Source organism: Cucurbita pepo, chromosome 13 (assembly GCF_057944985.1).
Source record: "Cucurbita pepo subsp. pepo isolate OVF chromosome 13, ASM5794498v1, whole genome shotgun sequence".
Lineage (NCBI taxonomy): Eukaryota > Viridiplantae > Streptophyta > Magnoliopsida > Cucurbitales > Cucurbitaceae > Cucurbita > Cucurbita pepo.
Genome location: NC_141810.1, coordinates 14015949 through 14269478, shown reverse-complemented (window position 1 = coordinate 14269478; position 253530 = coordinate 14015949). Strand labels below are relative to the sequence as shown.

General features: G+C 36.7%; 39 protein-coding genes, 1 long non-coding RNA gene and 1 pseudogene across 80 annotated transcripts; 16 read left to right on the top strand and 25 right to left on the bottom strand.

Moving 5' to 3' along the window:
- The first annotated feature begins 245 nt into the window (after nt 1–245).
- On the top strand, nt 246–6483 carry LOC111808001 (chorismate synthase, chloroplastic). The gene is made up of 13 exons (XM_023693753.2): nt 246–552; nt 910–1060; nt 1636–1712; nt 1803–1861; nt 2453–2536; nt 2627–2719; nt 3548–3628; nt 4499–4630; nt 4717–4819; nt 4918–5012; nt 5125–5190; nt 5392–5476; nt 6189–6483. The coding sequence occupies exons 1-13, from the start codon at nt 405–407 to the stop codon at nt 6332–6334; spliced, it is 1320 nt and encodes a 439-aa protein (XP_023549521.2). The 5' UTR covers nt 246–404; the 3' UTR covers nt 6335–6483.
- Nucleotides 6484–7842: 1359 nt separating this feature from the next.
- Nucleotides 7843–13310, bottom strand: LOC111808550 (patatin-like protein 6). 2 transcript variants are annotated; one of them, XM_087116771.1, is made up of 4 exons: nt 12974–13310; nt 11442–12633; nt 9995–10288; nt 7843–8511 (listed from the first exon to the last, which is right to left on the bottom strand). In XM_087116771.1, the coding sequence occupies exons 2-3, from the start codon at nt 12558–12560 to the stop codon at nt 10004–10006; spliced, it is 1404 nt and encodes a 467-aa protein (XP_086972897.1). In that variant the 5' UTR covers nt 12561–12633; nt 12974–13310; the 3' UTR covers nt 7843–8511; nt 9995–10003. The 2 variants fall into 2 exon arrangements, with proteins under 2 accessions (XP_086972897.1, XP_023550383.2); XM_023694615.2 differs by having other exon boundaries at nt 11442–13310.
- An 8228-nt stretch (nt 13311–21538) lies between these two features.
- On the top strand, nt 21539–24680 carry LOC111808549 (mannan endo-1,4-beta-mannosidase 6). 2 transcript variants are annotated; one of them, XM_023694613.2, is made up of 8 exons: nt 21539–21680; nt 21767–21858; nt 21958–22211; nt 22642–22921; nt 23116–23310; nt 23391–23513; nt 23805–24016; nt 24108–24680. In XM_023694613.2, exons 3-8 carry the CDS (start codon nt 22027–22029, stop codon nt 24550–24552), a joined length of 1440 nt encoding a protein of 479 aa, XP_023550381.1. In that variant the 5' UTR covers nt 21539–21680; nt 21767–21858; nt 21958–22026; the 3' UTR covers nt 24553–24680. The 2 variants fall into 2 exon arrangements, with proteins under 2 accessions (XP_023550381.1, XP_023550382.1); XM_023694614.2 differs by having other exon boundaries at nt 21952–22211.
- Nucleotides 24681–25310: 630 nt separating this feature from the next.
- On the top strand, nt 25311–28031 carry LOC111808158 (GCN5-related N-acetyltransferase 4, chloroplastic). The gene is made up of 3 exons (XM_023693978.2): nt 25311–25669; nt 26047–26449; nt 27528–28031. The coding sequence occupies exons 1-3, from the start codon at nt 25513–25515 to the stop codon at nt 27814–27816; spliced, it is 849 nt and encodes a 282-aa protein (XP_023549746.2). The 5' UTR covers nt 25311–25512; the 3' UTR covers nt 27817–28031.
- A 721-nt stretch (nt 28032–28752) lies between these two features.
- Nucleotides 28753–30815, top strand: LOC111808024 (ubiquitin-like protein 5). 2 transcript variants are annotated; one of them, XM_023693788.2, is made up of 2 exons: nt 28753–29058; nt 30615–30815. In XM_023693788.2, the coding sequence occupies exon 1, from the start codon at nt 28837–28839 to the stop codon at nt 29056–29058; it is 222 nt and encodes a 73-aa protein (XP_023549556.1). In that variant the 5' UTR covers nt 28753–28836; the 3' UTR covers nt 30615–30815. The 2 variants fall into 2 exon arrangements, with proteins under 2 accessions (XP_023549556.1, XP_023549555.1); XM_023693787.2 differs by having other exon boundaries at nt 28754–29058; nt 30606–30815.
- A 1728-nt stretch (nt 30816–32543) lies between these two features.
- LOC111809439 (auxin response factor 16) lies at nt 32544–35849 on the bottom strand. Of its 2 annotated transcripts, none has more exons than XM_023695904.2 (4): nt 35723–35849; nt 33958–35202; nt 32934–33823; nt 32544–32841 (listed from the first exon to the last, which is right to left on the bottom strand). In XM_023695904.2, the coding sequence occupies exons 2-4, from the start codon at nt 35044–35046 to the stop codon at nt 32769–32771; spliced, it is 2052 nt and encodes a 683-aa protein (XP_023551672.2). In that variant the 5' UTR covers nt 35047–35202; nt 35723–35849; the 3' UTR covers nt 32544–32768. The 2 variants fall into 2 exon arrangements, with proteins under 2 accessions (XP_023551672.2, XP_086985737.1); XM_087129611.1 differs by having other exon boundaries at nt 35644–35802.
- A 6824-nt stretch (nt 35850–42673) lies between these two features.
- Nucleotides 42674–44583, bottom strand: LOC111809308 (uncharacterized). The gene is made up of 2 exons (XM_023695749.2): nt 43867–44583; nt 42674–43417 (listed from the first exon to the last, which is right to left on the bottom strand). The coding sequence occupies exons 1-2, from the start codon at nt 44425–44427 to the stop codon at nt 42833–42835; spliced, it is 1146 nt and encodes a 381-aa protein (XP_023551517.2). The 5' UTR covers nt 44428–44583; the 3' UTR covers nt 42674–42832.
- A 2982-nt stretch (nt 44584–47565) lies between these two features.
- Nucleotides 47566–50737, top strand: LOC147789762 (uncharacterized). Its single transcript, XR_015411586.1, has 4 exons — nt 47566–47874; nt 47958–48032; nt 50105–50295; nt 50405–50737. It is a non-coding gene; the product is annotated as an uncharacterized LOC147789762 (long non-coding RNA).
- On the bottom strand, nt 48255–54298 carry LOC111808118 (protein ENHANCED DISEASE RESISTANCE 2). Its single transcript, XM_023693929.2, has 21 exons — nt 53833–54298; nt 52832–52906; nt 52696–52749; nt 52555–52620; nt 52422–52483; nt 52177–52307; nt 52055–52101; nt 51874–51974; nt 51659–51754; nt 51514–51578; nt 51350–51421; nt 50986–51132; nt 50577–50881; nt 50441–50504; nt 50150–50322; nt 49446–49547; nt 49308–49358; nt 49080–49223; nt 48903–48998; nt 48727–48828; nt 48255–48650 (listed from the first exon to the last, which is right to left on the bottom strand). The coding sequence occupies exons 1-21, from the start codon at nt 53983–53985 to the stop codon at nt 48558–48560; spliced, it is 2199 nt and encodes a 732-aa protein (XP_023549697.2). The 5' UTR covers nt 53986–54298; the 3' UTR covers nt 48255–48557.
- Nucleotides 54299–55966: 1668 nt separating this feature from the next.
- Nucleotides 55967–59340, bottom strand: LOC111809415 (E3 ubiquitin-protein ligase WAV3). Of its 2 annotated transcripts, none has more exons than XM_023695869.2 (2): nt 58778–59340; nt 55967–58105 (listed from the first exon to the last, which is right to left on the bottom strand). In XM_023695869.2, the coding sequence occupies exons 1-2, from the start codon at nt 59000–59002 to the stop codon at nt 56171–56173; spliced, it is 2160 nt and encodes a 719-aa protein (XP_023551637.2). In that variant the 5' UTR covers nt 59003–59340; the 3' UTR covers nt 55967–56170. The 2 variants fall into 2 exon arrangements, with proteins under 2 accessions (XP_023551637.2, XP_023551636.2); XM_023695868.2 differs by having other exon boundaries at nt 55967–58108; nt 58778–59339.
- Nucleotides 59341–63812: 4472 nt separating this feature from the next.
- Nucleotides 63813–67909, bottom strand: LOC111808217 (synaptotagmin-3). Of its 2 annotated transcripts, none has more exons than XM_023694063.2 (12): nt 67431–67909; nt 66991–67089; nt 66846–66896; nt 66638–66761; nt 65953–66071; nt 65759–65860; nt 65587–65661; nt 65399–65475; nt 64994–65243; nt 64548–64922; nt 64298–64429; nt 63813–64225 (listed from the first exon to the last, which is right to left on the bottom strand). In XM_023694063.2, exons 1-12 carry the CDS (start codon nt 67572–67574, stop codon nt 64100–64102), a joined length of 1674 nt encoding a protein of 557 aa, XP_023549831.2. In that variant the 5' UTR covers nt 67575–67909; the 3' UTR covers nt 63813–64099. The 2 variants fall into 2 exon arrangements, with proteins under 2 accessions (XP_023549831.2, XP_023549832.2); XM_023694064.2 differs by having other exon boundaries at nt 67019–67089; nt 67431–67908.
- Nucleotides 67910–70781: 2872 nt separating this feature from the next.
- On the top strand, nt 70782–75006 carry LOC111809125 (adenosine kinase 2). The gene is made up of 12 exons (XM_023695483.2): nt 70782–70994; nt 71409–71462; nt 71776–71822; nt 71931–71962; nt 72067–72168; nt 72259–72326; nt 72777–72853; nt 72957–73054; nt 73141–73211; nt 73347–73413; nt 73504–73687; nt 74570–75006. The coding sequence occupies exons 1-12, from the start codon at nt 70912–70914 to the stop codon at nt 74710–74712; spliced, it is 1026 nt and encodes a 341-aa protein (XP_023551251.1). The 5' UTR covers nt 70782–70911; the 3' UTR covers nt 74713–75006.
- Nucleotides 75007–76656: 1650 nt separating this feature from the next.
- Nucleotides 76657–83881, bottom strand: LOC111808441 (ABC transporter G family member 24). 2 transcript variants are annotated; one of them, XM_023694411.2, is made up of 14 exons: nt 83667–83881; nt 82829–82905; nt 82455–82736; nt 81634–81697; nt 81407–81553; nt 81281–81315; nt 81123–81196; nt 79952–80877; nt 79291–79587; nt 78706–79191; nt 78454–78602; nt 78023–78312; nt 77809–77942; nt 76657–77088 (listed from the first exon to the last, which is right to left on the bottom strand). In XM_023694411.2, the coding sequence occupies exons 1-14, from the start codon at nt 83879–83881 to the stop codon at nt 76932–76934; spliced, it is 3333 nt and encodes a 1110-aa protein (XP_023550179.2). In that variant the 3' UTR covers nt 76657–76931. The 2 variants fall into 2 exon arrangements, with proteins under 2 accessions (XP_023550179.2, XP_023550178.2); XM_023694410.2 differs by having other exon boundaries at nt 81123–81315.
- A 166-nt stretch (nt 83882–84047) lies between these two features.
- LOC111808442 (serine/threonine-protein kinase PCRK1) lies at nt 84048–88820 on the top strand. Of its 4 annotated transcripts, none has more exons than XM_023694415.2 (5): nt 84048–84310; nt 86255–86671; nt 87435–87695; nt 87896–88018; nt 88135–88820. In XM_023694415.2, exons 2-5 carry the CDS (start codon nt 86282–86284, stop codon nt 88651–88653), a joined length of 1293 nt encoding a protein of 430 aa, XP_023550183.1. In that variant the 5' UTR covers nt 84048–84310; nt 86255–86281; the 3' UTR covers nt 88654–88820. The 4 variants fall into 4 exon arrangements, with proteins under 4 accessions (XP_023550183.1, XP_086972976.1, XP_023550182.1 ...); XM_023694414.2 differs by lacking the exon at nt 84048–84310 and adding an exon at nt 85513–86032; XM_087116850.1 differs by lacking the exon at nt 87896–88018.
- Nucleotides 88821–89185: 365 nt separating this feature from the next.
- On the bottom strand, nt 89186–96013 carry LOC111808633 (amino acid transporter AVT1C). Of its 4 annotated transcripts, none has more exons than XM_087116848.1 (13): nt 95745–96013; nt 95039–95572; nt 93853–94184; nt 93564–93778; nt 93320–93343; nt 92247–92427; nt 91551–91770; nt 91026–91161; nt 90440–90459; nt 90011–90156; nt 89840–89883; nt 89691–89753; nt 89186–89556 (listed from the first exon to the last, which is right to left on the bottom strand). In XM_087116848.1, the coding sequence occupies exons 2-13, from the start codon at nt 95209–95211 to the stop codon at nt 89458–89460; spliced, it is 1653 nt and encodes a 550-aa protein (XP_086972974.1). In that variant the 5' UTR covers nt 95212–95572; nt 95745–96013; the 3' UTR covers nt 89186–89457. The 4 variants fall into 4 exon arrangements, with proteins under 4 accessions (XP_086972974.1, XP_023550515.1, XP_023550517.1 ...); XM_023694747.2 differs by having other exon boundaries at nt 95039–95294; XM_023694749.2 differs by having other exon boundaries at nt 95039–95269.
- A 3240-nt stretch (nt 96014–99253) lies between these two features.
- Nucleotides 99254–103289, bottom strand: LOC111809307 (putative protein S-acyltransferase 15). 2 transcript variants are annotated; one of them, XM_023695747.2, is made up of 7 exons: nt 102944–103288; nt 101294–101386; nt 101074–101175; nt 100922–100993; nt 100175–100273; nt 99983–100078; nt 99254–99690 (listed from the first exon to the last, which is right to left on the bottom strand). In XM_023695747.2, the coding sequence occupies exons 1-7, from the start codon at nt 103208–103210 to the stop codon at nt 99595–99597; spliced, it is 825 nt and encodes a 274-aa protein (XP_023551515.2). In that variant the 5' UTR covers nt 103211–103288; the 3' UTR covers nt 99254–99594. The 2 variants fall into 2 exon arrangements, with proteins under 2 accessions (XP_023551515.2, XP_086985720.1); XM_087129594.1 differs by lacking the exon at nt 100922–100993 and having other exon boundaries at nt 102944–103289.
- Nucleotides 103290–115168: 11879 nt separating this feature from the next.
- Nucleotides 115169–119336, top strand: LOC111808801 (ras-related protein RABF1). The gene is made up of 8 exons (XM_023694987.2): nt 115169–115353; nt 115618–115691; nt 115946–116029; nt 116326–116420; nt 116582–116687; nt 117233–117322; nt 117459–117545; nt 118985–119336. The coding sequence occupies exons 1-8, from the start codon at nt 115329–115331 to the stop codon at nt 119069–119071; spliced, it is 648 nt and encodes a 215-aa protein (XP_023550755.1). The 5' UTR covers nt 115169–115328; the 3' UTR covers nt 119072–119336.
- Nucleotides 119337–120078: 742 nt separating this feature from the next.
- On the top strand, nt 120079–125136 carry LOC111808800 (uncharacterized). 3 transcript variants are annotated; one of them, XM_023694985.2, is made up of 6 exons: nt 120079–120247; nt 120372–120413; nt 120891–121011; nt 121098–121513; nt 122324–122666; nt 123835–125136. In XM_023694985.2, the coding sequence occupies exons 2-6, from the start codon at nt 120379–120381 to the stop codon at nt 124927–124929; spliced, it is 2010 nt and encodes a 669-aa protein (XP_023550753.2). In that variant the 5' UTR covers nt 120079–120247; nt 120372–120378; the 3' UTR covers nt 124930–125136. The 3 variants fall into 3 exon arrangements, with proteins under 3 accessions (XP_023550753.2, XP_023550752.2, XP_086985620.1); XM_023694984.2 differs by having other exon boundaries at nt 120360–120413; XM_087129494.1 differs by having other exon boundaries at nt 120328–120413.
- A 506-nt stretch (nt 125137–125642) lies between these two features.
- LOC111809237 (putative RING-H2 finger protein ATL71) lies at nt 125643–130193 on the top strand. Of its 3 annotated transcripts, none has more exons than XM_087129543.1 (4): nt 125643–126364; nt 127542–127639; nt 129015–129382; nt 129984–130193. In XM_087129543.1, the coding sequence occupies exons 1-4, from the start codon at nt 126206–126208 to the stop codon at nt 130082–130084; spliced, it is 726 nt and encodes a 241-aa protein (XP_086985669.1). In that variant the 5' UTR covers nt 125643–126205; the 3' UTR covers nt 130085–130193. The 3 variants fall into 3 exon arrangements, with proteins under 3 accessions (XP_086985669.1, XP_086985670.1, XP_023551420.2); XM_087129544.1 differs by lacking the exon at nt 129984–130193 and adding an exon at nt 129729–129823 and having other exon boundaries at nt 125644–126364; XM_023695652.2 differs by lacking the exon at nt 129984–130193 and having other exon boundaries at nt 125651–126364; nt 129015–129514.
- A 423-nt stretch (nt 130194–130616) lies between these two features.
- LOC111808307 (cytochrome P450 77A3) lies at nt 130617–132419 on the bottom strand. The gene has a single exon (XM_023694211.2). It carries the CDS (start codon nt 132295–132297, stop codon nt 130762–130764), a length of 1536 nt encoding a protein of 511 aa, XP_023549979.1. The 5' UTR covers nt 132298–132419; the 3' UTR covers nt 130617–130761.
- A 1765-nt stretch (nt 132420–134184) lies between these two features.
- On the bottom strand, nt 134185–136846 carry LOC111808528 (putative RNA-binding protein C1827.05c). The gene is made up of 9 exons (XM_087116780.1): nt 136725–136846; nt 136450–136543; nt 136206–136320; nt 136058–136113; nt 135903–135950; nt 135710–135807; nt 135520–135589; nt 135334–135444; nt 134185–134634 (listed from the first exon to the last, which is right to left on the bottom strand). The coding sequence occupies exons 2-9, from the start codon at nt 136537–136539 to the stop codon at nt 134584–134586; spliced, it is 639 nt and encodes a 212-aa protein (XP_086972906.1). The 5' UTR covers nt 136540–136543; nt 136725–136846; the 3' UTR covers nt 134185–134583.
- Nucleotides 136847–136995: 149 nt separating this feature from the next.
- LOC147789761 (uncharacterized) lies at nt 136996–137696 on the bottom strand (annotated as a pseudogene).
- Nucleotides 137697–137752: 56 nt separating this feature from the next.
- LOC111808527 (glucomannan 4-beta-mannosyltransferase 9) lies at nt 137753–143466 on the bottom strand. 2 transcript variants are annotated; one of them, XM_023694574.2, is made up of 9 exons: nt 141891–143459; nt 141437–141535; nt 140625–140877; nt 140219–140329; nt 140014–140150; nt 139183–139296; nt 138899–139098; nt 138547–138741; nt 137753–138263 (listed from the first exon to the last, which is right to left on the bottom strand). In XM_023694574.2, the coding sequence occupies exons 1-9, from the start codon at nt 142164–142166 to the stop codon at nt 138101–138103; spliced, it is 1548 nt and encodes a 515-aa protein (XP_023550342.2). In that variant the 5' UTR covers nt 142167–143459; the 3' UTR covers nt 137753–138100. The 2 variants fall into 2 exon arrangements, with proteins under 2 accessions (XP_023550342.2, XP_086972905.1); XM_087116779.1 differs by having other exon boundaries at nt 138073–138291; nt 138693–138741; nt 141891–143466.
- A 1121-nt stretch (nt 143467–144587) lies between these two features.
- Nucleotides 144588–148764, bottom strand: LOC111808879 (P-loop containing nucleoside triphosphate hydrolases superfamily protein). Its single transcript, XM_023695104.2, has 6 exons — nt 148483–148764; nt 147338–148047; nt 147026–147125; nt 146275–146529; nt 145673–145845; nt 144588–145033 (listed from the first exon to the last, which is right to left on the bottom strand). Exons 1-6 carry the CDS (start codon nt 148639–148641, stop codon nt 144730–144732), a joined length of 1701 nt encoding a protein of 566 aa, XP_023550872.2. The 5' UTR covers nt 148642–148764; the 3' UTR covers nt 144588–144729.
- A 354-nt stretch (nt 148765–149118) lies between these two features.
- On the top strand, nt 149119–151840 carry LOC111808878 (small ribosomal subunit protein uS14m). 4 transcript variants are annotated; one of them, XR_015423332.1, is made up of 4 exons: nt 149119–149275; nt 149422–149743; nt 151481–151540; nt 151698–151840. XR_015423332.1 is itself a non-coding variant. In XM_023695102.2 (3 exons), exon 2 carries the CDS (start codon nt 149432–149434, stop codon nt 149735–149737), a length of 306 nt encoding a protein of 101 aa, XP_023550870.1. In that variant the 5' UTR covers nt 149119–149275; nt 149422–149431; the 3' UTR covers nt 149738–149743; nt 151481–151692. The 4 variants fall into 4 exon arrangements, 2 of the variants coding, with proteins under 2 accessions (XP_023550870.1, XP_086985753.1); XR_015423333.1 differs by having other exon boundaries at nt 151444–151540; XM_023695102.2 differs by lacking the exon at nt 151698–151840 and having other exon boundaries at nt 151481–151692.
- A 1698-nt stretch (nt 151841–153538) lies between these two features.
- Nucleotides 153539–156639, top strand: LOC111808823 (uncharacterized). Of its 2 annotated transcripts, XM_087129529.1 has the most exons (3): nt 153572–153681; nt 153766–153846; nt 154309–156639. In XM_087129529.1, exon 3 carries the CDS (start codon nt 154365–154367, stop codon nt 156159–156161), a length of 1797 nt encoding a protein of 598 aa, XP_086985655.1. In that variant the 5' UTR covers nt 153572–153681; nt 153766–153846; nt 154309–154364; the 3' UTR covers nt 156162–156639. The 2 variants fall into 2 exon arrangements, with proteins under 2 accessions (XP_023550790.2, XP_086985655.1); XM_023695022.2 differs by lacking the exon at nt 153766–153846 and having other exon boundaries at nt 153539–153681.
- Nucleotides 156640–158233: 1594 nt separating this feature from the next.
- On the top strand, nt 158234–169586 carry LOC111808820 (phosphatidylinositol-3-phosphatase myotubularin-1). 2 transcript variants are annotated; one of them, XM_023695015.2, is made up of 19 exons: nt 158234–158508; nt 158615–158683; nt 160102–160176; nt 161069–161140; nt 161819–161891; nt 162259–162308; nt 162781–163070; nt 163348–163421; nt 163497–163560; nt 164219–164287; nt 165748–165847; nt 165944–166057; nt 166474–166643; nt 166786–166870; nt 167142–167369; nt 167557–167616; nt 167738–167802; nt 168188–168467; nt 168684–169586. In XM_023695015.2, exons 1-19 carry the CDS (start codon nt 158395–158397, stop codon nt 169197–169199), a joined length of 2568 nt encoding a protein of 855 aa, XP_023550783.2. In that variant the 5' UTR covers nt 158234–158394; the 3' UTR covers nt 169200–169586. The 2 variants fall into 2 exon arrangements, with proteins under 2 accessions (XP_023550783.2, XP_023550784.2); XM_023695016.2 differs by lacking the exons at nt 158234–158508; nt 158615–158683; nt 160102–160176 and having other exon boundaries at nt 161070–161140; nt 161819–161884.
- A 571-nt stretch (nt 169587–170157) lies between these two features.
- On the bottom strand, nt 170158–175260 carry LOC111808822 (uncharacterized). 2 transcript variants are annotated; one of them, XM_023695021.2, is made up of 3 exons: nt 174835–175260; nt 171906–172198; nt 170158–170448 (listed from the first exon to the last, which is right to left on the bottom strand). In XM_023695021.2, the coding sequence occupies exons 2-3, from the start codon at nt 172185–172187 to the stop codon at nt 170332–170334; spliced, it is 399 nt and encodes a 132-aa protein (XP_023550789.2). In that variant the 5' UTR covers nt 172188–172198; nt 174835–175260; the 3' UTR covers nt 170158–170331. The 2 variants fall into 2 exon arrangements, with proteins under 2 accessions (XP_023550789.2, XP_086985656.1); XM_087129530.1 differs by lacking the exon at nt 174835–175260 and having other exon boundaries at nt 171906–172320.
- A 1746-nt stretch (nt 175261–177006) lies between these two features.
- LOC111808821 (putative phytol kinase 1, chloroplastic) lies at nt 177007–180299 on the bottom strand. 2 transcript variants are annotated; one of them, XM_023695017.2, is made up of 6 exons: nt 179851–180297; nt 178691–178758; nt 178452–178583; nt 178231–178346; nt 178039–178153; nt 177007–177251 (listed from the first exon to the last, which is right to left on the bottom strand). In XM_023695017.2, exons 1-6 carry the CDS (start codon nt 180163–180165, stop codon nt 177065–177067), a joined length of 933 nt encoding a protein of 310 aa, XP_023550785.2. In that variant the 5' UTR covers nt 180166–180297; the 3' UTR covers nt 177007–177064. The 2 variants fall into 2 exon arrangements, with proteins under 2 accessions (XP_023550785.2, XP_086985667.1); XM_087129541.1 differs by lacking the exon at nt 178691–178758 and having other exon boundaries at nt 178452–178588; nt 179851–180299.
- Nucleotides 180300–181202: 903 nt separating this feature from the next.
- On the bottom strand, nt 181203–186956 carry LOC111808463 (Transducin/WD40 repeat-like superfamily protein). The gene is made up of 9 exons (XM_023694448.2): nt 186657–186956; nt 186253–186336; nt 185413–185478; nt 185222–185311; nt 184778–184910; nt 184021–184139; nt 183339–183406; nt 182874–182922; nt 181203–182442 (listed from the first exon to the last, which is right to left on the bottom strand). Exons 2-9 carry the CDS (start codon nt 186307–186309, stop codon nt 181411–181413), a joined length of 1614 nt encoding a protein of 537 aa, XP_023550216.2. The 5' UTR covers nt 186310–186336; nt 186657–186956; the 3' UTR covers nt 181203–181410.
- A 983-nt stretch (nt 186957–187939) lies between these two features.
- Nucleotides 187940–197635, bottom strand: LOC111808462 (uncharacterized). 5 transcript variants are annotated; one of them, XR_002817080.2, is made up of 15 exons: nt 196979–197634; nt 195660–195746; nt 195267–195370; nt 195084–195134; nt 193470–193641; nt 193040–193360; nt 191514–191717; nt 190885–191379; nt 190543–190752; nt 189939–190127; nt 189653–189813; nt 189048–189200; nt 188865–188946; nt 188289–188780; nt 187940–188213 (listed from the first exon to the last, which is right to left on the bottom strand). XR_002817080.2 is itself a non-coding variant. In XM_023694447.2 (15 exons), exons 3-15 carry the CDS (start codon nt 195732–195734, stop codon nt 188391–188393), a joined length of 2607 nt encoding a protein of 868 aa, XP_023550215.2. In that variant the 5' UTR covers nt 195735–195746; nt 195874–195938; nt 196979–197118; the 3' UTR covers nt 187940–188390. The 5 variants fall into 5 exon arrangements, 4 of the variants coding, with proteins under 4 accessions (XP_023550215.2, XP_086973042.1, XP_023550213.2 ...); XM_023694447.2 differs by adding an exon at nt 195874–195938 and having other exon boundaries at nt 187940–188780; nt 196979–197118; XM_087116916.1 differs by adding an exon at nt 195874–195938 and having other exon boundaries at nt 187940–188780; nt 195673–195746; nt 196979–197118.
- Nucleotides 197636–198792: 1157 nt separating this feature from the next.
- LOC111808067 (uncharacterized) lies at nt 198793–202391 on the top strand. 2 transcript variants are annotated; one of them, XM_023693852.2, is made up of 5 exons: nt 198793–198951; nt 200105–200275; nt 200593–201424; nt 201643–201794; nt 201907–202391. In XM_023693852.2, exons 2-5 carry the CDS (start codon nt 200142–200144, stop codon nt 202013–202015), a joined length of 1227 nt encoding a protein of 408 aa, XP_023549620.2. In that variant the 5' UTR covers nt 198793–198951; nt 200105–200141; the 3' UTR covers nt 202016–202391. The 2 variants fall into 2 exon arrangements, with proteins under 2 accessions (XP_023549620.2, XP_023549621.2); XM_023693853.2 differs by lacking the exon at nt 198793–198951 and adding an exon at nt 198974–199031.
- On the bottom strand, nt 201756–205940 carry LOC111808095 (RAP release 2, galactose-binding-like domain protein, putative (DUF1997)). 3 transcript variants are annotated; one of them, XM_087116991.1, is made up of 7 exons: nt 205629–205940; nt 205332–205522; nt 205204–205249; nt 204512–204594; nt 204301–204417; nt 203358–203418; nt 201756–202192 (listed from the first exon to the last, which is right to left on the bottom strand). In XM_087116991.1, exons 1-7 carry the CDS (start codon nt 205846–205848, stop codon nt 202059–202061), a joined length of 852 nt encoding a protein of 283 aa, XP_086973117.1. In that variant the 5' UTR covers nt 205849–205940; the 3' UTR covers nt 201756–202058. The 3 variants fall into 3 exon arrangements, with proteins under 3 accessions (XP_086973117.1, XP_086973118.1, XP_023549668.2); XM_087116992.1 differs by having other exon boundaries at nt 205624–205763; XM_023693900.2 differs by lacking the exon at nt 201756–202192 and having other exon boundaries at nt 202995–203418; nt 205629–205939.
- A 3648-nt stretch (nt 205941–209588) lies between these two features.
- LOC111808489 (acyl-CoA-binding domain-containing protein 4) lies at nt 209589–215350 on the top strand. Its single transcript, XM_023694491.2, has 14 exons — nt 209589–209893; nt 210058–210154; nt 210283–210360; nt 210432–210554; nt 210669–210735; nt 210895–210956; nt 211087–211226; nt 211308–211434; nt 212645–212759; nt 212848–212936; nt 214064–214147; nt 214233–214553; nt 214642–214701; nt 214847–215350. The coding sequence occupies exons 2-14, from the start codon at nt 210065–210067 to the stop codon at nt 215018–215020; spliced, it is 1530 nt and encodes a 509-aa protein (XP_023550259.2). The 5' UTR covers nt 209589–209893; nt 210058–210064; the 3' UTR covers nt 215021–215350.
- Nucleotides 215351–215523: 173 nt separating this feature from the next.
- Nucleotides 215524–219231, bottom strand: LOC111808488 (NAC domain-containing protein 78). Of its 2 annotated transcripts, none has more exons than XM_023694488.2 (6): nt 218412–219231; nt 218041–218318; nt 217724–217921; nt 216488–216943; nt 216310–216403; nt 215524–216205 (listed from the first exon to the last, which is right to left on the bottom strand). In XM_023694488.2, exons 1-6 carry the CDS (start codon nt 218575–218577, stop codon nt 215784–215786), a joined length of 1614 nt encoding a protein of 537 aa, XP_023550256.2. In that variant the 5' UTR covers nt 218578–219231; the 3' UTR covers nt 215524–215783. The 2 variants fall into 2 exon arrangements, with proteins under 2 accessions (XP_023550256.2, XP_023550257.2); XM_023694489.2 differs by having other exon boundaries at nt 216488–216940; nt 218412–219228.
- A 368-nt stretch (nt 219232–219599) lies between these two features.
- LOC111809305 (zinc finger protein ZAT5) lies at nt 219600–220668 on the bottom strand. Its single transcript, XM_087117097.1, has 2 exons — nt 220361–220668; nt 219600–220281 (listed from the first exon to the last, which is right to left on the bottom strand). The coding sequence occupies exons 1-2, from the start codon at nt 220587–220589 to the stop codon at nt 219737–219739; spliced, it is 774 nt and encodes a 257-aa protein (XP_086973223.1). The 5' UTR covers nt 220590–220668; the 3' UTR covers nt 219600–219736.
- A 977-nt stretch (nt 220669–221645) lies between these two features.
- Nucleotides 221646–223885, bottom strand: LOC111808510 (uncharacterized). Of its 3 annotated transcripts, none has more exons than XM_087116751.1 (3): nt 223674–223885; nt 222522–223594; nt 221646–221917 (listed from the first exon to the last, which is right to left on the bottom strand). In XM_087116751.1, exons 1-2 carry the CDS (start codon nt 223722–223724, stop codon nt 222530–222532), a joined length of 1116 nt encoding a protein of 371 aa, XP_086972877.1. In that variant the 5' UTR covers nt 223725–223885; the 3' UTR covers nt 221646–221917; nt 222522–222529. The 3 variants fall into 3 exon arrangements, with proteins under 3 accessions (XP_086972877.1, XP_086972878.1, XP_023550309.2); XM_087116752.1 differs by having other exon boundaries at nt 221648–221874; XM_023694541.2 differs by lacking the exon at nt 221646–221917 and having other exon boundaries at nt 222349–223594.
- Nucleotides 223886–225625: 1740 nt separating this feature from the next.
- On the bottom strand, nt 225626–228696 carry LOC111808512 (SHUGOSHIN 2). Of its 5 annotated transcripts, none has more exons than XM_087116748.1 (12): nt 228498–228696; nt 227945–228105; nt 227830–227867; nt 227586–227694; nt 227434–227457; nt 227273–227341; nt 227158–227193; nt 226981–227080; nt 226847–226898; nt 226600–226749; nt 226329–226484; nt 225626–226218 (listed from the first exon to the last, which is right to left on the bottom strand). In XM_087116748.1, exons 1-12 carry the CDS (start codon nt 228541–228543, stop codon nt 225915–225917), a joined length of 1245 nt encoding a protein of 414 aa, XP_086972874.1. In that variant the 5' UTR covers nt 228544–228696; the 3' UTR covers nt 225626–225914. The 5 variants fall into 5 exon arrangements, with proteins under 5 accessions (XP_086972874.1, XP_023550313.2, XP_086972873.1 ...); XM_023694545.2 differs by having other exon boundaries at nt 225626–226215; nt 227945–228126; nt 228498–228695; XM_087116747.1 differs by having other exon boundaries at nt 227945–228126; nt 228498–228691.
- A 1696-nt stretch (nt 228697–230392) lies between these two features.
- On the top strand, nt 230393–234215 carry LOC111808511 (putative pectate lyase 12). Its single transcript, XM_023694542.2, has 4 exons — nt 230393–230830; nt 231014–231920; nt 232436–232641; nt 233904–234215. The coding sequence occupies exons 1-4, from the start codon at nt 230688–230690 to the stop codon at nt 234133–234135; spliced, it is 1488 nt and encodes a 495-aa protein (XP_023550310.2). The 5' UTR covers nt 230393–230687; the 3' UTR covers nt 234136–234215.
- Nucleotides 234216–235065: 850 nt separating this feature from the next.
- LOC111809303 (uncharacterized) lies at nt 235066–245775 on the bottom strand. Its single transcript, XM_087116823.1, has 19 exons — nt 245696–245775; nt 245410–245664; nt 243326–243582; nt 243053–243208; nt 242812–242970; nt 242630–242713; nt 241985–242052; nt 241562–241897; nt 241405–241456; nt 241131–241286; nt 240907–241050; nt 240727–240829; nt 240499–240651; nt 240329–240383; nt 240173–240225; nt 239877–239946; nt 238853–238889; nt 238692–238752; nt 235066–238613 (listed from the first exon to the last, which is right to left on the bottom strand). The coding sequence occupies exons 2-19, from the start codon at nt 245582–245584 to the stop codon at nt 235372–235374; spliced, it is 5361 nt and encodes a 1786-aa protein (XP_086972949.1). The 5' UTR covers nt 245585–245664; nt 245696–245775; the 3' UTR covers nt 235066–235371.
- A 1419-nt stretch (nt 245776–247194) lies between these two features.
- Nucleotides 247195–250469, bottom strand: LOC111809302 (protein NUCLEAR FUSION DEFECTIVE 4). Its single transcript, XM_023695743.2, has 2 exons — nt 249770–250469; nt 247195–248436 (listed from the first exon to the last, which is right to left on the bottom strand). The coding sequence occupies exons 1-2, from the start codon at nt 250405–250407 to the stop codon at nt 247314–247316; spliced, it is 1761 nt and encodes a 586-aa protein (XP_023551511.2). The 5' UTR covers nt 250408–250469; the 3' UTR covers nt 247195–247313.
- Nucleotides 250470–253530: the final 3061 nt, after the last annotated feature.

The window sequence follows — 253530 nt, the reverse complement described above, 5'->3', positions numbered from 1 at the left end:
AGTCGAGTATATAATTGGGACATCTCGAACATTCATTTATTCAGGTACTATTGACCGGGCCCATTTAATCCATTGGGCCTTGAAAGGCTTCGTGAATCTTTGGGCCCATTTAATCTATTGGGCCTTGAAAGGCTTAATGTTCAAAGCCCAAGCTTTGGAATCATAATGAAACCGACATGTCGTTTCAGCGGTTAAATTCGTCGAATGCCACGAAGGGCTCCAGCCAAATGGGAATCTGACCCTCTTCAAGCGCCCGCCACAAACAGAGCCAGTGAGAGATCGAGGGGGTAGGTAAGGCGGGTGGGTGGGTACTAATTTTCTATTACTTCAACGATTTTCCCACGAAATTGGTGCTTTACAAATCTCATTTCCGCCGTTTTGTGAACCATTTATCTGCTTCTCCCATGGCTTCCTCTCTTTCGTCTAATCCATTTCTGGGTTCTTCCCGAACCGAAGGCTTCTCTAGATTCAGCTCTCTCTCTACTGATATCTCTAAGCTTTCGTTTTCCGCCGCCAAAATCTCTGTTGGGCCCCGAAATGCGAAGAATCTGCGTATGTTTTGCTTTATCTTCTTCTGTATTGTACTTTTTTAGGTTTCTCGATTGAGTTTTGTTCCGTTGGGGATTCCGTTTGCTAATTGATTAGGAGATTGTTAAAGATCAATTTGGCTTACTTGATTTGTAGCTTGGCCCTGTGGAGATACTCTGAACGCTCTGTTTATCTGGTTATACTTATGTTAAAGCTTGAATTAAGCTCATTTGGGAGCTGGATTGAAGTTAGCTATGTTGAATGTGGTGCATATAATATGTAATTGGTGGTTGATAAGAATTGAATGAGGGGTTTGGGAAATGTAGTTTTCGAATTTCTGTAATCTTCTGGAGTTCTTACATTTTGTTGGGCTAATCACAGAGATAAAAGCTGCTGGTAGTACATTTGGAAATTACTTTCGTGTTACAACCTATGGAGAATCTCATGGAGGTGGAGTTGGTTGTGTGATTGATGGATGTCCTCCACGCCGCCCGATTTCGGAAGCTGATTTGCAAGTGGAGCTTGACAGAAGGTACTTCCATGGAACCTCATGTTCTTCCTCTCTTACTGTAACAACTCAAGCCCACCGCTAGTAGATATTGTCCGTTTTGGTCCGTTATGTATCATCGTCAGCCTCATAGTTTTAAAACACGTCTACTAGGGAGATGTTTTCGCAACCTTATAAGGAATGCTTCGTTCCCTTCTTCAACCAATGTGGGATCTCACACTTGCATTCCATCCGTGTAAATAAAAGGTTGAAATATTGGCAACGTCCTTGGAGTTTCTATGACGCTAATGTTACTTGTAGCTTCATTGATAATAGGGAGACTGATATTTCTTAGGAATGGTAATTAAAATACCAAAAGATGTTCATAAGGGAAAACCTAATGGATCTTTTTGGTCGACATGTCTACAAAAAGCCTACACTCGAGATATCCTTCGATATTGACACGAGTCTTTGTCATCTTTTTTGTTGATTATGCCTGGTAGAAAAGGCTCAATTGGTTTTATTTGTCCAAACTAATCGAGAAGTTATTGTTTGATGAATTCGTGTAACGAAGAATTTTAATTTCAGCATTAACTGATAGAATATATTTAAGTACTCAGGAGACCAGGTCAGAGTAGAATCACCACACCAAGAAAAGAGACCGATACATGTCGGATACTTTCAGGAGTTGTTAATGGTATGATACTAAACCAGTTTAGCTTGCTTACCTATAAGTCTTCCAAGCACTACTTCCTTGAATAACTTATTTATGATACTTCAATTGCAGGAGTTACTACTGGAACACCAATTCATGTATTTGTACCGAATACCGATCAGAGAGGACACGTGAGTTGCTTAGTTTACGTTATGCGGATTTTTAAATAAGCCATTTTTTTCTCTTTGTTATTTTGTTTGATTGAACACAATAGCAAATAGTCCTAATGATCATGTCCGAACTAAAGACCTGTGGCTTGATATTAAGTCTGTGATCCTGCATTCTTTTCACCCACTTTGTGAATGATTTAGTGCATTAGACCATTTGATCTTTTATGGTGAGAACAATGTGTGAGATCACGTCGGTTGGAGAGGGGAACGAAGCATTCCTTGTAAGGGTGCGGAAGCCTCTCCCTAGTAGACGCGTTTTAAAACTGTGAGGCTGATAGCGATATGTAACGGGCTTGGGGTGTTACACAGTGATTTTCATGTCTTTCTTTTATGTTCTTTTGGTTTAAGATTCTCTTGAAGCCCTAAACACTGTTTATCTCGCAATGCAAATGTAAAATGTAGTGAACACGATGGTTTTATGATGGATAAGGTGCATGGATTTCTAGCTCGAATTGTAATTAGTTCATAAGAGACCATGTACTAGCCATATGTTTGCTTTAATCCTGATTATGTTGGCATGGTAGGTCTAATAATTTTTTCATTTGATTTCAGGATTATAGTGAAATGTCAGTAGCCTATAGGCCATCTCATGCCGATGCCACTTATGATATGAAATATGGAATTCGTGTTGTTGAGGTAATTTCTTTTGTTTTGTACTTGAATATCATTCTGATACTGCTACGACTTTTGGTAATACGATATACGTCCTCTATATTTTTCTTTTAGGGTGGTGGCAGATCTTCAGCCAGGGAAACCATTGGGAGAGTTGCTGCTGGAGCTGTAGCAAAGAAAATTCTGAAGGAGCTAGCAGGAACTGAGGTGGGTTCATACTTGAACTTAGTTGTGAAATTATGTTCCTTTTCATTATTGTCGTGAGTTTTGTGCTGAATTGTGAGATCTCACAATGGTCGGAGAGGAGAACGAAACATTCTTTATGAGAGTTTAGAAACCTCTCCCTAGTAGACGTGTTTTAAAACCTTGAGGGGAAGCCCATAAGGAAAAGCCCAAAGAAGACAATATCTGCTAGCGGTGGACTTGGGCTGTTACTAACGGTACCAGAGCTAGTCACTGGGTTGTGTGCCAATGAGGACATTGGGCCTCCAAGGGGGAGAATTATGAGATTCCACATTGGTTGGAGAGGATAACGAAGCATTCCTTATAAGGGTGTGAAAACCTCTTCCTAGCAGATGTAAACATTAAGGGGAAGCCCAGAAGGGAAAACCCAAAAAGGACAATATCTGCTAGCAGTGGGATTGAGTTGTTACAAATGGTATCAGAGCCAGTCACTGGGTTGTGTGCCAGCGAGGACGTTGGGCCCCCAAGGGGGAGGATTATGAGATCCCACATTGGTTGGAGAGGAGAACGAAGCATTCCTTATAAGGGTGTGAAAACCTCTCCCTAGTAGACGCAAACCTTGAGGGGAAACCCAGAAGGGAAAACTCAAAGAGAACAATATCAGCAAGCAGTGGGCCTGGGCTTGGGCTGTTACATGAATCTTCTTTCCTATCCACATTTATAGCCAGTGTGAACTAATTATATTCACATCCAGTTACCATATATATCACATATTATGATTGGCCTTTCTATTTCTCAATCTTAGCCGTGGCTTATCTCCTGACTGCTTGATTTGTTCTTGTCATGTCTTAGGTACTTGCATATGTATCTCAAGTCTACAAGGTTGTGCTGCCCGAGGGTGTCGTTGATCACGAAACTTTGTCGATGGAGCAGGTAAACTAGAGATGAAGATAGTTAAAGCAATTGTACTCATAACGTATGTTAAGATATACAGTGCCCAAGTCCAAGCCCACCGCTAGCAGATATTGTCCTCTTTGAGCTTTCCCTTCCGGGCTTCCTCTTAAGGTTTTAAAACGCGTTTGTTAGGGAGATATTTTCACACCCTTATAAGGAATGTTTCGTTACCCTCTCCAACCGATGTGGGATCTCACAATCCACCCCCCTTGGGGGCCCAACGGCCTCGTTGGCACGCCACTTGGTGATTGACTCTGATACCATTTGTAATATAGCCCAAACCCATCGCTAGCAGATATTGTTCTCTTTGGACTTTCCCTTTCGGGCTTCCCCTCAAGGTTTTAAAACGCGTCCACTAGGGATAGGTTTCCACATCCTTATAAGGAATGTTTCGTTCCCTCTCTCCAACCGAGGTGAGATCTCACATTGCGTGTTTGAATTTTAATTTTTATGGATATGCACAAATACTAAATTAAGTTGAAGTTACCATTTGAGAGCGTAACACGTATCATAAGTCTTTCTCATTCACTCCGAGAACTCTCGACGCTCTCAAGATGTACTGAAGTGGGGTATGCTTCCCTTTAATGCCTCTCTTTCGACGCTCCCTTCGTTCTCTTTTTGTAATTACTATCCTTTTATCTTTCGTGTTGGATAATTACTCCTTCACCGACACATAATGATTTGCGTATATACACGTGGAGATACTCTCAACGATCGATGGTTATTCTAAACGATCGGGAAAATTTATGATGTTGATTCAATTTATCATAATATTGATGCTCCTTATATCATTAATGTTTGTTCTTTCATTATTATTAATCTGAGGATCATTGCTATGAATATTACCAGATTGAGAGCAACATAGTCAGGTGCCCGGACCCCGAGATTGCTGAGAAAATGATTGCTGCTATCGATGATGTTCGTTTGAAGGGGGAATCAATTGGTGGTGTTGTCACATGCATTGTGAAGAACTGTCCACCTGTACATCTCTCTCTCTAAACGAAGCCTCACATACGTATATTAAGTTAAAAATTTGTTGAAGTAACGAGGATTACAAATTTCATCAGGGGCTTGGTTCACCTGTGTTTGACAAACTTGAAGCTGAGCTTGCTAAAGCTGTTCTATCATTACCTGCATCGAAGGGCTTCGAGATCGGCAGTGGATTCGGAGGTCGAAATTTAGTCTGGTTCTTTGGAGCATGATATGGAAGGAATTCATGCTTTGCAGTTGCTGCAACACTCACATTTTTAAATCTAAAACCCGTGCAGGTACATTTTTAACTGGCAGCGAACATAACGATCCGTTCTATTTAGATGAAAATGGAAGAATTAGAACAGTTACGAACCGCTCGGGTGGAATACAGGTAGTCTCATCACGCTCATATGAAGTGATTAAGATTTGATCAATGGAACATGGTGCCTGTTCTTCTTTTTGTGGTTTTGTTGTGATTACTGAAGAACTGTATTGACGTTCAGGGAGGTATATCTAATGGAGAAATCATAACCATGAGGGTAGCTTTCAAGCCAACAGCTACCATTGGGGTAACATGCCTTTTCTCTCATGAACTTGCATGCACATTTGAGAATACCACCATAGCACTTGTACCAATTTTCGTTTCTTTGACCCGACCCGTCGATATTCGGATGGGACGCCTCGTTCTTCCCCTGTTGGTGAAAATCAACAGTGAATCCACATTGTTTCAGTCTACCTTTTTCACATCTTCCTGTATGTTCTTTATGCAGAAAAAGCAGAGTACTGTGACCAGAGATAAGAAAGAGGTCGAGCTGATTACTCGTGGTCGTCATGACCCTTGTGTCGTCCCAAGAGGTACTTCCAATGACTTTTAAATATCTTTGTAAGAGTCGAAACTCACCCCTAGCAGATATTATCCTCTTTAGGTTTTTTTTTTCTGGACTTCCCCTCTAGGTCTTTAAAACGCGTCTGCTAGGGAGAGGTTTCCACGCCCTTATAAAGAATGCTCCGTTTCCCTCTCCAACTGAGGTGAGATCTCACAATCCACCCCCTTTGGGGCTCAGCATCCTTGTAGGCACGTCGCCCGGTGTTTGGCTCGGATCCCATTTGTAACCGCCCAAACCCACCGCTAGCAGATATTGTCCTCTTTGGGCTTTCCCTCAAGGTTTTTAAAACGCGTCGGCTAGGGAGATGTTTCCACACCCTTAGAAAGAATGTTTCGTTCCCCTCTCCAATCGATGTAGGATCTCACAATCCACCTCCTTCAAAGCCCAGCGTCCTCGCTGGCATTCACTCCTCTCTCCAATTGATGTAGGATCTCACAATCTATCCGTCATCCTTTGCATTCGTGGCCATTCGTAACAAGAAACGAAAGAAATAAACTTAAGATATTGGCATATTGACTGCTGATGTATATGATATAGTAATCTCTTGTAGATAAGTGTTGAAGATGCAAGATTTTACCTCTTTTGTTCTTAAAATACAGTATTCTGATGAATATACTGATAGAAATGGAGAATTCAGGCTTATATTACAATTGCCTTTGTTTGGTTTGATGGTTATTTAGCTGTACCAATGGTTGAAGCTATGGTAGCTCTAGTTCTTGTGGACCAGCTGATGGCACAACATGGACAATGCAATCTGTTCCCAATCAACCCAGATTTGCAGTCACCGATCGAACCGAAGCGCGAGGCTTCGAACACGCCCGTTTAAACAAAAGGTATTGTAACATAACCGATCTTGGGGTAAAGTAAGTTCAATTTGCTGAGTTTTTTTTTATGCTTACACTTATTATTTATGAGACTAATCAAAATTTTGTAACGAGGGAATAAAGAAATTTGAATTGTGGCCTTGTTTCTTCACCCTCCTACTGCTCCAGTATGATCAGCTCTCTGAGTATTCTCAATTCATTAAAACGTGTCCACTAGAGAGGTTTTCACATTTTATAAAAAATATTTTGTTTCTCTCTCCAACCGATGTGAGATTTCACAATCGACCTCTTTAAGGAGTCTAACATTCTCACTGACACACCACCTAATGTCTAGCTCTAATACCATTTGTAACAGCCCAAGCCCACCACTAGCCGACATTATTCGTTTTTGCTCGTTATGTATCGTTGTCAGCCTCACGATTTTTAAAACGCATCTACCAGGGAGATGTTTCCACACCCTTATAAAGAATCCTACGTTCTTCTCTCCAACTGATGTAGGATTTCACACTTTTCTTCAATAGAGATGATAAATGATATCTTATGTACTAAATTATGCTCGTACTAACTTATCTTCATTGAATCGACGCATCAACCTGTCATAATTCTATTTTCCATCATAATTAAGACATCGGTTGCGTTTACAAGTAGTTTCGCTTTTTGGGCCCTCCTAAAAGAGCCTTCTATTATTGAACTTAAATTGATATATTAAGAGATTACAAGGACATTGAGGATAAGCATTTCATGTCAATGACAACAAGTCCTAAAAAGTAGATTCCTTTTAAGAAGTATGGCCATCCATTATCATACCTAAAGAATATTGTTTGAAGTCATAATTGGCGACTTAATACTTCTGTATTATCATAAACAAAGCAAGCCAAAAAATAGTGTTAAAAGGACTTTTTATTTAAAAAACAAACAAAAAGTGGGTTAGTGAACCATTTAGATGGGATTCTTTTGTAGGGATATTAAGAAAACTCATAGACAAAGGATATGAACTCCCACTAAAGCTTTTATCAATGTATGGAAATATAGCTTTAGTTACATAGTGGGTTGGTTTAATTGACTTGTCGAACTTAAAAGTCGAGCACTTTATAAGAACTTTAGCAGCGTGATGCATTTGTAGGTATAATTTCCTTTCACTAAATTGCAAAGGATATTATTGAACTTTTTCTCTTTGTTTAAAAAAATATTACCTTCGAACAGGTTCATTCTCGTAAATGTTTCAAAGATACTGTTCAAGTTTTATTTTTGTTTCGTGTCATCAGAAACTGTTTGAAGTCCCAATTTTTATTCAACGGATTTCAACTTCCTGAATAGGTTGAAAATGTTTACAAAAGGTCTAATAATATCGTAACTTTTAAAGCCATTTTGTCATATAAAAAAGATCACGAAAACTTTAACGAGTTGGCTTACCGGACGTGTACCACATATTTTAGAATCCAATCATTTTCTTTTAAATAAAGGAAATTAGTTCAATATGAAGATAAAATAATTTTGGATAACTCAAGACTATGGAAGTACTTGCAATATTTTATTCTTTAGGTGAGGAACGTGTTGGTTTTTACCCAAAATCCATGCAAAACCAACATAATGGTTTATTTAAATGAAACAAAACCTACCTAATAACCAAGTTTACACTAAATATATCGACAAACCCAACTAAAAAAAAGGACCTAAACCAGCTGAATTATTATCAGTTAAGCTAAAATAATGAGGCAGCTAGCTAGAAATGGGCATATTCGAATACTTTTGCACTATTGAATATGTATTTGATGAAAAAGAAACCTAACTACAAAAGCACAAATAAAGATCAATACTAAAATCATAGAGGTAGATATCTCCACCACCTGCACTCAAGTTTCTTGAGCCTCGGCCACATAAACCCTTATAAACTATGGGTTTTACTTTTACTTTTACTTTTACTTTTACTTTTACCACACTGAATTTTTCAATTTGAAAGCAATTAATTTGTTCATGCAATTTTCTATTTTGTTTGACCTGAAAATGAAGGAAAGAAATCCAAATTTGCTTACCTAGTTATTTCTTGTCCATGTACCCTTACAAGGCAAGACTGTCTGTCCTCTGTTGGGCAAGGGTATCCCACCACAAGATTACTATATATGTCTTTTGTCCTTCCTGGCCTCCTCCCTCCTCTCTTCTTACGCATCCTATTCTTTCCCTGTTGAAAATTACAAAGTTTGTGTTAGAAAACATAAGAGAGTTATAACTGCCGACGCAAATGAAGAGACCAACGATGTTTTTTGATGTCGGGATAACCTTTTCCCGACGTTTTTTCGTACTTTTGCCGATGCTTTTTAGCATCGGTGAAAGTCGAATTCTTGCAGTGTTACTTGATGCTGTTTCAGAATATTGTTAAGTTGTCCTCAAGTTTTTAGCACAATCTTAACTTGAGTATTATAATTCTAATTGTAGCTAACAATCGATGTGGGACCCCACCAAATCCACCCCTCTTCGGGGCCCAACGTCCTTGCTGGCACACCGCCTCGTGTCTACCCCATTCGGGAAACAATCTCCTCGCAGGCACATCGCCCGATATTTGGCTCTGATACCATTTGTAACATCCCAAGCCCACTGCTAACAGATATTGTCCTCAAGGGTTTTAAAACGCGTCTACTAGGGAGAGGTTTCCACACTATTATAAAGGGTGTTTCGTTCTTCTCCCCCAACCAACGTGGGATCTAATAGTAACTCTCAAGGATTTTAAAACGCGTCTACTAAGGAGAGGTTTCCACACTATTATGAAGGGTGTTTCATTCTCCTACCCCAACCAACGTGGGATCTAATAGTAACTCTCAACTATTTTTCAAGCGCAAGTATGAGATTATTATGCACTTAAAAGCATGGTTCATAAGCTCATAATTATAGACGAAAAAGACAACTCCAATGGTTTTCTTCAAAAGAATTCTGTAAAAAACAAAAGAACAATAAAAATAGAGAACCACTTTCGAAAAAACAATGCAATTCACTTTCATACATCTTTTTCGAAAATAATTGACAGGATTATTCTACAGTACTACCCCTTGTCTTTTTAGAAGTCAGCTAGAAAGTGACAAAATTCTTGTCGTTTGTACATTTACCAGTTTTCACAATCATACCTTTGACCCTTGTGAGCATATTAGGTGTTCCACTTATTAGAGTTTAGGCTTCTCTCTAATTCTGGGTTAATACTACACAATATTCCATATATCTTGGTCAACGGGATATGATTTCATATTTAATTTCAGAATTTCAACTTATTCGAGATTTATAGTGGCTATCTGGAATTTACCAAACTAACAGAAAAATACAAATTCAATTCAAGTTCCAATCATCCAGTTGGGTCCGTCTTCCAACGCCATCCATACTTTTCTATTGACCTAGACAACTCATTGTTGATTCCTTCTTACCCTCCAGTAAAACATTTACAAGGAATTGAAAGATAATCAAGTTTGCTTTTCATTGATATTTAGTTATCAGACCACTGTACCGCATTAACCAAAACTGGGAGTGGGTGGGTCTTACAATTTATTTTCTTTTTAGCTATGTATATAAGCCACAATAAGAAGGATGCAGGTAAGAAGTTGAAAACAAAGTGATGAATTAAAAAAAAAAAAAAAAAAAAAAAAAAAAAAAAGGAAAAGCAGAAGAAAGAGTGAGCTTACTTTTCTTCATTAAGAGCGTTCCTTAGCACCTTCCCTGGTGGTAGCTTGCTTGAAAGCCACAGTGGGAGCTATTCTGCAGCCCCGCCTCTGATGCTCAAGCACTAATTCTCCAGCAAACCAATCGAGCTTCTCGAAGTTGGTTTGCTCTGAAAATCGTTTTCCTCCAAAGAGCACGGATTCAACATTCTTTTGCTTGAGAACTTCATCTGCCAATTGAACCAGCATCTTCACGTCACCAGCATCAGAATCAGTACTTGAGTTAGGTCCATCCTGGCCTAAGCTCGATCCGAGTGCCTGAAATACCAATAATGATTTGTCCAATATCATGTATATTAGAACTTAAAGTTAAAGCTACAAAGACTAGGAAGTTCATAGCCCTCTTAATACTTTGAGTTAAAGCTACAAAGAACCATAAAGTGGGTCCTCTGGAAATGAAAATATAATTGTAACTTTTTACCGATAACTGTTCGTACTATTATGAAAAAGGAAAAAAGAGGAAGAGAGAATATTCCAACAACAGAAAAAGACTTCATATTACAACAGGACCAGAAAACTTCCCCAATTCCAGAGAAGAAGGCAGAATTGCCCCTCATATAGTATTACCTACACAGGCTTTATGGTGTTTATAGTGATAGCTTGGTTGAACAGTGGCAAGAAAAAAGGATCAATTTCTGATACATCATACATGGACCCCGCAATAGTAGCAAAACAAAAAGTAAAGTACCGTTTTGTATTAGGCACCACTGGCCACTTAACAAACTTGTGGTCAGCTTTTTATCAAACCCATACCTTTCCCCCGCAGCATTTACATCCCTACCCGCACGAACAGCTATATTTCCTCCTTTTGAGGAAACTTGCAAAAAGATTATTCGATGTAAGGTTAGCTACAAAGCCTGGTTAGGCAATGGACTTGTTTATCACATTACTATTATCGTGGAAGTAAACTTTTATCAAGAACAATTAGATGGGTGGAAATTTAGAATCTGTTCAAAGTGGGTGTTGATTATACAGAATGAAAGGCAAAACAGGAAACTGGGCCAGAGGGTCCTTATATGCCATAAGTAATCATCAATATGTGTAGCAAAACCACATAGGTTCCTATTGACTTTTCTGCTTGCAGAACGCCTAGTCGACCCAAGAAACACCTAAATTATGTCCCAACTAAACGAAAATCTTTGTAACTTTGTAATAACTAATAAACCCATCTCTACTTCACCCTAGAATGACAATATTTAATTCCTGATTGGTAAGAAAGTAATGAATTATGCGTATGCGATTGAAATATCCTCCGATGTAGACTTCATGGTTAAAATTGATGCATTTGTTGTCGTAATTATTGTTATAAGAGAATGTTTTCATTTAAAAATGCGAGGCATGACTAATAAAGAAACGAAAGTTCTTGGAAATAGGATTAGTGTGCAGTAGTGCACGTGGCAGATTGTCGTACCTGAATCCTCACGTAATTAGAGCTCCTGGACTGACCGAATGCCATGGCGACGGCCTGGTCCACCATGTCGGCCGAGGCCTCACCAGAGATTCGATTCATGGGCCGAATCCATTCCTTCTCCTTCCACCTTTTGACCTGACGGTAGTCGCGGCGAGCCTCCAACGGCTGGCCGGTTCCTAAGGACAGAACCAGAAGGTCCTCAACTCCTCGCACGAACGGAAACTCTTGTTTGTTGTGTAGTACATGAGTAATTGCGGCCGCCGTCGGGTTGCTCATCCCCAAACCGCCGTCCATGGCCAGACACTTGGTTTGGTTGTCGACCGACCTCAATGTTACCGGTTCAAATATAGCCGGTTCGGCCGATGTTGCTCTGCAAACCTCCCAGAGACGGAAGTTGAAGCTATCCTTCTCTAGGGCGTCGGCTCGCGAGAACAAAAATGGTGCCGTTGTTGACAGGTCGTAACAAGGTACCAGTACTGGTTTCAGAGTATCTTTAAGGGTTAAACTCCGTCCCTTATCAGTGAATGCCTCTTTCATCGCTTTTTCTAAAGCGGCGGTGGGTGAACTGGTGGAATTGGTACAGTTGATTTTGAGCAACCGCCCAAACAAACCTCCGGCCGAACTAGAAGTCGAGCGGCGGTAGAACCGCTGGCCTTGATCTGCCAAGAATCTCCAAGTATCCTCTGCCTTATATATCGGCCGAATATGGTCTTTTGTTGCGAAAAGCATCGCAGTGAAAATACCTCCTACGCCGGCTCCGGCAGCAACGTCGAAATAATCGGCGATTCTGGCGTCAGGATTTCCCGATTTCGACTTGAGCGCTTGTTCGAGGTAAGCCAGAGCCTTACCTGAGAGAATCCCTCCCATACCTCCGCCATCGATGCTCAGTATGCAGACCTTGCCCCTCTGGTTTCTTATAGACGAAGCGTCACGACTTGCTTCTTGTTGAGCGTACGCGTGAGTACTTCCGGTATCGGATATCAGTTTGCCTTCAACAGGGGGAGGTATCTGCTTGGGAATCCATAGCTTCTGATCCTCATAGCCAAAGAGAAAATTGCTCTCAAGAATCGAGAAGATTTCATAACTAAGCTTATCGGTATCTATACTTGGCTCCTGCATTTCCTAACGACTCGATTTCACAGCTAAAATCAGTCAACAGCCAAGGAAATCTGTGCTTCCAGAAGCAAACTAACTAACAACAAGAAAAACAGCGTTCAGTATTCGGTCTGCTTTTCAAAGATCATTCCATTCTCATTTCTCACAGTCCTCCAAACAACAAAACTCCGTCACGAAACCTCGCCAAACCTAGAAAAATCGTTTTCGCAGCTCAACCAGAACAACTCAAACAACACTCCAACGTCCAGAAAAACAAGATTTAACTTCCTCTTTAAATCTCCGATTGAGAAACACAATAAACTCCTCAAGACGAAATCAAAACAATACAACCGCAATATTCCGAAGGAATTAAAAGAACAATAAAAGAAAATAAAAAAAAAACAGTCACGTCGTCTTGACAATAACGCTCAACTAACCGATTGATCTTTCAAATCACTCCGCTAGCAAAAACAGGTGTTTCGATTATCGCTATCCAGAAATCGATTGTCCTTTTGACCTTCCTTCGCAACTCCAAAGTACAGTACTAGAGGAGAAAGCCGATAGCCCCTTTCTCTGACTATTTTCACTCCCAAAGGAGGTGAGCTATGAGTCTATAGCAAAAAAAGCAACATTACGAGCAAGAATCACAAGGAATGAAGTACAAAAATGGAATGAACAGAACAAGAAGAAGAAACTGAAACGAAACAGAGACAGAGGAGGAAGACGAAGATGAAAGAAGAAACCTGCTGCAGTTGCAGAGCACCGGCTCTTTTATTTTTCATTTATACAAGAAAACTAGTCTCAATGTGCAATACGGCGCCGTTTCATTCGTTGTGATTTTTCTTTTGCCATTATGCACGACCGATTGATCATCGACGGCAGCTGTCATGTCTGAGTCGTGATCGGACGGTCTAAATTAATCGTTTCTTGTTTGTCCGTGATGGACGGTAAAATTACCAAAAAGTCCGTTATTTTTAGTTCTTTGGCGCGGTTCTTTCTTGCCGTTACGTGTGGGTCCGGTTTTATCAACTACGAAAACACCGTCGGCGAAGAACAATAGAGTGGATGCGCACTACGCTAGCTTTCGTCTCGTATTAATCGAGGAAAAAAAACAAAAAAAAAAAAAAAAAATCAAAATTTCCTTATGACGAAACTACCCTCCATTATCTCATTTATTATTTATTTATTTATTTCGATTAAATTACCAATTTAATCCTTATATTTATTTATATTTATTAAAATGCTCACAAGATTCTTAAATTTTCGGTTTTACATTTAATAAGTTACTTTTTTTTTTTCTATAATAGATTTATCGTATATTTAACATTTTTTAAAAAAATTTTGAATTATGTAACTACTTAAACACTACATTTTTTATTTTAATAAATATCCAATAAATTTAAGATTAATGGATGATTATAGGTCAAATGTAATGATTAGTACTGTAAAAAAGAGTAAATAACGAGAATCAAGCCAAACGGAGGTGCCGTATTTAAGCGCTCCTAGTTTGGGAACCTCATGGTGAGCCTAGTGTGAAGGTTTCCACGCCCTAATAAATGGTGGTTTGTTCTTCTCCCCAACCAATGTGGGACATCACAATCCACCCCCCTTCGGGGCCCAGCGTCCGACTGACACTCTTTCCTTCCTCCAATTGATGTGGGACCGCCCCCAAATCCACCCTCCCTTTAGGGCCCAGCATCCTTACTAGCACACCACCTCGTGTCTACCCCCCTTCGGGGAACAGCGAGAAGACTGGCACATTGTCCGATGTCTGGCTTTGATAAGTCCATATCTACTGCTACCAGATATTGTCCTTTTTGGGCTTTTCCTTTCAGGTTTCTCCTAAAGGCTTTAAAACGCGTGTAGTAGGGGAAGATTTCTACACCCTTATAAATGGTGGTTTGTTCTCCTCTCCGACCAATGTAGGACGTCACACCTAGTTTGTTTCTCTGTTACTCTCACGAAGGAAATAGTAAAAGGTTGAGGTCAACCTTTATGATCGGACTCAAAACAGCTATTTACTGCACTATTCGCTCTCGTTGACTTCAAATTTACAGTGTATGCAACAAACACATAAGACACGTGAAGAACAAGTTAAATGAAATTAAGCAATGTGATTATCATATCCTTTTAGTGGCGTGATCGTTGAAAACCAAGTTTAATCATGCTTTAAATTGAAATGAAAATTGAAATGAAATTAATGTTTGGTCATATGTTAAATGGATTTGGTCTTGAAAATGTCACTTAGAAGTTACTTATTTGAATGATTGAATTTTGATTAATTATTTCAATTAGCACTAATCGTTGATTAGCCTAAGTCCATTACATCCATGTCCAACATCATCTTTTATTGACTTAAAAAATAATTATATAAATTAATATATAATAACTCAGTCTCATTATAATCATTTAATTTTTAATTTTTATAATATTAAACTCACAAATACTAATTCTACTATTTTTTTATATAAAAAAAATATATTTTATGAGTGTACAATGAAATATGAATATTAGTTGGGCCGGGCCTTACATTTTGGGCCCAATTAAAGAATTGGGTTAGGCGAGGTCATGATAAAGGCCCATGGTTAGATTCGGCCCAATAAATGGCCCGAAGGCCCATGTTTGGTTCTGAAGGAATATTCCCGATTCTGGAATTTTAGAATCTTTTGAAATTGGACCCCATGGAATCTTCTCCAACATATTTGGAAGCTTTTAGAGTCACCTTCTTCGCCTCTGCGTTTGGCTTCCATGAATTTACACTCCATCATCATCTCTTCCACTTTATTGTGCCCTACAACCCACGGTCGATGCCTGCAACTTCTTTCATGATCGCCATTGCCGTCGCCATGTTCAAGGATCTCTCTACAAAATTGCCGAATGGGCGAAAGATTAAAGAGGTAATGTGCTTCGATTTGATTATGCTTCTTTTTCCTCTATTTAATCCATCAATTTATCGTGTTTTCACGTTTCTCTTGGGTGAATCTGGAGTTTCGCTTGATTTTACATGGTGTTTCAGATGCAACCGTTGGTTTTTTTGCTACGAGCAAAAAAGCGGGAAAACGGAGAAGAAGAATGAAGAGAAGAGACGGGTATAGAGGCGATTTCAGTCAGAAATATGGCGCAGGAGTATCTGGGGGACTTTGGAACCCTAGCCACTGTTGCCTATGTTTTCTTGGGCTACACTTCTATGGTGGCCTATGTTTCCAAGTCGGGTGAGATCCTTCTCTAATCGTTCAATCTTCCATCTCCACTTACAGGCTTCCTTTTCTCTTTGGTTTTTTTCTCTGCTAGCCAAAGATCAAATCAACCAATGGCTTACTGCTTGCATGAAAGGTAACTTCAGGATGTGAACCAGTATTATTGCCTCTCACCTCGAATCAGTTCTAATTTTCGGGACAAAAATTCAATTGAGTGTTTAAAACATATCTTTTTACGTGGAGAACAGCTCTTATGTTTTAATGCTGTACATAATAGTTCCAAATGTAGTATAATCTTCTATTGATATTGGATCTTAGAATCCGTTTTATAGACAAAAATAGAAAACTGTTCTGAAATCATTCTCTCAAATTCGCCGTCTGTATTTTATACAAATGTAGGTAAAAATGATTAATCTCTAAGAACAAACAGAAGTCTCCTTTTATAGTCTGGAGGATGGAGTAATTATGAATATCAAATTCCTTTCCTTAATCGTTTTTTTGGTCAATTATTTCCCCCAAGCATACAATCTGTTCAATGGTCTCCCACCTTAAATTAGAATGCTCTTATTGTTAACCATTTCCCTTACTTTTATCCTTTTGTTTTGCAGTTTTTTTCCTCCTTTCCTGCGTTAGTTGCATGAATTTGCTGAACCCCTGGAAAAAAATTTCGTGCCAGGAAAAACGGGCTATATCCTAGAATTAGACTCTTGAAAGTTTATGTCAAGCAAATTGATTTGTTTTTTCCGAGGTTTTGATCTTCAGTACTGCAGTAGACTAATACATATCAAAGTTTCTTTACAAATTCTTAACAGAGGAAAACTATGGAAATACCATATTGCTTATTTATGTGCATGAGTCTCCATCTTCAACAGATCGAGCCTGAGCGGAACTTGCTGCGAGCTGCTTGGTTTGGAAACAATCTTGAGATACACATTATGACATGTATGCAGTATCCGTCTCATAAATTGCGAACCCAAGGACCGAAATTTGCAGGGAGTTGTCATGGGGAAGGCCATAGAATGCCTCAGGCCAAGGATCAGAAAAAAAGGAGAAAGAAGAGCTGAGAAAAGACAAGATAGTGGAGATGGGTGCCATTTTTCCTCCAAAGTGCTGCAAGTTAATGCAGTTGTTTCACTTATTCTTTATACTTTTCTGGAGTGGGCGAGTTTATCTAGAGCTGAAGGAGATTGAAGCTCACTGAAATATCTAGTTATAAACCTTAACGATGAGTTACTTTCACTAAACCTCTGGATCCTATGCCCTGACCCAGAAAGCAGGAGGAATAATATTTTGTGTTTGGAAGGAGTTTGATATAATGCAATTATGCAGGCGTGTCTAAGAATTCCAAACTCAAGTGAAGCATAGTCGTGGTTGCTTGTACTTGAATATTTTGGGATTATTGGGGAGAAAAGAAAAAGAAGAATCACAACAAACAAGAAAGGAAAAAAGAAGACTGGGAATGGGACCAGTCATGTCATAGATATTTGGACTCCTGTAGTTCGTTGTTGAGTGAAAGGCTAAATAAAGAATCAAATGTCGGAAGCTGGTTGTGGAATGATGAGCCAGTTGAAGGTAATCTTTGTTTCAACGCCTAAATTATGCATTTTCCACTTCTAGATTATAAGGTGCTTTGTCACTCTTTTACCTTTGATCTATCTCTTGTGAATCAATCTGCGCTTTGAAGTGTTCGGTAACTTTTAAGTTTTAATTTTTGACGAGAAATATAAAAAGTGGTCTTTGATAGTAAAAAATATGGTTGATGGGTATTTAATCTTTCAATGTCATATTTAATATGCCTCTAAGACTAATATCTTTTTTGGAAAAATTTCGCTTATAGTCCTTGAGGATTGTGTTAGTTTGCAATTGAGTTACTGAGTTTTCAAACTCAACAATTTTGCTCTTGAAGTTTGCATTTAGTTCCATTTTGATCCTTACATTAAGTTTTTCAATAATTACTAGCATAAAGCTTACCTAACATTTATTTTTTATTAGAAAAATATATTATTTATTTATTTTTAATTAAAAAATATTCTTTCTTCCTTTTCCCTTTCCCCATCTTCTCCTTCCTCTCACTGCTTGGGCTAGGGAATCTGAGGACACCAACTCCTAGGCATCATTGAGAGAGCGGCCTGCACTTCTTGGGGGGAGGTTTATTTGCTTGTGGTGTAATGGTGGAGCAACTTCTATCCTAGCAAGGTAAAGGCATTTCTTGAAAATCTGAATTGGTTTTATTTTTTCTCAAGCTTTTGTGGACAGTTTCCAAAGCACATTGTCTTCTGTTAGACCAGGGTGGGACCTTGTTCTTTTTTGTGTTTGTTATTGGATAGTAGTTAAAGAGTATGATGGAACTTGACCAAAATTAATTGAACCGAGAGTTACATAAATGTTCTAAATATGCAGTCTATAGTTGTTAGACAACGCTATTCTGTTACTTTGGTGAATTAGAACTGCTTGGGCTCTACCAAAACTGAGAGAGGGAGGATAATGAGAGATGGCCCAAGTAAATCAGTGTGTAAAAGGGGTCGTTATGAGTATCACATTCCTTACATAATGTGTGAAAGTTACATTCACCAATTTTTTGAGCAATTAATTACCCCCAAGACATCAAATTAGTTGAATGGCTCTCATCATAAATTAGAATGCTCTTCTTGTTAACTATTTCCCTTACTTTGTCCTTTTCTTTTCCCGTTGCTGGACAAAATTAGATCAAGCAACATATATGCTTAAATAAATTGAAAAACAAGAACATCTTGATTCCATGCTTTTGATCAACACCTGGAAGCAAATTTCATACCAGGAAAAACGGACTATATCATAGAAATAGAACTCTAAATGTTTGAGCTGATTATATTTACATTAGAATCCTTGCATCTCTAATGTTGGAAGTTTTGGTAACATGGTCCAATTCTGGGGGAGCAAATGATTTTGTTTTTAACTAGGTTTTGAACTTCAGTACCGCAATCACCATTGCAGTTGAAAGTTTTTCGTCACAAATTCTTAACAGAAGAAAACTATGAAAACACTATTACTTATCTGCAACAGTGTTCATCTTCAACAGAAAAAGTTTAAAAATGTCGTGCAGATTTCAGACTGAACTTGAGAGCAGATCTTGCTGTAAACTTTGAAGAAGACGAACAGTTTGATTTGCAGACAATCTTGTCAATGCAAATTATAACACGACTGCAGGCTCTGTGTGGAAAGTAGCATACCCGAGGAGCAACAACTGCGCCGAGTTATCAAGAGGGTGACCATAGAATGCCTCAGGCCAAGGATCAGATAAAAAGGACAGAGAAGAGAAGAGAAAAGACAAGATGGTGGTGATGGGTGCCATTTTTCCTCCAAATCCTGTAAGTAACGCACTTGTTCACTTTCTCTTTACACTTCATTAAAGAAGATGAGTTTATATAGAGCTGAAAAAGTTTGAAACTCACTGAACTACTTAGCCATAACGCCTCTTGTAGGGCTACTTTAATACAATGTCTGTGTCCTAAGGCCTGACCGAGAAAGCAAAAGGAAAAATATTGTGAGTAAAGGAACATGATTTAATGCAATGATGTAGGCGTGCCTTAGAATTCTAAACTCAGGTGAAACAGGTTCATGGTTAGTTGTAGTTGAAAATTTCGGACTATGTGAGGAAAAATAGGTAAAGAATAATTAGAATAAACAAGAAAGGAAAAGAAGATTGGTGTGGGGACTAGCCATGTCAGAAGAGTTTGGAATTTTTAGTTCATTGTTGAGTGGAAGGCTTAATAAAGAGTGAACCAATTGGTCATCTTTGCTTTTAAGTTTGAACTAATCATTTAGCTTTTGTAGTATATTAGATGATTTTTTCACTTTTGTTTCTTTATTTTGTCTCTTGGGAATGAATTTGTGCTTCTGAGTATGGTTTTTTTTTTTTCTTTTTCTTTCCTTAACTTATCACCAGAAATAGAAAAAACTTCACAAAGATGGGAAAAAGAAGGTGGATGATTATAATTTCCTTCAAGGTGAAAAGAAACAGGAAGATGAAGAAACTTCAAAGATATAATTCAAATAAAGGGAATATAACCCAATATATAGATAAATAGGCACTTTTTTTAGCTCCTAGTTTTAACGTTATTTTATTCTTTTTTCTACCAATATGAACATAGTTCATCAAGAAAACGGAAAGATGAGAATAAAAATAAGAACTGACCCAGAAAGCTAAATTGTTCATGCTGGTCTTGTTAGGATCGATACCAGTTGTTAGCTCTGATACCAATTGTTAGGATCGCTCAACAACGCACACACTCGATCAAGATGAATATTGGCTAAAGGTTTTATATTCAACAACAGAGAATGGAGAGAAGTACATTTTGAGATCACTGCCTATGGGATATATATATATGGTTTTAATTTACGAAATATAGCTTCCAAAGATTTAAACGAGATATAAATATATCTCTATCAAATCTTTATCAAATATCTAACATATATATCTCTATACCAGATCTAGGCATCAGGCTCCATATCCCAACAGGTCGGCCTCGGGTTGGGGGTTGGGAGTTGGTGCTCAACAACATGAACCCACTTTGTTATTCTTTCAAAAAAAAAGTAACTTAATAGAACTTGAAAAGAATTTGTTTTTGCTATCTTGGTAAAGTGGAAAATAAAGGAAAAGATCATGTTTTGTTGCTGGTTTAAGCTCATGGAAGATCACTTTGACATGTAGGTTAGAGGAATGATTTTGCTGGTAGGAATACAAGTTTCCTTGGAAACAAACAACAAGTTGGTTGATAACGCAACGAAAAGAGTACCCAACTTAGAAAGAAGAGTACCGAACTTAAAAAGACTGAGCTATGAACTATGTTCTTATGAAATGCAATACTTTCAATTTTGAGTGTAATAGATTTCGAACCGGTTCAACATCATTTTAAATTAATAAATTTGTCAGATATGACATTGAATTGTGCATCGAATGAGATTAATTTTTTTTCTTTAATTGATGATCAGTTAATTTCAACCAAAATTTAAAGTTTAAAGAGATAATCTAGGTACTTATTCTATTAAACATAAATTTTAAAGTTTGAAGACTAAACTATTCATTTTATGGTGATCCTAGTTTCACTTAGGATCGGTGGCCGAGAAGGTGGTGTACGCCAACATAAACGTGCCGACGATCACGGCGGGTAGCCCGATGCCTAACGTGTAGTTATCCATGGGCCCATGGACGCGGCCGCCGGCGGTGCTTGTGGATGGCCTTAACGATCCCAACTCCGCTGAGAAAGGTTTACAACGGTTTTGAGGTTTACGCGCCAAAACAAGGTGCCTGATAATATCATAGACGCAGCGTGGAAATTTGTATGCTTGGAAGCCGAGAAAATGAAAGAAAAATCTCCTTTTGTCGGAGAAAATGAGAAAAAGAAGTTCAAGCTTCAACTTTAAGCCGAAGAGAGAGGAAGAAGAACCTGAAATTCCAGTACAGTAAACAATAACGTAGATCATTCCTCCAAACGCTCAAGCAACGCCGAGAATCCCAACTCCACCTCCTGCATCCACATCCATGTTGCCGACACCATCGAATTGCAATCTGTAACCGATCACCGTCAACACAATCTCCACGTAGAGGAAAAGCAGAGTGGCTTGAACTCTGTAAAATGTCCACTTCGTAATCTCCACGCCGTCGATGAGCGGCGCTGTTGGCGGATCGTGGTAGTTCTTCCTCGAGAACGAACCGCGCTCCGCTGCATTCTTCGCCTTAAAGACAGAGAAATCGAAATCGTAACCCTAGGAGAGATTTCGAATGGATGAATGAATCTGGTGCGAAGTTGGGGAGCGAAGAGAGCTGCATTTAACGAGAGGAAATTGAAGAAAAAGAAGAGAAGCGGAGCAGTGATTTTCAGCAGCTACGACTCATCGCTCTGCTCCGTACCTTCGTCGTTCTGTCCCACTCAGAACAATGCCTTCACTGTTCATACCACTAACTACAGTAACGACAAATTCCTTTTCATGCTTCAAATAAACAATCAACGGCGGTAACCTTTTAACTCCTTTTCTCTGTGTATGTTCTTCCAGTTTCGTAGAGGGACGTAGCTTAGAAGTGATAGCATTTGCATCTTTACTCTTACGGCCATTGCCATCTCTGAAACTGAAAGATTCAAAGAAAGGTGGATATCATTATCTAATTTGCCTTGCCTTCAAAGATTTGGAGCTGTTTAACTCTTTCCTGAAATTCTTTGTTGCGTCTAATGTTGCTTTAGCTGCAGGATTTGTATATATAGCTCGAAAATGGTGGTCCAAACGTGTGCTGGATTTCTCAGTGAGAAGTCAAAACAATGGCTGCTCATTCCACATTGCTCAGTTTAATACTCATTGGTCTGGTAGCAGTTTTTATATTCTCTGTTGAGCATACAGTTTCATCCTTTGTTGAAGGTGATGGGGATGGAGATGATCAGCAATTTGATTTCTCAGTTGAGGATGTCCCTGAGAATCATTTCACGTACTCGGACATGAGCAACGGGTAAGTATTATTTATGTCTCTTCGCCTTTATTGTTGTATCATATTCTCGTTTAAAGAGCCTACAAGTAGTACATGTTTGAAAGTGAGTGATTAAAATCACTTTGGTTAGGTTCGAAATCACTCCAAAACAGGATTCTTATCTTTAAAATCAATTTAGTATTTGGTTTTACACTTTAAAACACAATTTTTGTACGATCAAATTTGATTTTCGAAGGATTAAAAACATATTTCAAAGTCTTTTTGGTGATTATTTTATCATTTCAATATCAATTCTCACTTTCAAACATGTCATTATTCGATTTGAACATATGTTTTTGTTCCATAGACCTAGACATGATTTTATATGGAATTTAGGGACCAAAATAGTATGAAAGTTCATGATCAAAATAAGGTTTAAATGCTTTTTTTTTTCTTGGGTTCATCAATATAGGTTTGATGGAGTGGTTCAAAAGAAGAATGATGCTTGGAGTATGGTGGAGACAAGACAGAACCAATTTGTAGTAGATGGCCAACCGTTCTATGTTAATGGTTTCAACACTTACTGGTTGATGGTATTTGCAGCGGATCAATCCACAAGAGGAAAGGTCACAGAAGTGTTTAAACAAGCTGCTTCTGTGGGATTTACAGTTTGCAGGACTTGGGCCTTCAATGATGGCCAGTGGAGAGCTCTTCAAAAATCTCCATCTGTGTATGATGAAGAAGTCTTCAAGGTACTTGGCTAAGAACAAGAGTTAATATCTGCAAACAATCCGATCATAGTTCTTACAGTTCATTTCGAAATAAAACATAGAAAATTGTGTTTCAACGTAATCACTCATGTTCATGCCTTCAACAAAATGATTAAGCTTTATCATCACGAGCTCTATTTCATCCGAATGTAACTACCTTTTTTCATGGAGTGCAGGCATTAGATTTTGTGATTAGTGAAGCAAAGAAGTATAAGATAAGGCTGATATTATCATTAGCAAACAATTGGGAAGCATACGGCGGCAAAGCACAATATGTGAAATGGGGAAGAGCTGCTGGCCTCAATTTGACATCTGATGATGATTTCTTCTCTGATCCAACTCTCAGAAGCTACTATAAGGCTCATGTTGCGGTGAGTTCCCAAGATATGTTACTGTCCTTCTATTGTTAGCATGAAAATGATATTTCTTGACTTCCATCTGAATGATATAGACGGTGCTTAATAGAGTGAACACATACACAAACGTAATGTACAAGGAAGATCCAACCATTTTTGCCTGGGAACTAATGAACGAACCTCGTTGCACATCGGATCCTTCTGGCGACAAACTACAGGTTTGCTTTCTTTAACAGGCACTTTGTGTTACGAATCACATCTCTCCACAATGGTATGATATTATCCACTTTGAGTATAAGCTCAGGCTTTGCTTTGGGCTTTCCCAGAAGGCCTCATACCAATGGAGATGTATTTCCTTACTTATAAACTTATGATCATTCCCTAAATTTGTCAATGTGGGACTCCCTCCCAACAATCCTCAACATTTTGCACCGTCAGAAGAATGAGACACGTACAAATAAGTAAGCGACCAATATTGTTATTTGATGTTAATGAATGGGGATTTGCAGGGATGGATTCAAGAAATGGCTGTGTTTGTGAAGAGCATGGATCCAAAGCATTTAGTGGAGGTTGGTCTGGAGGGATTTTATGGCCCATCCACACCCAATAGAGTTCAGTTGAATCCAAATACATATGCTCAACAAGTTGGAACTGATTTCATCAGAAACCATAAAGTTCTTGGTGTTGATTTTGCTTCAGTTCACATTTATGCAGATACATGGTAGGATGCCAAAACATTAGCAGCTGAAGTAGAATCTGTTCCTTTTTTATGATATAACTTGGATGATTCTAACACGAACTCGTTGTTAAAGGGTTTCTCCATCCGTCTCGGATACCCATCTCCAATTCACCAAATCATGGATGGACGCTCACATAGAGGATGCAGAGAAGTATCTCGGCATGCCAGTCATCTTCGCCGAGTTCGGGGTATCATCGAAGGATCCCGGATACAACTCGACTTTCAGGGACGCAGTTCTTAACTTGGTATACAAGACCTTGTTGGGTTCAACAAAGAAAGGAGGGAGTGGAGGAGGAAGCCTGGTGTGGCAGCTATTCCCTGATGGAACTGACTACATGGATGATGGTTATGCAATTGTGCTCTCCAAATCTCCTTCAACCTCAAACATAATATCTCTGCATTCCACAAGATTGTCCATCTTCAACTCCATTTGTTCCATGAGATGTCGTTGGGGTTGTAAGAAGAAAAATCTTATGGATCTTATCTTTCCCGACCACCATGATCATGATGAGATGTAACGTGAACGAACTCATGGTCGAGAATACGGGTATTCGATCCTTATGGATTATTCAGAAGGCTACATCTGAATTCCTTGTATCATAAATAAGAACTTTCTTGATGGTATGATCTTGCTTTTAGTTAACTACATCATGGTCTGCCTCTCTTTGCAGTCGTTTTTGTTATCATAATTTCGCTCTAATGCCACAAGTAAAAATACTCTGATACCTAATTGATGTAGTGAAAGTGGAAGTAAGATCGATTGTACTCATACATCTACAAACAGAAATTAACAAAGAGACAAAAATTTATGTGGTTCGAAGAGAAAAAAATTTCCTTACAAATGACTCCAGTTCTTCCCAATTGCCTCTAGGTAAATACAAAATGATAATAACTCTACGTCTCAAAATAATGCTAGACAAAAGCATTTATATAGTCGTAATAATACTAATTCTCGTACATAAATTAAGATAATAATGCTAGACAAGCATTTATATAGCCGTAATAATACTAATTCTCGTACATAAATCAAGATGATTCATAAGGCACAACACCCTAAAAATTTTGGGCTCGTTTTCGTGGACCCTCCAATGAAAGAACTTCAAAACTGGATTGGGTTCACCTAACACACCACACACTAAGTAGTCCCGAGACGACAAAGCCAATATAGTCAATTCTATGAGTATCCGTCGGCCCGGTCCATGTTACGCGCGCTATCCGGTTCGACCGGACCATTTTCATGTTCTTTTATCTCTGCTTCATTTTGGAGGTGAGTGAGCTTCCTTTACTTGAGACGTGCGTGAGAGAGGACCTCACATCATCAATTCACATAGCGACGAACAGTTCTCGGGCGATCACCACCGTTTCTTCAGACGTTGATCGCACGTGTGGCGGCTCCATCGCCTGTAAATCCTTTATACTGTTCATCCAACACTCTGAGGAACACAGAAAATCGGAGAAGGAATTGGATCGCTTTGGAAATGCGGGCCATATCCTTAGGACTCACAGTCTCTTCGACTTCTTCTTCTTCTTCTTCTTACACTTCCCTAACTCCCTCTACTTTCAGAAACTTCAATTCGAACAAATCTGCCTTCGCTCATGGCGTCTCTCTTCTTTCGCCCCCCAAATCATGCCCAGGTGTGTATCTCCTTTGATCTTCTGTTGTTCGTTAATTTACCTTTCTCTACTGATTCCAGATTTTGTAGCTACTGTTGGGAGTTTTCTGGATCTGTGTTTTATTAGTTTGGTCAAATTTTCCTCTCTTGCGAGTATTATTGTTGTTTAATCGTCGGTTTCATGGAATTATGAACTTTGGGGCTGAGAAAATGCATATTTGGTCGTTTTCTGTGTAGATTAATGGAAATAATAGAGCATAGCTTCCATAGAATGTTGTTGTCTTGCCTAAAATGTCAAGGGTGCTATAATGAAAATGTAGAACTGAACATTGTGCAATGAATTGATGATTTAGTTGGGCTATGGAGTTTGTGTTTGATTGTTCTGGCATTATCCTCCAGGTGCAAGAGTTTGTAAAGCCAGTCAAGTTTTTGATTTATTTCCAGCAGTAACTCCTGAGATAACAGTTAGAGAGGCAAGAATAGAGGACTGTTGGGAAGTTGCAGAGACTCATTGCAGCTCCTTCTTCCCAGAATACTCATTCCCATTGGATTTTGTGTTGAGGGTTGATAGGCTTGTGGCTATGTTATATAGATTGTCTGTGCCAAATGGTTGCAGGAGGGTTTGTTTGGTTGCTGTCATTGGTGGCTCACAAGATGATGCATTCCTTATTGGACCTGATGATTTCAAGATTGGAGGATTTGATGGAAAAGTTAGCCTCAACAAGGGCTATGTTGCTGGAATATTGACCCTCGATACCGTTGCCGATTTTCTACCGAGAAAAGGACCAATGCGACAAAGAAGGTGAGTAGTAATGTACATTACCTTGGTTCATCTTGAGTAATAGAACTATTGTTGTTTTGAAGCAATCCAGTTTTCAGCCTAATGATATACTTGAGTCTGCAATTCTAAGAATATTGTCCGTTTTGGCCCCGTTATGTTCGGTCGTTAGCCTCACCGTTTTTGAAAATGCGTCTACTAGGGAGAGTTTTCCACACACTTATAAGGAATGTTTTGTAACCCTCTCCAACCAATGTGGGATCTCACAATCCACCCCCTTAGGAGCCGAGCGTCCTCACTGGCACATCGTTCGGTATCTGGCTCTGATACTATTTGTAAAAGACCAAGTTCACCGCTAGCAGATATTGTCTGTTTTGGCCTATTACGTATCGTCGTCAGCTTCACGGTTTTTAAAACGCGTCCACTAGGGAGAGGTTTCCACACCCTTATAAGGAATGTTTCGTTCCCCTCTCCACAGCCAGTGTGGGATCTCACAATCCACCCCCCTTGGGAGCCCAGCGTCCTCGCTGACACACCGCACAGTGTCTGGCTCTAATACCATTTGTAACAAACCAAGTTCACTGGTAACCGATATTGTCCGTTTTGACTCGTTACATATCGTCGTCTGCCTCACGATTTTTAAAACGCGTCCACTAGGGAGAGGTTTCCACAACTTTATAAGGAATGTTTCGTTCCTCTCTCCAACCGATGTGGGATTTCACAGGTTGTCTGTTTAATTAATCGTATTTGTCGGGCTAAAGTATCGAATCCCAATGTTTCTTTTTATTTGATCGCCGGGCTAGGAGAGGAACAAGAACAATACCCTTCAACTTAAACTCATCTAGCTTCTCCAGGATCCATTGCTCTTGATTTAGAAGTTAAGATTGATCATATCCATTTAGCAACAAACCATTTATCAATATCATTGCAGCTCAATGATAACCTTCCTCTAAATAAACAGCTGATCTCAAGTTACTTCTGTCTGAAAATTTGAGCTTCATCCTAAATTCTCAACTGCACTCTGATTCGCCCGCAATCGAATGATGTAGTTTTGAGTTCTTGATCATTCTACGGTTTGCTCGTTTTGCATCTTCTATGACAGGACAGGGATTGCATACATATCAAATGTTGCAGTTCGTGAGCGGTTTCGACGCAAGGGAATAGCGAAAAAGCTAATACTCAAAGCAGAAGCCGAAGCCAGAAACTGGGGGTGCCGAGCAATTGCGTTGCATTGTGATACGAGCAATCCCGGGGCTACGAAGCTGTATAGAGGTCAGGGTTTCAAAACCATCAAGGTACCGGAAGGAGCGAACTGGCCTCGGCCAAAGACCTCTCCAGACATCAAGTACAGTTTCATGATGAAGCTTCTGAAGAACCCAGCCTCAATTTAGTACTCCACAGGACATTTCAAGCATTATTTGAAGATGAAAAGGTAGGAGCTTTTAGAACAGCTTGTATATGATGATAGAAGGAGAACAGATTTGGGTTACCTTCACATCCTCTATTGTATTATATAATGGTGCCCATTGTTCCCTTGTAACATGATGATGAATGTTTGTTTATATCATTAATATCATTATGTGGAATTTATCCATGGTCTTCCTGCATGTTGAATTCTTGTGAGTCGAACTCCGACGGGTACACTAAGTCGTGTGACTCAAAGAATACATATATTGAGGCTAAGATGGCCACGTTTGAAGTGAGTGTCCTTTAGAAAGCCCATGGTTTGTCGGGTAAGTCTTGGGCCAAGTCTAAACGAAGACGTCGGAAGTGTCAGTCTCACCCTCCCACAGAGGTTCGTGATGATCCGTTTCAAATTATATGAAGAAAATCACTTTTTTTTTTATTATTGAAGGTTCGAATCTTTACCTTCACACGAGTTTCAAACGTTATTCAAACGTTACTGAATCCATTTGTGACCAGCATTGTAATAGTGCAATGCATGGTTTTCTCTTTGTCAATTGAAAATATAGCTCATGAGCGTAATACTTCTCATTTAGGTCGTTGGTTCATAGCCACGTGCTCTAATCCTCTAAACTACATGCCTTATCCCGTTTCCACTCTGTTCCCGAGTTACCCGAAAAAAAAAGAACCTTTCTGCTCCCGAGCCATTTGCCATACTACACTAATTTTATATCAAAATTTTATCAAACACTAATTCACTAATAATTGCTAATAATTATTATAATGAGTATAATTTAAAACTCGAAATCGATACGACGTCGTATTCCTACTACGACTAGTCAACTAATGAATGTCACAGTCAACGCCATTGACCCCGAGTTTTGAAGGCGGTGGAAAATATATAATAAAACGCGAACGAGCGAAAAATTCCCCTCCATTAGGTATTTTGGTCTGTTGAACTCTGAGACGACCTAGGGTTTTGCTTTCTTGGGAGAAAGAAGAAGAAGATGATCGAGGTGGTGCTGAATGATCGGTTGGGGAAGAAGGTGAGAGTGAAGTGCAACGAAGACGACACCATCGGTGACTTGAAGAAGCTCGTGGCGGCCCAGACTGGGACTCGAGCTGAGAAGATTCGGATTCAGAAATGGTACAATATCTACAAGGATCATATTACTCTGAAGGATTACGAAATCCATGACGGCATGGGCCTCGAACTCTACTACAATTAGGTCATTTTCTCATCGCCCTTGGATCATTTGTTTATTTTTTTCATGGATGAAATTTTGAGGAAATATATTATCGCTGATCAATCTGATAAAGCAAGAAATACTTTTCAAAAATATATATATATATCTATATTATTAGCTCGTTCACCATGGGAACTGTTGCTAAATGTTAGTTGCAATACGTCTAATCTTATCGCACTAGTTCTTCCTTGACGATCTCTGGTCTTTTAGAGATGAAGATTATGGATCCACCCTTGCGTCTCATATAACCATGTTGGATCCAATATATGATTCATTTATCTGCTCTGATCAATTGGTCTAACAGATTTTGGGGAACTGATTTTTACCTGATAAAAATTATAATCTTGCATCTTGCCAGTGAAATTCATTTACCTTCTCACCGTATGGTGTAGCTATTAGTAAGTTCACTTCTTATCAACAACTTTGTAATTTCTCTAAACATCCACCGATCAGGCCAACCAGAAGTGTAATAATGAAGCATCCTGTCCTTTTCCTCTCGAGGTTTTACACTCTACCACGAGGTCTGCCATTTAAGAACATTGATGAATACAGTTTATAATCCAATTATGCCATCTTCGCCTAAAGCCATGTTTCTGTGTAAGCACATCAAGGAAATGCCAGAAAGTAGGAAGAATTTTCTGTCATATGAACCAGATGACAATCATCTGTGAGCCACAAGTGCGTGGGGGTAGTTCTTCCAAAGGCCTCAAAACACTTATTTATCGTTAGAATTTGCTATTTGTTACTTTCCCCCTCTCTCTGAATTGAGGATAAACTCACCCTTTTGAATGGCTAAACTGGGAGGTGCCGGGTTTGCAACGAATAGAGGAATCTGTTAAAATATCATAGGATTTTAGGAATATAGGAAAATGATTTAGGGATTTTAGGAATAAATTTAGGTATGTTAGGAAGGAGAAATTTTAGGAATAGATTGATTAACATCTCGTATAAATACCCTAGACCGTAATTAATTCATCATCCCGAAGCAATACAAAGGAGTAGTTTCTACTGTTTTGTAAATCTCTTCTCGATTGGTCTTAATAAAGTGTTCAAGTGTTTCAGCAGAGAGTTGTGTTCAACAGAATCCTCGTCAAAATTTCGTTTTTAAATCTGTTTTAGAAAGAATCATAATACCCCAAAATTCGTTTTTAAATCTGTTTTAGAAAGAATCATAATACCCCAAATCAGTGAGACGCTAGGACTGGCCCTCTGCAACTACTCTACGTAGTTCCTTGAAGAGATGAAGTTTTTATTTTGGACTTCTCGTTTAGATGGTCCTACTCGAAGTGGTCAGGCGTGTTTTCTTGTAGTTAAGAAGAGGCAAACTACAAATGTTCCTCAATCATCAATTTTTTACAAAGTTGCAGTCGACTAATGCATTGAATTCCTTATACTAGCGTTATAGTGATACTTCATCATATGTATCTTATCTTAATATACTACGCATGGTTGCTTTTCATTTCGAAAATGTTCGCTTTTCCATGTTGTCCATGAATAGGAATGAGCTGATGTAGTCTGTTTTTATTCAGTTAATGCAGGCATGGAAAGCCATACTGCTGGCTTTGCTACCGCTACCTCGGTAGCTCAATGTTGTCGTATGGCGCTGCCTGTGTAATTTGTAACATAAGAAGCATACATTGATGACTGTTTCGGAATAAAACTCGGTTTGGGACCTCATGTAATACACAATCAAACTGCCTATTTGGTGATATTATATGTGGTAACTTCAATTAACTTTAGGCTCTATGGCATCATTTAAGAGGTTCTCTAACTGTCCAAGCCTACTAGCAAGTCAAGCTCATTACTAGTAGATATTATCATCTTTGGGCTTTCTCTCAAGGTTTTCCAAGCTCATTACTAGCAGATATTATCATCTTTGGGCTTTCCCTCAAGGTTTTAAAACGTCTCTATTATGAGAGGTTTCTACACTCTTATAAGGAATGTTTTATTCCCCTTTTCAACCAAGGTGTGATCTCAAACTTTGTTTTGTAACCGCTCAAACCCACCCCTAATAAATATTGTCATCTTTGGGCTTGAACTATTACAGCCAAGTTTTGGGCGGTGTGTCATTCTCAAGGCCTCCAAATGGTAGATTCTGAGATTCTACATTAGTTGAAGAGGGGAAGGAAGTATTCCTTACACTACTTGAAGAACCCTGTGGTATTACACCGTTAAACAATGAATGGAGCAACCCTAGAGACATTCTTTAGAACTTCAACCCCCTTTTTAAATGACCCTGTTGGCTGTTGGTGCTTTGTTGGTTAGATGTTGTCAATTTTTTAGACTTTGAATGAGTGTGAAGTATTACAACCAGAAAGGAAGCTGCTGGGCCTATGAGATTTAAGGCTTGATTTTTTATTAGTTCTAAAGTTTTGGAGTCTTCAGAAATTCCATTTGTTCTCTTTATCTTCGTCTCACTGGCATTACAAGAAAGCTGATGAGACATGATATATTTGATAGGATCACATTGGTCAGTCCAATTATTAAAAACTATTTTTGAATTTTCATAAACTTGTCGATTATCACACTATTTGCGCTGCGCTATTTTCTATTTTACGATCTCAAATTACACGCACAATTTTGTTTTTAAAGACGTTCATTTTATTCATGTCAAAAGTTTTCGTTCTCACTCCATTTTATCATTATTATCAAATATCAAGAAAGTATGAGTTTGGCAAGAGATTACCATGCCTCAGAACCCATGCCGATGAACGAGGTTCAACTAACAACTTAGAATGCAGGTAGTAATTTTTATTATAGACCATCACCTCAACACTCTTTCAGGATTCAATTTTTATCCAACGTTCTAACAGATTTCTATTCTAAAAGTAGTTTTGAAACTTCCATAAAAGATCATAAATAATATTACAACTTAGGCAAGAAACGGTTAGGAATGCACGAACTCACACAAACTTAACTCGAACAATTGTCCATACCATACCAAATCGAGAGGTGAGAGATTCTCAGATCCCCATGTGGAACAAAAAAGGAAACAAAAAGAAAAAACAAACCTAAAACCAATGTCACACACAAAGTTGACTTTGAGAAACCCCATGGATTCTTTCTTGGATCTGGGTTTTCTCAAACCATATCCACCAGACCTTAAAAAACATTGTCTTTTTCTCTGTTTTGCTCTGTTTTTTTTTACAATCCCAAAGCCAATACCAATTCCCTTAAGAAACACAAGAAATCCATCATTTGTCCACACATACACACTCAGCCTTTCATGGTTGGTTGACTTCATGTCACCGACAACCTCGTTCTCTGAGTTTTATTTATTTATTTATATATTTATTTATGGATAATAATAAGCAGGGGACAGCATGGGTTCCTGTCATGTCCTGTTCTGTCTCAATGTTCTGTGATTGCTTCGTTCTGTCTCTCCTCTGACACTTCCTCAGGGACTCATCCAATTACTTTTACTGTCTGGTAAATTTTTCTACCATTTTCACCCTCAACAGTAAATATGGGTAACTAAAAAGGAGAATCCATTACTAGAAATTCTGGAGTTTTGAACAATTAAAAAAAAAAACAAGCCCAGTTATTGTCTGGTTGAAGGAGCAGCTGCATATCAATCAAGCTGTAAGTGATCAAAATTTGGGCTTCTCCAATGCCAAGAGAGAAAAAAAGAAACTAACAATAACATGAACTGTTTTAGCTCAACTGTACAATGAAACGAGATCCGTTTTTACCTACGTTTTACTGTTGTCGCTACTTCGAGAATCTGTAAGTATGGTTAGTTTTCTCGCCGTCTTCAGAAACGTGCTGTAAAAAACCACAAGTATACTACATGAACTAACAATTGGAAATCTAACAGCCTTTTTTAGATCACTGATTGGCAATGAACACGAGATTACCTGAAAGGCTCGTCTCCCGCTTGCTTCGTTGTACCGAGTGCATCCTCATAAAGAACACAATTCAGCATCTCTGAGCTTCCTACACCGAACATATTGGCAAGTTTTCCATACAATTCTTCGTATGACCTGAGAAGCGATAGATTAAGAGTACGACCGATGTCCTCGAATTCCATGAACACTTTGCATTGACCAGTGTTCAAGCTAAAACCGGTTTTTTCATGACCATTATACGAGGTAGATCCTCCCTCTGATGAATTCTCCAATGAACCATTCTGTTGTGACGATAAACCAGAACCGTCGGAAGGATTCGACGATTTCCCTTGGTTTTCATACGATGCATTCGTTGTATCGGCCGAGCAGCTGTTAGAAATCAGTTGATTAGGGAGAATGAGTTGACCGAACAATATGATATGATCCGGTTTTGTTTCTTTGCTGTCTTTCGAGCTTTCGGTATTATTTCCCATCGTTAGCCAATGAGAATTATCAGGGCTTTTCATGCCTCCGAACATATTTTCACCTGGGCTGCCAGGAAGAGGAGTGGCCTCATCAAGGTGCTTAAAACCAGCAGAACATGGTCCCAAATTTAGTTTGCTGAGCTGAAAGTCAGGTGAAGAGAGTCCAAATTGAGTATGCCTGGCTCCCTGTATGCCTGCAGGAATGTTATTACCTGTAACACTTTGTAACGAGCTGGTTGTTTCGAAGAAGTTCGTCGAAAACGATGGCATTGGAAGATGACCAAATACAGCAGTTTCTGCTGGGTGAAACCGCTGCTTCTTCCTCGGTGGCGAGAATGGAGAGACATGGATGGCTGGCATGTTTACTACCACTTCAACCAACCATGGGTTGATACTCTTCACATTTTGCAGTAAATCTGGCTCATCCCATGCCACCTAATGAGATATCACAAAAGTTAGAACAAGAACATCAGCCTCGGGAAACTCGCTCGACCGTTGAAGCAATCAACACATACAAAAAATGGGGGCAGGGGGACATGATTGAGGCTCACAACTTCACATAAACAAACCTGCAGCATTCGCCATGGAGAATCAGGCCACCGAACAGGATCAGCTACCTGAATAGAAGATATAGTTCCCATAAACCAGCTTATCCGAGACGAATCCTTGGTTTCGAAAGGCATCTTGAATCTCATAGCAGGATACCAATGAACCTGCATTGCAGATCGTAAACAAGACGCCTTAACGACGAACTCAGGAGTACCAGTGCACGGGTAGTACACAATCTCAAAGGGCTTGCCACTGGCAGCAAGCATTGCAGCTTCGATGACAGATTCTACTGTCACTCTCCCGCTCGAATTCCCATTTGAGATTCTTCTTACCAATCTACCTTCATTCTCCCTCATAAAATCAGAATACCCCACAAGTGGAGAGGCTGAATTAGTTGGATCCCAACCAGTTTCATAATCAATTCCATAACCATTTCCCCGCTTGGCTCGCCTAACTCCGATGAAAAGATCACCAGTTTCCGCCCTCAAGAAAACGATCGAGTCCCCAGCAACAAGTTTCTTCTGATTCACAAAATTACTCCATCCCGTCGTCAAAAGATGACGTCGGGGAGTCCCTCTGTATATATGCCTAAACTTCCAAATCTCACCATGAACATCCTTGGCAAGAATGGTCTGAACAGGCGGCTCTGCCGAGTAATCCAACCGAGGAAACATTGTCTCAGCACAGTAACGAGGCACGGAGAATCCTCCACCATTGTTTGCATCAGATTGTGTCAACGTCTTAGCAAACGAGGCTGGTTTCTCCCGAGTCCTAATATCATTGTGGCCTAGCTCATCATCATCATCCAAACTAAATTCATTGTTCCTCAATGGAATCAACCTTATATTAGCAAAAACCTCATCAGTTTCAGAATCAGCCATATGTCTTATGCCAGATACCCTGCAAGGTATGAGCGAAGGAATTTGCGCTACCCCGAAATCAACATTCTCCTGGGCATGCTCGGCATGGCCCTGAGGAAAGTACACTACCTTCGAGTCGATGGTAGGCAATTCAATCAGCCCACCGGCACAAGCATGCCATAGCTGAGAATCTAAATACTTCTCATGGTTCCTCATCGGTTCAATCACTGAATCCATTCCTCTTGTCATAACGAAACCGAAAAAGTCCTCCAACTCTCAAAAACAAGCCTCCCTTCCTTATTGATTCTCAATCAAAAACCTCACAGATAAATGAATTCAACAAAGCAGATGAACACAAATTGGGGAAAAAAAGCAACAAAGAGCCCCTGTGCTCAACCCTGATTACTGAAGAACAAACAAATAAAAAGAAGAACAATAAGAACAAAAAGAATCTAAACCATTCAAAATATCAGAAATCATCCACAAATATCCACCAGTTCATCGAGAAAGAGGAAAATGAAACAATCAGCATAAACCAAAACATATATCTATTCAATCGAAGTGGATGAAACTTCAGTAAACCCCCAAACTCAAATTCGATGAACATTCACAAAAAACTCATGAATCCAAACCCACACCACTCCGATTCTTCAACAATTAACCAAATCCTTCCCCAAAATCACGAAATAGGCAGAAAATCAACAACAAAAAGTGGAGACTAATTTAGTAATTCTAACGCAGTGGATACAAAATCCGACTAAATTCCAGAATTCAAATCACAAAACCGAACAATTACAACAGAAAAAAACCCGTTCAAATTTTCCACCGGAGAAATGAAAAACTCGCCTGAAAACGTGAAATTGTAACAGAAAGAAGAACAGAAGAAGAAAATCGAAAGAGAAATTTGTGAAAGAGACGTCCGTACAGAGAAAGGAAGCTGGAAATGAAGTGCCTCCACCTTCACCAACACCCGCCTCAAACTCTTTCTTCCTCGCCGACCTCACTTTAATTGCCAGTGACAAAACTGTGAGATGTATTTATATGGTCTTCCGCCTCCTTTTTCTTTTTTTCTTTTTTTCAGATTTTTTTCCTTAATATTACAAAAAAAAAAAAAAAAAAAAAAAAAAAAAAAAAAAAAACAGAATTTCTTTTATTAACCCAATTGTTTTTTTTGTCTACACAATATTCAAATTTTCAATTTTAAAATAATATTTTTTTAAAAAAAATATTTCTATTTTAAGCTACTAAACTATATATATTAGTAATACATTTACATAATTTTATTATTTTTTACATGATTTTATTATATTAAATCATAGTCAATTCCATCGACAAAAATATCGTGGGTTTTTTTAAATATTACTTTATTTTAATAAATTAATTTTATAAATATTATTGTAAATAATTTTTAAAAAAAAAAAAAACACACCATTTCTTTCTCCTTTCCGTACGCTTTATAGTTAGAAAAAGAATGAGGCGATATTTTTCGAAAAATATATAATTTATATTATATATTTCGTAAAATATATAATATTTATTTATTTATTTGTGAGATCTCTAACAACCACATCTCAAAAAAAACCATAAATTCAGCCATTCATTCAGGTGTCCTTTTCCTTCATCTGTTATTTCAAATTTTTTTTTAAATAAATAAAGTTAAATTAAATAACAATTTAATTTTAAAATTCTATTTACCGGATTCTAAAACATTTTTGTGGAATTTTTATTTTTATTTTTTATTTTTCCCTTCCCGCTACTGTCCCACTCTCCTCTTGACCCGCGTGTCATCACATATTTATTAATTTTAATTTTAATAAAATATATATATATATATATATATATTTTTTAATAAATTGAGTTATGTAATTGCTTCGACTATTTTATAACTTGGTAACATATTAATAAGGGATTGATGGCAATCCTGCCTTTTTTAGCTGGAGTTCAACACTTGTTTCGACGTTCGAATATTGCGCATGAGACTACGTAGTCAAATTTACTTCTAAAAAAATATTTAATTAAGATCGACAGCTTACGTGAGTCTTACGTTCAATCCTATTCTTACAAACCATATAAGTCGGTTTATGTGAAAACATATAGTCGTTCAATCCTATTCTTACAAACCATATAAGTCGGTTTATGTGAAAACATAACAAACCATATAAGTCGGTTTATGTGAAAACATAACAAACCATATAAGTCGGTTTATGTGAAAACATATAGTCGGTGTTGACTTATGAGTGATGGTTTTTTTAAATATAATATAAATATTAATGTTTCGAAATAAAATAAAAATAATTATAATAATTACATTAAAAAAACAAGGACATACGTGGATCTTACTTTCAATCCTAATCTTACAAACCATATAAGTCGGTTTATGTGAAAACATATAATGTACGTGGATCTTAAGTTCAATCCTACTCTTACAAACCATATAAGTCGGTTTATGTGAAAACATATGATATGCGTGACTCTTACGTTCAATCCTACTCTTACAAACCATATAAGTCGATTTATGTGAAAACATATCGTTGGTGTTGACGTATGAGTGATGATTTTTTTAAATATAATATAAAGATTAATGTTTCGAAATAAAATAAAAATAATTATAATAATTACGTTTAAAAAAAACAAGGAACAATGATACAGTCAAAATTGTTGGGATTATTTGAGATGAATTGCTGAAATCAAGATTGATGCGGTAAAAAAGTAACCATAGTTCAGGGTGTCTCAATTCCTCCAACCATGGTTAAGGCTTAACCGAATCCTGTTGTGGGTCAACAACAATTACTTTTCCAACCCAACCCTTCCTCGTTTTTGGTTATTCGTCTTGTCTATTTTGGGTCTCTGACAAATATTCGGTCAGATCTGCCCTTCCCTCCAAGGGCATTTTTGTCCTTTCATACCCTCGGATAAAACCCACCATTTTGACTTATGTGTTGTTGGGGTGTTCTAGCTACCTTTTGTCCTGTCCTTATATTCATCCCGACTGATCTTATCGGCAATGATATGTCTTAACTTAATGGTTGTCGGTATAGCTTACAATTGAATACAGAGTCTTTATTACTGTTATAATACACATGTTAAAAACGCAATAAAGTAAGCGGCGGGAAAGATGGGATACGATGGTTTTCGAGAAAGGGAAAAATAGGTTTTCGGTGAGGAAGTGGCAATTCGAGAAAAACTGCACGTGAATGGTCTAAATTGCTCTCCCCTCTTGGCCTTGAGTTGACCTCAACATAAACGCGGTAAAATAGAAAACTCGAGACGTGGTTAGGCTAACAAGTTGAATCGGATCATCAGATGCAAATCGTCTCTTCATTTATTCAAATTTTGTGTTTAAATTAAAGGATATTGATGTACTTAATATTTATCGGTTTTAGTTTTAATAAGCTCTAGTGGTAACAGTAACTATTTTTTTTAATTGAAAATTAAAATCTATCAAATATTATTTTAGTTACACCTAAGATAAATATGACTATAATATTTAAAGTATATTAATAAAAAATAAATTATTAAAAAAAAAAATTGAGAATAAATAACAAATAAATATATTAGAACCATCCAAACCAATAATTTAAAAAAAAAATTATAAAAAAAACAAGCTATTAAATTAAGTTATAAGTTTAAATTTTAAATTTAATTAATAATCATAATAATTTGAATTTAAATCATGCAAACATGACTATAATATTTAAAGTATATTAATAAAAAATAAATTATTAAAAAAAATTGAGAATAAATAACAAATAAATATATCATACCATCAAAACCCATAATTTAAAAAAAAATATAAAAAAAATAAGCTATTAAATTCGGTTATAAATTTAAATTTTAAATTTAATTAATAAATAAGCTATTAAATTCGGTTATAAGTTTAAATTTTAAATTTAATTAATAATGATAATAATTTGAATTTAAATCGTGCAAACATATTTTTAAAATTTTAAAAAATTAAACCAAAACTTAAAATTCACTACTGGTTAAATTCAACTCAGTACGATATTAGCTGAACAACCCGTATTGGCGGCGGAAGTGGACCAAATGGGAGAGAATGCTGCAGCGGTACTAGTCATAGGAACAACCCGTATCGGCGGAAGTGGACCAAATGGGAGGGAATGCTGCAGCGGTACTAGTCATAGGAACATCGTCAAGTTAGTTTAAATTTTCCGTCCACTACACTTTTTAGTCCAAACTTATTATTTTTTTGGTAAAATTTTTTAAATGGGATGGGATGACCAGCCCAGTATAGTACAATATCTGTTAATATCGTTTTATTAAAGGTTAGTATTAAAGTGTCCGTCTTTATTAATATAAATTATATACATTTTCATAAGTTAATATATATAAGTGGGATGGGATGATTGGCCTAGGACCGGCCCAGTACGATATCTTATACTTTTTTTGTTTGATTGAAAATTTGAATCCGACATCTAATTATTCCGCCCATAAACAAAAAAAATAAATAAATAAAAATTTAAAAATTTAAAAATTTAGTAATTAGTCTATAAAATAGAGAATCGCATCCATTTTGTAAGACTAGTAAAAATTGGAGATTTATTTTTAAGAATATATAATTAATTAATTATTAGTTTTTGGACTTACCTTTTATTTATTATTTCTATTAATATTTACCTTTCTTATTTATATAATTTTGTTAAAATTATTGATGGGAAAATAATTAATAAGGTTAATTATAAAAAATTAAAAAATCTAAAAATTTAAACTTATTTTAATTTAGTTTAATAAAATTAAATAATAATAATATTTAATAAATATAAAATTAAATGGTAAAATTGTTAAAAATACGTTATTTACCTATAGACATCTCATTTTCATGCTTTTATTTATAGGTATACTAAATGATTTTTCATGCTTTTATTTGTAGGTATACTAAATGATTAAAATAAACTCTTAAACATTAGAAGAATAGATGACTCACGTGTAAACGCGCTTTTTATACTATTATAACACTAAGTCACACGTGTAAGCGCACCTCTTTTAGCTCACGTGTAGACGCGCTTTGTGTGCTATAGTTCATCATTGTAGTTTAAATTTTAAGTCAACTCTAAATTTATTATTTTTTGTAAATTTAAAAATATTTTCATATATATTACGATTTATTTTTGTTCGTTTGATTGAAAATTTGAATATTCTCTTTTTATTGAAAATTTGAATCCACGTACTAATTATTTAGCACATAAACACTGTTCATCTATCAATCAAATTAGTAACGGATTAAAATAAAATTTTAAAAATTTAGTAACTAGTGTTATTAACGCCTTTTTAAATAATGTTGAAACTGTTCATCTTTATCGATATCGATTAAATAGTTAATTTAACATAAAAATGTACTATCAATTACTGAATCTGTCCCTATTCATTCTTTATAAAGAAGACTGTAAACTAAGAGCAAGACTCCTTATTCTAGATCGTTCACTGGAAGTCAAAAGATAGTGAGACCGGAACCACCGGAACCTTTATCAATCTTCTAAACCTGAACCTATTCTCTTAATCACGGTTCTCTTAATCACTTTTCTCTTAATCACTGTTCTCTCAATCACTGTGTTCTGTTCTGTTCTCTCAATCACTGTTCTCTCTGTTCTGTTCTCTCAATCACTGTTCTCTCTGTTCTGTTCTCTCAATCACGGTTCTCTCTGTTCTGTTCTCTCAATCACTGTGTTCTGTTCTGTTCTCTCAATCACTGTTCTCTCAATCACGGTTCTCTCTGTTCTGTTCTCTCAATCACGGTTCTCTCTGTTCTGTTCTCTCAATCACGGTGTTCTGTTCTGTTCTCTCAATCACTGTTCTCTCTGTTCTGTTCTCTCAATCACTGTTCTCTCTATTCTGTTCTGTTCTGCTCAATCACTGTGTTCTGTTCTGCTCAATCACTGTTCTCTCTGTTCTGTTCTCTCAATCACTGTGTTCAGTTCAGTTCTCTCAATCACTGTATTCTGTTCTGTTGTTCTCTCTGTTCTGTTCTCTCAATCACTGTTCTCTCTGTTCTCTCAATCACTGTGTTCTGTTCTGTTCTCTCAATCACTGTGTTCTGTTCTGTTCTCTCAATCACTGTATTCTGTTCTGTTGTTCTCTCTGTTCAGTTCTCTCAATCACTGTGTTCTGTTCAGTTCTCTCAATCACTGTGTTCTGTTCTGTTCTCTCAATCACGGTTCTCTCTGTTCTGTTCTCTCAATCACTGTTCTCTCTGTTCTCTCAATCACTGTGTTCTGTTCTGTTCTCTCAATCACTGTATTCTGTTCTGTATTCTGTTCTGTTGTTCTCTCTGTTCTCTGTTCAGTTCTCTCAATCACTGTGTTCTGTTCAGTTCTCTCAATCACTGTGTTCTGTTCTACGGTTCTCTCTGTTCTGTTCTCTCAATCACGGTTCTCTCTGTTCTCTCAATCACTGTATTCTGTTCTGTTGTTCTCTCTGTTCTGTTCTCTCAATCACTGTTCTCTCTGTTCTCTCAATCACTGTTCTCTCTGTTCTCTCAATCACTGTATTCTGTTCTGTTCTCTCAATCACTGTTCTCTCTGTTCTCTCAATCACTGTTCTCTCTGTTCTCTCAATCACTGTGTTCTGTTCTGTTCTCTCAAATCACCGTTCTCTCAATCACCGTTCTCTCAATCACTGTTCTCTCTGTTCTCTCAATCACTGTTCTCTCTGTTCTCTCAATCACTGTGTTCTGTTCTGTTCTCTCAATCACTGTTCTCTCTGTTCTGTTCTCTCAATCACGGTTCTCTCTGTTCTGTTCTCTCAATCACTGTGTTCTGTTCTGTTCTCTCAATCACGGTTCTCTCTGTTCTGTTCTCTCAATCACGGTTCTCTCTGTTCTGTTCTCTCAATCACGGTGTTCTGTTCTGTTCTCTCAATCACTGTTCTCTCTGTTCTGTTCTCTCAATCATTGTTCTCTCTATTCTGTTCTGTTCTGCTCAATCACTGTGTTCTGTTCTGCTCAATCACTGTTCTCTCTGTTCTGTTCTCTCAATCACTGTGTTCAGTTCAGTTCTCTCAATCACTGTATTCTGTTCTGTTGTTCTCTCTGTTCTGTTCTCTCAATCACTGTTCTCTCTGTTCTCTCAATCACTGTGTTCTGTTCTGTTCTCTCAATCACCGTGTTCTGTTCTGTTCTCTCAATCACTGTATTCTGTTCTGTTGTTCTCTCTGTTCAGTTCTCTCAATCACTGTGTTCTGTTCAGTTCTCTCAATCACTGTGTTCTGTTCTGTTCTCTCAATCACGGTTCTCTCTGTTCTGTTCTCTCAATCACTGTTCTCTCTGTTCTCTCAATCACTGTGTTCTGTTCTGTTCTCTCAATCACTGTATTCTGTTCTGTATTCTGTTCTATTGTTCTCTCTGTTCTCTGTTCAGTTCTCTCAATCACTGTGTTCTGTTCTACGGTTCTCTCTGTTCTGTTCTCTCAATCACGGTTCTCTCTGTTCTGTTCTCTCAATCACGGTTCTCTCTGTTCTCTCAATCACTGTATTCTGTTCTGTTGTTCTCTCTGTTCTGTTCTCTCAATCACTGTATTCTGTTCTGTTCTCTCAATCACTGTATTCTGTTCTGTTCTCTCAATCACTGTTCTCTCTGTTCTCTCAATCACTGTTCTCTCTGTTCTCTCAATCACTGTGTTCTGTTCTGTTCTCTCAATCACCGTTCTCTCAATCACTGTTCTCTCAATCACTGTTCTCTCAATCACTGTTCTCTCAATCACCGTTCTCTCAATCACCGTTCTCTCAATCACCGTTCTCTCAATCACCGTTCTCTCAATCACCGTTCTCTCAATCACCGTTCTCTCAATCACCGTTCTCTCAATCACCGTATTATTTGTATAAATACTATTATTTGTATAAGACCAATAAAAAACAAAATCCTATTCTATTCTATTGGTATAAGACTAATAAAAAAAAGAAAATCTATTGTTAAAATAAAAAAGGAAAATCTATTCTGTTGAAAAAAAAAAAAACAAACAAATTCTATTCTATTTGTTAAAAAAAAAAAAACAAATTCTATTCTATGTGGAATGAGCTTTTCCACTCATTTAATTCTCATTTGGATAACCTTCTTGTGCGAATTAGAGTGCAAACGGGAGACAAAACTCGGGCTCGCCGCCGGCCGGTACTCGGGGTAGAGGCGGCCGGATTTGTACCGAACACCGCAAGCATTACACAGAGTTTTAGGCCCCAATGGCCCCGCTCTCCATTGCGGCGTTTTCGTCACTTCACAGTGTAAGCATCTCCTGGAGCCGCCTCGTGGATTAAATGCATCATTTGATGACAATTTGATTTTCTTCTCGGCTGGCGGAGGAGAACAGGACTCGCCATAGTTCTCCGAGTTCTCCGAATCCGATGAACTAGTAGGCGACACGAGATGTGGTGGTGGGGGAATGAAAAATGACTGCCGTGGTCGCTTGCTGCTAGCGTCGTCTCGTCTGCAGGCGTCGTCGGCTTGCTCTTTTCTTTTGCTGCTGCTACTTTCGCTACTATTATCGAGAACGGAAACAGGACTTGAGACGCGAAATTTGTTCGACTCCGACGACGAGCTGCTGACGGTTTGGGTTCCGGCGCCGGCGAAGGAATCGTCTAAATTTGAGAACCATTCCGATGGCATAATATCTTCGTACTGAAACAGAGAAACCCAAGTCAATAGAGGAGCTCAACAAGGAAGCCCAGCCCAAGCCAACAAAGAAGCCCAACAAGCAGCCCAAGTCAATAAAGAAGTTCAACAAGGAAGCCCAGCCCAAGCCAACAAAGAAGCCCAACAAGCAGCCCAAGTCGACAAAGAAGTTCAACAAGGAAGCCCAGCCCGAAGCTCAACAAGCCCAGCCCGATCCAACAAATTTTTAATTTTGATCCAACAAATTTTTAATTTTTAATTTTTTTTATAAAAAAAATATAAGCTATTAAATTCGAAGTTTAAATGGATAATAATTTGAATTTAAATATATAAAAAATAAGCTATTAAATTGGAAATTTAAATTTTAAGTTTAATTAATAAGGATAATAATTTGAATTTAAATTTTTCAAAAGTTAAAAAAATGAAACTAATCTTAAACACAGAATTGAACTCACGAGCTCGTTAGGGAGGCCGATACTAGCTATAGAACAATCAGTATCCGCTACGGCCGCGGACCAAATGGGATCGTTAGTGAGGCCGATACTAGAACAACCAGTATCCGCCACTGCCGCCGTGGTGGACCAAATAGGAGGGAATGCGGCGGCTGTGGACCAAATGGAAGGGAATGCGGCGGCTGTGGACCAAATGGAAGGGAATGGGGCGGCGGTGGACCAAATGGAAGGGAATGGGGCGGCGGTGACGGTAGTGGTCATAAGAACATCGTCGAAGTCTTCAGTAGAAAAGTCTAGAAGGTCGTCGATATGATCAAAGCAATTTCCACAGTCAATTTCGTCGCCTAAACTTCCTTCCATAATCGGTCTCCAATTTTTCACTAAATAAATCAGAGTACGCAGACGAAAACTTATAGTAGAAGAAACTCTGAATCTGTGTTGGATCCTACAGATCTGAGATGCGATTTTTAAAGAAGCAGCGAGATTATGGAGTGAGGAATTTGAAGAAGCAGCGAACAAAAACGGAGAAATAAATGAAAAGAGAGAGAGAGAGAAATAAAACATTTAAATATCTTTTTGGAATTTGAATTTGAAATTCATATGAAAGAGAAGCAGAATCATAGAGTTACCAGAGGAAAATAGTTCCAGATGAAGAACAGCTAAGCCCTAAACGCCATTAAAGCTTAGAGAGAGAAACTGCGGGATTTGATTTTAGGTTGAAGACAGAGTGGGAATCAAATGGCTATTTATATATATTTTTTTTTAATTTCGTTTTTCGATTCTAATTTAATTTTTTTTAAAAATAATTTATATATTTTAAATCGGAACTATAATTAATTATATATTTCAAGTTCAACTATTTTTACTTGATTTCATTTCAAATTAGTTTGTGTCTAATTATTAATGGAAGAAATTTGAATTATTGAAAAAATATCTTAAAAGTCCTATTAAAAGTAAAAAAAAAAAAATTAGTCGGTTCAGAAATTTATTCGACACAAAATTGAAAATAAAGGCGTATTAAAAAAGTTTTATAATGGTAAATATGTTTTATCTGTTTGAAAATAAATAATAAAAGTATTTTAGATCCGTAATCAGTTAATATATATATATATATATATATATATATATATATATATATATATATATATTCTATTTTTGGTAGTTGGTATCCTATTTAAACGTTGTGAGCATTAATTAATGAAAAAAAACTTTCAATCTCTCTTTTGTTTTTCTTTCTTGGTATCACAGCTGAGATAAGACAGTGATGAGTTCTCTGCCCTTAGATGGACAGAAGAGATGAATTGTTATCACGATAGGTGTCAAGAAGTGCGGAGACGAGACAGTGATAGGTTCTCTGCCTTTGCGATCATGCAGAAGAGATGAGCTCTTTATCATAGATGTCAAGATGAGCTCTTTATCATAGATGTCAAGAAGTGCAGTATGTATGCAGCTGAGACATCCTCACAGACTAAGTCTCAGGTAGACTTGAACCTTGTAGTGCAGTATGTATGCAGCTGAGACATCCTCACAGACTAAGTCTCAGGTAGACTTGAACCTTGTTCCTACACATTCACTCTTTATTTTCATTCGTCTCTTTGACGAAAAAAAAAAAAAAAAAAATTGTTAACTGTTGTCATCAACGACGACAAATGAATTGGGATCACCGGTCTCTATAGCAATTTTCTCGTAGCCTCCTAATCTCTGTATCTCAAATTGGCTAGAGATATTTTCAATCATTCTCCTCAACGAACTAAGCATCTTCAAATTTCTCACCAAAGTTCAAAGGTATGCTCAAGATGTTGTTTCACAACATCTATACGGGATTCAGTGAATGATTAAAGAATTTTATACTTATGATCAGTGGTGATCTATCGGTAGGTGTACTTAAAATTTTTTTGTTAAAGTTTTATTTATCACCCTTTATAATTATAAGTAGTTGGATACAATCTTATTAATATATAATAGAACATGTATTTGCCTTCTCGACACCTATTAATACAGTAGGATTCTTAATATATTTTATATATTTTTATTTGGCTTGGGTCAACTCGAAAGTTTTGCTCACGAACCCGAAACCGAACCGATTCAGTCCGGTTTCAGAAAAATGAAACCAACCCTACTCGAAATGCTATTCCAACCCAACCCTCATAGTTCGTGTTAGTTTGGGTTGAGTTGGTCCGGGTTGTCGGGTTGAATGTACACCCCTCTCAGCCACACTGAGACTGAGACACGGCCTAGACTCTTACGGGAGGGGGGAATTTTCCGCAATGGGCGAAAACCTGACGGAGCAATGCTGCTGGAGATAAAAGGCCTACAGGTCGTGAATTTCTTTTCTTGGAGAAGAAGCAATGCCTACAGGTCGTGAATTTCTTTTCTTGGAGAAGAAGCAATGCCTACAGGTCGTGAATTTCTTTTCTTGGAGAAGAAGCAATGCCTACAGGTCGTGAATTTCTTTTCTTGGAGAAGAAGCAATGCCTACAGGTCGTGAATTTCTTTTCTTGGAGAAGAAGCAATGCCTACAGGTCGTGAATTTCTTTTCTTGGAGAAGAAGCAATGCCTACAGGTCGTGAATTTCTTTTCTTGGAGAAGAAGCAATGCCTACAGGTCGTGAATTTCTTTTCTTGGAGAAGAAGCAATGACAGTATCTGGGGAATAAGCATCGACTAACTTTGTGCCAGCAGCTTGTAGCAATGACAGTACCTGGGGAATAAGCATCGGCTAACTCTGTGCCTGGGGAATAAGCATCGGCTAACTCTGTGCCTGGGGAATAAGCATCGGCTAACTCTGTGCCTGGGGAATAAGCATCGGCTAACTCTGTGCCTGGGGAATAAGCATCGGCTAACTCTGTGCCTGGGGAATAAGCATCGGCTAACTCTGTGCCTGGGGAATAAGCATCGGCTAACTCTGTGCCTGGGGAATAAGCATCGGCTAACTCTGTGCCTGGGGAATAAGCATCGGCTAACTCTGTGCCTGGGGAATAAGCATCGGCTAACTCTGTGCCTGGGGAATAAGCATCGGCTAACTCTGTGCCTGGGGAATAAGCATCGGCTAACTCTGTGCCTGGGGAATAAGCATCGGCTAACTCTGTGCCTGGGGAATAAGCATCGGCTAACTCTGTGCCTGGGGAATAAGCATCGGCTAACTCTGTGCCTGGGGAATAAGCATCGGCTAACTCTGTGCCTGGGGAATAAGCATCGGCTAACTCTGTGCCTGGGGAATAAGCATCGGCTAACTCTGTGCCTGGGGAATAAGCATCGGCTAACTCTGTGCCTGGGGAATAAGCATCGGCTAACTCTATCTTGTAATACACAGGATACAAGCGTTACCCGGAATGAATGATAGTGCGAAATCCACTTCAAAATTGGATGTTGATTTAACACCTTGATTTAATGAATATCTGACTTTTAATTCCACTATTTCTGAACCATTTCTTTTCTAAAGTTTTGTATGTATAAATATTTATGGTAAATATTGTTTCAATTATTAAATTTTTTTATTTGGATATGCTAAATTTTATATTAAAAAAGTTATGTATATTATTGAACTTTGTAAACTTAAATTTAGTAAATTTGGCAAGTTATAATATTTGGTAGCAAATACATAATTGATATGATTTAGTTAAAATTAAATAATAATAATAATAAAATTGTAAAGTGAAGGCAAGCTGGCCCTGAGTTTTTCGTATTTATACTTTGCCCCCAAATTTTAAAGCATTTGCAATGTGTACCCAAAAGTAAACCTATGAATAAATAATAATTAATTATTATTTTTCTTCCACTTCTCTGGTTTTTACTTACCAAACATCGATTTAAAACTCTTCAGTTCAAATCCTCTGATTTAAATCAAGTTTCAAAAATTGTTCGCCGGCCGCCTCGCTCTCGCGCTGCCCAGCCGTATCACACCGCCGACGCTGCCGTTTATGTGCGGCCGCTGGATTTCTTCTTGCTCCGTTGGCTCTCGATTTCTTCTTGGCTCTGATGGCCTGTCGTCGTTCACAATTTTTGGTGTTAGGTTTGTGTGTTGAATTCAATCTCCGTCGAGGTTTGTTCTGGATTTCACGGCTAATCTGAATACGATTGTTGTTATGGACTCAGCATCTTCGCTATGGATTTCTCCACTGCCGCTGTAGCTTCGTGTTCCTCCCGTCGGTTTCGCCGCGGATTTTGCAGGTACGGCGTTTCTCTCCGCCTGTGTTTTGAATGATTATAATTTCTAAAAACTAAACGCAATTTTGGTTCCCTTCATCGTTCCACATGAACTACCTCAACTGAAATACCAATACTACCCCTATTGCTTTTTTTATTTTTTGAATTTAAGTAAAATATAATTGAATTTTTGGATTGCTTCGAGCACGTGGCCACGAACATGGATCCAAATGCGATAATTGAAACAAAAGTGAAATGACAAATTTGCCCTTTAAATGATAGAGAGAGAATTAACACAAAAAGTTGCATAAGAATTTCCTATGAATAAACAATTTTATTTTTTAAATTATAATAATTTGGCTGTTGACTAAAATAGCCTGATGGTACAAGAGCACCGTACAATTGAGCTGAGAGTTCAGATTGGATAAAAATAAATAAATCAGAGCTTCTATACATTGTTAATCAAGAAAAGAATTTGATGTAAATCTGTATTCAGAGGGTCCCATTCTTGTTGTTCTTAGAGGGTTGAGAATTTCAGGGCATTTATTTTCATGGCTTTATCAGTAGTGATTTAGTCACGTCCAAATGATTGAGTCGACACGTCCCGAGAAGGATCTCGGGGAGCTCCTCTTGCGTGTTGCCCTGCCATAATCAAAGAAAAATGTAATGAGGCAAATAAAGCCATTTCAAGACCTTGTTATAGACAGAGGTGTATTACCTGAATTACAAAAGCCATTTCTATGACCAAATTGTTCAAATAACCAAGAACAAGATTGACCACCCCCCTTGCGACTGTTGAGGATCCAACATCAATTTCAAGCTGATTTCACACACAAAAAAGGAGTTATAATATGATAAGAGGGTGAGATAGAGAGATCATTATAGTTAGTTCACCTCCAAATAGTTCTTCCCACTAAAGTAATGTACTTCAAGTGCATGACCAATCAAGCAAGCTTTCTTCCCAACACTTTGCTTGACTATCCATGATCCCTGACAATATAATATCCAATGGAGAATGTCAAACAACGGATTTCTTGATGATTCTTCATAGGTGTAGGCTATGTTACTGACCTGAGAAATGTAAGGTATGAGCTTAAATCTTGAATTCCTAAAGGCATCATCTCCTTCAACAAAGCTTTTGAGCAAGGGACTGCTCTCGAGAGGAGTCCTCATCATGTAATACATTGCCAAGGTGTACGTGGTTGTGCCAGGAACCTAAATCACGTTTCACGGCAGCAAAGGGTAAGCTTTGATCCTACTCGATTATGGTGGCCGGAAAGAAACCTTGAATCGACTTACTTGTATGTTAACAACGAAGAAGAATTCTGGTCCACCTCGTTCTGCATATTTCTGCATATATATGACCAACATCAGCCATTTTCCTACTCAATTAGGAAGGTTTTTGACAAACATGTGATTAGAAAAACCAAGCCAAACCTGAACAATACCACCCGGACGCCCACCAAGATTATCTTCTCGCCTGTCCGACCTTAGCCAGTCTGCACCAACCAGTTGCATCAACGTGCCATTTGCCTTGATCTGATACAGAGAAATGTGGTAAAGAACATTTGTCCAATTCCAACGTTTAATTTTATCAATTACTAAATTATATCCCATTTTTGCCGTTCGATGGGAACATAGTTGTGAGATCCCACAATGGAGAATTCTTTATAAAGGTGTGGAAACCTCTCCCTAGCAGAGGCGTTTTAAAAAACTTGAGGGAAAATCCGAAAGGAAAACCTCAAAAAGGACAATATCTGCTAGCGGTGGACTTGTGTAACGGAAGAAATGAGCTAAGTCCATTTTGTTCTAAAATTTAAAATTGCTCGGAGCCTGCATTATGAATAGAATCTACTCTTATCTGATCAATGAAAAAGACTGCTAACTAACTTTTGAAGCAGAGCTAAAGAAATCAGCTGAGAAATAACAGCTTACCAACTAACATATAGCTCTACAACGCTGTCAACCTTAAATTCAGAAAATATTACTGACTGTACACAGTCTGAGTACACCATGCTGTGCTTGATCCAAAATTTTCTTAACAAATATCTTTAAAACCCTAATATTTGAAGTTCCTCTGCCTGGTTTGATTATAGGCTTGGACTTCATCATGAAACACAGCCATATACATTAAAGCATACCTTCTGGTGGTCCTTCAAATAGTTTTTGCCTCGTATCAGAAACAAAGAGGGATCTGCCGATGCCACACTGCAGGGAGAAAAGTTGGGGTCTTTTGGAAGCGTGGATCCATAGGAGTATGGCATACTTTCTTCTCTAGGCAACTCAGGTAATTCTGCATAACCCTTCTTCTGAACTGAAACACACAAATTCTTTGATTCTTTAGAATGAAATCTAAATAAAGCTTGTAATTCCACATTTGAAATAATTCTAATCAGCTGCTGATCGTGCAACTTTTTCACGAAAACAAGTACCTGCAAGATCATGCAACTTCTTCACAAAAACAGCTGCTGATGATAGTTTGGTCTGGGACATATTCTGCAGATTTCAAAAAAGAATAAAGTTGGTACAACTATGTAAGGAACTGTAAATTTAGCAATAAGAAAGTACCATCTGTTGCATAGTCAAGTCAGACGTCCATTCATTCTCATAATGGTGAAGTTCTGCAGGTTCAGGAACATCGTAGAATTCATCAACAGCATCATTTAATCCAATCAAACTAGCACGAGGCATTTCCACTTCATTCTCCTTTGAAAATGCCTCTTTGATTTTCCCCATTTCTTCAGGAGATTGTATTTCTGTTTTTATCTCATCCATTTCACTCTGAGGCAACTCAAAATTTCTAAGGTCTCTACCAGATGATGAGAATTCAGATGAAGAATCAGCAATCTTAGCTCTGTATAGCTCTCTTAGTGCTGCATTATGCATTATAGTTTGAGAAAACCTCCAAATGGATATCTAAATTCTAAAACAAAAGCCGAAACATATCATGAGGATGCTCTAAGAAGTATATTAATACCTGCAAGCCTCTCTAGCATCCGGATAGTAATATCTCTTCCAGATGAAGGACGCAGATATAGTTTCCAGAACTTCCAATCAACTGAAAGCATGTGTTTTACTAGCGAGTGTTTACCTTCGTTTACTGGAGTTATAACGTACCCTCCACCTGAATGTGCATCCATATAAGATACTTGTTATTAGAACAAATTACAACCCACTCAATCCTCCAGAAGGTAGAAATTTCAGTACAGAAAAACTATTTATTTATAATTCCTGAAAGATGGGGAAGAACCAAGGTGATTGAGGAAAATGGGTTAAGAATGAGTGTTAGCTATGCTGTTCTTTACATTATCTACACAGTTAATTAGTATTGCATACATTACTTTTAAGGGAAGCACGGACGTAGCCTTTCTGTGGTGGAAACTTCATGTGAAACACAGAATGATATAGAACCACTGTGACAGACAGAAACAGGGGAGAGAAGTTAGGGGTAGATATTATAGATTTCAAATTCCCCAAGCATTCAATTTCTCCTGAAAATTATTACCATATGTGCCATCATCTTCTCGTCTCCAATATCGACGCAAAAGAAAATCTCTCTTTTCCATCCCCCTGAAAGGTTGTCACGTTCAGCATTACATATGTGTGTATTTTTTTGTTTACTAGAATACTACAAGATTAGAAGTTCTGACCAAGGTAGCCAATCACGATATAGTTGCATATGTATGATATCTGTATGACCATCAAGGTGTTCAACTAAACTTCCACGGTAGAAGCAGAAGTCCCATCTGCGAGACCGTGAGAAGTTAGTTCTCTAAACTAGGAATGCCCAAAGTGAACAATATCTATTAGCGGATCAAGAGACATAAGTGGATCATTTTAGCCTCTTATATTATAAGAATCTTACTCTGATCTTGATGGGCCAATAGACATAATAGTCCGAAAAATTTCTTCGGAAGTTCCACAAACCATACCAACTGCCATAATAGCGGGATGATCATCCCATTGCTGACAAAGAACAAAAGGATCAAATGAAAATTGAAAGCATGTAACAGAACACAGGTGAGGAGTTAAAAAGGAAAGCTTACCCTACGATGGGAATCATTATCTTTTGATTCTTTGAAAAGCCGTAAGCCTGCAAATAATCAAACTCAACATATATCCACTTTTGGCTAATTGAATGAATGCAAATGAGGAATTCAGGTCTCACCATTCTGACAACCAAAAATTTTCCATGGGGAAGGTGCAATAACATCAGATGTCATTGCTTCCATTTGTACAGAGGAATAGAGAGTCCAGTCTATTGAAGGCTTACAGTCCATTCTTTTTGACCCTCGAAATCTATCCAAAAATTCAATACATGCATGATATCATAACACACACACACACACACACACACCATCCATATAACACACACCATCCATATAACCACCAGAGAATGAAACTAATATATACCTTAAAGCTGGATACTGTCTCTTGGAGCGATCCTTAAAGTTCCTCGCTGGATCCGAACAGCCCTAGATGCACAGTGAAAAATAAGCCTCGACCATGGGGAAAACACTTTGTTTATGAGTACAATTTCTTATACCTTCAATGTAGCATCAAGCAGCGAGTGGATCCATTTTGCTGCATCTTCTGGGCTGCTGGCTCCCAACTATAAAGGTACATTTAAGGAAGTTACAATTTAATACATTCCAAAACATGTTGTATGGCCTAGAATTAACTTCACCTTGAGTTGATCATTTTGATCGACGGTATTATAAAGTGTGAAGATGAAGAACACCTGCAGATTTCATAGGAAATTATGAATACAAGTTTACTCAAGAAATGACCAATTAGAGATACTAGTCTCTACCACCACGTACTTTTCTATGAATACTCTCCCTCCCATTATCTGAAACTCGAATGTAGGAGTCAATCACGGCACTTCTGTTTGGTTCCTGGTGAAAAACATATGATCAATCAGAACCATTTTGTTTTAATCAATCTAGGTTCAGGGCAGAAACTACAAAATGCAAATAGTAATTTGTCAGATCCCAATCAGTTGGAGAGTAGAACGAAACATTCTTTTTAAGGGTATGGAAACCTCTCCGTAGCAGACACGTTTTAAAAACCTTGAGAGGAACTCCAAGTCCAACGAGAACAACATTTACTAGCGGTAGGCTTGGACGGTTATAAATGATATCACAGGTAGACACTGGACGATGTACCAGCGAGCAGGCTGAGCCCCAAAGGGGTAGACACAGGTGGTATTCCAGTAAGGACGCTGGCCTCGAAGGGGTGAATTGGGTGGTCCCACATCGATTGGAGAAAGGAATGAGTGTCAGCAAGGACGCTGAACCTCGAATGAGAGTGGATTGTGAGATCCCATGTAGGTTGGAGAAGAGAACAAATCATTCTTTATGAGAATATAGAAACCTCTTCTTAATATGCGCATTGTTTTAGAAGATCATGAGAAACCAAGGCCTGAACAAATCAAAACCCAATTCCTACAAGTTCCACAAAGTTCTCCTCGAAGGCAGTGCTCATTGCCAATTCATAACGACAATATCTTCAGTTAAAGCAATAATTCATATCGACGTACAACTATTCTTAATATCCATATCCATAATCCAGAGAGGTGCAATAATCTATACAGACAAGACAAAAGCTATAACATGAACAATGTGAACCCGAGCATCTCTCATCTGTTCCCAATTTCCATCCATACGGAAGAACAACAAAGTATCATATCAACCAGAGTCAAATATGCTCAATAAAAAAGAAACAGGATGATCAAGGAACAATTCTTCCAAAACAAATCAAAATCAACCAAACAAAACCAGAAATTACAGAACCGAAATTGAAATAAACGAGTATTAACTACCTCATTCTCAGAAACAGGGACAGATTTAAAGCTCTTGAGGCAATCATCTTGGAGAACGAAGTATCTCTTCTTCGAGTATTGCAACCCAAACCGATTAGACCGGATGAGATAGAGCCAACCTTCCATTTTGCCGTCGTTTTTTAGGGCTCCCATTGGAGAAGAAGGAACAAGTGCACCTACTCGCTGCAGAAACAGGGACGAATGATCGTTAGAGCATTGCGATTAGAACGGCGAATGGAAGTCGATTTTGATGCGAAAATATTCGCCCAAAACAGCCTGAAACGGAGATTTTCGTGTAGTATGATTGTGAAGGAAGATGAGGAGAAATTTGTTACTGAGAAACGGAAGATTCGAAGGACTCTCTGATTCCGACGAAGGAAATCAGAGAATCAACGGCACACAAATCCCAATTCCGAATTCTCACGGAGAAATTCCCTCTTCTTTCTCAATTTTCCCTCCGCTCCCTCTTCTCCTTTGTAATGCACGCTGAATTTTGGCGTACAGCAAAAACCATAACCATATCCACAATTACCATTTTACCCTTCTAAATTTATTTATTTATTTATTTATTATATATATTATTTTGGTCAACAATACCCCTAAGTACCAACCGGTGTGAGACCATAGGTTTTTGTGATATCCTATGTTTATTGGAGAGGGAAACGAAACATTCTTTATAAGGGTGTGGAAATCTACGGACCAAAACGAACAATATCTGCTAGCGATGGGATTGGATTATTACAGTTTTTGTTCATTTCCTATTTAGTTTCAATATCGTGAACGGAGAGATCGAAACTCCAATAGAGAAGGAAATACATGTTCCATTCACTTAACGTTTGAATTGATAGTTGATAGTTGTAATATCGTAAGAGATAATAGAACTTTGTTTATATTAACGACGATACTTCTAGTTCTAAAGAATTCAAGTTTAAGTGAAAAGGGTAAAAGCGTAAATTTGCATATAAGCATAGCCCTTTTGGAGGTGTTAATTAGAACATTTTCTTTTGTCGAGATTAATTTAACTAATCCAACTGATTAATAGTTAATTAGTTATGATTAATTCTTTGTGATCGAATGTGGTTGTGTTTGATGATGTTTTTTTTTTTTTTTTTTTTTTTTTTTGCTGCTGCAAAAAATGTATGGTTCCCAATATATGGGAATGTCAACCTTAAAAAAAGTTAGGGTTTTGCCAAAAAAAAAAAAAAACCCACAACCTCTGCTTCTCTGTCTTGTCCTGTTTACATGGTCAAAGTCAACCCAAATCTAATCCTTAACGGTCTCTTTCTATCACTAAAATCATGGAAAATAATATGGACTTCTCCCTCACACATACAATTTCATCAACCCTATTGTGCAAACGACTATATCTAGGCATGTAAGTGAAGAATTCATGTCGTTATTATTCTCAATTCAGAACAATCGGTTAGTTCTAGCAAGCGGCTGACTCGTTGGAAGTTCCTACTGATGGAAGATGAGCTCTAAGCGATCACGAGTGAAGACATGTCGATTGAGTAGGAAAAACGTCGAATTAGCTTCGATCAAGACTTCCTCAACCAACCCGACCCGATTCATTTATACCCATGTTATAATATAAACCAATGGTATCCCTTAATGATTGCATTCAGCTAATCGAATGTGAGAGAGAAGGTGATGATGTAAGATCCCACACCGGTTAGAGAGGATAACGAATCATCATGTCGATTGAGTAGGAAAAGCGTCGAATTGGCTTCGATCAAGATTTCCTCAACCAACCCGACCCGACTCATTTATACCCATGTTATAATATAAATCAATGGTATCCCCTAGTGGTTGCATTCCACTAATCTAACGCGAGAGAGAGAGAGAGGGTGATGATGTGAGATCCCACACCGATTGGAGAGGAGAACAAATCATTCCTTATGAAGTGTGAAAACCTCTCACTAGTAGATGCGTTTTAAAACCGTGAGGCTGATAGAGATACGTAATGGGTGGACAATATCTTAGTGGTGGGATTGGACTGATACAAATGATATCAGTGTCGGGCACTCGACAATGTACCAGTAAGGACGCCATCCGAGAGAGGAACGAATCGTCTCTCGTAAGGGTATGAAAACCTCTCACTAGTAGACAGTTAAAATCGTGAAGCTAACAACGATACGTAACGGGCTAAAGCATACAATATCTGTTGAACTATTAAAGAGTTCGAGACACAATCACACTTATACCCATTTCTTTTTATGTACACCAACCAACCCCACAGTAACCCCAAAGAAACAAAAACCAAAACAAAAATCTCCTTTCACCCTTCTCCCCATTGTTCATTTACAGCTTCATTAGGATTCAACCATGATCATCATTACTACCTTGGTTTTGGTTGTGATCCACAACACAACAGTGGCTGCACAAGGCTCTGAGCCGATGGGCTACCCCGAAACGTAGCCTGCGATCGAGTAAGCATCTCCACCATCGATGGAGTTTGATACGATTGAACCAGGCTCGAGCTATCAGTCGAGTCGCCTCTTGCTGTTGCTCGTTGCCAGGAATGTGAGCTCAGTCCCGAAAGAATGTATGCTCTTCCCGATGCCTCGTATACATATCTGCTACCCATCCTCTCTTGCATTTCTTTGAGCTCGGCGTCTAAGGCAACACATAATCGGTCGTGAGATTTCGCGGATACCGTTTGCGACAACACCGTCCTACACTTCTCTAGTATGGCAGCTGCATCAGCTAAGTCCCCCTGTTCTGCTGCTATCCTTGCCTGTGCCATTGCCTCGGCTGCTTCGAGTCGGTTGCATTGTCGATCCACTTCCACTGAAACGACCCCTTGTCCACCTCCCATTTCGAGCCTTTCGATCCTTACTTCATCGCTTTCCAATGTCATCGTTTGCTTGGTGATTGGATCCCGGTAAACGCATCGAACTTTTAGTAGTGGTGTTGAGTTGCAGGAAGGCTCTATAGGGACATTGGTCGAGACCAAAAAGTCCCTCTCTTCATCGGCATACAAGTCCCCGACATCGATAAACCCGGTGCGACCGTCAACCATCAGACGACTTGGATAACTTCCAGCTTTTAGTGATCTAAGATGGATATTTGGGTGTACACATTCGATTGCTACTTGTAGCTCCTGCACGACCACGCTTAAGAGCCCGCCGATGCATTGTGCAAATGCATCTTGGATCACAGCTTCAGTCTCGATGAAAGAAAACGTTCCTCCAGATATCTCGGAAATCGAGTGCATAGACGAAGCATCATGATCCCCACCAAATCCAAAAGAGTGAACCGGAATCTGGAATCCCGACTCGTCCTTCGAATGCATCGACAGAGGGAGAAGCAGCTGGTAATTCGGTTGTGCTTGGTTAACCCCCGAACCACTGACCGTGTACGTGTCCTGGCCATCGGACAACAATATTATACTCGAAACAGCGTTCTTTTCCCTTCGATCTTCCATTATCTTAGCACCCTTTCTTAGACCTTCAGCAATATTGGTTCCACCATTAGCAACTAAAGCATTGACAGCCTGCAGGGCCTGTTGTCGACCCGTATCAGTCATCCTACGAAGAGGAAAGAGGCGTCGAGCTGTTGACGAGAACGCAATTACCGACAGTCGATCACTGGAGCTAAGATTCTGTATTACAAATCCCATTGCTCGTTTAAGCAGTGCGAGTTTAGTACCTGCCATGCTACCACTGATGTCGAGAACTGTTACTAAGTCAACCGGTGCACGACGAGTTCGAGAAAACTGTGACAAACTAGCTTGATTTCCAGCGCAGTTTTGTCTCCTAACCGAAGCAGCAGCTTTAAGATGGACGAGTACGGTGAACTCGTCGTAGGATTTCGACTTTGGAGCAGCGGAAATCTCGGGATATGTTTTCATCTGTATGATTTTAGTAGAGTCACCATCTGCACTCTTCCTGTTGCAAGAACTTTCAGCACAAATCGTCTGGTTACCTAACGATTCATCGTCATCGAACACGCCTGGCTCGGGAGCCTGACATAGTGGAACAACGAGTCGTCGACTTAGATCCCTTCGAGGAGGTAATCGTCGAACGACAGTCATTAAGGCATTATTTTGATTCGAGTCAGCAGGACGAGCTGATGCTGTTCCAGGAGGAGAATCCAAACTGGGACCTTGAACAGGAATTTCTTTCCACTGTGCTCTGCAAACTGGGCAAATTCGATTGCCATGTTTAATACTTGACACGACGCAGTGAAAATGGAACGAATGCGAGCATTCAGCCGTAAATATAGCGAGTCCACCTCCTTGTTTCAACTCCGTTAAGCAAATCGAGCATGTCTGCTGAATAATGTCGAAACAACGATATCAGTCACACGAATTCATCAGCAATAGCAAAGTATCAAATCCAGAAAGAAACTATAGATCAAAACGAAAGCCGAAGAGGAAACGGTGGGCTAGCCTTGTTTTCAAACCGTTCCCTTGAAACATGTATTGAACTAACACGATATGGATTCATTATAAAGGTGTGGAAACTTCTCCCTAACAGATACGTTTTAAAACCGTAAAACTGCCAGCTAGCCTCATTTCCAAACCGTTTCCTTGAAACATGTATTGAAACAACACCTTACGTTGGACTCAGAGGATGAATTGTAAGATCCCACGTCGGTTAGAGAAAGAAACAAAGCATTCATTATAAAGTTATAGAAACCATTCCCTAACAGACACGTTAGAAAACCATGAAACTAACGGCAATACGTAATGAGCCAAAGCGAGCATGCTCTTGTATACAAGCAAGTTAAGCTACCCAAGTCCGATGCTCGACATCGGATCCTAGCCGTTCATCTATGAAATGAGCACAAACTCAAAGTAAGTAAGCCTTTAGTCCATAAGTATCCACAAAACAAACCTCTTTCTTCAACAAACAGAAAACATATGAACAACAAAACTCAAATGAATCAAAGTAAACAAATCTCCACAAAACTTAAAGAACAAAGGTTGAAGATCCACAACCTTTGAAGCTTTGATGCCACTTTTATGAGAAGAAGGTGTTGGTATTGGTGTTGAAGGGCGAGATGATGAGCCCCAATGAGCAGCAGGGGAAAGCAGGGCAGCATCAGAGAATCTCTCAGTGGTATCACAATTATCCAAAGGGGTAGCACTTTCATCTGTTCTTGGAACAAGAACACATAGATTCCACCCAAGAGCTACCTTCAACTTCCTCCATTTGCTACCCATTTCACAGCAACCCCAGATCTCGAACAAGCCCCCTCTAGTAAAAGTCGAGAGAACAACACGAAACACAAGACAAAAACAGCTCTATAACGGAAGAAGAACACTCCAAAAAGCCTTCAACTTAGCTTCGTTCATGTCCATGGCCGCCAAAAGAGAGCAGCAGCGGCGGCGGCGGCGGTGGCAGCTCGTTGAGCCTTGAGGATTTGACCTGTGCTGCTGTTGTCTCAGCGTTGAGGTTAAATAAAAAGGACTGTCTTTATTTTTCCATTGTTTTTATTTGGGATTCCATTGAATATGCTCCAAATTTCAATTCATTTCTTTAAATTCATCATGGTTTAGTTAACACTATTAAGAGTTGACAAATCTATGGGCAAAGCTATAATGGGTTGAGTTAAAAGCTTGGAACTATTCTCTAAGAACATCCCTTTTAGGCATTGAAATGAAATGACCTATCAACCAAATGTTCTGAGCCATAAAATATTGTTTTTTGGCCAAAAGATTATATTCTTTGTTTGTCTCGATCCAAATTTTCTACTCCAATATTCCCCCACACTGTTTTCCGACATTAAACAACAAAAAAATGTTAACTTTTCATCAATTTTTTTTAGCTTCAAAGTGGATGTAAATATGCTCCATAGATTCTGTGTTCTCCAAAGACAACACTCAACCCCAATTGGTTGTTTACGCTCAAATCTTAAAAGGAGTTACCAAATCATGAAATATTGTTTCTTTTGGTTCGTTATGTATCGTTGTCAGTCTCACTGTTTTAAAACGCGTCTATTAGGAAGAGACTTTCACACCCTTTATAAAGAATGTTTTGTTCTCCCCTCCAACCAATGTGAGATTTCACAATACACCCCTATTGGAGGCCCAGCATCTTTGCTAGCACACTGCCTAGTGTCTAGCTTTGATATCATTTGTAACAGTCCAAGCTCACCGCTAGTAGATATTGTCTCATTTGACCGTCACAATTTTAAAATGCATCTATTAAGGAGAGATTTTCATACCCTTATGAGAATTTTTTTGTTCTCCTCTCTAGTTAATGTGGGGCATCCTCGCTAGCACGCCGCTCAGTGTCTAGCTCTAATACTATTTGTAACAGTCTAAGTTCATTACTATTAGATATTATCTGTTTTGACCCGTTACGTATCGCTGTTTGCAGAGAGACCCTTCCCAACTAATGTGGATCTCGCAATAAGATGAGATACTATGCCCTTTGTTTAGGGCAAGATACCCTTTAAGCTCCTTTTTTCACCTTTTGCAAATGGGCTAAACTATGCTTGAAAAAAATCCCTTTTTCTTTGGCGTTAGCGGCCAATGGCTGCTGTCCAGTCTCTCTCTCCCTAAAGGCACATCTAATAGCTGTTTGACTCTTAGAGATATGAAAGGGTCCATTTATTAAAGATTTCAACTTTACATCTAAAAATTACGACCTTAATTAGACGTGTATAATCTTTTTGACCCGCTTAAAATTTTATGAATTGAGCTGGTGACTCGAATCAACTTCACAACTCTACTCAACCCTCTATTTTTATGTCGGGCTGGATTGTCGGGAAATATCAAACACTCACAAGTCACAACATAACTAACTTCAGATACACATAGTCAACCATTATTGACTTTTACATTGATCTTAGAATTACGATAGGGTAGGATTAAGTTGTAACTCTATTTTCGATTTAGTCTGATTGACCCGATAAAAAATATGTCTACTCGAAACCCGACCCAAAATTTCGATTTTAAAAAATTCAACCCGACCCAAATATTAAAAAAAAAAAAGAGTCCCAACCCAACCTTAATAGTTTGGATAGAGTAACATCGGTTGGTCATGTTACAAGATCATGGGACACTCCTAATATTTAGGAACCAAAATGTTTTTTGGATAAGAATATGAAAATAAATACAGAACACTAATTAAAATGTTTGTTAGTACAACGATGTTTTTTTATTTATTAAACGTGGATTATTGTTTTTTTTAATTAACTTTTTTTTGCAGATAATAATGATGATGGGATGGCACACGTGCACACCATCTCGTGACATGCAGTTGCCAGCAGGTTAGAGATTCCCATGTCAACCCCTAGTTTGACATTTTGTGACAACTTCACCCACATCTCATCACATTGACCTGGATTTACCCCCCCCCCCCCCTTTCACCGTGGTAATTTTTTTTTACCCAACATAGAATCGAAATTTATCGAGCGCGTGAGCTCGGTGTAGAGTTAAACAAACACATTAATTAAATTCAAATTTCAAATTTATCGAGCGCGTGAGCTTCTTACACTTAATATTTATCGAATTCAAATTTCAAATTTTGGTTCGTATCTTAAGTCTAGGACATTCAAAATAGAGAACTAGGTTGCATACGAAACCGACCCTTATATTTTATAAAATCATATTGAAAACGTTCCCGACCCGCCAATCTCTTCCTTCGTAGAACTGTATCTGATCTTACTCAGAGCGATCTTTCTATAGAGGTCAATGAAGTCAGTGAGCCGTATGATAGGCAACTATCTTCTACAGTCCGAACAGGGCTCAGTGGTTAGTTAATCCCACCGTCCCGATTATTAGATTACAAAAGGCATAACATAAATCAAGAAATTAATTTTTTTTTTTGGAATAATTTGATTCTTTTTATTTTTATAAATAATTATAAAAAAAATGTCAACCAAATAAAAAGTTTTGAATATATATTATTGGATAGTGGAATCATATCATCTTAAAATATTGTTTTTTTATTTTTAAATATTTAAATTTAATTATATATTTTTAATAAAATTTAAATTTAAAAATTTTGAAAAATATATTATTATTATTTTTTTAATTAAAAAATGTTTTTTTTTTTTTTTTTTTTTTTTTTTTTAATTTCCACTCAACTTTTTGGCATGCCAAAAGTTATTCCCTCTTCCCCACAAAATAACATCTACAATCATCCAACACACCAATTCATTTTCGTTGCCCTAATCCGTCCTCGGGAGTCACGTACATCCGACACGACCTATAACCTAAGCCGTTACGAATAGACTAGGGTATATGAAGGAGGAAGAATCGAGATGTATTGTCCTTCTGTATATGTTAATCTCTCGGGTAAAAAAAAGTTTAAACTTTTAAGTTAGAATCTAGACATTTTGTCGATTGTATAAACAATTCTAAATCCGTTTCGAGATGCGATGAATGGAGAATGAGCTAAATATTCGAAACCCACGAAACCCTAGGTGAGAGAGAGAGAGGAGAATCGGATTCCCTTTGCAACGTCTACAACTGGGAGAGGGACATTGGAGCGCAAAAGTCAATAGGAAAGAAAAAAAAAAAAAGAAAAAAAAACTATCCCTTTAAATATTCACCTTTGTACGGTGATATCTATCCTCATAAGTGTTTCAATCACGACTATAATTGACATATACTTCTTATTTTCAAATCGAAAGTTTAAATTTTTATAATAAAAAATCTTGAAAGACGAGAGAATAAATACTTGTTGTTTCGGTCGAATCCAATTCAAAAACTCGTATATTTGCCCTCTTGCAGAAGGGCGAGGATATAAAAAGTCGACATTTTTTTTTTTTTGTATGTGTACAATAAAGGTATTTATATGACTCGAGAATTCAACAACTCGTAGTATTTAACTTAAACCATAAAGGTTTGGTTGAGTTTGGTTAAATTTTTTAAAAACTGAAAATTTCGAGTTGGTTCGCAGATTGACTTTTTTTGTCGAGTCAACCCGACCCACTCGAAAAAAAAAAAGATGATTGATTCACGTATTTTGGAGGTTTTGATTTTTGGGTTTTATATATATAATTTAATTTGTTGATAAATAATAATAATAATATTGTCATAATTGAACTCATTATTTTCTTCATTTAAGTATTATCTCTTCTTTAATCATGATGAGATTGAAAATTTGAGGGTGGTAGGGTTTAAAGACCTAATCTCTTTTAATAATTTTAATGTGTTATATTATGCCTTTTTATTATAATATTATGCCTAAATTTATTGTTTAATTTAATTTGGTAATTTTAAAAATTTTACGAACATTTATAATTTTTTAAGTTTCCATCGAGATATTGCTTCATACATCTTTCGAACAACTTAGTCAAAGGATCGAAACAATATAATGATAAGACTTTGGATAACCTCTCACGTGCATGACACATTATTGTTAATACGATGTACCAAATATATATTTGAAACAAAGTAAAATTACATTAAAAATAATATTAATTATAGGATAATTAATCACGAAAATATATGTTTCTTTTCGATCGCAAAGATAACAGAACCAAAATAAACATACTTCTAACGACATTTGTTGTCAACAGTGGGCAATGATGGTCATCGAAATATGGATGGTAGTGGTGGTCGGTGGGGGCAGCGGTGGAATTCGGTGATTTTCAACAACAGCGATAGTCGGTGGTTACTGGAGGTGGTGGTTGTCGATGATCGAGAAGTGAAGGTAGTGTAAGGATATTATGGTAATTTCTTAATTCATTTGTATAAAAAATGAACGATAATTCTGCTAAATATATTTATTTATTCATGTATTTATGAAGTGTTATGTTTGGGCTGGCCCATACTCTACCAAGTTAATGAACAGATGAGCCCATTGGGCTTTTTCTTTGGGTTGGGTTGGCCCATACTTGAAAATACTTTTTCCTTTTATTTATTATTATTTTTTTAATCATTTACTTGATTCTCAATGTTACACACTCGACGCTCTGAATCTCGGACCATAAATTCCACATTTTAATTTTCGAGTAAATACTATTTGAGCTACGATACGATACGGTGAGAAGGTTTAAATGACTAATGCCTTGACTAGGTAAGCTACGATACGGTCGACGTAATTTATACAAAAACCGAAATAAACACGAGAAATAAGGCATTTTGTCAATGAACCTTTGACAATAATGATCAACAAGAACAACCAAGCAAGCTACATGGGTGTTCATACTTGTGGCAGTGATGGCTTATATGTGAACAATGAGAACAGTTGCTTGAATTCAGAAGGGCTTCATGTTTCCCTGTTTTGTCCACACAAAACTCCAATGGGAGACACATATCAACAAGTCAAGTGGGGAAGGAACTCATTTTGTTTCCATCAAGCTACTGTGTCCACTGTATCTCGACGTGTATCATTCCATGTCTCGAATTGATTAGATGATACTTCTGGTTGATGCGTCCGTTGTGCACGACATCGATCAGATTGATCTCTACGTGTCCCAATGATTCCTGTGGAAAGATCATGTGAAGCAATTGTTCAAAGCGTGAGGGGAACAAATTTGTGATGTGATGTGATGTTACCTTCGAGAGGAAACCGAAAAGGCCGCTCCTCCTACTCCTAAGCTCGATGTGGATCTTCTCTTTTAATGGAGGCTCCTCGAGCATGAATTGGAATTCATCGTTCCAAACCGGGTCACGACATTTCTTCACCATCTAGGAAAAACATTGTTCGAATATAAATGGAAGACGATGACGAAAACGAGTTCATCCTTTAGTTAGCTACAAGTTAGTATGGCTACAAGTGTGGAGTCTTATGAGTAGAGAGATTCACCTTTGTTTTCTTCTTTTCACCTCTAAAGTGTGTCACTGCATAAGGATTACTATGTCGTTTCCCCTCCACGCTTGTAGCTCCCTGGATTTTCACCCACAACAATCCCGCTCCTCCACCTACGAAATCGTCGTGTATATCTCTTTCATTTTGACTGACCATACTCCGACATCCATCTAACCGACTACTAGACTTGCTGCTTTCTACTCTGAACGGAGTAAACGTCAACTCGACCACAAGTTGTCCTCTCGGTTTCTTGTTCTGATGATTGTTTATGTCTGTGTTCTTTATTAAGTCGAGCGTTAGTTCCTTCATCTCGTAGGGTGCAAGTACTTTTAGGGGGACTAGCTGCATTCCTAACCTGTCATGTCCGCCAACCTGCAATGTAAATCAATTCTCAGCATTCATCTTTCAGGAACTCAATGGCATTGCAGAGGAAGGGAAGAAACCTTGTCCCAATCATAGACTCGCAAATGAAGAACTTGAGATTCTGGATCCTTTACAACAAGCTTGAACTTCTCATTCCAAACTGGGTTTAAGTTATTCATCTTAATGGTGGTTTTCTTTGATGGTAGTCGTTCTCCGCTTAGGCTGAGTTTGACATATGGATCCGAGGTCCCCAATAAGTCCATCTTCGAGAGCCTTAGTGCCTTGACCACGTTCACGTGTAGTATTCCCACTGGCTTTTTCGTTGCCCCCCTTCACGAAAAAAAAAAAGAGAATCATATAAGGACCAACTTGTAATCCAAAATATGAACAAACGGAGGCATCCTTGAAAGGTCATACAACACACATTGAATGAAATCAAATTCAATAAAGACTAATATCAGCTATTCGACCTCATCATAACTTACACTGATGCATCAAGTATCGGTATCTCGAAAACACGGGGCCAAAGATAGAGATTCAAAACTTGTTTTCGGATAGCCTCCTACACTTGCAAGAGCTAGCTGAGTCACAAATCCATATTTGTAAACTAAACATTCATTGACCAAGCCAAGTGGTTCATAAATGAATATATACCAGTGGGCCAGTGCAGCACCTGAACAAATTGATGGAGGCCAGGTATGGACATGATATCACCTCCGAGTATTTTCAATCCAAAATCTACATGCGGCTGGAGTTATGTGACCCAAAAAAACAAAACAAAACTATCAAAACTATTACAGAATATGGAAGAACTTGCCGTTAAATCAAGCTCTATGCTCTTGTACCTTCTCCAACAAAGACACAACAATGTTGGAAAAACAAGGAAAAGCAGGGACTAGAGGCTTCAAAACTATCCGAGGTGCAGCGAAAATTTGCAGGTCTATTAACTGAGAAGAAGATCGACCGTCAATTCCTTTCGGAGAGGAGGAAAAGGATAAACATTCCTCAGATACAATTTTTTTCTGTTGGATCCTCTGACCTGAATTCTTATTTGCAATGAAAAGAGTCTCAACACCAATACTACATCGGGGTTCCCGGCCCATCTGATTGCAGTTTCCATAACTAGTTCGTTCTCATCGGTCTCATGCACTTTGAAACCTACAACATTAGGCAGTTTCAACTTATCACGCAAAACATATACTCCGCGTTGAACTCGAGTGCCTTAATTAAGCAGCCAGAAGCTCGCAAATATTAAAATACATGAGTTTCTGTTAGCATCGCACAACAACGCACACGCTCGATCTAGATGAACACAAAGAACAAGAGAGAGAAGTGGGAGGAATATTGGCTAAAAGTTTATATAGATGACTTTAGGCTACAGTAAAAAAGAATAAAAGAATACTGAGAATACAGACTTCAGAGCACTCCTATATGGTTTTAGCTTACTATACATAGTTTTACCAGATATAACCACCTACTATATATGACTATCTCCCATATATATCTCTACCGGCTTTTTACTACGATGGCCAGAATATCAGCCTTGAAGGCATCCATTTCTCATCATAGAGGTCAAACTCAGTGATTTTATGCTATCAAACCATACAGTTGAGGGGAATTGATTCGGAAAACATAAGTTTGTCTATATATTCTACAAACTCCACAACAGATGGTAATGTTTCTCCTAAACATGATATAAAGATGCTTCTTCAAAGTAGACTAACCATAAAGCTTGGGAGGAAGAGTTCCAAGACTTAAACTCTCGAACTCGATAGATTGAATTCGAAACGTCCCAATATATTCGGCAAATATTGGTTTGGTCATGGCTCTTATGCTAGGACAAATAGCCTGTACATTAAAGAAATTGATGACAAAGCTCAAAAAACATGAGCAAAACTTAAAAGGAGATGTGGTTGTACAGTGTGAAATAACCTTATCAAGGTAAGGCCACATGGCTGCAAGGAACTTGTTAAACCAGTCTACCTGTGTAATTTATGCAATCTATCAGACAAATATGAGAAACTATGAAACAGGAGAGACAGAGACAACAAAATGAACACCACTAAAATTTTCCAACCCGATCAAAATCAGGGTGCTTAACCCACAGTGGAATTTCAGGAATAAGTTCTTCCAAAGCATCTGAATCCAATTCGTAGATTGGCCTTATCATCGGATCCTGCATTCGAGAAGAAAAAAAAAAAGGCCAGAAAGATTCATTTATGACCCAACAAAAATAGAGCGTTCTTGCAACCTCGGACCCAAAAAAGTATTAAACAAAGCTGAGCCTATGAGGATAACATTGCAAATTCAATATATGAGAATATTCTTTGATTACATACAACGAAACAAAGTTGAAACTAAAAATCTCAAAAAGTTTGTCAAAGAGACAAATTAACAAACACATTGAGTGCACTACCAAATTGCAACGAAAAACAGGGGAGGAATGTACAATGCATTTGCTAATTTCTGTAGAAGAATCAGAAATGAGTAATAAACAAGAATCAATTTGGATTATACCTTGACCTTATCCGGCTTCGAAAAGATGAACAAGAAGAACCCCATAACCAGTCCAAGAGGAATTCCAATTCCAAACCCAATAATCCCCAATAAAGTACTGAAAAATCCCATCTCTCCCACAAATCTGAATAAACCACCATACATAAAACTTCAAACAGAGAATCAAGAGAGTTGAAAAGGCTAAAAGAGTGAAGAGCCTTTGCTTGTTTTAGCCGAATAGCAGCAAAACAGGAGAAAGAAGACGAAAAAAGCCGAAATCCAAATAACAGATACAGAAGAAGCAGAGATTGAGCAAGAAATTCACAAACACGTAAGCAAACACCGGAGAATCCGATTCATAAGTGACGACAAAAGGGAAGAAATCAACGAATTTAACAAAGAAATAAAGATTGAATTGAAGAATAAAAATAGAAAGAACAAGAAAAAAAAGATCGCGACGCGGAAATGTCCCTCACGAAACCGCCAACGCAACGCAGAGAAACACGTTAGCTTCAAAATTTATACGAATGCTTCCCCTCGTCCTAACGTTCCCAGAATGTGAAATGACTATAATGCCCCCAGTCTTTATCACTGACACTTGACAACAGTGTCTTTTTTTCTCATTTCGGGTGGGGACTTAATGGTCCAGATGATCAAAACACATAACCCCGACAAATGGAGAAACACCCATATTAATTTATTTAAAAAATTCTAATAATTCCCTTGAATTTTAAAAATAATTTTTATTATTTCACTTTTAAAAGATAAGATGGGATTATAATAATCAAAATAATTGCATAATTTTTTCGCTCCAAAAAATAAAAAATAATAATAAATCTTGAAAAAAATTGTTTTAATTCAATTAAATTCATAAAAATAAAAACTTTTTTATTAAATTAGTTTACGGATTCATTTAAGTTAAATTAAACTTATTATAAATTTTTTCTTGAGGATTAAATTTCAATTTTATATAGATTAGGGACCAAAATGCAAATTAAATTTAGATATTAAAATTAAATATGAAACGTGCATATCCAATAATGTTTAGCATATAAATTATTTTATGTTTTTTTTTTAAATCAACATATTAATTAATTTAATTAATAGAAAAATAATAGAATATGTAATTTAATAATATGGGACAAGCCTAGTAAAGAAATGGTCCAATAACTATTGAATAAATGGATGTGGTCCATTTTAAATAAGGGACTATAGTAATATGTACCAAAAATACTATATACTAAAATTATTTGTCCATTAAAACTTTGGATAATAATTTTATTTTATTTTCATTTCAGTCACGAATATATATATATATATATATATATATATATATATATATATATATATAAATAAATGGAATAAATCACTTTACAATTCATTTCATTATCTTTTAGAATTTTAATATTCTAAGTTCGTGTCTATTTAATTTATCAAATTTAAAAAATTAATTTGCTTGTACAAATTTGAAATTTTTTAAATTTATTGAATACAAAATTGAAAGTTTTAGGATACACGAGATATTTGCTGTTCCTCAAGAGCCTAATCCGCTCCCAAAAATTTCCCGAAAACCTATTTAATGAATAGAGAGCGGATTACCTACTTTTAACAATCAAAGTGAATCCTTTCGTTTCGATTGGGTTTATGGGAATTCAATTATTGTTCTCAACCCATGACTAATACGAGCTCGGGTGTGGTTCGTAACTCTCGAAACTTCTTTCTAGTAGCTTCGTAGACCCATTCACGTGGCAATTGTCATTATCATCTATTATTTACGTTGTACAGACAATATGTGACATCTATTCCTAGTTGTGAGAGTTCAACCGTAAAAATTAATTGGACATAAAATTGAAAGCTCAATAACGTGTTTATTTGAGAACATTATTTTCAACGGTCAAACCGATTAGCAAAGCGAACAAAAATTAACATATTTTTTCCCGAATAATTCCATAAAAGTTAAGGCTTAATTAAGCTTTTTCCAAAGAAAAAAAAAAAAGTTAATATATTCCGGTAATAAGCATAAATTTAAAATAAATTAAAAAAAAAAAAAAAACACAGAGAACCCAAAAAAGAATAAAAAAAAAAAAGCAAGAATATTTTTCATTATTATTTTAAAATAATGAGATTTATTATAATAAATAAATAACTTAAACAACATTTTTTATTCATATTTCTAATCTTATATTAAAAATTAAAATACAAACATTTTTTTTTCTTTATCAACAATATTATTTTGTTAAAAAATATTAATCTCGTAATAATATCGATTTTTAACCGTATTCGTTTTTTTATTGATGGCTTTCGTCTCTTTTATTTTATTTTATTATATTTATAAGCTCGAGTTTAACTTCTTTTGCTATATATTTAAGCTGCTCGTATTTTAAGTTATTTAAATTTTTGAATCTCGTTTTCCAATAGCGTGTGAACAACAGAACGTACATAAAGGTAATTTCATAGCGGTATGAGCTATATAATACACGTGTCATGTTATATTCGAAAATTAAAAATTAGGGTAAAAAAAAGAGAGATTTTATTCTATTTTTAGCTAATTTTTTTAATCATAAAAATTTGATTTTGTCAATGAAAATGACATAAATGATTTAAATTAGATTTCTTCTTAAAGATTTTATAGAAATAAAAAATGTCATTGTCTTGAATAATTGAATATAACTTAATTATATTTAAATTATTGGTTGTCAATTGACTAATTAAATGTGATTAAAAATGTTTGAATTTTCTTGTTTTCATTTAATTTTTTGCAATATTTTAATATTCTTTAATATTCGTAAAATGATCAAGATTTAGTCATAATGGTTGCATATTCAGCTAAAAAATTCATAATTTACCTCGAGTATTGTTTCAGGATAATTAGGTCTAAGGTTTCTAAACGTCCATCGACTAAACTCAATACCCGATATTCAAGATGATTTTTTTATGTTTGTTAAAGAATCTCGAGATGCTAGTCCATGAAAAACGATACGAAATTTTTGAAAGATCTGGTTCGCTCCACGAGGGCGACTCATGGAAATACATAGGTTTCTTCAATTAATGATTAATGGGTTTTTAAAATATATTATATTTATTTTTAATTAATTATATAGAAATATTTATTTGCAAATATGTTAGAAAATAAAAAATGGAAAATTAAATGGAATTTTGGGCTTAGGGCTTCATAGGATTGGGCCGTACATAAGCCCAATTTCTTCCGCCCTTTTTTAGATAGTTTTTGTAATATTATAATTACTAAAATAATATTTTTAGTCTAAAAATATATATTATTTTTAAAATTTTTATTTTTTAAAATTAATTAATTAATTAGTTAATTAGTTTGTAATTTCTAAAATAGAGAATTTAAGAAGGTGACGGCGACGCGCGAAAGGGCTCTCTTCTACTTAGTGACCTTCAGAAGTTCGAACACATCGCCGTCTCTCTTCATATCTCGTAAGCTGTCCATTTTCATTCCTTTGTTTCTCTCATTCTTCACCTTCCAAATCTACCTCCAATGGCGTATGAGAAGATCCTTTTGGGAATGGGCAACCCCCTGCTCGACATCTCCGCCGTTGTCGACGATGATTTCTTGAAAAAGTAAGCTCACTTCCGTCTCTCGATTGTTTTCTTTTCCGAACTGTGATGCCGTTATTTTGCTCGTATGCACCATAAAATCAAGCGATTTAGATGTTTACAGTATAAATCTAAGCATTTCCGAGGTGGGTTAGGTTTTATATGCCAGATCTATCACTTTTTGTTTCTGTTTCTTTATGTACACTTTGGTTGCCAAGGAGGGCGAGATGAATGATTGCCAGATCTAGATGCCTCACCTTTTCCGGTCCCTTAATCGTGTTCTGTTTTGGGGGAAGTGAAAATCTCTAAATAGAGACTAATGCACGGTTGTGATTTACTGAGTAAAAAATGCAGTTGTTTGGTGTGTGATTTCGATGAACGTATAGATTGGTTTTGTTTGAAGAAGCTCTTTAACAACTTGATGTTTCTTATTGGCAGATATGATATCCAGTTGAACAATGCTATTCTTGCCGAGGAGAAACACTTGCCCATGTGAGTTTCTTTCTTCGTATTTCCATCCACAATCATTGTATTTTGCTTTTTCCTTGCAAGTTCATCAGGATCTGGGAGGAAGTAAGATTGAATGGTTTGACGTATTTTGCATTTTTTTACTTTAGCAAACAGGCAAATGAATTTGTAAGTAGGAGATCTGTATTGTGTAGTTCATGATGAATTTGTATTCAGTGGTGAGCTTATTTATTTTCTTTGTAGGGATGTTGATCGATTGCTTCCTATCTCATGCGTTCTGTACTTTGTTTCTCGTTTAAATCCTAATATTACAACGTTTACTCGTGAATTTGTATAGGTACGAGGAACTGGCTGCTAAAGACAATGTGGAATATATTGCTGGAGGTATTTTGATTTTCTTTTTCTAGTGCTTTTAAATAATTATGTCTTCTTACTTGATCATTTGTGTAACTTGATGATCTGTGTTTTTGACATTATTTTTCTTACATGAAGGCGCCACTCAAAATTCCATTAAAGTTGCTCAGGTTGGTAGCAGCTTCATCAGTGACTTTTTTACCCTGAATGCAGTTTTATGAAATCAAGTTTCATTTCTCCTATGAACCTATTGATATTTTCTCGATATTTTCAGTGGATGCTTCAAATTCCTGGTGCTACTAGTTATATTGGTTCCATTGGAAAGGACAAATTTGGAGAGGAAATGAAGAAAAACTCGAGGCTTGCTGGTGTCAATGTAAGTCTGGGCATGTTTCCCACAACCTCCTAATGGGTTCAAATTATCAACTACAAAAGTCTTGATTAATTTTAAATCAAATGTATTCAGGTTCAATATTACGAGGATGAAACTACTCCCACCGGTACATGTGCTGTCTGTGTCGGAGGTGGTGAGAGGTAGGCAATATCTGTTTATATGTGACTAGACTCTTGGAAAGAATGTAGTAAAAGTTTTTTTCTACTTTTTTGAAGTTCATTTAAATTTCATTGGTTGAAAACTAGGTGATAAACTCCTCTTTATGTTTCATTGTTAATATGGCTACTTAAAATCCTATCTTCCTTCACCTCCAACCAGATAACATTTATTTTATACTTGCATACATCAAAAACTATGAATGTATATGTATATATAAAGTTGGGAGGAGATGAGGTAAGTCCCTTGGTTCCACAATCAACATCCATATATATATATGTATATATAGAGTTGGGAGGAGACGAGGTTAGTCACTTGGTTTCACAATCAACATTCATTAGGTAGTGGAAAGGAGTGACCTCAATGTGTGTGTGTTGTGGAAAGAGTCCATATTTCATATCAAGTCAAGTGTAACTTAAATTGACAATTTGCAGGTCACTTGTTGCTAACTTGTCAGCTGCGAACTGTTACAAAACTGAGCACTTGAAGCGACCTGAAAACTGGGCACTTGGTACTCATTTCTCCTCTACTTTTGTACTTTTTTCATTTACTGTGTATTTTGTGGCCATATGCTATAAAATTTCTGACCTCAATGCAAATTTACTTTCGAACAGTGGAGCAGGCAAAATATTACTATATTGCTGGATTTTTCTTGACGGTGTCCCCTGAGTCCATTCAACTTGTTGCTGCTCATGCCGCTGCAAACAACAAGGTGACATTTCCACACTGATGTGATGCACATTTTATTCCTTTGAATTCTAGTTTCAGCACTTTAGAAAAATTTGCATGCTTCTGCAGGTCTTCTGCATGAATCTTTCTGCTCCCTTCATTTGTGAATTCTTCAGAGAGGTGCAGGAGAAAGCTCTGCCGTAAGTTTTGTGCACTTTTATTTTTCATCTTTTATGCAATGGATGCAGAACTTCTTTCATTATAATGGTTTTGGTTAAGAGCTCTTCCTTGGTCACGATTGTTGTTATGGACAATTGGGTTGATTTTTAATACAGGTACGTGGATTATGTTTTTGGGAATGAGACAGAAGCAAGAACCTTCTCAAAAGTTCATGGGTGGGAGGTAATTTTCATAACATTCTTTTGGGCTCTCAAATGCAAAAACTGAACTGAAGCTCTCCCACAGATTACTAAATTTGTCTTTTCTGATTAGACTGACAATGTCGAGGAGATTGCCATAAAGATTTCCCAGTGGCCAAAGGCATCGGGAACACGAAAGAGGATCACCGTCATCACTCAAGGTGCCGATCCTGTGGTGGTTGCTGAAGATGGGAAGACAAAACTATTCCCTGTTATTTTGTTGCCCAAGGAGAAGTTGGTTGACACCAATGGGGCAGGTATATGGTCTCTCTATCCAACTTTAATTGGCAAATGCATGGAAAGACTGAGTCAACATATACTCTTCTTAGGGAATTTGCGTGAACTATTTTATTGAAATACTTTTGCACCCCCCATTTATCATATCTTATGAAGGTTGTAAAACCATGGAGTAAAACCGTGGACAATGAACAATAGACTTTACTTATACTGCGAGGGCACAAGCTGGCTTATTTTTTGTGAGATCCCACGTCGATGGGGGAGGAGAACGGAGCATTCTTTATAAGGGTGTGGAAACCTCTCCCTGGCAGACGATTTTAAGCCTTAAAGGGAAAGTCCAAAGAGGACAATATCTGCTAGCAGTGGGCTTGAGTCGTTACAGTTGGTATTAGAGCTAGACACCGGGTGGCACATTGACAATGTGCCAGCGAGGAGGCTGAGCCTCAAAGGAGGGTGGACACGAGGCAGTGTGCCAGCAAGGACGCTGGGCCCCGAAGGGGGGTGGATTGTGAGATCTCACATCGATTGAGGAGGAAAACAAAGCATTCTTTATAAGGGTGTGGAAATCTCTCTCTAGCATACACATTTTAAAATCCTTGAGAGGAAGCCCAAAGAGGACAATATCTGCGAGTGGTGGGCTTGAGTCGTTCCATTTTCCCCTGTACTTAGTTGGTTTATAGTCGTTTAATGGTTCCTTGCTACAATCTCATATCGTGCATTAGATCTCAATGGATATTTAGATGTCGCAAACCAGATGAACTTTTCATTGACGCACCTTGCTAGATCATCTTTAGTTCAAAAAATGCAATAAGGACAATGAAACTTTCACTTTCATTACAACACAATAATATAACTCATCACTCATCTTCTCGTTCTCTTTGTGATTGTCGTTCTTGCAACAGGAGATGCATTTGTTGGGGGATTCTTATCTCAACTGGTTCAAGAGAAGCCCATTGAAGACTGTGTGAAAGCCGGTTGCTACGCATCAAATGTGATAATCCAAAGGTCAGGCTGCACATACCCAGAAAAACCCGATTACAATTAGACAGCTTTGGCGCAGAGCAGGATATCACATCCTTCCCTTCCGTGATAAAACTAGCAGCAATTTTCATCCATCCATCCATCCATCCATCCATCCATCCAATCTGGTACTGTCTTATGAAAACCCTTCCTATTTACTCCTAAATTCATCCGATTCTCTTTTGAATGTCGAATTTCGAGTTTTTCTTCTCATCCTCACGGATGAAAATTTTCATTTGAGCAACTCTGAACCCGAACCATTCTATTAAACACATGCGAATCTTTAGTACTGAAGTTATAATCTGAGTTATTAATTCTATCTCCAGGGATGCTCTGTTGTCATATTACACAAAATTGGAACTTGGATGCATTTTTAAACTGATAAGATGTAGAATTTTAGCTCTCTAATTCATGGTATGTTTGTTATTTATAAGAGTAGATAGACTAAAAGTACCTTCAAGTTTAAGCTTTGTTTTGTAGGCTACCTATGGGCTCTGAGATAAAAAGCGAGTTACATAGATATAATTTTGTAATATTTTTAATAATATAATTTCAATCAATGATTATTTATAAATATTGACATGGGAAAAAGCATATCTAAATAAAAAAAATAAGAAGTCTCCATTTTTAATAAGAAGCTAGCATGTTTGTATTATAATTTTATTAACCTATTTAGTTACAAAAAATTCGAGTGGAAGTTAGATTTTACTACTCTAAAGTTTTGTTTGCGTCTATTTGCATTGATAGAAGGATCCATCGTTCATCACAAATGTGTTAGATTACTGTCCTTCATCTTTACTTTGTGACTGTTATCCATTTCATCCATCAACGATAATGCTGATAAGAGAATAACCCGAATATGAATCTTCCATGTAAAAATATAGTGTTGCGGGTAAAAAGAGCATTCAAACACGACACGAGGTTTGTATTAGGGTGTTTCCATTCCAATGAGTTCTCCACTTGCAAGTATATGATTGTTTTTTTAAAAAAAGTTGGAACTTTCAAGTTTAATCCCATAATTCAATCACTAAAATACTTAGTGTCACCATAAATTTCAACTCTGACACTAAGACAGTGTATTTTAGCCATCAGTCTTATATATTGCTATCATGCGCACAATAAAGCATGGCGTTTTTGGCGTTTCTGTCCGTGAGCTGTCTTCGCGCGTTCTTTCTCTTTGCTCGGGGTTTCCTTTTGAAGGTCATCTTTCAGTTACAGGTGCCGTTGCTTGTTTATGACGTTCAATTTGCAACATATTTTCCTTTTCTACTCAAATTTCATGGTCCTCTGTGTATAACTCGCGGTAATTTCATCAAAGATGCACTACAAATCGTTCTGTACTTCTCAAATTTAGGGTTTCAATCCGCTTGCCATGTTGTCGGTGTCCATAATCGATTTACGAGCAGCGACTTTTGTTTTCTTTCTCAATTTATGGCGGCACTGACTGATTTCTGTCGGGATAGTGGCGACATTTCCACCAGGAATGATCTGAATACAAGTCCAGAGATATTGAAGCCATCTTCGGCTTCCTCAGACGATGTCTCACCCAACTCGAGAGGAAAGAGTTCAGATTCTGGTATTAACATGGAAGGGACGGCAGGTTGGAGGCTTTCAAATAGCCCTTGGAACTTGCAAGTAATTGCGCGATCTCCCGGATCACTTACGCGTTATATGCCAGATGACATTCCGATCGTTACTTCTCCGATGGTTTACATTGGCATGTTGAAGATCATGAGCTGCATAGCATGAATTTTCTTTCCATTTCAGGAGATCGTGCATTTGCTTTTGAGGAAGTTGTAAGAACTCAGGCTTCCGGTGGTTGTGTCGACCACCCAGGTATGGATTCATTTTGGTTAAGCAATCGCGTTTTTACGTTTTTAGGCAGTGGCTGGTTAGGATAGCATTTCTTTTTAAACTAGAAATAGTATTGTAGGGCCATACGAAAATAGAGGAATTAATTGAAGCTTGATGGAGGAATTGATGCAGTTAGATACAGAGAAAGCTGGGTTTGGCTTCACCTGCTTTTAGCTTTCACAATAAGAGTACAATGAATCAAGCTGAAGAGGCAACATTGCTAAGTAAGAGAGCAAGGATCTAATATCAAATATATGCAATTTCTGAACTGGATCTTCGTGTGATGGGGAAGTCCATAATGAAAGGTGCCTGAAAATGGAGTATTGTTGCTCTAGGTTGCTTACTACTTGAAGAAAATGGCAGAGGGGATTGAGTCTCGCGGTCAAGGTATCACTTTCTTCGAACGATCAACAAACAAACATATGAAAGTATCCGGAAAATCACACCTGTGACCATTAGGAGGAGTAGGCATTGGCCCCAGTCATGAATGTCAAATCCACTCCCATTTAGAACTCCACAGCGAGTTATCAGCCACACTCCATCGTACCTGTAGAACAGAGCCAGTTAGCTTAGAAAGTTTATTGCAATTTACTAACAAACTCAATAATTCTCCCTTGGGAGAGAGGTAAAGTTTTGCGGTAGGCTAGCTCTGTAACAACCCAAGCCTATCGCTAGCAGATATTGTCTTCTTTGGGCTTTCCCTTTTGGGCTTCCCCTTAAGGTTTTAAAACGCGTCTAGCAGGGAGAGGTTTTCACACCCTTATAAGGAATGTTTCGTTCTCCATTGTGAGATCTCACATTGGTTGGAAAGGGGAACAAAGCATTCCTGATAATGGTGTGGAAACCTCTCCCTAATAGATGCGTTATAAAATTGTGAGGCTGGCGGCAATACATAACAGCCAAAGCCTACCGCTAGTAGACATATATTGTCCCTTTGGGCTTTCCCTTTTGTGCTTCCTTTTAAGGTTTTAAAACATATCTACCAGGAGAGGTTTCCACAACCTTATAAAAAATGTTTCATTCTCCATTGTGAGATCTCACGTTGGTTGGAAAGGGGAACGAAGCATTCCTTATAATGGTGTGGAAACCTCTCCCTAGTAGATGCATTCTAAAACCGTGAGATAGACGGCGATATGTAATAGCCAAAGCGGACAATATCTACTAGCGGTGGGCTTGGGCTTGGGCTGTTACAAGTTTCATGGGGGGATTTGAATTATAAAACTCAAGAGTGGACATGATTATGAACGAGGGAAACTTCAAGACATACCTTTCCGCATTTGCAGTCACTAATGCTTCCAGAGCCCATTTGGGGTAACAAAGATTAGACAGAGTCTTCATTGCTGAACTAGTTTGAGGCCTTGTTATGAAGAGGGTTAAGACAACAGGAAAAATGGCTGACCACTGCATGGAACAGTAGATTTAGTCAGTGAGGCAAATCACCAAGCTTGCTAAGGACTTGTTTATGCACTGCTTTCACTCACCAGTTGGGCTGCACCAGGCTGAAGGAGGATAGCCAAAGAATAAGCCATGCCCGTGACACAGTACAGAAGGCAGAGTAAAACAACATAATGATCTGTAAAGGAAGATCTCGGGTTTGCGAAGGCATAGAACATAGATAGATACACCAGCGGCTTTATCACGGTATTAAAATGGTCAACCGTGTCCTTCGCGAGAAAATAAGCCAAACTGCTCATGCCCGAAGAACTCTCTCTCCAATACTCCAACTTATCCAAAGAAAATGTTCTCAAAGCCGCAATTTTTCCTAGAAGAGCTGAAATCAATGATACAATCATGGTCATGGTCATGATCAGTGGTTATGTATTTAGGCCCCGATAAAAGAGAACATATTGCATGAAAACAACGGGCAAAGGTCTCGTTAAGCACATATGTTCGCAAAGAATTGGTAACTTACAAACTGCAATAATGGTGAAAGGATAACCATAAACACCAAATGACTGGTCGCTCAAATCAGAAATCGGTCCAAGGCAGGCACCAGCAAGAAGTAAGGTCAAATAATCTATAACTTGTATTCTCGAGTCCCGTAATCGCTGCTTACCGATTCTGAAATTCATGGTTATGAAGAGACATATATCAGCTATTAATACTTTACACACCATGTCGTAAGATCATTGTTATTGAAGGTTTCTATTAATACGATGTGTACCTCCCAAGAAAGTATTTGTACTGCTTAAGTATGCCTGGAGTTCTTCTATGGGACAAATCTTTGGTCTTCAAAAGCATTCTTAACTTGTCATGATGTTCCTCAACTTTACTTCTCATGCCCTGCCATAATTCCCCAGCTAAAGAAGGTTGTGGCTCGACAAGAACACGGTTGCTCGTTCCATTAGTTCGCTCCACATCTGCCATGCTTGTAGTGTGTCTGGCTGAGATCTGCTGCAAATCTGCTGGTACTGGGTAACCATTATGAAGCAACCATCTAACAGGAAGCTCTTCATAGCTAATATCTGCATTTGGTGTCACTATACCCTCCAAAATATCAATGAAGTGATCTGGAGGGTTAACACGCTCCGGGACATGGATTCCAAGGCCAGCAAAGTATTCTTCAACTCTCCTTGCTGGTCCATGATAAACAGTAAAACCACCTTTTGCAAGAAGAACCAAATCGTCGAACATTTTGTATAAGGTGTAGCTGAAGCGGAGATTCGTAAATTAGTAAATAAGAGACATTATCAATCAGGGATGCAGGCAGGCTATAAAGACAGTGGAAGAACAGGCTTGGAAAAGTTACCTTGGTTGATGAACCACCATGGAGATGGTCACACCTTCAAGAGCTTCTCTCCTGAGTGCTCTAAGAAGCAGTTGGGAAGAAGAACTGTCCAAACCAGATGTTGGCTCATCTAACAGCAAAATCGAAGGCTCTATCACCATTTCTAACCCGACATTCACCCTCTTCCTTTGTCCTCCAGAGATTCCTCGCTTTTCCACTGTCCCGACCAAGGAGTTTCTCACAGTCTGGAGCCCCAAGAACTCGATAACTCTTTCAACAATTAGAACCTTATCTGCTTTGGATAACTCCACAGAAAGCCTATGACAATAGGCAGTCCATTATCAAAAAGCTTACAGACAGTAATGATAAACTACTTAGAGAAGAACAAAGGAAATTAGTGATGAAATCCAGAAAGTCATAATTCATCCTAAAGTCAATTCTATGAGATGCCTTCGCACCACCGCAGTTTCGACTCCTGCTAATAGTTTAGCACACTCTTTGTTGTTACAATGGGGTCCTGAAGCACAAAGAAAATTTTGCTCGTTGGTATCAATTAGGTGGTCTATGGACTTTTGTTACTCTCCACGGTGCTTTCGGGCTAATAGGTTTTATGTTACGTCAATTTGAACTTGAAATGGTCGAAAGAGTTATAAGATAAAGCAAAGAGGAAAGGTTGAAATACCTGCAGTTTGCACTGAACCATAGATTCTCTTCCACTGTCAAGTTCCCATGTACAATATCATCTTGAGGTACAAAACCCATAATTCTTTTATATGACAGAATTGATTCATTCCTTCCATTTATTAGAATGGAACCTGTAGTCTTACATCCAATTGCTTTTCCTGCCAAAGCAGAAAGAAACGTTGTTTTTCCGGCCCCAGATGGACCCATGACAGCAGTAATCCGGCCAGGCTTGATGTTTCCAGTGACACATCTCAAAAGGTGCTTGTTTTTTGTTTTCAAAGTAAAGTTTAGGTCTTTAAATGAAACTTCAATAGGAGGGCGCCTTTTATTCTCTGGATTAGTTGCCATTTTAATTACACTTGAGAAAGTAAGATTTTGATTCTCTTGCTGCTGAACCTTTTCTTTCTCGAGTTGCACGTAAGCATGCTGAAACATCTGGCTGTGAGTACTTGAATGCTTTCCCTTTGGCACATGTTTTTTAATACCCTTTTCATTTCTAGTTTCATTATGAAGGCCTTCATGATCATCATGGTCTTCTTCAATTTCAAGTATCATTCCCATGTGATCAGTCTGGCTATCTGCTCTTCCTTCAATGGGCACAGACGAAGCCGATGATGTGGTTGGGATATGTGAGTATGACGTTGATAAATCATCGTCCATATCAGATTTGGATGGATCCAAAATCTTAAATTGTTCTGTATCCGAGCTTTTCACACGTGAAAACTTTCGTGATAGTTGAACTTGCAAACCACTTGCATGCTTCATTGCAGCTTTTTTCGCAGCTTTCCACCTTTGTTGTGCTTTTGCTGTTGTCTTTGCGCTGTTTGCTGCTGCCTCCCTGGATTTAGCCAGTCTCCTTTCTCTAGCAGCAAGAACTTGGTCGGAGAAATTGTAAATTATGAGTAGCATAGTGCTCAAACCCACCTGCATAAGCAAAGAAAAGTTCCGATTCTTACTCAAGTCTTGAATGAGCAGTCATTTCTCGTAGAGCGTAGAACAAGAAAAGTCAGAAAGAAAAGAGTGATATTGGCAGAGGTAAATTGGGGAAGAAGAGGACTTGGAGGCCTAATCGGTGAGTGGGTTAGGAGTTGTGCCTTAATCTTTCGTAGTTCGGACTCTTATCCTTCTTGTTACCTTTACTCAGATTTTCACATTAGTAGATGACTTACTAAAAGTATTACTCCATAAGCATGGATATTCTGATTTGCAGTGTTAGCATCACATGAAGTAAGCTTGAAGCATCCTGCAATACGTCCGGTAGAATAGATCGATGAGAAAAAATAGAGGTTCGAACGTGCAAGGATATGGAATTCGGTATCGCACTTACTATTCTGAGAAGTTGAACCCTTTCTGCAGTAATGTCTGCAATGGCAGCAAAATGGATCGATGAGATTAGAAAGCTCAGTAAACAATGGTTTATATAACGTATCAGTGCTTAGAAACAAGTGAATACCCATTATCACAAGGAATTTTTTGGGTGGTTGATGGACAAAATGATCCATCTGAACAGAAAATCTCTCCACTACGACCAACATCAGCCCACATGTTTGCTCCTCCACAGGTATGGTTGGGCCGCCCAGGTGGTAGCTGGTAAAGATATCTGCAAGAACAAGAAAATGGATAACTTCATTATGCTGAAGAACATAGAGAAGTGGCAGACATGGTATGGTTTGTACTTACGGTTCACATACTCCAGTTGTTTCATTCAACTTGGCAAGGGGACAATAGGATCCTAAAGGGCATGCTGTCAGATACAAAACAGTGTTAGAAAGTGAGCACAAATCAGCTACTTATAAGGGTATAAAACAAGCTTGTAGAGGCTTAAATTTACGAGGGAAATGGAAATGAGCAACTTTCTTGTGAGATTTCACATCAGTTGGAGAGGGGAACAAAACATTTCTTATAAGAGTGTGAAAACATCTCCCTAATGGACGCGTTTTAAAACTTTGAGAGGAAGCCCAGAATGAAAAGTCCAAAGAGGACAATATCTACTGTCAGTGAGCTTAAGCTGTTACAAATTGTATCAGAGCCAGATACTGGGCGGTGTGCTAACAGGACGCTGGGCCCTCAAAGGGGGTGGATTGTGAGATCCCACGTCAGTTGGAGAGGGTAACAAAACATTCCTTATAAGGGTGTGAAGACTTCTTCCTAGTGGATGCGTTCTAAAACCTTGAGGGGAAGCCCATAAAGGAAAGCTCAAAGAAGACAATATCTGCTAGCGGTGGGCTTGGGCTGTGACAAATGGTATAAGAGCCAGACATCGGGTGGTGTGCCAACGAGGATGCTAGGCCCTCAAGGGGGGTGGATTTTGAGATCACACATCGGTTGGAGAGGAGAACGAAGCATTCCTTATAAGGGTGTGAAAATCTCTCCCTAGTGGATGCGTTTTAAAACCTTGAGGGGAAGCCCAGAAGGGAAAACCCAAAGAGGGCAACATTTGCTAGTAGTGGGCTTGGGCGGTTACATTTCTAGAACAAGCAGGTATAGGTCTAAATACTTACGAATCATGCATGTAAGACCCTGAGGACAGAAGAAACCATCGCAACAAGCTTGGCAATCATGCATTCTCGAAGGGATTTGCTGGGAATTAGTAAGGTCGACGAGCTGATCTGGACCGACACTGCATGCCCATCCTGGCTCACAACCAGAAGCCCAAGATGTCAAATTACAATTTTTATTAAGTTTCAGTTTGAGGAAGGAAGTAGTTGAAGCAGTTGGGGGAGCCTGAAGGATGATACTGTCAAAGTAAAACTTGACTTCTGCTGCTGTACACAGGCGCTGTCCTGTTAATGGAAGATTTTCTTGAGCTAATAATTAATATAGATAATGGAAGATTTTCTTTTTTTTGTTCTTTTCTCTTACGGATTACTCATACCATTCATCTTCTGTAGGCAAGAAGACAAGAAATCCAGATTAGATGAGAAGTTAAACGCTCTGTTCCAATCAACATCCCTGAATAACACAAAACCATCCACAAGTTTCACATGAATGACGACCTAAGGAAATGGAAAAAAGATCCTACCTCGAGATTTCTTAATGGAACTTCCTATTGCATTCGAGAATCTAGGAATGTGTAAAGTGAAAATCGGGATTCCACTTCCCTCAATGTAACGACCCAAGCCAACTGCTAGTAGATATTGTTCTTTTTGGGCCTACTCTCGAGGTTTTAAAATGCATATGTTAGTGAGGTTTTCACACCCTTATAAGGAATGCTTTGTTCCATTCTTCAACCGATGTGGAATCTCACAATCCACCCTCCTTGAGGGCCCAACGTCCTTATTGGCACACCGCTTGGTGTGTGGCTCTTATACCATTTGTAACCGTCCAAGCCCACCGCTAATAGATATTGTCCTTTTTAGGCTTTCCCTCAAGGCTTTTAAAACGCATATACTAGGGAGAGGTTTCTACACTTTTATAAAGAATGTCAGTGATGACGCTGAGCCCCAAAGGGAGTGGACACGAGGCGGTGTGCCAACAAAGATACTAGGCCCCAAAAGGGTGGTGGATTAGGGGGTCCCACATCGATGGGAGAAGGGAACGAAACGTTTTTTATAAGAGTGTGGAAACCTCTTCCTAGCATACGCGTTTTAAAAATCTTGAGGAAAAGCCCGAAAGAGGACAATATCTATTGGCAGTGGGCTTGAGCCGTTACACTAAAATTCCCAATAACCAAACAGAGCACAAAATTGAAAGTACAGGGGGATAAAACTCACGTGTCTCTGGAGCAAAAACGGAAGTGGCTACTGAGTTCGGTGTTGATGATTGAACTCAAATTAGAGAGCTGAGCGTTGGCCATGGACAAGATAAATGGCAGTGCTGCAGGGCTGGCAAGCTGATTCTGGCCAAGAACAAACTGTTCCCAGCTCAATCCGACAAGAAGTACAGCCATGAAAGTGAAAGAAATTGTGGTGTTCTTCATGTTCTTCATAGCTTCAAACTTCGAGATATCAACGAACTAAAGGAGAAAGGAGAAATGGGTTTTATAGATTGGAGTTAAAAAAGCTCAAGAACCATACGTTCCATAGCCGTCAGAGATCAAAGGAGGAAATCTTGGTGGGTTTTTCTTTGAGTGTTGAGGCAAACCATTTGGTTGGCCCCTCGACGACTTGTCTTTAAGGGTCATTTTAGACGCCCATTTGAGGGACTTGGTTGCCTTCTTCTTTGGCATGTTCTAAAGGAACTTTGAATTGTGTATACAACTATGGCTGCTACTACTTCATATCATTGCTACGCAGCTTCCTGATTTGAATCAGGTTAATTTAGCTGAGATTGATGGATATGAAAAGTAAAATGGGATGATTTTCTTCGAGATTGGAGTTCGAATCTTCCACAAGCATGGAGTTTCATCTTATACACGGTACGTAGACTTAATATCTTCATTTATTCTACTTTTAAAAGTTGTCAATTCGAATTGAAATATTTTGTTTTCAATGGGATGGGAACATTGAAATATTTTGTTTTCAATGGGATGGGAACGAAATTCAACTGATTTTGATATGTACTCTTAAGTTTAGAGATTCGAATCTTTTAATTCCATTTTAAAAGGATTAAAATATTTTTTGAAACATTTTTTTAATTTTTAAAATAAATTTTGATGATATGAAAATCGTATTTAAAAGTGTAAAGTTAAATGTTAAATTAATTTTAAATTATTAACGACATGATTTTGAACGTGACATGTTTACTACAACATTAATTTACTTTCACTCAATATTTTGTATCATTTTGCTCGTTAATTTAGATTAAATAATACCTATATTTTCTCTTAAATCATCGTTAATTTAGATTAAATAATACCTATATTTTCTTTTAAATCATCCTGCTATTGCTTTCCTTTACGATTGAGTAAATTGATTTTGGATGAAATTTATTATCATTATTAAACTAATTCCGTTTTTTAACAGTTTGAAACTATATAGATTAAAATAAAATAAAACTGAAAGTGAATGGACAAAATTAATATTTTAGAATTATTACTAAAAATTTTACGAACTCAACTTAGTAACTTGAAACATTTATAAATATTTATGAACACCAATTTAATATCATCTTATTTGAGGGATTATGAAGAGAAATAAGGATTTTATGCATATCGATTCAGTTTTGAAGTTTATTTTTAAATTTTTAATTTTGTGTTCAATAAATTATTGATATATTTATTTTTGTTATGTCTTATAAATCTATGACGGAAAGAAAATGAAAATTTGGCTCCTCTCAAACATAAAATTCAATTACATATCTAGGGAGTTTTAAAAAATTAAATATATCAAACCTAAATTGACAAATACAATTTAGTCATAAATAAAGGACTTAGGCTAAAATAATATTCATTTGGACAATTTAGAAAAGGACTTGGGCTAAAATAATATTCATTTGGACAATTTTTTTGGAAATATGAACAAAAAAAAAAAAAAAAAAAAAAAAAAAAAAGAAAGAACTTAGTCTAAAATAATATCCATTTGGACAATTTTGTGGAGACGTGAACTAAAAAAGAACTTAGGCTAAGATAATATTCATTTTTGTGAAAATGTCAACCAGAAAAGGAGTCGAGTAGACAACTTGCAAGAGTATTAAGTAATTAATAATATGGGCCATTGCCATAAATGACTCATTCTCATGCTTCTATGTATTCATTATTCCATTTGGTAGTCTTTTTTCTTTGTCACAAATTTTTTAAAAGAAAAAATGTCAACTCTTTCTTCTTCTTTTCATACCCAAATCCCCCATTTCCTCAAACATTCTAGTCCTGTTTCTATCCCTCTTAAGGGCTTTTTTGAAATGGGTATCAATTTTAGCTGCCTTGTATATTGACTTTCCCTACATCATGGGGAGCTCGTCGTGTTCTTCAATCGAGACTCAATACCCATTTATGAATCCTGCTACCCTCTTCTTTAACTCCTCACTGTTCATTTATCTGCTGGTTTGCAAGTTTGGACATACATGAAAGGCCATTCTCTCTCTTTCCCTCTCTCTCTCCCCCTAATCTTCATAGTTTTCTGTGAAAAAACAACGAGGATTTCTTGATTTTCTCAAAACTTCTCTAAGGTTTCCAAGAACTTTCAGATTTTCCTTGATCTTGGTAAGCGGGAGATGGAAAATCAATCTGGGTTTTTGAATTCAAAAGCTAGAAAGAAAGGAATTGTGAATGACTGTAAAGAATTCGACACTTTTTTGGGATTTTCTGGCTTTGTCCTCTTGAATCAAGAACAGTTAGAGATGGCTAATGCATTGTATAGCTAGAATCTTTACCTGATCACCTAGAGTTTTCTTCTTAACATTGTGTGGTTTTGTTTTTGTGCAGAGAGGGAATCAGGTTTTGGAGGAGATTATGAAGTGTTTTCATTTGTTCAGCAATGAGAGGAGAACTGTTGAGCCTAGAACAGCTACAAAATCTAATTCGATTGTCTCGTGTACCTCGAATTCTACGTCGATGAATCAAGATCTTAAGATGTTTGACTCTGATTTGAATTCTCAGAATGTTTCAGAGTTTAGTGTAGCATCTTCTGCTAAATCATTTGCAGCTTTGTCTCAAAGACAGAGTAATCTTAGGGACTTTACATTCTCAGATTTGAAAGCAGCCACGAAGAACTTCAGCCGATCGCTTATGATCGGAGAAGGCGGATTTGGTAGTGTATATAGGGGCGCTATCCGAAACTCAGAGGATCCACATAAAAGAATAGACATTGCTGTTAAGCAATTAAGTAGAAGAGGATTGCAGGCAAGTTCTCTCTCTCTCTTTCTCTTTGATATGAACTTATTTCCATCATCTTGGATTATCTGAGAATTCTTCATATGTGCATTTGATTTTGGAGATATCTTTGTGTTTCTTGGAGAAAGAAAGAGCCATGTTGAAGAAGAGAAATGGAAAGATAAAACATTCTTCAAGCCAAAAGAAATTATAGAAAAGCTCCTTTGTGAGATCCCACATCGGTCGGAGAGGAAAACGAAGCGTTTCTTTTAAGGGGGTGGAAACCTCTTCCTAGTATTCTTCCATTTGTCCAAAGCCAAAAGAAATTATAGAAAAGCTCCTCTGTGAGATCCCACATCGGTCAGAGAGGGAAACGAAGCGTTTCTTTTAAGGGTGTGGAAATCTCTTCCTAGTAGACGTGTTTTAAAACCGTGGGACTGATAAGTGATTTGGTTGTTGTTTCTCCTTTATATTTCCATTGATCTGTAGAACGTTGATACTTTGGTTCTTACAGTTTTTCGCCTACTCCTTATGGAATTCCTTTGAATATGAACTGCTTTGAGATAGAAAAGAACAAGTGTACCAACCAATTACATCCATCTTAGCTGCATTTCCAATTATTCCTATCAAATGAGTTGAAAATGCTTTTGTTGGATAAGTTCATTGGACAGTATGTATAAGAACTAATGGTTGTATTCTAAATTAGCTCCCCCTCCAAAAATCAAAAAATGATTACTATTGCACTTCAGAAGTTCCTTAGTTTTACGATTTCGGTTTCTGGCCTTTTCTATAGGGTCACAAGGAATGGGTAACAGAGGTGAACTTTTTGGGCGTTGTCGAGCATCCAAATCTTGTCAAGTTACTAGGCTACTGTGCAGAGGACGATGAAAGAGGGATCCAGCGATTACTCGTATACGAATATATGCCTAACAGGAGCGTGCAAGATCACTTGTCAAGCAAGTTAAACAGTTCTCTTCCATGGGCAATAAGAATGAAAATAGCTCAGGATACTGCTCGTGGCTTGGCATATCTACATGAAGGAATGGATTTCCAGGTACCTCTGATGAACTTAACTATCGCTCTAGCGTTGATTAATGATGAACCTTCTCGTTTACACGTCCGTGAAAATCTATATTGTATAGGGAGAAGAACGTATGGAATTCTATTTGGATGAGATGAGAGAAGAACTAGTTGGATTCACACATTCTAGGAAGTACATCTATGGTGGCCTAAATGATATCATTCTTTGTGCAGATAATATTTAGGGATTTCAAATCTTCAAACATACTTTTGGATGAACAGTGGAATGCTAAGTTGTCTGATTTTGGATTGGCTAGGCTAGGGCCTTCGGACGGATTAAGTCATGTCTCTACTGCGGTTCGTATGCAACTAATCTAAAATCTATTTGTTTGAATCAGTTTTGGGAAAGCCAAAAAAGATTAACACATATTTTTCTATCTATTCTGCATCAGTAATAGACAATCCTTGTGCAGATTGTAGGAACAATTGGATATGCAGCACCTGAATACCTTCAAACAGGACGACTAACAGCAAAAATTGATGTATGGAGCTATGGAGTTTTCCTGTATGAACTGATAACTGGTAGGCGTCCCCTAGATCGGAACCGCCCCAAAGGCCAGGAAAAGCTCTTGGAATGGGTGAGACCACACCTATCTGACTTAAAGAAGTTTGAACTGATACTTGACCCAAGACTTGGAGGTAACTATTCTATTAAAGCTGCCCAAAAACTAGCAGCTGTAGCTAACCGCTGTTTGGTTCGGAAGGCTGTGGTACGCCCTAAAATGAGCGAGGTCTTGGAGATGGTAAATCGGATTGTGGAAGCAAGCGATCTTGAGAGCCCTCTGCTTCAAGAAAAGAGCTCAACTTCTAACAGTGATTCTGAAGGATCAAAAGGAGAACCTTTGAGAAAACGGATTATGAATCCATTTATTGGAGGGAATGATTGTTTGATTTGCCTAGCTTGGAGACCCAAAGTTGTGAGAACTTGTTGAACAACGTTGAAAGGAATGATACAGAGGTTTTCTCTTTCTTTTTTGGAATGGAGATTTACTTGTGTAAAGAATCATGGCTTCTTAAACTGCTGGATCAAGTACAGTAGTTGTTGAGGAAGAATAAGTCAATTGGTTGGTGGTAATTTGGATGAAAATTTTCAGCTATTGTTGAGGGTGTTCAAAACTGTGCTGAGTGCAAGTTTAATATCCTGAAAACCATTTAATATCCTAAAGTTCATGAATCAAAAAGACATAAACCTGATAGTTTAGGGATTAAACTTGTGACTAAACCTAGTTTTTTTCTTTTTCACCTTCCCCAATCCTTTAGTAAGGCTATAAATCAGTTCTTAAAATCTTAATCCAGCGCAAGCGCTTACAAACTTGTTCCAAACAGGTTCTAACTGTAATCCAACATCTTGATGGATATTAAAGGTTTTATTGCAAATTGGGGAAAAGACAAAGAAAGCTGCAGCCGTAATGCGCGGCCATTGTACTCGAGAAATCAGGAAAACCAAGGGCTGTATTCACTATCTCTAGTAATATAATTTCATTACTGTAACAAAATGGATTTGGTTGATCTCTAAATTTCTAATGAACATGGAATAATTTTTTAAAATAAACAAAGATACTGACAACACAAGGGGAAAAACAGGCATCAATGAACAAGACACCAACGTTTCATGGGGGGAACATAATATCTAGAGTTCCTCTATAATTCAATATACAATCTAAAAAGGTAAACAAAATCTACCAGAATCTATGCTGCATAACCAGTGACTCTTGGTGTTTGGGAAGGCAAAAACTTCAGGCGCTTAATTTCTCAATGATTTTCTTGAGAGATGAATATGATCCAAATGCAGATGCAATAACTCCTACTGCTATAACTATGCAACAAAGTGTTATCTGTAAAGGGAAAAAAGAAAAGAAAAGAGAGGAGGATAAGAAGATCATGCCGTAAAATGATGTTATGCAATCGCCTATTCTAATTCGTTTAAGTTGGCGAATAAAAGAAAATGCAATGAAGAGGATGTTTTCACCTGTAAAAACGTTACTTTCCCCCTCAAAATGCTGAGGTAACAGGCACAAGGGAGTATTAAAGTCTGCAAGACACATTTGATAGTTCAGCCGTTAATTAATGAGTTATAGTACCAGCAGGGATCCACAGTGCAAGGACGAGCAAACTTACCACAAGCATTGTTAGCAAGGATCCAATCAATGACATCATAAGACCTGCGTTGGAAAAGTGAAGATCCAAAAATTGGCACTCATTTTTCAAGGCCAGAAGGAGCTTAAAGAAAACATGGCATTTTCTTCACCATAAATTGGTACAGAAATAGAAATGTGAAGATATACTTACCAAAAAAGGGGATAGAAAGACCGACCAGTAGGGTAGAAATTACAAGAGCAGTTCTAATTAGGATGGAATAAATGTGAGTCTTGGGATGGTTTGGTGGTATGAACTCCTCCAGACTCATTGCAACCGGAGATATCGTTAACGCATACGTGGGACTAGTTAAGGAGAAACATCATTCTTCCGAGTTATGGTAGAACAAAAACAGAAAAAATGAAATGAAAAAATGAAATGAGGAGCATATTATTAGTTTCTGATTGCTATGAGTAATTATGTATGTTACCCTCTGCATATTACGAAATATGAGGCCCAAAACCCTACTGCAGTGAGAAACAATCGGAAGCAAAGAATATGGAAGTGAAGTTCACTTAAAGAGCTAGGCTACAATCCCAATCAATACTTGTAACAAGTATATATCAGAGTCTGAAAGGATATTTTGTGAAGGGGTTTACTACCTGCCAAAGAACAAGTAAGAAACATGAGAAAATAGTTTTCAGGCAGTGACAGTAGAAATTGAGTCCAAGAGTAACAGCATAAACAACTCCAGAACACTAAAATTAGACCATGCAAGGGAAACAGGGGACTGAAACATTTTCGATTCCTTTAGTAACAGCATAAACAACTCCGAAATCGTAAACATTTTCCCATAAGATACCTTCACTGACTTTACGACCAAATCATATCAATCCAACATTTAATATATCTAATACTTTCAAATCATAAAACAACTTTCTTTAACAAACAAACAGTACAAGCACGTGGCGAGCTTGCCAATTCTAACAGATATGTTCTAAATATAAGAGTTTAAAAGTAGGAGTGCAATAGGGTCCTTATGCCACCATTCGGTATTAAGAAGAACTAAGACAACCGATTTTATTTGTTTAACTTCACAGCACAACAAATAAACAAGCAGTTCAGTGGGAGAATAAATAGAGGCGATGAAACATATATGGTTATTTTGATAAAGATGAGAAAATAAGCATCAAGAATGGATTTGTTGAGGAAAAATTGACCACCGTACCGTAGTCCACACAGCAATCTTTGAGGCAACCAAATCCTGGGGCAGGTTAAGAGTGTACTGGGATAATGTCGATTCTCCAAACATCAAGTATCCCATAATTGCGACTCCAGCATACATCAAAGTGCAAATACCAAAACTGCATTTTTAAGGAAAGTAAATGTTGTAAACATCTTAGGTGATTAATTTTCTTTATATAGTTGGCGAGATCTTATCGACCCTCCATTCAGAAGGGTGACAAACAGACATATCAAGCAGCACGAAGATTTCTTAAATGACAAAGTCGAGCCCCCTTTTTCTTTATGTTATAACTAAATGAATGAGTGTCGATAATTTTGATTGAAGCCGACTTTGTCAACGAAGAAAATGATAAAAATAAAAACAAACATAAGGCTTACAAAGTTAATACTTCACAGGCCCATAGGAATGATGCATATTTAAATCAAATCAATCGCGACACACAGAAGCACACAGTAGGAGATGGACAAGACAAATTGTGTGCGAAAAAGGATGGAGCTTTCAAATTACCATGTCAAAAGGACTGCTGGAAATTGGCTTTGTTTACCCATTGAGCTATAGATGTTGGGAAATACAGCATGTCCTGAGTAGCAGAAACCGTACAGACCCAGAGCAACTGGGAGGGTTGAGAGCTTCAGTGGAGTCACTGTGCCATGGAAACCGACATCATCTACCAACCCAACCCAAAACAAGCATATAACCACCACGATTGATGCAATGACTCCACCAGCTGTAAGGAAGAATGGGGAAAAAAAATCATTAATAGCGGTTTTTTGGAAGTCTCGGTTTGAATTATGGGCATTTCAATAAGAACAAGAAAAATCATGACAGCAAGATTTGTATGAGCTTGAGCATTCTAATAGGTGTAGAATACATGTTATTCACTTGATGGTTTAATAGACATGTGTTAGACACTAAGTTACTTGTTAGGCGCCATTCACACTTATTAAACATAATAAATAGACATAATATAAGATTAAATGACACAGCATCGTGTTGGTGTTGTGTCATATATACGTTTCATTGTGAATCTTCAAAGCAGAACATTTTGGCTAAGAACTTGGTGCTACTTGATGCGCGGAAATACCAATTCATGGAGAGTAGGTGTCAACTAAAAACAAAAGCAAAGAAGCCAATACAAGACTAACCAATAAAACTCATAAAAACATACATATACTTTGACATGATAAATTTAAGCTAGCTTACCAGAGATATAACTTAGAATACTGAGATCCCGAAGCCAAACGGTTGGAAGAACAGCCAGGGCAGTCGCTATAGCGAATAAAAGGTGTGCACTTAATTCGAATCCACCAAAACTTATGTGCGCACGGGGAAACAATGTAGACAAATTGTCGCTCTCCAGAATTACGTACTCGATACAAGAAGCCTGCAAGACTAGCATATCTAGTTGGGTCACTTCGTTAACATAAGACCTAATTTGTTGTTTCAAAATCATCACGAAAATGAAAGTACGTTGCATTAGCAGACACAAGCACCGTGCAAAATATTGACAAGAAGCTAAGAAAAAGCTTTAGCTTTTCAGTTTTCACCAGATGTTTATTGGCCCAGTGGGGAGTCCGTTACATTTATCAGAGCTTACACATGATATCAAAATTTTCGGGTTAAAATTGTGTTCTGGTTTAAATTCACTAATATTGCCAGAGATTCTACCTATTAAGAATGAAAAGAACGAGGGTAAATAGAAGATTCTTTACCCTCATCTGAAAATAGAAAAGCTCTTAAGAATGAGAATAAATAGATTTGTGGAGCAGAAATTGCCAAGGCTAAGAGGATGATGATGATTATGGTTCTTGCTTCTCAGCTAAGTTCCATTTTTCAAAAAACGAAAAGAAAAAAAGAAGAGTCGTTTTGCCTATTCAATTAACCAAAGGTCGAAAGTAGCTACACTACAAAATCCGACATGGGTGGTTAGGCTGATATCTTCTCTGGGTCATTTTCTCAAACACTTGATAAGCCTGTGCCGAAGACATCAAGCATCACATGCAAAAAAGAGTTTTGATAATTCCTTTTGTTTTGGTTGTCATATTTAAAAAGAAAATCATCATTCAAAAATCACATTCATTTCCTCTCTGGACACAGAAAGAGACCCAAAATCAAAATGTGGTTCCTAAGCCATCAAAGAGCGTGGCGGACAAGAGACTTGCCACTTGTTCTGTAACGTAGGATGTCAAATTTAGGTGGGGCCAGCCCCTACGTTAACCATTATCCAACAAAATTATGATAATAATTAAAACCCAACTCGAAGAAGTAGTACTCACGTATAATTCCACGTACAATATTATCTGCATCCACAAGAAATCAAAACAAAATGTTAAACGAAAGAAAAAAAAAATCAAATATTGATTCATTTACCCTGAAGTTTTTGTCCCTTTGTTTTCATTTGTTCTTTAATCTCAATTTAAAGATATCACTACACTCACAAAATTTCTTTAAATATAAGCACAATTTTGTAGGCGAAAATGGAATTTAAACTGAATGAAGGGAGAATAAGAAGGCAGCTACCGAGATGGCGACACGGCCGATGGCACCAAAAGCAGCTTGACCAATGTCAGGGTAAGTTTCAAGACCAGGTTTGCTATCCAAACAAGCACGTAGGAGGATTCCAGTGTAGAAAGAAAGCACAGCAAATATCAACAAAATGGAAAGCCCCAACCATCCTCCTTGTTGCATAGCATATGGGGTCGAAAGTATTCCCACCCCACACAGCACATTGATACCTACATTGCAAACTTGGATCATTCTCACAACAATTCTATCACACAAAATATTTCCCAATGGAAGAAGTAATTACCATTAACAACAGCTTGGCCGAAAGAACAATGGCGGGAAATGGGAAGGCCATGAGAGTCAACCACGGGCTTGTCTTTGTCATCCCTCCTGACGGATATGGAAGAGCGCCTAGAAGGAAGCTGAGGACCCAGAGGAGAATAAGGGGCATACTTTTGCTGCTCGTCAATTACTGTGGGTAGCAGTGGCTTTGATATGGATGAAGAGAATGCTTCAGGAGTGAATCTCCTTGTTAATGAGGAGGAAAGAAACGAGCTTCCAAATCTGGCCAATGATGGCGTTCCTAGCAGCCCAATACTTGGTGAATGTAAACTCCCCAGCATATCAATAGATTGCCTGCAACATCATTTTTATTTTTAAATTCTTCCACGTTCTTCCCGTTCTAGTCAAAATCATCGAATTAGATCATTTCCAACAAAAATTTCAAAAAATATCGAGCTTAACCCAGTTTTTTTAGCACATCTAACAGCTCGATTAAAATTTTCAAAGTTAGTGTTTCGGTTTTAAGCACTTACATACTGATTTATAGACTACTTTTTGATATTTTAGTAAAAATCATCACAGTGGATCATTCTAACAAAAATTATATATCTAATAAATAAAGAAAGAGAGGAATAATTTTTCATATCTGATTTTTTTTTTTTTTTTTTTTTTTTTTTTTTTTTTTTTTTTTTTTTTTTTTGAAGATAGAATGAAAAGGTGAAGAAAAGAGAAAAAGATGAAACTGTTTATGAAATTTATGAAAACAGATAATTATTTTAATTTTGAAATAATAAATATTGGATTTATATTTACAATTTATCCACTTTTTCAATAATTATTTTAGGTACGAAAAATCACTTTTGAAACTTGTGGAGGGTGTGATTCCTGAGTGGGGGACCTCTCCAGAATCATCAGGATAATATCCTCTACAAACCCTAAAAAGTTATTGATAATCAAAATTAATAATTCTTTTACCAGGAATGGTTCGCTTTAATTTCTTTCTCTCTTTTGATCTTGAGAAGAAAAGAAAAAAAAATATAGAAATTCAAAGCTGTTGATCTAGAGAAATTAATTTTTCGCAGAAAGTTTTTGAACGGATTATGTTTGTTCGATGATTTTTCAAGAAACAAAAATGAGAGAGAGAAGCAGAACAAATGGAACGATCGGAAATACACAGAAAAAAGAGGTGAGAGGAAGAGAAAGCGAACCTGTAACTTTGAGGCCAAGCGGCGGCATTGTAAGAACTCGGTTGATTAATGTTACGGTTATCCGCTGATGAACCGGAAGACTCCGATTCGTTTCCGTCGTCGATTTCCTTGTCAAAATCTTCGTCGTCAGAACTTTCGATGTAAAAACTACGGTCTGAAACGGAGTTCTTCATTTTCCAATCGAAGTTCCAATTCCTCCTCCTCCTCCTCCTCTTCTTTCCTTCCGTTCAACTGAGAATAAATTAATCCGAATCCACTTCACCAGATTCAAATCAGAGAGAAAACACGGAGAAAAAATGTTTCAGAGAAATAAATACAACGTTAATCGTTCTCCAGAAGCTTGAATCGCCAAACACGGAACGAAAAAAAAAAATAAACGAAAACACCTAAATCAAGGCGCCAAATGCGTCCATCAAACCACGACCACCATACTTAAAGTAAATTTCACAAGCAGAAGCCATGAAATCCGCCTACAAGTGAGTATATACGTGAAGAACGATTGACATCAATTCAAAGTCGGAAGACTCTGTTTGGCTGCCGAGAAAATATTGGATACAGTAAATAGAAAACAGATTGAAATCCCCTGAACATCAAATCCAAAGTTCACATAGCCAGAAAATTAACGAAAAACACATTCACATTAACATCCGATTTCCACACAGTTCATAACCCCTACACAAAGTTGAAGAACATAATCAAATCTCACCGTGAAGTTAAGCAAGAAAATGAATCAATCCGGAGAGAGAGAGAGAGAACTAGCAGCTCTGTAGTAGATCTCTGGTTCTTTGTTCCTTCCAACAATTTATACAAAACACAGCTGCGATTCTTTCATGTTCCTGTCATCAACATTCTTCACAATCTCAAAAACATTTTAAATCAGTTGATGATGAAACTTTTTTCTATTTCCTTTTTCTCTTTCCTTTTTTGTGACAATTTTTTCTTAATTTAATTTTAGCTAAACGCCTAATCCTCATCTTTCAAATCTTGTTCATAACTTTTTTTTTATTTTTTATTTTTTAAATTAAACACCAAACATATGTATTTATTTATTTCAACTCATTTTTAATTAATTTGAAAAATAAACTATAATAAAATAATATAATATAATATACCATCAAATATGTGCACAATCAATTTTAAATTACAGTTGGTAAAAAGATTTTTTTTACTTCTTGAAGTAAACACGTGTCAAAATCTTAGTTGAAACTAGTAAAAAATTACCGTCTTTTTCTTTTTCAATTACTATTTTTGTTGGTGAATAATAATAATAATATTTTAAATTTTAATTTGAATTGAGATTGAAATTAATATTGTTTTAATAATTAATATTTATTAAAGTTTGAAGTAAAAAAAAATATTATTTTTGAATTACTAAAGTATTTATATGTTTATAATATTAATAAATCGTGTATTTTTTTCCATATTTGAAATATTATTTAATAAATATTTTATGGATTTTGCTGTCGATATTTAATAGGTAGAAATATATTAATTCATGAACATTACTAAATAATTTTGACCTTAAACAGATCTTTACACGTCATTAATATCAATCTTTTAAGCCGACATACGCATAGTGTTACTAATCAAATATAATTGTTATATGGGATTGCCATAAGATGGCTCCGACGTTCCATTATAGCTAATTCTCGAAGCGTTTTTAAAAGCTGAAACTATTTTCATAGACCAATATGAGTTATTTCTGCTCTGAGATCCTAGATTGGTTTGGGAGGAGAATGAGATTTGTGATAAAATTGTGGAAACCTCGTCCTAGTAGACACGTTTTAAAATCGTGAGACTGATGACGATATATAATAGGATAATATCTACTAGCGGTGGTCTCGGGATGTTACTAGATAGGACGTTGGACTCCAAAGGGGTGGAGGGGTGGAGGGGTGGATTGTGAGATTTTACATCCGTTGGAGTGGTCAATGAAATATTTCTTATAAAGGTGGGGAAACCTTTCCTAAAACTGTGAGGTTAAGGGCGATATGTAACGGGTTAAAGTGGACAATATCTGCTAACGGTGGTCTTAGGCTGTTGCAAATGGTATCAAAGTCAGACACTGGACGGTGTGCTAACGAGAACACAGGGCCTCCAAGGAGGGTAACTTGTGAGATTCCACATTGGTTGGAGAAAGGAACGAAGCATTCCTTATAAGGTGTGGAAACCTCTCCTAAAATCGTGAGGCTAACAACGATGCGTAGTGGGGTAAAGCGGATGATATCTGTCAGCGATGGTTTCAAACGGTTACAAATAGTATCAAAGTCAGACACCTGGTGGTGTGTTAGCGAGAACACTGAGCTCCAAGAAGGGTAAATTGTGAGATTCCATATCAGTTGTTGAGAGGAACGAAGCATTCCTTATAAGGGTGTAAAAACCTCTCCTAAAATCGTGAGGCTAAGGGCGATGCGTAACGGGCTAAAGCCGACAATATCTGCTAACGGTGGTCTCATGCTGTTGCAAATGGTATCAAAGCCAGACAGCAGACGGTGTGTCAACGAGAACACAGACCCCCAAGGAGGGTAACTTGTGAGATTCCACATCGGTTGGAGAGAGGAACGAAACATTCTGCCTAACAGCGATGCGTAACGGGATAAAGCTAACAATATCTGCCAGCGATGGTAGCGATGGTTTCGAACTGTTACAAATAGTATCAAAGTCAGACACTAAGTGGTGTGCCAACGAGAACACTGCCCCCAACGAGTGTAAATTGTGAGATTCCACATCGGTTGAAGAGGAAAACGAAGCATTCCTTATAAGGGTGTGGAAACCTCTCCTAAAACCGTGAGACTTAAAGCAATACGCAACAGTCTAAACAGACAATATCTATTAGCGGTGGGCTCGAGACAACACATGTTCTTTCAGCATGCATTAAATTAGAGTTCCTACGACTAAGCCACAGAAAAGTAAGGTATACCTTATTAGTATCAGTAGCAATTTTACATCTCGAGAATTACTCTCATTCAAATATAATCTCGGTTCATTTACATACAACTCATTTATCCAAAACGCCACACTACGATCAACATCAACATTTTAACGATAATTTCACGAAATGGAGATCTCGACATTATCATCGACATCGACATTTTAAATCTTATTCGAAAGCTATCACTATAACTAACGACGTAGTTCGGGATTTTTTTAAAAAAAATTAAATTTGTTTATAATTTTAGAATAAAAACAAAAATAATACAACTTGTGAAAAATGTTGCAAACATTGCATATGGCATGGCCACGATGAACACTATTTTTTCTATCTTATTTGTCCTATACTCTAAAAACAATCATGCCCAATAATTTATTTAAACCAAAATATTAAAATAAAAATTTAACACCATATATTTGTTGATTCTACATTAATTCCATTTATTTATTTATTTTAACAAAAAAATGCCCACATGTTACGGAAATTCATTCACGTGCATACATTCTACGATCAATCAAATCAATAAGATATAAACTAAAAATCACGGAATGCTGAAGTTAAATTACAAGTTAGTCCCTGACCTTTTAAATCGGTTTATTTTAAGTTTTTAATAGTTTCAAAAAAATTAAAATTATTTGAATGATTTGATATAAATTTAAATTTCATGTGTAACGTGTTTAGTTGAAGGCTAAATTTGTAATTTTAAAAGTTCGGGAGCTAAATTTACACGGACGTTAAAGTTTCGAGACTAAATTTGTAATTTAATGATGTATAATTATTATCGAATAAAAAACAAGAGGAATAATTGATATCCACATTTGATTGTTCCTTAAATAATGGAACAATATAAATTATTTATTATGGATAAGTATGGAAGGGTTTTTGGCTTTGTTCTTCACCCTTTTGACAAACCTAGTAAGCTCCTATTCATCAAGGATTTGTCCATTCTTTTCTAATTTCAAAATTTTCATATATTATAAATAAATAATTATTATTATTTAACGAGATCCCGAGATCCCGAGATCCCCATCTACAAGAGAGGTACAGTAGTACGTGTTAGTTATTGATGAGTTACACATAATGGAGCAATTATTCTGAAACAAACCCGTGACTAAATAAATTTAGAGAAAAAAAAAATGACACAAAATGACATCGGTTGAAGAGATGAACGAAGCATTCTTATAAGGATGTGGAAACCTCTCCCTAACAGACCGTTTTAGGCTAATGGAGATTCATAACGACCCAAAGCAGATAGGATTAAAATAGATATTTGAAAAGGTCGATTAAAATAGAATAATAATCGAAATAAATTTAGTGGAAAAAAATGGCACTCAAACCATTTAAGATTCTATACAAAATTTGAGAGATAGGAGCAAGAACATGAAAAATGCCTATCCAAGATGAACTTAAAAAGGGCTCTGAAACATAAATTTTCCTTTTGAATTCTCAGGCTGATTACATTCAGCAGGATCAAGATAAAGCCAGTATCGTCTTCTTTAATGCCTTTCTGGGCTGATGAGCAGAGAAATTGCAGTGTGTTTATCTACAGATTAAGAACAGGACGTTCACTATTATCCTCGGAGTATTTTCGAAACAGAAGACGGGTCAGCTCGGCCGAACCGATTCACGAACTGTCGCGCAAAGTTGGGAAACTGAGTCCACTTTTTAGATGGCTGACTGAAGTTGGCCATGCCCATTTCAGAATGTTTGGACCTAAGATCTGACAATATTATCAACACGCTCGATGAGTTTACGAACCCAAACGAGTACCATATGGACAGATCACAGATGAGTCATCTTGTCACATCTTACATTATTTATAAGATATGACAAAAAAAAAAAAGACTTGGAAAAAGTTGGGTTATTATAAAGTTTCCTTTGTCTAAGATGTGACGAGATAACTTTATAATAACACAAACATTCAGAATGCAGAGAGCACATGGGAACATGTGAGTACAGACACACACACACACATATGCAGGCAAAAGGGATAAGAAGAAGAAGACACCAACCAAGGTCATATTTTTATAAGCACCGAGATTGAACGGGTGCTGGTAGCTTTGTCCAGACTTACGAGCCAACCATGCTGCACGTATTCCTTCGTAATACTGGTCGGAAGAAACACGATTTGCAGTCAGTAATCAGAGGGGGAAGGAATTCATGCTCATAAGTCCAAAATACAACTGTAGGAATCCATGTTATACCTCTATAGTTGTCATGTTTCGAATGATGAGGTAGACATGCCAGCCAAGAAGTGTTCCAAGAGTCGAGCTCAAGGAGATCATCATCACCGCGCAAATAACCTAAAACATAAAAGTTAAGTAAATCTTTTTCTCTGTATCGTTGTAACAGCCTAAGCCCACCGCTAGCAGATATTGCCCGCTTTTAGCCCGTTATGTATCACCATCAGTCTCACAATTTTAAAACCCGTCTGCTAGGGAGAGGTTTCCACACCCTTATAAGGAATGTTTCATTCCCCTCTCCCACCGATGTGGGATCTCACAATCCATCCCCCTTGGGGGCCCAACGTCCTCGCTGGCACACCACTCGATGTCTGGCTCTGATACCATTTGTAACAGCCCAAGTTCACCGCTAGCAGATATTGTCCACTTTTATCCCGTTACATACCGCCGTCAGCCTCACGATTTTAAAACGCGTATGCTAGGGAGAGGTTTCCACATTCTTATAAGAAATGCTCGTTCCCCTCTCCAACTGATGTAGGATCTCACAGTCGTATACGGATATATGCCAGTCAAAATTTCTCTACAGACCTCATGGTTATATCAGTAGCATCGAGTATGGTAAAGTTGAAGTTAGGTTGGTTAAAGCACGGGTCATTTAAGAAAAATAAAATAGTCAATTAGGCGAGGTCCAAAATCGATGACCCAGAAGACTCTAGACTAATCTCAGTTAATGAAAACAGATATAGGTTATATAAACAACTAACTTACGTAGAAAATTTTTAAAGGAAGCGCTCCCTCAACATTCCAGTTCTTCTGAAATGCACAGCTCACAATGATGAACTATACAACCAAAGCTCAAGTTATAAGCAAAAATTTAGATTCATTGTTAAATGAAATAAATTAAACTGGAAAGGGCGTACCGTGGAATACAAGCTTGCTAGTGTCCCGTATGAGACGAGGTCGAAAAAGGACTTGTAGTTCCAATAACCGACACAGTTATTTATCCACAAACAATGATGATCCTGCATCCATTTTAAGCTCACATGAAAAGGAAGAATAAACCACAAGCATTCAGCTTATCCATATCCGAAATTAAAGGTCCGAGTTCAATCGTTATGCTTCAGGTACAATGGAACCTACCATCCTCAAAACACACCTTCTGCAAACTCGACAATGATGAGCCCTCGGAGGCTTGAAGGTGCTACACTTTTCACAATGCTTAATCTGTAAAGCCTGTTATTAAATCATGACTTGGTATCAATGACTAGAACACAATACAGAGTATGCAATTGAATTAATTTCTTATTTGCTTCATCAAAAAATGCCTAGCATGAGAAAGATCATTTGGGGCAAAATTCCAGTTCATAAAGTTGCCAATGGATTCTAGTTCCAGACTTACTCAATGGAATAGTACCTTGAGTAACATAAAAGATAAAAGAGAGGGATTGTGTGAGATCCCACATCGGTTGGAAAGGGGAACAAAGCATTCTTTATAAGGGTGTGGAAACCTCTCCTTAGCAGACGCGTTTTAAAAACTTTGAGGGGAACCCCAAAAAAGAAAGCTTAAAAAGGACAATATCTGCTAGCGGTAGACTTATGCTGTTACAAATTGGGATAGCCATTATAATCAGCCTAGATTGAAGGGTATATTGACAACATGTTAGTGACAAACCAGTCGCGTACTTGAGTTTCAAAACTATATGAACATTTTTGGATAAGCCGATGTATTTCCTCGTTCACCATTGCATTCGAGGATGTAGGATCAAAAAGTTCACAAATAGGACAGGATAAGACTTTTCCATATGATTTCACTGCCATTGAATAATCGTTCAATCACTATAGGTTCATTGCTTCCATGAAAACTTTGGAATGAGATCACACTCTAATGCGCGCAGTTATTAATTAGCATTCAGCAATCAGCATACAAGCTACAGTTGAATGTTTAGCTGCATAGTTATTATAATTTATCTGACATGCTTTACAATCTCGAACGACGTTTCTCAAGATTGTGACTCGAGCATTATGATACAATAAAGTAGTGCAATATCTTCAGCTTGAATGATACGGCTAAGATGTAAAAATATTTATATGGAATATGAAATTACATATCTTTTCAGCAACAGACGTACTAAGGAGCTAAATTAACAGAGGCCTATGGAATCTTCTTTGAGATCAGTGTAAGACAAAATAAATTGTTAATCAAATAAAATTCATGACAAAAATTGTGAGATCCCACGTCGGTGGGAGAGGAAAACGAAGCATTTCTTATAAGGGTGTAGAAGTCTCTCTCTAGTACAATTAAGTCTTGTTCCTCCCGCTTGAAACTACACTAATATCACCTAAAGCTCAAAACCCACAAGCAATCCAAAATGTTCTGACAATCAAATTCAATTAGTTCATAAATGGACCCAAAAAATCTCCATCTCCCCAAAGAAACGCCTTAAAACTACACTAATATCCTCAAAATCCACAAGCAATCCGAACTGTTCTGACAATCAAATTCAATTAGTTCATAAATGGACCCTAAAAATCTCCATCTCCCCAAAGAAACGCCTTAAAACTACACTACTATCACCTAAGGCTGAAAATCCACAAGCAATCCGAACTGTTCCGACAATCAAATTCAATTAGTTCATAAATGAACCCTAAAAAATTCCATCTCCCCAAAGAAACACAAAGCATAATCTCTAAATAGAAACCTCAAATCCACGGCATAAAAATCAGAGAAAATAAAGGAATCCAGATCGTAGTTCCAAAATTGTACATATATGAATTGAATTAGAAACTTACAGAATTCCCAGAATCTTGATCCGAACCGGCACGCTCTTCAACATCGGGACAATAGGAAGAAGGAACGGGGCCCGGGTCGGTGAGAACACAAACAGCGAAAGAGAAAAGGCAGAGGGAAGCCATGGAAGTGAAAATCAAAGAGTTAAACAGACCAGGAGAGGTAAACAAACCAGTCCAATTCTCGATGAAAATGAACACCGTAATGTAATACACAAAAGCCATCAACAACAACACAGAAAATACGGGAATTGATATGAATCTCTTCATTTTCACCTGGGATTCGAGCAGAGTAAGAGGGAAAACAGAGCGAGCTTGGGAATTCCAGGATTTTAGCTGCCCGGGAAATTTGGTCAACCGGGCTATTTTAATGTCCATAAATGGGCCGGGTTTGGGCTTCAAAAAAACCTGGTCCATCAAAGAACCGGCCCAACTTCGCGTTCTATTCAGTTTCGTTTAAGTCACTCTGGCCCATGGGCTTTTATTTAGTAATTATATTTTGTTTTTTTAATTTTAAATTTCTTGTTTTCTACAATTTTCATAAATGTTTTAAAATTTATGTAAAATGAGAAACAAAAAAATACAATTATTTGTAATTAAAATTTTAATATAATATTTTAAATAATGTGAACGAAAATATTACTCTTCTAATTAAAATATATATTATCGACTAATAATCAATTCATGAGTTTAATATCGAACAAGTTTTCTCAACAACTAAATATTTTAGGACCAAACAGTTGTCGTGAGAATAGTCGAGGTGCATATAAACTAACTCGAACACTCTCGAATATATTAAAAAAAAATACATATCATAATTTTAAATATCGCCGAAATTACATTATATAAAAAAATAAATTTTGAAAAAGCAAAAGATAAAAAAAAAAAAAAAAAAAAAACCATAAATTGACCTGTCGAATTATGGTGTACCCATGTTTTTTTTTTTTTTTTTTGTCTTTTTCATATATTATTGTCCTCTACAAAGCTGTCTACTGTTGGATGATGGAAGTCCCACATCGACTAATTTAGGGAATGATCATGGGTTTATAAGTGAGGAATGCTAACTCCATTGGTTTGAGGCCTTTTGGGGAAGCCCAAAGCAAAGCCATGAGAGCTTATGCTCAAAGTGGACAATATCATACCATTGTGGAGAGTCGTGTTCGTCTAACATGGTATCAGAGCCATGCCCTAAACTTAGTCGTGCCAATAAATTGGTAAATCCTCAAATCCTCAAATATCGAACAAAGAACTCCTAAAGAAAAGGAGTCAAGCCCCTCCTCGAAGGCAGTAGCCTCGATTAAGGGGAGGCGCACTTTGTTCGAGGGGAGGTGTTGGATGATGGAAGTCCCACATCGACTAATTTAGGGAATGATCATGGGTTTATAAGTGAGGAATGCTAACTCCATTGGTTTGAGGCCTTTTGGGAAGCCCAAAGCAAAGCCATGAGAGCTTATGCTCAAAGTGGACAATATCATACCATTGTGGAGAGTCGTGTTCGTCTAACATCTACAAGCTGACTTGAGACTGACATGTTTCTTTCAAATGTTTTTTCACACTAAAATTCATTTCCAATAATAATAATAATAAAAAAAAAGTTAGAGGTTGATCTAAACATAAGCAAAAAATCAAGCACGGATTCAAAAAGCTACGAGCCAACGTTCGATCTAAAAACATTAACGAGCTAGAGGTCGATCCAAAGAGATATAAACAACGAAGGAGATCAACAAGCCAAGAGCTGATCTAATAATATCAACAAACTAAGCTAGGGAACGATCCAAAAACAACATGTCCAAGGTAGAACAACGAGCTATAGGTTTTTTTTTTTTTTTTGTTGGGATGGCGACTGAAATCTCGATGTTTGAAATGGTAAGAGATGTTTTATGCTCTCGGGCACGAGAATTGAGAGTATTTCTAAAAATTGAAAAATTAGGGTTACAAAAAAGGAAAAAAATAAATATAGAAATATACACATAAATGGTAGAAAATTATTAAAGATGGAAAATAAATATGTTATTTTGAAGTGGGCACAGATAGAATATTTATATGTAGGGTTTTTTGAGGACCCAATTTGTTGGGCACAGCCGATGTGGGACAGCAACACCAGTACGGAAGACTCAAAACAGCCTTGAACTCGTGTGTCGTTTGCCCTATCTCTTCCAATTGCCAATCCTCAATCAATTATCTGCAACATTCAAACCCTAAAATTGTACGAGAAGATTCATATCACTCATTCAATCTCTCTCTCTAGACCCACAAAAACAACAAAGAGAGAGAGAGAAACAAAAAACCCTTTTGTTTTTCTTTCGATTATGTTTTCGATGAATCCCGTCTTGCTCTTGTTCGATCTTCTGTCTCTGGTTTGTCAGCTGATAAGATCTTTGAGGTTGATCGACATTTGTAGACATTCGGTTGATTGAAATTCAGAGACTTGGAAGCTTGCTTACAAACTACGAGTAACTGGGATGAAATGAAACGATCAAAAAAAGAAAACTCAGTTGAGATTTAGAAAATTTCTCTCGAATTTGCCTTAAATTGTTGTTTTGACAACACTGAAAGGTTTCCTGTTCGACCCTTTGTCTCCAGGATAAGATCTTTGAGATTGACCAGCTTTTGTTTGTGCTCGATGGATTGAATCTCAAGGAGTCAAAATCTTGCCTACAACATGAATCAAGTGGCTTGAAAATTCACGAGTAACTGAAACAACTCATGTTCGACCCAAGTAACCGAGACGAAATGAAACAATGAAAAAAAAAGACAACCCAGTTGAGATTTAGAAATTTTCTCTCGAATTTGCCTAAATTGTTGTTTCGACAACACTGAAAGGTCTCCTATTCGACCCTTTGTCTCCAAGATAAGATCTTTGAGATTGACCAGCTTTTGTTTGTACTCGATGGATTGAATCTCAGGGAGTCAAAATCTTGCCTACAACCCGAATAAAGTAGCTTGAAAATTCACGAGTAACTGAAACAACTCTTGTTCGACCCAAGTAACCTAGACGAAATGAAACGATGAAAAAAAAGAAAACCCAGTTGAGATTTTAAAGTTTTCTCTCGAATTCATCTAAATTGTTGCTTCAATAACGCTAAAGAATCAAACTTTATCCTCTTTTAACAAATAATAAGTGACCCGTCCTCAACGAAACCTGAAAATTGGGTTAATTTGACTTTCCAACTCGAAAAACCCTAAAAAAATTTGGGTTTTGAGATCGAAATCTCAAGACCCATCAACACAAATCAAGAAAGAAAACCGCCATGGATGAAGATTAGAGCTTTGAATTGAAAAATGAAGAACATAACTAACCTTTATGAGTATGATATTGTTGAGATCCCAAGATATATACATATACATATATATATATATATACACATAGCCATTGAAGCTATTGCTAATGCAGCATCATCAAGATTCTCAATCAAACAAGCTTGAAAAAAACATGAACTCTCAAAAATCATTGTGAATCTTGATGATGCCGCACAAGCAAATTATGGCTGTGATTGAGTTCTTGATGAACAAGAACAAGAACAGGAGAGAGAATAAGAACAAGAGAGAGAAAATTGAAAGAAAGGAATGAGAATGAGTGGAAAGATGGAAGATTTAAGGTGGATATATATACACGAGGGCTCAAAGACAAGGAGCTTCCTAGATTACTTTCCACCTCCCCTTTGCCACTTAGCTCGGGACCACCTTACGTATTCTCGACTCCGACCATAGCTTAATCAGATCAACAACACACTCTACGTTTTCGTAATGGTATGATATTATCTGGGTCGTTGTAGGGTTTGCTTTTAATTTCACCCATGTTGAAAAAATTCGATTTTAAGCTCGAAATCAATTGAGTCAGTGCTCGTATAAGACCTTGAATCTTCACATTTCTATATTGGTTTGATATCTTCCACTCTCGGTACGAGTCTTAGTGGGTCTTATGCACTTTTCTCTTATTCAAGAGGCCGAGTCTCGTACCAATTGAATCAGTAGACTTTGGTTGACCTAATCTCACTATTTTCATCTTTAAAAAATTCGCACGTTTACAATCTCATCTCTCATTTTTTGTGCTATGTTCGAGAAGAAAACTTCCAAAAATTTTAATCCGAACATAATTTAGTCGATAATTCATCAATTAATATCTCAAAGGTTGATACTCGAGCTCTCGCCTCGAACAAACAAAAACCCAAAATTATTTAGACCACTTAAACACATTAGTGTCTAATTAATTAATTAATCAAGGTTAAGCCAAAATGGTCCATCGTTTAAGGATAACGGTGCATTAAAAATTTAGAGACGTTAATAAGTTAATAAAAGAAATAATTAAATAATTTTTCTTATAAAAAAATAATTGATTCTTTCAATGGCTAATACATTTTTATTGATTTAATTAAGAAAATAATAAATAAATGGTAGTATTGTAATTAAGTTGGAAAGTATGGGTATAGTATAACTCATAATTAAAGGGATTATACTAATTAATATATATATATACTAATTTAGTTTGGCTGTCCTTGTCGTTTGAAATTAAAAATACCATGTAATAATTATAATCATTTATTTTTATTCCTTTTATTTTTTTTTTCTTTTTCTCTCTCTTGTTTCATTAATTTTAATTAATTTAAATGTTCGGGTCCTAAATTTTAAAAACGTATAAAAAATTAATGACCCGAACGAACCGATCAACCTAATCCAACCTATGAATTCCACGAAATTAACTCGATTTTATTATTAATTTAAAAAATTATATTTTTACTTATGGTATATTATTTATTTTTAAAATATTTAGAAAGTCTCTAAAATATTTTAAAAACTAGAAAGTAATTTTTAAATAAAATTGTAAATTTTAACCCAACCCAAAAAATTTATATTAAAAATATCTCAATCCGACTCAACTCGACTCACAAACACTCTTGGTAAATTTTTTTAAATAAGACAATTTTTATTAAATAATGAACTAAATTAAATCATATAGACGGTAATATTTTGAATTGTGCCAGTTATTTATTTAAATTTATATATATTTTTAAAGTGAAATATTTATTTTGAAGAAAAGATTATATTAAATAAATATATAAAATTAGAAATGGGGTTAATTAATTAATTAATTAAAAAAAATTGAGTGGAAAATAGTAATAATGATAAGGGTGAAGAAAAAAATAAAGATTCAGAAAAAGTAATTAATGAAAATATTCCAAAACCGATGAGGCAATGTGATTGGTGCAACCCTTGTGGGCCCCACTAATAATGCTACATATTCTTCACTCACTGTCTCCACACATATGAATTGTACCCTCTGTCCCTCCCACCATAATTTCTTTTTTATTTATTAAATATTTCATTTATACATCTAATATATATATATATATATATATATATATATACACTCGTATATCCATCGAGGTCATGATACGAAGAAAAAAGACCTAATCACGTGTCATAGCACGGGAAAAGTATCGGCAACAACAGAAATGAAGGGGTTTATGTGGCTGTTGTATCCACCCCGACCCTTCTTATTCAATCGAGCAGGTGTAAAATTATTAGCGGCATCATTTTAACGTCTCTCGATGATTTTTCTATGGCTACACTATTCCAAATAACGGTTAACACACGATATTTGTAATACAAATAAAATGTCATGTCGTTTTTCTTTTTTAACAAGATCCACATTATTTCACAAATAATTAACTTTTTTTTTTAGGTAAATTATTTTATTTTTTCAATAATATTTTTTTTAGAGTGACGTGAAATATTTGGCCACTCACTAAAAATAATCATGACTGGCTTGTCTATTTAAATAATAGTTTGTATGAAATCGCTTTAAAATAAATAAATAATAATAATAATAATAACACGAGAGTGATATAATTTATAAGATGTGACAAATGATGTTTTTTCGAATAATAGGTGTTTTTATGAATTTTTTAATTATATTAAAAAATAATTTTAAATGGGTAATTTCAAAATTATGGAATATAATAAAATTTTAAATTAAAAACTAAAAAGGAAATGATAATTAATGGGAAAAAATATATGTATTTTTTTTTAATTAAATCCAAACCAGGAGTTATCTGTTGGTTGGTTGGAAATAATAATTTAATAAAAAAGAGGAAAAATAAAGGGCTGAATATTAAAAATTAATTAATTAATATGGCCAATATAATAAAGTAAGTGCCATTTTTTTAACTTTTAAAAACACATACAATTGTTCATAAATGTTCCGGTAATGGCCGACAACCTAGTACTCCTTTTTTTAAACTTTCTTTTATTAATTTTTTTTTTTTTTACTTTTAAAATTTTAAATTTCCCACTCTCTTTCTTTTTCTAATAAAAAATAGTATAGTAATTAAAAGAAATAGAATACGCTAACTTATCTGAGCTCTATGCTGACACCTCGGAAGTTTTAATTCTTCCGAGAGTTCCTCGGTGTTCGCTCGGGTTGATTCCCGTATTCCTTCGTGGCATGTTCAATTGGGTCTTTTGATAGTGATAACTCATCTGAACACATTAGTTCTTCGAGATTTTTGTACGTGGTCTTATGGAACTTTGTAGGTATTGGAGTCGTAGCTAGGCTTTCCTTAAGTTGTAGTCGTAACGTTTCATGTTCGGGATTCGGATTTGACACCTGATGATTCAAAGATTCTCTGTATTTTTTAAATAATTAAAAATTATAGAATTCATTTTTTAATAAGGGGAAAATCTTAAACTTAAATAATAAAAATAATGAGTGGTTATTGCATGTTTTGTGGATAACAATGTTAGTGGGAATCTCACTTTACGATCACTATGGAACTAATTGATTTAATTAACTTTAAAGTCATGAAATTAGTGCACTAATTATTCTAATTAATCTTCTCCTCTCCCCCACCCCTACCAATACCCACTCATACAAAGATGTTCGATTTGTTTATATTTTATTTATTTAATTTACTCGTATTTCTTACTTTAAAACCGAGCTATACAAGAACACTCAAATCAAAGCTAAAATGAAGAAGTTTGTAACGGCCCAAGTCCAAGCCCACCGCTAGCAGATATTGTCCTCTTAAGGAACCCAAACCCACTGCTAGCATATATTGTCTTCCTAAGGAGCCCACCACTAGCAGATATTGTCCTCTTAGGGAGCCCAAACTCACCGCTAGCAGATATTGTCCTATCCTCCTAAGGAGCCCACTACTAACAGATATTGTCCTGTCCTCATAAGAGCCCACCGCTAGCAGATGTTGTCCTCCTTGGGCTGTCCTCATAAAAGCCCACCGCTAGCAGATATTGTCCTCCTTAGGCTTTCTCTCATAAGAGCTTACCGATAGCAGATATTGTCCTCCTTGAGCTTCCCCTCATATTGTCTTGTCCTCCTAAGGAGCCCACCGCTAGCAAATATTGTCCTTCTTGGGCTTACCCTCAAGGCTTTAAAACGGTTACCACACCCATCGCTATCAGATATTGTCCTCCTTGGGCTTACCCTCAAGGCTTTAAAACGGTTACCACGCCCACCGCTAGCAGACATTGTCCTCCTTGAGCTTACCCTCAAGGCTTTAAAACGGTTACCACGCCCACCGCTAGCAGATATTGTCCTTCTTGGGCTTCCCCTCAAGGCTTTAAAAGAGTTACCACACACCCTTATAAAGGGTGTTTTTCCAACCAATATTGGACATCACACTCCACCCCCTTCGTGACACTCATTCCTTTCTCCAAGAGATATGAGACTCTCCTTTGGGGCCAACCAACGTCCTTACTGGCACATTGTCCGGTGTCTAACTCTGATACCATTTGTAATGGTCTAAGCCCAAGCCCACCGTTAGCAGATATTGTCCTCTATAGGCTTTCTCTTTCCACACCCTTATAAATAATGTTTTGTTCTCCTCCACAACCAATGTGGGACATCACAAAGTCATGAAATGGAAAATAACCGATACAAATTTAAAAGTTTAAATATTAATTTAAAATTTAACTTAAAAAAACATAAAAACTAATCACCCATAATTTAGTAACAATATATATATATATATTTTTAATTTTAACCAATAATTTATTATGGACAAACAATTCACTCCCAATTTTTCGGCCCAATAAAAAGGTCTTGAAGCTCTTTGAAGCCCAAGTTGTCGGCCCAATAATTTCAATATAATGGGCTATAATACACAAATCACCCTTTAATTAAGTATAATTTCAAATGAGTCCTCGAGAAACAGTATTATTACGATCGACCCCAAATATTTTCTTTTTTCCCCCCTTAAAAACCTCAATTTAAAAAATTACCTTTTATTTATAGAATATTTTTATATAAAAAAATCTCGATAAATAATAATAATTATAATAATACTTTAAATAGAGCTTTTGTATTTTATTTTTAATTTAAAGCAACTTTAATACAGATTTTAAAGATGAATTTCAAATTATTTAAATAATGATTAAATTGGAAAAACATAACAATATTAATAAATAAATAAATAAAAAGGACATAAAATCCATAATTGAATAATAATTATTAATAATTCATGAAATTTCATGGTAGCTTCATTTTTGTAATAATTGTTTGGGATCAATTAATTATAATTATAGAAATAAATTTTTTTATTTAAAAAAATGCCAATTAATCACCCAAAAAACTAAAATAACATTAAAAAATAAAATAAACTTAAAGGTGTTCACACGTGCGAGGAAAGACACGTGGGCCCACAAATTTCAGTGGTCAACATTTGCGGACATAAAAACTAACAAATAATGTCCTTTATTACTTTAAATGTAAATCTTCTGATTTTTAATTTGATGATACACGAAATTACCTTTTTGCCCCTTACTCGTGAATTTAAAGCGTGGTATGGTGAGGGTAATATTGGAAATGAGACAAACCAATATTTTAAAAAATAATAAAAATAAAAAAGATTAAGATGACAATATCTTGAATTTATAATAAATTAATTAATTTTATATTATATTATATTAAAAAAAAAACTAAATTACGGACAATATCTTGAATTTTTTATTATTTAAAAACTAATTAAAAAAAATTTAAGATTTTTTTTAGTTAAAAAATTAATTTTAAATTATAATTTTAATTGGAAAATTTTATTGGGATTAAATTGAAATTATTATTTAATATAATATTTAGGAATGGATTGATATTTTCCAATTTCTCTAATTTTATATTATTATTTCCCCAAAAGGAATAAAAAAATATAATTATTTTAATTATTTTCCCAAAATGCCCTTATTGGAATAATATAAATAAGCTCCCAATTCCGCAAATTAAGCCTCTCTCTTCACAACTTCAAAACATCTTCCCCAACGAAATTATTTTTTATTTTTTATATTTTATTTCTCTAAAAAATCCATAATTCTGCAGAAAATAGAAAATAGAAAGAAGGGCATTATAGGAAAATCATGGAAGAAAGAAGAAGGCTGTGCAGAAGGGAAGTACGCGACTCGTCGTCGGCTTGCAGTAGGAGATCAGCAACGACGTCGTTTAAGCAGAGATGCAGTTTACTGGTGAAAGAGCAGAGAGCTAGGTTTTACATTCTTCGCCGATGTGTCGTCATGCTCGTGTGTTGGAATTACTATGCTGACCCTTGATTTTTTTTTTTTTTTTTTTTTTGTGTGTATATATACATTTTTATTATTATTGTTGTTTTTATTTATTTATTTAATTTTTTAATTTTAAATTTTAGCTGGAGAATAATATATTTTTAATTATTCTTCAAATTTTAGCTCGAGAAAAGGCTGTTTTCAGCTATGGTGTAAAAATAATTAAATGAATTATTAAAAGTTAATTAATAATATGAACAATTATTAAAAATAATATGAACAATTAGTAATAATTAAATAATATATTACATTCTCTGTTTTCAGCTAGCTGTTTTCAGAGAGCTAGATTTCCGTCCGCGTTTGCAAGCTTCTCTTCCGAAATTGAAAAACACGATGACCCGAAAAATTTGATTAGCTCAACCCAACTTTGAGCTGGGTTCGGTCATTTTAACAAAGGGTTGTTTGGGATGAAATTTTTTATAATATGAACAATTGAGTTCGGTCTAAACACTGTCCCAGCTCAACCCACGAACGCCCTCTACTTTTAAAGAAGATACTATTTTGTATATTACCATTCAATTTCATCTAACGATGTGTCAAATACTAAATGAAAAGAGTACGTACGTAGTACTGTAATACTAGAAGTTTTCTCGTGAGTAAGTCAGGAAAATTCACACACTGATATTTATACGTTTGTAAGCTCGGTAGATATGTGTTCGGGAAAAACTAGGTCTTTATTATCCTTTTAATAATTCGGTGAAACTTTTGGAAATAGGTATCAGTCGTAATCGAGAAAAGATGTAGAACAGTGTCGGGAATAATGGGCAAAAAGAAAGATAGGGTTATCCAAACTGATGAATGAGTTGAATGATTAATAGCACCAAAACACTCCCACAGTTTGAAGATTGGGTTTTGAAAAGATTTGAGGGTTGCTATCAAACAAGATATGAACTATACATGTGTATATAAAATTGGTTGCTTATGATAGGGAAAGTGTGTTGCCAATTAACCTCGACCCGTTTTCTCCTTATCCTTCACCTGGAGTTGTCCCCCCGATCGTTCTTGTTCTTGTTCTTGTTCTTGGTGCTAAACCCTAATCTCGTATGTCGAACGTTGAATTAGAAATTATCGTTAAGAAAAACCAGTTTTTACATGAGCTCAAGCCCACTGTTAGGAGATATTGTCATTTTTTGGGGTTTTTCGTCTTGGGTTTTCTCTCGAGATTTTAAAACGTGTCTATTAGGGAGAAGTTCTCACACCCTTGTAAGGAATGCTTCGTTTCCTCTCTAAATGATTTGGGATCTCGTAATCCACCCCCTTGGAGGCCGAGCATCCTTGTTGGCACATCGCTCGGTGTCTATCTCTGGTACTATTTGTAATAGTCCAACCCCACTGTTAGCAGATATTGCCCTTTTTTGGGGTTTTCCATCTTGGGTTTCCTCTCGAGATTTTAAAACGTGTCTATTAGAGAGAAGTTTCCACACCCTTGTAAGGGATGCTTCGTTCTCTCTCTAAACGATGTGGGATCTCAAAATCCACCCCTTTGCGGCCGAGCGTCCTCGTTGGCACACCGCTCGGTGTTTATCTCTGGTATCATTTGTAATAGCCCAACCCCACCGTTAGTAGATATTGTTCTTTTTGGACTTTTCCGTCTTGGGTTTCCTCTCGAGAATTTAAAACGCGTCTATTAGGGAGAAGTTTCCACACCCTTGTAAGGAATGTTTTGTTCCCTCTCTAAACGATATGGGATCTCACAATCCCCCCCCTTGGAGGCCGAACGTCCTCGTTGGCACACCGCTCGATGTCTATCTCTGGTACCATTTGTAATAGCCTAACCCCACTGTTAGCAGATATTGTCCTCTTTGGGCTTTTCCTGCAAGATTTTAAAACGCGTATGCTATGGAGAAGTTTTCACACCCTTACAACGAGTGTTTCGTTCCTCTCTCCAACTGACGTGAGATCTCACAATCCACTCCCTTAGGGGCCAGCGTCCTCGCTGGCGCACAACTTAGAGTTTAGCTCTGATATCATTTGTAATAGTCCAAGTCCACCACTAGCAGATATTGTTCTCTTTGGATTTTCCCTTCCTCTCAAGATTTTAAAACGCGTCTGATAGAGCTGACTCTTGACTAGAAGACATACGAGTTGATGAAACATTACTACTTCCTCGAGAAAGAGAGTTACATTCACGGTATGTTGATTTTAAGACATCGAAGTCGTGATAAGTCGAGATTCAAACAAAAAACATTCATTATCGTCGAAAAACAATGGTCCACACCATATCCTTTATTAAGTCGAGATTCGTTCTCTTTTTAAAGTCAAAACTTTATCACGATAACGTAAGATAAGCTTATCTGAATGAAAGTAGGGTTATCGACAAACAAAAACAGATGGTTTAAAAACGAGTGCTTTTTTCGATGTTCTAACGATGAAAAAATTCGAACATAACTCAATAGATAAGATATTTATTTCACGTACGATGTTTGTTTAATGTCTCGTAATGATTGACGTGAAAAAAAAAATTAAAAAAAGAAAAGAAAGGGATTCACTTATGTAGAAGTCCGGCCCAATCAGCCCAGTTTCATTATTGGGCCGTAACTGGCCTGTCATCTTCTTTTCCTCGGCCTGCTTTCTCGAATCCGACATGTCGTTTTTCGCGAGACAGTGTCGTTCTTCTTCGCCATTGTTTCTTTTTTTTTTTTTGGGTATAACGTCGTTCTTCTTCTCGATTCAATTGAAGGTTACAGCCATTAACGAACCAGTCGCGAAGGAGCAAGCTTCTTCTTCTCCTTCGCAGAATTCTCCAATTTCTGCGTAGACTCCACGAAAGTTCAATCGACAGAGAATTACTTGGGAGTGGTTGTTTTACGTACCCTTGATCGCCATGGGCACCTCCTCCTCTGTCCCTGGTATTTTCAATTCTCGATTTCCGTTGCTTCAGTTTTGTTAGGGTTATCAGATTGTTTATTCGGCTATTTAATTCTGATCGAAGAGGGCGTATTGAGAATCTAGGAGGTCGATTGTTTGGTCTGTTCTATGTTGTTGCTAATTATGGAGTTGTCTTGGTTCATTGATTTACATTTAATGGCAGCATTAGGGTTTGGTTGGTTTTATCTTACGTATACGAGTTTAGGTCGAGTTTCATTGATATTTTGGTGGGATTTGTAATGCAGGCAGGGCTTCTGGAGGATCGGGGCGGCTTAATCCAAAGAACAGGGCAGCTGATTCCAAGAATTTGCGCGTCAAGGTATTTGATATAATGCAACCAAATTATTCACTTGTAGTTCTTGTCTTTTCAGTGTTAATGGAATACGGCCCCTTAAGTATGTTCTATGTCAGTCTGATAGCTGGGAATTTTGTTGATTTACAATTCTTTACTGTTGAAGACGAACATGAGGCCCCTTAAGTAAGTTGTATTGCGTCAAATATTGTTCTCGCTTAGAGAGATTAAAGTTTTTATGATCTTGTATTTTTTCATCTTCTCTTTCTGCCTTTATGCAGCTTGTACTGTTAGGTGATTCTGGTGTTGGTAAAAGCTGTATTGTTCTTCGCTTTGTCCGTGGTCAGTTTGATCCGACGTCTAAGGTCAGCATTATGTTACATTCTGTTAATTCTTAAAATAAATGTGTACTCAATACATGTAACATCCGAAGCCCACCGCTAGTAGATATTGTCCTCTTTAGCCTTTTCTTTCCAGGTTTCCTCTCAAGGTTTTAAAATGTGTTTGTTAGAGAGAGGTTTCCACACCCTTATAAGGAATGTTTCGTTCCCCTCTCCAACCGATATGGAATCTCACAATACAAATAAATTTACGTTTTTATCATTCCATTCCCAAAGGAATTACAATTGTTTGATTCTACATGTTTGTTGAGAAAACTCAGGTAACTGTTGGAGCATCGTTCTTGTCACAAACGATAGTTTTACAAGATTCCACGACAGTGAAATTTGAAATATGGGATACCGCTGGGCAAGAGAGGTAGGACGACTATCTTAACCTCTAGTTGATATCCTCAAACACATGTTTTTAACTTCTTAGAAAGTAATCATATTCTCATTGGTAGCCATTTTTAGCTTGCTTCATGTTCACAAGAGCTTTTTATTGCAAAAGGTTATCACTGTTGATTTGTCTTGATTTAGGTATGCTGCATTAGCTCCACTTTACTATCGAGGTGCTGCAGTTGCAGTTGTTGTATATGATATAACAAACTCAGATTCATTCGCCAAAGCAAAATATTGGGTTAAGGTATGTTTTAAAGTGGTTATGTAGTTTTCGTACTATATTTACTAGCGACGATCTTGGTTCATAGTCCTTATTCATTGCAGCTCCTCATTAGTTTAACATCCCACACACCGGTGATCCAATTTAAACGGAATTCTTTTTAATCTATGGGCAGATAATCAGATAATCACATTCTTCACTACCTATATGTTGTTCCCTTGTACCTTCTCGTTTTTCGGTTTACATTTATGGTGTGTGGACTTTTCGCTTTTCCTTTGATGATCGTCATTCTTTTGACTCGTACTTTTCGTTTCACTTTGTTTCTTTATGATTGTTGTGTTGTTTCCTGCCCCAAGGAAGGAAAAAAAAAAGAAAAAAGAAAAAAGGAGACAAGATGATCTTTTATTTATTCCTTTTTCGGGTTTCAAATCAATCAATGTTGATCACGTTAACAACGATTCGTCCTATTTTTAATATATCAACAAAGATTATTGTGTCCATTTTGATTTGGTTATCCTTTGAGCTTTGACTAATTCACAATCTTCACAATTCATATTGGGCACTCACAGGAGCTACAGAAGCATGGCCGCTCTGATATCATTTTGGCATTGGTCGGTAACAAAGCTGATCTTCAAGAGGAAAGGAAAGTATCTGTTCAGGTAAGTTCAATGTTATTCAATCAAATGCATCCTTCTTCTCCTGTCTTCTTTTTTTGGTCTATTTTGTTTCTTTTTCAGAACGGGGAAAGAAACTTTTAACTCACTAATGTGAGATACTTATGTTTCACTTTTGAAGGATGGGACTGAGTATGCAGAGAAGAATGGATTGTTCTTTATTGAGACATCTGCAAAGACTGCAGATAATATAAACGAGCTTTTTGAGGTACTCCTGATCTTATGCTTTTTGTATGAATTTCATAGCTGCTGTTCATAAACAAGGTAGATATTTGTGTATAGTGATTTTTATGATATTCCAGAGTAGTGTTTGAATATTGCTGTTGATGTTAGAAGTTCATTGTGATGTCCCACCTTGGTTGGGGAGGAGAACAAATCACCATTTATAAGGGTGTGGAAACCTTCCCCTAGCAGACGCGTTTTAAAGCCTTGAGAGGAGCCCGAAAGGAAAATATCTGCTAGCGGTGGGCCTCGGTCGTTACAAATGGTATCAGAGCCAGACACCGGACGATATGCCAGCCTTCTCGCTGTTCCCCGAAGGGGGGTAGACACGAGGCGGTGTGCCAGTAAGGACGCTGGGCCCCAAAGGGGGGTGGATTTGGGGGCGGTCCCACATCGATTGGAGGAAGGAAAGAGTGCCAGCGAGGACGTTGGGCCCCGAATGGGGGTGGATTGTGATGTCCCACGTTGGTTGAGGAGGAGAACAAATCACTATTTATAAGGGTGTGGAAACCTTCCCCTAGCAGACGCGTTTTAAAGCCTTGAGGGGAAGCCCGAAAAGGAAAGCCCAAAGAGGACAATATTTACCAGCGGTGGGCCTGAGTCGTTACATTCATAATCTGCTTAAGTCATTGTCATAGCCAGTAAAACTTTAAAACATTCATTAGAGTTGCGGAACTTTAGCAAATCAATTCTCTTTTAGTGATAATGTTGAACTCAAGAAGATGTGAAGTTGGGACGGTTTTTCACCCCAGCTTTTCGATGGTGGTTGTATCTATCAATTTGCTAGCTCTGTAAGAGTGATATCCCACGTCGGTTGGAGGGAAGAACGAAACATTTTTTATAAGGGTGTGGAAACCTCTCCCTAGCAGACGCGTTTTAAAAACCTCGAGGGAAAGTCCAAAGAGGACAATATCTACTAGTGGTGGGGCTTAGACTGTTACAATAAGGTGGTTTCAAATCAAGTTGCATGTTGTCGAAACGTTCACCTTAGGTCTCTATTGGTCGCTCTATATCTGAATGAGCAATGTTTGGATTGGATTGGATTGCTTTTTTTACCTCTAATTTGTCTGTGGTGCATGTTTTATTGAATGCCCATCACTCTAATTCGTGCTTCGAAACAGCCATTAAAAGGAGTTGAAAATGGTCGACTTATCTTCTGATATTAGTTAGTTTGCATATTTTATCCGAAATTGAAATCTTTGAGAAACACATTTCGTGGCTTGAAATATGCGAAGATGTTCGATAGTTGTCGGGTCGTGATCACTTTGCGAGACCTTGTCTCCTTTTCGCATAAAGTTTCTCTAAAAATGTTTAGTACTCATCCCAAGAGGGGCATTTTAAGTTCCATGGCTTTGTAGGTTCCACCAGATGTCTCGATTCGAATACCGTTTAGATCAACGATTTCTTCTCTATTTGATTTGGCAGGAGATTCTAAGCGATTGCTACGACCAACTTCCTCATGATCTTGCTACGACATTAATGCTTTTGTCAGCAGCTTCATCTCCCAGGTGATCTGTGTATAGTTTGGTGAGTCTTGCAGGCCTTCACTTTATTATTCGATTCGATTCATTCATATCTCCATTCCAAGTGTAACATTAACCAGATATGAAAATGGTGAAGGATTCATTCCCCTCTAAACCATAAGCTGCACTTGTAAACTATCTTTTATAGTGTTATAAGTCAGTTGGGCTGGAGGTCGAACCGACCCCATCATCGACTATTGATCGGAGAAATGAATAAAATGGGAAAAAAAAAAGCGATTTTTACTTGCGGTGAATTTCACCGGGAGAATGACTTATACCCTCAAACTCTTAGTCTAAATCACTATATAACGGAGAGTTTGAATTGATTCACTTACGAAAGTTTTGGATTTAGAGTTTTATAATTAAAAAAATTATTAATTTTTAATAGAAAATAGATGTTATGTCAACTTTTAGGTGGCAACGACACGACATTTTATTTTTTTATAAAAGAATAATAAAAGTCAATTTCTAATTGGAAAAAATGCCATTATTTTATGTCAAAAAAGCCAATCACCATTGATTTACAATACCCAATAAATGTTAATTTAATTGATTACTTAAACAGACCTCTAGCAGGATTTTTAAATAAAAAAATTATGAAATTAAAAAATAAAAAATAAAAAATAAAAATTTATTAACCAATTTACTAAATACAAAATAAAAAATTTAAAAGTTTAAAATTTATTTGAATAAAACAAAATAAATAATTAACTCCAAAAACCCACATCCAACATGATAATTGTAGTGAAAATACTTTACTATTTAACAAAATATCTCGAAAAAAACATATGAAATAATACTATTTAACAAAATATCTCGAAAAAAACATATGAAATAATATGATTATATTAAATAAAATGATAAGTATTTCTAGAAGAAATTATTTAAAAAAAAATGAAAAAAAATATATTTAAACTAATAATTAAATAATTTGCAGTTATTATTTATATTCTCTAGACTCGTAGGTGATGTGATATATATAATGGTTTATTGCAGAGGATATTGTCCCAATCGAATCGGACCCAAACATTCACGAAAGCAGTTGATTTTTGGTCCCATCTTTGTTCATATGGTCGCGGGAATGGAATTTCTCCACCATTCCCACCTCCTACCCTCATACTCAAACTAAAGTCTCCGTTAGGGTTCATGGAAGCTTCATTCTGAGGTCAGAAATAGCATGCGTTTTCTTTAATCTTCATCTCTCATTTGTGTTCTGCTCAAATTTCTCCTGTTTTTGCTGCTCAGTTATTAGTAATCTTCTTATTTTTCTCTTGAAGCTGTTTTATCAGTTAGACAATGGAGAATCCTGATCAGGATCAGCAAGATCCGAGGTACGACTCATCTGGCTTTCTTTAATTTCAATACCTCTTCTGCTTTTGCCTCTAGTTTTTAGTGGTTCCGTAAGTCTCCGATTATCGTTTGAGCTTGTGTTTGTGTAATCCTGTGATTGGCGGATTGTTCTTGAACGAAGTGTATTAGATTTAGGAGGTTTTAAGTTTCTTTTTTCTATATGGTTCTGGATTATGAATTACTAGTTTGCCGTCCTCCATCGAGACATTTTTGCTCCTTGAGGATGTAAACGGCTTTGTCTCAAAGCTGAGATTGCGAGAAATTTCGGAGAAATGGAACTTAAGTTTTCTGTTTTAATTTAGATCAGATGCAACTTTTTTTTAAATGAATGTTTAAAAGCATTGTACAATTGTATTGGTTATTGGGATAACGAACTGTACTCATACTTGGTTGGATGCTTTGTTATAATTAAATGGTGGAGTTGATTGCGTATGTTTTAATGGTCATTGGTGTATCAGGAGCGTTCCTGGTGTGGAGGACACAACTGCAATGACTATTGAGTTTCTTCGTGCTCGATTACTATCAGAACGATCTGTTTCAAAATGTGCAAGACAGAGAGCTGATGAACTAGCAAAAAGAGTTCAGTGTTTGTTTATTATTTTTGTTGGTTTTACATGGCTTCTATCTCGTGTGTTTGATCTGGAAATATAATTTTTTTACCATAGGTTGCAGAACTGGAGGAGCAGCTAAGGGTTGTGTCTTTTCAAAGAAGAATGGCTGAAAAGGCCACAGCAGATGTACTTGCCATCTTAGAAGACAATGGGGCTACTGATATTTCTGAGACACTTGATTCAAACTCTGACCATGAAACGGCAAAAGTTGAGGATGGCCCTGTAAGAGGGGATGCAAACTCCAGTTCAATAGGAAGGAGAAACGAACACGAAGAATATTCAGGTTCTGATACTTCTCTAATGCTAGGTGGAAGCCTGTCTTGGAAAGGACGCAATGATAGACCACATATTCGTGAGAAGTACAAAAAATTTTCTATAAGAAGTCAAAGCAATATTACTTCGATTGGTTCTTCTTCACCAAAACACCAACTTGGAAGATCGTGCCGCCAGATAAAACGTCGAGATACAAGGTATGCTCAAGCCGTTTATTTTTGTCCTCTATTTATGAAATTTTTGTTAAATTGGATCATCCGTAAGACTCTAGGTTATAGTTCCTGTAGATTAATTGGCATTTTGGAGTGACTATTAATTCCCAACCGCTGAAGTGAGATTTTGGATAGATCTGAATGTAATGGTCATAGCCATTCCCTTAATATGTTATTTTTTTTAGTCAATTGACAACAATCTTCATATGTTCTTATGCCGCCCCTTCTCCTATGGAAGGTGGTGTTCAATCCTACAAACCTTATGAATCTCTTAGTACTTCCCTAATATTTTGTGATAAGCGATAGATTAGAAGTTTTCTGGTCACCCTCTCATGTAAAAAGAAATCTACTTAGAGTCGTCTGTTGACTTGAATGGAAAAGAATAGAACTTTCGGGGACTCTTTCGAGGGAGAATGGTTTTATCTTAGGAATACTTCGAGAAGCTAGACCTTTCTTTGGTGCTATTTTGGAAACAATTTTGTAACCGTTACTCTTTTGTTCTCGTTGCTGATCGAAGTTTTTTTTTTCCTCCCTTAATATGCTATAATCCGCTCTTTGGCTGATGGATAAGATTGTTTGTTCCCTTCATTTATATTCTTTCTTCGGCAAGGCAAGTATTGTATCTTTACTGGAACCCGTTTGGCTTATCTCATCGGGGTGTTAGATTATAGTTGGCTGCTTAGATCCTTGAAGTGTAGTTCAATCATTTGATTAAGTGCCAAAGAGATGTTGTTGAGTTTTAAGCTCTTGTTGAACTTTGCACTTGAAATATTAATTATTACGTATGCATACCAGACCACTAGATGGGGAGCAAGAGCTCAAATCCAAGACATGCGTGGATAGTTGTCAAGAGATACCCTCTACTTGTTCAGAAGACTCTCGGAATTACTCTGTAAATGGGGACAAGATATCGAGAGACGGCTATGAACTTCATGAAAAGACACGCTCGGGTTCTTCAGAAGTTCATAATAGTGTAGGAAATAAAGATCAAGATCATGATTTAGATGGATATGAAAAAGTAAGCGATATGGAGAAGACATTGAAATGTCAAGCACAACTCATTGATCAATATGAAGCAATGGAAAAGGCTCAAAGAGAATGGGAAGAGAAGTTCAGAGAAAATAACAACAGCACTCCTGTATGTTCGTTCTTTCTTTCATTATATCCACAATTTAGTTGAAATTTTTATGAAAGTTCTATTTTGATGCTAGGATCATGCATTCCTTTTTTTCTTATCATCTACCTTACATGATGAGCACTCTTTATCATATTGGTCACTTTTTTCTTCAAGTCTCTCCTGTTTTAGCTAGATAACTTCTGTTGATGGTAGTAATGCCTTCCCTTTTCTTTTCTCTAGTAAGATGCTCCAGTATCATGAACATAAATTTTAAGTAAATCTGTGGGATTACGTAAAGATTGTTTTCTTTGTTTTTGTAACAAAAAGAAAAAAAGGGAAGCCATTGGCCTTTCTTTTATTGCATGACAATCACGTTATACAGTCAATCCCTGCCAGACATACGTCTTTGCAGCAGTCCTTGATTTTATGCACTCATTTACCAGCTTAAAGAGGGTTTTGCATTGTGAGATCTCATATTGGTTGGAGAGGGGAACGAAACATTTCTTATAAGGGTGTGAAAACCTCTCCCTAGCAGATGCATTTTAAAACTGTGAGGCTGACGGTGATACGTAACGGGCCATAACGGACAATATCTGCTAGCGGTGGCCTTTAACTGTTACAAATGGTATCAGAGCCAGTCATCAGACGGTGTACCAGCGAGGACGTTGGGCCCTCAAAGGGGGGTGGATTGTGAGATCACACATTAGTTGAAGAGGGGAACGAAACATTCCTTATAAATGTGTGAAAACCTCTCCCTAACAGACGCGTTCCAAAACCGTGAGGTTGATGATGATACGTAACAGGCCATATCAGACAATATCTGCTAGCGGTGGGCTTTGGCTGTTACAAATGGTATCAAAGCCAGTCATCGGACGGGGTGCCAGCGAGGACGCTGGTCCCGAAGGGGGGTGGATTATGAGATCCCACATTGGTTGAAGATGGGAACGAATCATTCCTTATAAAGGTGTGGAAACCTTTCCCTAGCAGACGCGTTTTAAAAACCATAAGACTGATGGTGATACGTAATGAGTTCAGACAATATCTGCTAGCGGTGGGCTTTGGCTGTTACATGCATGTCTTTCTCCTTGTACTAATTTGTCCTCTGGTTTTGACCCAATTACATTATTGTTTGCACAGTGGTAGTTTCTTTAAAAACTTATTCTTCTCTCTTGGTTCATTGCTTGTGTAGGATTCTTGTGACCCTGGAAACCATTCAGATATCACCGAGGAAAGGGACGAGATCAGGGCTCAAGCGCCAAATCTGTCGAATAGTTCTTTGCTTGCAAATGAACCAAAATCACAGGTTTCAGCCGATTGTGTCACTAGAGATTTGTCCCAAGCTCAAACCAGTGGGGGGCTTGGCCCATCTTTGTGTTCTGATGTGGAAGACTTGCAGGATCAGAATATGAACAGCGTTTCCACTTCAAGATCACTTGAAGAATTTACCTTCCCTATGGCTAATGTAAAGCAATGCCAAGACAGCCATGAAAACAGAGAACAAGAACCTTCATGTCCCTCCAACCTCAATCATGGGCTCCCAGAAAGGCTGTTGTCATCTCATACTGGTATCAATATCTACGACCAAGAAACTCCGTGCAGTCGTACCGATCTATATGCACTGGTGCCACATGAACCGCCTGCGTTAGATGGTGTACTAGAAGCACTTAAACAAGCCAAACTATCACTAACCAAGAAAATCAACAAATTACCCTTTGTAGAAGATGGTTCAGTTGATAAATCCATTGGAGCCTTATCTGTTCCAAAAGTTGAGGACAGGTTAGAAATCCCAATTGGCTGTGCTGGGCTCTTCAGACTTCCAACTGATTTTGCTGCTGAAGCTTCTTCTACACAACCGAACTTCTTGGCTTCAAGTTCCGAGTTAAGATCGACAGCTCGTTATACTGGTGAGAGTGTTTCATTATCTGCAACTCATCAAATTTTCCCTGCTCATGAAATGGAGGATAGATCAAGTTTTTTAACAGGTTTACGCAGCAGCCATTACCATACTGGTTCGGGTTCTACCCGAGATGGATATCTAACCGACCATGCGCCCGAGCATAGATGGAAAAATCCTGGCCAGAACCACCATCATTTCGATCAATACTTCGATGCAATTCAACCTTCTCCCTATGTGCACAGCTATCCATCACCACCTCCAGTATCGTCGAGCATCCATCCGAATGATAGTTTCTTAAGAACTCTTCCCAATCGGACCTTAGAAACGCCTCCGACCAACCAATATTCATTTTACGAAGATCAACTTAGGCCGAATATGTATAGATAGTTGCATGTAGTTTTATAAGTACAGATTTGTGATATATTCTTCAGGTACCTTGGAAGGCCATTTCTACCTTGCTGGAAGGAAATTGGCATTAGAAGGAGAAGGAGAAGGAGATTTGGCCGTTTGTAATATTAACGTTGTTTGTCCTGTAACTTAGGTTGTTCTGTCTGGACATCATGTTAAAATAAACCATAAGATTTTCATTGGCTACTTTTCAGGATTAGTCCACATTAGATAGTGTCACTACCGCACTCCTATGGCAATGGGACAGTGATTGTACGACACTTGTTCTGATCCGACGAATAAGTCAACCGTATGAAAACCGTAAGTAGCGGGCAATTTAGACGTATGATTGAGCTTCGGTCATGTTCGAGAAGAAATGCGTTGAAAATAATTTGTAAGAAAGTAATGTTATAGGCTAAAAGCAAATAGACGACAACCATAACTTTGATAGCATATAATCAAGTAAGAAAAATTAACAGAAGAAGTGATCGACGAAAACCCAAGTAGGTGCAAGTAGGTGGGGCGTTGCTAGTGATCGATGAAAACCCGAGTAGGTGGGGCTTCGGTTTTTGGTAAGGAATTAACAGAAAAAGTGACTAAATATAACTTTTTTTAGAAGTAAATTAGAAGCTTTAATAATTTTTAAAAGTATGCTTAGCAGAAAATGAAGGCTCAATTACTCCTCTTTGTTAATAATTCAATCGTGATTTCCATTAATGTCTGAACATATTTGATTCTTCTTCTTTAAATATTCATTAGAAGATTCCATTTTCCAACGCTTCGTATTTCAATTCCACTCTCCGGGTTTGAGTTCTTGTTTCGATCCTCAATCCGCACCCAAAATTCTTCAAATGGATTCTCTCCTTTTCTGTTTTTGCCGATTCCCGATATCTCCACCATGGTTTCAATCTATTTCACTGGGGTTTTTGTGCTCAATTCCACAATAAAACAGTCACTATCCGATATCGACAACCACCAGTCGATTCACTTTAGTAAGCTCCCACTTCCCTGCAAATTACTTCAAGATTTTAACCTCTTTTTTCCTTTCCTCATTTGGATTCGAGAGTTTTCTTGATATGATTCATCATGGGGATCGATTTCCGTTCTGTTTTGGCGTGAATGGGATTCGAATTCCTTCCGAGGTTGAAGCTGCTCAAGTTGCCTCGATTTTAGTTGGCAGTTGAACACACTGTTGAATTGCTGAAACTGATTTCATTTCGAAATTTGAGTTTCGATTGGTGCGGAAAGGAGTTTTTGAGTTGAGGATATTTGGAGAATGATGTCTTCTGGAATAAACTTGGTGATGACTGTTATTGGATTCACTGTGAGCACTTTGTTCATCGTGTTCGTCTGCACAAGGCTTGTTTGTGCTCGGATTCATCTCAATGCTTCAAGGCGCTCCTTCCCAATCGCTTCTAGATCCGATCTCAGTGGGGTGAGAATGTTTTTTTCTTGTTTAATTCGCTTCCAGATTTGATGTGGATATATCTATTTTGATTTTGTTCTAGCTAGTTGATTTTTGTTCTTGTTGGTCGCTAATTTCCCTTGGAACTCGTCTCCCTATTTGTTACTCTTTCTAGGCTTAATTTCTGTATGCTAATTCATATGCCATAGATTTATCACTGGAAGATTGCCTCTCTGCATTATAGTTAAAGTTCCATCACTTCAATACTTGCTTTTCTGCCATTTTCATGTAGTTTCAGGATTCATTTCATGCTGTGGTTTTACTTTGTTTCAATATCGCCCCCTTTTTTCGCTCTCTTTTCGGTCTGCCGGGGCCTATTTCATGTATTTGGATATGGTGTTGTTCGGTTATCCCTCTGACATAGTTCTGCTAATACGTTTTTTGCGAAACCACGAATCTCCACAATGGTATGATGTTGTCCACTTTGAGCATAAGCTCTCTTACTTTTGCTTTTGGTTTCCCCAAAAGGTCTTGTACCAATGAAGATATATTCCTGGTCATCCTCTTAATTAGCCTACATGGGACTACTCCTTTCAATAATCCTCAACAATTCTTCCCTCGAACAAAGTACACTATAGAGCCTCCTTTGAGGTCTCTCATATGGAGCTCTCAAACAACCTCTCCTTAATCAAGTCTCGACTCCTTCTTTAGAGCCGTCGAACAAAGTACACTCTTGAGTCACTTTTTTGTTCGACACTTGAGGATTTGATTGGCATGGCTCTGATATCTTGTTAGAAACCACGAACCTCCACAATGGTATGATATTGTCCACTTTGAGCCTTAACTTTGCTTTTGGTTTCTTCAAAAGGCCTCATACTAATGAAGATGTATTCCTTACTTATAAACTCATGATCATCCTCTTAATTAGCCAACGTGGACCTACTTCTCTCAATAATTCTCAACAATTTCTTGATAGTCTTTTTGCATTGTTGCTTTTAGTCAACTACTAATGGATTGGGAGGTATTACAAAAAGGGTCTCTGAAAAAACTCAATTCTTGTTTGTTCTCATAGGCAGTGGTTGTGCATTCATATTTCACAATTCACATTTCTACTCCTTTTTCTTTTTAATATACTACTTTTAGACTTTGTTCAGGCTTTAGGTTGATTCGTTTATGGATATTTCTTTATTTACACGTCGTGTTGCAGCTGGAACGGGGATTACACGGTCTAGAGCCTTTGTTTGTAGCCAACTTTCCAACTAAGAAGTACAGTGATGAATACTTCTCATCTATGAGAAATTCTCAGTATGTGCCCCCTTCAATTCAGTCTCTCATTTCATTGGTTTTCATGATTTTTCAAGAAAATCCCTATCATTTTAATGTAAAGCTTAATGACTTTATCAATGAAAGGAGAGAGACATGTGACTGCATGCTTTACCTATGGGAAAATGATGAGCTTGCAATGGGTTGGTCTTGTAGTTGATTGGTTTTTCCCCAAGTTACTAGAAATCGTGACTTTTTTATGAGACGTTTTGGTAAGTTGGCTTCAAACATAGTCCTAATCAGCCTGGGCCCTTGGCAATAGATGTCGATAGAGGCGTTATTCGTTAAATTCTCGTACGGCTTGGAACAAACGATAACGTGTTATGGACATGATTCAATCATGCTCCTTTAGTTTCACTCTACCTTGGAGCTTTCTGAAGATATTCTTATACAATATTGAGTTCTCTTAGCTTGAGTATACCTAAAGTGTTAAGAACTTAAAACCCCTTATGCAGATCTTCTTTGCTCCATAGCTCTCATGAAACAACCTTTGCTTGCAGTATTTTGAATTAACTCGAGCTCGAGCTCCCTATTCTGGTTGCATTATGTTTAAAGAAACGATACACGACCAAGGGAGAACTCGAACTCCCTATTCTTTCCATTACCAGACATCCCAAATGATCAAAAGATGTCTGCTCCCCTCTCGTTAACAAACAACTGAACTAAATGAGCCCAACTCATAAGTTCATTACAGAAGTCCTCTCCCACACTCACAAATCAAGCCTTACTTCGACTCCTTCAGCCCTTCTCCTTCCATACAATTCCACACTAGGAGGAATATTGAATCTATTGAGCTAGGTTTCAAAAGTATACCACACCATCTTGATCATCTATGGGATCCCTGATTGGTTGTAATGGCCTAAGCCCACCGCAGCAGATATTGTTCTCTTTGGGCTTTCCCACTAGGTTCTTAAAACGCGTCTGCTAGAGAAAGGTTTCCACACTCTTATAAACAATGTTTTGTTCTCCTCCCCAACCAATGTGGGATCTCACCTTAGTGGCAAGTATCATGAAATGTATGCATGGCCGTGGATGCTATTCAAGAATTCTTCTTATAAATGGGGAGAAGTTTTTGTAGAGCACCATTCCTGAATGTCTCTCTCTTGTAGACTCGTACTTAAATAACACAAATGGTTTCTGCTGTGCGTGATTTTGTTGTGATTCCTTAGCGGAAAAAAAGACGAGATGGTATTTTGATCTGAGTAAACAAGGTGGATTCCGAATCTAGTCCAAAAAGTGATGATATTTAAGATTGTGATTACAATTCCTTTTGGTTTTATGTGATGCTACATTCACGTTTGTTTAGCAAATCATGGAAAAACACAACACAGCCAATAGATTCTGTTTTGAATGGCAGATGCACAGTTTGCTTGGCAGACTATCATAGTGAAGACTTATTGCGCATTCTTCCCTACTGTGGACACTCCTTCCATGTGAACTGCATAGACATATGGCTGCATCAGAACCTAACATGCCCGGTTTGTCGTATATCGTTACGTGACGTCCCAGACAAGAAACGAACGATGCAACCCTTGTTTAGTTCAGCAATTCGCTCCCATTACAACCTCAACTCAGATGCCTATGATCATCCCTGCCACGAGTTCCCATTACAAGACCTCGAAAACAGTGAGTTGGATCAACCAATCCAACAAGAGAACCGCCGCTCACCTAGGACCAATGAGGCAGCAGACGCCCTTGAGAACACGTCCTCGTTCATCATCAAAGGTAACCAGAATAGTAAAAATGTAGAAAGCCCATCAAATGCTTGAACTTCCCTTAACTATGTGCTTAGAAAGATTGTCTGTCCCGTTGTTTACCACTGTGTATAAGTGCTGTTTGCAGTGAATTATTAGTTCATCTCTCTCTCTCTCTCTCTCTCTCTCTCTCTCTCTCTCTCTTATATTTGAACCAATGCATGCTGAGAAGAGGCTTTTAAGTGTTCAGCTAAATTGTAGGATCAGAATCTCTAATTCTGCAGGCTGCTGTTATTGTGTTTTGGAGTTTTCATGTAGTTTCCTGTGGGCTATTTAGGACAGAACTTGACCCAAATTCTGTCTCTCTCCACCTTCAGCTGTTGCATTAAATATGGCTCCAGCCTTTGGCACCATCTTGTGGATTACAGTTGACCCTCACATGCCTTTATTATAAGCATTTCCTTTTCTCTCTCTTGCTTTGTTTACTAGACAACGGATAATTTTAGATTCAAGTCTGTGATAGAACATTTATGTTTTGGGTTTTCTTTTAAAGTTTTTAAAACGTACTTGTTAAGAGAGGTTTTTATACCTTTATAAAAAATGTTTTGTTCGCCTCCCTCCCTAATCTACAGGGATCTCGAGATTCAATTCTCCGTGGCATGCATTTATAGCTATGGTACCTTCAAAGTTGTTTCTTTTTCAGGTCAGCTTCAAGTGGTTGACGGTTGGGTAAATTCAAATTCCTTGTCTGGGGTTGCAGTAAGAATATAAGGGAAATGGGTCATTTTCCAATTTTGGAAAAAGGAGAGAGCTTTTAGTTCTTCTGTCTCTCTTTTGGTCAACTCATTCACGAGTCTACGTTTAAAAAGTAAAAAAGAAAAAAGAACACCGTTCATATTTTGTTTAAAAAATACTCTTAAATTTTAATTTTGTTTAAAAAATACTTTTGAAATTTTAAAAGGATTTGAAGAATACCAATAACAGGTAAATATATTTCTGATTTTTTTTAAAAGAGTTAGAAACAAAATAGTAATATTATTTAAAAGAGTTATAAACAAAATAGTAATATTTCTATGCAAAATTAAAGTATTTTAATTCGACACAAAATTAAAGATTTATAATATTACAAAATTAAAATTATTTTAAAGACTAAATAGATAAAACTTAAAATTTAAATTTAATTCAATATAAATATAAGGATTAAGATATAACAATTAAAATAAGGGAAATAAAATAGAAAATAGAAAATAGAAAATAGAAAATAGAAAATAGAAAATAGAAAATAGAAGATATATATAATATGGTAATCTGCAAAAATAGGTTATGAAAAGGAAAATAATATTAACTCAATAATTTGCATTACAAAGAAACGTAGCCATTAGGACATCTTCTTCTTCTTCTTCTTCTTCTTCAACCTCTTGTTCTTGCAATGGCTCTGATAGGATTCTTCATCACAACAGTAAACTCATACTTCTTCGTAAAATCCAATTCACTCTTCGGTGGATACGAACTCCATTCGAATTCCTGAACCAATCTCGCCACCATCAGATGAACGTGAATCGTCGCCATTCCCAATCCAGGGCAAATTCTCCTCCCAACTCCGAACGGAATCATCTTCAGTCCTTTACTCCCCGTCATATCTGCATCTCCCTCCCCGGAAATGAATCTCTCTGGATCGAATTTCTCCGGATTCTTCCATACTTCCGGATCGTTGCTGATTCCGGCCAAATAAACCTCCACGCTCGCTTCCACCGGTATGTCGTATCCACCAAGCTTCGTCGTCTCGATCGCCGAATGTGTCAGCGAAAAGTACGTCGGCGGATGCCTTCTCAGCAGTTCCTTAACCACCGCTTGAAGATACGGCAATTTCTCAATGTCCGATTCCTCAATTTTTCTTTCGCCTACTAATTGCTTGATTTCTTCGTGTAGTTTGTTCTGGATGTTAGGGTTTGCGATTAGCTCTGCGATTCCCCATTCGATCGCGGTGGCGGTCGTATCCGTGCCGCCGTTGAGGAATTCGGAGCAGAGAGTGACTAATTCGGCGTCGGTTGGGGAAGATTCCCGGCCGTCGACCTTGAGATTGAAGAGCGTGTCGAGGTACGAAAATGAAGTAGCGGTAATGTCTGTACCTGGATTTTGAAGTGCTTTTCTCCTTCGATTGATGAACTGTACGACGAATTCGATCTGCTCTGTTCTCACTTCCATGGCGCGTTTCCTCTGTTTTGAGAAAAACGGCCTCAAAGTCGGGAGGAAATCGTCGATTCTCGGATCGACGGTGAGCAGCACAGTTTTAAGAACCTGATCCATTTTCTCGACGGATTCCTCGTCCAGTTCTAATCCAAAGCACATCGCCAAGAGAATACAGAACACAGCGAATCGAGCGTTCTTCAACACCCAAACGACTCCACCGTTTGCATCGGCGTCGGCTCTGATGCGTCGAACGAGTTTATCCATAGCGTTCTTCCTCACATCGCGAAACTCCTGCAAGCGGCTGGGAGAGAGCATATTCTCCACCATGTTCCGGCGGAGGGACCGCCAGAGGGAGCCGTACACAGCAGCATTGACGGAGAACTTATTGCTACTGAAGACGATTCGGGTAGGGTTTTCGGCTGGGCGACTGGCGAAAGTAGAGCCACGCTTGATTAGAGCTTCGTGAATGAGATCGGCGCCGGACAAAATGATCATGGTGCGGGATCCCATCTGGAGAGTGAAGATTGGGCCGTAAATCTGGCGGATGTCTTCAACGTATTCGAAGAAATGCTTGCCAGAACGAGCAACCTGGAAGAGGTTTCCGACGACCGGCCAGCCACGGGGTCCCGGCGGGAGGTTGAGTCGTGGCTTAGAGGAGCGTTTTTGGATGAGAAAGAAGATGAATGCAGAGACTACGAAGGCCATAATCGAGAAGAGAAGTCGCAGGTAGTGATCGGAGAAAGAGGAAGACGCCATTGTTAAACAGAGAGACGAGAAGAATAAGAATGTTCGGATGAAGACGGGAGGAACAATTTCAGACGGATATTTATAGGCGACCGAAGGACTAAGGAATTTTTTCTTTTTTAATATATATATATATATATATATATATATATATATATATATATATATATATATATTGTGTGTGTGTATATATATATTGGATAGCTCAAGTTTTTATGTTTTTTTAGTGTATGATGAGAAAATAATTTTTTAAAAGTATTTTAATTTATTATTTATATAATTTTTTTTTGTTTTTTTAGAAATATTTTGGGTTCTATTAGAGTCGCAAGCTTGTCGTAGTCGGCCTAATAAGAGAGAAACTTGCTGCTTACTTGCTATATCCCCACGTTCTTACAAGGAAGTTTTGTTTACCAGACAGCTTACTGTTTCGGGAAAGCGAGAGATCTTATTGTTCGAGAAAGGCTTTTTCCTCTTTGCCAAATAGGATCGTCTAGTTCCTATAGAACCTATCACTAAAATACCCCTACTCGAGATAGGTTTGAAAGAAATTTCTTAAATATTTAGTAATAATTGGGAGTTTAAAATATAAAATAATATAAATGGTAAGAAATATGTCTAATATTTGGGTTAAAAATTTAGGGAGGAATAAAAAAAATGTACTTTGACCAATTAAAAACATATAAAAAAAATATAAAAATGTTGTGAGAGGACAGTTGGGAAAGGCATTAAGTAATATTTGTATTAAGAGTGAGGCAAGATTTAAGTGATAAAAAAATAATTTATTGTTATGTATATATAAATAGTTAGAAATAATAATAGAGTATAATATAAATAATGGGGGGAAAATAGTTAAATAAAGGGAGGTGGGGGCATTTAATAATGTTGATAAAAGAGGAAATGCATGGAATGCATGCATGGGTGAAGAGTAACCTAATCTGCCCATAATTAAACTTCACCCTTCACCGTTTCTAACCTAATTAATTATAACCACAAAATTTCCAATTTAAACTTTTAAAAAATCCAATTAATAATTAGTTTAAACTCCTCAAACAAGAAAACAAATGATTTTGTTTTTTTTTCTAAAAATAGGACGTATGGTTCCAAATATAAGGGCAAATTTGGAATAATAACATTTTTAGTTGGATTGGTAGTATTTTTCAATTTAAACCTTATAAATAAATAATACTACTTTTTTTTTTTTTTTTTTTTTTTTTTTTTTTTTTGAGTGTAATATGAGAAAACTATTCAAACAAAATATGAAAATTTAGCATTTAAATCATCTATTTAGTCTTTAAAAATAATTTATAAAATATAAATTCCAAATTTTCAAGGATATATTACTAAAAAAGACTAAATGTACAACTTAATAATATTAAAAAAATAAAAATACAATCCAATTATATAAAAATAAATGGAAGAAGATTCAGATGAGAGATAAATGGAATAATTGAATTTAAAGTCAAAATGGGTGGAAAAATGAGCTCATTCATGAAAGGGGTGGGGGGACGTTGAATTCATTAATTACCAGATTTATTTATTTATTTATTATTATTTTTTTTTTATAGAAATTTATTAAACCCAAAATTAAAATTTTAAAAATTTTAATTATTAAATAATATTTAAAGTTGGAAGGACCTAATAGAGACAAATTTGGGATAATGAGGCTAAATTCAAAATAAATAAATAAATAAATAAATAAATAAATAAAATTGGTTTTTGGTCGAGGAGAGGTGGGAAGACAGAAAGGAGCATTCAAAATGGGAGGCAACCCTTACCCACTTTACTTTATTTGGTTCACATTTTTTAGTCCCATCTTTTAAATATCTCATTTTCCATTTTTTCAACTCAATCATGGCCCATTCAAGATCTCATTATCGGTTTTTAGATCGATAATTTACGTCTCGTTCAATGAGTTATGATCAAATTGACAATCATTTTAATGACCCTAAACAGACTTGAATGGACAAAGCTGAAACACGATAAAATATACATATAGATCATTCGGTTTCCCATCCTAGCGACGAGTCCGAATTGTAAGCCATAAAGCTTCAACATAACTTTTTTTTTTTTTTTTTTTTCATTTTTATAAAAGGAAATTCATACTACTAAAGTTCAAAATATGTTTGACACAAAATTCCAAAGATCAAATTTGGAGATTCAAGGATATTGGGAAGGTTACCCTCCAGCATAAGAAATTTGAAAGATGGAAGGGCTCATCACCTCCCCCGCTCTCCTCCTTCCTTCCTTCCTTCCTGTGGTGTGATGATATTGTAGCCTTCTACGAACCGAACGCTCGTTCTAATCTTCATCGAACTTGATCTTCTTGGGAGCTGGTTGGACACTGCCCACCTGCAAATTATCCAGAGTCAACACATTAGGAAACTAGACTGCAATTGTACATTCTAGAACTCAGCAGAACACCAACTAGATCGGGGTGAAGCCCCAGCAGATTGCATTCAAATCATGGCACTGAATCTCGAATAAAGAAAAGTTTCACTTCGACCTATCGTATCTCATGAGGGGGGGGGGGGGGGGGGGGCATAATAAGTTGCTTAAGTTCTTAGAAGCCATGTACAAGCACTCGAAGCTATATAGGTTTGCAGTTTGTTCAACTCGAGAACATACCCAATCGATGTCTACACCTGAGGTCTTTCATAATTACCCTTCTAATGTCTTCTATAGTTACTAACGAAATCATAAAAATATCTCCAAATCAAAAGTAACTAAAGAAATCATAAAAATGTCTCCAAATCAAAAGTATATGGTTTAGTTTTGTTTGGCTCATATTGGACAGCCTTGTTTTCTCGCCACAAAAATATGGTTTCGTCGACGATCATAGCAAAAAAAATCAGAAATGTTTTTGTCATGGGAATTGAGTTTGATCACAGGAGCAGAAATCAGCCAATCAAACTAAGGAATGGACTCACTATCTATATTAATGTTAAAATTCCAAGGATAAGTAAATCAGGGGTTGGTGAACAAACATCTATTATTTTTTTAAAACTAACAACTACAATTTAATAATCTTTGGAAAAAAAAGATTCTTACAATTTCTGGACACTCATAATCAATCCCAGCAGCTCTTATCCTCTTCTTTCTAGCCTGATCCCGCTTCAAGATCCTCGCTACCAACTTCTTGTGCTCGTCCAATGTCCTTTCCTGAAAAGTTATCATAGAACAAGTAAATAGAGATGCATGTTTATGGTCTAAAAGATCATTTTCCAAGCTTAATACCTTGTTATGCTGCTTACGCTCAAGTTCAGACCAATCTAAGGGCTTGTGGCGATAGCTAAAACCTTTCCATCTGCAAATATGACAACATTTAAACGACAAACGAAACAATGTTCTTCGAAAAATTCAACAACTACACCCCCACAAGGATTGATGCAAAAATCTAGCAGGAGAAATGTAATTGATTACTTACAGTTTGGGATGAACATGCTCAGGAGAAATTAGATGGACTTTCAGAAGGTGTTCATACAACAAATAGTTATGCATAGAATCAGCCACAATTTTTGCCACCTGTGCACACGAAATCCAAATTTGGGGTAAACTGAAAGTGACTAATAAGATGACTAACATCTAGAAATATTACATGTACAAATGCCCTAACATACCTCTGGAGATTCGAATTCAATGTATCCAAAATGCCTCGACTTCCCAGTCTGCGTACAAAAATTCAACCATGGATGAAGATACTGAGCAAGAATGTTCAATTACATGATGAATTAACTTAATACAATGCAACATTCTCCATAGGAACCAGCTATACCTTTCTATTTCGTGCAATTCTTATTCTTTTAACTTTCCCAAACTGTCCGAAAAACCCTACAGAAAACTATACCTTAAGAAGCAGCAGACAAGATAACGAGAAAATTATACTTAAAATTTCATTGAATGTAAAATGTAGGCGGCCAAACCTTCCATCTCCTTCTCGAAGAAACCATGGGGTATGCGACCAATGTAGAGAACAGTAGCAGTATTTTCCAGGGGCTTCTGTGCTGGTAATTTACGCCCAGGACCACCCTCCAATGGCTAAAAACAGAGGGAAGAGAGAGGAATAAGTACATAGAACACTAGAGAGGTTAAGAGAAAGGATGAACAAAAATCAAAATAAAAATCCGAGTCGAAGGGATTGATGAACAGTGTGAAGAGCATACATACCAAGAAATCGGCAGATTCCTTCTTGTCCGATAAGGAAGAAGTAACCTTACTGAGTTTCTTCTTCATAGCCTTCTTCGCCTTGGCCCCCATTGATCTAAAACAAACAAACAAACAAACAAACAAACAGCCAAAGAAAATTTCAGGAAATCCGAAGCGGAAAGTAACGATATGAGTCCGAATTTCAAAACTGAAATGGAAAAGAGGAATCGAGATTCAAGTGGAAAGTTAGGGTTTATGAAGAGTAAAACGAAGATTAGGGTTTCGAGAGAACTGACCTGAAAACACAGTAAGAGGAAGAAGAGGCGCGAAAAGAGAGAGAGAGAGAGAGCGGTGAAGTTGGAGGCGACGTATCACCAGGACGTAGGTCGAGGACTGGAGGACGGGTTAAACGCTGCCGTTTTAAGCTTTGACTTGGTCTTGACCCGGTTTATTACACCATTTCATTCAATAATTAAAAATAAAATTAAATAAAATAAATAAACTTTTAAATTGGATTCTATTTTTAAAATCGTTAATAATAAAATTTAGGTTAAATTAAAAAAAAAAAAAAAAAAAAAAAAAAAAAAATCTAAAAAATTGGGAGAGTGCCGGTTGTTGCTATATAAAGCAGTGGAAGCTTCACTGGAATCTGTTCGTCAAGGTGGGGAACTGATCGATGAAAGGCTTGCCGCCATTGGAGGTAAGTTGGATGCATGATTGCCCTACTATCTGGTTTGAACTTTGATGTTTTGAATTTCTACGCCATCTAGGTTAAGATTGGCCTCAGGAATTATACTAAGTTCTGTTTGAATCAAGTTCAGCGTTGTCTTGAATCTTAAATGTCTCCTAAATTCCTTAGTTTCAAACATTCCTGGCCCCGATTTGTACTTTCTCAACCAGAAATTCACCAACAGAAGAACCGATGCATCTCTCTAACAAACACTACATGATCGACATAACTAAGAATCGGTTAATCAGGAATTCCATTTTCCAAACATGAATTGGGAAATAAAGCAAGAAAATGTGGCTGTAAACTCACCGCTAGGCTAGAACGATTGTAAATCAGACACCGATTCTTAATCTGACTAGAATGATATGCGAAATTCCAGGCGAATTGAATTTGTGGTTCGATCGGTGAATCGAGCATAGGAACTTGGAGAGAAGACTGAGAGTGACATGGATTGGGGAAAGAGAATGATATGAAACGAGAAGGGCTTAAAGCTTTGGACATATTCTCATCAAACGCCATTGATTTCATTTGATCAAAGGTGGAAGAATTCTACAGATAGTTCTTATATAGGCCACAGTTTGAGAGAGAAGAAGATTGAAAATTCTTAGTTTTGGTTCCCTTTTCATTTTCTGGTATCAATTCAAACTGTATACAACAGACTTCTTGCAGTAACCTCTTATTGTTTGTTCTTCATCTTTCTATTTTCACAACCATACATGGTCAACACAACTTTCAATGAACACTCTCCTTCAAAAAGAACAATCTTTTGTTGTACCAAACTGAAACAAGTAAAGCTCTCTCCCCAAAAAATATGTATATAATAAGTTAAAGAAAGGGAAAAGCTTCCCTAGATGATTCTTCATTCCACTATTTTTCTTTTGCAGCACATAGGGAGGCAATGGGTGGTATAAATAATTGAGCAGGGTTGAGCATATGAATCTGCTAAGAGTTGGGAACCAGAGTTCCAATGTAACCGACCCCGGCGATGAAGAAAGCAAATGACTGAAGGAAGAGGTAGATGAAGTATCGGTTCTTCCCGAAGTTGAGATCATAGCAGCCGCAGAAGAAGAGATAGGCTCCAACACAAAGCTCAAGCAGATGGAGTCTGTTCATCCACAATCAGAAAGAAGAAGGTGATGTCTACAAATCCAGAAACTTGAACTAATTATGCTAGAGTATATATATCACTAATGTATCTCGACGTGCTTTAATTTTCGGTTTCCATAGGACTCATAAATAGTCAGTGTTGAAGACATAGAATCCATGTGAATGATATTTTAGCGATAACAGTGCAATGAGAAATCTAGTTTAATGTCATATTAGAAGTCCTTAATGAAGTGGATTAAATTCCAAAACGTATATATACTGTTGCTTATTGCAGATTTTACCTTTCTCCGAATCTAAACCGAGGTTTCCAGGGAGTTTTGGAACCTAGTTTAGTCTTTAGTGCATCTCCCAATTTCTCGGTGACAACCCATTCATTTACTCTCCCTGCTTCCAACAGACCGATGAATGTTGCCTTTGTTCGGTGCAACGACATGACATTCTCAAAAAGGATCCAGAAAATGATCAGGTGGAATGATCTGCAATTCAAGATTGTCAGTCAAAACTGTAAGTATCAGTGTAGAGTTTTTTATATTCATCAACTGGAGGCGAAAATGCTAGAACTTCTAGTTCTAACAAATTAGAAAGAATTTTCCTTGACTCTTGGTTTCTAGTTCTAACAGGTAAGAAGATGACCTTGGTGTTCCGACTGCATTTAGGAGGGTGATCATAGAAGGAATATAAACGGCACCCCATTTTGGTACCGATACTTCAGGAACTAAGACGGTAGCTGGCAAAACAACACAATAAAATACAAACGTGACAATATGGGCGACGATCTTCCGAACAAAGAAGAAGCTGTAGATCAGGTAAAGCTTTTTCCACAGGGAGACTTTCTGCAGGCACATAGAAAGCTAATGGTGAGGAGATGACAATCCAACAAATGAAAGCAACATATCCAAGGAATACTCAAACCATGCCTTGTTCCTCATGATTTCAACAACCATCTTTTTGAAGAGGTTCGCCGGGCCACAAGACCATCGGTGTTGCTGATATCGGTAAGCTTTGAAGGTACTAGGCAATTCATTCTTCACCTGAAACAACTCATTTACATTTACTATTGCTTAAGAACTGAAAAAACTAGCAAGATTAATCCCATTTCCCACTTTTATAATCTTATGGAGTAAGAGTACTTGACCCAATAAGGGTAGGTAGTCCTGGTTATAAGGCTCTTAGATACAAACTCCCTAGTGAAAACTTAACCATTTAAAATCTTGTTCTCTCCTAAAGAGCCCTTGATGTAAACAATGCCTCCGAAAAACTAGCGGACTTAAACCATGAGTATAATACAAAGATTTTGTAATGACCTAATCTCACTGCTAGTAGATATTGTCTGCTTCGGCCCGTTACGTATCGTCGTCAGCCTCACAGTTGTAAAACGCGTCTACTAAAGAGAGATTTCTATGTGCTTATAAGGAATGTTTTGTTCCCCTCTCCAACAAATATGGGATTTCACAATTCAAATGGTATCAGAGCAAGACACTAGGTGGTGTGTTGGGCCCTCAAGGGAGGTGGATTGTGAGATCCCACATTGGTTGGAGAGGAAAACAAAACATTCCTATAATAAGGGTGTAGAAACCTCTCCCTAGTAGACGCGTTTGAAAACCGTGAGGCTGACAATGCTATGTAATAGACCAAGACAATATCAGTTAGCGGTGAGTTTGAGTTATTATAGATTTAGACACTAGAAATCTGCCATCAATAAGTGTGATAAAAAAGAAAAGAAAGAAACATTAAGTAGAAAGAAGTACCTTGAGATCTCCAACATAGACAAACTTCCAGCCTTTTAGGCTAGCTCGAACAGCTAAATCCATATCTTCTACGGTGGTTCGATCCTTCCATCCTCCAGCCTCCTTCAGTGCAGCAATTCTCCAAACACCAGCTGTGCCTGCAAGAACTCCATGGTTAACTTGCAGAGGTTAAAGCCATCAACAATGTCTTACAATCCCAGCTTACCATTGAACCCAAAGAAGCCATAAGTTGCAGACCCCACCTCTTGCTCCACTGTGAAATGATAATCCAATGACATCTCTTGCATTCTCGTCATTAAACATTCATCTGAGTTCACTGCAACAGTTCCAACAACCAACTTCAAAATCATCGAATCTAAACCAATTTTGTTGAGGATTGTTGGGAGGGAGTCCCATATCGGCTAATTTAGAGGATGATCATGAGTTTATAAGTAAAGAATACATCTCCATTGATACGAGGCCTTTTGGGAAAAAACTCAAAGCAAAGCCATGAGAGCTTATGCTCAAAGCAGACAATATCATATGGAGATCCGTGATTCCTAACAAGTTTCACCAATCAAATCCACCTTCCTATCGTTTTTACATGAAATCAGAAACATAGAAAAGCTTACCAAACTTCCAGCGAGCTTGAACAAGAGCAATCTCAGGATTGTTCGTAAGAAATGGAATGGTACGCCAAAGGAAATCAGGCTCTGGTTGGAAATCAGCGTCGAAAATAGCGACGTAATCGCAGAGCTTAACGTAATTATGTTTCATTCCCTCTTTTAGAGCCCCTGCTTTGTACCCATTTCTGCTGTCTCGGATCTCGTACTTTATGTTTATCCCTTTGCTTGCCCATCTTTTGCACTCTAATTCCACCAGATCCTGATGATTTTTTTGTCCAAATTATCACAAACCCACATCAAAAATCCACAAAACAATGGTGGGTTTCAACCCAAATCTCAGTTCTTCACTGATTTTGATGGAAAATCTTCCAACTGGTGGAAGAACTCAGAAGAGAGAGCTTCTGTAAATGGTGGTTTCCCATCTGAATGATCTCTTCGTTTCAATTGGATCGAAAAGGAATTAACTTGTTTCAAGAGATTATGCTTTTGAGTTAATTATTAGGACTTTTATTCATTAGCAATTGGTTTTTTTTATTTTAAATTATTTATTTATGTTCTTTCACTTTCATAAATCTTATTTCTGTTTTTGGCTTTTGTTGACTCTACCTGACTTGGAATTTAGATATTAATAATAAAGCCAATTTTTAAAATAAAATGTAAAAGAAAAAAAAAAAAACTGACTTTCCAACAATGATTCTATATTAATTAAGAATTGACTTTGGATAAGGTTTATTTATTTATTTTTTTATGAAGAAATAAAATTGTCCTAACGAACTTTATAATAATAATTAGATTATGGTTTTAAAAAATGTCCAAACCTTGATAGAAGGATCAGTAGAATCATCAAGAACTTGAATGATGATCCTATCAGATGGCCATGAAAGTCCACATGCTGCTCCAATAGATAATCGATAAACCTGATCCAAAAAAACAATAAAAACTTCATCTTTCTCAAGGAGAGACGTTCCACAAAATGAAAAAAAAAAAAAGAAAAGGAAATGAACTAACAAAACAGAACAAATGGGTTAAAAGGAAAGACAATCGATACTAACTCAAGACGAGACCCAACACACAAAATAGAGAAAAAATGAAGTGAACTAACGAAACAGAGCAGATGGATTAAAAGGAAAGACAATTAATACCAACTCAAGACGAGACTCAACACACTAAACAGAGAAGAAATGAAGTGAACTAACGAAATAGAGCAGATGGGTTAAAAGAAAAGAGACGAGACCCAACATACAAAACGTGGTAAATTAGATTAGTATTCACCTCTCTTTCATTGTACATTGGAATTTGGACCAAAACCATGGGATAAACAAAATGGGCAAACTCAAGATCATCTTGAATGGGCTCCCACTTATAAGTGTTGTGAGGGTTTCTTGCAAAGAGCTTAAGAAAGAGAATGACAACACCCATATAAAGCCTCTCAAAGAAGAGCATTAGGGACATGGCCAGACAACCTCCCACACAAAGCTTCAACAAAGGGGCTGTGCTTTGCTCCCAAAATGGCCCTATTTCCCCTCCTAAACCCACTTCCTCTTCCATTGATGAATGAAGCCTTTCAACAAATTTAAACCTTTTTTTCTCTCTCCTTCTAGCTTTTGAGAGGGAGATTTTGTTTGAAATTATTGGGAATTTGGAAGTGTATTTATATCATGAAATTTGGTTCTAAAATTTCTTTGAAGGAAAGAGATTGCACACCCAAATTTAGTGCTATTTTTTAAAATATTGTTCTGGGGATTTATTTTAAATATTTTTTTCTTTATTTGAACCAAAATATTATTTAAAAAAAAAGAATTAAAGGTAGATTGGCCATCATTTTCAAATAAAAAATTTAGTGGGAAAAATATGGGGAATGAAATGGTTAATTGTAGTTGAGAGTTGGTCTTGTATAGACATTATAAGTAGCTAATCTTTCATTTTAGAGACATGAATAATGGAAATTATATTTATAATATTATTAAATAAAATATTTACCCGTCTTTTCAAAATCACAAAATTTTGTACAAAAAAGTTTTCATACTTATAGTGAAATCCTACCGTATTTTTTTTGTAAGAGTGTGGAAACCTCATCTTGTTTTAAAACTGTGAGATTGACAGTGATACGTAACAGACTAAAATGAACTATGTTTGCCAGTGGTGAGCATGAGCTATTACAAATGGTATTAGAACTAGACACTATTGGGTCAGCGAGTACACTGACCCTCTTTTAGAGGTGGATTGTGGGACCCATATAAAATAATATATTATTCGAAACTTTTTTTTTCATAATGTCAATATAATAATAATTCGCTCTAAATTTAAAATTATTAAAAAATTAAAAGATTATAATACGTAGAATATAGTCCCCACAGGTTAATCCTTGAACATTAAAAAGTTTAGAGTATACTTCATATTTAATATTTCAAGTAGTGAAAGGAAGACGACTACTAACAACAAAGAAAAAAAATGATTAAAATAGCTTTATATGTAGCGTGGCTCTTATTAGCTATGCAAACGATCAAATAAGGTGAGACGTGCACAGACTACTGTATACAACAAATTGCTTTGGAATAATTTCTATGCACGGTTGAAACAATAAAAGTTATGTATCGTAACGTGCTTAGCTCGAGTTTGGAAGATAAAAAATAATCAAAATAATAATAATAATTATTATTATTATTATTATTATTATTATTTTGGTTATATGGGAAATCTCAAAAGTAGTAGGTGAGGATATAAGACCGTTACCAGCTGCCTCATATGCCTTAGCTATTGGGAGGTTTAGATCCATGCTGGAAATTTATGCTATTATTGTTATAAAAAAATTATTGTTTTTTAGTGGACACAAGGTAATAATTATTATTTTGAAGGCGATGTAATTGTTGAATTAAAAAATACTAATAATTTTTTGTTTCTTCGTATTGTGAATTTTTAATCATCAATATCGATGGTATTAGAATATAGAGGTGTATACGGATTCGTATTATTGAAGCTTGATGTTCGATCCAATTCATTATCTCAAAACAAATAATACGAATTGCGAAGCTTGATTAAAAAAAATCTTCTTCTGTGCTAGTATTCATATCAAACACTTTTGGCCCGTGAAATTTCATGAAAGTAACAATTTAGCTTCTAAACTTTTGTTTGCAACGATAGTCCTATACTTTCAAAATTTAACAATCTAGTCCAAAAACTTTTATATATAACAATTCAGTCTTTATACTTGGCATGTCGGTCGAATATATTGATTAAGAACCAAATATATTTATAAATCAATCGATAAATCGTTAATTTCATGAAGGATCAAGAACGAAAGTACCGAAGAAAGTGTAAGATGAAGAGGTGGAGTGTCGAGCTCTCAAAGCTCATTGTGAAGTTAAAAGAGGAACTTCAGCTGACTTGAATCACAAGCTTTAATTTCTTTAAGCTTTTAGGCTGTCTACCTATGAATTTCCCACCAACCACAAATAATAACAATAATGATAATAATAACCATAAAAACAAGTTTCATGGAAATAAAATTCCTCGTCCCTTTGTAAATATATATATATAAATTAATTCATTCTATCATTTCTATGCCTATTAATGTTTCTCTAAATATTTTTAGATCAAAATACCACAGAAATTCAACACATCAACAATAAATTCATTTGTGCATTACTTCCCAACAAATATATTGAATTTTAAAGCAACCATGCACTTCTCAACAAATATATTGAATTGTAAAGCAACCATATTTGTTACAATAGCTTTATGCTCACCCACCGCTTACTGTTCCTGTTCAAGTATATTTGAAAGTGATCAAATCACTTTTGTCATAACTAAATTCACTTTGAAACCAAATTTGATGGTTCGAGTTTAAAACTGCAAAACTAAACATGAAACAGATTTGTAATGATTAAATAGATGTTTTAAAAAGATTTTAACCATTGATTTTAACTATTTCAAAATCACTTACAAATATAATCATCATTAAACGAAAGGGGAAGCACAATAGACAAGGTGTAGAATTCTTCGATGAAAAAGTAGAAAGTAACTAGTACATGATAAAAGAAAAAAAAGATTTCAATGGTCAAAATTTTGATTATACAGACATGATGATGGCATTAGAAGAGGCAATTGATGATCAAGATTGAGATGTGGCTTGTGTAAGGGATAAGTTTCTTACAGTTTCAGGGATAGCCTGCCCACATTCTTCAAGGAGTTCAACCAAGGAACCAGCAAATGATGCTTCTTCCTTGGTAATGAAGGTGTGCAACACACCATTGACCGTGTGACGAGCCATTCCTGTTAGAATCTGAACATATTTGTCTATTGGTGGAAAGGCATAGAGTATGAATATGCTATCATAATTTCCCAGATCTATGGTATTAATTTGCTCCATATCAATCTTGGCTACTACGGGCCTCGATCTGCTGTCTACCTCCGAACTAAACAAAGATGAAAGGGTAAAAATAGATGAGTTTTTCGTTGAGTATAAGTATAAATATGGATGAAAAATGATAAGAGGAAGAAACATGTGCCAATCCTTTTTTCCTAGTAGAGAATGGAGGCAATATTATAACTAAACATTTGAAAGACGCTCGACATTTTTCTGGGATCCGCAGTTCTAGTGCCAATATTTACCAATGAAATTCAAAAGCCCACTACCCGACTAGGAGAGGCATTCCACTTTCTACGTGCATATCTTAGAAAAGACCGATATGTTTTTTATTGATCGATGTGTGATATTCAAAATCCTCATTACTAATAGAATCGAAATTATCTCTGGATTGATTAGAAAATTCTTTTCTTTACTTTTACGAAACTAGATCTTGTAGAATCATATTGAATATTTGACAAGACATTCTGTACCTAGCTAAAAAACCGATCCTTATTTATCAACCATACATCGATTCAGAAATCCAAGTAGGAAATTAGAAAGGAATCAACTACTTGAAGGCTAATGCATGGAAAAAACAATAAATTAAAATATTTATATTAAAAAACAATATTTCTTTGTAGTATGAAATTTGCGATTTTTTTCTTTTAAAAAACCTTTAGAAAGCTAGTGGCATGCGCATGCTTACTTGTTCTTAATTTCTGGGACACCACATAATGCTCCAGCTACGATATCATGGCCTTTGGATTTAAGAGCAGCAGCTAATTCCTGAACATTACACTCCTTCCCAAGAATAAAGAGCATCTTCAACGGCTGTGGGCAGAGCTGACTGCCATTGGCTCTATCCAAAGCTTGGATGACCTTCAAAGATCATTAATGATGACTGTTAATAGAATTTCCAATCCTAGTGTAAGAGAGTAAAATGAAAAGTCGATGATAAAAGGAGAAGCTTCGTTTCTTAGTATTGCTGCAAACTATGACTTTAGGAGTAAGAATTACCAACTAAAAAGTGAAAAGTTCAAAAGTGATTGAACAGTATCAAAATGTGAAGGTCACATCCACAATGAAAAATTTCCTAGAAACTGGGACAAGACATCTATCCATTTTACATCATAACTTGGCAAATGACTGCTACCTCAAGGTATAAGAAGTTAGGCTCACAATAAAATACAACTCATCATAAGTTTTTTCCTTCTAAAAAACGGTTTTGGAAGACTGAACAGAGATTTCCCAGCAGTTAACAAATGCAGAGGCTGCACTGAAATATATGAAGTTGATGTACATACGCACCTTAGATAGTTTTTCCTCTTCAGAAGTACAGAAGTTTATCGACTGAATAATGCAGGCACTTCGACTGGCCACAGAAGAATTAAGAGACAGTCTTTGAATTGGGCCACTGAGGAGATCTTGTACAACTGGGACATAGGCACAGCTGAAGCTATCACTGAAAACAATAGTATGCAGATTGCTTGATATAGACTTCCTGATGGATTGTATCATTTCAAGATAACCACCTTTTGAAAAAGAATCCAGTCCATCGACGACCTGAAAAACGTCAAGGAAATTATAAATCTTAAAGCAGAATGTCCATAATACTGACAATAAGCATTTTGTGACTTACTCTATACTTCTAAAGTAAAAACAGGCCACTTGTTCATCTTCAGAGACCTTGAAGGATTATAATTGAGACAATGCATTGTAAACAAATATCAAAATATTCATCGATATTAAGAATTAATTGATATTTTCTAGTATATATATATATATATATATATTAAACAAGATTTGTAACTTCGTTTAGAAGTAAAAAGAACTTAATCATTATATATCATCTATTAATCTTAATATCATCAATTCAATATCCATCAATTATTTTAATCCTTAATTGCAGAAAAGACATCTACAAAGCCTCAGCAAATAACCAGATAAGAAGGTCTGAAACAGTAAAAATATTTTATAATCATTAAAATTCATCACAAAAAATAAAGATAACAAAATTCAAAACGATACTTCAAATAATAAACATAGACTGTCAAATTACCAGCAAAGAAACACCAGCTATATCAATTGCCTGCATGGCAACGAGCTCTAAGAGTCTCTCAGGTGTGGACACGAGAAATTCAGGTTCACAGCTCTTCAAACTATGGAAAGAGAGATAACTTTCCAATTAGATATAAAACAGAAAAATCAGATGGAGTCCAAATTGTTTTCAGTGCTAAATACATATACATGGTATGAACAGCGGCAGGTACAAGATGAAAATAAACAAAGAACTTCTACTCTAAAATATTTCACAGCTCAGTCTCAAACAAAAAAACTGTTGCAATATACCATGACACACGAGCAAGCTTACCCTTGAATTTGGTGGTCTAGGGATGCCCCAGAATGTATGCTCACTGTATGTACTCCAAGAGCCTTCAACGGCTTGCACATGGAGCGAACCTGAGTAGCTTTCTCTTGGGTAGGAACAAGAAATAAAAGATATGGGCTACTAAATGATAAACCTTCTTTCTCTTTTCTAGCAATACTGTCAGCAGCCGAAGAAACCACCCATGCAATTTTCTCATCTGTAGAAGACAACCCACTGGTGTCCAGAATATCCGTCCCAGAAGAATAACATTTCCAGAACTCAATTCCCCAGGCATCAGCCGACAAAGGCTTGTTGATCCCTTTGAAAGAATCATGATATAGAGCCTTCTCTATTGCATTTAAGCAAAGTATAAGAAACTTTGAGGGAGAGATAGAACTGTCAAAGCCTTCTTCTTGAAAGTTTTGTACACCGCCTTCCACGTTCGCATTAACTTTTGTTCTTTCAGGACAAGTCTTGCTTCTTTTAGCTATGTGGCCACTAGTGGCATCTCCAGACCCTTCTTTTGAACTCCTAACTTTCTCACGGCAAGCGTCTCCACGGGTTCCATTAGGTGCTGAAGAACTCTTATCCTTTGGAAATTCCCTCTTGGAGCCTTTTGAAGGCCTGACCTTACTTTCCTTCTTATCCAAGTCCTTGTTCCCATTCCTATCATTGTAGGGATCATCAAGAGTAGGAAGGCTAAAGCACATTCCCTGTAATGTAGCGAATTCAGACTCCGTATATTACACAGTCAGAGTAATTAATAGAGACGACTTGCAAAAAAAAAAAAAAAACAGGTAACATTTCGGCGAATCAGGATAATCAATGTCCCAAGAGTCAGCATGATGAGCAGCGAACTTAATTTACGAGTTACCAAGTGTGATCTAAAACAAATCAATCACGGAAAATCATCTTCGCAGACAAGCATTTTCATATTGTGCTGCTGCGAATCGAACAACACTAATTTATAATTTATATCATCCCTAAAGCAAGATAAACTTCGCCTACCAATGATAAATCCAAACTGAATAGCCCTTTTTCTACTAATGTCATTCCTCAAGCATAGAACGCTACTCCAAAGCATACAGTAACTTCGTAAATCCAAAAATATGATGAAAACACACAATAATTAACACTTCCGAAGTTACCTGGCAGTTTCTGCGTTTGCCGGACTTACGCCGCTTCTTGGCGGCGATTATGGCGGCAACGCGCGCAGAAACAGACGAGGAGTCTCCGTTCTTACTACGGAGCTTCTTCCGAGAGGATTTGTTCCTTTTTCTCGCCAACGCATCGTCGCCCTTCGCCATTGATACTCAGAGAGCCGAAGATTTGTCTGGAGCTGCCGCTGCTGCGGCGACTTGCAAGAGTAGGCGCAAACAAGGGATGTTCCGTTTTTGTGTAAAGTGACTATTTTCTATTCAAAGGGGCAAGGCCACATTGGTAATTAGAGATAAATTTATTTAGCCTAATTAATAAATAAATAAATTATTTAAAATATCTTTAAATTTTAAAAAATGAAATTACCTTATCGTCCTTTGTTTCAAAAATATCATTAAATTTTTAAAAGTATTTAAAAATACTAAACTTCCAAAAAATATTTAAAAATATTGACGTTAATAGCACATGAACTTTTAAAAATAATAATAATACTCTTTTAATTTTTTTAAAAAAAATTAAAAAGTCTTTTAAGGGTATTATGGGAAAAGATAAAATAGAAATAATTTTTTTAATTAATTTAACCTAAAAATATATATAGATGATGGGCCAGCGTTTAACCTGGATCCGTCCAATATGAATTGCCACGGCCCGCCGCCCTTATTTTCCTTCCATTTCCATCGTTGCGCGTTTCTCGTGTTCTTCAGACGATTTCGCTCTCTTCCATCGCCCTCACCTTCCTGGTCTGCTCAAAGTAGCCATTGTTGACGCTTCTAAAGCTTGAAGGTTACTCAATATTCCATTTTTTCCTCTCCTTTTTCTGGTTTTCATTACGAGTTTTCAGTCTCGGCTTTGAATGGCTTTCATAGTTGGAACGAGTGTCTTTCTAGGATTTTGAATTTGTATTGAAATGATGAAATTCGCGAAATTAGGTCGATCGAAATGACGGAAGACAAGCGGAATATTCTTGACCATTATCGTAGACAGCTTGCTGCGAAGTTTGAGTTGAAACGGAAGCTTTACAAAGCCGTTTGCAACGATCCGAGTCTTCCCAACGATGTGCGTGAAGAGCATCGTTATAAGCTGTCGAAGCTGCCAAGAAATAGTTCGTTCACTCGACTGAGGAATCGCTGCATTTTCACCGGTCGGCCTAGGGGTGTCTACCAGCTTTTTCGTGTTTCTCGTATCGTTTTCCGGGATCTGGCGTCCAAAGGTCTTGTAATGGGCGTCAAGAAATCTTCCTGGTAGATATTGGTACGAATTTTTCTACAATATACATGTTTAGTATATGACAATGAAGGCAGGGATAGGATATATATGTTGTACACATGTTTTAAGCTCCATTTATTTAGTCTTGAATGCTTGTTTATGATGAGTTGATTAGTTTAATGTAGACTAAGTAAACCATTTTCTTGGAACATGGTTTGAGATGGGTTAGCCATGAATATTTGTTCTCCTTTATCAACATACTTTACCAATGAAAGTTTGATTATACTCTATCGCTAGTGAAATTGATTGTGATGGACATTGGATCATTATTGGCTGTGCAAAACAGTAGGATTTGTTGAGTTGTTGAGGAGGGTTGGAATGGAGTCATTGAGTAATTAAGAGGAAGATCGTGGGTTTATATGTAAGGAATATATCTCCATTGATATGAGGCCTTTTGAAAAAACCAAAAGTAAAATCATGAGAGATTATGCTCAAAGTGGACAATATCATACCATTGTGGAGAGTCGTAGTTCCTAATATGGTATTAAAGTCATGTCATTAACTTAGTCATGTCAATAAAATCCTCAAGTGTCGAAAGTGTAGTCAAAAGTGACTCAAGTATCGAACGAAGGGTGTATTTTGTCTGAGAACTCCAGAGAAGGAGTCGAGCCTCGATTTAGGGGAGGCTCTATGGTGTACTTTGTTCGAGGGAGGATTGTTGAGGATTGTTGGGAGGGAGTCCCACGTAGACTAGTTAAAGGGGAAGATCATGGATTTATAAGTAAGCAATACATCTCCATTGGTATGAGGTCTTTTAGGAAAACCAAAAGCACAAGCAAAGTCATGAGAGCTTATAAGTGGACAATATCATACCATTGTGGAGAGTCGGGTTCCTAACAGGATTGGGGTCTATAGCTCATACCTTCTTCCTTGAAGGTACAGTATTTTGCTATAAAAGATTAAGTTTCAGTTGCTGGGCTAGATTTATGCTTACTGACTCAAAGTTTTAACTAGTCAGGCTCAGTAATAAGGAGAGAGATTTTCGCTAGGCCAAATCTACAGATCTGGGTTCCTCTGTAGTTAGTCCATTCCCTCTGTAGTACTAGAAGCAAGTGTCGTACAATATTCTTAAAGCCTTTTATATTTTTAAGATATATATGAACAAGCTATTAAAAAATGTGTAACTTGGTTCTGATATTCTTTATGATTTCCCCAATTCTATCAAGAAGGAATTTGTATCTCACTTTTCTTTGCTGTCATTTGGGGTATTTGGCTTGAACCTATTAACAGGATCTTTAAACAGGTTGATAAGTTGTGAGGCAAGGTTTAGGAGTTGGCTAGATTTAATGTCTCCCATTGGGTGTTTGTCATTCGGCCTATGATCTTGGTTTGATTTTGCTGAATTGAAGCTCATTTCTGTAGTTTGTTTTTGAATTCCCTCTTTTTGTCAGACTTTTTTCTTTTGTGTATGAGCACCTTTGTAATTTTTTCATTCTTTTCTCAATAAAACTTCGGTTTCTTACATGTACGACTCTAGATTTCTACTTAACCTAAAATTGCTACTGTATATACATAACGTACTCATTTGTGTAGAATAGTCATTTGAAACTTCATCATACAACACTGTCATGGACTTACGTGTTTGAAAACATCTTTAAAACAACATAACGAAATAATTATCATTTATCGTGGATGTAGATCGTGTAGTCACTGAAGTATCGTGGCTATATTACTTGTCCTTTCAGGTGATTTCGTTCATGCTGACTGGTTCATCATGTGCAGGTTGATGGTAGAGACTTTTGTCGTTGGGGGATCAATGAATGTTGTGAGGTTGTGTTAATTCTAAGTTCCTTGGACATGATTCATGCCTGTTTACGCGTATGACCAAAGAAGAGTTAAGGCTTTACTTTTGTTATTCAATAAGCGTTTTCTGTTAAATGTTACTAATGTTGTTATGCTATGCTGGTAGAAAAAGGTTTTCTTTTTCCCTGCCATTCAGTTGGTCGCACTGTCCCTGGTTATCAGCTGCTTCCAAGCTCTAAGCCATGGTGATCTATCTGTCTATAAAGGTTAATCTAAACTCTATAGAGCTTAGAGACAATAGGTTCATTCAATATCTATCGAATATGGATGTTTATATGACCCAAGAACCCGACTAACTTGGACGATCCAATCTGAACCAGATATTTTTTTTGTTTGGGTTGGGTTGAATTTTTAGAAAACCGAAAATTTGGGTTGATTCACCCAACCAATTGAAAAATAGGGTTACAATTCAATTCAACTCTACCTTTAAGATTATTACCTTTAAGATTATTACGAAGATTAAGGATATTTAACATTTATAATTGATGTTAGTAATGAGTTGTAGCTGGTGAAAGTTTGATATTTAAGCTTAATGAGATTTTAGTCATTAATGTAATGTATATTGTGATTAAGTATGATTTTTTAAATAATTAAAAAAACAATCTGTCAGTCCAATCCAACTCAAAAATAGTAAGTTGAGTTGGGTTGTGAACTTTATTCGGGTTGCTTAGGTCACGAAACTAACCAACTGGAAATTTTGAGTTGATCCAAAAGAATTTTCCAACCAAACTCAACCAATGTCACTCTTACTTTCGAGTTTATTTGACAACCAAATATTATAGGGTCCGGAATAGTTGTGGGAGTAGTTTTGATGCGAGTAAATTGGTTTAGACACTTATTTGTATTTCATACACAATGTTTATTAGGTGAATTGCGAATGGATATGACGTATGGAGTTGCAATCAGTGGTAGAATATAGAATCAAACCATCGATTTTGAAATTGTTAATTGGTGTCTTATTCACTTAACTATGCTTCATTATCATTTTTCTTAATAAACGGTCAAGGAATATTTCTAAAAAAATCTAAATTATAATAAATAGGCGTTTTCAATTTCTCATAGAGTTAATTATTGTCAATTAAGACGATGAATTATTTTTCTATTTTAATCAAATATTTTATATATATATTTATTTATTTATTTTGGTAATTAAGGACCAAAACTTTTCCATGAAATGAAATTAAAGAAAATGTAAATTCCTTGTTTAGCAACGAGGGTCCAAAATGGGGAAATGAGTCATCACACCACGGCTAAAGTCATCCTAATTATGTTAAATAGAAATCTAAAATCCTTTCTTTTTATTATATTTAATAATTTTTTTTAGAATCATTTGCTTGCAAAGTTATCATTAAAATGGTAAGAAATTATTAATAATTAAAAAAATAGAAAACAAAATAAATCAATAAGATGAGGTAAAATTATAATGAATATAATGATAATTTATGAGGTAAATTTATTAATAAGATGGGTTAATGATGAGTGTAATTTATTTATTTATTTCATTTCATTGTTAATAAAACAAAATAAATCAAATTAATTTTAGTAAAAAAAAACTAATTAATTTGAATTTAATGTACTCTGTATTTTAAAATAAAGATTAAAATATGATATACTTTTGAATTTAATTCTATAATTAACTTAACTCAACAAAAAAAAAAAAAAAAAAAAAAAAAAATTGAGGTGGGTTCGAGTAATTTATTCATATTTTAATAAAAATAAAATATTAGTTTTTAAATATCTATTTATTTATTTTTAAACATTTAGTTAAAAAGTTATTTTTAAAGGTTGTTATCGAATAAGTAATAAAAATATTATTATAAAATTATAAAAATATATAATATATGTATATAGTAAGTAAAAATATATAATTTAAAATTAAATAATAAAATTAATCTAATTTTTTTTAACACATTTAGTTTAGATTAAAAATATATTTCAAAAAGTAATTAATTAAAAAAAATCATTATTTTTTTAATATTTTCCGTTCTTCCATGTGGTCCAAGTCCTCACTGCTTCGTCGCTACTTCCTTCTCGTCTTCTTCCTCTCTCTCTCTCTAAGCTCTCATCTTTGGTCATCGATGGAAGACTTCTGGTTGGGCCTTTTCGTCTGCATGTGACCGGTTAGTCTTCTGCTTTTTCACGTTTGTTTTTTTTCTCCTTCAATTCAGTGTCTATATAAGGATATTCATCTTCGATTCATAAAGTTTCCGAATCTGCTTCCAACTTCGGGAGTTGAGTACTGATTCATGTTTAACCTGACAAATCTCCCTTTCAGAAGAATCAAGGTTGGTGGATTTACGAGTTTTTGTTGTGTTGCTGTTAGTATGTCTAGTGAGGTGCTGAAATTTGAGTGTTTGGATCCTGTTTTTTGATTTGGAGATTGTGAATCCGTACATTTTCTTCCACTTGTGGAATTGTGTGTTGCTGTTTTGTGGATTTGGAAATCTGGTAAAGATCCAATCGGTGTGGATGTTATGGCTTCTTCTTTTTTCCTTTTCTTGCTTTTGTTTTTTCGTTTTTTAATGAAGCTGAAAGGGAAAGGAAAACTATGAAAATTTTGAGTTGATCGATTGGTATTGTTTGTTATTTGTAGTTTTAGCGTGTCGTTAATATCTATGAATCAGAGATCGGAGAAAATTTTTACTCCCATAGGTTGATGGATGTTTCCTTCGTTCTACTACTGAAGTTTTTGTACTCTCAACTTATACGAAGTTAATTAGAGCTTATGATTTTCTTTTTTGGTACAGAATAAGGGATGTGGTTGTGAGCATCTTAAATATCTTAGATATCAAATTGGGGAAAGATGGTCTCAGAATCTTGGTTTCGCAGTCTATGGAAGCCGCCAAGGAAGCATGATTCCACGCAGAAGGTTGTTATTGGAGTATTAGCTTTTGAAATTGCTAGCTTGATGTCCAAGTTGGTTCATCTATGGCAGGCTTTGAGCGATAAGCAAGTCGGGAGGTTGAGGGAAGAGATAGCCAATTCGTTGGGAATAAAGAAGCTTGTGTCGGATGACGATGAGTATATCGTACGTCTAATATGTGCTGAGATGACAGAGAGTTTAGCTCATGTGGCTAAATCTGTTGCCAGGCTTGGAAAGAAATGCAGTGATCCTAGTTTAAAAAGTTTCGAGCATGTTTTTGATAATTTAGTTCAATTTGGTGTTGATCCCTATGGCTGGATATACTCATGGAAGAAGATGGAAAAGAAAGTGAAGAAGATGGAGACATTTATTTCAGTGAATGCAAATTTGTATCAGGAGATGGAGATGCTTGCAGATCTTGAGCAAACTTTGAGGAGGATGAAGATTAACGACGACTTGGATGATACAAACCTAGATGAGTTTCGAAAGAAGGTTGAATGGAAGCAGCAGGAGGTGAAAAATTTGCGAGAGATGTCGCTTTGGAAAAGGACCTATGATTACACGATTCTTCTTCTAGCCAGATCCCTATTCACAATATTCAGTAGGATCAAATATGTATTTGGAATCGAGCAGAGTCTGGATAATGATTCACGAGATATGAGTTCTGACTCGATAGCACGTAGTCAATCAGTGTCTGCATTAATGCAATCGATGGTCCATCCCTCTGAGAATGGTCTTACTAAATTTGCATCGGGGCCCCTCAAGAGGTTTACAACTAAATCAGGGCCGATTTCAAAAACAGCTAAACGCAATAATTTTCATTCTGGTCCCCTTGGTGGCTCTATTACGAAATCAGGTCCTATTTCAGGCCCCGTTTCTGGAGCGAATAGAAACTTCAACTCTCATTCGGGTCCTCTCACAAGTTCAACAATAAGATCAGGTCCAATTTTTGGAATAGACAATACAACCAGTCAGAAGAATTGGCTTGTCGGTGGCTACTCTTCCCTGTTTAATGGGAAGAAATCTCATCAGAAGTCAAACAGACTGACTCAAGTTGGACCTTTCAAGGGATGCATCATATCTGGCCCTAGTTCTACGGTTGTCAATTGCCACATTAGTTCAAATGAGCATCATTCACAGCTTATCAATGGACCCAAAGACACTGGAAAGATTGTTGATCCTTGCAAGCAGTTGCTCCGTACCCATTGCCGATTGTTGGAAGCCCCACCCGAGACTCTAGGTGCTGCTGCTTTGGCACTGCACTATGCAAATGTCATTATTGTAATTGAGAAGCTTGCTGCATCTCCTCATTTGATTGGCCTAGATGCTAGAGATGATCTATACGATATGCTGCCAGCTAAAGTTCGAGCTAGCTTGAGGGCAGCTCTAAAACCATATGCCAAGAGCTTGGCTTCATCTGCGTATGACACAGTTCTTGCAGGAGAGTGGAATGAAGCAATGACTGGGATATTAGAATGGCTTGCTCCTCTGGCTCATAACATGGTTAGATGGCAATCTGAACGTAGTCTCGAACAACAGAATTTTGTTTCCAGGACCAATATGCTTCTTGTACAAACTCTTTTCTTCGCAAGTCTAGAAAAAACCGAAGCAATCATTACCGAACTTCTTGTTGGTCTGAATTACCTATGGAGGTTCGGTAGGGAACTCAATGCAAAAGCTCTAAGCGCGTGTGCCAGCAGCAGAATACATGATGAATATTTGGATATCGTTGGGTAACATTCTTTTCTATTCCATTGGTATTGCCCACTGAATTGCAGAACAATCGTCCAACAGCAGGAAGCGTCCTCAGCTCTACAAGATCGATATCCCCAATTGGAGGCAGCACGAGAGAGAGAGAGCCATCGCTACTCTGTTGCATTATCAATACTCCAATACCCGAAGTCATCATCGACAAACTAGGTTTGAGCTTTTTAACATTCTTTCACTTGATAGAGTTATTCAGCTTGCCAAATGGGGGACACTCCCATCCTCGTAAAAGCATGGTTTGCTAGTATTAAGTTATTACTACTTGAAAGTTGTATATGTATCAGTAATACGTTCTCCAGATATGTAAAGCATCTACGATATATAGGCTTGCCATTCGATGCAGAAACTCGCTCGAGACCGAGCTTGTTGCATCTAAGTAGAAGTCATCACAAATTGCTGCTGTCCTTTCCACTTCCTTTTCAATATATGGATGTAAATTTTGTGCTTTGATCAATGGTTACAGCTTTTCTTGCCATTTATCAGGAACTTTGATTCTTGCTGTGGCCATTCCTCATGAATTGCATTGTCGTGTTTGACTGATACTGACTTACAGGTATATTTCAACTTATTGGTGCTCTCATTAATTTCATCCTTATCTACGTCTAGTCTTCTAGTCTTCTAGTTTACCCAAGTTAGAAATTATTTAGTGACATTTGGTGAGGCCGTCACTGACAAATTTTTTTTTTTTTTTTTTTTTTTAATCGGATTCAACGATTTTTGTGAGTTAGTGTAAGAATCAAAGCTCACTATTAGTAGATATTGTTCGCTTTAGTCTGTTATGTACCGTTGTCAATCTCACGGTTTTAAAACGCATTTGCTGGGGAGAGGTTTTTCCACACCCTTTTGTGGAATACTGGTAGTTTACCTTAGTGACAGACATTTTTTTTTATCGTTGGATGTAGAATGAGAAGTGCATCTATTGATTATTAGGGAGACTTGTGTATTATTGAATCCACATTCAACGATTATTGTGAGTTAGTGTAATAGCCCAAACCTACCGCTAGCAAATATTGTCTGTTTTGATTCATTACGTATCGTTGTCAGCCTCACGATTTTAAAACGCATATGCTAGGGAGAGGTTTTTACACCCTTTACAAGGAATGCTTTGTCCTCTTCTCCAATCGATGTAGGATCTCACAGTTAGCCACGTTGTAACGGTCTTAGTCATGGTCGGTATTGTCTTTTTCTCTTTGGTGGAATTGTCTTTTTCTCTTTGGTTAATCCACCAAACAGGACATGATAAGTCTCGACTTGACCTGCCTTCCACTTGTGGTCTCAATGGTGAAATGAATCAAGCACCCTTTAAGATAGAACAATGAAGGAAGGAAAGATATGATCTTGGAATTTCATCATTGCAGCACCACAATTATCCCATCAAATATTATGATCTCTTTGAAGGAGTTGTTCTTTTGGTTGGGAGATTGTGAGTGAGTTTGCTTATTTATCAAGTAAGCATTAAACTCGGCTTGGATCAAGGATGGGTTTTGGGTTTTTGGTCACATTCGAGAGCCAAATCTAATTAAGAAGCTATTGATCTTGAAATTTCGGTTTGTTTGGGTTAGTGATCCGAAAACTTGATAGAGTTCACCCAACCCAATCTTCTATTTTCGGGTTATATTAATAACTAAAATCTTCTAAAATTCAAATATCAACATTCACAAGTCAAACATTTTACTAATATCAGTTACAAACGTCAAATAATCTTTATAATAATCTTAAAAGTAGGATTGAGTTGGGTTATAATCTTATTTTCGAGTTGGCCGGTTCAGGAATTAACTCGCGAATATTAATTCAACCGAAACCGAAAAAAGTAAATTACCAAACCCAAATCATTAATAGACTAAGTATGGTTGGATTATCGGATCATGTACGACCGAAAATGTAATAAAAAATAAATTATTCTTAAATTTACTTATAAGAAAAGGTATGGAATGATAATTAAGGAATGACTAAGGTATGAATATTTTGGAAACCCAAAGGAACCATATGAAACGAAATTAAGCATATGGGAAGTCCGTTGCAATAAATAATAAGCGTGCTTAAAATCTAATTAGAACAAAAAACGCAACAGCTTTAGCCTCACGCATCCAGCCAAAATTCATCGATTTGGAGCTTTCTTTTTCCATTTGATCTCTACCTGATTTTCGTTTCCCTCATCGTATCGCACAATTCGGATTTTGATTCTTCAGTCGGCTCGCCGCACATGGCAGCGCCAAAGCCTCGTACCACTCGGTCCAGGTCTCACAGGGATGTCCCGGATTTGGAGAAGATGGACGGTGCTTACAGTTGGGACGCCCTCGAATGGACGAAGATTGAGGTTTTTTTTATTTTTTATTTTTATTTTCTCGCTTTTTCTTTATCTTCTTTCTGGGGTTTACGCTGCACTCCGCTTGTAAACGCACTGGTTTTCGCTTTTGTTGCAGGCCGTTCCGCGGTCGGTTTCGCGTGTTAACTTTGATTGCTTGCTTCAAGCCGAACAAGTGATTGCAGAGGTTCGTAGAGGTTCAATTTTGGTTTTGGAATTTGAATTCTATAATAGGTGGAGATTGAGGGGTTCAATTTCTGTTGGAATTTGAATTGTTACTTCTTTGTGCGAGAAAGTTTTACGCATTATAGTGAACTGAATTTGTCTTTTTATCTTTGAAATGTTACTATAACTATGCGTAGTTTCAATGTGTAGACGAGTGAACAGCATTGGAAATGATGAATTGTAAATTGGGGAGTGAAATATACCGTTCTTGATTTATTAGATAGTCGCTTAACATGATTTCTATAATTGAGTACTTTTAGACGTACCAATAGGATTAAGAACATCGGTTGCGATCAGTTTGACGTCTGTCGCTGTGGTTTATCATTTAGTGTTGCTCCTAAAAATCTGGCCAGAAACAAAATGGTGGTTCATAATTTCTTGGAAAAAGAAAGATCGACAAAGTAATGAATGGCACTTGAAGGAGGAAAAAAAAAAAGCTCGACAAGGGAATTGATTATTTGAGATCTTATTTTGAAGGAATACTTGCGGAGCTCCTCTTTTAAATTAATACCGTCTTAAGCGTTTGTGAAATGGTTAATTAACCATCAACGCCTATTACGAGTTTGTTAAATTATTGAAAACTTCATTTTGAAGCTGTCCAGAGGCCATACTTAATCAAACGATACCCTGGGAAATTCATTATCTTATGGAGAGTCAATGGTTGTTCGTTAGCATCGGGCGTTCATATACCTACCTAGCAAACTCTATTATTTGACTTCCAAATTTGAATGCATTTGCATTCCCATGGTCTTTCTTTGCTACCTTCCTTAGATGTTATTAATAGATTAAAATTTCTGTGGAATTGATGACTAATGAAGAATATTGCTAGAACAAATTATTGTTATAATTTGATTGGAAGCAAAGACTTCCATTTAAAAGGAATAAAATGATTCAAAAGTGGGTGGATCAGCTATCCATATACACAAGGTCAAGGGAGCATACCCAAAGTTAGTCCAACAGGCACATTGAAATAGAAATTAAACAAACTACTTAAGTTTTAAAGGGCAGCCCCGAGAGGAATCCAAGTGAGGAATTATCTCTACCATACGTACGTGACTGCTATGGGTTACATATCAAATTTACATGGCCACTTGAGGAATGCGTGCATCAGATTAGTTTTGTGACGTAGTGGATGACTGATAGTCTAAAATCTTGTTTTTATTCAAATCCCCACCCACTCTGCTTGCTTTGACTGTTAAGGGAACACCTAAACAAAACTGATAACTTGGAGAGATATCGTTGTTAAATCACCATTGAACCCAGAACCAATAATTTAAGCTTGGTGGGTCCCGGTAAATTGAAATATATCAGTATTTCAACACGAGGCATCTTTGATATTGTTTTTCTGTATTTGTGGGCTCATTTGAGTTTTTTGTCCAGGGATATGGTGTTGTTCTTGTAAATACTGATGAGGCGGGTACCTTGTTTGTAACCAATTTTCGTCTTCTATTTCTAGTAAGTATTTCAATGAATCAATACTTTTTCTTTTTTTTTTTTTTCTTTTTTTTTATCTCAAGGGGCACTGTAAGCATTTAGCTCTTGTTCAATTAGTTTTATTACTTTTTCTTCTCAAGGATATGGTTTTATTTTATGTTTCATGAGATTAGCATTGTCATTTAGTGGCATCCTAAACTATACTGCATCATATGGTGGAAACATCTCTAACTTCAATGCCCTGTTTCTGCTCAGGAAATTCACTAAAATTTCATGACGTACATACACATTTCCAATTTTATATAGTCTTCGTTTTGCTTCTATGCTATTTTTCTGTTTGGTTGCCTGTTGTGTAGGACTTACATCTTTTAAATGAATGAGTCTGCCTCTTGTTACATAAATGTTCCAATTATAAGCATGTACCATCAGCCTATTCTATTTGGTCAGTTGTGCCATAATAGGAAGGAATAGGAGAAATCGGGGTAATGTAAACAGATCGGCATAGGCTGATTGGATGGCCTTTTTTCTGACCTCCTTTGGCCTCTGCTCATGTGATGTCTCATATGGCCTTTTGCAAGTGATTGTTTTTTCTAATACAAAGTTTGTTGCCCATAAAAAATAGAAATCATGAAAGGATATTTTTGTGATCGCAACTGCCTACAAGTTCCTGATAATTGTACTACTGGGTTTATATTTTTGTTCATTTTCTCCTGATTAGGCCAACATGTCATTAGTTTTCCGCAAAATTTCATGTATGCTTTGCCTTTTAAGTTTTTGTGGTGCTATCTCTTCATCCTTTCATTTATTTTGAAGCAGTGTGATTTAGCAAACACGTCATCATGTCATTATTACTATAAGATCACTTGTGCTCGATCGTTTGAATGAGTAACAACTTTTATTGCTATTATTATAGAGTGAAGGAACCATGGATGTTATTGCCCTTGGCACCATACCACTGGCGGCAATTGATAAATTCAACAAAATAGTAAGTTCCTAATTCATAAATCTAAAATCAAGGCATGTTGTTAAGTGTGTTGTCCTTAGAAGGCACCATAGCATTTCATTTGCCAGCCCCTCGTGTGGAGCAAGCACACAATCATTGCAAGTACTGTAGCTTATTATTCGCAATTCTCTTTGACCCAGGCTAGTGGGTGGGAAAATGTTTTGAATCTAAGTCCAGTAATGATTGTGGGGGATTCCATTTACTATTCTACATTATTTATCTACTTTTGGATTATACTGAACTTTAGTATGATAACCATTTTTCTGAAAGATAAGCCCCCAAAAGAAAGGACTAATTCCTCTTATTAGTTTAAGCTGTATTTTGTTATTTGGTTGTCAGTTAGCTTTTAGATAGCTTATCACCTTACATTGTTGCATTTTTTAATTGCTCTTCCTGAAGTCCTTGAAACTCTTAACATGTTTTATGGTTTGCAACATTTTATCCAGTAGTTGTCCTGTTTTCCAAAACTTTTATGACCTGTAACTTAGGACGCCATTTTTATTTTCAGTTAGTTTTACATGTGTTTAAGGTTCGTTGTGTATAATCTCTTGACTTGATTGCATTCAAGCTGCAATCAGTTGTTGCATTTTTTTTAGTTTCCACTTGTGAAGCTTTTGAACGGGGAGTAATAGTATTCTTGTTTTTTTTTATTGGTTTTAGGTTGTGAAGACAAATTCTGTCTCTCGCCAATCTGAAAAGTCTTCATCATCTAGGCGACTTCTTCAGGTCATTGGTACGCTTTGTTATATAATCACCATTGTAGATTCATATTCTTCATGTGAATGATCAATATCATCAGGAAAGTAACAAATTTTAAGTTCTAGATTAATAGAGGAAATATTTTTGTTCTCATGAAAATCAATTTGATGGGTGTTGGGGAGGTGTGTAGATCTGTGCATGCATTGATATGCTACCTCATTGCTTATTTTGTTGATTAGTTGACCTTTTCTGATATTGATTTATTCCTAATTTATCAGGTTAATTTAGGATGGACAGTTATGATAGATGAAATGGCGCTTCATATGTTGCTTTTCTTTATTTGTTTTACATGCTAGCTGAATGCAGTAATTAAGGTCTTATTCCTCCTTTGTGTATTGCAGGAAAAGACATGAGAATTATTGTCTTTGGCTTTCGTCCAAGAACAAAACAGGTTTGTACTTTCAGTCCTTTCTTGTGAAATTGTACTTTCAGTCCTTTCAGACCTCTTAAGGTTGATCGTGAGCATGTCAAGATCACAGCGCCGCAGAGTTGAAAAAGTAGGACCGTGACACTAGTTAGACTCATTGTATCTTGCCCTGCCACTAGAAAGTCAGGAGCAGGACCATGTGGAACAAATATACTTCTTCCGTGAGGCAGGCTATTTTGATAGCTAGTAATAGGAGAAACAAAATAGTAATTTTGGGATTTGGGAGGATGGTCGGGGAGAGTAGCTTCATAGTTTTTTGGGCTGGTAAATCCAAAGAGACTTAATGATGGGAGGAATGATAGCACTTGTGTCATGCTACAATTACAAAAGGGTTAATTGCTTTACATATTTTTACCCAATATGGAAGAAAGTTTCAATATATTGCATATCGTATTTTACATAATCTGAGATCTTGTATGGGCTTTGCAATTTACAGAGGCGTAAAGTATATGATGCATTACTGAAGTGTATGAAACCTGCAAGAATATGGGATCTATATGCATTCAAGTCCGGTCCATCCAAGTATAGTAATACAGACCCAAAAGTTCGCTTGCTAAATGAGTATTTTCGGCTTCTTGGAAAGGGTTCCCTACGTGCATCGATGGGTATGATTGAAGATGGATCATTTACATTGTCCAATGAATTGTGGAGAATAACTGACATCAATTCCAGTTATACTCTGTGCCAGACTTATCCATTTGCATTAGTTGTTCCAAAACACATTAGGTATTATTTTTTATCCAAGATTTTGCTGCACTCATTTTTTGTTTCTTTGGGATATTTAGAGACAAGATTGTTCTTTCTTTTAAAACCCTTATAATTAGGAAATGCCTTCATTTCTATATATATATATATATATATATATATATATATATATATATATTTTTTTTTTTTTTTTTTTTTTTTTTTTTTTTTTTTTGGGGAGTACATTTAGTTCCACAAGCTCATTATTGATTATTGTTTTTAGTCATGGAAGCAACTAATTATGTGGTTCTACTGCTAGTGATGCAGAAATTTTGCAGGCTTCTACCTTTCGTGCTAGATGTCGATTGCCTGTTGTTTCGTGGTGCAATCCTGGTATAACGTGAAGCTAAGATTCTTAATCACTATTCTTGGCCAGACTATGTTTCTAACGTTGATGAAAACTCTTAGGTACTGGAGCTGTTCTTGCGCGTTCCTCCCAACCCTTAGTTGGTCTTATGATGAATATGAGAAGGTAATATCATATGGTCTAATGTTGTCAAGGTGTAATCAGTTGGGAATGGGAGGTGAGAGGAAGCTTAAAATCTCTAATGGTAGGGTTGAGAGGGTGGGGAAGAGATGTGAGGTTTAGTTTTTGGTGTATGCACTATCCTGATTTTTGTCACTATAATGCTGCCTGTATTTCAGCTTTAAGTTCCTTTATTGTATTTCCCTTGGTAGCCTTTAGAATGGATTGTTCATCCTGCTCCTTTATATCTTTTAGTTACGAATAGTCTTTTCTCCTACTGCAAATTGAATATGAGAAGGTAATATGCAGCATCCAACCATTTCCTATTAAATATATTAAAATGTTACTGACTTTATTTTTGGGACTTCTTTTGGTGGGGTGGGTTATTTTATTTTTCTTTTCTATATTCCCTTGTATATTCTTTCATTTTGTTAAATGTAAGTTCGATTTGTTTTAGAAAGAAACGAGGGATAATACATCGTTGGGAAAAGAATTCCCATTAATGTTCAATTATTATACTGGACATTTGCGTTTGTCTGTACGTTCTAGGAAAGTTGACTTCCTTAGATCTAGAGAATTATGAATAATGTTGGTGCATATGTTTAGGTATGGATATGATAGGACATTTAGCCATTAAGTTGATACAATTTTGTGCATGTTGCAGTAATACTGATGAAAAGCTTGTTGCTGCACTTTGCTCGTATCTTGTTAGCGTTCAAGGGCCATCACGTAGGTGAGGGTATTAATATTCTTTTTCCATTGATGGCTAGTATTTTTAATTCTAAAGTTTATCCTTTCAATTTGGGGTTTGATTGTTTGTGCTGCTGCTTCGTTCCCTATGATGCTGTTTTATATTTCCCATGGAAAAAGCTTTCTGCAGCATTACCTTTTTCCCCAGTGTTCATCTAGACATACGCTGCCCCATAGGGACATAGAATTATATGTAAGAGAAAAGCAGAAAACCTAAAAGAAGTAGTCTATAATTTTGTTCCTGGAACCTAATGTGTCATTACGGTGCACTAAACTCCAACATCCTCTCACTTATAAAATTTATCTTAAGAGATATTATCCTATTTTTCAACGGTCAAATGCCCCAAAAAATAGGCAGTGACCTTACGGACAAAAAAAATCACCTTTTACCCAAAAAGTGGACTTAGAACACCTTCTATGTTTCCACCACAACCTAGATTTGCAGCAAGGTTGAATATGAGATTTGTTATAATTGTCCTAGATTAGAGATGAAAGAAAATTGTGCAAGAATAACTGATTCTAGTTCTCTGTCTGCTTCGAGTTAGAATACACCTAAGCATGGAACCTGGCCTTTGGATGATGAAACCATCAATCAAATTTCTATCTTTACCCTTTCTCTTGTTAATCATATTTGTATGCTTGTTAGCCACCTGGATTAGAAAAAGGTGAAAACTAATTACCTTTTTTCGCACTTCTAGTAGAAATTTTTCCTCCCCCTAGGTTTACTTTTGAAAATAATAGAACAATTAACATGAATGTTTGGGGAGTGTGGTTTGGAGGAAATAAAGGAGTATAATTTGTCTTATGTAGTCTTTTTGGGACTTAGTCAAGACTCTTTGTCAAGTTGGTGCATGAAAGACTTTTTTAATTAGGATTTGTAGCAAATGTATGCCATGCCTTCTGGTAGAACCTTATCTCCTTTTTGTACATTTCTCCTTTTGGTTAATAAATTTTCCAAAAAAAAGGAAAAAAAAAACCAAGATATTTGTACATTTCTCCTGTCAGTGGAAATTTTAGAAAAAATCATTGAAACTTATTTGTTTGAATTAATTAATGAGGTTTTAAACATAGCTTATTTGTGTGGTAAATCAACACGCTGACAAGGTGACTGAAATTTTGTAGATTGAATCCAAATAGAAAACAGTTAATTTATCTTTATTTTCTTCCATTTTTTTTGTGTATGTGATAAGAAACAAATTAAAGGAAAAATATATGAAAATGAATGGGTATAGACGATGCTCTCCTTGCTCTAAGCAACAAAAGAGTGTTGTCAAGTTCTCTCTCCTTGACTTATTGCTACCATTCATCAAGTTGAGAGCAGTATGAATTTCCACAGTTCATTCTAACATCGATGGAACCTTTTTTTTTTTTTTTTTCTTTTCCTCCCATATTGTTACTTCTGAGATAAACCTCTTTTCTTTTTTTTCTTTTTTTTGTAATTAGGAAGCTTTATATAGCTGATGCAAGGCCTAGAAAAAATGCTTTAGCAAATGGAGCTATGGGTGGTGGCTCGGAGTCTTCGTCAAATTATTTTCAATCTGAGGTTAGTTTGAGCCTCTGAGGTCCAATTTGTTCTTTCTTTACAATTTTATTATGGGATGCTCGACTTACCTTGTATTGTTTTTGTTGTCCTTAATAGATAGTCTTTTTTGGGATTGACAACATACATGCAATGAGGGAAAGTCTTACCCGGCTCAGAGAGTACTTGGATACTCATGGTGAAAAATCATCTGATGGAATGTCATCATTCTTGGTTAGTATTTTTCGGCTCATATATCGAGTCTCCCTATTTCTTTCTCCCTACTACTTGGATACTCATGGTGCAACACCTTCTGATGGAATGTCAGCATCTTGATTAGCTGTTCGTTATTTTCTCCTCCCTCACTCCTTCCCTTGAGATTCATTTGTTTCCCTTCCTACAACTTTCAACTTTTTTTCCTCCGATCAACCTGAAACATTAGAAGCATGAGCATGCCTCTATCAATTCCAGTTCATGATAATTTGTAAATAACTTCACATTCATATTTTTCCCTCAACTTGAAATCGTAAATGTGTAAACATGAAGGTGACTAATAATGGAGGAATTCTTAAGATTGGATCTGAAGTTGTCTCCTTCCCCTACTTTGAATTTTGCTCTTAAAGAAACTCACTCTCCATATACATATGCAGAGACACGGCGGATGGACTTGGGGTGGGGGTAATCTTAGTAGTATGTCTGCATCTGTATCAACACTGGGAGATAGTGGCTGGTTAATCCATGTTCAAAGTGTCTTGGCTGGTTCCGCATGGATTGCTGCACGTGTTGCGTTGGAAAAAGCAACTGTACTAGTTCATTGCAGGTATGCAATAGTTGATCTTGTATCTTTTAGTTTGTAACTAACAAATTATACACATATATTATTGTTATTTTGGCTTGGAACTTCTGCTCTTTGAAATGTTCTAAAGATTACCTTGCCATCTTCTTGGTCATTGTTTGCATAGTGATGGCTGGGACAGAACAACACAACTAGTTTCACTTGCTAGCTTACTACTTGATCCTTATTACCGGACGATCGCTGGATTTCAGGTATTCTGTTGGACATCATAGACCTTTTTGGGTCTTTTTTTCTTTACTCTATAATTTACCTAAAATGTAGGACGTGTCTATCTTTCTATAAATAAAAAATCTGTTTCCCTTCTTTTACTTTAATTAATTTGGTTTATTTTGAAAAGGTTTCATATATCATGAATGGATCTCTTTATTCCCTGGAATTTTCAATGGTTGCATAGAGTCTTCTTTCATTTATTCATAGTTGGATATATTTAGTCATCAGTCCGATTTCAATGTGCACACTTAGGCACTGGTTGAAAAGGATTGGCTGGCATTTGGTCATCCTTTCTCAGATCGATCTGGCATGCCGACCATATCAGGAAGTGGTAACATGCCATATGAACTCTCTAGGCAGTCTTCAACTGGAAGTTTTTCTACTTCACCTATGCGTCAGCCATCGGGATCATTCACATCTCCAGCTTCCAGTCCTCCTCCCTCACAAACATCAAACAACTGTTCTCCCATATTTTTACAGGTTTGTGGTTCGTTGAATATAATCTGTGTGAAATACTGTGTATTTTTTTTGGGATTCCTTCACGTGATTAAAAATGTAGATAGAGTGGCATGACTTCTGCTAGGTGCAAAGATCGTTGTCCTTATTTTTATCCACTATGCACAAAACTGTGTTACCTGTTAATAGAATGCTACTCAATTATTTGCAGTGGGTTGATTGTGTTTCTCAACTTTTGCGCATGTATCCCTTTGCTTTCGAGTTCTCTTCAGTAAGTAACCTTCTTGATGCTTTTGGAGTTGAAACAGTTTTTAGTTCTCTTTCTTTTTGAGGAAATTATTCTTCACTCTTAATTGGCGTAACATGCCGACCTGTTTGGCGTTTTTTATTAGGCATTCCTGGTGGATCTGTTGGATTGTATGCTTTCCTGTCGCTTTGGGAACTTCTTATGCAATTGGTAATTTCTTTCGATTAGATCAATCCTTTGGTGTGATGAGTTCCACTAGAATTTCCCTGTTTAATTATTATTGTTAGCCTGATATCTTTTGTGTAATTTGTGAACTAAATGGTACGAACAACAATTTCAAAACTAAAATCTTTATGAAAAAGTTCATGAAAAATGAGAAACTTGAAGAATATTATTGGATGCATTTGTTTTAATGTTTTAGCTAGGTGTAGGAAACAAGAATGCCATCAAACAGACCCATTTATTCATTCCTTGCATTTCATACCTGAGAGTTTTCTGGATCTGATGAATGTTTACGTTCCCCTCTAAAACCTCAAATTGTTAGACACTAATAATATGGAGGAGCTTGTTGAATAATCTTTTTCTGATGTCTCAGTGAGAAGGAGCGGCAGCAATGTGCAGTCTCTGAAGTTTGCGGCTGTATATGGGCGTATTTAGCTGATTTACGAGCTTCGGAAGGAAGTTCGCACGTGCATTACAACCTTTTCTATGATCCTACCAAACATGAAGGTCCACTCTTACCTCCTGCAGCAGCTCTAGCTCCAACTCTCTGGCCACAATTCCATCTTCGTTGGGCTTGCCCTAAAGAATCCCAAGCTGGAGAACTTGAAGTCAGATGCAGGAAAATGGCTATAAAATTCTCTGAAATGCAGAAGGTATAATTCTTGTCTCATACTTGGGTCATTCTTCTTCTTCTTTCTTAATTTTTAAAGAGAGGCGTAACAATGGATGATATGATATCTTACAAGAAATGTTTGTTTCTCGAACGTTTGGTGAAGCTGATGTTTTTCGAACGTTTTTTTTTATGTACAATGTTTTGTTGTACTCATGTCAACCTGATTGATTCTTGCATACTGTAACATGCCTAATAGGAGAAAGAAATAGCCGAGAGAAAAACGCAAGAGATGACGGCTGCCATGGAATCGATAAAATCAGAGTTACAGAACGAGAAGCAGTTAAGTATATCTGCTAGGAATATTGCAAAAAGTGCAAACAAAGAATGTGAAGCCATAAAGAGAGCAATTCAGTCTCTAGGTTGCAAGGTTCAAGTCTCTAGTAATGGTTATTGTACTGTTGACATCGAGGGCGACCTGATGAAATCCAATCAGAAAAATCGTCCTGCTTCGAGAAGGGCTTCGCATCGTTCACTGCCTTCTAGTGAAGACAATGACCTCTCCCTTTCTATCACGGTTACAGAAGATGATGTTCCAAAGGACTCCCCCAGTCACGTCTGCGAAGCTCTTTGCCCATTGCGCACTCACGACAAAGCTTGCCGGTGGCCCGATGCTGGTTGTGCTCATTTGGGTAGCCAATTTATCGGACTAAAGGCAAATTTCGACGCATTCGATCAACTATCCATATATGATGGTTATTTCAAGCCAGAGTGATCTACTTTTCCATTTGGTTTCTGAGTCAAACTAACGGTATGAACTGATTTTCTCCTTGCTCTTACAAAGGATATACCATACCATTAAGTTATATGCAGAACCAGTCGTATACGACCGATCCCGATTATTAGGGAAGGGTCTCAGGATGGTGTACATAAATGCTGAGTTAGCTGGTAAATCAAGAACTACCACACTTGGTCAGGGCTTACTACATGGAAAAGTTGGTTTAGTTAGTCATAAGTTTTCTTAATAGCTTGTTAGAAACTGATTGATTTCCTGCATAAATTTGGTCTCTGTACAGGTTTGCCACAAGATGTATCATTCTTTTACCAGCAACTACTTTTGTGATTAACAACAGTAAAATAAACTATTGCTGGCTTTCATTCACCATTTGTGCTCCCTGATATACCTCTTTCATGAACATGTATGTGGTGTACTAATAACCGACCGCTAATGATTCATCATACTTGTAAGAGTCCATTAGCAGATATTGTTCTTTTTGGACTTTTCCTTTCGAGTTTTTTTCTCAAGGTTTTTAAGATACTTCTGCTAAGGAGATGTTTCTACACCACCCTTATAAAGAATGGTTCGTTCTGGTTCTCCTCTCCAAACTAATGTGGGATTTCACAATCCACCCCTTTTGGGATCTAACATCCTCGTTGGCACTTGTTCACTTCTCCAATCGATGTGGAACTATTCACCCCCTTTGGAGCTCAGCCTTCTCGCTAGCACAACGCCCGTTGTCTAGCTCTAAATTTTTAACATCATATTATAGATTACTACCACCTTCCACTTTCGCACAGCTGCCTCCAGATCAGTTCAGTTACTGTACATGCATCAACGTTTAATACTGTTTGCATCATCAGTATATTTGCTTAGTAGCGCAAGCAGGAAGCCTCTTATTAACACTAAACATTGTAGCTGTCGCATCAATAGAGAAGAATCTCAATGAGACAGCTTCAACTTCAAAATAAGATCATATTCAAGGATTGACAAAGGGTCAGGTCAGGAAATGACTGATTTAACTCGAAATTACAATGGTATGAGAATGGTATGAGCTCGAGATCGATTCTAACACTAAAAAGTAACTTCATCAACATTTTATTAAGGGCTGTTCAAGGCAAACACACAACTAGGTATCCCTGGAATCCTCGTTCTCATCGTCATCATCTGAACGTCTTTTAGGCCTTCTCTCCTTCCATCTTGCCCATGCCCAACTCAAAATTAGAAACCCTCCCAGGGCATATACCTAAAGCAAATAAATGATCATGTTACAAAAAACCCAAAATTAGATGCCCTCCCAGGGCATATACCTAACGCAAATAAATGATCATGTTATAAAAAAGGAGTCATGAAAGCTCAAATTCCAAACAAGTAAATGAAAATATTAGCCAAGGCAGGAGAATAAAAACAAGTAAATGAATTAAAGATTCAATTGTAAGTTCAAACTCTAAACTTTCGTTCTATTTGGTGTATATAAGCTTTGAACTCTCAATTTTGTGTCCAATAGAACTTAACTTTAAAATGTATCTAGTATGTCTTTAAACTTTTCGCTTGTGTCCAATAAACCTTTGAATTCTCGATTTTGTGTCTAGTAATCCTTCATCTATTCAACATTTAAAAAAACTCACGAATATATTAGACATAAAATTTATTAGACATAAAATTAAAAGATTAGAGTCCTAGTAGACACAAAAATGAATTTATGTATAAATTTTTTAATGCATCAAAGACTTGTTGGATACATAATTAAAAGTTGAGGAACATACTAGACATTTTAAAAGTTGGACCCAATAGATAAACTTCAAAGTTCGAAGACTAGACTTGTAATTCAACCAAGAATCAAATATTAAAGTAAGATGCCGACGATAATGAACTCTCTACTAGTTGAACAATCCATAGTGGCCCCAGTCCTCTTCCATACTACCTTATCTCTGGATCAATATGAACTTTTCAACCCCTCGTGCACAGCAAAGATAACATAGGAATATAAAGTGAAATTAATAGCACATAGATACAAATGGTTGCAGGCTTCGAATATAAATCAGGCTTGCTCACCCCTCCCTTTGTGTTTAAGCCTTCTTCTCAATTGCTTCTATCTCTTTGCTCCCCTAGATTCAACCATTTTCAAACACTGGCTTTGGAGTTCTCAATTATTATAGCAGCTAGTCATGTTGCTAAAATGCAGATACAATAGGGGGGGAAAACAATTTACCAAGTTGCATTTAGATATCCAGATTCATTTCTGTTCTATCTATCCCCGTTGAAAATTGGAAATTCTTTGTACCTAAATGCTATCCAGAAGATTTCTATCTATCCCCGATGACTGATGAGGTTTAGTTCTCCATTTGCATTAGTACATGAGAGAAATCCTTGCACGTTTCCAAAGATAATGGAGAACTATCCATTGATTAGCCACCAAACAGACCAATTAGCTATCATCTAAAGCTCTAAACTAATCAATAGTAGGTTAAGAAGGGGAAACCAAGGTAGCCAAAAGCTGAAACTATAAGCACAGAAAAGGCAAAACAAAGAACAAGAAAAATCAAACGTTCTCTAACCACCCTCCAAATCACCATTAATGAGATGCTTCAACAGTCAACAATTACTCCCAATTCAGTCAAATCCACAAACACTAAGAGTGCAATATCCCAGCAGCAACTTCAATTTCATCCAGTTTCCATAAAAACGAAAGAGAAGACAAACCTGCCAGATGACCGCCGGATTGGAAGTCTTGCCGGAGACATCGGCTTCAACCTCCACCGAAGGAACGGCCAAGTTTGCTTTAGGAAACCTCACAAACTCCGGCTTCTGAGCATCGTCGTCGTCCTTCGGACCTTCATCCATCACCGTAGCCGGCGGTTTCTTGCCGCCGTTGATCGGAAGCGGCAATCGGAGGTCGAACTTGGGAAGAAAAGAGAACCAAGTGAAGGGGAATTTAGGGGATTCATCCTCTTTCATCCCAATAACTTTTGGGGTCTCTGACATTTTCTTTGAATCTGAAAAGCAAAAAAAGTGCGATCAGCTACAAGGACTGCTTCCAGTCATTTTCTTGTTGAAGCGGCGGATAAAACAACCATTTCTTCCTTCCAAAACAGTGTCATTTTCATCCCAAACCCCTAACTTACAAAATTAATAACTTTATTTCTTTATTTCTTTATTTTAATCCACTTAAAATTTTAAACTTTTTTTTTTTTTTATATTTTTTATATTTATTAGTTTATAAGATTTAATTATTTAATTTTACCTCTCTTACAAATGCCCTTCATACACTATTTTTCTCGTATTTATATCCTAAATGCTTTTATGTTAAAAAATAAAAATAAAAAAAAATAAAAATAAAATGTTTAATCCATCCATGTAAAAAATCAACATAAACTTAATAATTTTTCAACAAATAGTCATTTTGTTTTCCTCGTACATTCGAGTTCATAGATCAATTTTGTATATCTTATTGCCGGATCAAATAAGTACTATTAGAACTTCAGAAAAGTTTCTTTGTTCTTTTAGTCTCTTACTATATCCACTCAAGATTGCATTAAGACCAAGAGGACGACAAAATAAAAAAATGAAAAAGATTTTGTGGTCATGTGTACAAGTCCTTAAAACCCAAACCCGAACGTGTAAAATCCAATTGTGGGCATGTGATGCATTAATCTAAGAAGGATGAAGGGACTTGTAGCAGATTATCTGACCATATAAGTTCACCTGTAACAACATTTCATAGGTGCTCCAAAAATATATGATGTAATGAATAGATTTTTACTGTTTGTATATATAGATGTTAGTTAAACCATTTATCTACATAGGTTACTTATGTTCTAAAGCAACCATTCGAGTATATCTACATAGGTTACTTATGTTCTAAAGCAACCATTCGAGTATATCTACATAGGTTTGTATAGGTTATTGTTGGTTACTACCATTTATCTACATACATAGGTTACTTATGTTCTAAAGTAACCATATGGGTATATCTACGTAGGTTTGTATAGGTTGTTGTTAGTTACAACCATTTATCTGCATACATAGGTTACTTATGTTCTAAAGCAACCATTCGAGTATATCTACACAAGTTTGTATAGGTTATTGTTAGTTACAACCATTTATCTACATACATAGGTTACTTGTGTTCTAAAGCAACCATTCGGGTATATCTACATAGGTTACTTATGTTCTTGAACAAGTACCATTCGAATGGTATAAATACCCTCCCTTCCAGGCTTCCCCATTAAGATTATCATCTTTGATATCAGACCTTTTTCATGACAGAGGACCTAATGGTGGGAAGGAAGGTTGTCAAGGCCTCACAAAATCGACACGGATCAATCCAGTTTGGAGTCCACAACTCCACCAACAATTTGTTCTCCAAAATTAAACACATTCTGGAAACAATAGCTGAACAATTAGAAAGAATTGAAATGAGATTGGTGGGGAAATAAATGGAAGAAATGATAATAATCCTCATCCAAAAAGAAGAAGGGCAACATGAATAAACAGCAAGAATGCTCCAAGAACAGAGACTAACCTTCAGAGAACGCCAAATAAAACTCCCCAATAATTGGCTGCAAGAACATATGCAAGATTACCCTTCCAAGATTTTGATTCTTGTCAGGAAGAGACCTTTCTTCAACAACAACCAGTCTTTGAACAACAAGGAGTGTTCCACAACCCACACCACAGTTTTGAATCACAAGATTATAAGATGGTGATCGATTTGTACGATATACATACATATACATGTATATATGTATATCCTAGAAAAGGTGAAGCTCCATCATTTGGGGTATTTCATGGAAGCAGTAACATTGGCCACCAAATTTACAAATTGATAGGCGCCGACTGCCATGGGAAAAGCAGGACAAACCCATCATGTTTTAATTGTCCAATTGAGGCCTTGACTTCTAGGAGTTCTATCCATATCCTTAATCTTTTCTGTCTACTTTTTACTTGATGACAATGTTGAGGGTGGTTGGGAGAGGAGTCCGATGTCGACTAATAAAGGGATTGATCATGAGATTACAAGTAAGGAATACAAGTTCATTGATACGAAGACTTTTGGGGAAACCAGAGACAACCATTAGAATTTATGCTCAAAGTGGACAATATCATACCGATATGGAAGTTCGTGATTTCTCACCAACAGGAGTAGTTGCCTGAGTAGTGGCAAGGCAAGTACCAATTATGAAAACAACATTCATGTGTCCAATAATTCCCCGCTAATTCATACAAATGATGCGCATTAGGCAATGTGGTGGAAGGCAAATACTTGCTTAACTACTCTTAAATCGTCAAGATCCTTTGTGTTCGAATCGGCAGTCCATAGGCCTCACAAATAAATGAAACAAGAAATTGAGAAGAACACAAAAAACACAATTTCAACAATTTTGAGACTCTTCCTCAACGGTTCCTCCACCATTAAACCAAACTGACATTTGACATCTTAAAACACTCAAATCAAACGAAATTTCGCGCAAAATGAATCAGAATATCAAATCTCTCACAACAACCACATACTAAATCCATACAGAAATAAACAGGAGGCAGTGTAGAAATTAAAAACAACTTCAACCAAAAAGATCGAACATATAATAAGAAACTAAAATCAAACAAATATTCAGTCAAAAAGTGATACCGAGAGATGTATCCGGAGGAGATAGATGAAGACGAATGGAAAGCTCCTAAGGAGCTCAGAGAAGAGAGAAAGCGGCGGCCAATAACCAGATCGCGAAGCCGATGAAGCGACATAGTGATCCTCCTGCAAACAACAGATTCATATGCAGAAATCGCGTATTTGACTTTGAAATATGAACAAAATTGCGAAGCCGCAAAGCCGGAGGTCGGAGCAGAATCACCGGACGGCCGCTTGTGAGTAGAAGTTCCGATTGAATTTGAATCAGCTTAAAGACATAATTGGAGTCTTAAGCTCAAGCTTCCCGCCATGAGGAAAGTTTTTTATGATCTAAATTTCATTACGGAATATGTTAAGGAAATTTAAAACAAAAACAGAATTAGGAAATAAATTTATTAAAAAAAAATCAATTTCTACCCTAATTTTTTTAATTAAAAAAATATGAAAATCCAAGAAAATGTATTTTATATCTGATAAAATTAAAAATTAAAATTTAGGATATAAATCATTACGTTAAAAATAAATATTTATTTACTTTTTTTTTTTTTTTTTTTTTTTGGTAATTTGTAAGAAATATATATTTTTTTCAATTCTTAGGATATTAACCTCTCCAGCGACAAACTACCAAATTTAAAATTTTACCATTAATTAAATATTTTAAAAATTCAAGAACAATTATTGTATTAAATTTAATTTGGATCTAAATGGGTCAATTAATAATAATTTTGATATATAAAAAATGTCAATATATTTTTCGAAACTTATTAAAAATAATGTATAAAGACTAATCTAAAAATAACACTTTTAGTTCAAGAGTGGAAAATATTATAAATAGCTTATAAAGTCATTTAATTAACGATACTAATGAAAATATGTCACGCTATCTTAGTCGGATTATATTAATTTTTCTTTCTTGTAGAGACATTCAAAAAACCGATACACCCGCACAACTCATAAATGAAATTTTTTAAATTAGTGATAATTACATATTAATAAAAAATATCACATGCTTATAAAGTCATTTAATTAACAATACTAATGAAAATATGTCACGACAATAATTAATTTACTAACTTAGTCGGATTATATTAATTTTTCTTTCTTGTAGGGACATTCAAAAAACTGATACACCTAAAAATTAATTTGGCCTAAATATAAAAATTAATTTGGCCTAAATATAACTAATTTAAAGAAAATGTTTTAAAAATATTCTTGAACTCGTTTCAAAACTTAAAAAAAAAAAAAAAAAAAAAAAAAAAAAAAAAAAAAAATTCAAAAATACCCTTAACATTAGTCTTATATTAAAAAATATTAAAAAATACCCATAAAATTCTTTATAAATAAAAGTTCAAAATACTTTTCATATATATTATAAAAATCGTTTATCAATATTTCATAGATTATCTCCAAATTTTTTAAAAATGGTATTAATGAAAAAGTTATATTTAAACTTTTCGAAAATATTTAAAATTGTTTTTGAAGTTCTTAAAAAAAATTTAAAATTAATAATGGAAATTTTAAAGTTTTTTAAACAGAATATTATAAATTTTTTGAAATTTTTATTTTTTTTCTGGAGTGAAACTTTAAAACTGTAGGGATATTTTTATTAATTTACACAAAATTGTGATAATTACATTTTAAATTTCTATTTCAATTTTATAGTTAAAAAAAAAAAAAAAAAAAAAAAAAAAAAAAACTTTTACTGACGTAAAAGGTGACAGTGAATTTAATTAAAGTAGAAAAGACAATGGAGGCACCGGACAATACGATACCTCAGGATTAAAAACAAGACAAGTGAGTCAGTCAATGTTAAACCTAAAATAGATGATAACTGTATATACTAAAATAATCTAAGATTTACTAGTTGTTACCAAATCTATGATTTGAAGGGTTTTTTACCAAATCTATGATTTTATGGTTTGTTATCAAATCATAGATTTGGAATGTAATCTTCATTATACGCCTCTATAAATACATGAGGTCGTGACCCATATAGGTCATCCTGCCATTGAGTCAAATATCTCCTGGGGGACTGACAGCTGCTGCTGTACCTGAACTCAACTCACAATCCTTTTAAATAATTAAATGTCAAAATCCCAATATTAATTTTGTAAAAATTCAAGGCATATAATATATTTTAATATAAATTCTATGAAAATATGATAATCATTGGAATTAAGGGTAAATAATTTTGGTTTTATTTTCCTGAATAATTAAAATTCATAATAAGATTTTAAGTATTGAAAGTGAGAAAGGCTACTACCATGCTGACCAGTGGTACTGATATGTTATCGTCTACTACATTTGCAATTGGCAGAGACTCCACCACTGTTGCCACCACAGAAACTAAACCAACTTTTTGCACTGTTTTTCCCCAATCCAACTCCAAGTATCCAAGAGCTGAGAAATAGTACAGCATTCTACACACATAGCAACCACGTTTACAAACTCAAACTACGTGTTTGTTTCGAGAGTGGATTTGGAATAGTTATACTACGTACATGTTTCCAGAGAGTGGATTTGAAATAGTTATACTACGTACATGTTTCCAGAGAGTGGATTTGAAATAGTTAAGCTACATACATGTTCGAGAGTGATTTCAAAATAGTTAAACTACATACAAAGAGAATGGATTTGAAATAGTTAATCTAGATACATGTTCGAGAGAGTGGATTTGAAAATAGTTAAACTACATACATGTTCGAGGGAGTGGATTTGAAAATAGTTAAACTACATACATGTTCGAGAGAGTGGATTTGAAATAGTTAAGCTACAAACATGTTCCAAGACAGTGGATTTGAAATAGTTAAGCTACAAACATGTTCCAAGACAGTGGATTTGAAATAGTTAAACCACATACATGTTCATGTTCGAGAGAGTGGATTTGAAATAGTTAAGCTACAAACATGTTCTCAAGAGTGGATTTAAAATAGTTAAATTACATACACGTTCGAGAGAGTGGATTTGAAATAGTTAAACTACAAACATGTTCAAGAGTTGTTCGAGAGAGTGGATTTGAAATAGTTAAACTACAAACATGTTCAAGAGTGGATTTGAAATAGTTAACAGTGATTTCGAAATAGTTAAAATCAGTTCAGAATGTCTAATCAAATCTCTAAATATGTAAAATCGAAAGTGAATTTATTTTGAAAGAACCCCAAACAGGATTTTAGTTTGGGTGGATATAGAAAAGCAAAAAGAACTCACCCAATGGAGACAGAAAATCCAAAGATGAACATTGATATGCTACCAACCCAACTCTTCTTCTGATTATAAGGAAGCCTTTTGGATCCAAACCTTCTTCCCATTATATCAGCAATACCTGCAGTTAAGTCGACACGAGTTAGCAGTTATAACAGTACTAGAACTGGGAAGGTATCTAAAGATGATGAAAATTACCATCTCCTCCACACATCATTCCCAATGAGATAATACCAGCTGGAGATTCACGCCAGAAGACAACAGCTGAAAAAATCAGTATAAGAACATAATATAGAGGGCCTCTCAGCAATTCCCTGTAGATTTGAGATCATATATCAAAACTGATTAAAGGGGTTCTAGTTGAGGTATATAATTTAAGGAATTCATGAATTCTGAAAGGGTGGGAGATAGAACTTTACGCCGGTTTTCCTTCCCGAGTAAGCGATTTTAAAAGTCCTTCATCTTTGGCTAATGAGAGGCCATTGATAACAAGCCTCAAGCAATTCACAGTCGGAACTATTGAAGCGAAGTATCGAGCTTCCATTGACGTGCTATTCTAGAATCAAAACGATATACAAAAGTGGTTGAGAAACACCCAGATTTAACTAATTGGATGCAAAATCAATGAGGCTGAGTAACATCTGAGACTTAGGATTACCTGAACATAGGCCAAGACATCATGAAAAGCAATCCGGACAATATGTGGACAAGTTTTCTGCTCAATTTCTGTTTCATTGATGTTATTCATCAGAAGGAACAAGGAATACAATAATTTCTATGAGATTTCCCTCCTCTGTCATGTAAACTAATATTCCCCCACTGCCACAGAACTAATGAGCGGCTAATTTGTATGATAAAAGAATTGATATCTTGTTCAAGAAGTTTAAACAAAAGAAAGTTAGCTGTGCAGAGAGAGTGGTAAATTTCTATTTGAACACTACACTGTTCTAATCGACTTCTCTGATCGACAAGTACTAGAGCACAGCTACCCCAATAAACAGTGTTAGATGAACACAACTCTCCACGATGGTATGATATTGTCCACTTTGAGCCGAAGCTCTCATGGCTTTGCTTTGGGCTTCCCCAAAAGGTCTCACACCAATGAAGAGAGTATTCCTTGATTATAAACCCATGATCATTCTCTAAATTAGCCGATGTGGAACTTTCATCCAACAAACAGGATGCTAATGGAAACTAAACAGACCAGGACAGATCCAAGAACGTCGAAGTGTAAGCCTAGAAAACCTAAACCAAGAGGAAGATACGTAAAGGCAATCAGTTACCTTGGCAGTAATGCTTCCAAAACATTTCAAAAAGGCCAATGGGAATTCTGATACTATGTTTGTAAAATTACCTGATTCAGGTTCTGTTCATAGTTCCTACTAGCTAAATGCAATGAATTACTTACTACTTATATGACGTTTCCGTATCTACTCTAATTCATCTAAGCAAGCGAGAAGCGCAAGGTTTTCGATTAGCTTGCAATGTAGAGAATCTTGCCAGAATTTACAATTTAAACTCTGCATCTAGAAATTTCCGGATTTAGTAAACAGCTCCCAAGAAAATTTGGTTCCACTTTCAGTTCGAGAAAGGAAATCTGGAAAAGCATTTTTTCATTACAATCCATCGCTCTTCCATTTGTGGAAATCGAAACAAACCTTTCTAAGGCACAAACTAAAATGTACACATATCGTTTTCCCTAATTAATCATATACGCACGTAGTATCCAGATCACCACTCGCGCACATATTACTAACTCGATACTATCACAAAAATGAGTTCCAAGTGCGATCAAGGAAGGAAATGAATCCGACGAACCTGTTGAATCAGATTCCGCTGGGTGAGTTGGTCGAATCCGAGAACAAGCGAGTAGGCGCCGGCGAGAACAGCCGCCGTAGCTCCGGCATCATGCAGAATATCACCGGAAACGGCGCGTGGAGGCAAAACGCGGCTAGAGGACAAAGATGGAATCCGAAATGCTGGTGGCGTACAGCGGAAAGTTCGGAAAGGTAGAATTAGAATCCGAGGTTGCCTCTGTACACCGGACGAAGAAGCGACGGTGGTGGTCGTAATCCGGTCATGGCGGCAGCGGCGGAGAAGACAATCAGAGCGGCTAAGAGCCAAGAGGGCCATGGTGGAAATTCCACGGCCAAACAGCAAGGCAGCCACTGAAATGGAACGGCAAATGAAAATTTATTCTATTATAAATTATATAATTAAAAAGAATAACACTCGTTGAAAACAATGACTACACGCCGGACCAAAGGAGACCGGTTTAAGAAAGAAATATACGGTTCACAATATTCTATATAATGAGAGATAATTAAAAAAATTGACTCATTTTATTTATTTATTTATTTCTTTAACTTATATTTTCAAACTTAATTGACAATTAAATTACATTTAAATCTTTTTTGGGTCCAATTTTTACATTTCTCATATTTTTATTTAAATTTTTTTAAAATATCTACATATAGCTCATATAATCTAATATATATAACATTATTCAGTTCATCGACATATAATAGCTATACTCGAATATTTCCAAACCATTTATTTTTTCTTTACAATCTTATCACCAAGCATTCAAAGCCACTAAAAATCTTCGTTGGTGTCAAACCTCCTCGAAGGCACTTTGTTCGAGGGGAGGTGTTGGATGATAAAAGTCCCACATCGGTTAATTTAGGGAATGATCATGAGTTTTTAATCCAGAAATGACGCACTTTGTTCGAGGGGAGGTGTTCATGAGTTTTTAATCTAGAAATACTCTCTCCATCTCCATTGGAACAAGGCCTTTTGGAAAGCCAAAAGCAAGCATGAGAGCTTATGCTCAAAGTAGACAATATCATACCATTGTGGAGAGTCGTGTTCGTCTAACATCGTTTATATATTGTTCGAAGAAGTTACGATTAAAATTTAGTGTAAAAATAAATAAATACATAATGATAAATTTAAAAGCAAAAAATAAAAATTTCACCTAAATAATTGGTATTAACTTGATAAAAGGGCAATAAAGCAGGAAATTAACCTATTGAAGACCTGAACCTATATGAAGTTTTTTACTTCAGCTATTTAATATTAATCTTCTAGAAAAAAAAATTAAAATATTAGTAAAAAAAAAAAAAAAAAATCAATTATAGAAGGCAAATATTATCTGATTCTGATCCAAATTGGAAATAAAGATATCCAGCAACACTAAATTAATGTGCATGCTTGTGTAATTGAAGCAAGCAAACACTACAATGGAAATCAAACCTTCTTGCCCACTTTTTTTTTTTTTCTTAATGAAACAAACAAAATTTATGAACAACAATGCTCAATAATAATAATCTATAGATTAGATAGACTACAAAACTATGATGAATGTAAAAGTTATGATCAGGTTGCAGTTTTCTTACGAGCGAATCTCTGTAAGGACTTGGGAAGTTCGACCTCATCACCCGACCTCGGTCTCTTTCGAGACAACTCTTCTTCTTCCTTGATCTGTTCTTGAAGGAAAGGCTTTTTGGACTTGTCGATAATTTCGCGTTTCTTCTTTTCTCTCTTGGTTGGCTTATTCCTTCCCTTTGTTTTCTTCTTCATGGTGATGCTCTTTGCAGCATCAATTGCAGACTCCTCTTCAGCTTCTCTTTCCTTCTTTGTCTTCTTTTCTTTCTTCTTTATGGCCATAACCGTACCAATTTTCGAGGGGTTGAGAGCAATTGTCTCGGGAGGAAGCTTGTCGAGAAGAGATCGAACCTCCTTTTCTCTACGCTGTTTCGATGTCTCGAAGGGGTTTGCTACCCAAGTATCGAAGTTGGGTTCACCGGATCCTGGAATGAGGATGCTAGACCAACCCATTGAGTGACCTATGCCTAAAACATCTTCATAAGGTCTAAACAGTATCTTTCCTATTTGGTAGCCTTTCACCATTGAGTGGGACATATACCTTGTGTAGTTCTGAGATCCAGCTAAATCACCCAGAATCTGTACATACGACCCTGTGCCACAAGCAAGTAGCCCTTTCTGGCTGAAGTCTAATGTCTTGGCATGCCCAGGTAGAGTCTGAAGCACCTCAAACTTCCTCAAGTCCCAGAGCTTAATTTTCCGCTCGCAACCCGATGTAGCCATGAGATGGCCATTCGGGTGGAACGCGAGTGCTGACACAGGGCCTTGATGACAAAGCATCTTTACAAGAGGAGAAGAGCTTGTAGGCTTCCACATCACAACTGAACCACCTGAATGTCCAGTTGCTATAACCCCATTGAATGGGTTTACCTGCATCACATCGGTACGGCCTAACCCGGTACGGAAGACACCGGCCATGCTACCTGTTGTTACATCTTGATAGTGAAGCTGTCCAAACTTGTTTATGGATGCCAAAAGGAAGTGATTTTTCAGAAATTGAAGCCTCAAGACTGATCCATGCTCCTAAAACATTTTTTTTTAGAATTCTTTGGTCAGTTCAATTTACACATGATAATATGTGCTTTAGAGAACGAACAAAGACACCTCTCCCCTACAGGGTATTTACGGTTGTAGAATTGAAACACTTTTAATATCAACATAATACACTAAATGAATTAAAAGAAGATTCAACTAATTATCAAAGGTCAGACATAATGGTCCCTATACATATTGGTCTACAACATTGAGCATGCTATGATAACTCAATGAAGACATGAATCAGACTCATTTGAATTTAAGAGTTCTCCGTCAATGTATTGAAGTTCAAACAGCATCAAACATATAAACTACACTTTAAGGGAAAACTGCGAACAGTATTCCATGAATTCAAACTAACTGCCAGAATGAGAAATATAGACGTAAAGAAGATCACTCAAATAGTAGTATATACTAACCTTAAGGCAATGAAGCTCTGTGCCATCCCGATTATAAATGTACGGATACCTGTTAAATTTCAAAATACTCAAATTATTTTATCAATACTTTTTTGAAACAAAACATCACAATGGTGTAGAGCGTGAAATTGCATAATCTGGATGTAAGTATGATGAATTGACTTAAAGGGCTAATATCTGGATATAAGCATGAAGATTTGATTCAAAGCCCTAATATCAGGAAGAGTTTTCCTTTTCCTTTGGGAGAGTTAGGGGGTAGGAGGAGGGGGTAATCATCAGATAGATTCTACAATAAATCCAGAATCGTAAATTTCTTGTAGTAAATGAAATGCCTCCATTTAAGCATCCAATTGTGCAAAAATAAGGAGCTAATTATTGTCTTAAAAAAAATACAGAAACCATCTAATAAATAGACATGTACGAACCAGCAATCAACAATCAAGAAAGAGAAAAAAGAACGCGTACTTTTTTTGCGCAGCAGCAAAGAACAGCTCATTGTGCAAGAAGACCACATCACGAACAGTTTCCTTAACCTGAAAACAGTTGACTGTGAGCAATGACTATAAACTCATGTTCTAGAATAACTCTAATTAGTAATAATATGAAATGACTATAAAATTTTAGTTTAGTGACCATCATATATCAAATCCTCATGCTCATTATACATGGTTCTCTATCATTGCATTAAGTAGTCTTGTCATCTACCATATTCAATATTTGTATCCACTTCTCAAGAACTATAATTGGAGCAACAGATGCAGCACAATTATTTTGCAAAAGGAATGTAAGGCATAGAATGAAGTTCAGTTCAAATAATCACAAATCATGCAATCATTCTTTACGTCACTTCCTGCATTAAGACTTCCATGTACCCCAACATCAAGTTCACAAACATTTACGTCACAAATGTCAACAGAAGCATGCAGAACAATCAATTCAAGTCAAAATTAAAAAATTGTCTACATTAGCACCTGGTAAATATGAGTGTCAACCATGAATAATAATATTATTTAATCCAGAACAATTTTACATCCAACTTATGGTAAAATTTGTCAATTCACTTCTTATTCTAGCATTGATTAAAATCTCTTTTTTATATAAATTCTTATCAAATCAACTTAATCTAATAAGGGTGATCACCATATACCTGAAACTCTTTAATTAAATTGAGGTCCTTCATATCTACAAGGGCCAGGTGACCCTTACGTCCGGCAATGGCCATGTATCTACCGTTTAAAGTATAGTCGAGAGAATATGGTCCAAGAGCTGCACATATGAATTCAATATAAAAATTAATGCTGAAATTTAAGGCAAATTATGAATGGAACTTCCCTAGAATGAGAATTATATATATATATATATATATATATATATATATATATATATATATTGAAGAAACTAATTGCATAGAAGAGAGAGAGAGGAAAGCCAAGCACAAACTTAAGGGGTACAAAAATGACAAGATGTGCATTTTGGGGCCATTTCGATCACATAAAATGACAAAGTGCGAAAGGAAATATTGAAGTTATGTTACAACATGAAAGATCAGCCGTCTTCTAGAGAACACTTGGAAAAGAATAACAAAAAATAAGACCTGATGGCAAATAGAAGTCTCCATTACATAAATCTCAAAGAAGAGTACATCTCAATGTAGTTAAAAATCTGGCAACCAGAAAATTGAAATAATTTCTACATATCATGAAAACCACATTGCTTGCAACATAACCTAAGCCAAAATTTACAACGTCACAGAGTACAAACATGTTGGCTAGGCAATAGAAGTCAAGGGCCAACAATGAGAAGAAGAAACACAAGCAAATAAAAGGGAACAAATATTATAATAATGGTTTCAAGGAAAATGGTACCAGGTATGACAAAGAATGCACAATGGCTATAAGAGTAACCTGGTAAAATAATATCATGTTGATTTCTTCTACTTAAGATATCTACTTCTTGAGAAATTGTTTCTTGTCTAATTCTCCATGTCTTCTCCAATCCTTCAGCCTCCAAGTAGCCTCCTTCACTTGGCATAAGCCACTAAAAATAAAATAAAAAATTAATAAATCAAAGGAAAAAAGTTCAAGTGCAATGGAAAAAATTCAAATAAAAGGAGGGAAATGTGAAGTCTAGTTGAACTTCGATCATTAAATAAAATCTTTGAGCTCATTTCATAGAAACAAATTCTCTTGTCTAATGCTATCAAGTGCATCCTGAAGAGCTTGTGGTTTGACAAGGGAGGGAACAGATGTGGTCATTTAGCTTTAAGGGTCACCTCTTCATGGGATACCTCTTGTATTTATGCTGATTGGAGACACATAATTTAAGAGATTTAAAGAATGAGAATTTACCTTCTCGACCTTGGCAGCAGCTTTAGCAGATTTCCCATATAAATCTTCTATGACAGAAAGTTGACCCTTCAACTTTTTATCTTTCAGAACCTAGAAAGAGACATTCAGCATCAAACATTATAACGAAGATTTAAAAGGGGGATAAGAAAATACAAATAGAAAAATGTAGTGCATAAAGCCCATATCCATACCTCTAGATTAGCACCTTCTCCTCGTAGATACTTTTTAATCTTCACGTCTTCCTCATTTAATACCTCCTGCATAGAAGTATGTGACTGACATGAGAAAACATCACCTAGAAGTTCAAAGTTGAGATGGAGAAAATAACAAGAAAGTGGGATATAAAACAAAAATTCATTTGAAATGCGTTGACAACCGAGACACAAGGTTGATATAAGTTTAAACACACCCAAGCTAGTAGTACTTCACATCAATCACATTCCAAATCATAGTAATCCATTCATGGACAAAATTATGTGTCGCCATACTTTTTGAAAGGACCTTGAAAAACTCATAGGACGGATTTTCTCCACATATTTGGAATTCAATCATTAGAAATGGCAATTTGTATACTAGATGATATAAAGTTAAACACTCTAGGGTGGCCCAATGGTCAAAAGGCCAATTTGTATACTACATGCCTTCAAGATCATGAGTTTGATTCCTATTGATGTCTCTTCAATTATATTCTAAGAAAAACTGTTACTTTTATGGAATAAAATCATAAGTCATGGTGTCCCCCACAGCTAAGAAATTAAATATTCTACAAGTTTCTAAATGTCAAATGCTGTGGAGTTGTATAATTGTCCAAAGGAGTTAGTAAGGCCCGAGGCAGCCTACATACAAACGATATAGTAAAAACAGATGCGAACAAATCAAGAAAATCATGACTTAATTGTAATCATTTATCAAACAAAAATTTGCCGGTCAGCTCATGAAGTTCTCTATGCATAAGGCTCCATAAGAAGCGCATTACTAAATAAATACGACCTATGGGAAGGACGTGTATACACAAAGTATATATATAGCACCTGTTCGGTCGGAGGAAGGATCCTTTCAGCAACCGGATTTCCTAGTTCTTCCTCCATTTAGCTAGTTAACAACGTCTTCGAAAACTGCACGTATTCAGATAAATGAACAACATGAGAAAAACCATGGATTATATATATACGACGCTTCAAAAGAGGCACAACCAAGTTCCACCAACACTCGGATTTTTTTCAGGATACGAAAAATCAACAATGTATACGAAGCTTTCCCCACGTCGTTACTTTTACCGAGGCAAATAACAGAGGACGCAATAAACGAGAAAAATCAAGTAAAACAACTGATATGCCACGACGGAAAGCAGACCTCCACGAACTGTCATTCTCCATGCGAGCGGGAAAGAAACAACAAACTATAAACTTTCATGATTATCAGAAAGCGTCAATACCTAGTTAGAGCACCAAGGCGGAGTTTAAAAGTACTAAATCGATTGCGCCGTTCTCGATCCTGCGCGCTTGAAGTAACGAATAGAGTATGTTTCAGGTAGAATGCGGGCTGCAGAAGAAGACGAGGTTGCAGCAGAAGTGATATAATAAGAGGAGAAAGAGAAGCGACGGTGGAGCGTGCCGGCGGGAATCCGCAGTGCGGCTGCTGCAGCGGTGGAAGGGTAAGAAGAATGCAAAAGCGAGGGAAAAAAAGACGGAGTCTGCACTGGTTCGATTAGGTTTATTTCTTTTTCTTTTCGTTTTTATAACATAACATATAATAAAAAATATATATATTAAAGAAGGTGGGGCTAAAGATGTAATTTTACTCCACCTTTCAAAATAAATAAATCATATAGTTTTTGTTACTGGTTAGTTTTTTTTTTTTTTTTTTTTCTAAAGAAAAATGTTTAGACTATTAATTTATAAATAATTTAAAAGAAAACAATGGTTAAATAGTTGTTTTCATATCATTTATTCAAAATACGCAAATAATAATTTTTTTTTTTTTTTTATCATTTCTATCTTTTTCAAATTTAGGAATTATAAATTATTCCCTATCGAAATATTGTGTTTGGTCGGAAAAAAAAGTTCAATTATATTTTTGAAATTTATCATTAAATTTCAAAATTAAACAATCAAATCTCGACCTTTAGAAATGTTTCATTTTAATCAAATATTACAAATAATTCACACCAATTTTTAAAATTAAAATAATAATAAATACATTACAAACAAACAAAAAAAAATCTCTCAACCTGTCCTATAATTTCAGTAACACGGACTTTCAATAAATCTTAAATTTAGTTCGATAAAAATTAAGTTCCATTAAACAATAATAACGAATTTCATATACTAAAAAAATGTCACGACATAAAAAAAAATCTACAATAAATTAATTAAAAAGGGCCGGACAAAACCAAACTAAAAACGAACAAAAAATTCATAGATTTAAATCTTACCTTTGTAATTGTGGTTTAACATTCAAATTAAAAAATAAAACAACTCGATTCAAACCCTATTGTCAATATTTTAATCTTAACAAAAATAAAAAATAAATAAAGAGTCTAGACTACAACTTACAAGACGAGACCTCCAAAGCTACAATAGGAGGAGATATGGGCAAATTTATTGATACTATGTACAAAATTTGTTAGGAATGACGACAGTAAACAATATCATACTATTGTGGAGAGTTGTGATTCCTAACAAAGTTCACAAAATTTGCAGACCGAGAGAAAATACATGAAAATGAAACCATCTACTCTTATCAGATGCGACCAAAATTGCCTTAATAATTGCTATATTTCAGTTGTACAATACCAAAAGGAATTTCCCTATATCCTTGTTGCTATACGAGGTATGTTGAATATAGAAGAAAGAATCATAAAGAATATTGAAGCACCTCTCCCAAAACCAAAAGAAAAAAAAAAAACCTGATGTTCTTCTCTGCTAATATGCGCCTCTCCAAGAACCGAGCTGCAATTTCACCTTTTTGTGCCTTCCCTCAATTCTGTTGCCTGGAACAAACATATTGCTCTGTAGAGTGTGAGTATTATAATTCAGAAAGAACTCAAATTCCTTTTACTACGTACCAAATGTTGTCATAGGAGGAGGAGGAGGAGGAGGAGGAGGAGAGTCTTTCTTTTCCATCTCTTCTGTTCTACCACTTTCTGAATGGCTCAGAGTTCTAAATCTCATCCTCCAAGTGATTTTTGCTTGTATCCAAATTTTATCCGCTCAATTAGTTTTACTTTTGTGGTTCTCTTCTTCTCCATCTTCAGTCTGTACTTTTCTTCTCTCTCTCTTTCGTAAATTCCTTTCCAATGAACTTCACCTGTTAATGGCCATAACCCCATTTTGTCTTTGCTGCCTTCGTCGTCAGTAGCTTCTGCTAGATCTTCATCCATGCTCTTCAACAACGTGAAGTTGAAGTATCTTGCCCACATGAATCTCATGCGTTGTTCAACTGGATGCTGTTCTTCGTGGAAACCAGATTGAGGGTTGATGTAAACCATTCTCCGCCCACTGTGGTAAGCCCAGACATTGACTAGGATTTCCAATATCCGACAGTAACAGTGTTTCTTCTGTTCATCATATAAACTAGCAGGAGTTGAGAGAGAAAGAGAGAGAATTGTAGGGAAGGAAATGGATTTGATTCAAATCCTTACCTCAAGATATGACGAACCCAACAAACATCCATTTGGCTGACTCTGGTTTCTATTCAGAGCATCAAGGTAATGGGCGAACATCCTGTAGATTGCCTCCTTTACATTAAAACAACGACCAAATAATGGAGGAAAATAACTGTATATGGGTGGGTTATGAACTCCAGGAAACTTGCTACTAATCACCTGGAAAACATGATGAACTCGAGGAAGGAAGGGGTTGGCATCACCCAACTATGGAGGGAAGACCAGCGACCACCATCTTCTGGCATAGGGGGAAGAGCTCCCACATTTGATGACAACCCGAACATCTTGCGAAAGGTGTTCTCGAAGGTGGCTCTGCAATCATTTGGAGTAGACTGAGCTATAGCTATTTCTCAACTATAATAAGGGTCAAGCCCACTCAATCTCAAATGTTCATAAAATATAAATAAACAAATAAAACCGAACATTAGTGCATTCTCAGCATATTTTATATACATTTACTATATAATTTCAGGTCATTTATGAAGGTATGCACATCCACAACGGACATTGACACAGGCATCAGTTCTTCGTATACGATTTTAACATCTTTCCCAAATGACACCCAGAAAATCAAGATGTCTCATATGTGTAGGAACAAGGGATTATGAATCATTGTTTGCAGTTTCCTGGCTCAAAAAAATCAAATGCACTAGAGAAGTAAATATGTACAAGTAAAATACAATCAAATGATGTCATCCCAGCACAGAGCATTCATCCAAACTTGATTTAGATTACATGTTTTTCATATGAGATATGTAAATTACCTGCAGTGACCACCGTTCAAGATATCGCACAGTGACCAGAAAGTAGGAGAAGTGCTTCCACGATTCACTTGCAAGTGTGCCCAGAAGTATATAACATCTCCTTTAGGATTGTCCCTTATATTGCCTTCCAAAACATTTTCAGCTTGTGTGCGTAAGGAAACCTGTTTAAAGATAAAAGCTTGACTGATAATTGTAGTTCTGTACGACACCCTATCCACCCAAGGAACGGGAGGGGGACACTTCAGCAAACTTTATACTTTGTAATAGTCAACCAGTATATCAATACCTTTCTTCCAGAAGCCCGCCACGATTGAAACCCAATCCAAGGTCTCTTATGAATGTTATCGATCTTATCTGCAATGGCAAACATTCCTCCAATCTCGCAGAGAATGTCCAGATAGTAAGAGTCATTCAGGAGAGGAAGCCGTCCAACAGCATTGACATCATCAGATCTTAACCTCAGTGCTCTTGTGGACTGCATAAAGTTTAAGATAAATTCTTTACAAACTCAAACACAACAAGATCAAAACTTGCTTAGGGTGCCCTTAAGAAGTGAACGAAACTCAATTATTGGAATAGAACAGTGAAAAAGAAGATCCAAGAGAAAGGGAAAAGAAGGAACTCATTCCACACAGTTTCAGAAACTTTCAAGGAAAATTTCAAGAGCTAAGCCCTAAACCCTAAGCATCAAATGAGTACAACTTCAAACTAAATGAAATAGCTTCAAGCATGAATTTCCAACAGAATTCGGGCTTAGAAATAAAACAGTTAGGAGCAGGTCTAAAAAAAATAGATGAGTGAAACTGATTCTTACGCAATTGACTAAGAAAACAGAAACAAGTAGAAGTAAATGGAAAGTGTCGATAAAACAAAGAATAAATGGAGCGCACAAGACTTAGTCCACGGTACAAAGAACCATGGTGCATGAATGGCCAAGCTCCAGGACCACTGTATATCTCATAAATGGTTACAGTCTGTCCTATCCTTTCAAGCTTGCCTTCATCCCATTCATTTGCTTCAAACTTGAGTTGTTCTGATTTCCGGGTATTTCGATATATTTGATTCCATGTACCAAGATCTCGCTCCATTCTTTCTTGAAACTACAGAAAGGGAAGACGATTCTACATTTAGCTGTCTATTCAAGAAGGATAGGTGAGAAAGGAAGTTCAGAAACAGGATAAGGAAATGGTTAGAGAGTGTGATCCAATTTCAAGAAGGGTTCCACAGTATACCTCTTCCATTTCAACAGTTCCATACTCTGCAGCATTTTCTATTTCCTCCAAAATACCCCAGTCTTGCGAAGTTGGAACATCTTGCGCCATAGTCCCATTTTCAGTCTCAGAAAAACTGGTAAATTGTGCTTCAAGAGAAAAAATAACACTGGATTTACTTAATGCTGCAATCCTCCCTTCATTATCTGCATTTTTGTCAATTATCTGCACCATTTCCTTCCTGAACAAATTCCATTCCCATGACCCTAGTTGAAGCTGGGAAACAGAACCTGGAAGCTTAACATCTGATGGGAAATTCAGAACATTCTCCAGGAGCCGTGCATAACCAGTAACACATTCTGATGCAAGTATATTCTTAGCAAGCAATTTTCCAGCAGAAGCTATTGCACGTGCAAATCTGGAGAGCTTCCCATCTGATATCATTCGTGAGAATGAGCTCAATAAGGCATCCGGATTATGTTTTGGGAAGATAACCCCATGGACACCACCAACGATCTGAGAACCAGAACCAGAGAAAATGCATGAGATAAGAAACAGCACAAGGAGAAAGATGGGGGGGGGGGGGGGGGGGGGGGGGATGTCAGGAGTTGTGCAGTTACATCATGGCAGCATATCTCAAACAAGCTTACATAATTTCTCAAGGCAGGTAAATCAGGCACCATGATTGGGATTTCAAAGGACATGGCTCGGATAAGTAGAGGAGGAAAACTCTGAATTTCTTGTGAAGATCCATAAAGCACAATGTCAGCCATCATCAGTACATTGTTGACATCTCCATTTAAGCCATAATGTGTTATAGATCCATCAGGAAGTCCTAGACGTGAAGCAATTTCCTGCAGGCAGGTTTAAAGACAGATCCCTTGTCAGACACCGCCTTTTTCTCTTGTCGTAAGACAGATCCCAAGAGTGAAGTAAAAAGAAATTAGGAAGGATAATTTATTTTCTTCTTCTTCCTTTATTTATTCATTAGTAGTAGTATTATTATTATTACTATTATTACTTTGAGAAAAATCAGGTGTAAAACAACAGCGTACATGATAATGAGGAAAGTTACCAAAAAGGAGTATACGGAGATCAGGAATAATGAGGCCAATAACAAGCATTGGCATAACAGTGTAAGATGAAGAAGGAAAAGAATCCTACATCAAACAATAAACAATCCCTGCAAATTCAATATAATTTTACACCCAAGAAAATAAGAGAAACCAGGTAAGTGTGTGAAGCGTTTAAAAAGAAAGAAAGCAAATGACTGACTTCCTAAAGAAGCAAAGAAAGATCATCTACGTGGCCAAATTGAACTTCATGCTGGAATAACTGGTAACATATCATTGGAAAATTATTAGACAACAAGAAAGAGGATAATATGAAAACTTTAGAATATAAGCTTGCTTCACATGGTTTAGTTGGTGCATGACCATTTTGAAGGAAACCAAAAGCTAGACTTCGGAATAATATGTAAATCCATTACACACTTCATCAAGTCAGTATTCACCCAAATTCTGTTCAACCAGGATCCAGAACAATAAGAAAATTGGGAAAATCTATCGATTGTCAACTTTAGAATATAATTGTGAGATCCCACATCGGTTAGGGAAGAGAACGAAACACCCTTTATAAGGGTGTGGAAACCTCTCCCTAGCATATGCGTTTTAAAAACCTTGAGGGGAAGCCCGAAAGGGAAAGCCCAAAGAGGACAGTATCTGCTAGCGGTGGGCTTGGGCTATTACAATAACCATGTCTATTCCCTTTTTTTTTCTTCATAATTTTACATGCCTCTATTTTGTTCCTTTTCTCCCCACCACAAGATGTTAAAGACCATAAAAAGGAAATGAAGAAACAACCCACAAGCATAACCTTTATAAACAATCTTCATGTGCTTTCAGTATAGGATGTAAGTGGCGATGAATCATCCAATGGTCAGAGAAGAATCAAGTTAGAAATTTCAGATAAACTATACATCATAAAAGTTGGAACTAGACAGTATTCCCTTCAATCTCCACATCAGTATACAACTTGGATATCCTTTCACACACTTGAAGCAAAGGCACAATGCGCCCATATGATACATGAACTAAGTAAAAGTGTTTCAAGCCCCTAAGTGATGACAAATAAATCAATAAAATTGTAAGTTCAAAGTGCAAAAGAGATTAAATACCTTTAAAGCATCATGGGACCCATCGGTTGAATTACAACATAGGAAAACAAATTTAAATGATCCTCCTACTTCCTTCCTCTTTGCATATATTTTGAGTAGAGGTCCAATGCTATGCATAGCCACAGCATAGTCCCACGACAGCTCATTTGGGAAGAACAAACTTCCAACGACGAGAACCAGTATATCATTTTCATCAAATCCATTTTTCTCTCTTAACTGACTTTTGGAGTGAGCATTTTTGTAGTTTTCTGCAGCATAAACATCTGCTGGGGATCCAGGAATCACATGGAAGTTTCCATTGTCCAAAATGCTATACAACATCTGATATGGTAAGAAAGTGGCAAAGGCATAAGAGTGTTGAATGTGAAACACAAGACTTACTATAAATAACCACAGCGTCCAATAAAAAATAGAGATGAAGACGAATTACTGGGAGGGCAAAGTCAAGGAACACGACAACATTAGCCCTTCTGAAAGAACTATTCCAATGTGAAATAAGACGTTTCCAGCCCCTTTCTTCATACATTGGCAAGCGGTTGGCTAGGGTATCTTCTCGAACAATCCATATGAGTGGTAATGAACAAAAAGGTTCCTGCATAAGGCTGCAGAAATATAAACCTCACTAATCATAGTATCTCAATTCTCAAACTAAAACGATATGTTACATGATTATCATATGCTTTTAAGCACGTGAAACAATAGAACCCGAGACATTGTTATCTGCACAAGCAAACCAATGAACTTACCTTTTAATCGCAGTTTCTTTTACAAGTTTCAAGCTCACATGTAAGCTAAACGTCTTGTTTCTTTGAAACTATTACCAATTCCTCCCACTAAAATCAGAACCATTGGAATCTCCATACATAATGTTCCTTAAAAAACAGGCACTGTTTATTGTGGGTTGGGCTCTTATTAGAATCAGGAACACTGATCATGGCTAATTTATTTTTTAACAATTTTGTTAGTTTATTTTTTATCATTTCTTAAATGTAGAAATATATTGACAGACAGTAAGTTAACTTTTTTTTTTTTTTTTTTGCAGGTCAGCTTTCATAACTTCTCTATAAGATAGCTCTTCCAATCAAACTAACTCACAGTACTCGGTAGTTAAGTTTATAAGTTGCCTTTTGTTTTCATAACAATATCCCAACGAAAACATATTTGAAATTACATTTTGACAGTTGAATTTCCCTCTTAGAGAAACTTGTGGTTTACAACATCTTCAATTGTTATTTCACTTGTGAAAAAATAATTTACTTATAGTACACTCAATCTTTATAAGCCACCGATTTCACTTATTTAAATTTTTTTTTTTGTTGGACAATTTCACTTATTTAAATTTTTTCTTTTTGAGTCCAACAATGTTGGAGTGGATTAAACAATCTAACCTCTATGAGAAATATAATATTTTAACTAGTTGAGTCATGCACAGGTTTGCCACCTATTTCGCATTTCTATAAACGTGCCTCTACAACAATCTATACGGCTCCACTTAATATATATTAATTGCCCAAACCTTGAAGCTAAAAGATTTCACTTTTAAAATGAAATATGTTGCCTTGATATCTAGACCAATAGCCCAGCTCTGGGAGCTTAAAGGTTACACTTTAAAATGAAACAATGTATTATAAAACCCTCTCAATTCACATTTAGCATGTTAAATCTCCAATAAGCTATGTACCAATGAACATGAGTCTAACAGAATCCCATGCTTAAACATCAACGAATTTCCGGTTGATCAAAAGCAATTAGGACGTGTTCTTAATATCTATTATCTAAAAACTAACACAAAATCTAAAAAGGAAGAGATGGACACAATTCCAACTATAATAGTTTATAATAAAAAAAAATAAAAAAATAAAAGTTGCACTAGTTGTGTGCCCATATTCTGTAGTCATGCCTATTGCAACTAAGTTCATGAAGCACATCACAAATACCGTTAGACCAAGAACCAGTTACCACATTGCAAGTATAGACAAAGATTACATGATTAACGACTCCACAAGGTAGTTTATGCCATGGAGAAAAAGAAAAGAAAAAAAACCTTGCAATTGCTCTCTCTGCTTCCAAGGAGTCAGCAATAATACCATCATATCTGGAAAGAAAAATTAAAACAGAATCATTCGAAAGTAGTCCCAGAGAATTAAAGACAAAGGAAAAAAATAACCACAGAACAGAAAATAAAATGGTGACAAAACTGTTTAACGAACAAAAAGGAAGCATGTACATTGACCAGTCAACATGACCATAATGCTCTGGACTTATTATTGAAAGCTGGACACCTATCTGTCTCCACATTGAATGTTTACTTCCACTCTCTACGGAAAAAATCTGTCAGATACACCTTCGTGAGGATCCAAAAGAAATAATTGTAACTAGAAGTTCAAACATCTTTAAATTTGTAAGAGAACCCAATCATAAACAAGTACATAAATCTACAAAAAAAAATTCATACGCCACATGAACTGGAAATGGAAACATAGCACCGCTACAATGGACAAAAGAAGGCAACTCTTCATCTTCTACTATCGTACATGTGAGATAAAAATCCCAAAAAAATATATTTTTTAAATATAAATCACCCAAAAAAAAAAAAAAAAAAAAAAACTCAACGACTCACCTCAAGTACATACCCAAGTTTTTGTACGTTCTTCATCACAGTAACCAACATTAATGATTGTGGATCGTTCTCCATGCTTCCTAAGATCTGGTATAGGTGAAAAATATTAGGAAAAATAAAATTGGTATTTGACTTAATCCCTCTATGAATTCAGATCCAGATACTGTTCTTATGCAATCCAGAGTAAAATGGGAAGCCATATATATAAACCGACCTTTTATGTTATCTTATCTGAGCTCATCACTTGGCTATCACCATTACATGGATATGCTTTTCAATCTGAACTTGGTGACAGGCAAGTTGATAATTAATCATAGTCATAGGAACCCAATTATTGAACAGAAAGAACACAAGAAAGAGACCATGTGCTAGTCTCTACCACACGGACTAAAATTCTAAATACATCACAGATTGATAGAAATGATCATGTTGATATAATTAAACATGAACGAGTATAAAATTCAAGACTAAATTTCATTGAAGAATCAGTACCAGTCGGTGATTTTTTTTTTTTTTTAATAAAAATAAAAAAAGTATTGGGCAATAGAGATATTATAAGGCGAAATGTTGCTCGAAGCTTTTCGTCTCCTCCTCAGCTTGTCTTCTTAAACCCTCTTATGCTTACCAAATTTGGGATCCTTTTTTCAAAAAAAACTCAAGTTCCAAACGTTGGCCTCCATTCATGTAAACTGTCTGGCGAACCTCATTTCTTATTTTTAGAAAATAACTCGAAGCTTTTGGATACAAACATCATTTGATAATCCAAAGCACTGTGAAAACTGTAGTGTTATTACAACTATAGGCATTCCTGAACTGTAACTAGCCTCCATGAACAATAAGATTTATCCTTTCAATGTTTTCATAAAATTCGTTTGTCACAAAGTACAAAGATCTGTAGAATTTGAGGATATCCTCCAAGTGGATAGTAATTATGAACCTAAGTTAAAGAAGGGTAACTATATCAGTACCTTTGGGTGGTGATACAGAATCCAAATAAATGGTCCTTAGCTAATCTACTTCACATAATTGCTGTGGATTCATACAAATAAACATGACATCGGAGTTCGCTTATCGTTTCGGGATAGGGAAGGGGGGCGGGGATGGAAGGTTCCAGCTGATAGGAATCTACAGCACTAACTCCCAAACTGGCTTTAATAAATCTTCCATTCATGGGACTTTGAGTGTTTATGCACATTGTCAATAAGAAACGCAATCAAATAAGTGGCATAAGCTAAGTACTGGCAATCAGTAACTTGAACGCAAGTAGTTTCCAATATGAATAAATGAAAAAACAAAACAAAAACTCTGGAAGAACTCACTAGAGCAAGTCTCGGTGCACGAACGCCATGGCGATCCTCCTTCCGCACCTCGTCGAGGCCATCACCTTCCACCAGCCTCCTGGAAATCCTCCCTGGCACAAACTTCAGCGAGCTCCCAAACTTAATACGCTCCATAAGCCACCGCTCCTTTTCACTTCCAGAGCGAGACGTCAAGCTAATCGAGTTCTGCAACAACATAGTCCCGGTAACAAATCCGAATACCGCGAAAACGACAACAGAGTAGAAAAGCGTTTGCCCTCTAGCCGGAAGCCACCAGAACAATCCCTTGCGATTGATCCGACACTGATGAGATCGGGAACGACAGGCTGCATGATCCAATGAGTCCTTGGCTCGCAAACGGAAGTGACCGGAATTCCGCTTGATAGGAAAACGATCACGAATCGAGTGAGTAACGGGGACGGCATTTCCACTCCCATTATCATCAATCTCTGAAGATGAACTTCGTTTCATTCAGATGATTCTATGCTCTGATTTACCTCGCAGAACGTAATGGAAAACGGTTTAGCATGGATTGACGAGAAGAAATGACGAATGGCAGATGAGATTTTGTGAAACTCAGATGTGAATTGCCCTCACTGCCATTTCATGGCTTCATTTCCAAGAAGAAATCACACGAAACAACATATTCCAAGTCGGCTAATTTTCCACAAAATAATAATAAAAAATAAATTACTTTCTTTAAAATCATATTTTCCTAAGCCCTTAAAATATTCTTTTATTTTTTAAATTATTTTACTGCGACTGATCATAATTTACCTGTACATATCGTCATTAGTCTCACATGTAACGACCTAGATCCACCGCTAGTAGATATTGTCCTCTTTGGGCTTACCCTTTCGGACTTCTCCTCAAGGCTTTAAGACGCGTCTGCTAGGAGAAGGTTTCCACATCGTTTTGGTGGTTTGTTCTCCTCCCAACCAATGTGGGACATCACAATACACCTCCCTTCGGGGCCCAGCGTCCTCGCTGGCACTCTTTTCTTCCTTTAATCGATGTGGGATCGACCCCAAATCCACTCCCATTTGGGGCCTAGCGTCCTTACTGGCACACCGCCTCGTGTCTACCCCTTTTGGGGAACAGTGAGAAGACTGGCACATCGTCTGTTGTCTGGCTCTGATACCATTTGTAACGACCCAGGCCCACCGCTAGCAGATATTGTCATTTTTGGGCTTTCTCTTTCGAGCATCCCCTCAAGGTTTTAAAACTCGTTTGCTAGGAGAAGGTCTCCACACCATTTTGGTGGTTTGTTCTCCTCCCAACCAATGTGGGACATCACATTACAGTTTTAAAACGCGTATACGGAGAAGTTGGAGAGGGTTCCACATTTCTTGTAAGGGTGTGGAAACCTCTCCGTAATAGATATGCTTTAAAACCGTGAAGTTGACAACGATATGTAATGAGTCAATCCAGACAAAATCTGCTAGTTGTAGGCTTGAACTATTGCAAATGGTAAAAAAAAAAACGTGTTACGGGAAAGTCCAAATAAGACAGTATAGTGCGTAACTCCGAGAGACGCTTTTAAAACTGTGAGGTTGACAACGATATATAACGGGCCAAAGTAGACTATATCTACTGACGGTGGACTTGGGCTATTACATAATCCTCCTCCTTTACCAGCTTCACAGCGAGCAAATCAACATTTTCATCCTACAATAATAAAAATCAACAAAAATCTTAAAAAAAAAAAAAAAAAACATTTGGATTGGGCCACACAATAAGCCCATTAAGGTTGGACGGCCCAATCCATCCAAGAGCAACAACAATGGGACATATATTTCAACGTAATTACATTCATCTCTTAAACCTGCCATTCCCGCCCCCTCTGGCCATTCGCGTTGGAAGTTTGTGAGCGTCGCAGTGGCTCACCATAACTCGTCCGTAGGGTTTTAGAGCTCTTCATTTCTCTTTCTCCTTCGATCGTTTTCATTTTCGCGCTCTCTCTCGGATTGCAGGTAAAGTTCTTTCAGTTTTTGCATCATTGTCTTGCTTTTACACTGCGATTCTATCACTGTTTGGCGATCATTTCTCCTGTGTAAGTGTATCATTTGCTCTCATGAGTGTCATAGTTTCATGCAGTGTTAGATTTCGTCCTTTGGGTTTGTTATCTGGATTGCACTTATCGGCATCTTTCTCCAATTCTGCTATAGCCTCTGGTTCTTGGAGAATTGTTGAGTTCATGTGCCGTTGACGTGTATTTGGGTTTGCTCGTCGTGGTTAAGGATGTGGTGTTTTGATTGTTCCCTGGCTTTGATCTTAATTTTAGTTTTTGTTCGAGATTTTCATTTTTGAACTGTTCGTCTCGATAATATTGCAATTGCGAGTGATTTTAGCAGAACGGACAATGTGTATTTGTAGAAATGGTACAACAGTGTTTTGACCAATGGAACATTTGGTTCTTGAACTCTTCTTGAGTCCAGGATCGTTATCTTGGTTAGGTTTGTTTGTTTCCCTGCGCATATATGCAGACGCGTTGTACTTAGTCTTCAACTTAAAGTCAATTCGTTAAGAGTTCTGTTAATTTATCATTGTTAGTCTTTCCTGGCTCCAGTTTTATTGTTTAAGCTTTTCATTCGACGGTAGTGGTGTTAACCACCCGGGGTTGGCGGGGTGGTATTCGAACGGCTGAAGAAGTAAAGGGGATTAATTGGTCAGCTACCTAGACCCACAAGTTTTCTTGCCTACCAAATATAGAGAGTTAGGCAGTTATCGTGAGATTACCTGGAACTTTGCTGCAAGCAGCAGTTTATTCATTTTCATTTATGATCTTCGACTTCAAATAATTGGTAGCTCAAAAAGTGGATGATCGAACGTGCTATATCAGAATTTGTGATCAGGACTAAAGTTGGCTTCTTGTATACATATGTGATATCGAACTTGTTACAATTCAGAGTTGAGAGACATTAAGCAATCACTCCACATGATGCAGGTTGTTCATAGTAATTTCTAAGTTGGTCTAAAAGGGAAGTGAGCCTGTTTCTGTATCATCTGTTAACTGATCTTGTTGTTCCATTTGTGAAATTCCAGTGACTCTTATCACATCCAATTCATTCTGGAACAAACTTTATATGAACAGGGTCATCTGATTACTGCTCTGTTATCTTGTAGGTTTGTGCTATAGGAAGTGTTGAATTTTTTGGATTTCATGCATGCTATAAAGGGTGGGTGGATAGGGCGTCCTCTTGCCCTAGCCAAAAACAATGAGTCTGAAGGGAGGAAGACTAGAATTCGGCGTTCAAAGGAGGAAAGGAAGGCAATGGTTGAAGTCTTCATTAAAAAGTAACCATACAATGGTTTAAATTTTAAGTCATATTTTTGCTTCTACTGATCTTCTATAGAACGCATGGATCGTTTAGTTCATCAAATTATTAATTGTCCCTGCATGATGATTTTTCACCTACAATGGTTTATTTGGGTTGTTTGTGTTTAAACATGGATCAATGATGTTTGACACTCGTTCTTGGTTTTGCTTATGACACTGTTTTCTAGTCGAGCTTTTGGATAGTAACTTATTTTTGCTAATGACTAAATCTAGATAGTGTAATTTATTTAATTAGTAAAAATATGAAATAGGATCATAACATGTTGCTTTGCAGGTATCAGGAATCAAATAATGGGAGCTTCCCCTCGCTCAACCTTACTCACAAGGAAGTTGGTGGATCTTTCTATACAGTGCGAGAGATTGTACGTGATATAATCCAAGAAAATAGAGTCCTTGGTCCAGGAAAGTGGTTATTAGAAGAGCACAGCACTGATCATTCACTTGAAGAGAATCCACTCCACTCGATTGCTATTGAACCTCAATCTCCTTTAACAATATCATCAGAGGAAGTTGATTTTCCAGTCAACTACAACCAATATATAAATGAACCAATCTTCGTGTCAGATGAGCAATGCACTTCAACAAATATTCAGGGATCACAGAATGTGACAGTAATTAATGGCAGCCCGGCAGATATGAGTGACAAGGAGTCTGATGAACTCAAGAAAGTAGAGGAAGTGGTGAGAGAGGAATCAGGAATGCCATTTAATCATGTAACTCCTTTTACAACAGATGTCGTGGTCGAGACATTCCCGTTAGATTCGATTTCTTTTGCTGTCGATAGTTCAGATGTAAGATCTGAGGCATTGATTTCAACCAGCGCCTCAGAAAAGCAACCGAGTCATACCATGGAGTTAGGATCAGATGTTGGCTTGGTTAACAATAAAGGTAATAATTCCACGGCTTCTGGTTATGTAGTCAAGAAAGCAGATGAAAATTGTGCTGCTCCATTATCAGAAACAAAGTCTGATTTGGTGGAGGTAGCACAAATTGTTGAAACCTCTAATGGATCAACTAAGAAAGAAGCTAGCATATATGAAGTTGAAGGTCCTGATACTCCAATACCTGTGATCTCTGAACAAGGCCAGAAATCTAGTGAAACCAAGGTGAGTGTTCTACCTTTTTTAAATTTCTGGGGCATTGGTATAACTTCTTAGAGTTGACTTTCAGATTATGACTGATTGTGGGGACAAAAGCAATTTTACTCGAGTCGTTCGTGGCCAGTTGAAACTTTTGATTATGACTGATCGTGGATGACGTTTGGATGTTCATTTGCTTGTTTCCATGTTTTTGAAAGCCTAATTTGAATCTGAACCTTTTACAGGCTCCTAATGCTTCTCCAAGGGTTACCAAGAATCTCAACAAGGCATTCAGCAATAGCTTTGACCAGACCTCAAAAACCAAAGAGGAGACAGGGATCGAAAATGAAGTAGAGGCTGAACAGAATGGTGGCTCAACATTAAATAGAATCAATCTGTAAGAATATCCAGTACCCCCTAATTTTCTTTACAATCCAAATTAGTCAAACATTTAACATGGTTATCGAATAATTCAACCACATATTCATCTTCCACGCGTTTTTTTTCAGTGAATCATGGGAAGGGATGTCCAAAAATTCTTCGAAACCCGAAAACAACCCGCTTTTGGAAATCTTCAAAGCATTCATCGGTGCATTCGTGAAGTTTTGGTCTGAGTAAGTTCTATGATTGTTAGGTAGACGAGTAGAGAGGAGTTATTTTCCTACCACAGAACCTGTCCGTCTCTGTACCAAGTCGCAGTCAGTTTCCCCGTTCGCTCGAGTCGATTCCATCCTCGATGTTTATGAGTTAGGAAACTGGATATATACAGGATGTGGGTTGGCACACTTCTGTAGTCTGCAGTAAGAAAGAAGGTTTAGGAGTAGTAGGCATATATATCCCACCCCTCAGTTGCAAGGTAAGTAAAAGCTTGTGTGTTTTCTTTTACTGTAACCATGAGCTATGATGCCCCATCCCCAATGATTGTCTTCCAGATATGAAGCTTTCCTCTTCCTTTTTCACAACCATATGATAAAGAAAAAGGAATTTATATCTACATATTCTTTCGACTCAAATCAAACCGAGTATATTTGTTACTCTTTTAAAGGTTAATAGTTTCATTTTGAGCTAAAAAAATTTAATTTTTTATTGTTGTGTATAATTTATTTTTTTTAAAAAAACAAGGATTATGAGAGAAAATAAGCACAAATTTGTAAGAAAGAAAAAAGAAAAAAGTTAGAAATTTGGAAAAAGAAAAAAAAAACAACATTATTATATAGACAAATTTAGACTCTCAATGAATGGAATTAATTAAAAGATGAAAATTAATTGTTTTTTAATAAATGGGTTGGTCTCTCCGGAAATTTTATCCTCAATTATTATATTTTATCCATTCTTCTATTTGGGGTATAAAATATTTATATATTGGATAATGTTTTTTTATGTCAGATTTATGAATAATGTTACTTTTATTTAATATTTATTTTTCCTTTTCTTTTGTTGGATATTTATAATAATTTTGAAAGGATCCAGAAATATGGGTTTGTCCCATGTAGTTTATATATAGAACAAGAAACTTTTAAGCTATGGAATTTAAATTAGATTACTTTTTCATTTATATCTTAATAAAGCTTATTAAGAATCTAATCATTCATTCATATATATCAAATAAAATGGCATACAAATAATTAACATTATCATCAGAGCAATAAATCCAAATTATTCTTAATGACTTCAAAATATAGCTCCAATGACATACATGACTATATTTTCACTAAATACCATGAGGAAATAATTTACATGTACTCATTCAACTTGCTAAAACCAAAATTTTACTAAAGCCATATCCTGAAGAATGTGTCTTGGCTTGGCAAACAAGAGCATAAACAGCCTAAAATGGTGTTCCTAGACTCCTAGTACACAAACTCTTGCGGATTCAAGAGTCCTATGCGAATGTTGAAGGAAATAGGACTTCGAGTCGAAAATCGGGGCATAAATTTTGAATATGAGTCTCAGATCTCACCTGTTCCAAGGGGTTGCCTTGATGTATCGCCTGAGGCCCATGCTTGATAGTCCTTCACAAGCTGCACGACACAATCATGCCACTCAAGGATTTGTCCATATAACACAATAGTAAAGATAGATAGCATAGACGACAATATATCAATATAAAGGTGCTGACAAGATCAGTTAGAAGTGTGATGAAATGAAATAATTTGTACGAGTTCATGATACGATGCAACGGGTTTAGGATTACGCCACATCCATAGCCAATCATCAAGCAAAATTCATCCCTAGAGTTGAGAGAAAATGTAACAGCCCAAACCCACCATTAGCAGATATGGTCCTCTCTAGGCTTCCCCTTTCAAGCTCCCCTCAAGATTTTTAAAACACATCTGCTAAGGAGAGGTTTCTTCACCCTTATAAAGAATGCTAAGTTCCCCTCTCAAACTGAGGTAGGATCTCACAAAAAAAACTCTAAGAACCCTCTCAAACTGAGGTAGGATCTCACAAAAAAAAAAAAAAACTCTAAGAACCAAAGTTTTATATTCAAAATGATGCAAAAGCTCTATATTACAACTCTAAAGTGGATATTTACAGCCTTATAAGAAAAAAAAGAAAATCAGATAACTAGTTAATAAAAAATTCTATTAATATGAAAATTAACAACTAAGCGACTATTAACTACATTATACAAATATCTAATAATTCACCTACATCATTCACCCCATGCTAGGCATTTAAATTATAAAGAACAAAATTCAGATTTGAAGGCCATATATTGTAAATTTCCACTTAAAGTTTTTCTACTTCCTGCAGATTACAAATAATGCACACATAAATATCATTAAAGTTAATAAGAGGATTTGCACATGCAGAGAGCTGGAGAAATAAGAACAGGTACTAAAATCAAGCAAACACAAGCAACATGTTCATTATTCCGTACAAAAGGTTTTCCATAAAACCTGGGCTGTGAAGCGGGGAAGCATAAGCTTCAGTATTTGTTCCAGGACTTGGGTCCCAGCTGATTCAATTGCTTGTACAGGAATTGCACGAAAGGCGAAAGGAATCTCGATGTTAACCTGGATTTCCCAGACAAGGCAATTATTTTTTTTGTACAGGTAAATGAAAGCATATTCTTCCAGTGATAGAGCTGTTGAATAAAATTGCCACTACCTCAATGACAGTGTCCGATGTGAGTTTCTGCAAGGGTGAGCTGCCTCGATTGACATCATAAGATATCTGGTTCACCATATTAGCTGCATTCCGACACCAAATCAATGTCAAAGCAGCCCTGAAAAAAGCATGAACCAAAAACTCAACATGATGAAAGGGCTGCTCTTCCAGCAAAACAACTTAGAAATCACGGAGAGCAGCAATACTATAAGGATGCAATCTAAAGCCAAAAAATGAAAATGCCATTACATAACTCTTGCTTTACCATACTTGATGCTAATTACTCGGATAGGCCCAGAAAGTCCTTCGACTTATCGTTCGGGCAAGTGGCAATATCAGACTAGTTAAAATTCCTCAGGAAAAGGGGGGAAGTTCTTTATTATGCAGAAGAAATGGAGTTATGCTGACAATAGATGATATTCAATGAACAGTCTAATAACTCCAAATCCTTTATTCTTGCACTTGATTTCTAGGAAAAAGTAAACCAAGAAATGAGAACTAATTCTTCTTATAAGCTATACAACATATCTGATTATGTTTCGAAGTGATGATATGCAATTCACCATTAAAAGTGTGAAAACAAACATGAAAATGATTTTGAACGAAATGCATGTTTTGGAGTGGTTTTAACATTCACAAACATGCCTTAAATCCATTTCTACACATTAGTCGAGCATAATTTAGATTCTCACCATCAAATTTATCATTCTGTGCAACCACGATTGGCGAGCCCTCAAGCTGAATGTCATTTAGATGTGTCAAAATCAGAACATTTCCAGAAAACTTAAGAAACGAAACAGAAACGCAAATTTATCCAGACCTTACACGACAGAAGCTTGATGCAACATCCATTAGGCTGCACTTCAACTCGAACAATCAAAACAGGGCACACCTCAAAAGCAAAGAACTTAAATCTATAAACATAGCACCTAAAGGTGCAATCATCAATCCGCTCAATCCTCTCCGCATCCAACACCGAGTACTGACTAGCCGGCAAACTCATATACTCATCTACACCATCCAAACAAAAAAATCCCTCAAAAATCAAAAAAACCAAAAAACACATTACAAAGAATCAAAAGTTCATCTCAAAATCCAAAAATGCTTCTAACATTACTTAGAGGCCGCGCCAGCTGCCGAACAGTGACGGACTCGCTCCTCCGGGCAACGAAGCGCGCTTTCGGATTGGAATTCGCGGAGATTCGAAGCGAAGGCCTGGGAGAATCATCCGCAGAGGAGGCAAGTATAACGAATGGTCTACGAGTGATGGAAAGAGAAGTTCTAGGGCTTCTAGAGTGGAGTGAAATGGAAGTCGGCGAGCAAGAACTCAACGCCATTGAAGCGTTCGAGAAATTTGCAGAGAGGAAGTGGAATGGATATCGATGTTTGAGGCTTTCCGTGAGAGATGGATAAGAGGATGGTAAATGGCGCAGCTGTTATAAATATAGCCATTAATTAATTAATTATTTATTTATTTATGTATTGTTCTTTTAATTATCTAAAATTAAAATTATAAATATATAATTTTTTAAATTGTTAAACAAAACTAACATAATTTTTAAAAAAAAATTATTATTTGATTATTCTTTTAATTATTTAATTTCTAACAAATTTTGAATTTAATTTTTTTTAAATAAATAAATATATATATTAGCGAAAATATTTATAATCCAAACCATTGATTTGGGTTTACAAGAAATGTCTCAACTAGATTGACTCGACCCGTAAACACTTCCCGACAATACTAACCTCTCGTTAGAGGGTTAGTTGAAACTCGAGTAGCTAAGTTCAAAGAAAACGATAGAAGGGAGAGTGCTGACAATACAACCCCATTTGAAGCGTTAATGACACGACCCTGATTCGGTTTGTAACGGTTTAAGATCCATCCTTCGTTACGAAATGAGACCTCGGGATATCGACATATCGACGATAATTTAACCCTAATAATAAGATGGTGTATAAGGTGACCATACGTTTAGAGAACTTTACTACAACGTAATATCTAACCATGCCATGCAGCCTCACCATTAACAGCCTCCAATGGAAGCCGTCAATAGTGCCACTGCCTTTATTCTCGTACTTCTTTAATCAGACGCCTAAAGCAATGAACTACTATAATATGTGACCCAACGAAACACTTATTTCTATCGAAAATTTGTTTTCACGGCGAAATCTCTTTCCATCCTCCGCGTCCGGAGCCATAGCCTGACCCGTATCCTGAACCAAACCCGAAGCCACTCCCAGTGGAACCTCCGCCTCCGCCCCCGCCTTCTCCTCCTCCTCCGCCTCCTCCTCTACCCCCGCCACCTCCGCCTCCGCTTCCTCTTCCAAACCCTGAGCCGCTCCCCGATCCGAATCCGGAACCAGACCCAGTCCCAGTTCCACCACCACCTCCACCTCCACCACCACTTCCTCCACCGCCGCCTCTACCGAACACTCCATCGCCTTCTCCCTCACCGTATCCTTCGCCTCCACCCGACCCAAAACCAGAGCCATAACCCGAACCCGGAAATAGTCCTCCTCCTCCGCCGCCACTTCCACCACCACCTCCCCCGCCTCCTCCTTCACCGAAAGCTCCTCTTAGCGATCGGGCGGCAAAGGCGAAGTCCACAAGAAACAAAGCCAACAAGGCAACCCCTACCGCTCTGCTGCACGCCATTTTGAACCTTCTCAAATCTTAAATGTAAATCATTTTTGAAATGGCTATTCCTTCCCTTTATATAGGAATTTGAAAAGCTGAGCTTCTGACACGTGTATCCGTCGGAAGATAGCTGATGGTCACTTAGTTTTGGTGGTGGGGCCGCCGGCGGACGGTGGTGCTGTTGGTGGCCAAAGTTTATTGGACAAAAATCTTCCCAAACACTATTAACTAATTAATATTTGACTTATAAATAATTACCATTTTGCCCCTTCCACTACTCATCGAGCTCGGCGATTTTAAACTTTCAGTTAGGAGTGTTCACATAATCTGATAACCTACCCATTCGAATTACTCAATCCAAACCATAAAATATTGATTTGGGTTATATTGAATTTTTTAATATCTGAAAATTCGGTTCAGTTTGTGAGTTGACATTTTTTTATCGAGTCAACTTGACCAACCCGAAAATAGTGTTACAACAAAACCATATTTAAAAAATAATTTAAAATATTTAATATTTGTAATCAATATTAGTGAGACACCGTCACTTGTAAATATTTGATATTAATATAATATATGTCGTGGATAAGTATGACCTTTTTTAAAAAATAGTTTTTTTTTAATTCATGATAAATGACATCATATATACTATTAGCTGTAAACTTCTTTTTAATAAATATATTTTAAAATATAAGGATGACGATGACATGTAACAGATAAAAACAAATAATATTTACTGGCGGTGAGAAATATACTTAAATTATTCTTTTTATAATATTTATTATATATATATATATATATATATTAATTATTTTTTAAAATTTATATAAATGGGTATTAATGTGAGGATATAATTGTTTAATTTGTATTCCCTCTAAAAATGAAGCACTAAGATGGTTCTAGAAATTGATGTGGTATGCAAAGTCAAAAAGGTATTACTCAAGTGGAAAATTGTAACCCATTTTTTTTTTATTGTGCCAATGTGACGTTTTAAGGAATCGAGCAATCATTAAGAGGAAAAATGAAAGAACGGGTATACAAAAAACGAGACCTCTCAATGAACTAGAAGAACGACTCAAATTCAATAAAATTAGGTTAGTTTGTTAACGGATGTCCACTTAAAGGCATTAAACCGAGCCCTTCTTAAACTTCTGCCCAAGCAAACTCTTACTCACTGTGTATGTTTTCGGTGTTACCCTTTGAGATTTGTATGTCTTTTGTTCTGACTTTTCACGTAGGGTTTTGTAAATCGACAAGTATGTTTCACTTTTTCAATACATTCTTTGTGATCTCTCTAATGAAACATGAACACTTCGGTCTGAATAATATGTTCGTCTCTAACACTTTAACCACCATCAACGTGGGACGTTTTACTAGCTGAATCCGTTTGTTGGGTCAAACATTTAAAAAAAAAAAAATCCGTGTGAAGCAATATATATATATATATATATTATCGGAAAAACCGTAAAAGTTACGATGAGGACTCTTGAAATAGCTTCTGTAATGGCCTAGATCCGTCGCTAGCAGATATTGTCCTCTTTGGGCTTTCTCTACTTTAAAACGCGTTTGCTAGGAGAGGTTTCCACACCCTTATAAATGGTGGTTTGTTCTCATCCCCAAATCCACCATCTCTGGGGCCCAGTGTCCTTACTGACACACCGCCTCGTGTCTACCCCCAAATCCACCCCCTTTGGGGCCAGCGTCCTTACTGGCACACCGCCTCGTGTCTACCCCCTTTCGGGGAACAGCGAGAAGGCTGACACATCGTCCGGTGTCTGGCTCTGATACCAACTGTAACGACCTAACTTATCATATAAGTAGCAGTCAGACTGTTACGAAAAATAATGAAATATTTGGAAAAGGATGAAAATCATGTAAAATTTTATTAGAAATCAGGTGCGGGGTACCCTTTAAAATTAAAAAAAAAAACAATGCTGCCTAAAGTCATTTAAAACAAAGAGAAAATTTAAAATCAAAAGGAAGTCTGATGCTACAGCCTAGTTCCCACAAACTAGGCATCCACAACATAGTTTAAATTAATAACAAAAGTGCGGAACGTCTCACCCACAAACGTTCATTATGAACATGATTCAATCCAAACGTCAAGCATACGTCTCATTTTCATACAAGAATATAGATATATATATATATATATATATTTTTTTTTTTTATAGATTTTTTATTCAATATTCAATTTTAATTATATATTTTAAGCTAAGTTATTAGTTTATTGAATTAAAAATAAATATAAGGATGTATAGGTTATTTTTTAAAAGTTCAGTTGCTAAAATAGAAATCTTCAAAGTTAATGAGTGAAAAATAGAATTAACCTAAAAATTCGTGGCCAAAATGATAATTTTAAAAGTTTAGGACCACAAATAAAAATTAAATTTGTGGAATTTTTATACTTTCGTCCGCTAAAAATTCTGGGACGTCCGTGGCGATCTTAACTCTTTCACGAACAAGCAAAGACGACGACTTTGACCTTTTACGGTGGTCCGCTCCGCATACTCATCCCTCTCTCTCTCTCCCTCTCCCTCTCTCTCGCGCGCGGACTCAGAGCGGGATTTGTCCGAATTCTGAACCAGATCGGACGATGTTGTTCTTGTTTTTTGCTTGATCTGCATTATCGCCATCTCCGCATTGTGTCGTTAATCGTTCTTATTTTTTTGTGAATCTCGCCGGCTATAATTCTCTTACGACTTTTCTGTTAGTAGTAATTCATCACCAATCATCCTCAGGTACTTTGATTTCTTCTTATTATCCGATTGTATCTCTCTGATTCGAATGTTTCCTGTTTACTTCTCGTATCCTGTTTTGTGGTGCAATTTTGTCAAGTTCCGTTAGTGTAGTCGTTGTAATTGTGTTTTCAATTACGAATTTTGTGTCCTCGAATGATTTGCAGATAGGCAATGGATGTCGACAGTTGGCGCTGGGGATTGGCCTATGATCAGTGGGTAGCTTTGCCGGTGACTGGTTCTCGACCGCCAGCTCGTTATAAGGTAAATTATTTGATTTGATGTTGGATTGCGTAGGGAATTCTTTGCTTTGTGTGCTAGACGTGGTGTAGATTCTCGAGGCAATCTTGATTGTGCTAGCTAATTTCGGTGATTTCATCTATTTACGATAGCATGCTGCAGCAGTTGTTGATCAGAAACTGTACATTGTCGGTGGAAGCCGTAACGGCCGATATCTCTCTGATGTTCAGGTATCAAACGTGGTAGCCTACTTAGGTTTATGTTCATGTTCATTGGACTGATTGTCATTTTCTATAAACAGGTCTTGAACCTTAGCAATTTTTCATGGTCCGCTCTTAAACTTCAAATGAATCCTGGTGTAGAGAATTCTGAAGGCAATGGTGGCCTAGTTGAGGCTCTTCCACCCATTGCAGGGCATAGTATGGTAAGCATTCGAAGGCGTTCTTATTGGTACAGTTATTACATGCCCCATACCATACCTATGTTGATTCATGTCAATTGTCACCTGAAGGACTGCTTGGTTAATTTTAATTGGCAGGTCAAATGGGATAAGAAACTCATTATGCTTGGTGGAAATTTAAAAGGATCGTCTGATAGAATTTTGGGTTTGTGCTCTGTGAACTACATTACTGTCTACGTGACTATACTGTCCCTTTATAATATTTCATAACGCTCTGCTGCAATGAATAACGTTGTGTTTCTATGCTGCAACATGTTTATTAATTGGATTCTGGAACCATATTCTCTCTTTATGGTCCTTGCAGTTCATTGCATTGATCTAGAAACAGGCACATGGAGTGTTATGGAGACCTCTGGAAAAGTTCCGGTATTTGACCAAGTTTTTTTTAATTTTGATTCAATGCTTACGCTGTATTGATATTTAGAAAAGTTTTGCTTATACTGCGCCCCTCAAAACGATCTTGATCATATTGCTTATGGAGTATTTAATATTTCAGATTGCTTGTGCTGGACATTCAGCGACTCTTTTTGGTTCTAAAATCATAATGTTCGGCGGAGAAGACAGTAGCAGGAGGCTTATAAATGATATCCACGTTCTTGATTTAGAGACATTAACCTGGGATTTGGTGGAGACAAAGTAAGTATTCAAATTCTGCTTGTTTAGTCACGTACTTGACTACATTGGGAGGCTGCTTCATCATTCCTTGGGTTTTGATAGGCAGACACCGCCAGCTCCAAGATTTGATCACACAGCCGCAATGCATGCAGACCACTACCTTCTAGTTTTTGGCGGTTGCTCTCATTCAGCCTTTTTTAGTGATCTTCATGTGCTGGATTTTCATACCGTGAGTATTTCCTCTTCTCCTCCCTTTTGGCATGCATATGTTTTCCTCATTTAACTGATTGTATGTATCACTCGACTCATTGTTCTCTTGGCTTGTCTGTCAATTCAAACTTACCAACTGTCAATTTATTTACCATTAAAAAAAAAAAATAAGGAATATTTGATGACAATATCGATACTAGGATTTTTATACCAACACTTGCAGATAAAGTACTATACTTGTAAAGTGCAATGCCCTATATAGAAATCATGTTAATCTACACTGGTCTTGTTATGTTTGTAGTCTGGAACTGCTGTGATTGGTGCGTTACTTTTTGCAGTATTGATGCTTGAACTCAAGTTGTGTGATTCTTGGATATTGTTGATCTCCTCAGAAGGATTGAGCCTCCTCATTTGTAGTAGTTGCGATATTATCTGTTTAATGAGTGATTATGATTGTTCTGGAATAGAAGAACATGAGGTCTCTTGAGCCGCAGATTTTAACTCTGTGCCACAGAAATTAGGGTTCATTTCCAAATTTATGTCTCTACCGCCCATGGACACTGATGAGTCAACTATAATAAGGGAAACTCTACTTTTAGCTTTGCGTTGAAGTCCATGGTTGGAAGGCTAGAGAATCAACTACTTTAATGGCTGGGCCAATGAGCTTGCTTGATTATTGTAAAACTGAAAGCTGGTGCTCCGGTCCAGCACAAGGTTTTAGGCTTCCGCATTTTTGGTCAAGCTATCCAATTCTCCTTTTTGTTGGAGGCATGGAACTCTTTTTTTTTTAAACCATTTGTAATCATCCATGGCCAGACTCTAGTGTCACTATCCTCTTATTTATAAGTAACATTGAATCTCTTCTGGCTATCCATCACTGCCTTCAATACTTGATCTTTTCATATGTTAGAAACTAATATCATCCCTCCTCTGCTAGAATTTTTGCGTAGTGTCACCCTCCTCCCTTTTATTTGCTATAAAATTTTCCTTTGATAGGTTTATGGACTTTTCTTTGCCTGGGTAGACTGTAAAGCTTCATAATGGTGGTTATTTTTAATGGATCAGAGGTTGTAATAACACTTATTCTATTCCCCTTTAACCATTCGAAGTAAATTTTCATTTTTATAATAAGAGACCTGAGAAATTAGTTTTCCCATGGAAGGAAAATGAGTGGGAATGCTGATGGGCAATAAATAATGAGAAGCATTATAATGTTATGTATGCTGCAGATGGAGTGGTCTCAGCCACAAATACAGGGTGATTTGGCTACTCCTAGGGCAGGTCATGCTGGTATAACCATTGACGAGAACTGGTATATAGTCGGTGGTGGTGATAATAAAAATGGTATTTAGAGTTTCTTAAATTGTTATATAAACTTCAATATATTAAATTACTAAAAGATTATTATGAATTTGTGGACATTCCTTTTCAGGTTGCCCAGAGACAATTGTGCTAAATATGTCTAAGCTTTCTTGGCTAGCTTTGACCAGCGTAAAGCAAAGAGAACCCCTTGCTAGTGAGGTGATTGCAGAGTACATTCTTGCCTACACTTTTCCCTATTAATTTCCAATTTCAATATCATATGTGAAACTTTATCCTTTGGTTGCAAACACTAGACACTAATTTTGATGATAACTTCTGAAATCACATTGATTGGTCCTGGTGTGTGATGTGCAACTGTTTTTTGGTCCTTTTTCTTCTCCTTCGTTGCTGTTTCCTTGGTGACTGTTGTATGCCTTTAATTTCCTGCTAAACATGAAATATATGTGACTTCTTTTTGTTCCCAAGAAAGAAGACACATGCCACTATTGTCCCCATAGAAAAAAGTACTCATCTGGAAGTTGGAATGATGTCCAACTAAGTACGCACCAGAGAGAAACTAGGACTCAAGAAGCATTTTGAAAACTTTTGTTTTTGTTACCGATGGACAGTTTGTTATCTTTATGAAAGGAGCTTTGATTGGACAATTATGCCACTTCTCTGAAGACAAGTTGTAATCTTAGAACTAAAATTCATTTAGTATGCTGAAGTATTGATATAACTAAATTTACTGGAACCTATCAACATAAGTTTTGAGGCTGAGTTGTGGTTTATGTTGATATCAAGTAGGAGGTAACGTTATTTCCTCTCCAATTAATATTGATTTCTACTTGTTAAACTTTCTACAAATTTTCAAGCTCACAAGTAAGGGGAGCATTGAAGTATTAATATAATTAAATTTATCATAACCTATCAACTTAAGGTTTTGAGTTGATTGGTAATTTAATATAGTGTCTGAATGAAATTTTATGAAGTTCAAGTGTATGTCCTAGCAAATATGACAGGAAGAAGTCATTACTATCTCCAATCAGATAATACTTCGATTCTTAAAACAATGTCGTCACATATATATATTACATGTGCACTCAAGAAGTGTTTCCGTTCTGTTATGTTCTTAGCATGAGATGCTTTTATTTTACTTTTATCTCAAGAGGTCCAAAAGAAATGTCATCATAGTCTAATGATTACATGTATACGGAAAGTGTTTTCTTTCTTATATGTTCTTCGTGTGAAATGAATTTCCCTTGATGCAGCTATGTAACATATCTTGATTAAGTAATGTATGTGTTCTTCTTGGTATTTTACTTACCGCTGCATTCCGTAAATAGGGAATCAGTATTAGTTTGGCTACAATTGATGAAGATAAATATCTGGTTGCTTTTGGCGGTTACAACGGAAAGTATAACAATGAGGTATGTTCTAGGTAACTAATAAATCTCCTTCTGTACGAGAGTTTGTTCTTGTTACTTATTTTTGTGCCATTATGTGTCCTTGTAGGTTTTTATCATGAGACCCAAACCAAGAGACTCATCACGTCCTAAGATATTCCAATCACCAGCAGCAGCGGCGGCGGCGGCATCTGTTACTGCTGCATATGCCTTAGCCAAGACTGAAAAGTTGGACTTCGCAATAATAGAAGATGGTGTCTCCAAGCGAAGAGAAGAAAAGCATTCTCAACCAAATGGTACTATTGAACTTGAGGCCCTTAGAGAAGAGAAAGCCAATTTGGAACTAACACTTGCTGAAGTTCATGGAGAAAGTTCTAAACTTAAACAAGAGATTGATGAAGTAAACAGCACTCATGCAGAGCTGTCTAAGGTAAGACGTTGAGGTAAAAAATGTATGTTTAAAGAATTAGTTTTCACATTTGGTTCTGAACTCTATGATTTTTTACTTCTTATCTCAGGAATTTCAGTCAGTGCAAGGTCAATTAATAGCTGAACGATCAAGATGCTTTAAATTGGAGGTTGTATTTCATAATAAGACTACTCCTGTCTCCCGACACACCGGGACGATAGATCAAAAATTGGTTTTTTGATGATCATATTGATTAAAAGACCTTAATTGAGCCATAATTTTCTGAGTTTTTTTCTTTCCTGATTGATCAACAGGCACAAATAGCTGAGTTACAAAAGATGCTAGAATCGATGCAATCCATTGAGAATGAGGTCCAACTACTGAGGGAACAAAAATCTGCCCTGGAGAAACATATGGAGGATGCTTCATCGGTTGAGAAACAAGCTCCTGGAGGAGTGTGGCGGTGGATCGCCGGGGGTAACAACTAGTCCTTGGAATCCTGTTCGATCGTTCCACACCAGCAAGACGATCACCTTCGTCATGACACCGTGAAATTGAGCTCAATTATGCTGCAACAAAAATTTCGATACCATTTTCTTAGGTTGGCACGTAACAGAGGCAACCATTGGTATCCAACAAATTCGACTCGTATATCGTTCTTTTTGGAAACTAGACAGGTAGTTAGACTTGTATTCTTTTTCAACATTTGTTCTTATACTCAATTCTTTGGAGTGTCTTTGATTTTGCTCTGTACTTCATTGACATGTTGGAGTATCCTTCATTTGGCTAATGGTAATGATTTCTTGTAGTTCGAATTAGCAACATCTGTTCTTCATTTGGAGTATTTTTCAATTCCTCTTTTAAGGTTAACGTGAGATTTAGCATAAATTAATACAAAAAAAACCACATATCTCTAAGAAACATCAACTTCGGAGATGATGAAAGCTTCAATTCCCTTTTTCTCATGTACCTATAAATAAAAAGAAAGACAAATATAATCCATGTGAATATATATGCAGTATGAATGATCCCTTCTCCAAAACAGCTCTGTAGACAAAAGAATATGAAGTAAAAAAGGCAAACCCCGGAGAACGGGGCAGGTTCGGGCGATAAGTTCCATTCCACCTCGGTTTAAATAGCGTTTCGGTGGTGGTAACAAACTATGCAAGATTTCTGTTCTGAGCTGCTTGATAGGGAGATTTGCAGCAAGTAATACCTTAATCAATACCAAAGCTAATGTTTGATTCTGTATCAATGGGTATAGATGTAACTCCCAACTTTAAAGCTCACTGAAAGGATTAAGACCCAGAAAAGCAGAAAGAAGAACAAGAAGGCTCGTGATCCCATGTTCCCGTTCTTCTGAGATTGTGCACCAAATATTGGCAACTGGGTGACGATATCATCGCTTTCACCTTGATGTCTATGTCGGGCAAAAGAAAGGATGAGCTCGACATCTGCATTCTTACCATATAAGGAACTCGACAGATTGCCACTTGGTGTCGAGTTTCTTACACGGATCATTTGAGCAGTCACATGAGCTGAACTGGAAGTGTGTGCCGATGAGTTTAGCGGAATGGCCATATCCTTTGATGGGTACTCTGAAGCAAATGCTGGAGGAGCAGGGATGTTGCCCAACATGTAACTGGCACGTTTGAGGAATGGTGATCTTGAATCTGGAACAACAAGACAACCTTTATGAGTCATTGTGAAAAAGTATCTACCATCTTGATTCTACATATTAATGTTTAAATTTTTGTGTTGAGAATTCTATTTGAACCTGTTTCAATAGCCTCAGGGTTTGGCTTTGAAGTGGATGCATCATTTACGGAAGCAACGGACGCTTGTTTGGTAGCCATGAACTCTTTTTCGACCTGCTTGAAGGTTTTATTGAAGTTAGATTCAAGGTTAGAAATCCCAAGTTCTCAACGGTACTACGACATGGACGGGAAAATTACCTCTTCAGGAATTGCTTGACCAGAAATAGGTTCTTCACTGCCCAAAATATCCGATGGTTCGAAATCCAGATGTAAGTTATCATCTGCATCAAAGAATGTAAGATACTCTTCAAGCAGGTCGAAACCAGTTGGATCGGACTCAGCTGGATTTGAAAGATCATTCGCCTCTAGGAATAGTTCCTCATTGAGGGCAAGATCATCAGGAACGCTTGGGTAAGGCTCATCGAGTAAGTAATCAATATCCTCGTCCTTTTCAGAATTCGCTCCCATTTGGTATTGCTCTGGTTGAAAGAATTTGTGGCTCTGCTGTAGCTCAACTGTTTCAATTGCACATGTTTCTGGTTTGTTATCATTTTCAACAAGCACATTGGGTAACATAACATGATTGCTAGCATCTTGAGGACAGTTTGACGGAAGTTGAGTACATTCACATGGCAGTTCTCCATCAAAATACTGCTGCCAAAAAGAAGAAAAAAAAAAACATCTTAATTACCTTGAAAGTTCTATGTACAAGAGCATGACAGAATAAATTAGTTAAATAAAAAACACTTTCCAACAGATCATAACTGCAACTTTTAGCACCTAAAGTTGACAATATGAACATAGCTCAACGGAAATTGGCTATAAGTGATCTTTTGAGGTTGGAGTTTCAAATCCCATATCCCAAATTTCTCATATATATATAAACAATGAGGCCATCCCCTGGGGTGGAAAATTCCTCCTATAACTGCTAGAAAGAAAAGTTTTACTGAGACCATTGCTCTCAAAGCGCTCTTCAACTCGCCATTAATAGATTTAAAGTACACTTTGAGAAGGAAATTTAGTTCATAAACATGCTTCCACCCTTGTTGTCTTGCATTTTGTCATCCAGAGCTTCAGTTTGCCTAGGTGGTTTTCGTTTACCAGCGCGTAGGTGGTTATTCTTGACCCTTACCCTTTCATTTACACATGCTTAATATTCCATAAGCAAATAATGGATCATCCTACTTTCTACTTGTACAGTTCACAAGAAAAACCTAAGGAAGATCTTGAGCACACTTCAAACTAACTAAGCAGCAATTAGCAGTGTGTGAGAGAAGACTGGTTTAGATAATCCTGTGTGACTTTACTAGTGACCGGAATATGGTATATCTTTTTCATTGAGGCAACACAAGAATTCAAAAATTGAAAGTCCATCCAAAATGATGCTAAATTGAGTAGCAGATAGAAGGTCATAATATCTGAACAAGAACAAACCTGAGCAATGTCATCCACTTCAAAGTGCAAAGCTTCACTATCATCAACTAACCCTTTATTGGCCACAATTTCCTCGCCAGGCAGAGTTAACTCTTCATCCTCCTCCCACTCCTCTTCGACAAATGGAGCTCCATATTGTTCTCCATTTTTAGGGCCTGGACCGCTCTTTTGAAATACCCTACAAAGCACAAAAGCATCCTGCCCATTCAACACAATAGCCAACCAATTCAGTCACAACTCAGAGGAAGATCGAGCGAGCAAACACAAGAAAACGCCAACAAGGAAAACGAATTTTTGTTCTTGAACAATATCCTCACCTGCACGACCCCAGCTTTCTCCAAGCCCTCATCCGTAAGTCTGTATTCGTGCATCACCCAATTGCTACGAGCCCCGCGAGGTGCCCGCCCGCTGTGGTAAACAAGAGTCTTCTTCATCCCAACTACTCGGGAGTTACGTCGTACCGGCCGGTCCTTCCCAGTCGTCTTCCAGTACCCCTTCTCGGTAGCTCTGTTTGTCCTCGAACTATTACCATACTTCTTATCCAAAGGGCTAAAAAAGTACCACTCCAAGTCTCTGCTCTTCAGCTTCGACTTCCCTGAAAATAAAATCCCCAGCAAATAACGACTCTATAACATGAATTCACACCAAAACATACACAAATCAAAAAGAGAAATCGAAGGTATCTTACCAGGAAGGTCCCAAGGCTCCGACTTATATATTTCAGTGACGGAGATAGGATCAAAACGGATGGGTTTGCCAGAAACCTTGCGCCTAAGGTAATAGCCCACGATTTCCTCGTCGGTAGGGTGAAATCGAAACCCCGGAGCAAGAGAGGTAGTAGAATCACGGCCCATAAGCAAAACAACCAGACAATCAAAGATCGATTAGGGTTTAACCGAATTCCGAACAAAAAAATTGAAGCGCAAAATGGAACTAGGATTGAACACGAGTTTTCCAAATTTATCTTCAGGAATTAATCCTCTGATTTTCAATCAATCAGAATCATACGGATGAAAAAATCGGTAGACGGAGGAGCAAAAACAAAATCAATCAATTGCCAAAATGAAAGTCTATTTTTTCTTCTTCGCTCTTAATAAAGAAGGTTCGCCTAAAATCACCCGTCTGTCACACTTTCCAAGTGAACGCGTCAGTTATAGCTGGTGGTAGGACCGCTTTGGACTGAATGCAAGCAATCATATATCTACACGTGGACTACTTTCAGTGGTCTGTGACGAATTTGGTAAGTTTACCATGACGTAATTGCACCCGTCAGATTAATCTCTTATCACCCGATGAAATGCAATCGTAGGGTTAACGTCAAAACCTTCCCTAAATTGCCTTTATTACAATTTTTAAATTAAGATGTGATTCGATTACACTTATATATAATTAATTATGTTATTTTCATATACAAAACTATTGAAAATTATTTACAAAGTGATTTTAAAAAATATTCGCCCCAATATGCCCTTGGAGATTCTACTTCCCCCACTGTTGCGAATAGAAACGTCAGGGATACAAATGTAATTTTAAAAAAATAATAATAATATATATATAAAAGTAAAGTATCATTTTTTATCGATAAACTTTGCCTTTTATTTTATTTTTAAAATTTAATTCGTGTAAAATTGTTTTTATTAAAATTAGCAAAATAATAATAATAACTTTAAAATTTAATACATTTTCAAAATTTATAAAAGAAATACTAATAAATTTTTTTAAATAATGAACTACATTGTTAAATGAATATGAATTTATTAATATATTTTAGTTTATAAATAAATAAAACAAGTGTTATTGACTAAATAAAAACAATATTATTTATTTATAATTAAAAAATATTGTAAGTTAGAAATCAATATTTTTATATGTCCACGTCATGTCCACATTTTTATTATATCGTAAAAAAATATGAAAGATATAACTCATCGATTTAAATATAATATGAATAATATAAATTTTTAATTGTTTAAAAAATGTAAAAGTTTATTTAATAATTTAAATACATTTCCTTCATTTAATTTTTCTACCAAAAATTAATGGGATAATAGTTTCTAATTTAATCGATGGTTTAAGGGAGCTTACCAGATCCATGGCGGCCATTGAAACGACGCCGGATTGATCTCTTTTATTCTCTTCGGTGGTTGGAAGATTGAGATCCAACTCCAAACACAACAAATTACTTCTATGCCTCTTAGGACGACGATGAGCAATTTCGCCGGAATCTCTGCCGCAGCCACGGCGGTGGCGGCGCATGTGGCCGCTGAGGGCCTGGACGGAAGTGAACTCGGAGTCACAGACGGAGCACTCGTGCGTCTTGTGATAATAACCGGTTCGGTTCATACGAAGCGGATCGAAAGGGCTTGAAATGGTGTTGTTGAATCGCTGTTGTTGATGTTTGTAGGCCGGCGATGTGCCGGAGATCGGTTTCTGGTCGCCGGCGGCCATGGCGGGGTTCTTGTGGCTAGACCGACGGCCGCCTAGGGCTCGAAATGATGGGAAGGTTCGGCTGCAGGTTTTGCACTCGTATGCGTAACACTCTGTTGCCTTGCCCGCGCCTACAATTTAAATACATATTCATTATTATTTTTTTAATTTTAAATTCTTTATATATATATATATATCTCTTAAAATTACCATTTTGACCTTGTGGGTCTTCGATGAATTTTACCATCGAAGAGGATGGTTGAGAAGCTGGTAGGCCTTGAGAAAGAAGGATGAGGCACTTCGCCACATCCTCCTGCTCATCCTCGCCGCCGCTTCCGCCGCCGCCGCCGCCGCCTCCGCCAATGGATGAGGAGGAAGAAGATAAATTACACCGACCAAGAAGCTCAGAATTTGGTTCACTAAAACCATTTGGATTCATCTGCAATTTTTTTTTTCTTCTGCTATCAGATTATGATCTTCTTAAGACTATATATAATATATATATATTGGATTTTAGTGTGTTTTAGAATTAAGGGTTAATGAGTAAATATAAATAGAGATTTAAAAGTCTCGTATTTTGGATTCGATCTCTTTAAAAATAGCATTGATTTTGATGGATTCGTTCTTATTCGTTCTTATATACCAAGTCTTAAATTCTAATAAAGGGCGTATCCGAGTAGAATCATCGTGATTTTTGGCAAAATTAACATTGAAAAGACCGATCAATTAATCTAAGACAATACTAAACATTGTTGAGTTGAGCTATCTTACATGAGCCAATGAGTACGAGCTACACAGGTTTTAGTGGCAAGGAAGTAAATTACGAGCTAAACGTAATTTTTGTAGTTTATAAACGCATTTGATCCGTAACTAATTATATATCGCGTAGGCAAGAAGTCTCATTAGAGCTTAATTGTGTTTTTCACGATATGAACTAAATTATTACAAATATGTCGATACTAAATTGTTAAGAATCATGAGAGTACGAGGACTAAATTGTAAATCATTACAAAATAAAGTTTAGAGCTTGAATTGTTACTTCCACAAGAGTTCAAGGACCAAAAATATATTTTTTCAACCTAATAATATCATGAGCCGTGATATCGAATGAATCATAATAGATTCACGAGAGATTTGGTGACAAATTCTTGTCATTTTCAAGTAGTGTAAAGTAAGGTAATAATTTGCTAGTAGGACATCGTGATGAGCATGTGGGGTTGGATGGTGGTAAAACCAAACGCGCTTTCGAGAAAGCAAGGTCCTATTTTGCATACCTCCAATGACTTTTTTGGCTTTCGTTTGGTACTATATGGTTTCTAGCTCGAAATAAAAGACATCGACTCCAATGAAATTTTCGATTACTCTTAGTGATTAGAAAAATGAAAAACACAAAAATAGTCGAATTCAATCTAATCAACCTTAGTTCTCATCAAACATACTCGTCACTTCTTGGTATATCAATCAGTCAACAGTATGAACATAAATCGTTGGGTCATAGAGAGAGAAAAACAAGTACTTCCCAACATCAACATAAAATCTCAAGAACTTCATTGAGTTTGAATGAACTTTTGGGGTCTTTAACCATCCAAATGGTGGGTGAAGTGTCCCCTTTTGCACAAAGGCCAAGCTTTGAATGCTTTAATAATGATGGGGGAATCTACAAAGATTGCTGCACTAATTAAAGCCACAGCAGACCCACTATGAATGGTGGGTATCTCCTAATTCTACACAGACAAAGCAGAATCTTTGTGAAGATCTATCTTTCCCCTGTATGTAGTAATCATACTTCATCTCTTAAAACAGAGCAAAAGCAGCAAAAGGGCCCTAAGATATTGGCCAAAAAGTGCGCAAAAATGAACTCTAAGCATCAACATTCAGCAGCAAATCATTAGTGATAAAAGTAATATGGTATATGTAACGGCTTAAGCCCACTACTAACAGATATTGTCCTTTTTGGGCTATCTCTCGAGGTTTTTAAAACACGTATGCTAGGAAGAGGTTTCCACACACTTATAAAAAATGATTCGTTCTCCTCTCCAACCGATATGGGATCTCACAGTACAAAACTGAAAGATGATCCATAAACAAGGCCGGGGTGGTGGTTCTGTCATTCTTGTTCAGACAAAATGGAAATGAATGGCATTTGTAGAATCACAAAATTTGTTCAAAGTACTTTGTACTTGATTTTTGGAACGAAGTGAATGAGAATTCACCCAGTTTTTTTGTTGGGTGTAACTGTGATTTGAAAGAGAATGGAACAGACAATCTCCAGATTATACATCTCACAGTCACAGCACAAAGAAAAAAAGATGACAGTAATTCAGTAGATGGGTATTGAAAAGAAGTAGAGAGAATGAGGGATCAGAGTTACTTGGAATATTACTGGGCCACTTTTTGATGCTTCTGGGAATGTTGAGAGACCTCAGAGAGATGTGAATGGGTTCTCTTTCTAATGTCAATGGCAGAGCTTTGAGCTGGGGGCCGTGAAGGGCGAGCTGAGATGATCACCGGTGGGATGTCGCTTGAGTCAATGAGCAGTGGCGGGTGCTGCCAATGAGGCAGTGGCCCGGCAAGGAGGAGATTCTGGAGAAGGGGGCCAGCTTCAATCACTGCCTGTAGAAGCTTGCCTTTCTGTGGCAATGGCTTCTCACAGGCGTTTTTCCAAACACTTGAGGGGGGTTCTTGAGATAACAACGGCTTCTCGTTCTCACAGGCATTTTTATGAACAGTTGGTGGGAGTTCTTGAGATAACAATGGCTTCTCATTCTCACAGGCATTTTTACGAACAGTTGGTGGGTGTTCTTGAGATAACAATGGCTTCTCATTCTCACAGGCATTTTTACAAACAGTTGGTGGGAGTTCTTGAGATAACATTGGCTTCTCATTCTCACAGGCATTTTTACAAACAGTTGGTGGGAGTTCTTGAGATAACGATGGCTTCTCATTCTCACAAGCATTTTTACAAACAGTTGGTGGGAGTTCTTGAGATAACAATGGCTTCTCATTCTCAGAGGCATTTTTAAAAACAGTTGGTGGGAGTTCTTGACATAACAATGGCTTCTCATTCTTACAGGCATTTTTACAAACAGTTGGTGGGAGATCTTTTAATAACAATGGCTCTCCCACAATCGGGTCAGTTTGTGGAGATTGAGTTGCGTTATCATCAGAACCAGAACAATCAAAGATCTTGCTAGAGTCACTATCACTTTGTGGAGTGATTTCAAGTTCCTGATGCTTGTGCTGTTCAAGCAGAAACAAATTTTCCAACATTAGCTTACCACATTTTGCTTCAAATTCATCTTTCTCTTTAATGGCTCTGTCGAGAAGATCCCTCAAGTTCATAATTTCACATTCTCTCCTCAAAATCTCCTCCTTAGCTGACATGATTGTTGTTTCAAGCTCCAAATTCGTGTAGAAAAGAGCATACCTAAGCTCTTCCATTCCCTGAAAAACTTGGATCAGTTTAGAACAAAACCCAGAAATCCAAAACTTCAACAGAAACAGAATCAAATGAGATACCCACATCTTGATGAGTGCAGAATTCCCAGCTCAAAGATGTGCAATCAGCCTCCATTGATTGAATTGCAGTGACCAATTCGGATGAATTTGATGAAGAAGAAGATAGAACGGAGCTTCTCCGTTGATTTTTGCTATTGACAGAGGAAAATTGTTGGCATTCCTCTCCTATTTTCTCATTCTTTTTCACTGTGTAATGGGTTTCTCAGTCCAAGTAATAAGGGCTATTTATAGAACAATCATTTCCAACATGTCATTGCAAAAAATCATTAAAAAAAAAAAAAAAAAAAAAAAGGAAAAAGATTTTTAATTCTATTTATTTAAAAAATATATATAATTTTAGTTTTTGTACTTATTTCAAATATTTAAATTTAATTCTTATATTTTAAATCATCTTTTAACATTAATTTTTATTAAAATTATTAAATAAGAATGATAATTTCTACTGAAAATCATGATGTAAATATAATTTTAAAATAATAGAATAAATAGGGACAAATTTTCAATATTACCGCACTAATATAACAATAACCATTTTTGTACAAAAATATATATAACTTTTTTTAATTAAATAAACATAAATATCATTGATTTTTTTTTTTTTTTTTTTTTTTTTTTTTTTTGGAAAAAAAAAACACAAACAAACTCCAAGACTTTCATAGTATGGACAAGTAATATTAAAAGAAGTGCTAAATATAAATTAATAAATGCTAAAGTTAGTGAAGATAAAGCTTACATGAAATGATATTTAACCAATTAACAAAAAATGGAAGGAAAAAGGAAGGATCCGAGAGAGGAAAAAAACGAAATTTCTTACGGCTTCTAGGAAATTTGGCGGACAATTAGAAACTTCTCTCTTTAGTGTAAGTCAGCTGAACACCGTGATTGATGAGTGAGTAGGTGCAAATGTGAGGAGCGAAGTAATGAGACTGATAGGGAGAGGAACCGAACTTTTTTCTTTGTCTAAACGTAAGGTTCGACCAGTTTTATGATCTATCAGCGATGAAGAACAACAGGTATACTAAAGTGAAACTTTTTTTTCTTTTTTTGTTTTTTTACATTGAGCTTTTTTTCTTTCTTTTACACTTGGAGGAGGATTTGAAGGAGAAAAGGATGAAACATAAAATCCACCTTTTTCTTTAGCATGTGAGAGCAGGTGAATTCTTTAGGGGTCCACACACCACCACATGTTCTTTCTCTCCTCGTAATTTTCCAACACTCGACTATGTCTGAAAGAACAATGCTTACCTTACCATATAACAGTAGATTGGTCATTTGGAGATACTACTGATTCCGACTTTGGATGATTAGAGCTCCAAAGAAAGGTCAAAGAAGGAAAAGGATCGAAACGAAGGTCCGGAGGCAAATTAGCTAGGAAGAAATCTAATATGAAACATGAAAAGAGGAAAAATTAGTACATTCTCTTGGTACCCCTTTTCTTTTGTCTACCCATTGAAGGTTTAACAAGCTAGGACCCATCATTTTGTCAAAAGAATATGCATGTCAGAGATAAGTGCAGTTTGATCAATTTAGAGTTTAGAGATGTTGTAACCGTCCAAGTTCACTGCTAGTAGATATTGTACTCTTTGGATTTTTCCTTTCCGGGCTTCCCCTCAAGGTTTTAAAATGCATCTCTAGGGAGAGGTTTCCACAACCTTGTAAAGAATACTTCGTTTTCCACTTCAATCAATATGGGATCTCACAATCCGCTCCCTTCGGAGCCCAGCGTCCTTGCTGGCACTCATTCCCCATTCCAATTGAGGTGGGATCTCACAATTGAGCTACTGGACGTTCATATCAGATAAGAACTAAAGCTATGCAGGGAGACAGTCAAACAGAGAAAAGGAAAGGAAGGACAAGAATGAAGATTGGCTTGATGTGCAAAAGCCAGCATAAGTGTGATAAAACAGAGACTTGGACTAATTCAAGCATCAGATAGGCAAAGAGCTAGACTTGAAGTATAAACAATTGTGCTACATCCGACTAGATGCATCAGTTTAATTTGCCAAGACAAAACAATAGGGTTGTTTCAAGGAAGCTTTTTTACAGTCCTAACTAATTGGTCATTTTAGCCTAAAAGGTGTTGTGAATGGTTGATTTCATCGTCTAGTCTTAATGTCGGAAGCAAACTCGAGCTTTTTACAGTAAGTGCACAATCTAATGCTATCAAAGGATACAGATACAAAACTAGTGATCACAACTCTCCCCTCACTTGACAACAGGAAAAGGAAATTTGGGTTAGGATTGATCATACCGGTCTGCGCATCTTGACGTTAAGTGGAATTTCCTTGTAGGACTGAATTTTTTCAGCGGCTCGCCTTAACGGCCTACCAACGGATGTCCTCCGACGTTCTTGAACTTCAAATCTATCAGTAGAATTGCCATTATCTTCTGTTTCTACTGATGAAGTTGGAACAATTTTTACTTCACATACGATCTCTTTGCATAGAGAAGCACTGGTAGAATTGGAATTTACAGTATCAAGTGAGTCTTTGATAGCCACTGGTTCCTCGAGTTTGAATCTTGCAGACTGCCTTCTCAGACAAGGCCTGCTAAGAAATTCAATGAAGTTCATGTTCAATATCTCTTGTATGCTATATTATCTGGAAAATTTTCTGAAAATGTGAAGCCAAATAAGGCAATTAAATATCCACGAACAGACCTTATGCCTTCAACCTTCTGGACCTCTGTTTGAAGAACTGAAGTTTCTCTACATTGAGAAGCATCGGTAGAATTGAAATTTTCTATCCCTAATAAGTCATTTGTAGCAACCGGTTCCTCAATTTTCAATCTTGCAGACTGCCTTCTCGAACAAGGCCTATTGAAAATTCAATGAAGCTCATGTTCATCAATATGTATTTATGCTACATCATTTTGAATACATCCTGAAAACATAAAACCCAAATAAAGCAATTGAATATCCATGAACTGACCTCTTGCCTTCGACCTTTTGAACCTCTGCTCGATGAACTGAAGTCTCTTTACATTGCAAAGCATCATTAGAATTGGAATTATCTGTCTCCAAGATGTGGTTTGCAGCCACTGGTTCCTCGGTTTTGAATCTTGCAGATTGCCTTCTAGGCCTGTTAGAAATTCAATCAAGATCATACTCGATTTATCTTTGGTATGCAATATAATCAGATAAGTCCAAATATAGCAATTACATATCCATGAACAGACCTTTTGCTTTCAACCTTCTGAACCTCTGTCTTAAGAACTGAAGTGCCAAAAGCTGCATTCAGAAGAGAATTGGTTATAGAAAATGACAATATTCATATCCTGAAGCTGAAGGTAATTTGTGCACTGGCACTTACATTCTTGTCTGGATTGTCGTCGCCTGTTAGTTTTGCAAGGCATATTACCCTCATTTGTATTCATAGATTCCGCTGCCTCACTACATCCGGCGGTCCCTACCTTGAGGTAGAGAAAAGAAAAGGGTAAGTAGCATAAGAAATATTTACTAAAGAATAACAACAGTATTGTTTATGTACCCCTCCAGGCTGAAATGTCGCTGCTTTTCCTTTTCTCTGGAAGAAGAGTTTCGGTGTCAATAATCAATAAGCACTTAATTGCAAATTTGAAATGACTAATAAAAATTAAAGTAACCTCCAAATCCAGTTTTCTTGACCTAAGAATGCCATTTTTACATCCAAGCTCGTGTTGAAGGGCTTTCAGCTGCAGAACATAAAATTACATTCAGTTGCAGCAAATTAAAGGGTTCGATCTGCAAACTAAATCGAATTTCAGATGATAGAAATTTCACTCACCCTTTCTTTACCTGAATTAAGTTCCTAAAAATAGAAAGAACCACGACGTTAAGTGTAGAAGATTATTAAAATTTATTTTCTAGGATACTAGCTTGCCATGAACAAGTGATAAAATGGAAACTAAAGACACAAAGATGCAGGTGCAAGATTACCGCTAACATTTGACTGTTTGCTTGGGCGAATTGCAGATTCTGCTGCTGCAATTTCTGAAAATTGGTTCTCAATGTCTCTAACTCATTTCCACTTATTTCAATTATACGACTATTCGAAAATACTCATCAAGGAAAAAGAAAGTTCATCGATTATATATGTACGTACGTACGTATGTATATATAAAGCCCGAACAGAAAAACAAAGACTGTTTCTGTTATGGATTATGACCGTCACAAAGGATACTTTCTTTCTGCAAGAACTTTCGTAAGTGCCATATTTTCCTGGAAAGAAAAATAAAGGCATCATCAATAAGATGAGCCAATCAAACTGGGCAGCTTATAGAACACATCAGAAGTACCTTCTGTAACTTATCAACATATTCATAGGTCTTAAGCAAACTAGACTGCTGCTTCGTATCTCCCTTCTGCAGTACAGGTTGCTCCTTCAAGTTGCTTATATCGGAAAGCTGTTTCCTCTGGGCGCCTCCTACTTTGGAGCTCTTCATCGTTTTCACTCCAGCTATTTCCATGTTTTGACTAGCTAAATATCAACAAACCCTTTCAATGCATACTAAACTAGTGAATGACTAGCTTCAATTTACTAAGAACAGCACGAGGTAGTTCATCCAAATTCAATTATTCTCCAAAAAATCTACAAAAACGCATGCAGATGAAAAACCCTAAAAATCGTAAAAACAACGGGAGTAAATGGTGTGCATTCAAAACCTAGAATCCTTGTTAAACCATATAAACCACGAAATGCAATTAGGATTCCAATTAAGCAACCTCAATTCATCGAAATCGAATGATTTTCAGGAAAACTAACAGTAAGGAATCTGCAAAATTCGAAAGAAATAGAGGGAACAGATCAAGAAGTTAGTCCTAATGGAAGAAATCAAAAACAAAAAGTACCTCCAACACCGTAGTTCTTCGAATCGAGCGAAATGCTACACTCCATGTTGGAGACTCTATGGTTGAATCCTAAAATCTTTCTGCTCGAACAACGGATCTTGGAAAGGACAGAGTTACTGAAAAGAGAAATGAATTCCGAGCAGGATTAAGCGCGAAATTGATATAAGATGAGGGTAAAATTGTAAAATGGTACCGGGAGCACAACGGCTGTCCGAAGCAAGTTCGAACCTGTTTCAAAACTTCGTACGGCTACCCCGAACCCAATATTTCTATTGGGGCGATGGGCTTTCATATTGGGCCGTAATGGGCTTGATAGGCCTAATATGAAAAAATAATAATAATAATTAAAATAATAAAATAAAATTCTCAAATAGCTCACCAATAATTAATTAAAAAAAAATCTCCACGAATTTTTTTAATAAATAACTTATTTTTTTGTTTATTAATGTTCTTTGACTTTTGTATACCTATAAGTTCATAATCATTGCTATCATGAAATAATTTTTATTAAAAAAATATAAAAATATATTTTAATTTGATGCAAGTTGATGGAATTAATTAGATGGTGAAATAATTGACAATTAGATATTACAACCTCCAACCATTATATATTTTCCAAATCAATATTTTTTTATATTAATAATATTATTATTATTATTTCAGATTTATTTAATTTTGATATTTTTGTTTATTTATTTATTTATTCATTCATAGCTACGTGAATAAATAAAAATAAATAAATAAATAACTTTTTAAGTTGGAGTAAATTCCTCATTTTTTCTTTTTAAAATTAACGAATTAAAAAAAATTAAAGAAATGAAATAATCCCTTTAATAATTTTCAAATAAATAATTTCCATATGTTAAGTTGGAGTAAATTCCTCATTTTTTCTTTTTAAAATTAACGAATTAAAAAAAATTAAAGAAATGAAATAATCCCTTTAATAATTTTCAAATAAATAATTTCCATATGTATCCGATATTTTAAAAATCAAATATCTAGATTCTTTTACTAGATCGTCCATTGCAATAATTAACATGCATTCCTTACTCGAGACCACAAATTTAACGTACAGTTAATTATCTAAAACTAAACAATATAATAAAATTGTGAATTTTTTCATGCAACACTAAACACATATATTTTTTCGGCATTCACTTCTCAGCAACGACTGAGTTAAGTCAATTCGTGTGCGCGTCACCTACGATCAGACGACATATGCTCAAGTCTCTAGCTCAGATTTAAGAAGAAGGTCTTAGAGAACGAGAGCAGAGAGATTTTCGAAATAGAGTTTGAAAACAAGACTTAGTGAGAGATTGAAAACAGTGTTATAGTGTTATATAGCATGCAAGCAAAGACGACTACAACAACGGATTAGCAATATATAACTATTCAAGTAAGGAGAAGTTGACAATCAGTCATATCTCTCTATTACATTTCGAGACATTTTAACACAGAATTCTAGTGAACGGCCATACACCCCCGTATTGACCTGATATGAACGGCCATACAACCATAAACTAACACGGGTTGATCGAGGACGAAAATTAAAAATTGAAGTAGCACTGACCACTAAAATGCTCAAAAAACACAACATTAAACACAAAAGGAAAAAGCATAAGATATTAATGAAGAATCAAAATAAAGAACATTAGAACAGAGTGTCTCATCTCAGCTCAGCTCAGCACAGATTCTTTTAATAGAGAGACAGAGAAAGAAGGAAGAAGCCCATCTTCCCTCTCCTTGTCTGTGTCTCTGGACTATACCCTATTAGAATAATGTGTTCATATCCCTACAACAAATTTGGGTGACCCAAAAACCAGGTAGAAAAATGTCAGCAACAGGCTGCAAAAGGACACACCTAAAGGGCCAAGGAGGAGGAGGAGAGAGAGAGAGAATAGACAGAGGAAGGAGGACAGAGAATCATTTCTCTTTCAATTTCTCCTTCTTCTTCTTCTTCTTCTTCTTCTTCCATCCATTCTACCTGGTTTTTGGGTCACTCTCCCATGTTCTTTCTTTTTGATTTCTCATTTTCCTAAGCTGTTTTGCAGATTCATTCATAGTTAAGTAGATTTGTTCTTGAGAATTTGAGAGAAAGGTACCTGAAAGAGAGTCTTCTTGTTCTTGTTCTTGTTCTTCCTCTGGTTCTTGTTCAGATTAAGCAGTTCCCAACCAAATTTAGTAGCAGATATGTTTGCTACCATTGGCATTCTGTTCTTCATCTGGGTTTTGAGCTCCTCTCTGCCTCCTCCTGCCATGGCTACTTTCACCTTCAATCTCACCGTTCCTCATCTTCTTCCAGATCCTGAAGCTGTTGCTTATCAAGTTCAGAGGTAGCACATTTGTATCAGTTTTGTTGGTTTTCACCAAGAAATGCCCCAAATGGGGGTTTTCTGCACTTTTGCTCTTGTTGGCATTTTATCGAACACTTGCTGTGCATACTGTATTGCTGAAGCTGCAGGGGACTGATTCCATGGCCGTCCACATTAATCCATGGATATCTTTGTTTCTTGCAGGGCTGTGAACGATTCCTTTTCCCGGAGGCAAATGCTGTCCGTTAATTCGAAAGATCAATCCAGTTCCTGTCAAACTGGAAACCCTATCGACGATTGTTGGCGCTGCGACTCGAACTGGCAAGCCAATCGCCAACGCCTCGCCGATTGCGGCATTGGATTCGGCCGAGACGCCATGGGAGGGAAGGGAGGTCAGATCTATGTTGTTACAGATTCCTCCGACTCCGACCCCGTGAACCCCCGCCCTGGAACTCTCCGCTACGCCGTGGTTCAAGACGAACCTCTCTGGATTGTTTTTGCTGCAGATATGACAATCAAACTCAAATACGAACTCATGATGAACAGTTACAAAACCCTAGATGGTCGCGGCGCCAATGTCCATATCACCGGGGGCGGTTGCGTCACACTTCAATACATCTCGAATGTAATCATCCATAACATCAACATCCACCACTGTATTCCTACCGGCCACACCAACATCCGGTCGTCCCCCACGCACATCGGATACCGAGGAAAGTCCGATGGCGACGGAATCTCGATCTTCAGCTCGCGCAACATCTGGATCGATCATTGCTCACTCTCGTACTGTACCGATGGCTTAATCGACGCCATAATGGGATCGACCGGAATCACGATCTCCAACAACTACTTCTCGCACCACGACGAGGTGATGCTGCTAGGACACGACGACGGCTACTCGCCGGATTCGGCTATGCAGGTGACGATTGCGTTTAATTTGTTCGGCGAGAAGCTCGTTCAGAGGATGCCCCGGTGCCGGCGAGGATACTTTCATGTCGTTAACAACGACTTCCGATCGTGGGAGATGTACGCCATCGGCGGCAGTGGTGATCCGACTATCAACAGCCAAGGGAATCGGTATATTGCTCCGGGAAATCCCAACGCGAAGGAGGTACGTTAACGTTATTCTCTCTCTGTATCCACTCATTAATACAGTTCGCCGGCGCGTTATTGGGACGCGCCGATGAAGGAAATTATTGATAGGCAAGGTAGATGGATTAAGGTAAATATCCTCATTGATTTCTAAATGATTTTCAGTTTTTTTTTTTTTAACTTATCATTAATTTAATTTGTTTTTTAAATTATCATTTTAGCAATTTAAAATTATTTTTTAACTAAATATTTTATTTTGTATATGGAGAAGTTTTTAATTTTTTATTTATTTAAACCTGTATTAATTTTCAAATTATTTTATAATTTTTTAATGCATAGTAATTTCTTATAAAGTAAGGGGCAGAAGTGAAAATATTAAAAGTAAAAGGGCATGAGTAAAAAAATATTTTAAAGCGGGGATTTGACGGGACAGTCGTCAACCACAGTCTTAACTACAGTTCACACGTGGGAATAATTATTGGCTGTGTGGAAAAGTGCAAGTAGTGAAACGGTGCCGTTTTTGGGGTGGTGCAGGTGACGAAGCGCGTGGACACAAACGCGGGGGATTGGTCGGAGTGGAACTGGAGGACGGAGGGGGACATAATGGTAAATGGAGCATTTTTTGTGCCGTCCGGGGAAGGACTGAGCAATATGTACGTTAAAGCGTCGAGTGTGGCGCCCAAATCCGCCGCTCTTGTCGATCGCCTGACACTCAACGCCGGTGTGTTCGGCGGGGCCAGGTACTTTTTCTCATTGTGAAATTACCAAAATACCCTTGCTTTTAAAATAAAATAAAATTGAGAGAATCTAGGCCCCTTGAAAACAGCTCACTCATTTTATTTTTATTGGAAAAGGAACCCATTGCTTTCCCATTAATGTCATCAATTTAAAGAGAATGATATGAAATAATGTTGGTCTCTCTATAATAAAATATAATTCCCATATTTAAAAGAAAATTAGAGAGTGAAATTACCAAACACTTTTAATAATTGGATATAATTTCATAAATTTTTATTTAATAGTAAAATTATCAGCTACATTTTAAGAGCTTCTTTAATTTTTTTTTTTTTTTTTTTTTTTTTTGAGTAATATTAATTCAATTGTAAGGGTAGAGTTGTCATTATGGATTTAATTGTGATGTCTTACCTTCGTCCCTGAAGAGAACAAAACACCTTTTATAAGGGCCGACGTGTTTTAAAGTCTTAAAGGGAAGTCCGAAAAGAAAAGTCTAAATAGGACAATATTCGCTAGCTGTCATGTCTTTACATTAATAAAAAAAAAAGAAGAAAAAAAAGGAAAGTAAAAAATAAATTGCCTTTTCAAGTTGTTAGCATAAAAAGGGTAAAAGGGGAAGAGTAAGTGCATGTGTGTGTATGATGACAGAAAAAAGAAGCAGTTGGGGCAAGTGGGGTTTTTTCATTAAATTAATTAATTATATATATATATATATATGAAATTCTTGCTTTCCAGCCATTTCTTTTAGGGCCCACTGTCTTTGGAAATGGTGGGCCCTACATATCAACTTCAATTTTATATTATTTGGAAATGGTGGGACCCTAAAAAGTGGATTAAAAATTGTAGCTTTCTCAATTTTGTTTTTTATTAATTATTATTTTTTGCTACTATTTTATTTTCATATATGAGTTTTATAATTACTATTATTATTATTCAAATTTATTTTAAAATTTATATTTGAAGCTAATTAAGATAAATTAAAGAAATCAAACAAGTTTTTTTTTTTTTTTTTACATCTTTTATTGTTACATTCATTCATTGTGAAATTAGAGAACCAATAGCAATTAGAGAGATTCGGATGCTTTGTTGATCGTTTTATTCTCGACCCTCAGAATTTGTAGGATATTAAACTCAAACCGAACTATCTAACTATAATGTCGAGGTTATATTTATTTGTTTGTCCTTTAGACCGAGTTGAATCATAAGAGTAGGAATCAATGGTCATTGATGTTTTAACTAAAACATTGTTCCAATTTCAATTGTGTAGGGAGAATAGACAGAGCTACTCATATCCTGGAGACGAAAGCTCCTCTAGTTCGAGTTCGAGTGGCAGTGATGGCGGTGGTGACTATTTCGGGATGATATTCGGTGGAGGCGGGGGAGTGAATAGTGCACCACCACCACCATGTCTTTCAGTTGTTAACATGCTCATTCTAACTCTGCTTACTGTTTTAGTTGTGTACACGAACAACTATGATTCTGCTTTATTATCATTGTAGTAATTGGAGAATTTCAGAAGGGAAAAAGATATATAAATCAAAAAAAGAAAAAAGAAAGATCGATCTTTTCACTTTTCCAACATTGGAGTGCTTCAAATAAGATATGGTAAAAGTTTAAGGATATAAAAAGAACATACCTGTAAAATATCAACGTTAATGAAACATGGCACGTCTTTAAGTCGGTGGAAACGTTGACAAAATGGAATCTTGTCTGCAGCACAGCATGTGGTAACGAGGATGATCGTTGTCTCGTCAAAACGAGAGTGAAAGATTGGCTCCACTGTTTTGCAAGTTAGTCCTTCAAGATACAACTATTTGCAACCAAGAGATTAAATATTCGAATCTCCAACCCTATGTATTACTAATCTTAAAAAAACACCAACGAACCATCAATTAGAACAATAATGCACGGGCACTGCCATTCAGAATTTATAAACATGTTGGAAGGGAAAGATCCGCTTTCCGGTTAGTCATTCAAGATATAATTGTTTGTACCTAAAAGATTAGAGATTCAAATCTCCAGCTCTACACATCAACGAACCATCAAGTAGAACAATAATGCACGGGCACTGCCACTTACAATTTATAAACATGTTAGGAGGGAAAGATCCACTCTCCACTGTTCTGAGAGTTAGCCATTCAAGATATAACTATTTGTACCTAAAAGATTAGAGATTCAAATCTCCAGCTCTACACATCAACGAACCATCAAGTAGAACAATAATTCACGGGAACTGCCACTCAGAATTTATAAACATGTTGGGAGGGAAAGATCCGCTCTCCACTGTTCTCAGAGAGTTAGTCATTCAAGATATAACTATTGGTACTTAAAAGTTTAGAGATTCAAATATCTAGCTCTACACATCAATGTATATACCTAAAAGATTAGAGATTCAAATCTCTAGCTCTACACATCAACGAACCATCAAGTAGAACAATGACGCACGGGCGCAGCGACTCTGGCATTTATAAACATGTTGGAGGGGAAACACATCCACAAGCCCCATGAGAAAGGTATTTGGATCCTATAACCTCCCTAGTTATAATCAAACATGCTCAAAGACGTGAACTACACAGAATGATAGTTTGTGATTATAATCCATGGCATCGCCTAGAATAGTCAAATGTCATAAAGATTTTCATAAGTGCCCTTAAAAGAAACAGTCTTCTTAACAGTTAAAACACCCTCTTGGTTTGTCTGCCTACTAAACATAAATTCAGATATTACCATATCCATCAGCGACCCCAACCGGATGACGACTTCCCGTCGTCCGCAGAACTGGATTTACTCCAAGCTCCTCCTCCTCCTCCTCCTTGAGGCTGCTCGGTATTCGAGCTGGACGTAGGCTTCTCCCAACCTCCTCCTCCTCCTTGAGGCTGCTCAGTATTCCAACTGGACGTAGGCTTCACCCAGCCCCCTTCTCCTCCTCCGTGAGGCTGCTCGGTATTCCAACTCGACATTGGCTTCTCCGAACCCCCTCCTCCTCCTTGAGGCTTCTCGGTATTCCAACTGGATGGAGGCTTCTCCAAACCCCCTCCTCCTTGAGGCTGCTCAGTATTCCAACTCGACGTAGGCTTCTCCCAACCCCCTCCTCTTCCTCCTTGAGGCTTCTCGGTATTCCAACTGGACGTAGGCTTCTCTGAACCCCCTCCTCCTCCTCCTCCTTGAGGCTGCTCGGTATTCCAACTCGACGTAGGCTTCTCCCAACTCCCTCCTCCTCCTCCTCCTCCTCCTCCTCCTCCTTGAGGCTGCTCGGCATTCCAACTGGACGTCGGCTTCTCCGAACCCCCTTCTTCTCCTCCTCCTTGGGCACCTACATTGGCTTCTTTGTTCCAGGTGGAACTTTGACCCTCACCAGAAGTCTCTGAAGATTTCCAATTATTGTTGCCCTGATTTCCACTTCCCTCATTCCAACCAGAAGCAGGCTTCCCCCAACCTCCATCTTTAGCACTTGCATTCACATCATTCTTTACTGTTTGATTCTCAGTTCCTCCATTCCAACCAGATGCTGGCTTCTGCCAGCCTCCGCCGCCTTGAGCATCATCCACCTTTGTTGCTTGGCTCCAGCTGTTCTTCTGACTATCACTCTCTTCAATCTCCTTGCCTGTCGTTGATTTGTTCCACCCAGAATTATGATCCGCACCGGAAGAACCAGACGATTTCCAATTATTTGGCTCATTCCCACTTGTTGGTTCCTTCCAACCTGATCCCTGCTGACCACCAAATTTGTCGCCACCATCATTGCTCGGCTTCCAGCTCTGCGGCTGGTTCTTTTCATCACCTCCTTGGTTCCAAGACCCTGCACCACCGCCACTGCTCCACCCTCCATTATTATTTGAACCACCTTCTTGGTTCCATTTGCCAGAGCCTCTACCTCCAAACCCCCCTCCTCTGTCTGATCCGGACTTCCCCCAGCTACCACCACCACCACCGCTACTCCAACCTCCTCCTCCGTTGTCACCATCATTTGAATCACCATCTTGATTCCATCTTCCACGGCCTCTACCTCCATATCCACCTCTACCGCCCCTCCACCCTCCATTGTCACCATCATGTGAGCCACCTTCTTGGTTCCATCTTCCACGGCCTCTGCCTCTAAATCCACCTCGGTCTGATCCAAATTTCTCCCTGTCACCGTCGTTTGAACCACTTCCACTGCTCCATCTACCACGACCTCTGCCACCAAATCCACCTCGATCTGATCCAGATTTCTCCCAGTCACTGCTCCCACCACCACCACCACCGCTCCAACCTTTATTGTCACCACCACCACTGCTCCATCCTTTATTGTCACCACCACCACCACTCCACCCTTTATTGTCGCCACCACCACCACTACTCCATCCTTTATTGTCACCTCCACCACCACTACTCCACCCTTTATTGTCACCGCCGCCAGCACCACCACTACTCCACCCTTTATTGTCATCGCCACCGCCACCACTACTCCACCCTTTATTGTCATCACCACCACCACCACCACCACCACCACCACCACCACTACCACTGCTCCACCCTCTATTGTCACCACCACCACCACTACTCCACCCTTTATTGTCACCACCATTTGAACCACCTTCACTATTCCATCTCCCACGGCCTCTGCCTCCAAATCCTCCTCTGCCAAAACCACCTCTATCAGATCTGCCTCTACCACCAAACCGGCCCCTTTCACCCCTTCCTCTGAAACCACCTCTACCTCTATATCCTCCTCTATCACTATTTTCTCCCCTCCAACTTCCATAACCTGAGGTATCATTTGAAACGTCAGTTTGAGCTTCAGCACCACCGGTGGAATGATTAGCATTATATTCATTTCCGGAGTTCCAGTTACTTTTCTCGCCCCAGTTAGAATTGCCACTTCCAGAACTCCAGTTGCTTTTCTTGGCCAAACTAGAATCCTCATTCCCAACATCAGAATTCTTTTTCCAGTTTGAACCCCAGTTACCCGCTAGGTCACTTGAACCAGCTTCCTTGCTGGCCTGACCCCACCCAGATGCAGAATCTCCACCGGAAGTTTTTCCAACATTCCAACCACTGCCTTGATTCTTGAGCTCGCCATCTTTACCACTTTCAACAGATTTCTTATTCCAAGGAGAATTTTCCTCAGAGGCTTTCGTATCATTTGAACTGCGCTGCTTATCCCAACCTCCCACCGATTGATCTCCTCTGGGAGTTGTCAAACTTGAGGAATCAGATTTATCTTTCCCACCCTCATGTTCTGATTCATTAGTGCCCCATTTTGTTCCACCATCAGACCTTGAACTCTGCCATTTGTTACCATTATCACTGGCTTCATTACTCTGTCCCCATCCTTTTTTCCCAATACTTTCATCATGACTACAAAGTTTTGGTTTATTCCAACTGTCGTTTTCTACAGCTCCATCACCAGAAGTAGATTTATTCCAAGCTGAACTGCCACCATTACCCACGTTCTTCGGTTTACCCCAACCACCTGTCTCATCCTGGTTACCCCAGTTTGATGTTTGACTTCCCTTCATTGAAGTGCCTTCATTCCAGCCACTTGGATTCACCTTATTTTCTGCTTCAGGATTGGTCCAGTCACCTGCGGATTCCGCTGGAGTCTTATCATCATCAAAATTAGCACTTTGAGTCTTTTTCCACCCCCCAGATTCTGCATCTTTATCTCTGCTCCATGCACTGTGTTCGTTCTTTCCAGATGTTCCATCACCCCAGTTTCCTGTCTGATTATCAGAAGATACCTGCTTTCCTTTGTCCCACTTGTCCCAAGTATGTTCAGTAAGGCCTGCAGAATCACCACTAGGTACAGCAGTTTTGCCCCAGGCACCAGAGGCATTGTCATCAGAACAAGTTTTGGCAATAGTTTGGCCCCACGAATCGCTCTTTCCCCATCCAGATGCTTGACCATTGTTGGCAGTATCAACACTTGATTTTGCAGCACCCCAGGAAGTGCTTGCATCTGGAGTCGACTTGCTCACCCAAGGAGAATCTTCGTCTATAATTATCATGAACCAGCTTCTTAACAGTTGATATTCATGCATAATAGAGAATCATTTACTAAATCAAATCGTACCTTTTTTAGCATCAAAACTTTCAGAACCAATAGGATTCGTGGAACTGGACCCTGGACCATTCTGCAACCAGAAAAGGGAAGAAAGAATATGCATGGATAATTTTTTGGAACATTAACATTTAACAGCACAAAGAAGAAACAAAGGGAGATGGAAAGCTAACCAAGGTACTGGACTCAGGGAAACTGGGCCAAGGATTTCTGCAGGAAAGTACAATAGCATAAATATTATTGTGGAGGTACATAGAGAGAGTAGTGAAATTCATAATTACAGAGGTTCCAATAAACAGCTATTGGATCCTAGATAAGATAAAGCTAAAAATAATCTTTGTAAGGTGTGAAGCAGTTAATGATTTCTAGATTAGATAAAAAAAAAGAAAATAGAAGGAATTTATTCAGACATAGAAACAAATGACAATTTCAACATTTTTCCAACCATTGCACATCTTGATGCATGCATGGCCAGAATATATCCATGACTATTTTTCTGACCATAACGTTATAAATTTCTCATGGTCATATCTCAATCACCTAATTTCACTCTCCCTCCTGACCAAAAAATAATCATACACAACACACATCATTGCACTACAAACTTTCAGCTGATTTATCTAGATTGAAACAAGAAGTTTTTTTTTTCTAAATTAAAAATAAAAAAATAAAAATGAAGAAGAAGAATAATAAAGATACAGAAGAAGAGAGAAAAACAATAAACAGGATGTTCATTGAGAGAAAAATGTCGTGAGAATAAAAAGTTCTAAAGAGGGGCTAGTGGGGCAAGCCCTCTGAAACAGAACACGACGAAAAGCTCTGTAAAATATTTAAAGCAAAAACATGAAAGGAAAACTTCATAAATCTCCCCACAAGATTGAGTGCATTTCAACAGAAAATACACACTTGCAGATCCATCCACGTGTAAAAGTGACAAACGTTGTCTAACTTTGCCTGATTATGAGTTCATATAGTTAAAAGTAGTAAAGAAAAGCATCAAGGAAACTTTCTTTGAACGGTGATACATTGAAAACCAGGTAGATAATCACATTCTACAAAGTTCAGACTTGATCATGTAAAATAATTAAGTTAGCTTATCCATAAATGTTCTTTTCGTTTCCATTTTCTTCTTAAATTTAACTTGTGGATTGAAAAAAAAAAGTTGAATATCCATGTAATTGGTATCCAAAAACATACCCTTCTGACGAAGGCCCGGTAGAATTCCAGCCATCAGCACCTGCAGATGACCCTGTACCGCCCATCCAATCTGAAAAAGAACAAGGGTCAACTAGTAATCATTTTCGAGAGAGAGTGAAAACTTTCAGAGAAAAGAAAATAGCAAAAACAAAATAAAATAACTTGTATGCAAAGAAAATCAATCTGCACTTGGTAAGAAAAATGCATTGAAAATAGATTAATGTAACCTCTCAACATTCAAGTGAACCCATTCACACAAGAAATTAAGTCGCAAGTTTTCAAACACGAATTCAAACCTTGGGAGCTGCCTTCATTTCCCAGAATATCGAATGGTTTTAGGGGATCCTCACTGTAAAATGATATTTATATTGCATGAGAGAGAGGGAGAGATAGCGGGGGTACAATCTATAATAAACTGCTCGAGAAAACATTGACACTTCTAGTTAAAGTACCTAAGAGACACTGCAGAGCTCTTTCTCTGTACCTCTGAAAGAAAATCTGATCTGACTGTGGAAATTCAATTTAAGAAAATAAATAACAGAGGAAAAATTGTCTAGCCTCCAATCTAACCAGTACTCATAGAATATTCAACAAGGCCAAAATACAATTACGACCAACAGACCTGTAAGAACCTTTTGTTGAGAATCAAGCTTCACTGTAACATCTCTTTTGCGTACAGCTATAACACGGCACAGGTATCCCTTTAAAGGACCAACACGTATTCTCAAGGTCTGACCAATGGAGAACATTCCATCTCCTCTGTCATCACGGTTGTCTGCATCCAAAGAAGGTCATCAAAAATAATATATACAAGGTAAAACGCCTATGCATCAGTAATATTGATACATACACTCACGACCAGTTTCCTTCTCTGCCCATGGCTTTTTAGGTGATAGAGGTGACTTCGGAGAAGAGGAGAAATCCTCAAAACCAGAGAAACCCTTGTCATCCTCCTAAATGGAGAAGAAAAATTGTTGGATTGGGCACAAGCTAAACAACTGAACGACAAAATAAAGAGAGTTCACAAGACCTTTCCACTAGGTGCATCATAAGAAATCTTGATTTTCTCACACTTGTTAGATTTGCAGCAGAAATAACCATCGTTTTCCACCTCATTCTCATCATATACAAATACTGTGTGTCGGTATACATGCTTAACAATCCCTTGCTTATCCTGTAGTTCAAAGCAATTGTGTAAGACAGCCTACTTTACAGGGTCCATCAACAGGTAAATTGTTCACAAAAAAAAAAAACCTTCAATGATCCTTCCAAAACTTTGACATTGTCTGAAACAGAGATCATCTTTCCATTGTGATCGGCAGCAGTAAATTTGGCATCCAAAGACCCACCTTTTAACTCTTTCCGTTGCACATTCACCACAACAGATCCATTAGGGCTGTCCTTCAAAATCTAGATAATAGAAATGTAGGTTGGAAAGAGAGTAGAACAAACACAGGTAATAGAAATAAGTGAAGACGCCCGAGGTAAAAAAAATAAATAAACTTTTAGTGACATGTATACCGTATACCTTGTAGCTATCATCTTTTTCCATTCCTAATATCATCCCGAAATCTTTCCGGCTGCAAGGGACAGCACGGTTACCAATACCATTGCAAAATGACTGAGTTATGAGTCAACAGAAATCTGTTAGTACAATTTTTTAGTAAATATAATGAAGGACTCACCCAAAACAGATAAGATCATGATCTCCAAAGCTGCTCGTGGAACTAGACCCCGATGAGCCCTCTCCTTTTCCACCCCCTTTTTCAGTCCTAATAATCTTCTTTTTCTTCTTTTCACCATAAAGTTGAGAAAGCCACTCCAGATCATGAGATTCATTGCTCTCAGGAGGCTTGAACTTTAAGAGCTCATCTTCAGATGGCATCACCCCCCAGCAGTTTAATGAATCTAAAGAAATTTTTTTATATAGATATCCATCCTTGAGCATCATCCCATCAAGAAACTCAAAAAGCTTTCCAGTTTCACGGTCACGCCTAAATTGCATAAGTGGTCGAAATTCGCTGCAAAAAGCAAAGAAAAAATCCTCAATGTCAATGTACCCATAAAGGGGAAAAAATTAATAAAAGCAACAAACTATTTCTTATTACTCAAGTTCGCTAGAGTTGATCAATCGTGGTGCGGGATTGGAAGTTTTCTTAGCAGCTGATCCTCCACCCTATAATGAGAAGAGATTATTTCAGGTGGAATATGTACTCAGTGGCATTTTTCTCTTTAAACATAAACGCATCAAGTATATATATATAGAAGAAACTAGAGAGAGACTTTCATATCACAAACTGTCATTAACAAATTTTACAATTGAATGCTCCATCAGAAAATATATAACCAAATTCTTTCATGCGGAAAAACATGTGAAATGAGAGAAGGTTTTCCAATCCACTACATGATGTCATTAAACTACGTTCAATTTCTCCCAAAGCAGATACAATTTTTCATTCCAATCTAATAGTAATATTCTTGGATTTGACCAAGGACACGTCCAATACACCATTTTGGATCTTATAGTGAATAAACAAAGTTTTTGTTTTGAAAAGAACCTAAACTTTTGCGGTGTACTAATAGTGAATAACCAAAGTATTATCTGAAATATCTAGATGGAAAAGGCCAGGTAAAGCCTGTAAGGGAATAATATAATGGTTGCCAGTAATGTAGTATCATATAGTAGTTGCAACAAGCAGAACAACACTACAACCATTCAAGGTAGAGTTCGAAAGGTAAGCAAGACTTCATACAAATTTTTCAGCCATTGCTTGGAGATCAATCCTTGGAACCAGTTTCACTGTTGCTCTCTTGCGTGCATTGTTGACCGCAACAATCTACAGAAAACATTAAATATTAACTTTTTTTTAAAAAAAGGGAAAGTAGTGATTAAAAATGCTAAAACCCAATCTGTCCATGAGTTTGTACACTCTACCTGAGCAAGGTCTCCCTTGTATTTTCCATTTTTTACACGGGCCATGGTACCCACAGCAACTTCACTGACTCTACTTCGAACAGTAAGTAACTGAGAGATGTCGTTTTCTGGAACAGAAGCTACACGGGTAGAATATATTCCACTTATGCCTTTACATGCCTGGATCCATAGTTGCCCATCAAGTGATATACTTACTACTAACTACTGAAATTATGTTAGCAGTACCAGAAAATCTAGTTACCTCAATTAAATCATACTGCCTAGGAGCTTCAATGTAAATAAAACCTTTTACATGCTCCACACAAAATGCAGCTTTTATCTGTAGCTTGGTACCAAATGAGTTCAAATCAACAAATTTCTGCATAAGACAAAAAACTGATTGCCGCTCACGCCCAACCTACAAATAAAATTTCCAGACCGTAAGAACTAATAAATGGAGTTAGAAAAAATGAAAATGAATATTGGATACTCAGTTCTTGTCTGAAGCATTTGTTTCATTGATTTAAAACCATACCATGCATTTAACCTTCCACAGAGAGATAGTATCCCTGGCAGATTGCAGGGGAGGGTTTCTTCCAGTTGAATTTTTGTTCTCATAATTTTCTTCTGCAAATGCACCGTATCCAGGACCTTGATTGTAGTGTTCCTCCATCATTCTATCAAATTCTTCTTCATTCATTTCTTCTTCTTTCGGTAAGAAAGGAATATTTTGAGCTTTTGCATCATCATTCTTAAAAGCCGATATTGTCTCAAAATCTTCCTCCATGAAACCTATTTTTGTCAAATAAGAGGGTTGAGTAAAAAGAAAAGAATAAGCTTTCGTGAGGCTTGTTCTCTTAAAGAGGTAACACATACACCCCAATTTGGATAGAAAAATATTGATTGTTTTTTTTGTTAACCACAGGCAAAAAGAAAATAGATAAAATAGCAGACCTTTTTCTCACAGAATTTCTTTATTTACATGAAACACTAAGGGGATCCAGCCAACGAATCAAGAGAGCTCAATTACCCATGATAGAATGGTAAGCAGGTTGGGACTCATTGATTTTTTTAGAACCAAAAATGGCACCAAACCAACCCATCATTAAAGGAAAAAACCAAAGAAGAAACCAGTTTTTTGAAACCCAAATTGACTGTCAGAACAGAACCAACAAAATAGATCACCAAACCAAAACAATACCTCACCCAACAAACAAAAAAATAAAAAATAAAAAAAATAAATAAAAATAATCCAGATTGCACAAGTAAGTTTCAGTGGGTTTACTTATAGGCTTAAACCTCTATCCTTACGGCTTGTTTGCAGCGATTATGTATTAACATCATTCATTTCTTTGAAATTCCACAACAGTAATACCAATAAGAAGAGAGAATATGACAGAGGTTCTCAAAGAAAATTGCACCAAAACTAAAAATTATTAAAATAAAAATCAATGCAATTTTTAGCCAAAAAAGTAATTCCATTCTTAGAACTTAACTTTCCGGTTCCAAGGCCTTACTTTCAACTTCGAGTATGATTCTATGCAACTTCAAACAAACACACCAAATGTTTTTAAAAAAAAAAACATGATTCTTCTTACAATGAAGGACCTCAAATATAAAAGGACCGATTGAGTGCAAAAAAGCCAAAAATGAACACTCCGTACCAATAATTATTATTCTCAAGTTAGAGTTTCAAAGACCGAAATTTCTTTCCTTAAAAGTAGATTTGTGAAATTGATTGCTAATAATAAAATTCAACTGATGGCTAAAGTTCATACGGCCTCTTGGAGTACTCTCTCCAAACTTGTGATAGCAACTCATTTTCTGAAATTTATTCTTTACTGTTACTTCTTAGTTTCAGCTTGATTAGTTCTGGCTTAGAAAGTTTGGTTGACGTGCTTCTCTATTAGTTTCTAGTTTGTTACTTATCAAATATTTATCTAAAAATAGAGGGGGGGGGTGGGGGGAGGAGTACATACTTTGAAGATAAAAATTTATATCATCTCATGATCAAGAACCAAACCAAAACCCTTGTAGTACAAAGACAACAGACAGTGATACGAGAGGAATTTGAAAGGAAAAAAAAACCCACAACATTACGGCCATTGCTGACTTTGAATTCCAAAATCAGTTCATTCATCAATTACCAAATTTGAAGCATCTAAAGCCAAAACGAAAGAGCCACAACAGATACTATCCAGCGACTCTGATCAATCTCGCTAACAGCAGCGGATACTATTCCGCGCAAGCCTCTCAACATGTTCAGCAAATATGTCAAAAGTATCACCAATCTAGAGAATGAGACACACGTCTCTCAAATCAAAGTATTTGAGTAAAATTTTTAATTCAGCGAGCTTTCTCAAAGTAGGAAAAGGGTCTTAGGCGGTGGATCATCTAGGATGAATGAACAAACAGTCCTAAACTGCGATCATTTTCACCAATTACTTCTATCTAACAGTTTCAACAAAAATAACACCAAAATCTCAAGAACAAACACAATGTAGAAAAACAGTACACAACAACGAGCTCCTAACAGTACATCGAACCCCCAAAATCGACGAAAACAACAACGACGATGTTTTTTTTTTTAAGAGAGAGAGAGAGAGAGAGAGAATCTACCATCAAAAAAATCACTGTCATCGCTTTCGCCACCGAATTCAGGAGCGACATCCTCAAAGAACTGGAGAACGCTCCGGTCCCTCCTCTTGCGGGCAGCGGAGGAATTATTGTCATCGCGAAGCTTCCGTTTACCGGGAGAGGCATCTTTGGCGATCCCCTTGCCCTTGGACGCCATGGCTAGGGCGGAGAAGGGAAGGTCTGAAATTGGGGCAAGGAAATGTGAAGAACCAGAAAGAACATGCCAGATTGAGAGAGAAAATGGAGTGCGCTCTTCAGGCGTTGAGAGTGTATCAATCTGCTCTCACCAGAATTCCCTCGCTTTTCCTACGGTACGGTGCGTTTCGCTCTTTTTCCCTTTTCCTTTTTATTTTTTATTTTTTTATTTTTAATCTCTTTTCTTTTATTTTCTCTAAATTATATTTGGAACTTTGAATATTAGTAATTCATTTTTTTTAATTGCAATCGTTAATAATTTTAGTAAATAAAATATTATTTGCTACCATATTTTTTTAATTGATTTATTTTGTTAAATAGGTTAATTATGGTAAATCTAATTAGGTTTAAAAAAAATTATAATATTTACCATTATTATTATTATTATTATTATTATTATTATTATTATTATTATTATTATTATTATTATTATTATTATTATTATTATTATTATTATTATATATATTATATATATATATATATAACCTATTTTATTTTCCAACAAATTTATGGGTCGACCCAATAGGTTAAATTTAAAGGTGTTTTCGGATTAATTGAATTTTGTAAACTCAACATTGTAAATTTTTTTAGCTCAAATAACTCTGATTAAATAATAAATTCAGACTAGAGTTTTGCACTGTCCGAATTGAATTGGGTTGAAGGATTTTTTCTACCTGAATCAAAAAGTTTGGGTTGATTTAATTGGTAACCTAACCCAAAACCTTTACAACCCAACCTAACCCAATTCACTATTTTCGGGTTGGGTTCAAATTGGGTTGTCAATTTTTTTTTAAGTTTTATTTATCCACAATTTATAATTATTGAAATACAATATTAATCAAAATATATTAAAAGTTCATTATATTATTTAAAAAAATAAAGAAATAAGTGTCGGATATAAACAATATATTTAATAAAATGAACAAAATAATAAAATATATAATTAATAACCTTTTCCTCGGCCATATTCTTAAATTAAGAAATAGTTTGTATTATATAAATATTTAATAAAATAATATAAAATAAATTAAACAAAATATATTTTTATTTGGATCGAGTCAACTCGAAAGTTTTGTCTCACTAACTCGAAACCGAATTGGTTCAGTTTGGGTTCAGAAAAATTAACTCAACTTTACCCGAAATGTTAATCCAACCCAACCCAACCCAACCCTTATCGGTTCGGGTTGTCGGGTTGAATCTACACCCGTAATCCAAACCAACCATAAAAATTGTTTGTTATCAAATACCTCAATCATCAACATTTCGGACAATAGTTGACATCTTTTACCATTAACTGTGATCGTGTTGATGTAAGCATACATTTTCAACATGCGAGGTAAAAGTAGAGATGTTCACTTAACTTGCAAGACGTACTCCGAAAGGACGCGAGAATTTCCTGTTTAGACGATAGTGGGGGAGGGAGTAGGAAGAGAATTCTCTTCGTAAATAAATTGGGTCCGGGATGAGGATCAATTGTCTAGATACCCTAAACTCAGCTACACTTAGAGAGGTCGTGTCATTATAATTCCACACGAACCCCGAACCCAATTCTTATTAAAAATAAATAGGGAATTAAAAAAAAGTTTATATTAGAAAAAGATGGAAAGGATTAATTAGTAGTAAACAACATTAATTACAGCTTAATTAATACACTTAAAAAGGACGGACACAAGCCAAAATTAAACCATATTTTACTTATTTCCTTCCTTATCTCTCTCATCCTTTGCAACGACGCCGTTTTCTTCTTCTTCTTCGTCCGCTTCTTTAAACCTCCTATAAATATCAGTCTTGTAAAACCCTCTGGTTCTGAGAACCAAAAGGAACGAAAACAGAGCCCCAATCACAGTAACTCCGGTGATTATAATGAACGACAGTTTGAAGCAATCGACTCCGACGCAGTTCAGCTCTTCTCCGGCTATTCTCTTCTCTCCAGCCGCCGCCAGCTGCCGGTTCGCCTCCGTGTCGTACAAATGACCGGCGACTCGAACGTTGAGGAAATACAACCCGATCGGACTCGCGACGGATCCGAAATTGTAAAGCGTGGAGTAGTATTTGAGGCCGAAGACCTCGGAAATTATGGCGAATAGAATCGGCCATTGGGCGCCGTAGCAGAATCCGATGACGATTGAGGCGATGTAGAGGCCGCCGGGGGGATTGAAAGCGATGAGGAGGTGGCCGGCGCAAGAGAGGAGGAGGATTAGCGTGAGAATTAGGGTTCGAGGAAATTTGTATTTGGTGAGGAAAAATTCAGAGGTGAAACCCGAAACCACGCGCCCTAAGTAATTCCAAATGCTCACTAACGATACGAATGTGCTAATGCTCTGTTTAGGGTACCGAAGAGAGGCGCCGATTTGGCCGAGGTTGTCGATAGCGGTGAGAGTGCCGCCGACGCCACACGCGGTGGAGAGAAACAGGAGGAGCATGTCGACGCTAAAGAGCGCTTGTAGAATCGTGAAATCCTCCCCTCTCTGCGGCGGATTCAGGGCGGTTTTCCAGCACGACGGCGTTGGTAGATCTGGTTTTTCGGCGGATTTCAGGCGCGATGCTTCTTCGTTTGCAGAGGATTCGAGTTCGATCGGTAACTGCGGCGGTTTTTCGGTGACGATGGTGAATGGCGGAGAATTTTGAAATTCAGACAACTTTCTGCGCCAAAATTTGTAGTCCTCGGCGATGACGACGAAGACAGGGAAGAAGAGGAGGAGGACGACCACGGCGGCGCTGAAACTGTACTCGATGTGGGAGAATTTGAATTTTTGCTGAAGGATTATCATCACCGTAAGAAACCCGGCAAGCCCAAGAGAAATATACAGAAACCTATCAATAATAAAATGAAAATAAATTCAAATTAGTCTCTTTTTTTTTTTTTTTTTTTTTTCAGATAATAATAATATAAATACGACTAAATTAGTAATAATTACATGGGTTTTATCTAATATTTTATTTTTCAAAAGTGTTTAATTTTTTTTTTCTCTACTTAATTTGATGTATCTTTTAATTTTAATTTTAAATTTTTTAATATGTATTTATAAAAGATTAATTATGTATATATTTTGAAACTTACCCCACTAAAACTCAGTTATTTATTTAATTTTGATTTAATATTTGAATAATATAATAAAATAAACAAAAATTTAATGGTCAAGACACCATTAATTAGAGGTGGGGATTTTTATTTACTATTTTATTTTAATTAAAAATATTCGTGTATCCATGATAAAATATTAATTAATGTCTTATGCACTTTGAGTATGGTAATTAATTACATAAATTATTAAAATTATCACTAAAAAAAATCATATTTGAGATTTTATTTGAAGAAAAAAAAAAGGAAAAAAGAGCATTAATATTCCATCCACTTTTTTTTGAAAAAAAAATTGTGAGCCACTTGGTTATTTTGAGTTAAACATTATTTGTAAGGATATGGAAACTATTCTCTAGTGGACGGGTTTTAAAATCCTCGAGCTAAAGTCTAGAGAAGACAATACTCGGAAAAGTCTAAAAAGAAAAACTCGATTATTTTGAGCTAAACATTATTGTAGGGATATGGAAACTATTCCAAGGTGGATGAGTTTTAAAATCCTCGAGCTGAAGTTTAGAGAAGACAATACTCGGGAAAGTCTGAGAAGAAAAGTTCAAAAAAGACAATATACACTGGGAGGACAATACCCAAAAAAGTCTAAAAAGAACATTAAAAAAAAAAATAATAATAATATCCAGAGGACAATACCTAGGAAAATAATGAAAAGTCTAAAAAGAACATTAAAAAAAAGACAATATCCACTAGAGAGGACAATGCCTAGAGAAATCTGAAAGGAAAAGTCTAAAAAGAACAATATCGACCGATAGTGGCTTGAGCAATTACAAAAACTATACTAATCTAGTGCTAAAATATGATATTTATTATATGATCAACGTATTTTTTTAATAAATTTTAAATTAAATAATTTAAATTTATTTATTTTATCAAAATTAATCAAATAATAATAATAATTTACATGCAGTAAAATCAATTTATAATTAACAAACATTTTTTAGGAAAAAAAATCAAGTTCTATTGAAAAATTTAAAATTAAAATGACATATTTATTTAAATGTAAAAAAAAAAAAAAAAGTATTTATTAAAAGGAAGGAAGAAATCGAGTGTAACCTGTAAAAAACTCTGAGCTCATTAGTCTGGTGATCGACCTTCACAATCCGAATGGTTCTCAAAAACGCGACAGAAATAACCGCCGGCAGCCAAGCGATGAGAAGAATCAACGATTTAGAATCATCGCCATAAATCGCGTGATAAAACTGCGTCAAAATCGCGCCGCTCAATCCCACATACCCTTTCAAAATCCCCAAAACCACGCCTCTCCTCGCCGGGTAATTCTTCACGCAAGTCACCAACGCGCCGGTGTTCGCAAACGCCGTCGAATTCGCCCCTAGGCAAATGTAAAGACACATCAACCATACCGCCGGTGCCGCCACGTTTTCCGTCACCGACAACCAAATCATAAAATATCCTACGAAGTTCATCGCCGCACCTATCGCCAAAACCACCCACGGCGGCGTGATTTCCGCGATTAAGCCGGAAATTACTCCGACGTTCGTGCCTAGATCTTTGAAGAAACTGATTAGGTTTAGAGTGCTTTGATCGTAGCCGAGAACGGATTTTATGGCGCCGGAGTATAGGCCGAACATGTACGGAGTTCCGGCGGTGGACATGATTAGGAATGAAGCGAACACCATGAACCAAGGCCCGGTGACCACGTGGACGAAGAACGAGGCTGTTATTGCTGTCATGGAACGACGCCGTTTTTCGCTTGACGATCCTCCTCCGCCGCCGCCGCCACCGCCGGCTCCGATGACCTCCATTTTTATGGCCGTTCTAATTTTTCTTTTCGCTCACTATGTGAACTTGTGTGAAGAGTGTTATTATGGGTTTATATAGAAATTGATTTATTTTAATTTTATTTATTAGACAATAAAAAATTCAAAAATTAAATTTATATTTTTTTAATTTAAAATTTTATGTTTAACTTTTTTTTTTTTTTTTTTTTTTTAAATACACATTTATATTACACTAAAACCCTCTAATTTTATATAAATTGAAATAATGCTTGAATATTTTACTTTATATAATTAATTAATTTGTAAAAAAAATGTACAAAATATTGCTAAATTTACGAACGAGAATTATTGTCGACTAAAATATACCGATTCAGTGGATAAAGATATTCATTATCATTTCAAAGGTTAAAAGTTAAATTCTATGCCGACACGTAATTACACTAAAAAATTAAAAATTATATTTCTTTTCAGTAGACATATTCATTTAGTTCTTCGAAATTATTATTTTCTTGTAACAAAATAAAAGTCAAATTTTAAATTTAAGATATTATTAACACAAAATATATAATAATTAAAAAAAAGTGTTTTTAAATTATTATTTAAAAATATTATTAAGTTTTAATTAACTTATTAATTAGTAAAATATAATAAATCTTCATAAATGGTTAAAATATATACCTTCAATTCGAAATTAAACAAATTAAAACCAATAATTTTCAGAGCAAACGGTTAAAAATATATTCGTTCAATTCAAAATTAAAAAATTAAAAATATATATTTTGAATTCGACTTCACATTTTATTATCTTCGAACTCGAACCCCAATATTCAATCGAATTGAAATGTCCCGGATCATATGAGAAAATTATGAATTAATAACATAATTAAATATAACTATTTATTTTTCATTATATAATAAGTGCAGTGATGTAAATTAAATTTTAAAATCAAAGGAAAAAATAAAAAAGGAAATAAAGAAATAAACCATATTATTTTCCACGTATGACTTGGGATTTTCATTTTATTTTATTAGTCTTTTTTTTTTTTTTTTTTTTGAAATACTTTATATTAATATTTTTTAAGGATATAATAGCTCAAATTATGAGATATTTTGTTAAGATGATATTGACATGGTTGAAATTTTGAATATGAAAATTGGAGATATTATTTTTATATTGGGACATATCGTGGATAATAATGAAACCAAGAGAAATTAGACAAAAATTATCAAGAGGCCACTTAATTAATAATATATTAGTTTTATTGGGACTTTTATTTATTTTTTAAATATTGCAAAAAAAATAAATAAATAATAATAATAATAAATAACAGCTCGTTAGATTCGAACTCACCACATTAAAGAGTTAGATAAGTTAGACAAAAAAAAAAAAAAAAAAAAAAACTTTATTAATAGTTTAATTGATTTTTCAAATATTCCAAAATTAAAGTTGCCCGTTTGTTCAAATATTTCAAAATTAAAGGATAAATCCTTTAATAATTACAAAAAAGGGAAATAATTAACGAGTTACTTGTAAAAATAATTAAAATAAATATTTAGCCTCGGCTCCGGTGGAAATTCCCTCTGCCCATACAGTACTCCAGTTTGGTAGTTTCCACTGTCTGTTCGGGGGTTAAGCCCTGGAATTTGACGGGGACTTAAAAAACCACCTACAGACGATTTACACCCAATCATTCCAGATAACGCTTGCATCCTCTGTATTACCGCGAGTGCTGATATAGAGTTAGTCGATGCTTATTCCCTAGATATCGTCATTGCTTCTTCTTCGGGAAAAGAAGTTCACAACCTGTAGGCCTTTTACCTCTACGCGGCATTGCTCCGTCAGGCTTTCGCCCTTTCGAAAAATTCCCAACTGCTGTCTCCCGTAGGAGTCTGAGTTGTGTCTCAATTTCAGTGTGGCTGATCATCCTCTCGAACCAGATACTGATCATTCAATAAATTTTAAAAATTAAGCTTATGAACGCTAATTCAGATAAATTTTAAAAATTAAAAACTTAATTTTAGTTTTGAAATATCACATGATTTTTTAAAGATATATGTCAAAATTGGATTAAAAAAAAATATATAATTTTAAAAATGAAGTAAAAAATAATTATAAAATTGAATTGCAAGCTCCAATGCGTTAAAAATTGTGAGCTGTGTGTTTAATTTAATATTTTATGGACAGCTCTGGACATAGATTTTCTCGCTGTTTCTTGCCACTTTTGCTAGTAAACCAAAAGTCAATAAATAAAGACAAAATTTTATTGGAGGGAGGTGGTTGTAATTAATTACTTAATTACTTAATTAATTACTTAATTACTTAATTAATTACTTTGATTAGTGAATCAAGGAACATAATATTATTTCATATAGAAATTGGGATTTTGATTTAGAGATGCTGCACATGGACAAATGAATCATTATATATATATATATAGATATATATTAAATATAATTGATTTTTAGTATATATAAAAATAAAAAAAAACTATTAATGTGTACTTATTTATTACATATATGCCATTAGTTCACCAAAAAAATATAATACTTTTTTAAAAATTGTATCCAATTAATATTAAATAAAAATCATATAATTTCATATTTTTTATAAATTTATTATCGATTTTAATGGTATGGAAAATAATGTTTAAATGTGTAAAATTAAATATAAAATAAAATTTAGACGAGATATATATGATTGAAAGTGATTTTAATTACAAAAGTGCCATTGTAGTGAAAAACACGGAACGACCTATTAAAAATGCTTCTTAAATCTATAAAATATCAAAAAGGCATTTTTCATCCCAAATTAAGTTGTACAAGTTAACCCTCCCGATCTCTTGCGTCAATGAAGTTTTCAAATTCAAAGATTCTTATGGTTTTATTTGATATAAAGTTTAAATCATCGTCATGGGTACGTGACACTTTTAGTTCTATCCTCTAAAAAAATTCAAGTATGTCGACAAACCATCATTTCTTTATTTAACATGGGCGTTCCAACAAAAATTTAATACTACTTTATTAAGATTATTAAAATTAGAACGATAATACAATGACTAAACAAACCCTGTAACC

Excerpts from the sequence above, each read along its gene's own strand:
- LOC111808550 (XM_023694615.2), bottom strand. The coding sequence starts at position 12,560 with ATGCAGGAGCCAAGTATAGATACCGATAAGCTTAGTTATGAAATCTTC. Across the intron at positions 10,289-11,441 it reads CTAATTACGTGAGGATTCAG|GCACTCGGATCGAGCTTAGG; the intron begins GTACGACAATCT and ends TTGGTATTTCAG.
- LOC111808118 (XM_023693929.2), bottom strand. The coding sequence starts at position 53,985 with ATGGGAGCCCTAAAAAACGACGGCAAAATGGAAGGTTGGCTCTATCTC. Across the intron at positions 51,755-51,873 it reads ATTGGCCCATCAAGATCAGA|ATGGGACTTCTGCTTCTACC; the intron begins GTAAGATTCTTA and ends ACGGTCTCGCAG. Across the intron at positions 51,133-51,349 it reads CGTCCGTGCTTCCCTTAAAA|GTGGAGGGTACGTTATAACT; the intron begins GTAATGTATGCA and ends ATGCACATTCAG.
- LOC111808442 (XM_023694415.2), top strand. The coding sequence starts at position 86,282 with ATGAAGTGTTTTCATTTGTTCAGCAATGAGAGGAGAACTGTTGAGCCT. Across the intron at positions 87,696-87,895 it reads ATGAAGGAATGGATTTCCAG|ATAATATTTAGGGATTTCAA; the intron begins GTACCTCTGATG and ends TTCTTTGTGCAG. Across the intron at positions 88,019-88,134 it reads TAAGTCATGTCTCTACTGCG|ATTGTAGGAACAATTGGATA; the intron begins GTTCGTATGCAA and ends ATCCTTGTGCAG.
- LOC111808217 (XM_023694063.2), bottom strand. The coding sequence starts at position 67,574 with ATGTATGGTGGTTTATTCAGATTTGTGGGAGAGATGGGATTTTTCAGT. Across the intron at positions 66,762-66,845 it reads TGTGGCCTTACCTTGATAAG|GCTATTTGTCCTAGCATAAG; the intron begins GTTATTTCACAC and ends TTTAATGTACAG. Across the intron at positions 65,244-65,398 it reads CCGATACTTGATGCATCAGT|GGGGGCAACGAAAAAGCCAG; the intron begins GTAAGTTATGAT and ends TTTTTCGTGAAG.
- LOC111809305 (XM_087117097.1), bottom strand. The coding sequence starts at position 220,589 with ATGAATCCAAATGGTTTTAGTGAACCAAATTCTGAGCTTCTTGGTCGG. Across the intron at positions 220,282-220,360 it reads AGACCCACAAGGTCAAAATG|GCGCGGGCAAGGCAACAGAG; the intron begins GTAATTTTAAGA and ends TTTAAATTGTAG.
- LOC111808528 (XM_087116780.1), bottom strand. The coding sequence starts at position 136,539 with ATGGGGGCCAAGGCGAAGAAGGCTATGAAGAAGAAACTCAGTAAGGTT. Across the intron at positions 136,321-136,449 it reads AGGAATCTGCCGATTTCTTG|CCATTGGAGGGTGGTCCTGG; the intron begins GTATGTATGCTC and ends CTCTGTTTTTAG. Across the intron at positions 136,114-136,205 it reads CTTCGAGAAGGAGATGGAAG|GGTTTTTCGGACAGTTTGGG; the intron begins GTTTGGCCGCCT and ends AGTTTTCTGTAG.
- LOC111808549 (XM_023694613.2), top strand. The coding sequence starts at position 22,027 with ATGGCTGCTCATTCCACATTGCTCAGTTTAATACTCATTGGTCTGGTA. Across the intron at positions 22,922-23,115 it reads ATGATGAAGAAGTCTTCAAG|GCATTAGATTTTGTGATTAG; the intron begins GTACTTGGCTAA and ends CATGGAGTGCAG. Across the intron at positions 23,311-23,390 it reads ACTATAAGGCTCATGTTGCG|ACGGTGCTTAATAGAGTGAA; the intron begins GTGAGTTCCCAA and ends TGAATGATATAG.
- LOC111809125 (XM_023695483.2), top strand. The coding sequence starts at position 70,912 with ATGGCGTATGAGAAGATCCTTTTGGGAATGGGCAACCCCCTGCTCGAC. Across the intron at positions 70,995-71,408 it reads GACGATGATTTCTTGAAAAA|ATATGATATCCAGTTGAACA; the intron begins GTAAGCTCACTT and ends TCTTATTGGCAG. Across the intron at positions 73,212-73,346 it reads GTGCAGGAGAAAGCTCTGCC|GTACGTGGATTATGTTTTTG; the intron begins GTAAGTTTTGTG and ends TTTTTAATACAG.
- LOC111808307 (XM_023694211.2), bottom strand. The coding sequence starts at position 132,297 with ATGGCGTCTTCCTCTTTCTCCGATCACTACCTGCGACTTCTCTTCTCG.
- LOC111808511 (XM_023694542.2), top strand. The coding sequence starts at position 230,688 with ATGTTTGCTACCATTGGCATTCTGTTCTTCATCTGGGTTTTGAGCTCC. Across the intron at positions 230,831-231,013 it reads GTTGCTTATCAAGTTCAGAG|GGCTGTGAACGATTCCTTTT; the intron begins GTAGCACATTTG and ends TGTTTCTTGCAG. Across the intron at positions 232,642-233,903 it reads GGTGTGTTCGGCGGGGCCAG|GGAGAATAGACAGAGCTACT; the intron begins GTACTTTTTCTC and ends TCAATTGTGTAG.
- LOC111809302 (XM_023695743.2), bottom strand. The coding sequence starts at position 250,407 with ATGACAGCAATAACAGCCTCGTTCTTCGTCCACGTGGTCACCGGGCCT. Across the intron at positions 248,437-249,769 it reads GAGCTCAGAGTTTTTTACAG|GTTTCTGTATATTTCTCTTG; the intron begins GTTACACTCGAT and ends TATTATTGATAG.
- LOC111808462 (XM_023694445.2), bottom strand. The coding sequence starts at position 197,449 with ATGAAACGAAGTTCATCTTCAGAGATTGATGATAATGGGAGTGGAAAT. Across the intron at positions 193,361-193,469 it reads TCCTTGACTTTGCCCTCCCA|ATGTTGTATAGCATTTTGGA; the intron begins GTAATTCGTCTT and ends TTACCATATCAG. Across the intron at positions 191,718-193,039 it reads GGTCCCATGATGCTTTAAAG|GAAATTGCTTCACGTCTAGG; the intron begins GTATTTAATCTC and ends ACCTGCCTGCAG.
- LOC111808823 (XM_023695022.2), top strand. The coding sequence starts at position 154,365 with ATGGTCTCAGAATCTTGGTTTCGCAGTCTATGGAAGCCGCCAAGGAAG.
- LOC111808821 (XM_023695017.2), bottom strand. The coding sequence starts at position 180,165 with ATGGCCCTCTTGGCTCTTAGCCGCTCTGATTGTCTTCTCCGCCGCTGC. Across the intron at positions 178,347-178,451 it reads ACTCGGGAAGGAAAACCGGC|GGAATTGCTGAGAGGCCCTC; the intron begins GTAAAGTTCTAT and ends TCAAATCTACAG. Across the intron at positions 178,154-178,230 it reads AATGATGTGTGGAGGAGATG|GTATTGCTGATATAATGGGA; the intron begins GTAATTTTCATC and ends ACTTAACTGCAG.
- LOC111809415 (XM_023695868.2), bottom strand. The coding sequence starts at position 59,002 with ATGGGTAGCAAATGGAGGAAGTTGAAGGTAGCTCTTGGGTGGAATCTA. Across the intron at positions 58,109-58,777 it reads GTGGCATCAAAGCTTCAAAG|CAGACATGCTCGATTTGCTT; the intron begins GTTGTGGATCTT and ends GACATTATTCAG.
- LOC111808510 (XM_087116751.1), bottom strand. The coding sequence starts at position 223,724 with ATGGAGGCTGATTGCACATCTTTGAGCTGGGAATTCTGCACTCATCAA. Across the intron at positions 223,595-223,673 it reads AATTCTGCACTCATCAAGAT|GGAATGGAAGAGCTTAGGTA; the intron begins GTGGGTATCTCA and ends CAAGTTTTTCAG.
- LOC111808158 (XM_023693978.2), top strand. The coding sequence starts at position 25,513 with ATGCGGGCCATATCCTTAGGACTCACAGTCTCTTCGACTTCTTCTTCT. Across the intron at positions 25,670-26,046 it reads GCCCCCCAAATCATGCCCAG|GTGCAAGAGTTTGTAAAGCC; the intron begins GTGTGTATCTCC and ends ATTATCCTCCAG. Across the intron at positions 26,450-27,527 it reads GGACCAATGCGACAAAGAAG|GACAGGGATTGCATACATAT; the intron begins GTGAGTAGTAAT and ends CTTCTATGACAG.
- LOC111808512 (XM_087116747.1), bottom strand. The coding sequence starts at position 228,543 with ATGGAGTGTAGCATTTCGCTCGATTCGAAGAACTACGGTGTTGGAG. Across the intron at positions 227,868-227,944 it reads ATGTTGATAAGTTACAGAAG|GAAAATATGGCACTTACGAA; the intron begins GTACTTCTGATG and ends TTTTCTTTCCAG. Across the intron at positions 227,458-227,585 it reads CAAACAGTCAAATGTTAGCG|GAACTTAATTCAGGTAAAGA; the intron begins GTAATCTTGCAC and ends TTCTATTTTTAG.
- LOC111809439 (XM_023695904.2), bottom strand. The coding sequence starts at position 35,046 with ATGACAAGAGGAATGGATTCAGTGATTGAACCGATGAGGAACCATGAG. Across the intron at positions 33,824-33,957 it reads CTCCATGGCGAATGCTGCAG|GTGGCATGGGATGAGCCAGA; the intron begins GTTTGTTTATGT and ends ATATCTCATTAG. Across the intron at positions 32,842-32,933 it reads GCGGGAGACGAGCCTTTCAG|CACGTTTCTGAAGACGGCGA; the intron begins GTAATCTCGTGT and ends GGTTTTTTACAG.
- LOC111808633 (XM_087116848.1), bottom strand. The coding sequence starts at position 95,211 with ATGAAGAACTCCGTTTCAGACCGTAGTTTTTACATCGAAAGTTCTGAC. Across the intron at positions 93,344-93,563 it reads TCGGCCGTGTCGCCATCTCG|ATAATATTGTACGTGGAATT; the intron begins GTAGCTGCCTTC and ends TTGTGGATGCAG. Across the intron at positions 91,162-91,550 it reads CCAGCAGTCCTTTTGACATG|TTTTGGTATTTGCACTTTGA; the intron begins GTAATTTGAAAG and ends TTAAAAATGCAG.
- LOC111808024 (XM_023693788.2), top strand. The coding sequence starts at position 28,837 with ATGATCGAGGTGGTGCTGAATGATCGGTTGGGGAAGAAGGTGAGAGTG.
- LOC111809237 (XM_087129543.1), top strand. The coding sequence starts at position 126,206 with ATGATGTCTTCTGGAATAAACTTGGTGATGACTGTTATTGGATTCACT. Across the intron at positions 126,365-127,541 it reads CTAGATCCGATCTCAGTGGG|CTGGAACGGGGATTACACGG; the intron begins GTGAGAATGTTT and ends GTCGTGTTGCAG. Across the intron at positions 127,640-129,014 it reads TCATCTATGAGAAATTCTCA|ATGCACAGTTTGCTTGGCAG; the intron begins GTATGTGCCCCC and ends TTTGAATGGCAG.
- LOC111809308 (XM_023695749.2), bottom strand. The coding sequence starts at position 44,427 with ATGTTTTATTTCTCTCTCTCTCTCTTTTCATTTATTTCTCCGTTTTTG. Across the intron at positions 43,418-43,866 it reads TCGGCCTCCCTAACGAGCTC|TACGAAGATATTATGCCATC; the intron begins GTGAGTTCAATT and ends TCTCTGTTTCAG.
- LOC111809307 (XM_023695747.2), bottom strand. The coding sequence starts at position 103,210 with ATGAAGAGATTCATATCAATTCCCGTATTTTCTGTGTTGTTGTTGATG. Across the intron at positions 101,176-101,293 it reads GAAGGTGTGTTTTGAGGATG|GATCATCATTGTTTGTGGAT; the intron begins GTAGGTTCCATT and ends AAATGGATGCAG. Across the intron at positions 99,691-99,982 it reads CTTATAAAAATATGACCTTG|ATCTTAGGTCCAAACATTCT; the intron begins GTTGGTGTCTTC and ends TAATATTGTCAG.
- LOC111808820 (XM_023695015.2), top strand. The coding sequence starts at position 158,395 with ATGGCAGCGCCAAAGCCTCGTACCACTCGGTCCAGGTCTCACAGGGAT. Across the intron at positions 161,892-162,258 it reads GCGACTTCTTCAGGTCATTG|GAAAAGACATGAGAATTATT; the intron begins GTACGCTTTGTT and ends TGTGTATTGCAG. Across the intron at positions 167,370-167,556 it reads GTTCTCCCATATTTTTACAG|TGGGTTGATTGTGTTTCTCA; the intron begins GTTTGTGGTTCG and ends AATTATTTGCAG.
- LOC111808095 (XM_087116991.1), bottom strand. The coding sequence starts at position 205,848 with ATGGCGTTGAGTTCTTGCTCGCCGACTTCCATTTCACTCCACTCTAGA. Across the intron at positions 204,595-205,203 it reads ACAGAATGATAAATTTGATG|CTAATATGGTGAACCAGATA; the intron begins GTGAGAATCTAA and ends GTCGGAATGCAG. Across the intron at positions 203,419-204,300 it reads TTCCCCGCTTCACAGCCCAG|CTTGTGAAGGACTATCAAGC; the intron begins GTTTTATGGAAA and ends TGTGTCGTGCAG.
- LOC111808441 (XM_023694410.2), bottom strand. The coding sequence starts at position 83,881 with ATGAAGAACATGAAGAACACCACAATTTCTTTCACTTTCATGGCTGTA. Across the intron at positions 81,316-81,406 it reads AAAATTCCTTGTGATAATGG|ACATTACTGCAGAAAGGGTT; the intron begins GTATTCACTTGT and ends CTGCCATTGCAG. Across the intron at positions 77,943-78,022 it reads AGCCTGGTGCAGCCCAACTG|TGGTCAGCCATTTTTCCTGT; the intron begins GTGAGTGAAAGC and ends TGTTCCATGCAG.
- LOC111808001 (XM_023693753.2), top strand. The coding sequence starts at position 405 with ATGGCTTCCTCTCTTTCGTCTAATCCATTTCTGGGTTCTTCCCGAACC. Across the intron at positions 2,537-2,626 it reads ATGGAATTCGTGTTGTTGAG|GGTGGTGGCAGATCTTCAGC; the intron begins GTAATTTCTTTT and ends TTTTTCTTTTAG. Across the intron at positions 4,820-4,917 it reads GATCGGCAGTGGATTCGGAG|GTACATTTTTAACTGGCAGC; the intron begins GTCGAAATTTAG and ends AAACCCGTGCAG.
- LOC111808800 (XM_023694985.2), top strand. The coding sequence starts at position 120,379 with ATGGAGAATCCTGATCAGGATCAGCAAGATCCGAG. Across the intron at positions 120,414-120,890 it reads CAGGATCAGCAAGATCCGAG|GAGCGTTCCTGGTGTGGAGG; the intron begins GTACGACTCATC and ends TTGGTGTATCAG. Across the intron at positions 122,667-123,834 it reads AAAATAACAACAGCACTCCT|GATTCTTGTGACCCTGGAAA; the intron begins GTATGTTCGTTC and ends TTGCTTGTGTAG.
- LOC111808822 (XM_023695021.2), bottom strand. The coding sequence starts at position 172,187 with ATGTCAGAGACCCCAAAAGTTATTGGGATGAAAGAGGATGAATCCCCT. Across the intron at positions 170,449-171,905 it reads ATCCGGCGGTCATCTGGCAG|GTATATGCCCTGGGAGGGTT; the intron begins GTTTGTCTTCTC and ends TATTTGCTTTAG.
- LOC111808879 (XM_023695104.2), bottom strand. The coding sequence starts at position 148,641 with ATGGCGAAGGGCGACGATGCGTTGGCGAGAAAAAGGAACAAATCCTCT. Across the intron at positions 148,048-148,482 it reads GCAAACGCAGAAACTGCCAG|GGAATGTGCTTTAGCCTTCC; the intron begins GTAACTTCGGAA and ends GCTACATTACAG. Across the intron at positions 146,530-147,025 it reads TAGCTGGTGTTTCTTTGCTG|GTCGTCGATGGACTGGATTC; the intron begins GTAATTTGACAG and ends GACGTTTTTCAG.
- LOC111808489 (XM_023694491.2), top strand. The coding sequence starts at position 210,065 with ATGGATGTCGACAGTTGGCGCTGGGGATTGGCCTATGATCAGTGGGTA. Across the intron at positions 210,555-210,668 it reads CCATTGCAGGGCATAGTATG|GTCAAATGGGATAAGAAACT; the intron begins GTAAGCATTCGA and ends TTTAATTGGCAG. Across the intron at positions 210,736-210,894 it reads ATCGTCTGATAGAATTTTGG|TTCATTGCATTGATCTAGAA; the intron begins GTTTGTGCTCTG and ends TGGTCCTTGCAG.
- LOC111808801 (XM_023694987.2), top strand. The coding sequence starts at position 115,329 with ATGGGCACCTCCTCCTCTGTCCCTG. Across the intron at positions 117,323-117,458 it reads AAAGGAAAGTATCTGTTCAG|GATGGGACTGAGTATGCAGA; the intron begins GTAAGTTCAATG and ends TCACTTTTGAAG. Across the intron at positions 117,546-118,984 it reads ATATAAACGAGCTTTTTGAG|GAGATTCTAAGCGATTGCTA; the intron begins GTACTCCTGATC and ends TTGATTTGGCAG.
- LOC111808488 (XM_023694488.2), bottom strand. The coding sequence starts at position 218,577 with ATGGGCCGTGATTCTACTACCTCTCTTGCTCCGGGGTTTCGATTTCAC. Across the intron at positions 218,319-218,411 it reads GGAGCCTTGGGACCTTCCTG|GGAAGTCGAAGCTGAAGAGC; the intron begins GTAAGATACCTT and ends TTTTATTTTCAG. Across the intron at positions 216,206-216,309 it reads CCCTGAGGCTATTGAAACAG|ATTCAAGATCACCATTCCTC; the intron begins GTTCAAATAGAA and ends TTGTTGTTCCAG.
- LOC111808067 (XM_023693852.2), top strand. The coding sequence starts at position 200,142 with ATGCATGCTATAAAGGGTGGGTGGATAGGGCGTCCTCTTGCCCTAGCC. Across the intron at positions 200,276-200,592 it reads GTTGAAGTCTTCATTAAAAA|GTATCAGGAATCAAATAATG; the intron begins GTAACCATACAA and ends GTTGCTTTGCAG. Across the intron at positions 201,425-201,642 it reads AGAAATCTAGTGAAACCAAG|GCTCCTAATGCTTCTCCAAG; the intron begins GTGAGTGTTCTA and ends AACCTTTTACAG.
- LOC111809303 (XM_087116823.1), bottom strand. The coding sequence starts at position 245,584 with ATGGCGTCCAAGGGCAAGGGGATCGCCAAAGATGCCTCTCCCGGTAAA. Across the intron at positions 242,053-242,629 it reads AAGCAATGGCTGAAAAATTT|GGTGGAGGATCAGCTGCTAA; the intron begins GTATGAAGTCTT and ends TTCTCATTATAG. Across the intron at positions 240,830-240,906 it reads ATGATGCACCTAGTGGAAAG|GAGGATGACAAGGGTTTCTC; the intron begins GTCTTGTGAACT and ends TTCTCCATTTAG.
- LOC111808878 (XM_023695102.2), top strand. The coding sequence starts at position 149,432 with ATGACGGAAGACAAGCGGAATATTCTTGACCATTATCGTAGACAGCTT.
- LOC111808527 (XM_023694574.2), bottom strand. The coding sequence starts at position 142,166 with ATGGAAGAGGAAGTGGGTTTAGGAGGGGAAATAGGGCCATTTTGGGAG. Across the intron at positions 139,297-140,013 it reads TCTATGTTGGAGATCTCAAG|GTGAAGAATGAATTGCCTAG; the intron begins GTACTTCTTTCT and ends GAGTTGTTTCAG. Across the intron at positions 139,099-139,182 it reads TTGAAATCATGAGGAACAAG|AAAGTCTCCCTGTGGAAAAA; the intron begins GCATGGTTTGAG and ends ATGTGCCTGCAG.
- LOC111808463 (XM_023694448.2), bottom strand. The coding sequence starts at position 186,309 with ATGGAGGAAGAACTAGGAAATCCGGTTGCTGAAAGGATCCTTCCTCCG. Across the intron at positions 185,479-186,252 it reads TCCTTCCTCCGACCGAACAG|GAGGTATTAAATGAGGAAGA; the intron begins GTGCTATATATA and ends ACTTCTATGCAG. Across the intron at positions 185,312-185,412 it reads GAGAAGGTGCTAATCTAGAG|GTTCTGAAAGATAAAAAGTT; the intron begins GTATGGATATGG and ends GTCTCTTTCTAG.